The sequence below is a fragment of the Podarcis bocagei genome (assembly GCF_964188305.1).
Source record: "Podarcis bocagei genome assembly, chromosome: 14".
NCBI classification, from domain to species: Eukaryota; Metazoa; Chordata; class Lepidosauria; order Squamata; family Lacertidae; genus Podarcis; species Podarcis bocagei.
The window spans coordinates 4,853,975-5,105,414 of NC_138139.1; the positions used below are offsets into that span (position 1 = coordinate 4,853,975).

General features: G+C 47.0%; 1 protein-coding gene and 1 pseudogene across 6 annotated transcripts; one reads left to right on the forward strand and one right to left on the reverse strand.

Moving 5' to 3' along the window:
- Positions 1–25,898: 25,898 nt before the first annotated feature.
- On the reverse strand, positions 25,899–28,185 carry LOC308573392 (C2 calcium-dependent domain-containing protein 4C pseudogene; annotated as a pseudogene). Its single transcript, XR_014013416.1, has 2 exons — positions 28,102–28,185; positions 25,899–27,365 (listed from the first exon to the last, which is right to left on the reverse strand). The product of XR_014013416.1 is annotated as a C2 calcium-dependent domain-containing protein 4C pseudogene (transcript).
- A 28,472-nt stretch (positions 28,186–56,657) lies between these two features.
- On the forward strand, positions 56,658–241,068 carry TLN2 (talin 2). Of its 5 annotated transcripts, none has more exons than XM_081170483.1 (57): positions 56,658–56,702; positions 122,853–123,024; positions 126,303–126,400; positions 128,856–128,985; positions 130,844–130,996; positions 140,539–140,681; positions 142,688–142,815; positions 148,273–148,336; positions 150,653–150,757; positions 156,001–156,156; positions 157,530–157,631; positions 158,624–158,700; positions 160,410–160,590; positions 161,825–161,938; positions 162,862–162,970; positions 164,328–164,536; positions 166,401–166,499; positions 167,514–167,681; positions 168,586–168,878; positions 170,512–170,683; positions 170,976–171,104; positions 172,226–172,339; positions 175,287–175,400; positions 176,180–176,314; positions 177,184–177,312; positions 178,857–178,959; positions 182,842–183,050; positions 185,289–185,408; positions 186,099–186,296; positions 188,144–188,283; positions 189,377–189,470; positions 190,789–190,878; positions 191,737–191,859; positions 192,370–192,513; positions 193,778–193,939; positions 197,072–197,212; positions 197,836–198,017; positions 199,489–199,621; positions 201,235–201,336; positions 205,237–205,407; positions 208,127–208,273; positions 208,896–208,997; positions 209,185–209,304; positions 210,774–210,920; positions 211,332–211,498; positions 217,366–217,549; positions 218,535–218,660; positions 219,018–219,134; positions 220,412–220,597; positions 221,620–221,727; positions 225,714–225,819; positions 226,558–226,682; positions 232,929–233,054; positions 233,660–233,722; positions 234,776–234,958; positions 236,201–236,326; positions 237,119–241,068. In XM_081170483.1, exons 2-57 carry the CDS (start codon positions 122,889–122,891, stop codon positions 237,245–237,247), a joined length of 7,632 nt encoding a protein of 2,543 aa, XP_081026609.1. In that variant the 5' UTR covers positions 56,658–56,702; positions 122,853–122,888; the 3' UTR covers positions 237,248–241,068. The 5 variants fall into 5 exon arrangements, with proteins under 5 accessions (XP_081026609.1, XP_081026611.1, XP_081026607.1 ...); XM_081170485.1 differs by lacking the exon at positions 56,658–56,702 and adding an exon at positions 56,921–57,144 and having other exon boundaries at positions 232,932–233,054; XM_081170481.1 differs by lacking the exon at positions 56,658–56,702 and adding an exon at positions 56,922–57,144.
- Positions 241,069–251,440: the final 10,372 nt, after the last annotated feature.

Below are 251,440 nucleotides of genomic sequence, written 5' to 3' on the forward strand. Positions count from 1 at the left end.
TACCATTTGCCCGGTAATAAATGTTGGAAATGTAATGAGACTGAAGGTACATTCTTTCACCTTTGGTGGGCGTGCCCAAGGATTAAGACATTCTGGGAGATGATCTACAATGAAATGAAAAAGGTATTTAAATATACTTTCTTGAAGAAACCAGAGGCCTTTCTCCTGGGCATGGTCGGCCAAATGGTGCCAAAGAAGGATAGAACTTTCTTTATGTATGCTACAACAGCAGCAAGAATACTTATTGCAAAGTATTGGAAGACACAAGATCTACCCACTCTGGAAGAATGGCAGATGAAGTTGATGGACTGCATGGAACTGGCGGAAATGACTGGCAGAATCCGAGACCAGGGAGAAGAGTCGGTGGAAGAAGATTGGAAAAAATTTAAAGACTATTTACAGAAACACTGTAAAATTAATGAATGTTAGAAGGATGCTGGAATGAAGTTATATGGCTTTAGCAGAAATGTTATAAAGAATTAAGTAAAAATAGACTGTTAATGGGCCAAAGGGGAAAAAAATAAGGTTAGATTGTGTTAAGATAAACTATAGGACAAAAACTGGGAAAGATGGAAAGGATTTGCTGAAATAGCTAATTGAACTAGAATACAAAAAAGGGAGGTGTGAGGAGGTCATCGAAACAAGTAAATGAAAGACAAGATATGAAAATATTGGGTGTGTTTTTAATTGTTTCTGTCTTTGTTTTTGTTTTGTTTTGTTAAGATAAGCAGTGTTTTTCTTTTTTTGCTTTTTATGTATTGTATTGTATTGTATTGTATTGTTTTGCTTTGTTTAACTCTTTTTCTTCTTTTTGTAATTATTAAATTCTTAATAAATATTATTTTTTAAAAAAGAAACAAGGGAATGAAAGAGAGGATATTGAGATGGTATGATGTGTGTTTTTTGAATTGTTTTTGCTTTCGTTTTGTTTAATGTGTTAATGTTGTGTTGTGTATTATTTATATATTGTACTGTATTGTTTTTTTCTTTTGCTCTTCTTTTTTCTTCTTTCTTCTTTTTTCTTTTCTTTTCTCTTTTTGTAAGGTTTAAAAGTAATAAATATTATTTTTTAAAAAAAATAAGATGGGGTTGCATGTTTGAATGCTTCCCTTTGAGGAAAACAAATGGCCTGGTCCCAGGTAGCTTGCCATACTAGGCCCCACCTATAGCAGAACTTTGTGTGTGCTACTGGTGCTGCCTTCTAATGCTATTGTTGTTTTTCAATTTAATTTAATTGGTCAGGAGAATATTACCATTTTAAGTTTTGATTATTTACATTTTTGAAAATGCAAATTACCTTCCTCCTGGATGTATTTCCTTGTTCGCATATATTTTGTTTTGTGATTTATATAGAAATGGGAATTGGCTGTAAACAATAAGTTCTGGCGGACTTGACAGGTCCCAGCTGCAGATGCTGAGAGTTTAGTTAAAGGTCCTGCATCTCTGCCAATGGTGCCAATGGAGGGAGCAAGCTGACCTTCCTCTCTTGTGACCTTGAAGAGGAGGAAGGTTGTACCAGTAGCTGACCTCCCATTCCCAATCAGCAACTAAACAGTGTGCTTGCATTCCACATCAGTCCACAGTTTCATATCAGACTGTCAGGGAACTGCCATCGGAGCCAGAGGGAGAGGGAGGAGTCCAGAGGGATTCCGGAGAGCGTCCCGGGAGGGAGAGAAGCAGCCCATCTTATGGGGAAGGAAATCAGCGTAGCACCAGTGGAGAAGGGGGGCAGATGGGGGAATCGGTGAGGTGGTTCCATGACTCTTCACCGGAGACCAGCGGGCAGAGCACTGGCCCTCTGCTTCCCACACCCTCCTTGCGCAGAAGGCTTCCGCGCAGGGAGAGTAGGCGGCGACTAGGCGTCAAAGAACTTTCATGCTGGAAGAAGTTCAAGAAACGCCCACTGACGGATTCTGCCAGCGATTGAGACAGCCATGGGTGAATGGCTGTCCGGACAGTGAGAGTTCACCCAGGTAACCCAGCCAGTGGTGGTGCCGATTTACGCACAAGCAACCCCTAGAACCATTACACAGACCTATTTTCCATTCAGGTTTTTATGACCTGGTCCAGCCACATGGTATTGACCTGGACCAAGGAGACAGTCTGAACATTTTTGGAGGCTTCCCAACATTGTGCATAGTGTTGTACTATCGTGGATGTGTAAGACTTCCTAAAAAACATTGCTGTCCAGGGGCAGCGTCATGTGAGAAAAGTGTGTCCATCAAAATCTCCCTTGTGTTTGGAGACTTAGAGCGAATTCCGATTAGGCAAGATAAAGTACTATAGTGCAAATAGCAACTTGCAGACTTTCCATTTTTAGGAAGACTGGAGTCCAAACAGTTGATAGCCAGAGCATTCAAAACACCTTTCAATCAGGAACCAGGGATAACAAAATAAATAAATATTTCAGCCACCTACAACACGTGCTGTCAGGTAGTCTACCTTAAAGTAATATTTGTTTATGCCATGAACATTAAGTGGAAATATGAATAGGAGAGATTAGCTGGAGTTCTGTGTGCTTAATGCTCCATTATTAGATTTGCCCCTTATCGACTTTGGCCATGGCTGTCCCCGAGCATTTTTTCCCTGCAGATTACTAAGGCTGGACTGCAGGGAGGGTTGGATGAGTAGGAGGAGGAGAAGCAGCACTCACCCCTCAGACTGCCAGGCCTGGGTGGCGGCCCCAGCAGCAGCTGTCGAAGAGGAACTAGGAACCAGGAGCCTCAGCACAAAGCCAGCAGTCAGGAGGGCTGAAGAGCAAGTCAGGAATGGATGCTGAACCGCTGGGACGCAGCAAACCAGAACTGAAGAACATCAAGGCTGCAGGAACACAACAGACCTTTTTGCTCAAGGAGGGCTCTGGAAGATCCAGTAGCCTGGGTGGGCAGAGAGAACCAGTGGTGCTGGACTCCAGCTCCCAGCTCTGCCAGCCAGACCATGGACTGAGTTCTGCAAGGGAGGCCCTTCTCAATGTCCTGCCATTGAGTAAAGTTTGCTGTGTGGTGCCTCAGCCTTCCCTTGGGGATTCTTTCCAGTACTAGCTGAAGACATACCTCATTTCTCAGGCCTTTGTCAGGGGCTGAGTTGATGTGGCCAGCTTCCAAAGTGATGGGTGTCCGTCAGCTGTATTGTCCAGACTGTATATTTTTACCTCAGGTTTAAATTGGTACACGTGTAATTTAATGGGTTGTGTTGATGGCACAGATGTTATTTTGTTGTTAATCACCCTGGGATCATGAACTAACGAAGGGTAGGCTAGAAATTGAATTAGTGAGTAAATAAATTCAGAGAGGTGGCACCCTGCCCATCAAATCAGTGCCTTTGGCAAAACTTACTCTCATGTTCCTAGCTTGATAGTGTAGCCCACAGGTTCCCAAACTTATTTGGCCTACCCCTCACTTCAGAAAAAGAATTACTCAGTGCCCCCCTGGAAATTTACCTTCTTTAAGCAAACAAACAGAAATATGTAGTTCTTTTATGTATCTATATTTCTGCCTATGTCCTACAACATAGTCATTACACAACGGATAAAACATAGACGAATGGTTTTTCAAAAGTGGGCAAGGAGGTGGACTTGGCCCTGGGATTAGAAGCTCAAGGGAAGAGGCAGAGGGCAGCTTGCCAGTTCAGTCTGACCCCCCTTGGGGGTAGTGTGGGTGGCACAGCCTGCCTGCCCTTGGCCAAATAGGCAGACAAGCTGCAACCTGCTGCACCCAAGCCGGGAAAACCCTCGCCTCCAGTAGGACTGCTGGATCAAGGGGAGGCATTGTCACCATCCCGCAACAGCACCCGGCTTGGTGGTAAGTGTCATTACACAAAGATGAAATATGCAGAAAGGGTTTTTCAAAAATCTCTTCTCTTCCTTTTTTGTGCTTCCACTGCCCCCTTATTTTTATTCAATGCCCCCCAATTGCACCTGAGGCTACTACCCCCCCCCGGATCATTCCAGTGCCCCCCTGGGGGTGGTATCGCCCACTTTGGGAAACACTGGTGTGGCCAGTTTAGACTGTAGGGAAATTGAATACTCCAGAATATCAGGGCTGGTGCTCTCAGCCCTTCACTGCTCCTTCTGAGCCAATCACTGTAACTCCTCCATGTTGAACTCAGTTATGTCATTGGTAGGTCATGCTGGCTATAGTAATTAAATTAGGGCAGAGGATACGTGAGGGATTAGCATATGCCAAAGCAACCTTCTTGAATGTTTACACGAATGCAAAAAAACCCCTGTCTTATCTCAGTGTACAGGCTGCCGGGCTCTCAACTAACTAGAGCAACATTGCCTGTTATAATTACATTAGGTGGAAACACAAAGAATCAAGTTAGATTAGGCATCTGCTGGGCGGTTTACGTGCATCCGAGCCTCCCCACCCCCACCCCCATGCATCTTATCTGTGGGGTTTTCCATTTATTTAAAATATTTGTTCTGTGACAGTGTACCATTGCTGGGAAATGCAAATGTACACATCTGGAGAGACAGCCTCTCTTCCTCCTCTGCTTCCTGAAATCTAATGAGGACTCCAAGGTTGAAAGGGTGAGTGACAGACGTAAGGATTTCCCCAGGAAACTCTGGAAAGCAGGACAGCCTGCTCCAGTCATCATCAAAGGGGACTTAGGGCAAATCTCTAGTCTCGCCTGGAGAGGGCTGCCCCCAAATCTGCCTGAAGCCAAGGACAAGATCTTGCCCACCCTGCTCCAGTCAATGCACAAAAGCCAAGCAAACTGGCACCTGAATGTTGGATGCAACCAGACTGCATCATCTACAACTGCTGAGAGCAGCAGGCTTGCTTAGTGGGTGCAGTGGGCAGGCCAGGTGATGGGCACACACAGCTCTATCCTCTGGCTGCTGTTCTTGCCTCACTCAGCCTCCTGGTAGAGCCAGCCCAGAAAGAAGGATATGACTGCTGAATACCAGTTCAACATTCCCCTCCCTTCTTCTTCGCTTGTCACGAAGTTTCAGGGCAGCGCCACATGTTACAAACAACAGAAGGTTGCCCCCCAAAATGGCAGCTCTGCGTCATGCATCACTTCCCCTTCCTCCTCCCCTCCACCCACAGAAGTCTGCTCTGCTTCTCCATCTCCCAAGTCCCCCTGCACATTGAGTGATCTTCAGCAGCCGCCACCAACCCTGTGAAATAGTGATATGAGTCGGGGGATCAGTCCTGATGGTGCCTGTGGGTCCCTTCCAAACCTGTGATCCTGTGTACGTGAGGTTTAAATCTAGGAGTGGAAACCAGCCAAGCCAGTTACTTTGTTAAGGTGGTTGGTTTAATTTTTGTCCTGGCACTTCCCTTGAGAAAACCTGTGTTTTATTGCCAAATCAGAGCAGATGGCAGTCCATGGAAAACCCGGTTGCTGTTTGCTCTGATTCAGCAGTGAATCGTGGGGAAAGCACCAGGACAAAATAAATAAATAAATGATTTCAAACATGGAGCTTTAAAGCCCAGACCTGGCTTAGAAACATGGCACAAAAGGAAGTCTAGATGAGCCCAGAGACCTGGCTTGCTCTGTCCTGGCTTCCCTGGAAACCTTGTGGGGAAGCAAAACCTTTTGGGATATTAATGCTTGTGAGTCCCTCTGCCCTATGCTCAGCTTGTCTATATGTGTGAATAAAGTCACATATCCAAAGGATACCACAATGTCCGGTGACCTTCACCTGATATCAGCACTAGTATCATCATCTCTGGGTAGGGCTGGGAGAGACAGCTGCCCCCAAACCCATGAAGCCACTGCCAGCCAGAGCAGACAATACTGACCTAGATGGACCAAGGGTGTCTTGCGCTATAAGGCAGTTTCCTATGTTCCTAATGGGCTGAGACACTCGGCAGCTCCCACTGACCCCTGCTGGACCTGGCCAGGATTTTGAAGATATTGTCTGAGCCAAGAGTAGGGGCCATGGGAGGCCTTGTGGAGGATAAACCTCTCCAGCCACTGACCCCACCTCCTTGAGCAGCAGACTGGGCTTTAAGGGCCTTCTTCACACTGTGAAAGGGAAGGGGAGTTTACTGGCACCTCATCATCCATGTCTGAAGGAGAGTCACAGTTTGGAAGGGCCTTGAGTGACGCTCCCTTACCATCTGTGTCTTCCTCAGGATCATTTTATTTTTAGTTTCTATTTGCTGCATTTATATCCAACCTTTTTCTCCAAGGAGCTCAAAGTGGCGTCCAATGGTTCTTCTCCTCACTTAATCCCCACAACCCTGTAAGGCTGGTTATGCTAAGAGGCAGTGACTGGCCTGAGGTCACACCCAGCAAGTTCCATGGCCAAGTGGAGATTTGAACCCTGGCCTCCCTAGCCTGGCACTCTAACCACAGCTGCTCACGTGAGGAGGAGCCTGGTTTGTGGGTCACAAGAGAGAGGAACCTATTCTTTCTTCCACAACAGGTAGTTCTGATCTCAACCATCACAACACGCCAGCTGGAGTCAGGGTCAGAGGAGCCTGGTGGCCGCACTGTCAAAAAAGCCCAACTTGCTGAGGAACTTCAAGCCAATCATTACCTCTTAGCCAAAGCCACCTCACTGGCTGCTGTGAGAATAAGATGGAACGAGGATCTGTGGATGCTGCCCTAAACTCCCTGGGGAGAAAGTGGGATGCAGGGTCACATACAGAAGCCAGCTAGACAAGCAGCTGAATCTGAGGACAGTGCGTGCCACTACAGATACAAACAACAGCCTATCTTGGGAGGTGACTGTCAGGGAACTGCCATCGGAGGAACAGGTGGGGAGAGGGCTCACGGAGGCTGGGAGGGACTCAGCAGCGGAAGCAGGGACCAGCAGGGGGAGAGATGGGTCTCTGGAGGAAAGTCTCACGAGGGCTGAGAGAGACGCAGCAGCTAAAGCAGGAACTAGCAGGGAAAGGGGAGGATCTCTGAGGGAAAGCGAGCAAGAGGGAGGGCTCAGGGACATGTCCAGCGAGAACAGTGGGGAGGTGTCAGAAGCTCCCATAGGGAGACCCATTCCTCGCCGGAAGCTGTCACGTCGTGAGTCCAGAAGACGTGTTTCCGTTAAGGAGCTTCTATGCTGGAAGCGCTTCCGAAAACAACCACTGTCGGAATCTGCAAGTGACTAGAGCAGACATGTCTGAGGAGCTCTGTCACACACAGAGGTTTGTGGAGTTGCACAAACTCTGAGGGACCACGATTTTATGCACAAGCAGCTAATCATCCCATCACAGTGACATACCCAGCTGTGTTTAATAATAATAATAATAATAATAATAATAATAATAATAATAATAATAATAATTTATACCCCGCCCATCTGGCTGGGCTTCCTCAGCCACTCTGGGCGGCTTCCAACCAAATATTAAAATACAGTAATACATCAAACATTAAAAGCTTCCCTAAACAGCTTTCCTTCAACACCTTTCGGTCACTTCCTGCCTGTCCTCAGCATCTTCTGCCTGAGACCACTGCCTCAATCTGTCAGAATAGCAATGCAATTAATAGGGTGGTAAATTAAAAATGCTAGCAAAGCATGAAATAGCTTTGTCCCTGCATACATTGAGAAGCCTTCCCTTCCAATCTGTCCCTTTATGCTCTGTGAAAGTCAACAAAGGTGTCCTCTCAATGATACATCTGGAGGTTAGGTTTAGACAATGAACACACAGAGCAGAGGTTTCCAAACTGTGTGTCGTGACATGTTAGTGTGTCGGCTGCGGTGTGGTGTGTCGCGTGAATGCTCCCCGCATTAGTTTATCCTCCAGTTTGCTAGTAAAACTGAATTACTGTGTTGCAAAATGATGCACGTCTAAAAAGCGTGTCACCAACATGAAAAGTCTGGAAAACTCTGATGTAGAGGCACTTTTTGTGTCTGCTCCCCAACCACGGAAATCACTTCTACTCCAGGTATGTCACAAAATCCAAACACATGTGTTTCTTTTTTAAAGCCTCCCTGTCAGAGTTGGCCTTTCAGGTTTCACAGTTAAGTCGCTGAAAGGTGAGGACATTTCAGCTCTTGATTTGATTTGTTTAAAAACCATGTTCTCTTTTGTTGACAGTACAGTGGTACCTCAGTTTAAGAACAGTCCAATTTAAGAATGATTTGGTTTACAAACTCCGCTAAACTGGAAATAGTGTCTTGGTTTGATAACTTTACCTTGGTCTAAGAACGGAATCTGAACGGTGGAAGGGCACCGGCAGCGGGAGGCCTCATTAGGGAAAGCGCACCTCGGTTTGAGAACGGTTTTGGTTTAAGAATGGACTTCCAGAACGGATTAAGTTTGTAAACCGAGGTACCACTGTATTTATTTAAATGTATGGTTTTGTTTCCCCCTTTGTTACCATCCTTCAGGATAGGGTGGCTGTCACTGATCCTAAACAAGTACATGAAGAACAGAATGTTATTATTTTTATTAGGTATTTTGTGTTTTTTATATTGTGATTTTATGCTGCGAACTGCCCTGATATCTACAGGTACAGGGCATTATACAAATTTGATCAACAATAAAGAATAAAGAATGGCCACACTTCTAAACATGACTGTGTCTGCAGAGGATGAGAAAAGGAACTCAAATGAATGTTGCATCATTATCCGGTTGGAGTCATTAATATACAATTCCTATTCAGCTGTTCCAACATCCCTACTTAGCTCTCCTTTACCGAAATAGTGCTCTGGCACTTATTGACCAAACAGCCTCTTATTCATGCACTTGAACAGCAGAGACAAGGTGAGGACAAGTTACAGGAAAAATCATTACAGCTCAGTAGCTGAGAAAGAAGCTGGAACATCTTGTACACCACTGGCTGATCCAGCCAAAGTGTTGGATAGCCAGGCAAAGCATATCCTTTTTAAAAATATGCTCTGTTCCTCCTGCTGGCTTGCAAAAGCATCAACAAATCATAAATTTTAATTAATTAAAAAGAAATAAAGCATTACTTTAAAAACTTGAAACATTACTAAATAATAGCATGTATAACTTTTCAAAATTGTGAATGTTGCCAGGCTCCAAGTCCCATCATCCCTGACCAGTAGCCATGCTGGCCGGAGCCAATGAGAGCTGGGAGTCCAGCAGCATCTGGGGGCTGCAGGTGTCCCCCACTCCTGCTAGGAGTCTATAATACATTGGCTCTGGATTTGCTGCCAAGCCCAGTTCAAAGTGCTGGTGCTGCCCTTGAAAGCCCTCCCTGGGCTGGGGGCCCAGATATCAGAAGGAGCGCCTCTTCCCACAACAGAGTCATCGTTGGACAAGATCCAGCTCATGTATGAAGGAAGGCCTTCTCCTCTGGTGGTGCCCCAACTGCAGGATGCCCTCTCGAGGAAGTTGTGTCAGCTGTCAACACTACATTTCTCTTTGGCACCAGGTTAAAACTTTGTTTTATTTGCTCAGGCATTTTGGATTATGGTCTTCTTCTTTTTTAAAATCAGATCCAGCTGCTTTCTTCCTCACTTGATGGCTTGCATTTTAAAGCTTTTGCATCTTCACATTCCTTTGTCAGTCGCCATTTTTGCACAAAGGGTGGCTTGCACGTTTTAAAAAATTATAGAATTATAAAAATTATATTAAAACATTATAGAATTATTGTAGCAGTTACCCTAAGTTCTGACTTAAAACTGCTTCATGCTTCTGCTATTCAGAGGGGGAAAACTGTTTTCAAATGCAAATAGCTGGACATTTAGGGGGGCAGCAACCAACCTGTACTATTTACTTTTTATTTGTACCTCATCAACTTGCATGTTGTTGGCCTTTCGAAAGGGGGAAAAGAGGGAAACAAACAGAAAAGACATTAAACCAAAGGAGCCAGTGAAGCAAGCAAGGAGAGTGGGGGCCTCTTAAAGCCAAATGGTAGCTAGGGTAATAAATGACTCACATACATGCAAGGCTATCTTTCTGCGGCAGGATGTTTGAGAATAGCAAACAGGCCAGCGTCACAAAGAGGACATATTAATGTCGACCTCTTTAATATGCATTTCTATCATCCCTCCCGATAAAGGGCAGGAGCGAGTTTGCCCCCACGGCGGCCTCCACGTGCAGAGCCCGTGAGTCATGCCCCCCCCCCGCCCCCTGCTGCAGAGCTGAAAACAGAGCAAGAAGAAGGCTTGTGTTTCTGGATACAGACCAAAGGCACCTGTTGTTCTTCATGCTTTTTAGGGGCAGATTCACACCGTGCATTGCAAACACATCCGATGCACATTTAAAGCACAGGACTTGCTCCAAAGAATCTTGAAAACTGAACGTGTTGTTGTGGTATGATGGTGTCCCCTGCTTGCCCAGACAGAGGGTGAAGAGAAACGCGTGGCAGCTGAAATATGGCCTGCACAGAAAGAGTCGTGCCTGTTGCCCCATCCACTTTAGTAACGTTGCCATATTTTGAAGTGCAAAAAAGAGGACACATTGGCCAACTTCTACTTTTAGCTATGGATCGCTATGACAACTCTCATTTCACATACCCATGAAAAAGAGGAGGTGTCCTGGTAGAAGAGGACATATGGCAACCCTAACTTTTGCCTCAGGCCACACCTACTTTGCCTCTGGCCTTTCTCTTTACTGGTGTTACTGGGAAATTGGAAATTGGGGGGTGAGAGGCCTCCCCCCCAAGCCTTGTCTCTCCACACCACGAGGCAAAGACAAAAAGCCTCTGCTGCACATTACCAATCCATGCCCTCAGAGACATACCACGCAGAGGTATTTCCCTGCCTTTTCACCTGTCAAACCTAAACCTTCCTATCCATAAAAAGTCAGAACTACGACATCCAACCCACTGAAGGAGGCTGAGGATAACTGAAGACCAAAAACCAGGTAGAAGAGAAATGCTTTTGCCTGATGCCTGAATAGAGGTACAGTGGTACCTCGGGTTACAGACACTTCAGGTTATAGACTCCGCTAACCCAGAAATAGTACCTCGGGTTAAGAACTTTGCTTCAGGATGAGAACAGAAATCACGCAACGGCAGGAGGCCCCATTAGCTAAAGTGGTACCTCAGGTTCAGAACAGTTTCAGGTTAAGAACAGACCTCCGGAACGAATCAAGTTCTTAACCCGAGGTACCACTGTAATGACGGAGACTGAACAAAGAGAAGAACCTCAGTTGAGAAATGCAGGATCTGGATAGGTTCATGTGGGAAGAGGCGCTGGGTTCCTGAACCAACACCTTGAAATGAGCCCAGGAACTAAATCAACATTTAAACTAAAAGTACAGTGGAAAAAATATAAGTCAGCTCTACTTGTCTAGGTAGGCTTACCTAAATAAAAATGTTTTTAGCAGGGGCCCCAAATTACATTGCAATGGTGCCTACATAAAAATAGGCAATCTTGTTTCTGATCATTTCCCAAATGATCCTTTGCATGACATTTGACTTCCCCTTCCGTAGCTGCAGCTGTCTCTCTGTCTGTCTCTCTCTCTCTGTGTGTGTGTGTGCTTGCTTGCTTGCCTGCTTGCTTGCTTGCTGTTCATAAGAAAAATCCCTCCACACTGCGGGAAAGATCTATGAGCCTGATAAGACCTCAGCATGCATCAGAAAACAGCTCTTCAGCTTGGCTCTCTAAGGGTTAAAGGGAGCGAGATGCGCTTTCTGAGAGAAAGTGAGGGCCTTTCTTCTTGTTTCAATCAGCTGGTGGAGAGAGGAGGGAGCTGGGATCAAGGCAGAAGGTGTCAATTCAAGGCCATTATCCTACCTCTCCCACAGGTTGCACAGTGACTGCCTAGGCATATTATAATAGGGCTGACTCCTTGCAACTGCATTTCGCCCAGAAAGGAAACCCGGACATTTTGCCAAATTTTAAAATCCGCCCAGACACAAATTTTAATCCTGAAAAAGAGGATGTGGGGGGGGGGCGGACATATGGCAGCCCAACACACAAACACACGGGCCCAACAGGGCGAAGCCACCCCTGGGTGCCCTGCCCTCCTTGCCACTTCCACCACCTGTGAAGAAGCCAGGCCAGCTCAGGCACTGATTTCCAGCAAGATCTCACAAGAGAGAACTGCTCTGCTGGCAGGGTGGGGGGCACACCAGGGGGCAGGGGCAGGGCAGGGCAGGACTTCCCGTTTCACCTCAAGCAGCAAAATGGGACATGCTACCCACCCACTTGGGACACGGGTGGCGCTGTGGTCTAAACCACTGAGCCTAGGACTTGCCGATCAGAAGGTTGGTGGTTTGGAACCCCGCAATGGGGTGAGCGCCCGTTGTTTCAGTCCCAGCTTGTGCCCACCTGGCAGTTCGAAAGCACTCAAAGTGCAAGTAGATAACTAGGTACCACTCCGGCGGGAAGGTAAACGGCGTTTCCGTGCACTGCTCTGGTTCGTCAGAAGCGGCTTAGTCATGCTGGCCACGTGACCCAGAAAAACTGTCTGCAGAAGGGGACAAATGCCGGCTCCCTCAGCCAATAAAGCGAGATGAGTGCCGCAACCCCAGAGTCGTCCGCGACTGGACCTAATGGCCAGGGGTCCCTTTACCTTTACCCACCCACTTTGTGTTCAACCCAAGGGCCTTGGACTGCGGGTGCCACCATTCTGTCTTGCCTCCCGTTTTTAATACCTGCATAAAACCTGATTTGTAGACAGGAGGGACACAGTCTCTTGTGGTGGCTCCAAATCTATGGAACACTCTCCCAGGAGAAACCTGGCAGGCTCTCTCACTCCCAGCAGTAAAGGCTTTCTTATTTAGAGAAGGTATTTCATAATAGTTTACCTATCTTGCTTTGAAACAGCTTTCAGACTTCTTTTACTGCTGTTTTGTTTAAATTCTCTTTTGTAACTGAATTTTGTTTTTAAAGGGGGGGAGGTTGTTTTTGTACACTGCCCTGGGTACATTTTTTTTCCTGTGTAGGAAAGTGGAATTTTAAAAAGTTCATTTATTCATTATGTCCCCCTAAAAAAAAATACAACCCAGAAAGCCTTCTGTGTATGATTTGAGCCCCTTACCTCATAAAGGCAGTGTGGTGTTGTGGTTAGAGTATCAGAGTAGGAGTGGGGAGACCCTGCTTCAAATCCTCATCCAGGCATTACTCGCAGGGAGGATCTTCAGCGCGTCAGTCTATCCCAGTCAGGCCTGACTCACAGGACTGTTGTGAGAAGAACATGGGTCGGGAACCGCACACAGTGTCTTGAGCTCCTTTTTTTCCCCATGATAATTTTTTATTAGTTTTACATATATATACGTATAAACATATACAAAATCCATTACCTAACTTGCACATATTATATCCACTCCACAAATCATAAGTATTATACAATGTTTTTACAAATCATAAGTATAATACAAAATTGTTTTAGGCTCCACTCCTTTGGTAAGTATCAGATAAATTTTACGGTCACGTATTTTGTCTCTTTTACCTAGTAATCGCTTGCTGTTAGAGTTAATCCAACCCCGCCAGTGCCGTCTGAAATTTAGTTCCAATATACATCAAACATTTATTCCAATTATCATGAAATTTCTGTTCGTCTTGATCTCTTAGTCTTCCTGTTATTCTAGCAAGCTCAGCATAGTTTATCACTTTAACCTGCCAATCATTTATATTAGGTATAACCTCCGTTTTCCAATTTTGTGCTAACATGATTCTTGCAGCTGTTGTGGCATATAGGAATAAAGTCTTATCTTCTTTTTTAATTTCTTTACCCGTCATTCCTAGCAGGAAATCTTCGGGCTTTTGGGGAAATGTATATTTAAGAATTTTTTTAAGTTCGTTATAGATCGATTCCCAAAAGCCTTTCACTTTGCTGCATAACCACCACATGTGGTAGAAGTCGCCTTCTACCTCTCCACATTTCCAACATCTTTTATTCTTCAACCTGTAAATCTTAGCCAGCTTCACTGGTGTGTGATACCACCTATAGATCATATTCCACATATTTTCCCTTAGTGCCGTACACGCCGTGAACTTCATGTTAGTATTGCACAATTCCAACCACTTGTCAAAGTCGATGTTATAGCCGATGTCTATCGCCCATTTAATCATGGCCTCCTTCACCTCCTCGTCTTTTGTGTACCATTCCAGTAAAATATCATATATTCTAGACAGTATTTTATTCTTCCCATCTATAACTTCCACATTAAATTTAGATTTTTTGTCTTCAAACCCTAATTTCTTTTTATCTTCCTTTAACAAATCATTTACCTGGTGGTATTGCAGCCACCCTGTAAATGAGTTTTTTATCTCTTCGTACAGTCTGAGTTTAATGCCTTAATCGATTTTCCGCGTAAGTTCTTCATAGGTGGCATTCTTCCCTTCCATATTAGTTTTTTTAACAGTTAGCACCTCTATTGGTGAAATCCACCAAGGAGTTTTCCTTTCCAATAGGTTTTTATTTCTTTCCCATACTTGAAATATTGGTCCTCTAAAAATATGGTTTAGAAAGCCTCTGTGTACTTTCACCACAGGTACGAGTGCCACCCGTACCTGTTATCGAAGCCTTCCAAATCCAAGATTCCCTATTTTCCAATCTTATCCAATCTTTCAGCCACAATAAACACACCGCCTCATAATATAAACTTAAATCCGGTAGGGAGAAACCCCCTCTTTCTTTTTTATCTACCAGTATTTTCATTTTTATTCGCGGTCTTTTTCCCTGCCAGATATATCTCGCCAAGGCTCTTTGCCACTCTTTACACTGCTTTAACCCTTTAAGTACAGGAATGGTTTGAAATAGAAATAGCATTCTGGGCAGGACGTTCATTTTAATAACCGCTATCCTCCCCAAAAAGGATAATCTCATTCTCTCCCAGATTTCTAAATCTTTCTTAATATTCTTCCAAGTGACCTCATAGTTATCCTTATATAAGTTAATATTTTTAGCTGTAATCCACACTCCAAGGTACTTCACCTTCTTTACTATCATGATTCCCGTCTTTTGTTCTAGATCTACAATATCTTCTTTGGTTAAATTTTGGTTAGCATTTTGGTCTTGTTCTTGTTAATTTTAAGGCCTGACACAGCACCGAACTCTTCAAATTTTTGTAAAGCTTCTTTTACACAGTGTCTTGAGCTCCTTGGAATAAAGAGATGTAAATAGTGAGTGGCAGGCCTAGAAGGGAGGGGGGCGAGCTTATGTCAGGATTTGAATTTGCTGCACTCTGAATAAAAAACCTGAGCAGCAATTCAGTTGGTGTCCCCCACCCCAAAAGACTCCAGCCAAAAGACGAAATTGTGGAAAGAGAAGTTGGCTGGGCCCTTAATGCATCACCAAAATAAGAGGAGTGAAGAGGACACATGTTTGCATATAATTTGCATATGCTAATTTCTACCAGAGATACAGATACAGAAAGACTTACTGCAATGTTAAGTGGGAATCCAAAACAGCCCCCCCCCCATTGTGGAGAAGACCAGGTGAGCTGTGAGTTGCTGTGACTGCTTTCAACCAGACTGGCCCTGGGCAGCCCTTCCAAGAGAGAAGCTCTCTCAAACAGAGGTCTGTCCTCTGTCAAGCAGGGCACATGGCCACCCTTCAGAAAAGCCACCCCAGCCAATGAAAACATTATTGCATAGGTTGGCCAAAAGAGGCCACTGCTCCTCCCAGACCCACTCCAAGCTGGCCCAGTAGGCTGAGAAGCGCTTGCTCAGAGGCCATTTCCCCCTCTGCCTTCCCCACAGGAGCTGGATGGGCAAGTTAAGAGCGGGGGGGGGGGGCTCAGGGATCTGGGCTGAGCCACCAGCTACTGGCCCTGCAGCACATTCAAGATTTTGCTCTGGGCCCACAGAAAATCTCCCTGGCTGGACATCCTCTCATGCAGCGTCCCCACCTCTCCCACTCCCTGCTTCTGATCCAATTTCGTTCTCTCCCACCCCCGCTTCTCATTTGCTGCACCTCCAGCCAGTTCAAGCCCCTCGCCCAGACTCTCCAGGCTGTCATTAGTAGCCTGGCAACCTCCTGCATTGGCTTTTAGGCACAGGAGTATTTGCTTGTCAGGCTGCCCTGTTCCTGGTTCTTCTGGGAAAGGCAGCAAGAACCCCGGTTATTTCAAAATAAGACACAGGGGAGATGCGCCATCCATCGTCGCCCCCCCCCCAGCACGCTTGCCTGTTTCCACCAAGCCAAAGACCCAGAAAGAACATGGTCAATAGCACTTGTCAGGGGGATGATCAGATCAGTCTTTAGAAAAGGTGCCCAGAGAGTAAAAGTGACTTACAATACTTTTAATCTATAAAATTATTTTTATTTTTATTGAAATTTTCTCAAATAATGTTATTATTTCTTTTTGTGTATTAGAAAATGAAAATGAAAACAATTACAGTATTTAAAAAAAACACCATGAATTTGCTGAGTTTGTGGCTAATGAACTATGGCTCATTAATGTGCTGCCACCGTTCTGCTGATGGATGGTTTTCTTGTTTTAAGAATTGTTTCCTTCACTATTTATTTACAGCAATTTATAAATTGCCCGAAAACAAAAAGGCCTCTCTGGATGGTTTGCAATACATGTGTAAGAGAACAATTTGACTACACAGGGAACAAAAAATACCCTGCAAAATCAAAAGCAGCATAAATTCAGCATGGAAACAAAACTCATGGCATTCCAAGAGTTAAAATGAACAAACAGATTAATACAGCGAGAGGCTCAGCCTGCATCAGTTATTTCCAAAAGCTGGAGCAACAGAAAGGGGCCTCCACAACATGGCATCAGAGAAACATGACAGCTTATGGAAGTTCATGGAGTTTCCACTGATTTGTGCATGTTGACAATACCCACAACAACTGAAATTAACCCTTGCACAGTGGCAGTGTTTTTGGAGTACCAAGATAAAAGCATTTATCCATCTCAAACAAATTCCACGAAGAGACACAGGGTTTCTGAGATCAGCAGCAGACAAATAGATGCCATGGAGCACTTCCAGCAAAATCAAACTGGGCTACAATGGCGAAGGCACCCTAAGCAAATTGCTGAAGCCCATGGATGAGTGAAGCCAAGGGCCAAGGGTGGGAAGTGGGGGTGACAGCGTATGTTATTAAAAGCAGCTGCAGTTGGTTTTATAGATCAATAGGCCATTTTACTGCATATTATGTAACTTTAATGTTTTTCAAATTGCTCTGGAGATTTACTTCTGCGAACCCTTGAAAGCCTGTTTATCTTCCCAGAAAGGAAACCTACGTGCAGTTGCCACTGCTAAGCTTTCACCTGTTTACATCCTTTTGTCCAGCGCAACTGGTGCTGACGTACTGAGGACGCTGGCAGTCAAACAGGCAGGAGGGAACCTTTGCCCCTGAACCATCAACCCTCCTACCTGCATCTGAGCGTTGGTGATGGTGGCTCAGCAGAGCCCGGGATCAATGGCGTTTACATGGCCATTTCTAAGGAGGGCAGGGTGGAGATGAGCTGGAGGAAATGTTTTAATTCTATGAAATAATTATATCTCACCTCTAGGGTTACCAGACCTCCAGGTGTGCCTGACCCCCTCTAGGTGGCAGCAGGAGGGCTTTAGGTTCCAGGTGGGTGAGAGTGGCTTTAATTTAATAAATATATATTAAGAAGACTATATAAATATGTGACAATGTAATATTTGGGGTGGGGGGAGAAGACTGTGCCTGCGGCTTGCAAGCTTCAGCCCAGCAGGAGCTAACTGCAGGTTATACCATAGAAGGGGGAGGCTGCCCTCTCTGCTTCCCTCCCCAATTTAGCCTCTAGGGCTCAGGGGTGGGAGGGAATGCAGGGGAAGAAGCAGCCACCCCCAGGACATCACCAGGGGCCACCCCTAGATCTCAGGGTCCGGGATGCTCCTGACCAGGCAACCCCACCCATCATGGCTCAGGGCAGTTTGCAACAACTGAAAATCTCAGTACTGTCCCTGGCGGAGCAAGTCCCATCGTTTCATTCTGTGCTGCATAAAAGGGTCCTTTCTTTTATCTGTCCTGAATTTTCCCACATTCAGCTTCATTGGACCCCCAAGGTCTGGTGTGAGGAGAGAATGGGGTGCTAAAGGGGTCAACCTGGTATTTTGGTGTGCCAAACATGTTTTCATTTTTCTTGTACATCCTTTCTGTGCTGATCATATTTTTATGATTGGCCACCTCACTTTTACCACAGACAAAAAGCACAGCTCCACCACCACCACCCAGTCAGGCAAAAGAGGAGGGTGCAGAGCACAGCAATGCCAAGGGGGAGAGGGCGAATGCCCTGGACGGCGAGAGTCCTGGCTGAGGGTCAGTGGCTTTGTAGGGTTGCGTTTCACCCCAGGAACCCTCAGGTTCCTCAGCTGTATTCTACAAGTTCCCTGATTTTCCAGGGATAGTCCCAGTATTACAAAAGCCATTATGACTTCCGATTTGATCCTGGAATGTCTCTATTTTCTTCACCAGACCAGCTGCTGAGCTTGGGGCTTGGCCTGAGTGGCGGCAGCAGCAGCAGCAGCAGCAGCAGCAGCAGCAGCGAGGAAGCACCCTGTGGACACTAAATGGCTGCAGCCACTGACCTGCTCCCTTGGGCAGCTTGTAACGGCTGCTGGAGTGTGGGAGAGGAGGAGGAGGAGAGACCGCTGCCACGAGGCCCAGCCATAGGCGCCGACTCCATGGGGCTTGAGGGGGCCCGAGCCCCCTCAAAAATTCGTTTGGGGGGGCTCTGCCCCCCCAATAATCTCCGGCGCCCCTCCAGTAGAGCGCCATCGCCGCCCCTCCCCCAGCCCAAAATGCACAGGGTCGGGCTGCATGCCTCCTGCCCTCCCTCCCGAGCAAAAGCTCCACCCAATTTCCGCTCCGGAGCTGATTAATAGGCGCAGCACGCTCTCCCCTATTTGCTCACGAGGAGGCGGCGCCACTTTATTTGCATATTCATGAGCTTATTTATTATTCATGAGCTTTCCCGGGCCCCCCCAATATTTTTTATAAGTCCGCGTCCCTGGGCCCAGCTCCACATGATGCGCCAGCTCTGAGGGGCAGGCAGAGGGCAGGGTCGCCTTGGGCACAAATAATGGGGGAGTGGAGCGCAAGGAGACTCAAGTTTGTTTGTTTAAAAAATGCTTTGTGCGTCCACATCTAATCTTGCCCCTTTCTAAAATTTACCGTATTTTTCTCTCCATAACACTCACTTTTTTCCTCCTAGAAAGTAAGGGGAAATGTCTGTGCATGTTACGGAGGGAATGCCTACGGATGGCGGGGGGGATCTGCTGCAGTCGTGAGCAGAGGATCCATGGTTCCCCTTCCTTCCCTCCTCCGTGGCTCGCTTTGAAACAGCAAAGCAGGAGAAGAGCCGCTGAGTGTGGAGGAGAGAGGGACAGAGAGCCTGCTTCTTTAAAGGAGCAAAGCGGGAGGGGAGAGGAGAGGAGCCGCTTACACGAGTGTAAGTGGCTCCTGTCCGGTTGGCTCCTTTAAAGCAAGCAGGCTCTCTGTCCCTCTCTCCTCCCCACTCAGCTCGCTAAATAGCAGCAAAGTTTTTCAGCTCACTAAGCCGGGGATGAGCGGGGAGGAGGGAGAAAGGCAGAGCCTGCTTGCTTTAAAGGAGCAAAGTGGGAGAGGAGAGGAGCCTTCTCCCCATATACCCCTCTTCTTCATTATTAGCAGCATCCTTCTCCACCCACCCCACGCATGCTCCTTGTTCCTTGAGTGCTTTTCCTCCCCTCCTCACTTAAAACATGGTTACAAAACACGGATCCACATGGATCCTCAGGATTTTTGCACTGGGTCACCCCAAATTCACCATCAGATCACATAGCATGTCCATGGCTACATCTTGCACCAAAAAATCACGCACCCACTGTTGCCTGGGGCCGCAGTGGTGCAAAAACGTGGTTACAAAGCATGGATCCACATGGATCCTCAGGATTTTTGCATTGGGCTACTCCAAACTCACTGTCAGATCACATGTCTGTAGCCACAGCATGAACCACAAAAATCATACATCCACTGTTTCGTTTAGAATATTTTTTTCTTGTTTTCCTCCTCTAAAAACTACATGCGTGTTATGGTCGGGTGCGTGTTATAGAGCAAAAAATACGGTATTTATTGTTGTATACTTTTCTTTTTGTAAATCTACCAAAAAATAAAATAAAAATGGGGACGATGGAGGGCGTGTGTGCTGCATCCATGGGTATAGCCAAGGGGGAGCAAAAAATACATAGCTAACTGAGGTTCTGCCCCCCCCCCCAACTCCCTGGCTACACCCATGGCTGTGTCCAGTTGGTGCAACGGTGGCAGCACTTGCCCTTCTTCTGATCAGAAATCCTCTGCTGGGGGGGGGGCCAAAAATGTGAGGTCAAGGGAATAAGTTGTGGGAGAGTGAGAAATTTTCCTCTTTTCAGCTGAGGAATGTGGAAGGGTATGAGGTTCCTCTATACATACATACATACATACATACATACATACATACATACATACATACAGAACAAATGCTTAGGAAAATAAGATAAGCAAGCGACAGGAGTAAGGCCTGGGAAGAAGAATCGCTTTGCTTGTTTGCCAATGTTTTTCCTTTGAAAAGTTTGGGTTGTTTATATTTCTGCAGAAGAAACACTTCCTGCCAGCAGCTCCCTAAGGGACTGGTTGGATGGGGACAACATTTTTTCAGGAAGAGACTTTCCCTTTGCTCAGAGGGAAATGGGGAAGGTGCAAAGACAGATTTAATGTCTTTATCTTTATTACAGGAAGATGGTGATAGAGGATTTTCTGAATTCACTTTCTGCAGGACACCAGGCCCTGAATTACTCTCAGGAAGAGGAAACCAGCAACCTTGGCTTCTTCACTCTTAAACATTTTCAGTTTGGAATCTATTTGTTTCAGCCCATATTACTGACCATAGTAGAATCAGTTGCTGCATCAAAAATAGCATAAATTAAAATAAAAAATAATCAGCTTCACAACATTATAGATATACCATAAAGAACCATAAAACTGTAGAGTTGGGAGGGATCCCAAGGGTCATCTAGTCCAGCCCCCTGCAATGCAGGGATCACAACTAAAGAGTCCCTGACAGATGGCCACCCAACCTCTACTTAAAAACTTCCAACCTGGGAACCAGTGAAGGCAGGTATGAGTGTCTGGAGGTGTCTGGAGGGTGGATGGCGGTCAATGGATTGAGGTTGAATCCTGACAAGACAGAGGATGGGCAGGTGTGGGGAGTTCCCTGGTCCTAAATGGGATAAGTGTGCCCCTAAAGGACTGGGTGCACAGCCTGGGAGTCATTTTGGACTCTTAGCTGTCCATGGAGACACGGGTCACTTCTGTGTCCAGGGCAGCTGTCTACCAGCTCCATCCGGTATGCAGGCTGAGACCCTACCTGCCCACAAACTGTCTCACCAGAGTGGTGCATGCCTTGGTTATCTCCCGCTTGGACTACTGCAATGCACTCTACATGGGGCTACCTTTGAAGGTGACTCGGAAACTACAACTAATCCAGAACACGGCAGCTAGGCTGGTGACTGGGAATAGCTACCAGGACCATATAGCACTAGTCCTGAAAGATATACCTTGGCTCCCAGTACATTTCCGAGCAGAATTCCAAGTGTTGGTGCTGACCTTTAAAGCCGTAAATGGCCTTGGCCCTGTATACCTGAAGGAGCATCTCCACCCCCATCGTTCATCCCGGACACTGAGGTCCAGCGCCGAGGGCCTTGTGGCAGTTCCCTTACTGCAAGAAGTGAGGTTACAGAGAACCAGGCAGAGGGCCTTCTCAGTAGTCGTGCCCACCCTGTGGAATGCCCTCCTGTCAGATGTCAAAGAGATAAATAACTATACAACTTTTAGAAGACAGTCCTTTTCAAGAAGCTTTTAATGTTTTATATTTTGTTTTATTCCTTTATATTTTGTTGGAAGCTGCCCAGAGTGGCTGGGGAAACCCAGTTGGATGGGGGGGGGGGATAAGTAATGCTACATCATCATCACCACCATCATCATTAGTATAGAAATGCAGTGCATCTCTCCGTAACAGGGAAGCCTGTGACCAGGTGCCTGCTCAGTCTGCTGCCCAGAAGGTGCCAGGGGGGCATCTTCAAGGTACCACTTGCTCTCCCTTCATCTTTAAGCTTTGACCTTTAAGCCCTTCAACTAAGGACACTTTCAGACAGAGGACTCTCCTCCTCTCTCCTCTGTAAAGTACAGCACAGGCGCAAATCCCACTCTTTCTGCCTTGCTTGCCATCTGTGCAAGGGGAATGGCAGAGGACAGACACCCCAAGCCCAGAACACGTTAGAAGAGAACATAAAGTGTTATAAATGATGCAAGACAATTCAATTAAGTGCCATCAGTGCAGTTTGGTACACCTCACAACGAGGCAGCAAATTTTACAGCCAACCTTCTGCTGCTTGCATTTAAGATTAAAACCTGAGTGGTTTTTTAATCCATTGCCATACCATAATTCTAATTTTACTACTAACTGGACCAAGAGACCATATTCAATAATAGGCAAGATCAGATTAAGTCAGGGTGATTGTAGCTTGTCTTTTCCTCATCATCTTCTGAAAATGGATTCTACTCCCATCGCCCTCAGCCTCATCACGTAGACACTTGGAAGCGTTATATAATTCACCAATAGCTGCTGCAATACAGTTGACAATGCTTTCCCCGCCCCCTCACAATTAAGTGATTGAAGCTTTCCACATATTGTATTTTGCAGTGACCTAACGGTACTGGAACTGATTTATTTATTTTTTAAGCAAAAGACATACAGTATAGGGAAGTGCAGCTGCAAAGTGCAAGTGACAATGTCAGCCTGAGGTTGCTGCAAGGATTACAACTAGATCATGCACAAGAAATAGCTGTAACACTTTAAATAGGTAACTAGGAAGCTGCCATATCTCACCATCGTGCAGAGGACTATGTGACTGACCAGGGAGGTGCCTGCCCAGCTAGGCTGCTGCCCAACAGGTGCAGTTGCTGAGCAACTTCCAGGCCCCTCCTACTCTCCCTCTGAAAACTCTCTGGTATTCAGAGGCAAACTGGTCCTGGCAGTGCACAGCCATCAGGGCTGGATTTAGGTTTGATGAGGCCCTAAGCTACTGAGGGTGATCAGGCCCTTTATATGTCCAGCTGCCCTTTGTCAACAACAAATTGTCGCTGTTTTTTGTGTTGAATATATGCTATATGGTAATTGATGGACCTAATAGGTCCGTAAAGGTAAAGGGACCCCTGACCGTTAGGTCCAGTCGCGGATGCCTCTGGGGTTGTGGTGCTCATCTCGCTTTATTGGCCGAGGGAGCCAGGGTACAGCTTCCAGGTCATGTGGCCAGCATGACTAAGCCGCTTCTGGTGAACCAGAGCAGCACACGGAAACACCGTTTACCTTCCTGCCGGAGTGGTACCTATTTATCTACTTGCACTGCATGCATACACAACACAAAACGCTGTTGTTGAATGTAGGTTTTTTAATTTGTTCTTTATCTTATATTTTGGAAATGTACATCCAGGGTTTTTTTTCTTTGGTTTTTTTTTTGGGGGGGGCAAGAGAGTAGGGCCCTAAGCTATAGCTTGTTTAGCTTATACGTAAATCCGGCACTGACAGCCATCGCAACTAGCAGCCCTTGAAAGCCTGGTCCTCCGTAAATTTGTCCAATCCCCTTCTAAGCTATCTTCATTGATGACCATTGCTACAGTAAACTCCAGAGTGTTATAGAGTGTTCATGTGCTATGGGAAGAACTGCTTTTGGGGAAAGGATGTAGCACAGTGGGAGAGCATCTGCTTTGCATGTAGAAGGCCCCAGGTTCGGATCCCTGGCAGCATCTCCAAGTGGGGCTGGGAGAGCCCCCTGCCTGGAATTCTGGAGGGCCACTGCCAGTCTGACTCAGTGTAAGGCAGCAGCCTCTGTGCGCTCCTGTTGTCCATCATGAATTTTCCACCTTTCAGCTTTACTTAGGACCACAGTGGAGTCTCATGTTAAGATGAGAGGGCTCCCTCCCTCCTCCCTATCCAGTTTATCCACCGCACAAGGAGGTGTCCTGCCCTGAGTGGCTGGCAGAAGGAAGACATCAGGCGGGAGACTAGAGAATGTATTTCAGTTGTATGCAGTGCTTTTTTTCTAAAAAAAATATATGTTTAGGGGTACTCTGATTTTCCTACTCATATTGAAATACTGCCCCTTAATGAGGCCAAACTTAGATTCACAAAATGTTTAGGGGTATGCATACCCCCAGAAAAAATGCACTGGTTGTATGTACCCAGACTTGGGAGGGAAATTGCGGTAAAGGAACGGGTACTTCCTAAGGGCAAAGCTGCACAATACTCCTGTGCCCTGTCTCAACCCAGCTCCAGGATTTGGGGCACCCTCAGCCTCAGGCAAGACACTTAAGAATGTAAGGACCTAGGCAGAGCCTGTTGCTGGATCAGACCATAGCACCCTGTTCTCACAGTGGCCAACCCAAAGCCTGTGGGGAACCCTTAAGCTGGACCCAAGGAGGACAGAATCATAGAATTGTAGAGGTGGAAGGAACCACTACGATCAATTACTGCAACTCCCTGCAATTCAGGAATCCTTTTGCCCACCATGGGGCTCATGAGAGTGCTCTCCCTGCCCCCTGAGGCTCCTGCGGACATGTAGTGGCTCCCCTTAAGGTGGGGCTCTGCAGGACTGAGAGTTCTCCCACAGGACCTCTGGCCAGACTTCTAGGGTGCAGGTGCAAAGTTCATTGTTTTGGGGGATCTGACAATTAGCCACACTCACAACTTTCCTGATCTGGCCTGTCGCACCCCAGAACAGGGCTCTTTGGGGTGTGGAGATGGCACTTCCAAGTGGGAAATGGGGTAGTGACACATGGCATGGTTTCACCTCTTCTACAAATGTTGAGGCAGGTGGTCACTCAGTGCCTCCAGTATTTGCAGTCAGGCATGGCCATTATCACGTAAGATTTCAAAGCTGTTTGCTTCCTTAGTGTTCAGCTAAAAGCAAGAAACCTTTACATTCTGTTTGATGGAAGAGTTCTGTTCAGCTGAATGTTCACATATTGCCACAACTGAAGAAATGGGCTCTTGCTTGGATTAATTTGTACACGTTTCTTCTTTGATTCAATTCCTGTTGGGAACTTCTGGCTTAACTCTTCACATCAGCACCTCTTACTGAAACAAAACCTAACAACCCACCCAGTGCTATATTTACTCAAAATTACAGCCCCCAAACATTGTGGCACCCTCAGATCTAATAGATTGACAGTGCAATCCTTTACCCATTACTCAGAAGTAAACCTTCGTGGGTTCACTATAGCTATGTACTAGGTAAATCCCTTTGGGATTGTAGCCTTGTTGTGGCTTAAATTGTCATGGACCATGGCCCACTTCATCAGATGCACTGAGTGCTGGCCTCAGTTGGCAATTATTTATAATGGGTATGAACTATAAGCTATGATGCTAAAGGGTCATGAAGTGCAAGAGGTACAGTCTGCCGTGTTCCTATACAATGTTCACAGGCATTTGTATTTCACACTGCAAAGTAGAGCACTCTGTACTGGAAGGATCCCAGACTGAGGAAGGCTAATGTACCCTGATGGCATGATGAAAATGGAGCTAGTTTTGTGTAACAGTGAACTAAAAAAAAATCCAGTTCAACTATCCTGTCTTGCCATGAACTCACTAGGAGGTCTAAGGTAAACTGCTGCCTTTCACAGCACAACCCTGTGTGTGTTTACTCAGAAGTAACCCTCCCTGCGTTCAAATGGGAGAAAACTTTCATGAATTACATTTTAAAGCCACCCTCCGAGGCAGGAGAGACCGTGAGAGAGTGAGCTCTGTGGCTGAGCAGAGATGACCTGGGACTCTCCAGCTGCAGGTTGAAACTAACCAGCTTCAGCCACCACCGCCCTGTCACCTGCCCTGTGGGGGGTGTTTTAAGGATGATGTAAAGCACTCTGGTTGCTACACAAACACGGAAGCTGCAAGTCTGTACACAGCTCCTTAGGTGCAAGCCTCATGGAGAGCTCAATGGGACATTGCCAAAGCACAGGTGCACAGGATTAACAGAACCATGAATTGAGCATTCCAGTGCGTAACTTGCAGGCCTCGCTCAAGTCAAAGTCATTTACTGACCTAACAGATACCAAAAGAGAAGCATTTGCAAGTTTCAGTAAAAATTATATTTATTTTAAAACAAAAAAAAACCCACGAGTATGAAAAAAATAAATAAAGTATCTCAGGTTGCAAGAGAGTTCTTTCTCTCTTTTTTAACCCGCTAAAAGCTTCATCAAGGGAACCTCGCTCTCCCCCAAGAGAAGGTCCCTTTTCAAGCTGCTCCCCTTATTGACAGCCTTCATCCTGACGGCGAGGCTGCCCAGGTCGTCTTCGGCAATGCCCACGAAGAAGAAGTCCTCGTTGAAGATGGGGTCGCGGCTCCTCTTGATGACCGTGCTGCGCTGCTTCTGGACCTTGCCGGGCACCAGCGAGAAGGTGATGCAGCAGTTGATGCTCTTGGGCTCGGCCGCGGGCTCGTACAGCCCTTCCACGCTGATCAGGCGGACCCGCAGGCGCCGGTTCTCGGGGCAGTACTCGCAGGACAGCCGCAGCAGCCCGCCCCGGTCCAGGCCCACCGTGCTCTCCCGGCCCAGCCTCTCCAGCGGGAAGAGGGGCAGCGGCGAGAGGCTGCAGGCGCGGCAGCTCAGCGGCTCGAAGAGGCAGTCCGAGGAGCGCCGCGCGGCGCTGGGGCTGCTGTCCGTGGAGCTGCTGTCCTCCGTGGACAGGGAGCTGGCTCTCCCCGCGCTGGACAGCTTGCCCCGGGACCGCCAGGCCCTGCCCAGCAGCCCCTCCTGGCTGCGCGCTTTGGAGAGCAAGCCGGGCCCGCGCGGCAGCGGAGGGGAGCGGCCCAGCAGCGGGGAGCCGAAGGGCGAGGACTCGCTGGAGGAAGCCGTGTCGCTGTCGCAGGGCCGGCGGAGCAGCGGGGGCGCGCAGGCCAGCGGGCGGCCGGAGGAGAGCTCTCGGCCCGCGTAGCTGCTGGCTCGGGGCCGCGCCAGGCTGGGCGAGGAGTCGCGGTGGAAGATGGACTCCTTCCGGCGGGTGTGCGGGCTCTCCAGCAGCGTGCAGAAGCCGTAGGAGGTCTGCGCTTTGGGGAAGTGGGGCAGCGACAGGGCAGCCTGCGACTGGGGGTCCGAGTTCGTGCCGCCTTCCTCCTCCTCCTCCAGGTCCGGGATCTCCTCCACGCTCTCCACCTGGATGAGGTGGGGCAGCGGGAACGGGCAGGGGGTGCGCTCGGCCCCCACCCCGGCCGAGGTGGCCGCCTGCTGCAAGCCGGGCTCCGTGAGGCAGCGGTGGGGCTGGAAAGTTGCGCTGGGACTCTTCGCCGGAGGAGGATTGGCCAGCCGGGGAGGGATGCAGAACTCCGGGATCCGGTCCGGGGTCAGGATGTTGGCAAAAGCTGCAGCAGGGCCCCCCGGCTTGGCTGCGTTAGGGACGGGGTGGCTGGGGGGCAAGCCCAGGAAGGACGGGCCCAGGGGGCTCCCTTCTCCAGGGGATGCCCCCACTTTCTCCAAGAACCACATTGAGTCCCGCTGACTTCTCGGGAGTCCCACAGAAGAGCTGAAGGAGATCAGAAGAACCTGCCAAAAAAGGGAGAGGCGAATACAAAGGCGTTAATATCTCTGGGTTGTTCGCAACTATTAAAGCCCTCTTAAATGTAGGCAGCAGGTGATGGGGGGTACTCAGCTTCTTTTTACTCCGGAGTATACCCACTGAAATTAACAGCCATGTTTGTTCCTTCCAGTGGGTCTACTCCAAGTAGGACGTAGCTGAATGCTACTTTTGTATAGCTAAAGCCTTTTTGCACGCCACAGCTGCAAAAATCCAGGCATGCTTACTTGCGAGTAAGCCTCACAGAATCAAGTGCGCCTTACTTCAGAGCCAACAAGCACAGGATCGGGCTCCAGCAAGCCTTCCCAGCCCCCACCAAACTCCTTCCTTTGTGCAAAAGAATTCCTGGTAGTTTTAGATAGAATTCAATACATACATTCCATTTACTAAAACGGGTTTCTTTACTTAACAAGGGAAGAACGAGAGAAAAGGGGGAGGGAGAGCCCCCATGAAGAACTCCAAAGACCAGTCTGTCTTTGGCCAGTCCGTAGACTTTCATCAAGGCTGCGATCCCCAGCACACTTAGGTGCCAAGCCCCATCGGAGTCATAGCTGTCAATTTTTCCCTTTTCTTGGGAGGAATCCTATTCGGAACAAGGGAATTTCCCTTTAAAAAGGGGAAACGTTGACAGCTATGATCGGAGTCCCCAGCCTCGCTTCTGAGGAAGCCCGCAGAGTCCGCGGGCACAAACAACCTCGCGCCTACCTTGCAGGGTCGGTCGCTTCCCAAGAACTGCTTCAGGATGCCGCGCGCACAGAGCTGCTGCGCCCTGCCAAGCCCTCGAGCCGCTACTCCTGCGAGCTTGCAGCCCGGCGCCGCGGGCGCGCTCTTTATGGGCAAGCGGCGGCGCGCCGAAGCCAATCGCCAGCCGCGGAGGCAGAGGCAGCTCCCATTGGCCCGCAGCCCCGCTCCCGCCTCCCTCCTCCGCGGTGCCAGCAGCTGCCAGGCGCGTAAAGGTGGAGGAGCCGCGCTGGCGCCGCCTGCTCAGGGGCGCTCCTGCCCGGGGCACGCAAACAAGCAGGGCACTGCCAGCCAGCCGCCGCCGCCGGCTTTAGCAGCAGCCAGACCAGGTTTCCCCGTCTTGTGTCGTTTTTCTAGCCCGCAGCCCCTCTTGAATCAGGCTCAGCGCAAAGGGAGCCCATCCTCTTGTCCTGGCGGTGCCCACTGTGGGAAGCCCACGAGCAGGACGGGAGCCCAGAGCTGGGGATGCCCAGCCAATGGTGGGTGGAGGCACCTTGCCTGTTCCTGGATGCAGGTTCTGCCCATCATTCCTGGTAGCCTTGCAGTTCGAGCGCTTTGGCTTAGGAGAACAAGCTGATATTCTTTTCCCAATCGAGCGCCCTTTAGAGCATCTGGACCACAGCCGTGGGCCATGCTGGGGAAGAATGGGCTAGAGAAGTAGATCTGAATACCTGGAGTTTGATCCAAATTCAATCTCTCTCCCTCTCTCCATGTGTGTGTTTCCTATTCTGCTGGTGACACTCACAGGAAGGTGCAAGGCTTCCCATCACACACTGAGATTGCATAGCCTTTAGGACTATCACCTTACAGCAGTTGTTTTAAAAACTGAAACCCCCAAGCAAGCGTTGCTACTCTACAGCGATCAATGCAGCTGCTGCTGGAACCTGCAGGGCAATACAGAGAAATGGCCAGTGAGGAACAGAATCCCTGATGTCCTTTCCAGAAAAAAATTCTTGCAGGTATTAATTGGACTTCTAACACTCCCCCTTCCTCTAACCAAGCTAGCTTAGCACATCCCTGATGGTGCCAATTGAGAAGCAGGAAGTAATAGAGATAGATACCTGCAGGAACTGTACCTGTTTAACTTCCATCACTTCATTTCTTTCATTAATTCCTCACCTGAAGAACCTAGACCATCTTCTGTTCACTTTTCCTTTTGGAGAGGTACGTTGTCTGAACTTTACCTCTGTATTCTGATTTTCTACTTGGTTACTTTAACCCATGTGGAACTGGACTCATTTTACATGCCTATTTTATAGTTTTGCTTTTCCCTTTTTGATTTTCATCTGTTGTTATAACTGTTCTTTCTGTTTCATATACATTTATAAAAGGAAAGGAAAATATTTTTTAAAAAGCTGGTTTGGATTTTCTTTATTTAGATATCTTGTCACTGGCTCTCACCGAATCTTAAAGAAGGTTGCTGTTAGCTTTGCTGACATAATGGACCCTATGTTTGGCATTTATACGTATATTATTCCCAAAGTATGTAATGAGGACGCATGGTTCACGTACGTATTTCCCATCCCCATGCGGTCTTTGGAATGTTTTGATTGGTTTATATCAGATTTTAAAGTTTTGTCTGCAACATTTTAAAAAATAAAAACTGTTATACTGTGAAGGATTCAATGAAATTTGTAAAAACGAAAAATTAAAATGCAACCGTTTCCAGAGCTGCCACACACTGGGTCCATGTTTTCACCTCTGTGCAGAGACTTCATTTCCAACTGTACCTGCTGAACTTCCACCACTCCTGTTTCTGACCTAGACACCAAAGTTCCTTCCTTTCCACCCGGCCTCCCAGGAGAAGTCACTGGCCCGCCCAGGCTGGGGAGCTGCTGCTCTAGTAGGTGGCTGAATTTGTAGGTGGTAATATCCAGTAATATGCTCATATCAAGTATCCATCCCTCCTGTTGACAAGCACTGTGACCTCTGAGGCACACATCTGAGGGGAGCTTTAAATGGCCAGGTGGAAGCAAGGATTGCAGTCCCCTTGTGAAAAAAGTCATGGCCGTGTTAATCCACCCTGAGTCATCTGTTTTCTGAACAAGAAGCCATCACAACCTCCTATTAGGGTGATTTCTAACCAGCATAATAAAATAAAACCATCTTTTTAAAAAAGTCAAACCATCACAACAATAAATCTCATTTCCATCACCGCACTGCAAGACAACAAAACATCACTTCCAGCTGACTAACCAGCCTCTTCCAGCCTGGGGCATCAGCAAACCTAATTCTTGGCCTAATTCTGCTTGACGCTGAACCTGGTGCTGCCTCTGTCCTTGCAGCCTAGGACTGACAAGCTGCAGTTGTAGCTGCCTTCCAGGTGAGCCCAGTAAGTGATTGCAGTGCGCCACCTATTGGCCACTCTTTCAGAGGAAACCACACCATTCTCTCCTACAGAATTATCCAGGGCTACATCCCCACTTGTGACTTTCGCTCCACCATCACCCCTTGTCCAAAGGTCTGCTCCCTCAAACAATTCCCCCCTTTCCTCCTCTTGCTCACCTCCACCTGTGCTTCTCAATCTGTCCATAATTCCAGGCTGCAACCCTCTATGCAACCCTCTATGCCCAGTATACCTGAAGGAGCGTCTCCACCCCCATCGTTCTGCCCGGACACTGAGGTCCAGCGCCGAGGGCCTTCTGGCGGTTCCCTCATTGCGAGAAGCGAAGCTACAGGGAACCAGGCAGAGGGCCTTTTCGGTGGTGGCGCCCGCCCTGTGGAATGCCCTCCCATCGGATGTCAAGGTGATGGACAACTACCTGACATTCAGAAAACATCTTAAGGCGGCCCTGTTCAGGGAAGCTTTTAATGTATGATATTTTAGTGTTTTTTGGTTTCTGTGGAAGCCGCCCAGAGTGGCTGGGGAAACCCAGCCAGATGGGCGGGGTACAAATAATAAATTATTATTATTATTATTATTATGGGGCTGACATCTGAGCAGGCATGCTGAGGATTGAGTTGGCAAGAGCGCACACAGCATCATTATTACTTTCAGTATTCTCTGTGCTGTTTTGAGAGCTTTGTGGGTTTAATTTTAAGAAAACCACATAGAAGATTCACAGGGCACAGTCACAAGGTTAGACAGCTACAAATGGAGAGTCAACAAATTCATGGGAAAGAGATATGGTAACCAGAGGTATGGAAACTACGGTATAGAACCTCCAGACTCAGAGGCAGTCTATCACTAAAAACAGAAATAGGTATTTACAGAGTTACTGGGAAATAAGAATGGGAAGAGCACAGGAACCCTCTTGTGCTGCTGGTGGTCTTTCCCATCTGGGTGCTGACTAGAGACAAGCAAAGGGCTACCCTAATGTGCTTATACTGTACATCAGGGGTGGGGAACCTGCGTCCACAACTCCCTTCGTCCTTGATCTTTGGCCTTGCTGGCTGGGGCTGCTGGGAGCTGGGGGTTCAACAGTATCCAGACGGCACCAGGCATCCCAGCCGCATGATGATGATTAACAATAATGATATTCGATTGATATACCATCCCTTATCAAAAGATCCCAGGGTGAAGAGCATGTATTTTACAGAGCATAATAATTAAAACATAATACAAAGCATAATAATAGACAGCATAATAATAAAAGAATCGTAACCGTAGATCATTTAATGACTGAAGGCCTTGGTAAAGAGGAATGTTTTTGCCTGGAACCTGGAAACACATAATGATGGCGCCCAGCGAGCCTCTCTGGGGAGAGCATTCCATAGGTGGGGAGCCACCACAGGAAAGGCCTGTTCTCATGTGGCCACCCTCCAAACCTCGCAGGTAGGAGGGACATAGAGAAGGGCCACGGGTGACAAGAGCTGGATCCGGGTCATTGTATGGGGAGAGGCAGTTCTTAAAGTATTGAGGTCCTGAGCCGTGTAAGACTTTATAGGTCAGCACCAGCACTTTGAATTGGGCCTGGAAGTGAATTGGCAGCCAGTGCTGTCAGGCCAGGACTGGCGTTATATGCCCAAACCATCTTGTTCTGGTAAGGAATCTGGCAATTGCATTTTACACCAGCTGAAGTTTCTGAACCATCTTCAGAGGCAGACTCACGTACAACACACTGTAGTAATCCAACCTACAGGTTGCCAGAGTATAGGCCACAGAAGTTAGGCCATCCCTGTCCAGATAGGGACATAGCAGAGCCACCAGCCGAAGCTGATGGAAGACACTACGTGCCACCAAGGCCACCTGGGCCTCAAGCGACAGTAATGGATCCAGGAGCACCCCCAAGTTATGTAGCTGCTCCTGAAGAGGAAGTGTAACCCCCTCAAGAGCAGGCCACCTCCCAACAGGGCCACTGTCTTATCTGAATGGAGCTTCAGTTTATTTCCTCTCATCCAGTCCACCACTGAGGCAAGACTCAGTCCAGCACTGCCACACCTGGAGATGTAAAGGAGAAATAGAGAATTATACACACCACCATGCTAAAGGCACCTGATGATCCCACTGAGAAATCTACAGCCCTCCCCACTCCACAGACCCACCACTAAGACAGAGGCTGGCTCTTTTGGTGGAGAGGTTGTCGGCTTCCTTATACAGGCAAAGGACTGGACAAGCCGTGACCCCAATGAAGGACACAGCTGAGTGATGAATGGACATCTTGTTGTGCTCACTGCCCATCTCAAGGGAAAGTTCTCTGATTCCAAGCTGCACATTGGAGGCCTGGTTCTTCCTGAATTGTTTCTCCTGCCACTCCCCATGGTCTGGAAAAGGAGCTGGTTGCTGTCCTCTTGAGGAAGACTCATTCTGATGTTTTGGACTACAAGCCCCATCAGCCCCTGCCACCGTGGCCTAGTGTCGGAGATGATGGGAGTTTACGTCCAAAACAACTGGAGGGCACCAGGTTGGGGAAGACTGAGTTTTCCTTCGGCAGCCTTGCTGCAGCTCTGGAGATGTTTCTTCAGTTGGTAAGCCCCTTCTTTCATAGGAAAAGTGACAAGTGGGGGATGATCACTGGTTCTTCCTTCCAAGAAAGGTCTCACCTTTTAGAGTTTCCAGATTTACCACCACCACCAGGGCCCCTGTTCCTTGAGTGGCTGGAGAGCAAGCTCAAATCACCTGGGCTCAGGACTACATTCTTTCATTCTACTTATGTTCCCCTTTCCTCCAGGAAGCTTGTTTCATCCTCACAACGACCCTGTAAGGTAGTTTAGGCAGAGAGATGGTGACTGGTTCTAGGTCACCCAGCGCGCTTCATGCCTAGAGCAGTAGGACGTGTCATTTTAGGGGGTGAAACTTATTTTTTGCAAATTTCTTCAGTGAGTGGTCTCAATAACATGGGTGTGGGGAATTCAAATCTGCTATTAGTTCTGTGATTGGACAACATTTAATTTGGTAAGTCTACATTTGATTAAGAAGCACATAAACTGCTCTTAGAAAACCAAATAATTTAAATTTTACCTTCCGAAAGTCTCAGGTAATATACAGGTATGTATAATCAGGGTTCTTTTCCAGCCAGAATTCACCAAAACTCTGTTCCGGCCCCTCTCAGGTAGGTGCCTGTCAGGGGTTCAGGGACAGAGGCACAGGTGAGGGGGGAGACGGAGAGCGATGGGGAAGAATCCCAGGACTGTGAGGAAGAGGATGACAATGACTTGAGGTCTTCCATGAGTCTCTCAAGTGAATCGGAGGATTCCCAGAAGGGGGCGCCCCTAGTCAGGCCAAGGGGGGTCACAGGGGGGACCTGCCAGGAGCAGGGAAGCAGCAGGGAAACCCCGAGTGGGAGTGGGAGATCGGGGCCGGCTTCCCAGCAGGAACGAAGTGAAGAGAGTGGAGTTCCCAGTGTGACACATGGAGCGGAGCAGGCAGGAGACAGGGGAAGGAGATCGGGGCAGGACGTCCTGCCGGAAGAGGCGGAGAGTAGTACAGGGAGTAGTGTAAGTGTCAAGAGGAAGGTCAGGGGTAGCGAACGCGCGCCAAGTTCAAATGTGGAGGCGCGCGGAAATGGAGAGAGCTCGGAGGAGGAGCCTGGCCCCAAAGTACGAAGGAGGGGGGAACAGGCATCTGAGGGATCCGCTTCGGGAGAGAGCAGGAGGGAAAGAACCCAGGGGGGCAGAAAGACCCTGCGGAAAAGGAAAGACAGGAAGAGGTGGACTAGCACAAGCCTCTTAAGCTGGTGTAGGGGCGGGACCGATTCAGAGGGGACTTAAAACGTCTAGGCTAAGAGACGCGGGGCTGCGCGCCTCGGTTGTGGAAGCAATAATGAACTGCAATAAACATCCTTGTATATAAGAAGAACCTGGCGTTGGTCTTTTGTGAGCTGAGACCTGAGGCAGCCCTGACAGTAAGTCCCCTCCCAAAGATACGCAAATTTTTTTTTTGCAAAGCTCACGAAGTTTGGCAGCCATGAGTATGGAGCAGCAGATAGCTGAGCTACACAACGCAGTCTCCCAGCTTACCACTGAGGTAGCGATCTCCCAGAAGAGGGGGGAAGAGGCGGAAAAGCGGTGCCAGGATCTGCAAGCCAGGTGGGATCATGCATGCCAGGTGGGGTTCCCGGGGGCCAAAGCTGCTGGAGTAGCACTGGGCAGAAGAGGAGGCAACTTGGTAGCCCACTTCGATGGGAACCTGAAGCAGTACCCCAGTTTTAGAGCAGACGTAGAATATGCGTTGCATTTGCTTCGCGACGACTTTAAAGATGAGGAGGAAAAAGTGGGTTTCATTGTGTCCCACTTGCATGGGGAAGCGAGGGCTTGGCTGCGCAATCTGTGGCGCGAGGATTGCCCTGCTCGAAGGGACTCTGATGAATTTATCAAATGCATGGACGCTTGCTTCCAGTCTAGCGTGGATGTGGATGTGGCACGCCAGCAGATCCATGGTTTAAGGCAAGGCAAGGCTTCAGTACGTCAGTACCATGCTCGCTTTTTCACCTTGCTGAATGTGCTGCGATGGGAGAAAGATTCTCTGACAGTCAGAGACTTGTTTTGGGAGGGGCTCTCTGGCCCTGTGAAAGACGAACTGGCAAGGGGGGACAGACCTAAAACCCTGGCAGACGTGGTGCAGCGGGCGCTTGCCATTGGAGTACGCCATGAAGAACGCCCTTGGCGCAATGAGGGGGGTAGCCAGCTTCACGCACCGTCTAGAGTGCCTCCTTTCTTTCCCAGAGATCCAGGAAGTACGCGTGCCTCCCCTCAGCTGCAGGCAGGGGAGGAGCCGATGGAACTGGGGACTGCAAAGGCTCAATCAGCAGCCGGAGCCCCAGCGTCCGGAGCAGTCAAGACAAAGCCTCCTAGAGGGAACAGGAAGTGTTACATCTGTGACAGTGGGACGCACATGGCCAAAGAGTGTCCCCAGAGGCTCCGGCAGCACACTGCAGCCTTAGCAACAGTAACTGCAGCAGCACAACATGAACAGCAGTTTCAGGGAAACGGCAATGCCTGGCTGGAAGCAGAAATGCTGGGGCACAGCCAGGTGAGTCAGTAGGGCAGTCCCCAGCGCTTTTGCAGCCTACAGACCCCCTGCCACCTAAGCCAGTGGTGCAGCTCACTGCAACTCTCCAGCTACCTAATGGACGCACCCTAGAAGTCCCCATTACAACTGACAGTGGGAGCAACGCAGACTTCGTGGGGGTGCACTTCGTCAAGCAGCATCGCATAGAGCTCCTACCAGCCACGCTGCCTTTGAACGTCGTCACGGTGGATGGCAGGAAGTTGCTGGGTGGGCAGGTGGTGCAACAGACGCCACCCATGGTGATGCAGATTGGCAATCACCGAGAGATCATCAGTTTCAACGTCACCCGCCTGTCAGACACGCCTATAGTGTTAGGCATGAGTTGGCTGGATAGGCACAGCCCGACCATGGCGTGGTACCAGCGGCAGCTCACCTTCGGCTCGTCCTATTGCGCACAGCATTGCATCCAGACCGGTCACGAGGAGGAGGGCCAAGAGGAGGGGCAGCAGCTACGTCTCAGCATGGCGCAAGCAGTACCCCTCAAGTACAAGGAGTTTTTGGAGGTTTTCTGCGAAAAGGAGGCAGACCAGTTGCCACCTCACCGGCCCTACGATTGTGCTATTGACCTCTTGCCAGGGACAACGCTGCCGCCTGTGAAGCTGTATTCCATGTCCGAGGAGGAGCTGCGGGAGCTCAGGGAGTTCATAGATCACAACCTGCAGCGGGGATTCATCCGAGAATCAAAGGCTGTAGGGGGCAGTCCTGTGTTTTTTGTGAAGAAGAAGGACACGCCCCAAAAGAGGCTGATCGTAGACTTCAGATTCATAAACTCGAAGACAAAGCCCGCGGCCTTTCCCATGCCCAAGATTGACGACCTGCTCGCCACGGTGCGGAAAGGGAAGATCTTCACCAAGTTGGATCTCCGCGGAGCTTACAATCTCATACGCGTGCGAGAGGGTGATGAGTGGAAGACGGCCATGTTCACACCGTTGGGCACCTACGAATACAGAGTTATGCCGTTTGGTCTCCAAAATGGCTCCCACTTTTTCCAAGCTTTTATGCATCACGTGCTAGCGGGACTCCTCTACAAGAAGTGCGTATGTTTCCTCGACGACATTCTTATCTTCTCGGAATCGCCGGAGGCTCACGAGAGCGACGTTAAGGAAGTCCTGCAGCGGCTACGGGAGCACAGGCTCTACGCCAAACTGGAGAAGTGCCAATTCGACGTGACGGAGGTGGATTTTCTGGGCTATAGGCTGTCCGACAGGGGACTAGCCATGGACAGCGCCAAGGTCTGCGCGGTGTTGGACTGGAAGAGCCCGCGAACGCGGAAGGAGGTCCAGAGGTTCGTCGGTTTCGCCAACTTTTACCGCAAGTTCATCAGGGGTTTCGCCAGGGAGACGGCAGCTATCACGGACACTCTCAGCTCCAAGAAGAAGAAGTTCACCTGGACGGACCAGGCGGAGCAGTCCTTCAGGAGACTTAAGAGTCTCTTTGCGTCCGAGGAACAGCTGTTACACGTGAATCCCGGCAGGCCCATGAGGGTGGAGACTGACGCATCTGACAGAGCAGTGGGGGCCGTCCTCTTGCAGGAAGACCCGCAGGGGTACTGGAGGCCCTGTGCTTTCTACTCCCGGAAGCTCAGCAAGTCGGAACAGAACTACACAATCTGGGACAGGGAGTTGCTGGCCATCCACGCAGCTTTCAAGGCATGGAGGCACTTTCTCATCGGAGCCAAGCACACCGTGCAGGTCTGCACGGACCACAAGAACCTAGAGCACTGGCGCACGGCGAAGCTACAGAGCCAGAGGCACATACGCTGGGCGGAGTTCTTTGCGGATTTCGATTTCAGAATCGAGTACATCCCAGGCGACAACAATGTCATAGCAGATGCGCTCTCCAGGAAACCGCAGTATCTCGAGGAAGCGGCACCGGCGGCAGCCAAGCACATTTTTGCACCACAGGCGTGGGCGTGCGCTTCAGCCGCCGTGGACCTGGAGGCGGTGCGGCGCACGTTGCAGGCGGATCCGTTCGCACAGTCCAAAATGGAAGAGGTGCGGAGAGGCACGGCGAAGGATGACGAGTTCCAGATACGCGACGGCCTGCTGACCCGTAAAGGTGCTCTCTACGTTCCGGGAGACGATCTCCGCGCGAAGGTTCTGCAGCAGTTGCACGACGCACCCAGCGCTGGCCACTTCGGCAAGGAAAAGACGACGGAATTAGTGGCCAGAGACTTTTGGTGGCCCCAGATGCGAGGGGAGGTCGCGGAGTACGTCGCCAGGTGTGACACATGCCAAAGGTCCAAGCCAGTGCACCAGAAGCCAGCGGGCCTGCTGGAACCGTTGGAGACGCCACTGCAACCGTGGGAGAGGGTGGCGCTGGACTTTGTCACTGATCTGCCCAGTTCGCGAGGCAAGACGGCGGTGCTTGTGGTTGTAGACCTGTTCACCAAGATGGCGCATTTCATTCCTTGCGCGAAGGTGGCGACAGCGGAGCAGACCGCCAAACTGTTCATCGACCACGTGTTCAAGGTGCATGGCTTGCCACGGTCCATTCTGTCCGACAGGGGGCGCCAGTTTGTGTCCAGCTTTTGGCAGAAGCTCCTAGGGATTCTGCACGTCAAAATCAACCTGTCGTCAGCGAGACATCCGCAGACCAACGGCCAAGCGGAGAGGGTCAACGCGATCATGCAGCAGTACCTGAGATGTTACGCCAATCAGCGACCCGCGGCTTGGGTGGATTACCTGCCGATGGCTGAGTTTGCCTACAACAACACGAAACACGCGTCGACGGGGGTGACGCCGTTCTTCGCTAACAATGGACGGCATCCCAGAACCTTCCCGGGGCTCGTAACAACGGGGGAGGGGGCGCCACAGGAAGCCGACCATTTCGCAGCAGAATTGCAAGAGGTCCACGACGAGTTACGGAGACATTTGGAGCTAGCCAAACAGGCCTATAAGGTGCAGGCAGACAGACACAGGAGGGAGGGGGAAGACATCCAGGTGGGAGACTGGGTATGGTTAGCGGCCCAAGCAATGCCGGCCAATTCGTTAGCTAAGAAGAATCTAGGACACAGGCAACTAGGGCCGTACCAAGTTGAGGCCACGATCAATCCTGTAGCGTTTCGACTGGCCCTCCCCGAAGGTTCCAGAATGCACCCGGTCTTTCATAGGTCGGTGCTCACCCCTTACAGGGTCCCACACAGATTTCAGGAGTCAGGGACGGCACCAGAACCGAGCAGAGAGTCGCCCAAGAGGGGGAGGTCACCTAGGGACGAACCAATCAACGAGGTCACAGAGATTCTGGACTCGAGATGGGGGGAAGAGGGAGTAGAATATTTTCTTGCCAGGGAGGGCGCCCCGGCCAGCGCCAACAGTTGGGTGCCGGACTACGCTTTGGACGAATCCCTCCTCAAGGACGAGTTCCATGCCCTTTTCCCACACAGGCCCATGCCAGCACAGTTTTTCGACGATTGGCTTTTTTACGCCCACACTTTCCGCCAGCACGTTCCGAGGGTTCTCCTCCGCAGAGGAGACGACGCCAGAGTCGAGCTCTCCAAGGGGATCGTGTTCGGGGGTGGACACCGACACTCCTTACTGGTGGGACGACCAACCAGAAGAGGACTGGCGCACGAGGTGGCGGATGGGTCCTTGGCAAGCAGACCCCACCCAGGCAACAGGGGGAGGGGAGGACGTGAACATGTTGGGAGAGGACCATGGGTTCGAGCACACAAACAATGAACTGGAAGCAGAGGAGATCGACGTCGACGACCTGTGTCCGGCAGCGACCTCCGCAACGATGGAGCCCCCGGAACCTGCGCCCGAGCAGCGGGAGGGGGGAAGGGGGGGCTTCGAGAGGGGGATGGATGTCAGGGGTTCAGGGACAGAGGCACAGGTGAGGGGGGAGACGGAGAGCGATGGGGAAGAATCCCAGGACTGTGAGGAAGAGGATGACAATGACTTGAGGTCTTCCATGAGTCTCTCAAGTGAATCGGAGGATTCCCAGAAGGGGGCGCCCCTAGTCAGGCCAAGGGGGGTCACAGGGGGGACCTGCCAGGAGCAGGGAAGCAGCAGGGAAACCCCGAGTGGGAGTGGGAGATCGGGGCCGGCTTCCCAGCAGGAACGAAGTGAAGAGAGTGGAGTTCCCAGTGTGACACATGGAGCGGAGCAGGCAGGAGACAGGGGAAGGAGATCGGGGCAGGACGTCCTGCCGGAAGAGGCGGAGAGTAGTACAGGGAGTAGTGTAAGTGTCAAGAGGAAGGTCAGGGGTAGCGAACGCGCGCCAAGTTCAAATGTGGAGGCGCGCGGAAATGGAGAGAGCTCGGAGGAGGAGCCTGGCCCCAAAGTACGAAGGAGGGGGGAACAGGCATCTGAGGGATCCGCTTCGGGAGAGAGCAGGAGGGAAGGAACCCAGGGGGGCAGAAAGACCCTGCGGAAAAGTAAAGACAGGAAGAGGTGGACTAGCACAAGCCTCTTAAGCTGGTGTAGGGGCGGGACCGATTCAGAGGGGACTTAAAACGTCTAGGCTAAGAGACGCGGGGCTGCGCGCCTCGGTTGTGGAAGCAATAATGAACTGCAATAAACATCCTTGTATATAAGAAGAACCTGGCGTTGGTCTTTTGTGAGCTGAGACCTGAGGCAGCCCTGACAGCGCCATTGCCGTTACAAGAGAACCAGGGAGGCGTCCATGATGAGTTCCAGCACCTCTTTTTCTAGAAAAATAGCACTGTATATAATACAGTGGACCCTCTGGATATGAATGTAATTCATTCCAGGGGTCCATACATACCCCGAAAAATCTGCAAGTAGAGGCGCTGCTTCTACACACATGCGCAGCGCGATAGAGCGCTTCTGCACATGCGAGCATGGCGAAACCTGGAAGAATACACTTCTGGGTTTGCCACATTCGCAACCCGAAAGTTACGTTACCCAAAGGTAACATAACCCGAGGGTCCGCTGTATATAAATAATATAAATATATAACTACAAGTACGTGACAATTATTTTTAATGATTTCTATACAATTTTACACACGTGTTATTTACCAAGCAAATCTAAATTATACTAATTTAACCTTTTTAATTCCCAAGTCATGTTACAACTTTTTGCACCCCTCATTTTTGGAATTTGAAAGTTGAAAAATTCAGCACGCCCTAACAAAACAGGGATTTGAAACTAGGTCTCTCTCAGGTCCTTGTCTGATGCTCTAACCACTGCACTCTCCTTGACTCTCAGATCTGATTCTTCCACAGGAGCATATGAACTACTCTGTCATGCAAACAAGAAATTTGCTAACACCCTGCTTTGGTAATTTGATCAGGACCTGCTTCCTCTCCCCCCCCCCCCCGCCTGCTCCCTGAACATATGCATGGAGCCTCAGAAATGCAAAAAAGGTGTCACAGACACAAGGAGGCTGGTGAGTCTTCAGCCAGATGCTGAGTTTAGCCTTGGATGGGAGCAAAGTGTTCCGAACTCTTTCCCCTGCAGGCTGGGAAGGAAGGGAGAACAGTGTTATTTTTGAAACATTCTAGACAGGCTTATATAAGTCCTGAGCTGTTTGGCCACCAAAGTAGGCCAAGGACCTTCAGAATCACAATAATAGATTGTGCCGCTCCATGAACTGAACAAACCATCCCAGAGACAGGTTGTGAAAGATCTGCAGGTGTAGAAAAGCACCTGTACATCCATGGTCTTCCCATGCCATGGCCAGAGACAGCCCCTGAGACAGCCCAGGAACTTTGGATTTTACTGGGATGCTCAAATTGTTGCTTTCATGTCCTGATTTCCAGACAGAAAGACAGGAATGGATTAAAATGGTTGGTCCTGTTTCTTCAGTAAATAGGGTGGGCAGGATCAGCTGGGGCTCCTTCACCAGAACCACTACAAAACCATGGGTGGGGCACCATGGAGAACGGCTGCCTACACATCAGTGGCAGAGGGCCTCCCCAGCTAGTCTTAGTCTGGCAGGACTATGTCAGGATATATATGTTTTGATCAATAGCTGCACTAGCTGTCAGTTGGAGAAATAAATTTCTGCTTGGTTCATTCAAGTTCACCTGAAGTCGTGCAACGTACAATCATATTACCTGGCATTTGTAAGGAGCTTTTAGGGGGTTCAGTCCTTACAGCAACCCCATAAGACCCCAATCCTTGAGAAACATTCCCCAATGCTCTCCTTTTAAGAGTGGGTGGGGCCCAGCTATTCACGCAGTAACCATCCTTAGTCTTGGGACTGGGCAAGTAAGCAAACACTCCTCCAAGTTGGCTGAGCATGTTGGGGGGCTGGTCTGTAGGATCACCTGTGCCTCTCCCAGTTCTTGGGCTCCTGTTCCTGTGGCGCATAAGGTATGAGAGCAAAAACGAGTCCCTTGGTCTAGTCAATGGTTGTGGCCAGCTAGTTAAGCACCATGATCAGCATCCCCAAGGAGCGAGTTGAGTTGCAAGAGTTACAATAAGCGATTGTGCCCTCTGGGCAAATGGGTGAGCGTTTCCCCACCTCACCTGGCTGGTTGTCTTGGGAGACAATGAAGGAATCTGCCTTTGCAGGTGAAGTTGAACGCTTTGAAGGTTCCAGCGTCTGCTGTGGCTGTAGAGCCTAATATAGGACAGACATGTTTTACTGCAGCTTGTGCTGCTGCAGATGCACCATGGCGTTTCTTCTCTCTGCACTGGTTGATAGGGAACAGTAGGAGAGGAGTTGTGTATGAGCTGAGCAAAAGCAGTCTGCAGGCTGAGAAGACAAGAGACAGAGACATGTTAGCTCGGTGCTGGGCTCTAGAACTCTCCTGGAAGCAAGGTATGTTAGGGTGTTAATGCTATGAGCACCGCTCCCTTTGGCTCTGGTTGTTGTATTCATGGGTAAATAAATCATATATCCTATAGACACCACAGTCTCTGCTGACCTTCATTCCAAGGAAACTGAACTCGGGGGTAAGTGTCCGCAACCCTTGGAATCACTCACCACTTGGGGATTGGGGTGGTTCTAACAACACATTCACACTGGCACAGTCGTCCCCACATCCTTGGAGATGGAGATGTCAAATTCACCCTAGCACCTCCCCTGAAAAGGAGGGCTCCCCACTGACAGGGGAAGGTGTCTGAGTCACCTAGTCTGCGCTTGGGAGATGTCATGGCACTGAGGCAGGCAGCTCAGCTGACAACCACTTGGTCCTCTCTCTGCATCAGAGTCTCCACCCCCAGGACCGCTGGGATCCTCACCAGGGTCGAACTTGTCCCAAGGTCCTGAATCAGCATACTCCAATCCTTTAGGACAGTGGTTTTCAACTAGTGTGCTGTGACACCCTAGGGTGCCTTGAATGATGGTCATGGGTGCTTCAGGCAACACTGGCCTCTGTCCCTCTTTCTTTCCCTCTTCCCTGGCTATAAGCTCTGCAGGTAAATGGTGCCTCTGGGAAGCACCTCTCTTTGGGGTGGGGGTGGGGAGGCAGCTCAGAGACAGCAGCAGCTGCTGCTCAGAGGACTCCCAAGAAGAGGAGGCTGAGGGAACCCTCCACAAGGGAGGGGTGAGGGGCTGCCAGGTCTGCAGGAAAGGGGCGACATAACTGGGCTCCTGAGCCCCACAGGGATGCTGCAGAAAGAATGTAGTTGGTTAAGGGAGTTGTGGACTAAAAAGGTTGAAAACCTCTGCTCTAGGTGCTTCCCATGGGTCCGACTCCTCCAACTCCCTGATCTCCTCCCATTCCTCCTCATCTGACCCCCCTTTCCACAATTCCTCTGAGGGGTTCAGGATAGTGGCTCAAGGTTTGAACCTTCTGAATGCAAAGTGGGTGCTCACTCACCCAGTGATGGTTCTTCTTGGAAAGGCAAAAGGGGAGATGACCTTGTTCCTCCTTCTGGCCATGCTCTCTCCCTCCATGTTAATCAAGAACAGCCTCCAAGGGGGAGCTATGTGCATATCAAATTGATGTATAATCAGATCCGATTATAGACGTGGAAGAATGTCCAGTTTGGCTCTGCTGTCCAAAAATGTTGGCTCCATTGTCGTTTTACTGGCCACAATGAACAAGTACGCTGCCCTGACTAAGGAAACAGGATCCGTTTCCTACATCAGTCACAGAGTTGAGCAGGGCAGAGGCGCTGGAGAACCTCATTCACCAGACTCTGCAATGACAGGACAGATGGAAGCAACATTTGCTTCATATCTATGCACCATAAAAAGGGTTTGCATGCATTTAAAGTCTCCTTCCCCCCTTCCCCCACTCAGAAACAAAACTCTAAACAGCTTCTCAGAAAATATTACCATAGATAATGCGAAGGCCTCTCCTGCGGCAGCTGCCAACATCTGGAACAGCCTTCCTCTGCTTTCAGCAGCTCCACACCTGTTCTGGGAATTTAGCTGAATATGCAGCTTTCTTGCCCTCTCCAGCAGGCATTGGGTGTTTGGGAGAGTTGTTGCCTTGATACTTCTGTGTCAGTGAGAGTCATTTAGAGCATAATCCACAATAGAGGTCTCCTGCAGAGGTCAAACTGAATCAAGGAAGCAGCAGTGGGCAGGTGGGCGGGGTTTGCACAACTGGAACTCCCCAGTAGATTTGATTCAAACTTATACAAGATTGTGCCCCCGAGATCAGAAAATCCTTACTTATCTCAACAAGACAGGTTATTTATATACATTTCTCTGATCAATCAGTTAGAATAGAACTATGCATTGTCTTTCCGGTTACTGAAGACAGAATATGGAAGCTGTGCAGAAAGAAAGCAAACCTCCGTGTCTTCAAAATAATTCCACTGAAGAGGCTTTTCTTTCCTCAGGCAAGAACACAGCACACATTTATTGATTCATTACATTTATACCTCACTTCTCCTCCAACGAGCTCAAGGCAGAGCACACGCTTCACGATAACCCTGTGAGGGAGGTTTGGCTGAGAGAAAGTGACTGGCTTCAGGTCACCCAATGAGCTTGATGGCTAAGCGGGAATTTGAACCCTGGTCTCCCCGTATTAATCTGGCACTCTAATCGCTATACCACACAGATGAGGGGAAAAATAAGCACACACACACACACACACACACACACACACACAAAATCCTGGAGCATCTTGGGCTCCAGTCCTGTCCAGCATGACCACAGACAACAGAATGCTAGACAGTCTCAGGTGCTCACATCAACTGTTTTGGCAGACACACAATGTCACTCAAAACCATGAACTCCAAGGAAACATTCCAAACACTGTCGAGAAAATTTACGACACCAAGACCTCCTGGGATTTGGGAGGTGGAGAGCAAAGGACCCGATTTGCCAACTGCGCGTTAGACAGTACAAACAAACAAGAATGCTACTTCACGGTAGGCTTAAAGGTAAAGGTAAAAGGACCCCTGATCATTAGGTCCAGTCGTGACCGACTCTGGGGTTGTGGCGCTCATCTTACTTTACTGGCCAAGGGAGCCGGTGTACAGCTTCCGGGTCATGTGGCCAGCATGACTAAGCTGCTTCTGGCGAACCAGAGCAGCACATGGAAACAGCGTTTCCCTTCCCGCCGGAGCGGTACCTATTTATCTACTTGCACTTTGACGTGCTTTCGAACTGCTAGGTTGGCAGGAGCAGGGACCGAGCAACGGGAGGTCACCCCGTTGTGGGGATTCGACGGTAGACTTAGGTGTGTTGTAATTGTAATGTCTGCACTTGGCTCAAGTTCCCATTCCTGGCAGATAATCCAGGCTAAGCTTTAGCCATTTCAAGTCTGGAAGAAGATCCAGGCTGTGTCCCTCAAGCAAAAGGCCCGATCCCATTACTAATCACTGTAACCATCTGGCTCCCCAGAGGCGTGCTAGGCTCTCAGCAAGTCTGGGAGAATTATTCAGACTTCACATATTGGTATTTAAGGAACCAACACAGAAGGGACGTTTGGGATCAAAGGGAATATAGCTAATTTTAAAGATCTGCCAAGCCCTTTCCTCCACTCCATTATGGTCTCTCTCTGTGCTAAGAATGATGGGCTGAAACTAGTATCCTTGCTCCTCATTTTAATCCAAGAATGAGATCCTATGCTCCACTAAGCACAATGTGAGTAGGCTTAGTCTGCTCACAGTCATCCTTCAAAACCAGTCACCCTTCAAAATCCACACTTCCCTGAATTTTGCAAGGCAGTGCTCCAGACAAGAAATGGGTACAAAACCACAAATATTACAGGAAAGTGTGAAAATATCCCATGAAAACTCTTTATTTTCAGGCAAATTGCTTTGCAAAAATGTGCATATCAGAAAAAATTGAATACAACAGCTTAGAAAACTGCACTGAAATGCTGATGAATTTCATGAGGACTTTTTTTTAAATGTGGTAAAGTGGTGAACCAAACTTAAGACTGGAAAAATGAGAAACTGTGAGAAACCAGAATTGATAGATTCAACCATCCTTGGATCACATTTGCCCTGAAGTTGGAAAAATGCAGTCAGGCCTTGTCTAAGACCAGGCAGCTAACACAGGTATTTGGATATTGGTCAGCAGCTAGAATTACAAGATTCGCGTTAAGGAGTAAACTTCACAGAAATCTGGGTCTTTCCTCCTTGCTTTTCTTTTCTGTAATATGTGCCATCCTTTCTCCACTCATGTCCAGCCGAAATATTTATGTGATTCATGAGTTGAAGCAGCAATGAAGATGGGCATCACTCCATAGTAGACGTTGCATTTCCCAGATAAATCTTCCAGCAGTGGACACAGCCAGCCCTGGCAGGAGATGCTGAGGACAGAAGCTGGGGCCTTCTGCAGGACAAAGAAGATGCTCTTCCACTGCAGTTCTTCCACGGACTGGGAGGAACCCTGTGCCTCCTCTGACTCCCTAGTGCTTTATTGAGGAAGGTCTGACTAATGCTGTGGTTCCTGCTGCGCACTAACCTTAGAAAGTGATTTATTGCACAAGAGCAAATGAAACATCACAAAGTGGGTTTGTGTCACCTTTTCCTCTCCTAACTGTACAGAAGTACAAATAAATATTCATCTCAAATGGGATTTATAGGGTTTATGCAAAAGCAATACAGAGTGAGGCCTCCTCCTCCTTGGCCCTGCTGGAACCAGATGTTCACAGTTTATTAAACCTACACATACAGCAGGGCTTCTAATCATGAATCTCACCAATTAGCCCCTGGCAGGCCTCCAGGAATGAAAACCCGCATTTCTGCTTTGCAGTTCTTCCCTTCAAAGCTGCTCAGGAACCAGACGATGTTCAAGTTGTTCATGCCTCCACCACTGTGGTGGGATAAATCCCAAGCAGGGTCTGCAACAAGGAATAATAAAACCACAAGACGAAAGGAAAGCCCAGATGTTGCACCAGCTACTGGAGCAGGCCTATAAATGTGCATCATCAGAACCCCAAGCTCTTGTTGGTAGCAGCTCCTCTGAAGAAAAGGGGCGAACGACGCAGATGCTGCTAAAGGCAAGGACTTTTACCCCAATGGTTTCTGTTTACAAATATATATGGCCAGCACTCCACTTTCATAAGGGCAACAAAAATGTAGTCCTGGTGAACATGGGGAATATAAAGTGGCTGGGAATAAGAGATGTGTGGTTGTAATACATCATCATTTATCATCTAAGCAAACAAACAGAGAGTAAATCAGACATTACATTTTTATGCTGGACTTATAAAGCATGCTGTTGGATGGAAGAAAGCTTACCATACAGTCTGCATCACTGAGGGTGGTTGGACTTACTTCTGAAAATACCTAGAGAGAGTTGTATCATTAATTGATTAGGCAATTAAATGTTTTCCTGAAGAGGTTAGATCTGGCTATAGTGACACATGCTTTAGTCCAAGATTCCCCAACCTGGTGCCTTCCAGCTGCTTTGAACTACAACTCCCACCAGGTTGGGCAAGGCTGCTTTCTGCCACATCTCTAGTGGTTCAATGTAATGCACTCCATATGAGGCTGCCCTTAAAAAGCAGTGGCAACTTCAGCTGGTCCAGAATGAGCTGGCCAGATTGCTCTCTGGTGAGGACGGTGGGTGCATACAAGCCCTTTACTGCAACAACTACTACAGCACTGGCTCGTCTCTCCAAAAGGGTAGGGAAGAATGTGGTGCTAACAAACCAATACCAAGATGAAGCTCTACCAGGCTTGCCTGTTGAACATGCTGCTTTATGGTAGTGCGTCGTGGGCAACTGACACCTGCCAGGAGCGATGTCTCAATGCCTTCCACATGTGCTACGTCAGGAAGATTTTGGGCATCACATGACAGGACAGAATCCCAAAGAAAAAATCTGCTCTCCCAAGCCAACATTCCCAGCATGTTTTCACTTCTGCCTCAGTGGCATCTATGCTGTCTTAGTCTTGTCCACAGCATGGAAGATGACAGTATTCCCAAGGATGTACTCTATGGGCAGCTGGCTTCAGGCACCAAGCCAGCTGGGAGACCAACTCTACATTACAAAGATGTCTGTGAATGTGACATGAAGGCTGGCAGCATCAGCCCCGCCAGGTGGGAATCTCCTGCAGACAACCGCAGTGCCTGGAGACAGACAGGTCGTGCGTCTATAGCAGTGACCAGAAGAGGAATGACCGCCAAGGTCTTAGGAAGCTGCTTTATACATCAGACCATCGGCAGGCAAACTAAGGCCTGGGGGCTGGATCCGGCCCAATCACCTTCTCAATCCAGCCCACAGACAGTCCGGGAATCAGCGTGTTTTTACATGAGTAGAATGTATCCTTTTATTTAAAATGCATCTCTACCTCTCTTTTAAATCAGAACCAGTGAAGGCGGTGAAGGTCCTGTGTGAGTGTCTGGAGGCGGTTGGAGGATGGATGGCGGCTAACAGATTGAGGTTGAATCCTGACAAGACAGAAGTACTGTTTTTGGGGGACAGGAGGCGGGCAGGTGTGGAGGATTCCCTGGTCCTGAATGGGGTAACTGTGCCCCTGAAGGACCAGGTGCGCAGCCTGGGAGTCATTTTGGACTCACAGCTGTCCATGGAGGCACAGGTCAAATCTGTGTCCAGGGCAGCTGTTTACCAGCTCCATCTGGTACATAGGCTGAGACCCTATCTGCCTGCGGACTGCCTCGCCAGAGTGGTGCATGCTCTAGTTATCTCCCGCTTGGACTACTGCAATGCGCTCTACGTGGGGCTACCTTTGAAGGTGACTTGGAAACTACAACTAATCCAGAATGCGGCAGCTAGACTGGTGACTGGGAGCGGCCGCCGAGACCATATAACACCAGTCTTGAAAGACCTACATTGGCTCCCAGTACGTTTCCGAGCACAATTCAAAGTGTTGGTGCTGACCTTTAAAGCCCTAAACGGCCTCGGTCCAGTATACCTGAAGGAGCGTCTCCACCCCCATCATTCTGCCCGGACGCTGAGGGCCTTCTGGCGGTTCCCTCATTGAGAGAAGCAAAGCTACAGGGAACCAGGCAGAGGGCCTTCTCGGTAGTGGCGCCCGCCCTGTGGAACGCCCTTCCAGCAGATGTCAAAGCGATAAACAACTACCTGACATTCAGAAGACATCTTAAGGCAGCCCTGTTCAGGGAAGTTTTTAACGTGTGATTTTACTGTATTTTTGGTTTTATGGAAGCCACCCAGAGTGGTTGGGGAGGCCCAGCCAGATGGGCGGGGTATAAATAATAAGTTACTTTATTATTATTATTATTATTATTATTATTATTATTATTATTATTATTATTATTATTATTTTCAAAATATGTTCCGGCCCCCCACAAAGTCTGAGGGGCAGTGGACTGGCCCCCTGCTGAAAAAGTTTGCTGAGCCCTGTGTCAGACCAGGGGTCCATCCAGTTCAGTATTGACATACAAACATAATCTAGTCCAGCCTCTCGTTCTCACAGTGGCCGGCCAGGCGCTCATTCCGGAAGCCTGAAAGCCGGACCTGAATGCAACAGCAGCACTCCCCTGACTTGTGAGGTTCCAACAACTGGCGCACTGCATCTGAAACTGGAAGAGGACTATAGCCACTGCAACGGGTAGCCATTGACAGCCCTCTCCTCCTCCATGCGTTTGCCCAATCCTCTTTTAAAGCTGTCCAAGTTGGTGACCCTTGCCACCTCCTGTGTCAGAGAGTTCCATAGTTTAACTCTGTGCTGCATGAGGTAGTCTGTTTTCCCCCCTGTCCTGAATCTTCCAACATTCAGATTCACAGGAAGCCCATGAGGTTCTACTATTATAAGTCAGGGAGAAGTTTTTTCTATGTCCACTTTCTCCACACCATGTCTAATTTTACACACCATGTCTAATTTTACACACCTGTTACACACCATGTCTAATTTTACACACCTTATTCAACTTTTCTTTTTTAAAAAAATAAAAATAAAAATGTGCACTCCACCCTCGAGACCACTATCCATCGTAACTATCAAACCTCCCAACATTTCAACACCCCTTGCGATGGTTTGACCCCTTTCTGTTTTAACAGTACAAATTCTACAAATACCTTCCATATCTTCTCAAAATAATTTCTCCTCCATATCTTCCATCTTAGCTTGATAGCACACGTTAATTTATCATTTATAGCTATATCCCACACCTCCTTATACCATTCTTCCATTGGATAGTCACCCTGCCCCTTCCACTTCCTAGCTATAGTATCTCGTGCCGATGTCAATAAATCTGTGAGCAAGTATTCAGCTTCTCTGAGCACAGACTGGCAGCAGCTCTCCTGGGTTTCAGACAGGAATTCTTTCCAAGCGCTGCCTGCAAGACTGAGCCTGGGACCTTCTGCATACAGAGCAGATGCTCAGGCGTTGAACTATGTTCCTTTCCTTATGGCCACAACCAAGATTTGGAACTCTGCACAGAGAAGTCTGCTTTTTAAAAAAAATATCCAGATGACGTTTAATCTGCTTCAGATGTGCATTTCATTATTGCTGCTTTTAAGTATTTAGAGTATTTAATCTGAGCTTGCTGATTTGTCTTTTATTGCTGTTTTTGAACTGGCTTTATATTTTGGCTTTTAAATATTTTTATTGTACTGAAAGTACTGCTCTGTTGCCCAGGAAAAGGCAGAAGACCAGAATCACAGGATGGTAGTATTGTAGAGTTGGGACCCCCAAGGGTCTTCGGGACCCAACCTTCTGGAATGCAGGAATCCCTGGCAGGCGGCCATCCAACCTCTGTTCAAAAGGGGAGTCCACCCAGGGGCATAGCATCAGTTATTGGTGCCTGGGGTGTGCATACGTGTGGCAAGGAGTGTGCATTGTGCACATGCACTGGGTGGTTGGGAGTCAGTCCAGCCCTTGCCTTCACAAGTGACCCCACCCAAGCAAAGCAGGGCACACTGAGCTGCCTGCCTGCCCATGCAAGGGGCCCCCGGCTGAGCCGTGCTGGGGGCGCCTGCTTTGCACCCCCACAAAAACTGTGTGCCTGGGGCCACGGTCTCCCTGCCCCAGAGTCCAGCCCCTTCTGAGGTAGCCCATTCCACTGCTGAATGGCTCTTACCATCAGGTCTTCCTAACGTTTACTATCCGAGAGGCCAACGCTGCTCTCTGCTTTGCCCTTCTGTACTTGAGGAGGGCAGTGACACAATCGTCGCTCACCAGGGTAGGTTTCCCAGCTGTTCTTGGTAGAAGCCCCTGGCAAAGGAGCCAGGAGAGGAGGCTGCGAACAATATTTCACAAGGTTTGAGAAATGCTAATCTAATTTAACTCTATCTTTGAACCTGCAGTGGATACTGTATCTGCATCAGTATCCACTGGTTTTGAAGCCATTATTTTCTGGACTGGTGATAATCTCTTGATTATATTTTCCAAGGCTATTCCAGTAGAAGGGTTGCAGTTTCATAGTTTCTGACCAGATAATTTTTCAGGGGAGTTTTATGAGTCGGAGCACACATGAAATGCCCTTTTAAGGGCCTAAATGCTTTAACGGTTAAACCCTGTTGCTCCCAGGGGCCCTCCATCTCTCCCATTTCTGTTATGCTGTCAGCTTTCTGACTGCTTAAAATCAGGCCCAGAAACAGCATTGAGCTTGTCATTTTTTTGCTCTTTGAAGTTTTGTTTTAAGGAAATAAAATAAAATAAACCAGAGATAGAAAGGAAGTCTTCTGCAACTTCTGGAGTTATCTAGAATGATCAGCTGACTTTATCAAGGCCTCTTTGGTGCTGCAGAGAAGTCATTATCCATTATCCTTCCTTCTAATAACTGCTGCAAGCATCAGGCACTAAGCCATCTACCAGAAATGGGCCAGTCTTCCTCCGATAGGCAGTGGTCCTATAGGAGGTCTGTGGGTTTTGATCCGTAGCAGCCTTGGGCAACTGCTGCCCGCCCTGACTCCTGGCAGGATCTGCTGCCTGCTTTGACCCCTCCATGCCAAGAGGCTGGACCGGGGAGCTTCCATTTAAATTCCCGCACAGCTAGGGCACCCATTCCCTTATGGAAAGTTACTCTGGAACAAGGGAAATAGAAATTGGACAGGAATTATTCTACTGGAGCAGACTAACCCTAACCCAAAAAGATGCCAAGGAAGTGGCGATACACATATGAAGGGTCTTGGCCAGGGATCCTTGTAACAAGCAAAAGTGGGGAAAGGGTGAGGCACGAGAGACGAAAGTTCTGCAGGCATGTTGCCTCTTGGGGGTTCTTGGCACTGAGAGAGAACTGCTTTTAGAGACTGCAGGATGGAGAGCAAAGTCCTGTCCCACAGGATCCAGAATGTCATGGCCAAAATCCGTTTTCTAGGTATTGAAAAATGTCTCCAAATTGTCCTCTGTACATGCATGGGAACATCCATTACGTGGTCCGAGCATTTTTGCGTGCTGAAGCAGCAAAGTTCAGCTGCCTGTATCGCAGTTCCAGCTTGATCTTCACACCTGCTCACCCCACCCTGGCTCTTTGCTCTTAGTCTCTGAAAGCAAAAGAAAAAGGGGGGGGGGTTCAAATATGCACACATGCAATGTATCAGTTCAGCTATTTGGTTGTCAAGCAGTTGCTAAGGCTCCTCCTCCTCCTCCTCCAACTCTGAATTGCTTCTGCAGAGCTTCATTTAATATGCTAAGTTTTCATTCTCTCTGCCCATTATGGGAAGCCTGCCAGCAGGAAGTGAGGGCAACAGCAGTGTTCTCCCCACTTGCAGTCCTAAGCAACTGGTATTCAGAGGCATCAGTGGAAGGAGATAGCCTTATAATAGCCTTTCAGATTCCTTGGTTCAGATTCCTTGAGCCTCCCATCCAATCTGTTAAAGTAGCTGTGGTCCAATGCAGAGAACCCACACAAATCTAGCCTCACATCTTTCTAGGATACAAGCTACCATTACCATCAGGAAGCAGGTATTCATTACATTCTGAATCATAGTTGTAGAGTTGGAAGGAACCATATAAAGGTCATCTAGTCCAACCCCCTGAAATGCAGGAATCTTTTGCCAAATGTGGTGCTTGAACCCACAACCCTGAGATGGAGTCTCACATTCTACCAACTCGCAAATATATTTTATTAATAATAATTTATTATTTATACCGCGCTCATGTGGATGGGTTTCCCCAGCCACTCTGGGCAGCTTCCAACAAAATATTAAAATACAATAGTGCATCAAACATTAAAAGCATCCCTAAAGAGGGCTGCCTTCAGATGTCTTCTAAAAGTCTGGTATTTGTTATTCTCTTTGACATCTGCTGGGAGGGCATTCCACAGGACGGGTGCCACTACAGAAAAGGCCCTCTGCCTGGTTCCCTGTAACTTGGCTTCTCACAGCGAGGGAACCGCCAGAAGGCCCTCGGCTTTGGACCTCAGTGTCCAGGCAGAATGATGGGGGTGGAGACACTCCTTCAGGTATGACCGAGGCCACTTAGGGCTTTAAAGGTCAGCACCAACACTTTGAATTGTGCTTGGAAACGTACTGGGAGCCAATGTAGATCTTTCAAGACTGGTGTTATGTGGTCTTGGTGGCCGCTCCCAGTCACCAGTCTAGCTGCCGCATTCTGGATTAGTTGTAGTTTCCGGGTCACCTTCAAAGGTGGCCCCACGTAGAGTGCATTGCAGTAATCCAAGCGAGAGATAACTGGAGCACGCACCACTCTGGCGAGACAGTCTGCGGGCAGGGAGGGTCTCAGCCTGCGTACCAGATGGAGCTGGTAAACAGCTGCCCTGGACACAGAATTGACCTGCGCCTCCATGGACAGCTGTGAGTCCAGAATGACTCCCAGGCTGCACACCTGGTCCTTCAGGGGCACAGTTACCCCATTCAGGACCAGGGAGTCCTCCATACCTGCCCGCCTCCTGTCCCCCAAAAACAGTACTTTTGTTTTGTTAGGATTCAACCTCAATCTGTTAGCCACCATCCATCCTCCAACCGCCTCCAGACACAAACACAGGACCTTCACTGGTTCTGATTTGAAAGAGAGGTAGAGCTGGGTATCATCATCATTTTGCTGAGATTGTGCTGCAAATTCCATTACTGTTTAGGAGGATAGTGGGTAATCATGCCCTATCTGAATCAATGCACCTATCACTTTAACTATCAGCAGGTGGTGCTGTCATTTCACTTTTAACTCCCTCCCCTTCAAGGAAAACTCTGGTTAAATGAATCTTAAATCCAGGTGCCCAGGGCCAGCCCGCCCTGCCCATGAGGCAGCTGCCTCAGGCAGCAGGATCTAGGCAGGCGGCATATCCAGCCTCCCCCAAGTGTGTTGGCCGCCACCATCTTGGTGACTTCAACCACTACTATGCTATAAGATCCACTATCCTGTAATATCACACATGAGCCTTTTCTACTGATGAAGCCTAGGATGGCGAAACAAGGCTAATATTCCTTAGACTCTGTGAAAGGATTCGGTGGAACTGTAACAACCCTGCATGTGGATTATTGGACTCTAAGAACAGACAGGTGGAATAGATACTTATACATGTATGGACCTTGTGCATGAACTGACTAAAGAATGAACTGATCCACTGGGTCTTCTGCTTTCTTTGTTGAACTTCATGAGACTTCCGTTGAAATCTACAATTTGATACATTGAATAGTATACCTCAGTGTTTCCCAACCTTTTTTGGGCAAAGGCACACTTGTTTGATGAAAAAAATCTCGAGGCACACCACCATTACAGCCCCGTGACGTCAGCGCGCAGCGTCACGCCGGGAGGGACGCACGAAAGTGTAAGTTTCAATTTTTCCCCCTCCCCCTTGCCGGGGAACCTCCAAGCTTTGGGGGTGGGGGGGGAGGAGGCAGCAAAGCGAGGCAGGAAGGAGAGCGCGGCTTGGCTGGGTGAGCTTTGGCAGGGGCAGGGAATGAGAGCCGCGAGGCGGGCACTGCGGACGGAGGCGCTGCCCGCTGAGCTCGCAGGCAGCCAGGCAGGCAGACGGCGAGAGCCCAGCGCTGGGCGGCCTCTCCTCGCCGCCGCCGCCCCGCCTCTCGCCGCCCGACTCGCCCGCCTCCCTCCAGGCAACATCTCGCGGCACACCAGGCAACATCTCGCGGCACACTAGTGTGCCGCGGAACAGTGGTTGGGAAACACTGGTATACCTTATTTATTCAAAAGTACAGCCAGTTACGTCTTGTGTGTTTACTGAGTATGTTTCACGTAACCATAGGTTTGTTGTTGTTGTTTTCAACATGGGCAGGAAGGCACTTTGGCAGCCGGCCTGGAGCATCACCTGTGCCACAAGAAGGAGGATTTTGGGGACAGGGGGCAGGATGGCAGCATAAAGAAGCCCTTGTGACTGAGCCTCTTTCCTCTCATTGATGATCTTCAGGGTCCCTTCCAGCTCTATGATTCTATGAAATATAAACTGTCCTTCCATCTGCCTACCTCATCCTGATTGAAATTATGGAGGAGTGGTTGGCCAGGACTGGCCCCCTTGCTCTGACTAACCAGGTTCATGATGCTCCCTTGTGAGGGGGGAGCAGTGGTGCCCCCAATCCCTGACTGGAGGCAGGGGGCAAGGGAGGGGAGAGGGGAGAACCTTGGCCTCCATGGCTCCCGGACTACCTCAGCAAGCGAAGAACGGAAGAAGCTGCCTTATTATACCAAGTCAGAACACTATAGCTCAGAATTGCCTGCACGGACTGGCAGCAGCTCTCCAGGGTTTCAGGCAGGGAGTCTCTCCCAGCCCTTCCTGGAGAGGCCAGGATTGAACTTGGGGCCTTCTGCACATGAAGCTGCGCTCCATCACTAAGCTATGGTCCTTCCCCTAAAGATGAACCAAGATTCCAGTCCTCATTGCCCTCTGAATAAAGAGCTGATTTAAATAAGATCGTTGGAGGCTCCCCTGTACTAAGTCAAAGTCTTGGTCCTTCTAGCAGAGTCTTGTCTACAATGACTGACAGAAGCTCTCCAAGGTTTCAGACAGGAGTCTTTTCCCTGCCATGTCTGGATATACAGGGGGATTGAACCCGTGACCTTTTGCATGGGAAACAGGAGCTCAACCGCTGAGCTACAACCCTTCCCAAAAGAAGATTGCAGCCTCAACAAAATAATGTTTTTTTCTTCAATACCTGTAGTAAAAAACCTGTACACCTGGGTCCTACTGTGCAGCGACATAATCCTCAGGTGAGGATTTATAATGCCCTCCAAAATGTCATATAATAATGTGTGAGGTTTCAAGTTATCCAGAATTCTTCATTCAGTTAGGCAAGACCATGGGACATGCAGTGTGTCTGGAGAAGCAGCCCTAGCTAGTAGTCAAGTCATCAGTTCCTGCATGCACTGAGTCATCAGGTGGAATCTGGAGGAAGCAGACATTCAGATGAGGCTTTCAGGGGGCTGCTGTTCTGGTTTCAGGGTCTCTGGAGAACTCAAAAGCTGGAACATTATTTGGTGAGATTTTGGTTTGGTCTCATATATGGATAATATATTGTTGCTATTTTTCCAGTGGGCAACCCTGACCAGTTTTGCTTTAAAAATATATATTTTCCAAAGTGCACCAAATCATCAATTACAGCATAGTTCAGGTCAGCACATAGCAAAATTACTCCATTTGGAAACTGATCAAGAAAGCATCCAAGCCAACGCAGTGAGAGGTGAATAAGGTCGCCTGCCTTCCTGTCCACCAGCCTTGCTCCCGTGCTTTTAACAGGAAACTGAGGCGCAGAACAAGCAAGTAGCTGCAGCTTTCTTCCCTGCAAGGATGGAAAGAAGCCTCCCTCGCTTGACGATATTCTACACGTGGGGACCGCTGTTTGAAAGCAGAGGAGGAGCAGAACTAGTTTTGGGGAGGAGAAGGTGGCAGCTTGCCTGGTGGAGAATCACGCACAGTTCTCTGGCGCAAACGCATTTACTCGGGAGTAAGTCCTGCCCAGCTCAAGAGGATTGGAGCCTGCTTCGGCTGCAGCCTGGGAGATACCTTGGCTTTTGCTTTGGGAGAGGGATGAGCTAATTCTGGGGTGCGGCTCGCCTCGCCGCTGGGGAGCTCCGCCAGCAACGTGCAGAACAAGCCTGCTGGCTGGATGGTCGGTCCAGCCAGCTCGGGGTGAGGGGGAGGAGGAGGAGGAGGAGGAGGAGGGGAGGAAGGCCAGCTGGCCGGTCGGTCCCGGGGTGATGACGCGCTTCCTGCTCTCCCTGGGCTGGGGGCTCTCAGCCTGGGAAGCAGAAGCGCCTTGCAAAAGGCTGGCAGAGACGCGGCGCCTCCGAGCAGGCAGGAGGTTGCTGCAGCCGCGGCGAGAGGAGGAGGAGGAGAGCGGCGCTCCGATGCCCCGCGCCATGCCCGGCTAAGGCTCGCCTCTCCCGGTAGGAGCCGCTTCCAGGCGTGCTTTTCAGGCGGATTCCCCTCCTTTCAGTATATATGCAGGTGCATATTTATGCGCATGGTTTATGTGCACCTTTGCATTGAAATGCTTTCGGGAATATATTTGCACCATCGGCGCGCGCGGAGGAAGCAGGCGAGCTTGCGGAGAGGGCAGCGCCTCCTTGGATGGGCTGGATCGGACCGTCACTGCCTCGCCCGCGCACGCCTCCCCCTCGCTTCCTTTCCCGGCCACCTGTCCTTTAGCACGGGAATGCAGCTGACTCTGCAAAAGGATCCCCCCGCCCCGCCCTTGCTCCCTTGCATCTTGCTCTCTTCCCCCCCCCCCCGCTTCCTGACCTGCTTTTCTGGCGATCGGGGGCCCCAGGCAAGGCAGCGAGGCGATCGGAGGTGGGCCCAATCCTCACTGAGCAAGCCTGCCGACCCCTCCCCGCCGCTTGTTGCTTTCCGCCCCCGCCCGGCCCCCTTCGCAGCGTCCACAAGCAGGCTGGGCAACTGGGTGTTAGCGGGTGGGGAGCTCTAGAAAGGCAGCCGGGGGTGAAGCAGAATGGGATCGTGTCCATTTCAGCTCCCCGAGAGCTCGGTCTCTTGCTGGCGCTGCACGGCACCCACCGCCGCACCCGCCCATCTTCCCAGCCCGGCTGCTGATCCGCGTCAGGTCCGACCCGCTTTGCAGATGGCTTGAGCTCAGTGCGGTTTGCCCAGACTTGAACCTCCTCCTCCTCCTCCTCCTCCTCCTCCTCCTCCCGTCCTCCTTCCCCAAGAATCCTGGTGTGGAAAGGAAGGAAGGAAGGGGGCTGCAAATCCAGCAGCCTCCAAATAAGCCACCCTTATCTGCTTGTGCGTTATCGGGGAGCCTTTTTGGAGACACGCTGGATCAGGGGGAAATTCCTTGCGCTGGGGAGCCATATTTGCTGCTTGGCGCGGCTTAGCCGGCTGGGTTCTCGCGGTGGAGGTGATGGTGGTGGTGATTTTAATAAACGGGTTGCATGTTCCCTGCAAAGGGGGCGGGGAGCCGCCTCCCTCCCTCCCTGCTTCAAACACCTCTGAAAGTTCAGTTCTGGGCTGTGGAGCTGGGCGAAGGCCCCGGCAAGGTGATCCTGGCGTGGCGTGGGGATGGTGGCTGGAGGAGGAGATGGGGGTCTTCGGGCGGATGTGACCTTTAAAGCACCACCGGCCTGGGGAGATGCGAAGGGAGCAGCCGGATCTCTGCAGATGTGGGCGTTTGCTTGAGGGAGCGAGGCGCGCCTTGGGAGATGGGCGGACGCGGCTGGGTGGCTGCCCCGCCGCTTGGCTTGGCTTCCCTCCTTGGAGGTGGAAAACAACCCGGCTGTTGGCCTGGGAGGAAGGCAACTGCCAGGAGGCTGGGGGGGGGGGCGAGGAGGTGGCACCTCTAGGTGCAGCCTGGTTTCTGGCATGCAGCCAGAACAAGGTGGTAGAGCCCTGAGCTGGGAGGATGGGCTGTGTCACTTTTGGAGAGCAAGTGGAGGGGACTGTTCCTTTTTTTAAAGTGCCATGACCCTTTGCAGGTTTTAGGGGTTTTTATTTTTACAACATCCCTGAAAGGGCTGGATTCCCCCTCCCCCCATGATATGCTTACTTTATATCTTTAGGGAGGTTTTCGTGAAAATAAAACAATTGAGGCTTATGCTCAAAAGTAGCATCCCCCCTACTTGCATCCTGAAGTGGTACGCTCCATCCTACTCCGCCTCAGGGCTCTAGGACTTTGTTGCACTGGCTTGATGATGCCCCTTTCCCAAGTGTCACAGCGGAGGCAGAGCCAAGATCTTCTGGCACAGGAGGAAGGGAAATTCCACAAGTGCCTCTCCTTGGAAGTAATTATAATACAGTAAATAAGGCATTAGATAATTAATAATTTGATGTTCTTGCACATCACCTAAAACCAGCAACCTGATAAAGTCAACTTGCCTTGCCTGATGTTAGCAGCACCTAAGGCTTTTTCCGGATATGTTTGCATGAGGACAGCATCAGAAGTGCACTTGAAAAAATGGAGAAGGGGTGCGCAAGCTTCATTTTAGAAACAGTAATTTTCTACCATTTATAGACTCTGAGGTATGCGGCAGAATGTACAGACACTATTCTTCTCAATTTTGTGTGTGAGTGAAGCTATCCTGCTCCATCACACTCCTTTCAGTGTTTTACTTTGCACAAACACCCAGATTGCAGGCTATTGCAAGGCATCACTGAGTGACCTTACAGGGTTTTTACAGCCTGCCTGCTACAGACAGGCCTCTGTGTTCATCTGAGAGAGTCTGGTATTTGTGCAGGAGCCATGGCTCTTGGAAGCTGTCAGTTCCATGACACGGTTTCCGTCCCTGCAGGTTGCTTGAGGAGGAGGAACAGGGTTTGATTCCCTGATGCCTGGGAAGGCCCAGGGCTCAGGCCTAGAGCAGCTGCTTTGCATGGAGAAAACTCATTGTTCAGTCTCTGCCCTCTCCTGTTAAAAAGGGTTGGGTGATGTGAAAACTGTTCTCTGCCTGAGACCTTAGAGAGCTGCTGTCAGTTAGTGTGGAGGCTGCCCTGGGCTAGATCTGACTCAGTGCAAATGCATGGAGAATAAGACTGTCCCTGGAGATGGGTTGTGGCTCCATGGCAGAACATCTGCTTTGCATCTAGAAAGGTCCATGTTCAATCTCTGGCATCTCCAGTTAGAGCTGGAGAGAGAGAGAGAGGCCCTGTCTGAAATCCTAGAGTGTCATTGGACACTAGTCTGCAGTTAGATAATGCTGATTGATTGGGTATACCTGGATGCCACTTTTCCATAATGAGTTGCACTCAGTGCAGCTTACAGCAAATGTTCAAGGCATCCAAACACAGAGTGTTGGAAATACAGATATACAAAATACAGAACACATCAGTAAATTCAAAATTAGCAAAAACCAACAATTTAGCAAACACATAGTAAATTCAGCATTACTGAAAGAAAATAGTTATGTAGGTTTAAGTACATAAATAAAAAGCAAAACAAGAGTGAACCAACAATAATGTTTCTGTTACTGGTCTTGCTGCCCTGCAGGGAGCCTGGCTTAAATATAGTTCAGAGGGGAGAGGTGGGTGATACGCAGCTGGCTGCCAGTGAGCCAGGTGGGCCAGTGGTCTGACTCCGGAGAAGGCAGAGTTCTGGGTCCCTATCTTCTAATGGCTGTTAGCCAACATGGCCAAGTATTTCTTCCTCTGTCAGGGGCTGTGTGCTAGGAATTGCAAGAGGAAGAGGGGCTGCTGCACTCATGTACTGCTTCTGGGCTTCCCATGGCGGGGGGCAGGCTGTGGTGGAAAATGGGGTGCTGGCTAGATGGATCTTTGGTCTGGGGGCCCTGGCGTGCTTGCTGGCCAATGTGCGGATGCCTCTGCTTGTGGTGGTAGGTTCATGTTGCAGGTGCCATCTGCTTTGCTCCAGCCAGTGAGTTTGCCTCTGAGCATCATGGAATGCGCTGCTCCCAGCCCGTGCTTGTTTGCTCTGACTGAATTTCTGTCTTCAAGTGTTACTCAAAGTCCTGTATGATACGTTGCATCTTGCAGTGCAGGGGAGGAGAACCACATCCTGCAGGTGTAGGGATGGTGGACAGTAAGTGATTGATCTAAGCCAGAAGGATTTCTGGCCTCCCTGATGTTGCCGGGTTACAACTTCTGCCGCCCCTGACCTTTGCCACACCCAGACCGAGGCTCAGGGGAGTTGCAGTCCACAACAGCAGCAGGAAGGTCACAGCTTCTCCATCCTTCACTGGAGGGTTTGCCCTTGGAACAGGGGCCTAGATTTCATGTGCAGGGAATCTGTAAGAATGGGCCCACAACAGGCTCACAAAGCGCAGATCTCGCGGAGGTTGCTCTGTGACCTGTTGCTTGTCCCTGAGCCTGTTTAGTGGGGAAATGTATTATTTGTGCCTGGGAGTTATCTAATTATTCCAGGCGCAACTGAATTTCTTTTCTCCCCACCCCCATGCGCAAGCAACTCAAGGAAGGTGCTTCTCCCCCACACCCCATGTGTCTTGTCTAAACATTATCACAAGATCATGGTCAATGATCAGCAGTTGAGTGGGATATTGTCGTATTGTATTGTATTTTAATTTTCTGTACTGCCCTTTGTATGTCGCTCTCAGGGTGGTTCACAACATAAAAATACAAGATACACAAAGTACACAAGAAAAACAAACACACACACAAACCAAAAAACACAAAAAACACAAACCAAAAGTGGAGTAGATGGCTCTACTTTTATTCCTGCCTTAATAATGACATCATCATGGTGTTGACATAGCTCTTTTTGGAGTGTTCAAAATGCTTCATGTCTGTCACCTTGTTATCCTAAATAGCTCTGTAAGGAGGAAAAGTTGCACAGTAAACCCATTTTGCAGATGAGGGAATGAGGTTGGGAGAGTGAGCCATGCTCTTGCTTCTTTCCTGACTACTCTGCCGTTCCTGTTCTTTGGCTGTGATCTGAGCAGCCCACCAAAGAGCAAAAGACTCTTATTCCCGCTTTCAGCAAGGCATTTTGCTTTGGAAAAATGGAAACCGAAAGAACCCACTACACTGAAAGCTGGGTATGAATACCCATAAAAATATAGGACGCTGTTTTGTATCAGTTCAGACTATTGGTTCACCTGACCCGGCGTTGCCTCCTCTGTCTGGAAGTGGCTTTCCAGGGCCTTGAGCAGAGAAAGGTCTTCCCCCTTCACCTGCTACCTGAGGTTCTTTTAACTGGAGGTGTTGGGGACAAAAGGTAGCACCTGCGGCAGGCATAATGGCTGCTTTGCCACCTGGGCTTTGGCCCTCCCATGTTAGTTTGAAACCTTAATAATAATAATAAAGGCGCATCTAGCCACTATCCAGCCACCTTGCTGAAAGGCAAAAGAAGAAGAAGAAGGCTTTGTCATGTAGCCCCGATCAAGGAGGAAGCCATTTGAATCTCCATCAGGAGAGAGTCATGCAGTCTGGGTGCCACTGCTGTGCAGATCCTGCCTTACTTAGTCACTCACGGTACCTGATCTGAGGTGTTGGGAGTCTGCAAAGCAGGAGGTGGACTCTTGCTGGGCTGGTTGGCCTCTTTGGCTGGGCCGCCTCTGCCTGTATCTCAAGCATACGGCTGCATTTCCTTGGTGTGCCTGTGATAGAATAACCTGCTAGGAAAATATAAAAAAATTCCTTCCAGTAGCACCTTAAAGATCAACTAAGTTAGTTCTTGGTATGAGCTTTCATGTGCATGCACACTTCTTCAGATACCTATCTGGTATCTGAAGATACCTATCAGGTATCTGAAGAAGTGTGCATGCACACGAAAGCTCATACCAAGAACTAACTTAGTTGGTCTTTTAGGTGCTACTATTATCAGTCCACTCTGGTATCTGAAGAAGTGTGCATGCACACGAAAGCCCATACCAAGAACTAACTTAGTTGGTCTTTAAGGTGCTACTATTATCAGTCTACTCTGGTATCTGAAGAAGTGTGCATGCACACGAAAGCTCATACCAAGAACTAACTTAGTTGGTCTTTAAGGTGCTACTATTATCAGTCCACTCTGGTATCTGAAGAAGTGTGCATGCACACGAAAGCTCATACCAAGAACTAACTTAGTTGGTCTTTAAGGTGCTACTATTATCAGTCCACTCTGGTATCTGAAGAAGTGTGCATGCACACGAAAGCTCATACCAAGAACTAACTTAGTTGGTCTTTAAGGTGCTACTGGAAGGAATTTTTTTTATTTTGACTATGGCAGACCAACACGGCTACCTATCTGTAACTGCTAGGAAAATTATGGTCAGGGGTATATGGACTACAATTCCCATCATCCCTGAACATTGGCCATGTGGGCTACTGGGAGCTGAAACCCATCAGCATCTGGGTGTAGGGAAACAGGCTGAAATGGGCTAAAGATGCTCACATTGTATGCTTTTGAAGGTTGGCAATGGTCCAGGGAACCTTGCACAATTCATTCTCTGACATGTGTCCTGACAGTTCTCATATTACAGATTCGGCCTGATCCAGGTTCTTTCTAGCTATTTCTCTACACATTGTTCAAAATGCAAGTGAGAAAAGACAGTATTAGGAGCATCCCTCAAGTAACATAACCCAGAACTGACAAGGAAACAGTGAGGACAAAGAATTGATTTGCCAAACTACAAATCCTGGGCAAAAGCAAGAATTCTTGTGAGCGGTCTGGAGCCATTTCCATAAAGGCGAGGCCTGGCCATGCTTTGCCGCAGAGCACCCTGCCACACAGACATGGATCTCCCCCCCCCCGCCCCCCAATAAATCATGCAGATCTTGCAGCCTTTGTTAAACTTGCTTGAAATGCAAATCTCCATATTTCTAGACTTCACAAACCAACTTGCAGGCCAAAGACATGGTTTCCACCAAGCAAGACTCATGGCAAAAGAAGCTAATCTGGAGTTCTACATCAGATTCCCCTTTTGCCCATCAGGAGTTCCTCACTGCAAGGCCTTGCGGAAAGGGTTATTCCCAAAGAGTGCTCAATAATGGCTCCTCATCATCCTGGAAAAAGTGACCAATGGAGCGCCACAGTGTTCTGTCTTGGGCCTGTTGTTGTTCAATATCTTCCCTTGGAGGAAGGAATTGAGAGGATGCTTATCAAATCTGCAGATGACACCAAACTGGGAGGGGTAGCTAATGCTGCAGAAGACAGAAACAGAATTCACGAAGACCTTAACAGATTGGAGACCTGGACGCAAGCTGAAAAATGGGTGACACCTGCCTCGCAAGTACAGGCAGCCCCTGTTTACGGGCGTTCAATATGTGTGCGACCATGTATATGTGCATCAAGCCAAACCCGGAAGTGACTTGGAAACATCATAAAGATGTCACTGAAATGTCACTAAAAGGGCGGAATGGGGTGGGGTGAACCAGGGTGTTTCCAGGCTTTTTCAATGGGTTTCAATTATACTCCATTTCACCAATGTACGCCTCAGAGTGTATCCCATGCGTAAACGGGGGACTGCCTCTAGAACATGTGAAAAGGATCTAGGTGTTTCAGGAGACCATAAGCTGAACATGAGTCAACAGTGTGATGCAGCAGCAAAAATAGTGAATGCTGTTTTAGGTTGCATTAACAGAAGTATAGTGTCCCAATCAAGGGAATTAATAGTCCCACTATATTCTGCCTTGGTCAGACCGCATTTGGAATACTGTGTCCAGTTCTGGGCACCACAATTTAAGAAGGATGTTGACAGACTGGAAGGTGTCCCGAGGAGGGCAACCAAGATGATCAAGGTTCTGTAAACCAAGCCTTATAAGGAAGAGTTGAAGGAGTTGGGTATGTTTAGCCTGGATAAAAGAAGACTGAGAAGAGATAGGATATCTATCTTCAGATAAGTAAAGGGTTGTCACATGGGAGATGGAGCAAGCTTGTTTTCTGCTGCTCTGAAGGCTAGGACCTGAACCAATGGCTTCAAGTTATCACTCAATATCGGGAAGAACTTTCTGACTGTAAGAGCTGTTGGTCAATGGTACGGACTCCCACGAGAGGTGGTGGACTCTCCTTCCTTGGAGGTTTTTAAGCAGAGGTTGGATGGCCATCTGTCATGGATGTTTCAGTTGAGATTCCTGCATTTCAGGGGGTTGGACTCGATGATTCTTTGGGTTCTTTCCAACTCTACAATTCTATGGTTCTGTGATGGTGGGGTGGATGAGAACACAGTTGTACTACCTGAGGCTGATGAGAACTGTAGTCCAAAATATCTGGAATGGTTGGGGTGAGCTAATTTAAAATAATTGCATGTATCCAACCTACAACTTTTTTTTGGAAGAAAAATGTCTCCAGCAGCCTGATGAAGGGTAACTGAGCTAATAAATTAAACTATCAGAGTTTGCTTTCATTTATCTATTTGAACTAATAAGACAGCTTCCATTCTAATCAAATAATCTCTGTTAATTAAATGGGGGCTCCGTTGGCTTTCAGCCAGTTCATGAATATGTATGGGGGAAACTTAACTTCATCTGTCATGGTGAATTATATGCCGGCAATCCTTATGGGGAGGGAGCCCGTTAATGGAGTGTGTGTCACTGCTGGTGTATTGATGACTCTTGGATGGAGATATCACATGGTGTGTACAGGCAGTCATATTCAAATTCCCATCTGGACTGTGTGTTTTTCAGTCCATCCAAGGAAGCTGGCTTGTGGAGCTCCCTTTCTACTTGCAGTTAGTGCAGAATGCTGCAGCACAATTGCTGTGCTGACAGGAGGGAGACCTTGTCAGCATATGGCAGTTGTGTTCCGAGATCTGCCCTGGTTGCTGATTTGCTACCAGGCCAAGGTCAAGGTGTTACTATTAGCAGATGACGCCCCTCAACAACTTGGGACTGCATTTGTAAGGAACACAAGGAACTGCTGGGTCAAAATGTCCAATTTTCACCCAGTTACGAGAACTACTTTAAAAAAATTTAATGTGGCAGAAGACTGAGAGGTGACAGATAGCCATTTTCAAATACCTGAAGGGCTGTCACATGGAAGACAGAGCAAGCTTGTTTCCTGTTGCTCCAGTGGAAAGGATTCAAACTAATGGATTCTAATGACAAGAAAGGAGATTCTGACAAAACACTAGGGAGCTCTTTCTGATGGTAAGGGTTGTTTGGCAGTGGGACATACTGCCTTGGAGGGTGCTGGTTTTTAAACAGAAGTTGGATGGCCGTCTCTCATTTCGTGCATTGTAGCGGTTTGGACCAGATGACCCTCGGGGTCCCTTCCAACTCTACAATTCAAACTGATGTGGAAATGTGGTGACCTGAACTTTCTTGGAAACAGGAGTTACTGAGATAAACTGGAATTGACAGATATGCCCGTCCCAAATGCATTTATATCCTGCCTGGCCGCGCCACTTGGCATTACCAGAGCAAAGCAGGGCATGTGCCATGCCTGTCCTCACACCCAGCAAGATCTGCCCAGATGCCCTGCCACCCTCATGGCTTCGTGTGCTGCTTTCATTTGTTTTGCCATGCGTTGACGTGTGAGTCCCATGATCAGAACAACTTCCCATTGCAAATAAGCAAGCAGAACTTTTAATCTTGTGATGGATCTGGTTCTTTTAATAGAAGGGCTTCAGCACACCATATATTGACTGCCATGAAGAGGCCGAGAGGGTGGAAGGGAGTGAGGCCCAGGTATTTTCAGTCTCTGTTCCCACAACTCTCACACACATGCACAGCCATGTCAAGCAGCATCTCAGGGGTTTTTAATTTAAGGAGAGAAATGGCTTGAGCAGGAAGAATGCAAGTGCCCATTGAGGGGCACACTGACAAAAATTGGGGAGGCATATCCTCTGGAAGGGGTGACAAACCCGTGGCTCACAACCTCAGGGCTGTTTGTACTTAGCTCTTCTTTCCATCAGACATTCCTTTGATCTCCAACACTAAATCTATGCCAGTAATCTTCAGTGCTACCTCTCACTCTTTCTTCCACTGTTTTGGAATATTTCTTATCAGTGATGGCCAGTGAAGTGGTTCAGTGGTAGGGACCACGAGCTGCTGATGCAAGGCATTCAAAACAATGTGAATTTGTGCTGTTATCGGTAACCAACTTAATGAAATGATTGTGCTGGGGACAAGGGGTGCCACAGTCAGAACCATGCAAGAGCTCAGTTCCTAAATGTTTTTGGCCTGCCTAGATGGAGGATAGAAAAGCATCAGTGTGTATAGAAACTTGTGTACTGTACAGAGGTAAAAATCGCACCTTCAGCCACTTTTGCCTCTCCCTGCCCCTCACTGGCATGCTGCCCGGATGGGAATGTGACCCCTGGTCTGGAAAAGGTTCCCCACTGTGGGTTAGCTGATGCAGCTGCTGGTGCCAGATGTTGATCAGTGTAGGTGATTAGCCAGTCTGCAACCATGCACTTGCACAGTGCTGTTTGGGGTGCCTCCTCCTGCCAGCAGCATCCCAGGATAGCTGCAAAATCCATTTCTTGCCTCTCTTGATTAACCCAATGTGGCACCTAGCAATAAACTGGTTCCCATTCTTGTTTCTGCTTTCCCTCTTAACTTCTCATATCTTAAAAATGAACGCTGATAGATGTGCTTGTTTCACTCTCCCTCTTCTACTCCTCCATCAGCCTCAGCAAACACGACCAATGGTCAGGGAAGATGGAGGTTGTAGTCCAGCAACATTGGGCGGGGGCACAAATTTCCCTGCCCCAATCAATCATTTCATTTCCAAAGTTAAAACAATGCTCAAGGCTTCTTACAACATACAAGAATTTAAATAACTACAAACACAACAAAACTAGTCACAAACAAAACATGAACAAATATACAACCAAATTGAACAACCTCCACACAAATCACAAGATCCACGACACAAAAAACTGACAGCAGCATCTTCCCCAACAAAACCCCCTAAACAATGCCCTATCCATAGACTAAGACTTCTGGGGAGTGAAGAAAGTGGAGGCTCCCTGCTGTGACTCTGAATGAGCTGCTTTGGTGTGTTTATCAGGACTCATTAAACCAGGGATGGTGAAGCTGAGGTCCTCCAGATGTTGTTGGACTCCCATCAGTCCCAGCCAGTGTGGCTGATGGGGTGATGGGTGTTGTAGCCCTGCAAAATTGGGAGCAGACTTTGTGAATTTGGTGCCCCCAGATGTGCTGACTAGAGCGATGGGAGCTGTGGTGCCAAACATCTGGAGTGCACCAGGTTAGCGAATGTTGCTGACCATCACCTGGTGGCTGGGGCAGATGGGAGGCTGAGCTCACCAGCAGCAGCATCTGGAGGGCCATTCTTCTTCTTTTGCTATCACTCGTAGCCGAGAAAGATTGTCTTCCATAAACATGGTTTTAACAGTGAGACCGTAAGTGACTGTGGAGGCCAATTCTGGATCCCCACGTCCTTCCACAGTGGGGACATTGGTTTCCAGGCGGGAGTTGATCACGGTGTGGATTTGCCAAGCATGCCTTCCTCTTAGCACGTTTCTCCCTTGCGTCCTGAGTTTGAGTGTCTTCAAAGCCCATGACACCTTTGTTAAAGGCTGATTTCCAACCGGAGCGCTCGCAGGCCAGTGTTTTCCAGTTGTCAGTGTTTATACTACATTTTTTTAGATTTGCCTTGAGACCATCTTTAAACCTCTTTTGTTGACCACCAGCATTACGCTTTCCATTTTTAAGTTCGGAATAGAGTAGTTGCTTTGGAAGACAATCATTAGGCATCTGCACAACATGACCAGTCCAATGAAGTTGATGTTGAAGAATCATTGCTTCAACACTGGTGATCTTTGCTTCTTCCAGTACACTGATATTAGTTCGCCTATCTTTCCAAGTGATGTTTAAATCATCAACGGAGACACCGTTGATGGAATCTTTCAAGGAGTTGGAGATGGCATTTATAAGTGGTGCATGTTTCACAAGCATATAGTAAGGTTGGCAGTACAGTAGCTTTGTAAACAAACATTTTGGTTTCCCTGCAAATGTCCCGGTCCTCAAAGAGGACTCTCTCTTGCTTGCCCTACAGGGACAGTCCTGAGGAAACAGGAACTGCTTCTGGGCACTTGGGACAGTCGCAGTGACTTGTAGGAGGCAAACTAAGGCAAGGAAATAATCTGTGGTGCAATCTTGTGGAAGCTGCCCATGGGGTTGGCCTCCTGGGACGGAAATCTTGTAACATGGATTTGAGGAACAAAGCATATGCTTGTTTGCAAATGAATGTCAGCAAAATCCAGTTTGCTGCAACTCTTGTATGTGTGTGACATTTTATGCAGAGGAATTTCCATTCTCAAGAGAAGCGGGGGTGGGGGAGGCCATTGCTTTGTGGAAGAGCATGAGATTTGCATGCCGAGGGGTCCCAGATTCCGTCCTCAACAGCATCTCTAGGCAAGACCCCGGAAAGCTGATGCCAGTCAGTGCAACCAAGACTGAGATAGAGGCCAAAGAGCCTGGCTTGGTATAAGACAGGTCCAAGAGCGGACAAAGCTGTTCATGTACAGCTGCATGAAAACCTTCCACTCAGCTCTGAGGATCTGGAGTCACCTCCTCACCCCAACATTAGTTTGGAACACACACACCCCCGCAAAAAGAAAAGAAAAAGCAATTTATTGGACACATCAGTGTCCAACCCACCTCTCTCTACTTCACACACACACACACACACACACACACACACACACACACATTTTGCAAATTAGTACCTGCAAATGTGATGGGGAACTAGATATAACTCAGTGGCTTTTAAGTTTACAGTCCCTATCAAACCAGCTCCATGTACTTGGCAGGAGTTTTAGGATGGGAGGTTGGAATCAGAAATGGTCTGAGTTCCCTGGATATCTCTTGATATAACTCACAGATATTCCAAGCCCTTTCTAAAGTTTTCTGGCATAGATTTTGTAGTTTGTTCATCACCTGTCTGTTATTACTTCTCTTGATTTCATCATAGACTGATTCCCCGAGATTTGTTTTATTTCAGCTGCCTCTGTTGTTGTCCGTCTTATGTGCCTATCCCCAGCGTGCGCTTCCTGCATTGAGAGGGTGGTCATGGGGTCTTTGTTGCTCTTTGGGTAGCCTGTCTGGGCCACCAGTGAAAGGTGCTCCTGCCTTCCACATAAAATAGTTGATTTTTTTAGTAAATAGCATGTGACACAAAGATGTAATCCACCACACTGCCCCCATTCTTGGATATTACAGAGATTCTGGGATATCTTTTACAGAGCAAATAGCTATACAATGTGTGATTTGCATGGTTTGCTTTCCTTCTGATGTGATTCTCTACACAGTGACTCACATCTGGGCCCAAGCACCTTGCCTTGTGTGCCAAAATTCTTGGCTTGCTGGGGCAGAGAACCATTGCACCCCTGCTGCAGGTGGTCAGAGGGGGGCTAATGCAGCTGCCAAGTCAGAAGGGATCAGGTGATACAAGCAGTGTTAGAAACTCAGATATATAAGCTAATCATAGAGTTCGAAGGGACCCTGAGGATCATTTAGTCCAACCCACTGCAGTGCAGGAACATGCAGATGTCTGATATGGGGATCGAACCTGTGACCTTGCTGTTATCAGCACCATGCTCTAACCAGCTGAGCCATCGCCAAATGGCACCTTAAACCTAGGTTACAGTCACCACCATGGTATGTATAGGTGCCATTTCTACCCCCAATGAGGTATGGTTCATCATCATCTCATTTCTGTACCGCTTTATATTTTAAAGAAAAAAATCTCAAGGTATTTTACAACACATTAAAACATCACATGAAACAATCCAAATAAAACAATTTCAAGCTTCCAGGAAAATATTTCAGATCCTTCTCTAATTGACATTTTGCTTTCCCCATATTTATTTACTTACTTAATTTCTATAGCTGCCCCATGGCAGAACTACTCTAGAAAGCCAGTGTGCTTAGACCTGGCAGATCAGAGTTCAAATCCCCACTGAGTCATGAAGCTCACTGGGTGACCTTGGGCCAGGCACAGCCTCTTAACCTACCTCACAGGGTTGTTGTAGGGCAGGCTTCCTCAACCTTGGCCCTCCAGATGTTTTTGGCCTACAACTCCCATGATCCCTAGCTAGCAGGACCAGTGGTCAGGGATGCTGGGAATTGTAGTCTCAAAACATCTGGAGGGCCGAGGTTGAGGAATCCTGTGGTAGGGATTAACTGAGGAGGGGGTGGACCATATACCCCTTGGAGAAAAGAGTGGGATATAAGTGCAATAAATAAGCTCTTCTACTTACCTGCTTAAGAAAGCTGGAGGGGCCAGCCAGACGGAGATGTCAGTTGGCAACCTGGCATCCATAGATCTCTGTGTTGTTGCAATTGGACCCGCACCAGTCGCAAAATGTGCCTGGCACCTGGCTAATTTCTAACACTGGATGCAACGGACCCGTTGGACTCCATCTGGTTCTAGAAAACTGGTGGCTCCAAGCTACCTTGTCAGTGTGAGCGACCCATCACTCAGGCTGCCTTGGCGTTGTTCTTCCTTTCTGTTCCTGCTGGCCAGTGTGGTGTAGTGGTTAAGAGTGGTAGACTCGTAATCTGGGGAACCGGGTTCAATTCCCTGCTCCTCCACATGCAGCTGCTGGGTGACCTTGGGCCAGTCACACTTCTCTGAAGTCTCTCAGCCTCATTCACCTCACAGAGTGTTTGTTGTGGGGGAGGAAGGGAAAGGAGAACGTTAGCCGCTTTGAGACTCCTTCAGGTAGTGATAAAGTGGGATATCAAATCCAAACTCCTCCTCCTCCTCCTCCTCCTCCTCCTCCTCCTCCTCCTCCTCCTCCTCCTCCTTCTTCTTCTTCTTCTTCTTCTTCTTCTCCAGGCCAGTGGGAGGATCAGGCATGAGTTCTGTACTGCCAGAATTAGAGCAGTGTGGGATTAGCATCCTCATTGGGGGGGGGGGTGAGTTGTAGTCAATCATAACTAATGTACAAAATGTATCCCTGGGTGCCAGTTACTCCAGCTGCCCTTAGCTTCTAGGCTCTGCTTTTTTCCTTGCCTCTTTTTGGAATTCTGCAATACCAAGTCAGTTCCTCAGACCGCAGTGTCCTCAAACCTAAGAGCTTCAGTCTTGCAACTGAACTCCACTGTGGTACCTACTTTTTGGTGATGAACTTTGGAGAGGAGGCTAGTGTAGAAAACTCTGCTGCTGTTTCAGCTCTTGCGTACTTGCACAGATTTGGGGGAGGATTGTACCATGCAGCTTATCTCCCCAGTGCATGCTAACAGGCTTCTTTGAACTGCTCTTTCTGCTCCAAGGAGACTGGCTTTTGCGGAGAGAGGAGCTTGTTAAAACCACAGAGCAAAGCCTCGGCTGTCTCTTGCGCACCCAAAGAGCAGAACTCGCCTGATGGACAGACAAGGAGAGTAAGCAGGCCTGACAGATTTTCGGGGGGGGGGAGGGGCAGGTTCCGTTGCAGGTGCTCAAGTCTTTGCCTTTGGCTGCAGATTTGGCCATTGGAAAAGGGTTTTGTTTTTTTAAAGACAGAGGCAAGATTAAATTTCAGGTGCCTGTGGAAGTGTGCATTGCACCACGCATTCTTCTGCTTCCCGTGTTGGCAGGGCTGGCCTTAGACATTTTGCTGCCTGAGGCAAAGATGGAGGAGACGGTGACTGAGGGCTACTAGCTTTGATGACTGTGCTCTGTCTCCACTGTTGGAGGCACAAATGCTTCTGAATGTCGATTGCTTGAGACCGGTTGCTTATGTTCTTACGCTCCAGCTCCATTCCATGGACGGGCAGTTGGCACTTACGTCCACACTGGCGTGGGGTTGCCTTCTCCAGCCCACCTGATGCAACAGACTAGATGAAGGGCTCCAGAACAGGCCAGGGAGGCCACAGAGCCAGTGCGATGTTGTGGTTAGAGTGGGAGAGGCCAGAGTTTGAATTCCCACTCGTCCGTGAAGCTCACTTGGGTGTCCAAGCCTTACCTTCCTTGCAGGGCTGTTGTGAGGATAAAATGGGGGGGAGGAGAACAGTGTATGAGCTTTTGGGAAGAAAGGTGGGGAAAAGCTGGGCAGCTCAGGAGGAACAACTGGGGTTGGCCCTGCCACCCTGCCACCACTTGCCACCTGAGGCAGTTGCCTCTCTCTGCCTCATGGTAGGACTTGTTCTGCATGTGGGAACAAGATGCCAACTAAAATGCAACTGGGAGGCTTCACACACACATACCTTTTGTGTCTTAAATACTGTTCAGAGCAATAACATCATTATTATTATTATTATTATTATTATTATTATTATTATTATTATTATCATCATCATCCTCAGGATATGTCTGTAAATTACCTTGTTTACTTGTACCCAGGCTTTGCCCACGGGTGACACTGGCAGTAAAATATGAGGACTCCCACATGACGACCAGCTTTCCTTTCTGTTCGGTTTGAGTTTTTTTGTTATCTTTCCTCCAAGGTGTTCAGAACACTGTATTCAGAGTTCTCCCCTTTTTGCGCAGCAGCCTTGTGAGGTTGGCTAGTCATGCAGATGTGCAGGGAGGGGGCTGGTCCAAGGTTAATCAGCTGGCTTTATTGCTGACTGGGGGATTTGAACCCAGATACCCTTACTTGGAAAATCCCTGATGCACATAAAATGTGGATTGAGCATTTGAACTTCTCACCCCTCTCATTCAAGCAAGAGAGGAACTGCTTATAATTTTCATTTTTAAAAAATGTATCTTAGCCCTCCCTTGAGGCACAGTTTGCAATTTGCAATCATGCATCAAAAAAAGTTTAACCCCGGCTTGTAATTTTGACCATGTCATGGAAGTTCTAGTCAGTTTATTAAAGAGAATGGAATTATGTTTAGAGTTTGGTCTTTCCTCATTTTGAGTGGATGCAGTCGGGGGGGGGGGTTGATACTACATAACTGTAATTAAATTTTTTTATACCGTGTCATGTTTCCCAAAGAGCAATCAGTTCTTTAATAACTTGATGAGCTGTAATTAAAGGGCAGCACACCTCAGTGTCCCTGGGTGGGCAAGAGATAGGTAGCCATCTTTCTTCCTTTCTTACTTGCTTGGGAGAAGCGGGGGCGGGGGGAGCTGATTTAACTTGACACAACAGCAAGAACTGACGACTGGAATCCAGAACTAGCCTGCAAGTATGAATGGCACTGTGATAGGAATCTTCCCTGTTTGCCAAGGCATGACTGGTTGCTTTTTGCCCATATGACTTTTTTGCTTCGTTTTTCAAGCTAAAATAATGTTGCACTGCAACATGGGCTAAAAGTTGGTTTGTGTCATATGGTTGCTGTGTAACAGAGTGACTACAGAACATAAGAATGCGGCAGCTTGACTGGTGACTGGGAGCGACCGCTGGGACCATATAACACCAGTCTTGAAAGACCTACATTGGCTCCCAGTACGTTTCCGAGCACAATTCAAAGTGTTGGTGCTGACCTTTAAAGCCCTAAATGACCTCGGCCCAGTATACCTGAAGGAGCGTCTCCACCCCCATCGTTCAGCCTGGACACTGAGGACCAGCTCCGAGGGCCTTCTAGCAGTTCCCTCACTGCAAGAAGTGAGGTTACAGGGAACCAGGCAGAGGGCCTTCTTGGTAGTGGCACCTGCCCTGTAAAATGCCCTCCCGCCAGATATCAAGGAGGTAAAGAACTACACAACTTTTAGAAGACATCTGAAGGCAGCCCTGTATCAGGAAGTTTTTTTAATGTTTGATGTTTTATTATGTTTTTATATATGCTGTAAGCTGCCCAAAGTGGCTGGGGAAACTCAGCCAGATGAGCAGGGGCAGGGAATACTACTGCTACGACTAATACTGTAGTAGTAGTAGCCTACAGGATCAGGCCAAGGGTCCACCAGTTGTCTGCATGGAAGCCACAAGCAGGATTTGAGTATAAGAGCCCTCTCTCCTTTGTGGGCTTCCCGCAACTGGTATTCAGAAGTATTACTGCCTCATGTCCACCATGAATTTGTCCAGGGCTCTTTTAAAGCTGCCCAGGTTGGTGGCTATCGCTGCCTCCCTGGTGTGCGAGTGAGTTTCATAGTTTAACTATGCGCTGCCTGAAGAAGTTCTCTCTTTGATCAGTCCTGAATCTTCCAACATCATTGCGTGTCCGCAGGTTCTAGAATTATAGGAGGAGGAGAAAAACTCTTCAGTATCCGCTTTCTCCACGCCGGGTATAATTTTATAAACTTCCGTCATGTCTCCTCTTCCTTGCCTTTTCTCTAAACTGCAAAGTCCCAAATGCTGCAACTGCTCCTCATAAGAGACTTGGGTAACATTAGCCCTGATCCAGCAAGCAAGGGAGCTGGGGAGCTGCATCTGCGTGAATTCCCTTCTTGGATCAGGACCCTCCCATGCAGGCTGGGTGTGGATAAAAGAAAGTTGTTCTTTACACAATGCATAGTTGAGCTCTGGAACTCGCTCCCACAGTGAGGGCCACCACCTTGGATTGGATGGCTTTAAAAGAGCACCAGACAAGTTCATAGAAGCTGCTAGCCATGATGGCTGGCTATGCTTTGCTTCCACAATCAGAGGCAGCAGTGACTCTGCCTGTTAGTTGCTCAGAATTGCAGAAGGGGAGAATGCTCTCACGCTTTGGTCCTGCTTGCAGGCTTCCCATGGGCATTTAGTTGGTGAGAGCCGGGCGCTGGACTAGGTGGGCCATTGACTTGACCCAGTGGGACTCTGTGTTCCTAGATTCTTATTCAGGGCCAGATCCGTGTTGAGTATTCCCTGGTTTGGCACAGATTGAGGGTGGCAGTGGCTGTGCACAGCCCTACCATAACTTTGTTTCAGTCCTCATTTAATACAAGAGAGCTAGGAGTTTCTTTATTTATCCAGAACAGGAAAATCCAGCGAACAATGGAACAGCCAGGCCTTGTCTTGATTACTTAGGATTTCCTCTAGGTTGACTGACTTGCTGCCTCAATCGGCCCGCCTCCCTTGAAACGTTTTTAACAGCAATCTGTTGGAAGAGGCATTTTCAAGAGAAACAGCGCAGTGGCCCTTCCATCCCATTTGGCTTTAATTAAATCCCTGCTGACTACAATGCAGATGAGACTTGGAACTGATGTAAGTGGACACTCATTGCCCTTGTGAAGCCCTTGAATAATAGAATCAGCCCTCCAGAGCAAATGCAATTAATTGGAGAGCAGGATGGTGGTGGGTCAATGGAAGTTACATTTAATCAATAAGCCTCCGTCTGAAAAGTTATTGCGCAGGCACTCAGGAATCATGTGGGATCCTTGTCTCAACTTAGGGTGGAGCAACATAGCCATACCTGCCACACTGGCACAATGAAGGCTTTGAAACCCTCGGGACTTGGCCCATGGTTGTGGTCCTGTTGAGAGTGGTTCTGGTTCTTGTGCGGAAAGTGGGGTCTCCTAGCTGTCAGGGGTGGGATGACTTGAGGCACTTCCATTGTTACAGACTACAACTCCCATCAGCCTCCAGCCAGAATGGCCAGTGGTCAGGGATGATGGGAGTTGGAGTCAACCACCCTTGGGGTTAGCCACTCCTGTTTGGGCCCCCTGCCTTCAGCCACAAGAAAACCTCTGATGTGACCATTCCCAGGCTGCAGGCTTGATTTCATTGCCAAGGTTCTCCTTTCTTTTATTAATGGGGAGGGAGAGCTTTTCCCTAATTGCTCATGCAGGTTAAGTGAATGTGATTCTGCAAAGGGTAAGCGCTACTTATATATGAAACATGCTACACTGCATTTAATGCAACTTTTATGATGAAAATGTCATGCATTCTGAAAAAAATGCTCGCTAGGAAGAACAATTAAATAGAGCAGTGCTTCTTGAAATTCTGAGTTGTTAAAAGGAGCAGCGATTGAATATGGAGATTGGGAATGAGAATGTGAAGGTCTCTGGCAGAGCATGCGTAGTTCAAGAGTTATGTCTTGAGCATACAGGCTGTGTGTGTCTGTTTTGACAGCTCCTGATGGTGCAAAGCCCATTGATATACAGTGGTACCTCGGGTTAAGAACCTAATTTGTTCTGGAGGTCCGTTCTTAACCTGAAACTGTTCTTAACCTGAAGCACCACTTTAGCTAATGGGGCCTCCTGCTGCTGCACCGCTGCTGCACAATTTCTGTTCTCATCCTGAAGCAAAGTTCTTAACCCGAGGTACTATTTCTGGGTTAGCGGAGTCTGTAACCTGAAGCGTCTGTAACCTGAAGCGTATGTAACCTGAAGCATATGTAACCCGAGGTACCACTGTATAGATGTTGTTGGCATCTGTCTGTCTCGAGAGACAATGGAGTGTACCTCTGGAGGTGAAGCCAAACCTCTGCATTAGCAGCACTGAAGTGACCTCCCCGGGGCGCAATCCTGGCCAGTGTATATGGAGGTCCTAGGCTGCCCTGAAAACAAGACACCCCCCCCCCAAGCCTCACTAATGTGGTTCAAAGAGAAGCAGAGCAAGACGTTCGGCTGCAGGAGTTGCTGGAAGCAGTGCTAGAAACTGGGGTAGAAAAGCTAGGAGCCAAATGGCTTCTAGGACCTGGGTTGTGGGCACCAAAACAGAATGTCAAGTTGCTGGGGGGGGGGGAGGTTGGCAACACTTTTAATTTATTTTTTTGATAAGCATGAATTAATACGTGACACATTGTTAATATCACATTTTTAGCAGAAATTGTTAATACATGTTTAATTTGGTGTTTACAATAAAAATATTGGTACCATACTTTAGTTTTCAAAACACTTTACTCTTTATTTTCTATCCTTAATATATAACAGATTCCATTATTAGTGAAAATAATATGCAGCTACTGATACATCTAAGTATCTGGCCGTGGCTGTAGCAAAGAACTGAGTGGTCAAGTGCCTGGTTTGCAGGCAGGTCTGAGGTTCAGCCCCCAGTGGCATCTCTAGGTTGGGTGGGGAGAGCCTTACAGTGTTGATCCGACTCACTATAAATCAGCTTTGTATGTTTTTAAGGCAGCCCTTTAGTCAAAACCTTGAGGACTGGAGTCTTACTTCTAGCTCAGCTCCATGGTAGAGCTCCTCTGGCTTTGCCTGCGGGTTCAGTCCCTGACAGTGTGGACAGTCCTGAGCTAAATTGGCCAATAGTCTGACTCCTGGCTTCAAGCAGCGCTAACGTTTTAGTGGGAGCAGGAGAAATCCCAAATCTTTGCCAATGGCAACATTTTGACGGGTTCTTCTCAATAAAGGTAAAGGTACCCCTGCCCGTACAGGCCAGTCGTGTCCGACTCTAGGGTTGTGCGCTCATCTCACTTAAGAGGCCGGGAGCCAGCGCTGTCCGGAGACACTTCTGGGTCACGTGGCCAGCGTGACGAAGCTGCTCTGGCGAGCCAGCACCAGCGCAGCACACGGAAACGCCGTTTACCTTCCCGCTATAAAGCGGTACCTATTTATCTACTTGCACTTAGGGGTGCTTTCGAACTGCTAGGTGGGCAGGAGCTGGGACCGAAAGACGAGAGCTCACCCTGCCGCGGGGATTCGAACCGCCGACCATACGATCGGCAAGTCCTAGGCACTGAGGTTTTACCCACAGCGCCACCCGCGTCCCTTACCGTTCTTCTCATTACACTCCTTTAATTTTCCTGGATTAGCTGTTGCGTGCTGCAGGCAAGAATCAGAACCTCCATGGAATAGACATTTAGGTTCAGAGATATTTCCCAGTGGACCTTGAGAAATTCAGTAACAATGTGGGCTCAAGCAGGTGTTGCACATCAAGGTTCTCGCTACAGAAAAAACGAAAACACAGTCCTCCCAAGACCAACTAATCTGATGATTGTATATCCGGAACAGAGACAGTTTGGAATGGATTTCATGCAGCTGATGTTTGGAACAGCTGTGCTTTCTTGTAACAGTTGAAGCAGGAGGGGGGGAGAGAACAGTCCTTGCCAAAGAGCACCTGTGTGAAGCATTTAAACTGTCCAGAGAAGCATAAGCCATTTAGCAAGGCCTTTGCCAATGTGTCCATTTACCCATGAAGACGGTGTACCTTAGGCTGCTCAACAACTTTCGGGTTTTGAATTATGGCAGCCTTAGCAGAGCTGCCCTTACAGCTCACAGGGATGTGCCCAGGCGGGGAATCTCTTTATTTGTGCCTAAGCTCTCTAAAGTCTGAAGACAGATTAAATTTTGCAAACTGGCGAATATGTTTCTTTGAACAACCTGCTTTGATCGCAAGAGTTGCTTTCCTGTGGCAACTAAGGCCTTTGTTGGCACAATACACTGAAAGCAGTATCATGACACTTTAAACAGTCAGGGCTTCCGCCAAGGAATCCTGGGAACTGTAGTTTGTTAAGGGCAGTGTTAGAAATTAGCCAGGTGCGTTTTGCTACTGGCGCGGGTCCAATTGTGACCACATGGAGATCTCTGGATGACAGGTTAGCAACTGACATCTCCATCTGGCTGGCACCTCCAACCTTCTTAAGCAGGTAAGCAGAAGAGCTTATTTACTCCTCCAAGGAGTCCATGGTTCACCCCCTTCTCAGTTCATCTCTACAACAACCCTTCTAAGAGGTTGTCATTGGCTTCATGACTCAGTGGGGATTTGAACCCTGATCTCCCAGGTACTAGTCCAGCATTCTCACCACTACACCCCACTGACTTCCTAGAGTCCTCCTGCTGTGCGGCAGCTCTATAAATAAAGTAGGTAAATAAATAAATATGGGAAAAGCAAAATGTCACTTAAGAGAAGGATCTGAAATATTTTCTGAGATTTTTTCTTTAAAATATCAAGCAGCATAGAAAATAATAGTAATAAATATCATTGCAAAAACAAAAAAGGTGTCTAGATATTCAGTCATGGCAACCGTAACCTAAGGTGTCATTTGGCAGTTTATATATCTGAGTTTCTAAAATTGGTTAAGGGTGCTGAGGCTGGTTTAACAGCCAGGCCCTGTTCCATGGGACCACTGGGGATTGTAGCACTGTAAGGGGAACAGGGGTACATGGGTGGTGCTGTGGGTTAAACCACTGTGCCACTTCGGCTTGCCGATCAGAAGGTCGGTGGTTTGAATCCCCGTGACGGGGTGAGCTCCCGTTGTTCAGTCCCAGCTCCTGCCAACCTAGCAGTTCGAAAGCACACAGTGCAAGTAGATAAATAGGTATCGCTCTGGCGGGAAGGTAAACAGCGTTTCTGTGTGCTGTTCTGGTTTCGCCAGAAGCGGCTTAGTCATGCTGGCCACATGACCCGGAAAAACTGCCTGTGGACAAACGCTGGCTCCCTCGGCCTTTAAAGCAAGATGAGCGCCATAACCCCAGAGTTGTTCATGACTGGATTTAATTGTTAGGGGTCCCTTTACCTTTAAGGGGAACAGGAGTCTCTGAGCAAATGTTGGGGGTACTCCTAGCCACCAAGGACACCTGAACCTCCACTGGCAGAGATGGAGCACCCCCAGCATTTGCTCAGAGACCCCTGTTGGTAAGGCAGCTAGCGTTGTTCCTGGGTCAGGATAGCTTGACCACAGTTGTCCATACAGTGGTAACCTCACAGTTGGATTACTGCAATGCGCTCTGTGTGGGACCACCCTTGGGGTTTGTCCAGAGGCTGCCTCTGATACAGAACACAATGGCTAGGATGCTTCTGGGAAGCAAACTACACTCAGCATATAATCCCTTGCTTGTGGGATTTGCAGTGGCTGCCAGTCTCCTATTGGACCAAGTTCTGACACTAACATACAAGGGTCTCTACTTGAGAGACCCACTTATCAAGAACTCAGTAGATCACTGCAGTCTGTGGGAGAGTTTCTCCTGCAAGTTCTAAAGATCTCAGGCGCCTTCTCGTTAGTAACTCGGAGCAGGGCTTTTAGTGTGGCTGCCCCCGTTCTGTAGAGCAGCTTCCCTGTTGAAATATAACAGGCACCCACTCTCTGTACTTTCCAGAAACAGTTGCAGACATTTTTGTTCCAACAGGCTTTCCCAGATGGATGGATGGGTCTTTGCCATGAGTGTCTGTTCTGAATTGGGGTTTGGTGGTTTTTAACTCCTCCCCTTTTTGCTGTTGTACATTGTGTTGAAACCATTGTGTAGAATGGTGAATTTATTAGTAAAAATACCAGGCTAGGCATGGAAGTCAGCTTCCACCTCAGTCATCTTCTATTTATCACTATCTGTTTTTAGGTGCCAGGGAAAAAAACATTCTTCTGCACCGAGGCCCTTAGGTCTTAACTTCCTGTTTATAGGTGGAGTGGATGGATGGAGATGGGGGTGGATATATGTTTTAAGTAGGACAATTAAATAATTAACGTGAACTGGAGGGGCTCTATCCTTTTGGGGTATTTTTTGCCTCAGGAGTGGACTTAGGAGCAGATTTATTCTGTGGTTTTCCTTGGTTTCTAGTCGTTCATTTCAAAGCTAGTTGAATTGTGAAGTTCAGGGAAAGTGGATGCAGCTCAAAGCGAGGATTCGCAAGGGTCTGTTTTGATTTGTTTTTTCTTAAGATGCTTTACTGGACGTGACGAGCCCCTGCAGGTTGCAAGAAGAGCGTCTTTCCAAAGTGCCATCAGTTCATATTTCCTCACCTCACTCCGATTGTCTTAGCATCTTGGGTCATTGACTAAAGCACATAATTGGCCCAGAGGTGCCTGTTAGTTTTATCCTTAATGGTGAACCAAAGACGACGCATGAGTTGGATTGCCTTTTATGGATGAAATTTTCATCTGCTGAGCTGGGAAAAAATTCAAAGGGAAAAGTAACAGGCGGTGCTAAATCAGCTTTTTTAGAGCTTAAATGTTCAGTTTAACACCTATCAGTAAAGAGAACTTTCTTTATCTTGCTGTATCAGTTCTGTTGTTTTGCAAAATTGCACAGCTGAAATGTGTTTTTGTGTGTTCATATGCTGCCACTCTTCATGTGGAAATGAATAATGTAGGACTACTGTTGACAAGGGGTGAAGGCCGCATTTTTTTGTGGGGGGACCAATTGTGCATCTTTTTTTTTAAACTGTTCTTTACTGAGCCAAGAAGAGGCTTTTTGCTAGCTCAGCTTCCTGTTTCTTAGATTGCAGCAAAATCCCTTTCTTGACGACTGAGAGATCACAGTGAACTATGACATGGGCATTTGAAGGACAAGTCTCCACTTCAAGTTCAGCTGCTCCTTCTAACCAATATCAGGGGTGCCAGGTGAGAAATTTTGTTGCTCACCAACAAATTAGTTGCGCAACAAGGGTTGGCACCTGACATTGGAAGCCCACTACAAGCTGTCAGTTGAGACCTCTAGCGAGGGTGGGCTGTCCCTCCCCCAACTCCCTGTTGGGTGGGGGAGGGAAAAGGGGAGGGGAATAAGCTAATGGCAGAGTGGAAAAGGGGGTTCCCCCTTTTCACTCTGGTCCCATGCACCAAGGGCTTCACCCCTGCCCACTACTGGCATCCAGCCTGTCATGGACTGGCTAGATGCAGGGGAACAGGGTGGGGGCACCAAATGGGGAACCCCCAAGAATACCCTTGGTGTTCCACTGCCCAAGGTGGCTGCCTCATGGGCGGGTCAGCCCTGAAGTTAGAATCCATCAGCTTCAGCCAGCATGGCCAGTGTTTAAAGAGGATGGCAGTAGGACATCGCGGTTTGGCGATAAACCGCGATGTTGAAACACGGTGCATTGGCCCCTGCTGACAAGGCGTGGGGTGAAACTGCCTTGGCTCTCACTGCCGGAGCTGAGGCACTTTCACCCCAGCACCTCGCAGGCGGGGGCCAATGCAGCTGGCCCCCGCCTGCTGCTCAGATGGGGGGCAGAAGGCTCCTGCCTGACCTCAGTGTCCCTGGTGCTCATTCGCGAGCAGCAAGAATGCCGGGGCTCCCTTCACCGGCGCAGGGGGCAGGTGAGCTACCTCTCTCACTCGCCCCCCCATTCACCAAAGACAGACCAGGCGTCACCTTCGTCCATGTGGGTCATTCACCCCGAGAGGAAAGACTCAGCCCACCCTCCCAGGGCAAAATCCGCAAGCAGGGCTGCCTGACGCTGCTGGTGCAGCAGTTACACCGTCTGGCTAAGCGCGACCCCCATGCCAGGCCCTGGAGGCAGGGGCATGGGCCTTCCTCAGCCACAGCTGCCTCGGCAGAAAGGGTGGAGCTTAATGGAGCCCACAGCCCACTGCCGGCTTGTGTGAACCGGAAGCAACGTGGGGGATCCTTTAAACTTCTCCCTTGAGAAGGAACTGCTGCTTTGCTCAAGGGAGAAGTATGAAGGAGCCCACATCTCCCCAGCTGAGCAGCCCCAATCCTGATCCTGCTGGTGTGCAAGCAGGAGCCATATCAGGGCCAGCTCAGCTGTGGAGAAGGAGCACCTTGACGGAGCCCCCACCCTGCCGCTGGCTCATGCAAGCCAGTGGCAGGTCGGGGGCTTTGTGAAACTGCTTGGCTGAGGCCAGGGCAACGGCACGCTCCTCAGCCAAGCAGTTTAAAGAGGCAGAGGGAAGAACAAGCTGTATAGGCACCTCGCCAGTGCAGCTTCTTTCTCCCTCTGCCGGTATGAGGGCAGGCGGTGGCGGTTTCACTCAGTGTTATATCGCTGGTGAAACCACCGCCTTCTGAGTCCCTCTGCTACCAGCGCCAAGGGAGACGCAAGCTGCCTACAGCGGAGCCTTGCCAAGGAGCGCCCGGCTGCAGCTTGTTTCTCCCTTGGCGCTGGCATTGATATACTGCTGAGTGAAACTGTCATCACGGTCTGCCCCTCATACCAGTCCTGGGTGATATATTGTCCAGGCCTAGATGGGAATTGTGGAGGGCACCAGGTTGGGGAAGGCTTGTTTATATAGATTTCCAGGCCACACTTCATACTGGATGGGGGGCTCAGGATTTGTCTTCCTCCTCCTCCTCCTGCTGGCTATAGGCCTGGCCTGGCCTTTTCTTATCTTCCAGGGTCTGACTTAAGAGCGTCATGGTGTTTCCCTGCACTGCCATTCTACTTTGTTGCATTCTCAGGAAAATATGCATGTCGGAAATGCTCTTCTCAAATTTCCTCTTTAAAAATTACTTTTTAAAGACAGACAATGCACAAAGCCATCTTTGACACTTGGCTGTGCATCTGGAATTACGGAAATGGGAAAGAAAGATCACATTGTTGGGATTCCGGAAGGCTGCACTTGGGCTGACGTCAGGATGACAATAAGGGGTCTTCGCCATTGTCCAGCCGTCAACAATAGTCTGTCTGTGTAGAGTGTGGGAGCCTCTGGCATGGCCTCCTACCAGGCTGATATTGATCCTTCTTGGAGAGTGTGGCGATCACACAGGGTCCCCGGACGTTTCACCGTCTTTTGATCCCTGTGTCACCACTTTATTTCTCGCTGCCACCACCCAGGCCCTACCTGGTACAATACTGAGTCCAGTCAGGGTTAAATTGGAACATAAACTTCTGTTTATTTATTGCAGTTTAACAAGTGTGTGGTTTCATAAATGGTATCGGTCAATTACATTCATGGGCTGCCTATCCAGGCCTATAACTTCCGCTACCTCCTCTTACTCACTAAACCACCTCTCAGATATTCTCTTGTCTTCCTAGCTCCTAACTGTTCCTGACTTAGCTTATTTCTCTACACTAACTCAACCTGCCCACAGACTCTCTCCCAATTCACTCCCACTCCAACCAGCCACCCAACGCACTCCTCCCTTCGCGCCTCCCAGAGCTGGTTTTATAGTCCCTCTGACTCCACCCCCTGGGTTCTGATAGGGTAACTTGTTTAACTATTTCACCTCCAGCACTCTCATATGTTAACGTCACAGAGAGATTCTACTCCACTTCTGTTTAGGTGCAGGCACTATGCATTTGAAGCTGGCTTCCTCCAAAAGCACCCTGGGAACTGTAGTTCATTAAGAATGGTAAGACTTCCTGTTCCCTGGGAACTTTGTGGATTGTAGCTCTTTGAGGGGGAAGAGGGGTTTCCTAACAACTCTGAACACCCTTAATGAACTACAATTCCCAGGATGCTTTGGGGTCCTGTCTCTTGCGCTGAGCCTCTTGGCTGCTTGAAGCAGGAAGGAGAAAACAGGCAAGGGGCAAAGAAGGCAGCTGATTTTGTGGGGGGGGTGTCTATGGAAGGGGGTGAAGGAGGAGAATGATAAAGGTCAAATGAAGGATTTGTAGATTGGGGAAGACTCCAAGAAAAGAAAAACTGAGGGGAAAACTGGGCAGAGGTGAATGGGAAATGGAGATTTAAGAAGCCCTCAACTTACCTAAATACAGTGGTGCCCCGCAAGACGAATGCCTCGCAAGACGGAAAACCTGCTAGACAAAAGGGTTTTCCGTTTTTGAGCTGCTTCGCAAGACGATATTCCCTATGGGCTTGCTTTGCAAGACGAAAACTTCTTGCAAGTGTTCCGATTTTTTTCCGCTCCCCCCCTTTTTCTAAGCCGCTAAGCTGCTAATAGCCTTTTAGCCGCTAATCCGCTAAGCCTTTAATAGCCGCTAAGCCTTTAATAGCCGCTAAACCGCTAATAGCGCTAATCCGCTAAGTCGCTAATAGGGTTGCTTCGCAAGACGAAAAAACCGCTAGACGAAGAGACTCGCGGAACGGATTAATTTCGTCTTGCGAGGCACCACTGTATTTCAAATAACAAGCTGTGTCTGCCTAATTAGAGATTCTTTGTTCATTGTGTCATTGAACAATCTGTGAGATTTTTGTTTTGCACGTATCTGTAGGAAGTCATTCCAGCATCACAGGTAATTTGACATAATGATAAATGACTTTACTTAGAAAAGCCAGCAATTATAAACCTTTTTTTAAAGTGTACTACAGAGTTTTCTTTAAGTCAGTGCTAGAAACTAAGATAAATGAATTAATTGCCAAATGGCACTTACACCCAGGTTACGGTTGCCACAATAGAATGGCTAGGCCCCATTATTGTTTAAAATGACATTGATTTCTTTTACTATTAATTTAATTTCTATGCTGCTTGATATGTTGAAGAAAAAAATCTCAAAGTCATTTACAACACGTTAATACATCAAATAAAACAATACAGAATAAAAAAAAAGCTTCCAGGGAAATATTTCAGATTCTTTTCTCTAAGTGACATTTTGCTTTCCTCATATTTATTTCTCTACTTCATTCATACTACTTCATTTTGCCCCATAGCAGAAGTACTCTAGGAAGGCAGACTAGTGTCAGACTAGGACCTGGAAGACCAGGGTTCAAATACCCATTCATGAAGCTCACTGGGTGACCTTGGGGGACAGTCACAGCCTCTTAACCTGCCTCACAGGGTAACTGAGGTGGGGATGAATCATGTGCTCCTTGGAGAAAAAGGTGGGATATAAATGCAATAAATAAGCTCTTCTGCTGACCTGCTTAAGAAAGCTGGAGGGGCCAGCCAGATGGAGATGTCAATTGGACCAGCGCCAGTCACAAATGTGCCTGGTGCCTGGCTAATGCCTAACATTGCTTTAAATTCGTGAATTGTATGAAAATGATGTTAGAAAAGAATGAAAGTGTTGGATCCAGCCCAAAGTTGCTTTTAGGGAGCTTCTTCTTCTTCTATACTTCTTCTATACTTCATGGTTTACAACAATTACAACAGTTAAGCAAGTGTTTTCATTGTTCGTCTTTGGGACTTACCATGGATGGGTCCTGAAGGGGCGGAATGGGGCAGTTGAAGTCTGGGTCTCATAGGAAACTGTGTTTGTCTACAATTACTCTCCATGTGTGTATAAACTTTTTCCTTGCATTTTTCGAACGTTGATTTCCCACTACTCCTGTACAGTCATACCTCGGGGAAAATATGCTTCAGGATAAGTGTTTTCGGGTTGTGCTCCACGGCGACCCGGGAGTAACAGAGTGCGTTACTTCTGGGTTTCGCCGCTCGCGCATGCGCAGATGGTCAAAATGACGTCACGCGCGGAAGCGGCAAAACACGACCCGTGGGTGCGCAGTCGCATCTTACATTCTGTCCAGGATGCGAACGGGGCTCTGGAACGGATCCTGTTCGCATCCCAAGGTACCACTGTATTGCACTTCTGCTTTGCATATATAATGTAGACGAACCTCCTAACAAAAAGCAAACTTAAGAACTGCACCTTCCTACGTGCTCTTAGGTCGCATCTTCACTTTGAGGGAATTTTCTTTGTTTCCTGGGCTGCCAGACGGTCTAATGCAAACAGTATTGCAAACTGACAGATGATCTTAAAGTGATATAATTTTTACTCTCTGGAGTAAGCCAAGCTGACATCACTTTTGGATGCAAAATAAGCTGAAAGAGGCCAGTGGAGGTTTGGTCAGGCAGCTGGGTTGAGTGCAGCTTCGCTGCCCAAATTACTCCTTGATCCAAACAAGCAGAATCTTTGGGTGTAGATGATAACGTAGTTGTAGATAAGAAGTGCCTGCTTCCACTTTTCTGATGGTGGTATAGATTGTCATGCTTCTCTTTATGGGGTCTCTGTGCCTTTCTGAGTGGGGTTTCTCAATCATCCTGTATCCAGATCTCTTGGCTTATCATCGTTTTTCTCCTCCTTGGCTCGAGGCCTTTGCTTTTAGGCCTCTGTTGTCATCCCAATAAAGTTGGCTCAAAGGGAGCAATCCTTCTGATGTCCTCTCCCATCCTTCCTCTTTTCTGGCACAGTCCTTGGGGGGGCCCCTTCCATGCCTCCTTCTCAGAAGGTGAAAGGCAGTTGTGCAGAGAGAAGATGGAGGAAGAAGCCAGCCTGGGAGCCTGGAGGGAGATAGTCCTTGACAAGCATTTTTCATGAGGCCCACCTGCTGGGCATTTCTCCAGCACCGTGAGGATACATGGTCTTTGGTTCTCCTCCTGGCTGTGTCAGGCTGAGAAGACCACATTTTGCAGTACGGTACTTGATTAGACAGGTGGTTTGTGGCTGTTAGCTATGGTGGTCTCAGCACCATATGGCCGTGTTGGCTTCAGCTGATGGGAGTTGTAGTCCAATTGGGTTGGCAAAGGCTAGACAGTGATAAGGAATGTGCAGAGGCAGAAATTTCTCCAGATCAAAGGTTGGTGGCCCAAAGGAGGGGAAGTCCACCTTGACTTGTGCTTGGACATTTTTATATTTATTTAACAAAATTCATATACTGTTTGATTGTAACAAAACCTCTCGGCGCCTTACAAATTTAAAAAAAATAAAATGTTAAAATCACCAAAAAAATGACTGTTAGAAATGGGTGTTGAAAACAAATAGAGGGCTGTACTCAGTAAAGCAGGATATTTAGCCACCCTAGAGTGGCCAGCCATGTCCCACCTGGTCAGCAGGTAGCCCAGCCTGGTGATCAAACCTCTGCAACCCACCCACTATTGTGGCTGCTGCTTCATGCAGGATGAGGCTCACTCCACTGGGCTGATGCCTTTCCTACCAGACAGAATCCTATTTATTCCTGTCTGTCTCCGTGCAAGTTTATTTCCAGCTGCAGTCAAGTTATTCTGGGAGACCCCCTTTTTTGAAACAAGCCTTGGCAGACTCTGCTTCTTGACTGGTCCTATATCCATCCACCTTTCTTTGATTTCAGGACTGAACGTTCTATAACGCAATGCACCAGGGTGGCTTTTTCTGGTTGGGCTTTTCCCTTTTTGTTCCTGTTGTGCCTTCATCCAGCAGCTGCCAATAGGTCACCCTTCAGCATGACACCAGGTCCCCTCACACATTTTAGTTGTGTGAAGGGGGCTCTGTGACATCTTCACGTTCTGCGGGTGTATTGGAAAGAGAGGAGGCCCTCTGCATAGAGGCTTTCTGGCACCCCCGGGGTTCAGGTTGCAGGGAAGACGAATCACGCAGTGTGTACGGAGTTCTCCTCTCCAGGTAATTCATGGGCATTGGAAGACGGGGGGGGGCAGGGGGGCCAGTGCTGTGGGCAGAGTCAGTGGCTTGGCCTGAATCACCATTCTCAGTTTCATCTGCTTAAAGCCTTTTAATGGTGAAATGAAATCAAATAGCACATCATCATCATCATCATCATCATTTATTAAACTTACTAGTCTCCAAGCAACTTTCATTAAAGAAATATATATGCACATAAATAACAGGAAGGAAAGAATGAGGATAATATAATACATTAACATTTGGTGTATCATAGAACTTATGGAGAAACAATACACTAACCCCATAAACAGTCGCAAACATTAACAGTATTCTAACAATAAAGCAGAACTTCCACCCACTAATCAGCAGATAAACAAAATCTCAATCTCCTCCCTAGGCCAAAAACCATTCACTTCGACCAATAAATTCCCCCCACCCCTGTGAGGGGCTCACAGCGCTAACCCTTTGAAAGATCTTGGCTTCACATTAACAGTCCAGCAGATGGTGTTGCCCTGTCCTGGGAAGCCCGAGTCACAGCTCTTGGGTTCAGCACAGAGCAAGACAAGCCTCCGTCTCTCCACCTTCCAGCATGAGCCAAACTCTTTCTCACACAGGCCCCCTTGGCCTATTGCTCTCCCTCCTAGGGTGGTGTGGCATCCGGCCAGGGGAGGGGATGGCCAAAATGCCCTCCCTCTTCCTGGGAGAGAACCATCACATCATTGCCCCTCGGTAGCCTAGCTCACTCCTTGAGAAGCTGATGAGAGCACTTAGCTGGCTGGTTGAGGCCCTTGTCTTCCAAGGAGACTAATCTGAACTGTTCAGCAGGTTTCCTCTCATGGATTCTAATCTCACAAGTTTGGAAATGTCCCACAGGCACCATCCAGACTGACCCCCCACCCCAAAGTACCTATAGCGCTATTTCTCCAAGGAGTTCAAGGTGGCAAACACGGTTCTCCTCATTTAATCCTTGCAGCAACCTTGTGAGTTAGGTTACACTGAGAGGCAGTGACTGGCCCACAAGGTCCCACCCAGGGAGCTTCATGGCTGAGTAGAGATTTGAACCCTGGTATCTGAAGTCCTGGACGCGGGTGGCGCTGTGGGTAAAAGCCTCAGCGCCTAGGACTTGCCGATCGAAAGGTCAGCGGTTCGAATCCCCGCGGCGGGGTTGCTCGGTCCCAGCGCCTGCCAACCTAGCAATTCGAAAGCACCCCCGGGTGCAATTAGATAAATAGGGACCGCTTACCAGCGGGAAGGTAAACGGTGTTCCGTGTGCTGCGCTGGCTCGCCAGATGCAGCTTGTCACGCTGGCCACGTGACCCGGAAGTGTCTTCGGACAGCGCTGGCTCCCGGCCTATAGAGTGAGGTGAGCGCACAACCCTAGAGTCTGGCAAGACTGGCCCGTATGGGCAGGGGTACCTTTACCTTTTATCTGAAGTCCTAGTCCTGCTCTCTAACTGCTACACCACACTGTCTGTCTGTGTCAAGGAAGTGATTGTCTGCAGCAGGTGACTGAACTGAATCCACAATTGCAGGCAGATACTGTTGAAAGGACCCGGCTGGTAGGCGTGCGCTTATTGTTCTTCATGAAACATGGTTGCGTAACCAAAGGCTCCGGTTTAGCTTTGCATGTGAACGTTATGAGTCCACACACAGCGCTAACGTGAGCTCAGTAAAGAAACGGTCTGAGCGATCTATGTGTAGCATATCTAGGTGTGAGCAGGCCTTGGACAAGTAGGCCTGAGTGGAGTTCCGGTCATCTCTTCCCTACAAGATTGCACATTTAGCGTAAGGGCTGAAACGAGCGCCTGCATTACTGAAGAGACATAAATAGCATTGCAACCTGAGAACTGCCCCAGCGTACTGTAGTACAGCAGCTAAATCTACTTTGGCAGCTCCAGGAATCACACTTTGCAGAGGGAAAAGGGCACCCAGTGGAACTTCCTTAACACTGTGGAGAATATATCCACGATTGCTACAATATATAAATGCATGTTATTGTCAGATTGGATGCCTAAAGCTGCTGAAGACCTGTGGGCTTAGAGCATGCAAGCAAAGCATCTTGATCCGGGGGAGGCAGCGCTCCACCAGAAGTAATTGATGGAATAGATGGCTGGGAAATCTTCTGAAGGGGTCTTACAAAAGCCTAGGATGCTGTTCTGTTGTTTTGCTCCTTTTGGATTCCTGATGCTCGCCTGAGCTTCTTATAAGAGGTAGGTGCTAATGGACTGATTACTTGGAAATTCCATAGCTGTAGTAAGATACTGTGTCACCAAAGTCTGATGAGCTGCATGATAATTAGGCAATTAAGTCCTGAGTGAAACTGTGTGTGTGTGTACAATAGCTGAGTGGCCCATTCAATGAGGGGAAAAAAAGGGGGGGGGTCTTAGTCAATTTGCATTTCATACAAACCACAAAGACACCAATCCGCCAGCTTCCTATTCTTTAACTATATTTACAGTATTTATGTCATAAAATATATACACTGCTTGATTGTAAAGAAACAAAAACAAAACACCAACAACCTCAAAGCGGTTTACAAAAAATGTTAGAACAATAAAATTAGCAGTAAGAAGAATTAACAATAATTTCAGACTTTTCGAAAGATAAAATAATAGACTAAAAATATATTAAAACTCGCATCAACTTTCTAAATATCTGGGTAGGCTAATCTAAACAAAAATGCTGTTAGCAGGTGTCAAAAAGAGTACAGTGAAGTTGCCTGCCTGATATCAATGGGCAGGGAGTTCCAAAGTGCATGTGCTGCCACGCTGAAAGATTGAATTACTACAAATATGGAATGGGTATTATGTGGCACCTGGAAAAGTGCCAGTTTTGCTGATCTAAGTGGGCGTATATATTTTATTTATTTATTTATTTGGAGTATTTGTGCCCATCAGGCTGCCAGATTGGCTTATATACAATCAGAATAAGACAGTCCCTACCTGCAGGCTTAGGCTCTATTAAAAAAGAACATGACACACAAGGGGAAAGGGACAGGGAGGGAAGAGGGAAATCAAAACTCAGCCACCGATTTCTAAACAGTTGTTCCAATACTGACCAGCTGGCACAGTTCAGGGACAGCAGGTGCCCTGAAGGAATGGCTGCCTCCAGGTGACAGTGGAGGGGAGAGGAAATGAGAGTTACATTTCAGCTGCCTGAAGATGTTTTGTCAAAGCGGAGGAAACACCGCTGAGCTCAGTGGCACTTTCTCCCAGGTGACTCTATGCATAGGCCTGCAAAGCCATGCTGATCATAATAAACTGGGTGTTATGCCCTCCTCAGCTTTGCTCGTCTTTGGAATGGGTATAAGGGGGGCATCAAGGCAACTGCCTGCATTGGGGGCTCATTTTGGAGGGCTGGACTGTGGAGTCTCCTTGAAGTGTGTGGCTTTGAACTCTTATCATGATGGACACTTCAAAATATACCACTGGGGCTCACAGGACGAAATCCTCCCAGATGTGTGCGCAGCCATGCTTCCTTCACATGGAAAAACTAGATGGAGAGGTGTTCTGAACTGCACCTCTCCACTTCATGTCATAGTCAGAAGGCTATGTGTAGGAACATTTTTCCGAGGGAGAAGCATTTCATTTTGTGCCCACTTGACTGCAGTTTGAAGTGCTGCAGCCCAGACTTAGGTTTATATGTTCTCTGTGAGGAAGGGGGTCTTGGAGAGACGGTTGTCAGCTGTGTGCGTAGGTGGATTTTTGTTGGTACATCACTGGACAGCACAACATGGGTGTGAAGAAGGTGTCCATTGTTCTGGACGCTCATCTTTAAATTCACCTGATGGTGTGTGTGTGTGTGTGTGTGTGTGTGTGTGTGTGTGTGTGTGTGTAATTAGCTTCCAGGAGCCCACGCAGAATATACCTGCTTTATGAAATGGCCCTTGGTGACATCTGGCTCCCCATCCAGTTGCAGAGAATAGAAGGATTCCATTCCGAGGGATGGTGAAGCAAGATATTCCCAGGATACCAACATGGATTTTTTCGGAATTGTGTCTGGACTACTTGCTGTGATTATGTGTCAATGTTGTTTTTTTAAATGACAATTTTAACGCAGCACAAATAGGTTGCAGTTAGTTAATCTTAATTGAGTTAATTTTACTCTTTTAAAAATCCTGTCCCAATTTTCATACTTTTTTGAAAGTTGTGAGATGACTTACGAGGAACAATAAACATTAAAAATCATAATTTTATGAATACTAATTCAAAAACATTTTTTTTAAAAAATCAAACAGCCACGCTAACAGCATTAGCACTAAAACAGTCCCCCCCAAACTTGATGTCCTCCAGATGTTTTGATCGGCCCCAGCAAGCACAGGCACCAGGTTGGAGGAGAGTTGCATTGAAAAATGCTTGACAAAAGAGCCCTGTTGGGTCAGACCTGAGGTCTACCTCCTCCTCTGGATGCCTCTGGAAGAGCCTATAAGCAGGACATGAATGCCAACTCCTCTTGTGGCTCTCTACAGGGGGTACCTGGAGGTAGACTACTAATGAGGGTGGAGGCTCCACAGAGTCATCTTGACAAATAATCACTGATTGGGGGGGGGGGGAGGCAGGTTACAAATAAAGTCATCATCATCATCATCATCACTGACCTCTCTGCCCTGACCCCTTCCACTGATGGGTTCAATTTCCTGCAGCCATCTGAGTTTGTGGTCCCCAGCACAATAAAAAGCCTAGCTAAAGGTTGCTGAATGTCAGATGGAATGCAGAATTATTTCCAGGAGAATTCTGTCCCATTGTTAGTCCCTTTGGCATGTGGTTAAATCAGCAGTGACTGGGAATGCCGCCTCCCAGTCACTAAATTACAGCTCTGCTGCTTAGCAAAAGACGCCTCTTGGGACCAAACCTATGTCCTATTAGCGTGTAAATATGGCCTGCAAGGGAGATGACTCATCGCAGCCACCTACATCCAGCAGCTCAGGGCTTTGTTTGGCAGGAGAGGCCAGTAGCTCTAGGAGACAGCCCCTCTTGTCCAGCTGCCCTCCTAGAGCTCAGCTCACCCCATCCTGCATGGGGAGTCGAATCCTTCCCTGTGAACAAGCAAGGAACTGGTGTAGTGAGAAGCCCTGTTTGCGCACTTTCAACCCAAAATTGGGTGGGGGCAGGGGAGCCCCCAAACTGGGCCAAATTTTAAAAGGCAGGTAAGTGAATACGTTGGCGTAAAAACATCGTCTCTGCTCTTGGTTTGCCCTTGAGCCAGACCTGGTGAGCAGGAGCCCTGTGTGACTTGGAAGTGTGGCCAAATGAATGCGCTTCAGGTAGCAAGTGGCAGATTGGCTATTTGAACATGCTTCCTTTTCCCCCAGGACTGGATTACTGCAACATGCTCTATGTGGGGCTTCCCTTGTGCTTGACCTGGAAGCTGCAGTTAGTGTGGAATGCTGCAACACAATTGCTTGTCAGCCTATAACGCCTTTGCTCAGAGATTTGCACAGGTTCCTGATTTGCTACCAGGCCACGTTCAAGGTGTTACTATTAGCATATAAAGCCCTGAACAACTTGGGATCAGTTTACCTGTGAGATCCCCGTATATACCCTCTCAAAACACTTGGATCTGTGGAACCGACACTGTTACAGCTGCCACATAATAACCGTTCCAAATCTGTTAGAAATTGATCTTTTACTGTGACAGGAACCTACACTTTGCAACTCTCTGCCTATAGACATCAGGCAGGCAACTTTCCTGTATTCTTTCAGCACCTGATAAAAACTTTTTCATTAAGACAAGCCTATCCAGGCATCTAGAAAGCTGATGAGTGTTTTAATCTGCTAATGGTATACTGATGATTTTAATTTTGGAATGCTTTATTTAGATTATTGTTTTTAAAATGTTTTTATTCATAATTTTATTCCCCCCCTTTTTTTATAAACTCATTTGAGGCTTTTTAGAATGAAGCGGTATATACATTTTATGAAAGAAATGGAATAATAAATAAATGCAAAACATGGCATGCCGGGAGGAAGGGAAAGGAGATTGTTAGCCGCTTTGAGACTCCTTAGGGTAGTAATAAAGTGGGATATCAAATCCAAATTCTTCTTCTTCGGGGAAAAGAGTAACGTAGACAAGCTAGTAGTCTTCCCCCATCAGTGGTCTGGCTGCCACATTCTGCGGCAGTTGGAGCTGCCAAGCCAAGCCCAAGGGCAGCCCCACATAGAGCTCATCTCAGAAACCCAGCATCAAGGTTTCCTACACGCAAGCTTGATTAGTCAGGCTGTCCCTATCCAGGAATGTCTGGAGCTGACGAACCAGATAAAGCTGCTAAGAGGCCCACCTAGCCTCAGGGGACATTGGGGTATCAATGACAGAGCATCCAGGAGTACCCCAAGCTTCGAAGTTGCTCCTTCAGAGAATATGTGATGCCATGCAGAAGAGGTAACTCTCTTGTCTCCCAGGAACCACCCACCCAAAGAGCCTCTTTCCCCCTAAGGCGTCATTGCACCCGCTGCATCTCCTCTCTCCTCTGAGAGAACCCTCTTCCCAAATTAGCATCTATTTTGAGCTATGCTCTTGCTCTCACACTGAAACATGGAGAAGATCATTAGTACTAGGTGTCCAGAGCTCATTACTGCGTTGATAGTCAGCTACTGTCGCCTGTTTTAGAAACTCTTGTTTGTCTCCTAGACCTGCTGGGGATGTTATGTTATGTTGGCATATAAGATTTTGATGCCTTTCCAGGCTATATAGTTTTGCTTATGGCGAGCATGCACCCTATTTTTCGCTCTATAAGATGCACCAGGCCACAAGACGCACCTAGTTTTTGGAGGAGGAAAACAAGAAAAAATATATTCTGAATCTCAGAAGCCAGAACACCAAGAGGGATCGCTGTGCAGTGAAAGCAGCAATCCCCTTTGCTGTTCTGACTTCTGGGATAGCCGCGCAGCCTGCATTCGCTCCATAAGACGCACACACATTTCCCCTTACTTTTTAGGAGGGAAAAAGTGAGTCTTATAGAGCAAAAAAAATACAGTAATTATCTCTGCTTGTGCAACCCCTCTCTGCCAGATTTCTTCTCCTAAGATGAAATTTCTCACTTGGAGAAACAAGGCAGAGCTTGCTTTTTAAAAAAACAGGTTGCTGCTGATTTCTCATAGAAAACAGCAGAGTTAAACTAGCCGAACAGCCCATAAATAGGCCATCCACGTTTCAAAAGCAAGTAATTTGCAATTTTTGTGTTTTGGCTTGAACATGCTGTTCTGTGTTTAAGAGATTGATGTGGGGGGGGGGATCTTCTGTGCCCCCTCAGCTGCCCTTAGCCATCATAACCACCTTTGCCCTCGGACAGTCAATCGACTTTAGATCCCAAATCGGAAGTCAAAGATCCCTGAATCCAGAAGTCAGAGGGCAGAGATGGTACAGTCCAGCAATGTTTAGAGAGCCATGGGTTTCCTGTCCGCACATTGTGGGGATTGGCAGCAGTGGGCAGGATCCAGAAATGGTGAATATTCCTGCATCTTTTTTTACCTCCCCTTCCCTGCCCATGTAGGTAATTTCTGTTCAAAAAGCAAAATGGGAGCAGATTTGGTGTCCTCCAAGACTGTGGTTGGGAAGGGGAAATTAAAGCACCCCAGGAATTACTTTGCTGCATTGCAGGGGGTTGGACTAGATGACTCCTTGGGTCCCTTCCAAGTGTACAATTCTATTATTTCCTTCCTGATGTACATACTGTACAAACAACCACAGATATCATTTATCTGTCAAGCAATGAGGCCTAGTATTTATTTGTAAACGAAAGCATTTATTCTCAGGGCTTGATGGTATTTTCCAGACTGAATAGAAAAAACAAACAAACCTTGGGCATTTTGAGTAGCTCAAATTATGGCCTTTTGGAATATGTTTGTTTGTTCCTTGAACCTGCGATAGGAATTTTTGAGGTCTTAGATATATGGTAATGTTAATAAGTGTACCAACCAAGCACATACATAGATCAGTACAGGAAGGCCAACCTGGAACCATTTTGATTCCTAAACTGAGTAAATGTTTTCTCTGCAAGGTCAAAGTGGGAAACCTCCCCATTGTCTCTTTCCTCACAAATCCTGTCTTAAGGGCACATTTAAGATAGGAATAGGGTGTGAGCCTGTGACCTGGCCCAGGAACTAAGTATTTATCACTACAAAAGAATGGCCAGGCTCCCCAAGCAATCTAATCAAGTAACCTGCCAGACAGGAGATAAACAAGGACAGGAGAAAAACAACATTCAAATTTCTGTTTAGACCGCCTTTTCTGTGATGTAGGTATGATGTATCTGGGGGGTGGTCTTAGGTTACACCCCTTCTGTGATTTATGTATGATGTTTCTGGGGGTGGTCTTGAGCTACAGGTTGGCAATTTCAAAAGTCTTTAAAAGGCCTTGCATGTCAGTTTTCTGGGTTACTCCTCCTCTCCTGCGGGTGAGGGGAGCACCCTGTTGCAACAGATAAATAAAGATCAAGCTTACTAGCTGTTTTGTTTCTCAGTATTCTCTGGTTGGCCTCTGTTCTTTTCTCCTACCCATAGGGAACCTATGTAAGGACTCTATATGGGCTCTTGGGTACCCCATAAGGGAAAAGGGCAAATTTTTGTTTACAACAAACCCTGAGTGTGTCGAGAGTTAAAAATTGAGCTGCATTATCAGCCTAATTCTGCTCTTTGTATTGATTCTGTCTTCAGCCCCAGCATTGGACGCAGCTGCTGCCTTGCATTAGCTAAAAGGTGTGCAGCTCTCGTGTTCAGGCTTATGGTGAGGCCTGCAAATGATCATTTTGAAATGAAGTTCTCCTTTTTATAGACAGGAATTTTAATGAGTTTTTCTTGATCAGTTGCTCAGAGCAATTTGCTTGCTTTCTGGGAATGCCAGACTCCTGCCGAATAAGCTTTGGTGCACGTCGCCTGGCTCCCTTTGCTTGTGTGTCTTATCTTGAGCGAACAGCGAACATGCTGTCTTCTTTCCATTCTACAATATGCAGGTCAGGCTGTTTCCCCATCAGGGCAGCCAACATGGAACCCCTCCAGATATTGTTGACCTCCAGTTCCCGTCAGTCACAGCCAATGGTCCATCTTCTCTTCTCACACTGTAGGAAGCCTGCAAGCAAGATGCAATCACTAGAACGCGCTCTCCTTCTGCGGCTTCCAGCAGCTGGAATTTAGAAACATTTGCTGCCTCACACTGTGGAGGTGGAGCATAGTCTTCATGGCTGATATCTCCCTTATCCTCCTCTAAAGCCATCCAAGTTGGTGGCCATCACTGTCTGCTGTGGGAGTGAGTTCCATAGATTAACTATGCACTGTGCAAAGATGTACTTTCTTTTACCTATCCAGAACCTTCCATCATTCACCTTCATTGGTTGTCTTTGAGTTCTAGTCTTATGAAGGAAAGAGAACTTTTCTCTATCCATTTTCTCCATGCCATGCAAATTTCTATACGCTTTTGTCACATCACCTGTTCTCTGAACTGAAACATCCCAAACGCTGCAGCCTTCCCTCCTAGCCTTTAAGGCAAAGTCTCACTGTGTTCAGAAGCCTTGCCTGTTGTGCTGTTCCTAAGTCGCATGGTGGGCTTCATTATGGTCAAGTGAGATGTACGTGTTTGAGGAATTTCAGGCCTTTAGCTGAGATTGGGGGCAGCGGTCAGCCAGCAGGGCCCTTACCTTTCCCCTGCCCCATCTGGATGATTGTGTGACTAGGACTTGCACCCTAACCTCAGTTGCACCAGGAGCGGAGCTACCTTCAGCCCTTCTCCTGGCCAGTTGCCAGCCATCAGATGGAAGTCCTCTTGCAAGAACTAATTCTACCAAGCCCTGATCTTCATTAAGCTGTCATAGACCCAAACATAGACTTTTTCTGGCCCTGGCAGTGCTCTTGTGAATTTTGCTACAGGCAGATTTACAGTAAGAAAAGCATCAGGCCCATGAGAGGTCCTAGGTTTGGCTCTGCGGACAATGCCAGTGTAGGTGCCAGTGCAGCATTCCAAGATTGTTTTTTACAATCCAAAGGAGCATTGCTTTTGGCAGCCAGGCACGGCCCTTTCTCTACATTTTATGAGTGCTGCTGCTCAGCCAAGTGTTCAGAGGGTAACAAAACACTTGAGCCTTGTGCATTGCTTGAAATTAGACACGCGCCAGGCACATTTTGCACCTTATCGACTACTTGCAACCCAGTGAAGATGCCCGGGTGCAAGAGTGGCACCTGACATCTCCACCATCTGGAGGTGCATGCCTGGGGAGAATTGAATCTGGACTATTTTCATACACTAATACCACATCCTATAGAATTCTATCAGTTATATTTTATCTGCACAATTGACCTGAATTTCAGGAACGGAAATGCTTTTTTTGTGCAGCCTGAGCAGGCGCAGTGAACAACATTATACTTAATCGTTGTAGCTTGTCTTCACTTTACCCCACTCCACTGCCCTGCTCACAGTTGTGAAGAATATTATTAAGTTATGAATGGTCTGTGTCACCATTAAGAAAAGTAGGTAGGAATAGGCCAATATATATGTGGACTGTCGCTGGATCAAGTGACTTTTCTTCTTTAAGTTCTCAAAGCTCTTTATCTAGCTCAAGACCGTTATCTGAACTAGCCGGATGTTTAACTGATAATCAATCCCAGCCAGTTCATCCTTTGAAAAATAAAGACTTTAGAGCCGCTTTGCCCAAAGAAGGCAACCAGACATTCCGCTTTGGTGACTGTAACCTTGGTTAAAGGAGCCATTTGGCACCTACTGTAGCTTACATATGAATTTCTAACACTGGCCTTGTGTGTTTGGAAGGTCACTGCTGGTGGCCCCCTAAAACAGCCAACTCATTTTTGTTTTTTAATTGTTTTGTTCACAGTGTTGACTTTCTAGGCAAATCTGTCTGAAATCCTGCCTCTCTCAGCTTTCTGAAACTTAACTTCCTGCTGGGCTTAGCAAAACATTTCTCCAGCTTTCAATTTCGCTTCCTTATTGACTCAACTGCTAATAGTTCCAGTTGACATGGTCTGTAGGATCATTTGAGATGCCACTCTGTATGCAGGCAGCTGTCAGTCTGCCTGGGCCTCCTGTTCCCGACTGCGTTGGGACTCTTCTACCATTGGGCATGTTGGATAATAGCAATGTCTAGGGGCTGGTAGATTACCCCTTCCCAAGAGGTCTGGGCTTTCCATAGTGCTGCCTTTTTATTTGCACCTCCCTGAGTCTGCCCCTTTAGCCTCCCTGGCTCTGGAATTAGGTTTGAATACAAAGAACACTATTGTTGTCTCTGCTGTGACCATGTTGGATCTTTATGTAGTTTTGATATGGCAGCTAGGCTGCCTTAATGACAAGTGTGAGATCACTTGGACGTAGAAGGGCAAGTTTGCAGAAAAGCTTGTAGGAATACCTATCATTGAAGGTCATAGAAATAATGAGTGAGTGAGTAATTCAGTCTTCACCAACTTGGTACGTTCCTGATGTTTGGGGCTACAGCTCTCATCTGAAGGGAGGGTTCCAGTTACTTTAACTCCCCCCCCCCTTTTACTCAATATGCATGTATGAAGTTGCAATGTGAGGTTGTATAAAAATCTAGAAGGAGGGATGATAGCTGGTTCTACTTTGACTTTTCCATAGATCCTGGCTAGGTAGTGGTGTTCACCAGTGTCTGGCAGTGTTGGTGGCCTGAACAAAGACTTAGCAGACTGATCCTCTGCTTAAAAACCTCCAAGGAAGGAGAGTCTCACCACCTCTGCTCCGCTGTTGAACAGCTTTTGTTTTTGTTTTATTATGCATTTTGTGTTCTCATTTTGGATATATATGTTGTAAACTGTTGTAAACTGTCCTGTGATCTTTGGATAAGGGTATTATACAAATTTAATCACCACCAACAACAACTTGCAGTAGCCAATAAAAGATGTTGGGTGATCTTTCCCCAAGTTGCCAAACTTTATGTAGCCCCTGATTTGGTATTCTGGTTGTGGGTTTGACTGGACATGTTGAGTCTCTTTATACAAGTCATATAATAGCCTGTCAATTAGCTAGAGAGTATTTGATGCTTAACTTGGTTTGTCTTGCCTGACTAATTGAAGTACATCAAGTTGCTGCTTAGGTGGCGAGCCTATTTGGGCTCACCCATGGAGGCTGATGGACCCGGATAGATCACATTCACCCAGTGCTATACCAGCTGCACTGGCTCCCGGTGGAGTACAGGATCAGATTTAAGGTGCTGGTTTTAACCTTTAAAACCCTATACAACCTAAGACCCTCGTACCCATGGGATCACCTCTCCTGGTACGCCCCATGGAGGACCTTACGGTCTGCAAATAATAACACCTTGGAGATCCTGGGCCTCAGAGAGATTAGGCTGGCCTCGACAAGGGCCAGGGCCTTTTCGGCGTTGGCCGCAGCCTGGTGGAACGCTCTGCCACAAGAGATCAGGGCTGTGCAAGATTTGACATCTTTCCACAGGGCCTGCAAGATGGAGTTGTTCCGCCAGGCCTTTGGCCAGGGCTCAGCCTGACTCCCCTTTTCTTTTTGTAGAAGATCTAATACGAAAGAGGCCTCCCAGCATTCTCACAGGTCTTTCCCAGCGGTACTTGCGGACTCTAGAGAGTGAACCTGGAGCCTTCTGCATTCACAGCTGATGCTCTGCCCCTGAACTGTGGCACTTCTCTTAAGGCTTGGGAGGTGCCTTTTACTAATTCAGACCATTGTTCCATCTAGCTCAGCATTGTGTACACTGACTGGGAGCGATGGCTCTCCAGGGTTCCAGGCGGGGGTCTCTCCCAGCCCGGCCTGCAGGTGCCATCAGGCGCTGAACCCGGGACCTTGACTGGCTTGCTTGAAGTCAAACAAGACTTGCTTAAAGTCAAAGACTGCTTAAATATTTTAATTTCTTTATTGCCTTGCTTTTCAGCAGAAAAGGGCCACAGACCCACTCAGACCATCAATAAAAAGAAGACACTCTCTGCCTGTGGGCTTGCAGTCTAAAAGACACGACACAGAAGGGAAGAGGGAAATAAGCAAACTCCTGCACCAGTTCTTAAAGCTACAGAGCAGTTCTTACAGTGACCAGCTGGAATGGGAATAGTTCAGGTAGGCCCTCCCTATACAGCTGGGTCCTTCAGCAAAGCCGGGGGGGGGGGTCTGCACTCTGTCCCTCCCCCTGGAATAGAAAGCTAACTTAGCTGCAGTTCATGTATTAGTTAAAGCATGAAATCCTTCCATTTAAGCTAGTTTCATCTGTCTTACTTCATTGGCTTCAGTTGTTGTAGCAGGAATTAAAACGAAGGCTGTAGCTGCGTGCAAGTTTACCTGGCAGGAAGCCAGCTGAATACAATTGGACCAACCTGGGAGTAAATATGCAGAGAGGGGACCGGGCTGTACATCTTCCAAGTTTTGTAGATAAGCACGTTGGGTTTCCATTTGCATGAAATCCTAAACTGAAGACCAGCCAATTCACAGAACAGTTGGTCTTCCTATTGGTTGGGGGGGGGTGCATTTTCAGGCAATGGAGAGAGGTGTTTTGCTTTGTTTTGTTTACTACATGCATATTCTTTTGCAAAAGATCACTTTATGCTTTATGCCTCCTTCCTCACTCTAAAACAGGCACCCACATTTAATTTTTTGCATTTATCAATTAAACTGGTCAGAAACTGCATGACACTTTTTGGCGGAGTACTTTGGTTCACTTTTGCATGCTATATCTTCATCTTCATCATTAGTCTCTACAAATTAGAATAGGGGAGGGATCTAAACTGCAACTATGAGCACAAAGCCCAATCTGTTTCCCATTTAGTGGATGAAATACTCCACTCAAGGAAACACACCCAAAATGTTACTGATTTGTTTGCTTAGAATAATATCCCAGAGATGATGGAACGTTATGCATTCCACACACACACACCCAATTAAAGACAGAAGAAAGCCAACAAAGTTTTGGGTTTGTCCTGGCAGGGTGTAACGTTGTTCTTCTTATTAGCATCTTAAATTCACATCAGTGGGATAAAATAAAGGGATTCTTAGAGCATCTCCTTCCAATGGTTTGAGGAATATGTTAGTTGGACTCTGTGGACTCCAAGGGTCCCTTGCTGGGCAGATGTCACTTGGAACTCATCAGAGGGCACCTTGTGTCAGGACTGGGCATATTCTGCCTGATGTGGAATGGCACAGGGCACTGGATGAATGGAAGAAGCAGAACCTGTGAGGTTTTTTGGAGTGGGGAGAGACAAGAATATCTGGACCCAACTTCTAAAGGAGAAAGGGAAAGGAGGCCTCTGGGGAGGGACCATGACAGAAGTCCCTGGCTGTATCTCTAGAGTGGGTAGGGGGTGATGAGAAAGACCCATTTCTGCCTAAGACCCTGGAACAGTGCTGCTAGTCAGCGCAGGGCAGCTGGGCAAGTGGCCCCATTTGGCCTAAGGTGGCTTCCTGTGTTCTCATGCAGATGTCTTTCCTGTCACTTTCTAGATGAGCCTTTTAAACTGGAGCTCTTTCCAGGAAATGAGCCTGGGTCCTCCTTCAGCATCAAAGTGGATGCTTTGCCACTGAGACCATGGTTGGTTTTGAGTCAGAATCACCCACGGACCACCCCTGCCCACATATTTCTGTATGAGTGGGGATCTGGGCATGCCTCCAGAACTGAAGGAGGCAAACTCAGGCATTGAGATGCACTGGTCACCGTCCTCTGAATCTGCCTGAATATTGGTAGAGAAATTGGATCAAATGGATCATTTTACTCAAATGCTTCCATGTTGGTGCTGAGCTTCTGCATTCACTTTGTTGCAGGTCTACACATTGCTCTTGTGATTTGCAGGTGAAGCACCCATGTGGCATGTAAGTCATGTAGCAACCCCTGCCCACACAGGTCTCCTTGTACACGTTGCAGTCCCAGCACATGCTGGGCTCAAGCATCTGATGAAAACATCTCTGCAGAAGTCTGTGTGAGCCCTTAGCTGTCAGAGCTGGTTAGAGAAACATTCTTCAAATATCCAGTTACTTTGCTTATTTTCTAGGCTACTACTTCATCTCTAAGCCCAATTTAAAAAGTTTAAAACCACTTCTGTTTTGGAAAAAGATCTTGTCCTGTTCTCATTTGTCCTGTGTACCAATGGGTAACCTTTTTTTATTTAAAAAATGCATAATCTGAAATGTTAGTCCATGCATAGTCTTTTAATTGGAGTGTCTGCACTGGAATGCATTTATAAGGAGATTTGCCATCCTCCAGTGACTTGCTCGCTCTTTCTCAGCACATGTAAGGGACATAAAATATTTACTCCCGGTATTGATTTTTATGTTGCTTCCTTCCTGGAGTAATCAAAGTGGCAGGGAATTTAAATCATTGTTTTCAGTGCAGCTGCTTACTTTTATGGCAGAAATAATGTCCCCTTTTTAAAATGCACATTATGTTTTGTCTGCTATAAGCGAAGAGAAATAAAAATAATTGCTTGACAGGCGGATTCTGAGATGTGGGGACAAGCCAGAGGGATGGTCTGTTTCCCTTGTGTCTCGCTTGTGGGCTCCCCAAGGGCCTCTGCCTGACCACGCACAGAAACCAGATCCTGGTCCAGTTGGACGCTTGCTCTGCTCTAGCTGGGCTGCTAAAGACCTAGTTACCACTGACTCCAAATAACTGGCCATAAAGTGCCTGGTGCCTGGCTTGCTGAAGAATGCAAGGAGCTCCTTCCTCGTCTTCCACCTCCCTGAGTGTGAGCTGCTAAGTGTGAGTCCCAAGTACACCCTTACAACAGTAAAGAGTCTTGTGACCAGTGGTGGCTGGTGCCTTTGGGACTGGTAGGGCAGAAGGCAAGGAGCCCAGCAGTAGGTGGCGCCAGAGTCAGTGACAGGATAGCCCGGCTAATTCTAGATTTCTCCCTATCTTCCTGCCTGCTGAATTCTACAAGGGCAACGCTGAGACTCAAGAGGAGAAGCTGGCAGCCTGTGCCATTTCCTGATCTGGGTGTAAGGAAGAAGGCAGACAGGTGGTGGGCAGGCCAAGGGCATCCTGAGATGCTTTGGATAGTTTCAAAACCTCTGGGGTGAAGCGTTGTCTGTCAGCTATCACTGACCTTACACCCAGATGGAACACTGACCTGACACCCATGGAGCATGATAAGGCTAACAGTGACTTCATGGCAGGATGGGTTTGTTCTGCCTCCCAGGCTGGAGGCACAATGCCTTTGAATGCCAGCTGTGGGAGTTGCAGATGAGCAGAGAGGGCTGTTGCCCTCAGGTCCTGCTTGGAGGATTCCCATGACGGGCATCTGGTTGGCCACTGTGAGAACAGGATACTGGACTAGACGGGCCCCCTTTGGCCTAATTCATCGTGGTCATATTTATGTACTAAATAAATGGTGCACAAATACCATAAAGTATGGTAGCAATGACTGCCAATTGCCAGGATTTGCAACAAAACCTCCACAGAGGTCCTCATAAGTAGTTGATCTTCTGCTTGGGCCAGTGTAGTCCATGGACTATTCTGGTGGTTTCATTTGACCTGCGCATGATACTTTGAAGGCTGCACTCCAGACCTGTGGGACTAGACAGGAGCAAACCCAAGCAGAGAAATTCAAATTCAAATTCAAAACTTTATTAGCAAAGCCAACAGGCCACAGCTGTACAAGAGTTAAAAGTAAGAATAGGGATAAAAGGAAGAAAAGAACAGGCAAAAGGAGGTCCGTCGGGTGAACAAGTCTGTCACTCAGATGGTGGCCCTCAATTTCGCAGCTCTCTCGATGTACCTCGCGACCTTCTCTGTTATCTGACTATCCGTATCAGATAATAGAAAATACAGTGTAATGTCTGGTGAACGGCCGGGGTTGGAGAGAATGAGTGGAGTAATAATCTCATTCCTTAGGTCTTTATAAAGGGGGCAAGTAAGAAGGACGTGGGACACTGTTTCCGTGTTACCATCTCCACATGGGCAGAGTCGTTTTTCAAATGGAGTCTTTTGGTAACGACCTTCGAGTACAGCAGAGGGAAGAACATCCCATCTAGCCAATGTAAAGGCACGTCTGTATTTTGGGATGGTTAGTTTAGACAAATATGAAGCTGGAGAATCAAAATGAGAAGGGGGAAAATAGGTATACCATGGGCACAGTTTCTTTAAGATAGTCAGGTTGTTTTGTCGTTCAATGTCTTTCAGGCGCTGGCCTATTAGACTCTTTGCTTTAATGAGGCCCATTGATAGTAGGGACTGTGAGTGCAGACCGCATGTAAGGAGTTTTTGCTGCACAGTTTTAAACCACTTGCTTTTGTGAGGGTCTTGCATTACTAGCGGCAGTAGACCAGGAGGATTCAGATTAAGACGAAGCCAATAATTAAATGTTCTCTGCCAGGTCCGAGTTTCCACAGATGGAAGGCAGGCCTCGAGTCGTAATGCTGCGTTTGGAACACAGGAGGGGACACCGAGTATCTGCCTTAGAAATTTGGACTGGACAGTTTCGAGACTGGAGCAATGGATCCCCGTCCAGATTTGCGCCCCGTACAGTAACTGCGCCAGAGGTTTTGCTTGAAAAACTTCAAGGGCTGCTGGGATGTATCTGCCCCCCTTCGTATAGAAGAAGCGGGACAGCATCTTGATGCTTTGAGCAGCTTTTTCTTTGGCACATTTTTGATGGACATCCCAGGACCCGGTCGACTGGAAAACGATACCCAGATATTTGAAGGCTTTGACTTGTTCAATTGTCTGGTTATCCATCCTCCAGCTGTACTGTCTGTGTTTCCTTGCAAAAACCATGATTTTGGTTTTCTGATAGTTTATTGCAAGTTGCTCTCTTCTACAGTATGCTGAGAATTCACCTATGAGCCTATTTAAACCTATTCTTGTTCGAGATAGGAGTATCGCATCGTCAGCGTACAAAAGCACTGATATTGCTTTGTCAGCCAGTTTGGGGGCGTGGAAGTCCGGAGATGACAAACAGTTAACCATATCATTGATGTAGATGTTGAATAGAACTGGGGCCAGGATGCAACCTTGCTTGACCCCCTTACTGACAGGAACTGGTCCTATAAGATGGCCATTTAACGAAGTTCTTACATGCAGCACCGTGTCTTTGTATAAACAGCTGATCAGAAATAATAGTCTTTTGTCTATGCTAGAGGTGCTCAATTTGTCCCAGAGTCTTACACGTGGAATTGAATCGAAAGCAGCCTTTAGATCGATAAAGGCTGCATATAACACCCCACGGGATTTTTTGGCATATTTGTCAATTAAATAGGCTAGGGTGAAGCAATGGTCTATGGTGGATCTGCCTTGCCTGAAACCCGCTTGCTCTTCCGCTAGAATAGCTTCGGTTTCCAGCCAGCTAGTTAGCTTGGTATAAAGATGTTTGGCATATAGTTTGCTGGGTATAGGCAGAAGGCTGATTGGTCTATAACTCGCCGGATCTGTCATGGGTCCTTTTTTATAGATTGGGATAATTATTGCCTCAGTCCAACCATCTGGGAGTAAACCCGTTGAGTCGATCCAAGAAAATAAAGACGCCAGCAGGGGGGCCCACCAGCCAATGTTGGACTTCAGAAGTTCGGCAGGGATGTAATCATTCCCTGGGGCCTTGTTGTTCTTTAATTGTGCGATTAAATTCTCAACTTCCTTCGCAGTTACTGCTGGCCAATGAGGTAGGTCCTCCAGTTGAATGCATAGTTTGTAATGTTGGGCTTCCTGGTCATAGAACAAAGATTGAAAATGGCGCAACCACTCCATTGGTTCCACTGTACAGATGGAATTAGTACGCTCCTGGTCCAGTAGACCAGATATGGTTCGCCAAAAGCAAGTAGTATCTTTCTCGTGCGATGCCTTAACCAACCTGTGCCATGCGGCTCTTTCAGCTTCCAGTTTCTTTCTCCTTAATAATTGTTTGTACGACCGTCTCAGATAAATATAAGCATTAAGTAGGAGGGCAGTCCCTGATTTCCTGTATCTCCGGTAGGCTGTTCTCATTTGTCTCCTTGTTTGCCTGCACTCCAGGTCAAACCAGCTAGCTCCGTCCTTTGCCCTCTTTGTAGCAGAGCTATGTATCGCTGTTGTTAAATGGGGTTTCAATCTTTCCAAGAGTAATTTAAAGCGTTCCATAATCGCAGCTGCTGAATTTCCTGATACAATAGCGGAGCGAATAAGCTTTAACTCCACTGACTGAAGAAGGAGGGTTAGGTTTTCATTCAATATTGGGGACCATTTGAGTCTTTTGGGGGCAGGTATATCCAAATTTACAGAAGGTATATATTGTGGCTCGGCAATAGAATAGTCAAAAGGCCCACCTGCAAGCTCTAAAATTAGAGGTAGGTGATCACTCAGAGTATTATGGCCCACTTGAAACTTCCTTATAAAGCTGTGAGCAAATCTTGAGATTAAGATATAATCTATAACACTTCCCCCAGCCTTGGAGAAATGGGTATATTCCCCGGGGCGGTCCCCCTCTATATTGCCGTTTAATATCAGCAGTTCCCTCCGTCTAGCAGCCTGCACTAAGCAGAGGCCTGGGAAATTACTTCTACCATCTTTGGACAGACGTGTCGCGCCAATATCCATCTGTTCTTCAGGGTCCATAAATTGGTTGAAATGAGTGTATAGACTGTTGTCATCTGTTCCTATACGAGCGTTGAAGTCTCCACACACAATAGTCAGGGCAGACGGGTAAGTAGATTCGAGAGGCTCTAAGAACGCCTCTAGCTCCGCCCATGTAGCCTTAACAACGGGTTTTTTTTGGCCTGGGGGAATATAGACATTGACCAGCAAGAGAATAGTTCTCTTGAAGCTAAGTAGAGCGGCTGTTGCTAAAGAATTGCAGCTGGGTAGGGCTGTTAGAGAGTGCGCTAGCTCCGTGGAAATGAAGCAAGCTAGGCCACCACTAGATCTGCCGCCCCTTTGAGATGGAGAGGCAGGCAGGTAGTGGCAGTTATACCCATTAAGAAATATAGGGTCATTCTGCCATGTCTCCTGAAAGAAGATGATGTCAAATTGCTTAAGGTAACACAAAAATTGTTGATTATTTTTCTTGGCGTGCCAGCCCGCGATATTCCAAGACAGCACTTTTAGGCCCCGGGCCCTTCGGGGAGCTGGATCTATGTCACCACCATGTCCAGCAGTTCTTTGGTGTCTAAAAAAACACACCCGTTGGTTCTTTTCGAGGCTGGCTGCTTGGAGAGAGTGTAGTGATCCTCTTTTCTTGGTGATTTGGGGCTAGATTTTGGAGTTGGGGGGGAAGCTAATTCATTCGGAGACAATTTAAGATAGCTGTGCCAGGAGCTTTGAGGTTTCACACCTTGCTTTGGTCTTACTTTATTGTACATCACAGGGGGCTCTGATTGTAATTCCACGTCTACACATTTAAAGGTGCCTCCCACTGTCTTCTTATCCACCAGACATTTGGGAGATATGGGCTGCACATAAGGGTCCTTCATTGTCTCACCTTGATCATCCTTTTTTTCTAGTCTGCTTCGAAGTAAATCAAATCTTTTCAGGATCTCTGTTTGAGCTGGAGAGTGCAGTGACCAGAATCGCTTTATCAGCGAGAGTTCTTCCTCCCAAACGGAGTCCTCACTATCCCACGTGGGAGGCCCGACGCCAGTTGGATGTGAGGCTTCCTTTTTTTCATTTGGTGCTGAGAAACTTGACTACATCTGAAGGAGAAAATTATTTAACAAAAGCAAGAGTGTTCTTCTTCTCCACCTTCCACTCCCCTAACAACTATGCTGAGTCTGGGCATCTCCTGTGTCTGGCTGTGGAGCTGCCGCCTCCTTCCCTGTTGGGAAAAAAACCCCTTAAAATAACTCTTAGCTTCCTGGTTGGAAGCAAAGAGCTTTTACTTAGGTCTGAAGTGATTCGAAAGCAGCAGTGTCGCACCACAACTGGGGAAAATATGTTGTTCTTCCCTCCTGTTGACTGCCATCCATCATAACAAGCGCTCCATTTTCTAGATAAATATGTAGCTCTTCTTAGGCCTTAAAAATGCAAGCGATACAGTCTCATGCTGCAAAATGAGGAATTCAGAAACTGCCACTACCTATGAAATTGAGAGAATGGAGATTAATTGATTCGCTTTAAAGAGAGGGAACTACTAGTCCTTATTGTAAGGAGAATATATGGGGGGCATTCCCGCCTTAAATGCTAATAATTCTACCTAGAAAGGGAAGACTGTGTCTGATTGGCACTTTTGAGTATTTAAGAGGTGGAAAAGAGCGTGCTTAATGAAAATCTGACCACATTCCACCTGTCCCAACCCCTTCCATTCTTTACCCATTTCATGGCCATACTCCTTATAGCTTTTCTTTTCTAACAGCTATGGGGGAGGGAGTTTAAAGGGCCCCTTCAATTCCAGGTCTGGCTGCAGCTGCAGTCTTCACGTGTAATATCCTCTTCTTCATAAATAAGTGTGAATGTTAGAAATAAGAGAGTAACTATTTGGCAATGATTACTCTTACAACAGGACTGCATCATCCTGTTCTGTCTTTGTATATGTATAATATGTAAAGTTATATTAGGTTTCTCACCCATTGTACCTCAAGGTTGATAACTTTATTATTATTAAAAACACAAAATGGATATTGCCAACTCTTTTTTTTAATGGTTGGTTGATCATCTGCATCCTAAACACTTGCATTTCAAGACATTTATATGTTGCTGGTGTGGGGAGAAAATATAAATCCCTGTGACCCACATGTGTCGGGTAAATAATAAAAGAAATGGCTGTGTGCCTAGATAATAATCTCAGGGCTAAATTCTCTCTCCAGCAGGAGAGAGTCCCCAGCAGCCGAGTTTAAACTCACCAAGTCAAGCAGCACAATGAAGCATCAGGAATGTAAACTGTTAAACCTTTTGCATGTCCCTTTAGTCCACTTGCAATGCACTCCCCACTTTCTACCCTTCTGGCAATGAACAGACCACACACTGTTAAATAAGTTTAAAGTGCTTTACTTACAAAAAGTTCCAAAGGTCAGGTTCATGCATTTATCCAAGCAGAGGCAAGGAGAACATAGGTAAAATACTCATGAATAGAAAATACAGAGAGATAACTTCAAATATGTACTCTAAGCTTGGAGCTCATTTAGGCATGCTTCCTTAGTCACTTACATGGTGAGGAGAGAGGGAGAGAACAGGAGGAGAAGGATTCACTTCCTTCCTCATCAGAGAAGAGGGCGTGTGACCTAACTGCGTCTAGGAACACAGGTCTGTGATCTTAACCCCTTCATGCACTAACTAGCACTCATTTATAGTTATGTTTGACTGCAATTTCCCACAGCCAGAATCTCATATCTAGGTGCCTTCTAGAAACATTAAAATAAGTACAAGACAATTTAGCATTTAAATAAACAAAAGCTGCTGCACATTTTTAATATACAGTGGTACCTCGGGTTAAGTACTTAATTTGTTCTGGAGGTCCGTTCTTAACCTGAAACTGTTCTTAACCTGAAGCACCACTTTAGCTAATGGGGCCTCCTGCTGCTGCTGCGCCACTGGAGCACAATTTCTGTTCTCAACCTGAAGCAAAGTTCTTAACCGGAGGTACTATTTATGGGTTAGCAGAGTCTGTAACCTGAAGCGTATGTAACCTGAAGCATATGTAACCCGAGGTACCACTGTATACAGAGGTACCTCGGGTTAAGAACTTTGCTTCAGGATGAGAACAGAAATCGTGTGGTAGCAGCAGGAGGAGGCCCCATTAGCTAAAGTGGTACCCCAGGTTAAGAACAGTTTCAGGTTAAGAACGGACCTCCAGAACGAAATAAGTTCTTAACCCGAGGTACCACTGTAAATGGAAAAGCTCTCATTACCAACTTTAAAAATAGCCTTAAGAACTCGTTCCTTTAGTTTATGATCTGACCAGACAATCAGTGAAAACTTTTGTTGGTTCATATACAATTAAAGTTTGTACCCTTATTTAGCGAGTGATCAGAAATGTTCCTTTCTTCATCACCCGTGACATCTAATGCTTGGTTTTATATCACACATTCCTCGCTTGCAAAACTTAGCCCAGGAGCAGAATTCAAGGATATCAAGTCACCAAATTCAGCAGGATTCCAGCCCCCTGCTAGTTACTGTCAAGTCCGTAAGACCTGAGGTAGCTGTCTGTAGCAGTCCTTGCCAGCGGACTGGTCTGAGAGCGGTTTTTGCCACTGTCATGCTGACAGAAGCTCGGGTGCCTGTAGTGGCGCTTTGCACCCGCTGGATTCTTGGCCCCTTCATGGGGCACTCACACGCAGCTGTAGTGCTATCACGGGGTCAGCTTTGTGCTGCAGTTGCCAAGATAACATACCGTTCAGGGCAGCGGCATTCCAAAGGCAAAATCGCTTCTCTCCCTTGAATAGGGGTACTATCTTGCAAGCTTTGCCTTGGAACCCTGTCCAAGAATAATAATGATCTTGGTATATAATAAAAAAGTTAGAATGTCGTCACGCAGCCCTCGTTGGAGGTTTTGTAGTACCTCACCACGATCCTGGATTGTGAGGGGAGTGGCAGGGGGGGGGGTTGGCAAGCAGAGCAAGCAGGGGCACAGCCCCCAGTAGTACCAGTGTAGCTCCATATCACACAGACATAAAGGCCTGCTCTCTTGCTTGCTAAAGAGGAGGAGTCTGAAAACAGTAGCTAGAGGAAGCCTTCACAAAAATTAGGGGACCAGGATCCCTTTCTGTCTTTCCTCCATGATTCAGGTCCTGAGTATGGGTGTATTTGGATAAGCAATGGAAACAAATGTAATTCAGGCTGCCTTCCTCAGCCAGCCTCAAAGATGTGGGGGAGAGATCCAGGCCTGGGGTAAGGGGACAGGTGGTCCTTGAAAAGAGGAGGGGGAAATGGTCGTCCCCCCCAGGTAGTCTTCTGAAACAGGAGCTAAAGGTACTGCTCCCTTTCAACAAAAGCACTTTGCATGAACCAATGTGAGCTGTGATAAGATGGAACTCTTAACAGTGTTTCCTATGCTGTTTCACTGTCCTTTGAAATGGAGACAACAGCTTTCCCCAACACCACTGGGGCAGTCAAAGCTATCTGGAGGGCACTAGGTTGAGGAAGCTGCTGTGGAATTTGGTGTCTGTCTTACCAGTGCATGCCCCACATTTGGTGGGATTTTTATGGAAAGGTGGTGAAAGTTTGCAGTCGCTAGACCAGGGGAAAGCAAACTTTTTCTGTGGGGGGCCGGTTCACTGTCCCTCAGAACTTGTGGCAGTCCTTTTACGTCGACTCGTTCCTCCTAAACAGCTTTTCCCTCTTAGAATCATAGAATAGAATCATAGAATCATAGAGTTGGAAGAGACCACAAGGGCCATCGAGTCCAACCCCCTGCCAAGCAGGAAACACCATCAGAGCACTCCTGACATATGGTTGTCAAGCCTCTGCTTAAAGACCTCCAAAATAGGAGACTCCACCACACTCCTTGGCAGCAAATTCCACTGTCGAACAGCTCTTACTGTCAGGAAGTTCTTCCTAATGTTTAGGTGGAATCTTCTTTCTTGTAGTTTGAATCCATTGCTCCGTGTCCGCTTCTCTGGAGCAGCAGAAAACAACCTTTCTCCCTCCTCTATATGACATCCTTTTATATATTTGAACATGGCTATCATATCACCCCTTAACCTCCTCTTCTCCAGGCTAAACATGCCCAGCTCCCTTAGCCGTTCCTCATAAGGCATCGTTTCCAGGCCTTTGACCATTTTGGTTGCCCTCCTCTGGACACGTTCCAGTTTGTCAGTGTCCTTCTTGAACTGTGGTGCCCAGAACTGGACACAGTACTCCAGGTGAGGTCTGACCAGAGCAGAATACAGTGGCACTATTACTTCCCTTGATCTAGATGCTATACTCCTATTGATGCAGCCCAGAATTGCATTGGCTTTTTTAGCTGCCGCGTCACACTGTTGGCTCATGTCAAGTTTGTGGTCAACCAAGACTCCTAGATCCTTTTCACATGTACTGCTCTCAAGCCAGGTGTCCCCCATCTTGTATTTGTGCCTCTCATTTGTTTTGCCCAAGTGCAATACTTTACATTTCTCCCTGTTAAAATTCATCTTGTTTGTTTTGGCCCAGTTCTCTAATCTGTCAAGGTTGTTTTGAAGTGTGATCCTGTCCTCTGGGGTGTTAGCCACCCCTCCCAGTTTGGTGTCATCTGCAAATTTGATCAGGATGCCCTTGAGTCCATCATCCAAGTCGTTGATAAAGATGTTGAATAAGACCGGGCCCAAGACAGAACCCTGTGGCACCCCACTAGTCACTCTTCTCCGGGTTGAAGAGGAACCATTGATGAGCACCCTTTGGGTTCGGTCAGTCAGCCAGATGGGCGGGGTATAAATAAATTATTATTATTATTATTATTATTATTATTATTATTATTATTATTATTATTATTAGCACCCTTTGGGTTCGGTCAGCCAGCCAGTTACAAATCCACTGAGTGGTAGCATAGTCAAGACCGCATTTTACCAGCTTCTTTACAAGAATATCATGGGGCACCTTGTCAAATGCCTTGCTGAAATCAAGGTAGGCTACATCCACTGTGTTCCCTTCATCTACCAGGCTTGTAATTCTGTCAAAAATTCTTGTCTCCCTGCTTTCTATTCCCATTTTAATATTTATTAATAATAGTTTTTGAAATGAATAAATAATATTTGGTCTTACATTTTAATTTCCTTCCAGAGGAGACCTCCCTTCTTTTCTCCCGGCCACTTTTACTTGGCATGCAAAGAGTTGGTGCTGATGCTGCTCCAAACCAAAAAGGTCCAGGGGGTGGGACTGACAAATGAGGAGGCACCGGGCTGGCTGTGGAACTGAGGCCCATCTGAAAGTGTCCCCAAGCCCACTGGTGGCTCCCAACCCACTGCCTTGAGAAACACACTGCCAGACAGCTCTTGGTGGACTTGAAAAGTCTGTGAATACATTCTTGGCCGAACCCCGGCTAATTTATTGAAAGATGTGCCAAAGCTGTTAAAACATTGCACATATGGAAATGATGTGATTTCCCCAAATTCTTAACCACTCCCTAGCACCGGATTCTAAAGATGTTTGTGCCAAATCTTGCTGGGTGTGTGGATCGCTTTTCTTGGGCCAGCCCTTTGCTTGTTTCCAGCTAAGCAGTCCATGACCCAGAATGTGGGAATTAGCCGTAACTTGTCATGGAACAGATTAATCTCTTCAAGATTTCAAAGCGAGATTTCAGTCAGAAGTTTTTTCCTCTGAGCCAAAAAACAAACTCATTTCTTTCCCAAGGAACAATATTGTTGGTGTCAAGAAGGGTGCTGGAATGCAGAAATCCATTTCACAACTCTGGGTGGTTGAAAGGCAGTTGCCTTAAACTGAGTCAGACTATTGGTCCATCGTAGGGTTGCCATGTGTCTTCTTTTTCCAGGACACATCCTCTTTTTCATGGGTATGTGAAATGAGAGTTGTCATAGTGATCCATAGTGGAAGTCGGCAAATGTGTCCTCTTTTTTGCTCTTCAAAATATGGCAACCCCAAGAGTAGTCCTGCCTATGCAGACTGGCAGCCGCTCTCCAGAGTTTCAGGCACAGGGTTTCCCCAGCCCTACCTGGAGATGAACCTGGGATGTACTGCATGTGAAGCAGATGCTCTACCTGAAGAGTGCTGCTTCCATCCCTGGCCTTGAGTGGGACGCCCTTCCAAGAAGAAGACGTGTCTAGGATCATCCTGTTCTTTTCTGATACTGCGGCACCATATTCTGTGCGCCGGCTTGAGTCAACTGGAGCACATGGCACCTACTCATTTTTATTTGTGACTTGCTGCCTTTACATGCACACACCTTTATTATTATTATTCCATGAGTTAACTATTCACTTTAAAACTCTAGAGTGGCTGGAATTCTCACACGCATGTGCACTCTGAAGCCCACATTCCCAGCATGTTTGCACTTCTGTCTCAGTGACGTCTACGCTGGCTTGGTCTTGTCCACAGAATGGAAGATGGCAGGATAATAATAATAATAATAATAATAATAATAATAATAATAATAATAATAATTTATTATTTGTACCCCACCCATCTGGCTGGGTTTCCCCAGCCACTGTGGCCGGCTTCCAACAAAGATTAAAAATACATTAAAATGTCACACATTAAAAACTTCCCTGAACAGGGCTGCCTTCAGATGTCTTCTAAATGTCAGGTAGTTGTTTTTCTCTTTGACATCTGATGGGAGGGCGTTCCACAGGGCGGGTGCTACTACTGAGAAGGCCCTCTGCCTGGTTCCCTGTAGCTTTGTTTCTCGCAATGAGGGAACCGCCAGAAGGCCCTCAGCGCTGGACCTCAGCATCCGGGCAGAACGATGGGGGTGGAGACACTCCTTCAGGTATACTGGGATGAGGCTGTTTAGGGCTTTAAAGGTCAGCACCAATACTTTGAATTGTGCTCAGAAACGTACTGGGAACCAATGTAGGTCTTTCAAGTCTGGTGTTATGTGGTCTCGGTGGCCGCTCCCAGTCACCAGTCTAGCTGCCGCATTCTGGATTAGTTGTAGTTTCTGGGTCACCTTCAAAGGTAGCCCCACGTAGGGCGCATTGCAGTAGTCCAAGCAGGAGATAACTAGAGCATGCACCACTCTGGCGAGACAGTCTGCGGGCAGGTAGGGGCTCAGCCTGCATACCGGATGGAGCTGGTAGACAGCTGCCCTGGATACAGGATCCCCAAGGACATGCTCTACAGAGAGCTGGCTTCAAGCACCAGGCCCATTGGCAGACCAAAATGTGACATGAAGGCTGGCAACGTCAACCACACTGCGTGGGAATCCCTTGCATACAACCGCAGCACCTGGAGACAGACAGGCAGGTTGTGCATCCACAACAGTGTCCAGAGAATGACTGACCACTGGGTGGGGCACAGAGAGAAGAAACGCCATGGGGCATCTTCAGCAGCATAACCAGATACCTCCATTTGCCCCAGCTGCAACAAAATGTGTCTCTCCCATATCGGTCAGGCACTGTAACCTTCCAACAGTTTGACTTCACAGCTCCATTGTTTCCCAAGACAGACGGGTGCCAACTGAATGCTATGGGGAAGAGGTGCCAAAGCTGAATGTCTGATAACTAGAGATTGTCCTTGTTGCATGCTTTACAACTTCCAGAAAGAGTAATAAACAAGAGGAAATCATGAGCCATAGCAGGAGGCTTAAAACAGAGTCAGTGATGCTGGAGTGATTCCCTCCAGATGTTGTGGACTGAAACTCCTATCATCCTGACTATTAGCCATGCTGACTGAGGCTGGTGGGAGTTGTGGTCCACAGCACCTGAAGGGAATCACATGGGCTATCTCTGCTTTCGCTGGAGATGCATGTGGGATCCTGATAGCATTCAGTGGCTCAGTTCGGCTAATGAATGTGGAGGGCAGGTCACACTGAAAATTATTTCCTCCTGTGGAAACAGGTAGAGGTATATGTGTCATACTCTTTGATTATAAGTTAGGGTATAGAGGGGTGGAGAACCCAACACAGCTGGAGCAATATTATTTTTTAATATATGCTCTTTAATGCGCAGTCAGAATGCCTTTGCTATAGTGAGTCTCACACTGATTGCTAAGAGGGTGGCTGTGCAACACCACCTGGGACAACCCCAAGGCTACTGCAATTTGTTGAGCTGCCTAACCGTGAAATGATAGCCTGCAAAAGTAGCATGGGATAATGGGGAGAGAGATAGAGGCTACAACTGATTGAATTGCCAGCAAACGGAAGTGAGGGTTTTTTTTGGAGGGTTGTTATTGTTTTATTTCTATGCTACCTTTCACAGTTAAAACCATGTTGAAGGCAGCTTAATGCTCAAGGTTAATGTTGTGTGTTCTGGACGTTCACCACTTGGTGTTGGATTGATCACCATTGCCATTTGGATGGTCCCAATATGATTACTCTCTCTCCCTCTCCCTCTCTCCCTCTCTCCCTCTCTCCCTCTCTCTCTCTCTCTCTCTCTCTCTCTCTCTCTCTCTCTCTCTCTCTGTGTGTGTGTGCGTGTGTGTGTATTTGAAACAACCTGTATCAGTATAAAATGCAAACGTGTGTTTTTGTTCTGAATTCAAGTGGAAGCATCATTGACTACTAAGCCCAGTTGAAATCAATAGGAGATGTGGAGCGTAGAGGTGTTGGGGGTTGAATCTTGTACCTTCTGCATGCAGAGCAGGTGCTCTACCGCTGAGCTATGGGCTTTCCTTTTTTAAATCTCTGCCCCTCTCAAACCCCCAGCCCACTCCCTGCCTGCCGTGGCATGGCCTGGCACAGAGTGGGCACTGCCTTCCTCAGCATCCTGTTCGGGAGCCTCCTGCCCCTTGCTTCCCTGCCGCTGACCCAAGGGGGAGTGTGTGGTGTCCCAGTTTCTGTGTGCTGCATGCACCTTATTCTGTAAACTTCAAGGGTGATCGCCCAAAAAAGATCAACAACTTTCCACTGCTGCCGCTAATCATCAATCATCTGAATTTTCACTACTATTTTAGTGTTTCGTTTTCTTAATTTGGGGTTCAAAAAAACAAGGGGCATCATATACATGGAAAAATACAGTATCTTGGTTCCTGAATCCCTTTTACAAACTTACACCTATTGTTACACAGAAGATGCTCTATTGACATTCTGTTTAACGGATACTTGCCAGACTGGTTTTGCAGGGAGGGATAAGCCCGTATATTACAAGCTGTTTATCTATTAGCAGGTTTTACAAATGAAAATAACTATTTTGGGGGAGGTATTTTCCTCCCCATCTCCTTCTTTCTACTGCAGAGGAATATTTTAGGGTAATTTAAGAGAGTCAAAATGGCTTAATGATTGCTCACCGATACCATTTCAGAATATGGTTTATGTACCTATGTATGTGTATTTTGAACAATTATCCTATTGATTTGACTCGTTAGAATCAGGGTGGGGGGGTACACACAATGGCCATTTCTCTGGCAACACTTCCCAACTGACACTCAGCATTCTCTGGCTTTTCAAAGCTACTCCACATGCTCATTCCTCACTCAACTCTTCTTTAGAAGGGGTGGGGGTGCCCCAATTAAGGTCTTTAAAATACTTTCTACTTTTGTATACCTTGGGGGTTCACCCAGACCTACTGGTAACTTCCCAGTCTTTCTTCTTGATAGCCCCTTTTTGATTCCAAAAATCTGTCAGCACTCAACCACCTGAGTTTGCTGTTAGAGGGAATGATTCCTTTAATTCCTTGGCTCCAGTAGAGCTGGGGCTCTGCAGTGAGGAAGCAAGTTTCTGTGAATCTGAAAATGCACATCAAACTTTGCTCCCCTCACAGGGTCAGAGCTGCGTGCCTTTTTGGCAGTGCAAATTCCTGATTCATAGGAAGAAGGAACCTCCTAGTTTCCTGCTGGGCTTCCTTTCCAAACACACTGGGCTGGGGGGAGACAGAAATTTAAGATGAGCAATGGCTGGCCTGGGAATTGAGAAGTGGCTTGTTTTTATTACGAAGGTGGTTCCTGCCAGCATTCCACACGTCCAGTCGTCACTTTGGGATGAACTTGCTATGAAGCAGAACTTAGGCTTTTCTGGTTGTAATTGAGTTCATTTGTATTGCCTTTGGTGTTTTGAAAAACAGGTATTTCTCCCCTGCCCCCACCGCCATCCTTCCACTTCAAATGGATTGCTTTTCATAATTCTTGTTAAAATGTTCTCCTCTTCAGTCTTGGGTAAAATGGAGAGAGGGTTTTGTTTTTGTTGTATTTGTATCCCTCCCCTGTTGGTGACTTCTTGTCTGGTTGGGTACCAGGATGGTATCAGGCAGACAGCTCATTTAAGGCTCTGAGAACCAGTCCAGGCCATTACTTTACTAGAAGTCTATTCAGCATATTCTACCCCTCCTCTCTCTTGCAGTTTGGGATTGGGATATGTTTTCAGTGCCTGAGGATATGAAGTAAAAATAGATTAAAGGTCTTGGAGCATGTACAGAGGGCACTGCTCTCACTTGCTGGCAGCAATTACGTATAATGATAAGCCAAGATTCTCTGCCTTTTATTTACTCTGAGCAAGTGGCATCATGATGCACACAGCTTAATCAATCCCATCTTGCTACTTCCCTGGCATGTGAACAGGATAACCCAAGCAGGAAGCCCCTTCAGCTAGGGAAATCCCTGCACAGCCAGAGCCAGGAATTTGAGGCCAGTCACTATTGATGCGGGTGGTGCTGTGGGTTAAACCACAGAGCCTAGGACTTGCCGATCGGAAGGTCAGCAGTTCGAATCCCCTTGATGGAGTGAGCTCCCATTGCTCGGTCCCTGCTCCTGCCCACCTAGCAATTCGAAAGCACATCAAAGTGCAAGTAGATAAATAGGTACCGCTTTGGCGGGAAAGTAAACGGCGTTTCCGTGTGCTGCTCTGGTTCGCCAGAAGCGGCTTAGTCATGCTGGCCACATGATCCGGAAGTTGTACGCCGGCTCCCTCAGCTAGTAAAGCGAGATGAGTGCCGCAACCCCAGTGTCGTCCACGACTGGACCTAATGGTCTGGGGTCCCTTTACCTTTACCTTTATTTATAAAGTATTTGCAGGAGCTAGGTACTTTTGCAAGTTGATGCAGTCCTGCTGCCAGATTCATATCCTCAATAAACCATCTCTCTCGGCCCAAGCAACCTTGCAGGATTCTTTTTTTAAGTGGGGAGAGGGGAATATTGTCCTCTCCCACCCATTTGTGGACCAGCTTCAGCCCTTTGGCAGAATTGCGTTACATGTATTACAGATGCAGTCAATATTTATGTTGCCTTTCAAGTCTGAACTCATTTGATGTCTCTTCATTGGCTGTGGGGAAACTCCTCTCCTCTGGCTTCCAAGAGGGAGTCAAGCCTGAATACTCCCTCTGTTTCTAGAGAAGCAAAGGCTGTTGCTCATCTGTTCCTTTCCTTGCAGGGCATGGTCCCCAGATCTGATGTTTGTTCTCGCAAGTGGTGGCGGCCATTCTGCCAGCTGTTGGAAATTATAAAGTGAATTGCTCTGTGGGGGGTGGGAGGGGGGACCCTGAAAACAATAAAAGCCTTCAGGGTTTTTTACATTCTTTCTGAGTAACAAACTGCCCTGGCATCTCATTCAGTCATGTTTTTAAAAGTGGGATGGTATTTGGTTTCTGGCTTACATTTCCTAGGTAAGTGAGTGTTCAGAGATCAACATAAAAAATATGTTCCTAGCTTGTTCCAGACAGGCCAGGGGTGGGTAGCTTGTGGTCCAGCAGATGCTACTGACTCCAGGTCCCATCAGCCCTAGCCAGTGATCAGAGATGATGGTAGTTGTGGTCCAGCAATAACCCCCAAATCATGAAGCAGGGCTTTGCTGAACTATCAGCTTTTCTGAACTTCCCCTGAACTGTGCCAGCCATTATGAGAACTGTTTAAGAATTGGTGTCTGGAGTTAAATATTCCACCCCCTTCTTCGTGTGCCACTTTTTTTAGATTGTAAGCCTGCAGGCGGGGACTGTCTTGTTTTAATTGATTGTATGTAAGCCACTCTGGGAGGCTTTCTGACTGAAGAGCAGGGTACAAATGCTCTAAAGAAATAAATTTTCCAAGCTTTTCTCTGTTTTTAAAAGAGTTAAGTTTCTAGCATTTGTGGGACCTGAAGTATATTAGGCAGAATGTACCTGCACTGTTCTTCTCTTTGTGTGTGTGTGTGAGAAGCTAGCCTTCTATCCCTTTCAGGTGTTTTTCTCTTCACCCCACAAACAAGTGCATATGACACCCCTCCCCCAAAACGAGTGCATATGAGTTGGCAATGCTTCTTCCAGCAAAGGTCTGGCCCTCCACTGCCTTCCCTCCTCCAGTGGAATCATGTGAGTTGAGAGGGGGCCGGAAGGAAGTCTCAGTCCTCCAGGAAGGGGCATGGATAACTCCAAGGGCTCTTGGGACTTACCATTCTTCTGACAACATTGTTGTGCCTTTGTGCAGACTCCAAAATGACACAAAAGCAAAAACTCCATCCATCCTCATCAGAATCCAGAGGTCAGATCTGCAGCTGTTATGAATGGGTGCAGATTTTGACAGAGCCCAGAATGTGCTACAAGGACTACAAGTGATTTTTGGAGGTGTCCCAGGTTTCACTCCCAGGCATCTCGGGTTAAAAGGCTATCAGGGAAGTCACATATGAGTATGAGTAGGCAAACTAAGGCCCAGGGGCCGGATCCGGCCCAATCGTCTTCTCAATCCAGCCCGCGGACGTTCCGGGAATCAGCGTGTTTTTACATGAGTAGAATGTGTGCTTTTATTTAAAATTATTTATTTGTGGGGCATAGGAATTCGTTCATTTTCCCCCCAAAATATAGTCCGGCCCCCCATAAGGTCTGAGGGACAGTGGACCGGCCTCTTGCTGAAAAGGTTTGCTGACCCCTGCATATGAGCATCGTTTGTGTCCCTGTGGAGCCAATGAAGCAGTCAAAACTCCGGCTCACATCTTTTTTTAATGTAATCTTCGTAGAGAGGCTACTTTGGCCCCTGATGCAGAGGCCCCTGGAAGGAAACGGGGATGGTACCTAGAATATTTCGTGGCTAATACAAACAAATTAATAACAGTGTTGGTGGCCAAGTCCCTCTTCATTGTTCAAAGGTCTTGTAAGATGATACTCTCACTCTACTTGTAATTTGGAGCTCATGTTTTTATCTTTTGTATCATATAATAATATGACTATAAAATTGGCTGTCTCATTGTGAGGTGTACCAAACTGCACTGACAGCACTTAATTGAATTGTCTTGCATCATTTATAACACTTTATGTTCTCTTCTAACGTGTTCTGGGCTTGGGGTGTCTGTCCTCTGCCATTCCCCTTGCATACATGGCAAGCAAGGCAGAAAGAGTGGGATTTGCGCCTGTGCTGTACTTTACAGCGGAGAGAGGAGGAGAGTCCTCTGTCTGAAAGTGTCCTCAGTTAGAAGGCTTAAAGATCAAGACTTAAAGATGAAGGAAAGCAAGCAGTACCTTGAAGTTGCCCCCCAACAGCTGGCACCATCTGGGCAGCAGACTGAGCAGGCACCTGGTCACAGGCTTTCCTGTTATGGAGATGATGGTGGTGATGATGATGATGATAATGATGTACCATTACTTATTCCCCACCCATCCAGCTGGGTTTCCCCAGCCACTCTGGGCAGCTTCCAGCAAAATATATAGGAAGAAAATGAAACATTAAACATTAAAAGCTTCCTGAAAAGGAAGCCTTCAGATGCCTTTTAAGGTCGTTTAGTTACTTATCATCTTGACATCTGTCGGGAGGGCATTCCATTGGGTGGGTGCCACTACTGAGAAGGCCCTCTGCCTGGTTCTCTTAGCATCACTTCTTGCAGCAAGGGAGCTGCCAGAAGGCCCTCGAAGCTGGACCTCAGTGTCCAGGCTGAAAAATGGGCGTGGTGACGCTCATTCTAGTATACAGGTGTGTATGTTTTATCCTTTGTATCATATTGTTTTTGAAACAAGCATATGTTTTAATGCTCGTGTTTTTATTCTTTGCACACACTGTTTTAACGTATCTATGACCACATAAGAAATGATTGAGGATTTTAGGGAACTGGTGATGGGAATGCCCACTGTCTTCGTTTGGAGAACCTCAAAGGCAGCTCCCTGTGTCCCCGTGATTTCAGAAGATGATATTAGCAGACACAGAAAGCTACTGTGGAAGATGTAGTCTGGTTGCCCTGTGATTTCAAAAGGATGGGTGTTTGTTGATGTTTTTTTTAAAAAATAGCAATCTAATGTGTCTTGTTTTGTTTCTGCCCAAGGTAACATAAAGAGAAACCTGCAAGAAATCTGGCAAGATGGTTGCTCTGTCCTTGAAGATCTGCATTCGCCAGTGCAATGTGGTCAAGACGATGCAGTTTGAGCCCTCCACGGCCGTGTACGACGCCTGCCGCGTTATTCGTGAGCGAGTGCCAGAGGCTCAAACTGGACAAGGTTAGTTTTGGCAAACCCCACATTTGAGTTATAGTCTGATGCATGATGCCAGGTACAGTCATACCTCAGGTTGAAGTAGCTTCTGGTTGAGCATTTTTGGGTTGCGCTCCGTGGCATCCCAGAAGTAATGAAGCGTGTTACTTCCAGGTTGTGCTGCTTGCGCATGCGCAGACGCTCAAAATGATGTCATGCGCGGAAGCGGCAAATCGCGACCTGCGTGGACACGGGTTGCGTTCGGTTCAGGATGCGAACAGGGCTCTGGAACAGATCCTGTTTGCATCCAGAGGTACCACTGTATGGGGCAGATAAAGACTTGGCTCAGCTGAAGTGGGGTTTGCATGCACAGCCAACCTGCAAAGCACTCTGCAGCGCTTGACAAGACCCGCCAGTCAGCTGAATGGCCTCACTTTGTGGGCCGACACTGCTTGATTTCAAACTCTGTGGGCAAGGAAGGGTCACATGACATCACTGTGGGCACCCCCCACATGTTTCAAACTTGGCCCACGGCAAGTGGGAGAGATAATGATCTGGGCTGCCCCACCAGGTCCAGTTTTCCACCCCATCTCTAGATGCTGGACTGTGGCTCCCACCATCCCTAACTACTGGTCTTTCTGACTGGGGCTACATTTTGGGGGGCACATGGTTCCCCACCCCAGATAAGGCAGTGGGTGTCCTGATGAGCAATCAAGGTTCACACAATGAGCATGAAAAGGTCCTGGTGTCTCAGAGGGCCGCCTCAGCTGCTGTTCGCAGACTTTGGAACTCCCTCCCTAGAGAGGCCAGACTCTTTGCTACCTGTATTTTAATAGATTTGTTTTTATATTGTTTTAATTCTGTTACAGTTCAAATACTTCTTAACTGTTATCTGCTGTGTGTTTTTACCTTTCTGTGTTTTAATCTTTGTGAGCTGCCTTGAGTCCTGGCTCTGGGAGAAACATGAAATGTAAATAAATAATAGTGCCAGGTATTTTATTGGACTTGTGGAGTGATGTCCCTGAAGTGAGGGCAAATGCACTGTCTTCACTCCGTATGTGTGTGTAGCAGGTGGGGAGGGAGAAAATGTGTCGCTGAGGCAGGCAGGCCTTGCTACCCTGCTGTTTGATTGCTCTCGCAGCTTCTCTTTTTACATTGCCACGCACTCGGGCCCCCACCCAACCAGGGGGTTAACACTTCTGCCCTGTTTTTGCAGCACCACCCCCAGTGCAAAATTACCCAAAGGACTGCTACTTTCTCTAAGAGGGAAAAAGTGATTGTGAAAAGGTCCTCTTTTGCTCATTTCCACTCGGAACAAACATGTTTATGTATTTATCATCTTCAACAAATAATGTCAGTTTCCAGGGCAATGGGAAACCTTGATTTATTTTAGGGCAACCAATCGCTCGCAAATTGCGGCAATGCTGTCTTGGGCGGCCACAGGCAAGTTCATATTAACTTGGGATTCAAGATTAGCAATGCCGTAATGCATTGGGCCTTGATTGCGCCTTGATTGGCAATGCAGTCTTGGAGCTAATTGTTGCTTCCCGGGAGCTTTGAATCCAAGCTGGGAATTTCTGCCCCTCACTGTAAACCGTTTCCGTTGCAAACAGGCTCCGCAAGGGCATCCGCTGAACAGCCAGATTAATAGACACTGATGGAGTGGAAGCATTAGCTCTAAACTACTTTGTATTATTTGGTTCATTACGTTTGAATGCAGCCTTCATTAATTAGCAGTGAGTGATTAAAGTGCCGTCGTTGGAGCGTTGCCTTTTGGCGTTGCCGTTTTGGCCTTCGTCTCCTGCGGTTCCAGCAGCGACATGTCCATGACCTTTGGGCACCTCACCCTCGGGATGCTCCTCCGCAGACGTCCCTTGGGTCACAGCGTTTGCTGCAGCATTGCCAGTTTCTGCCAGCAGGAAACCGTGGTGCGACCAAGCACATGTGGAATGCTGTACGGTGGTACCTCGGGTTACAGACGCTTCAGGTTACAGACTCCACTAACCCAGAAATAGTGCTTCAGGTTAAGAACTTTGCTTCAGGATGAGAACAGAAATTGCGTGGCAGCAGCGCGGTGGCAGTGGGAGGCCCCATTAGCTAAAGTACCTCAGGTTAAAAACAGTTTCAGGTTAAGAACGGATCTCTAGAATGAATTAAGTTCTTAACCCGAGGTACCACTGTATACAGTTTTGGCTGCCTCACCTCAAAAAGGAGGTTGTGGAGTTGGAAATAGGTTCATTATGCATGGCATGGAGAAAGTGTATAGAGAATTTTTTTTCTTTCCTCTGTCATAGCAGTAGCCCTCATGGACATCCGAAGAAGCTGCGTTTTGTAAGCTTCAGGATAGATAAAAGAAAGTCCTTCTTCATGCAGCGCATAAACTATGGAACCCGCTCCCCCAGGAGGCAGGGATGCCCCCCAACATGGATGGCTTTAAAAGCGGTTTAGAGACATTCATGGAGGAGAAGAGGGCTCTCAGTGGCTACCCAGGATGGCGATGCTCTGATTCCACAGTCCGTGTCAGCAATGCAGCTGAATGCCAGTTGCTGGAAACCACAGGAGGGGAGAATGTTCTTGTGTCTAGATTCTGTTTCTGGCTTCCCCATTGGTGCGTCAGGTTTGCCACTGTGAGAACAGGATGCTGGACTTAGATGAGCCACTGGCCTGAGCTAAGAGGCTCCTACCAGAACTTTAGTCACAGGACTAAATACAGTGGTACCTCTGGATACAAACGGGATCCGTTCCGGAGCCCTGTTCGCATCCTGAGCAGAACGCAATGTGCATCTGCACGTCTGCATGTGCACGGGTTGCAATTCACTGCTTCTGTGCATGTGCGTGATGTCATTTTGAGCATCTGTGCATGCGCGAGCGGTGAAACCCAGAAGTAACCTATTCCGTTACTTCTGGGTCACCGCAGAATGCAACCTGAAAATGCTCAACCTGAAGCATATTTAACCCAAGGTATGACTGTACTTCAACCTTTGAGAATTCTTTACCTTTTCTTTTTAAAAATGAACACTGTAATGGCCCCCTTTTAAAGATACAGTGTTCACTTTCCCTTCCTCTCCAAAGCAAACAGTCAGCTGTCCCAAGCACCATGTGCTTTGAACTGTGTTGAGGTAGGTGAGCCAATTATGGGAAAGAGAAAGGAAGAGGAGGAGGGGCTGGGTGAGGGGGAGAGAGCTGCAAGGAGAGGGCAGAAGCTGGAGGGGCACTTCATGGCTCTCTAATCAAGTGGAAAACCTTCATTTGGAATACACTCTATTTGCTCTGCAATCTGTCCATTTCTGCCTTTCATTTCCCAGCCTCTGACTATGGGTTATTCCTGTCGGATGAAGATCCACGAAAAGGCATTTGGCTGGAAGCCGGGAGGACCCTCGATTACTACATGCTGCGGAATGGGGTACGGCTGAGATCTGTGTGCTCCTGTGAGACATCTAGTTTATGGAGAAGGGGGGTGGTCAGTTGGTGACTGTTCAGGTGGCAGGGCTAGGTAGAGACTCCATGTCCAGGAGGAGGCGTATGGCGTCGGATGCGAGACACAGGAGACTCCTCTTACAACATTTGTGAGTCATGGTAGAAGCGGAACCCCCATGTACATGGAAAGTTGACCTCTGAACACAATGTGTTGCGAATATACTGCAGGATTGGGTTATTGCCTGCATGCTTTGCTTGGCTTTCCAGAACCATCTGGGTAGCTTCTGTAAGGGGGAAAAAGGAGGCTGGACTAAGTGGGTCTTAGCATGTCCACTCTTACATTATAAATTCTCCACATAACTTCATTAGGGCCCATAGTTTTGGAAGATTTCACCAACATTATCAGAGTGTGAACGATGGAATGGAAAAGGTTTCAGAAAATACAGTGCTGATCATTTAAAAGAAGCCTTGTGTAATCTACTTGGGGTTGTATCCACTGCTGCACCGGCAGAATTCTGCAAGGGCAACAGGACTTTCCTTCCTCTCTTCTTGCCGTGCAGCCCCAATTGTATGAAAATCTGCCCCAGAAGGTCCCCCAACCCTCTGGAGCAGATTTTGAGGGACCACAGTGATACGGGCCCAGTTTGGGTTGCCAAGTACACTAGTTGGCCCTAGTGCTTCTGCTTATTAGGGCTGCCGACTTCCTAAAACCACATTTAAAAGTACATAACACATTTTAATTGTGGCAACAGGGAGGCTGCAGGGCAGAGGAGAAGAGAAGAGGAGGAAGTTCTGCTGTGCAAGCACAGTATCAGTGTTGGGTACTACACTTAGAGCTGTAGCCAGTTCTAGTCCTACTCAGAGTAGATCCATTGAAGTTAGAATCATAGAATCCTAGAGTTGGAAGAGACCACAAGGGCCATCGAGTCCAACCCCCTGCCAAGCAGGAAACACCATCAGAGCACTCCTGACATATGGTTGTCAAGCCTCTGCTTAAAGACCTCCAAAGAAGGAGACTCCACCACACTCCTTGGACATGACTAACCTAAGTTCATTCATTTCAATGGCTCCACTCTGAGTAGGACTAGAATGGTACCCTTAGGGATTCCCCCACTCTAGAGTCACCCTTCAGAGCCTGGTGCAAAAGATACAGACTTCAAAATTCTGAGGCCAGGATTTTGTTTGAATTCTGGGACAGGATGCAGTTCACAGCTCTTCCATACAAACATCCTCCAGGCTTTTTTCACCTTGGTGGTGCAATTTAAAGTGGTGGTGGTGGCGACGGCGGGAAGTACCGTATTTTTCGCTCTATAACACGCACCAGACCATAACACGCACATAGTTTTTAGAGGAAGAAAACAAGAGAAAAAAAATATTCTAAATGAAATAGTGGATATATGATTTTTGTGGTTCATGCTGTGGCCACAGACATGTGATCTGACAGTGAGTTTGGAGTAGCCCAATGCAAAAATCCTGAGGATCCATGTGGATCCATGCTTTGTAACCACGGAGGAGGGAAGGAAGGGGAACCATGGATCTTCTGCTCACGACTGCAGCAGATCCCCCCCCCGCCACCCGCAGGCATTCGCTCCATAACACGCACAGACATTTCCCCTTACTTTCTAGGAGGAAAAAAGTGAGTGTTATGGTGCAAAAAATACGGTAATTTCATTGCTGCCACTGTTAAAACAGTTGTTACATAGAAACCCTTGCCGATCTACTGCAGAGCACCCAGAAGTCTGCCAGTTGCTCCAGATCTACCTTCTGCCCACTCCAGGTTAGAATGCTGGGGGTAATCTAGAATGGGCCAGAACAATCACCCCCCTCCCCAAATGTTGGTTGTGCTACAAAGCAGAGGCAACCCTGTTATGTGGCTGCTAACCTCCTCAAGAAGGCTGGTGAATCTGTGCGCATTTCCTTAAGGCATCCCTGGAAAGCCCTTGTGGCATTGGGAAACTTCCTGGGAGTCAACCCGCTACAGCCTCCTTTATTGACTTCATTTATTAAGATTTCTTAGTCACCCTTCACCATAAAGCCCCAGGCTGGGTTACAAGGAAATAATTATAATACTATGTTAAAATCAGTTTAAAACAGTTTACATCGGAAGACTAGGGTGGGATCTAAAATGTATGCCTCAGCTGTCAAAGGATAAAGATGTGCATCTGCAGCGTATGACACAGTGCAGGTGCTGGAGAAACCTCAGGGAGAGGTCTGGGGCAGGAGGGGATTCCTCATATCAGAAATTGTGGTCAGCTGGAATGACTTTAAGCCGCCTTATTGTAGTCTGGTGATGCGTGACATAAAGGGGTCTGCATACTGGGCAGTGCAATGGAAGAAGGGTCAAACCCAGCCCCTTTCGGAACTTCACTGGCCTCCTAGGAGGGTCGGCTGGGTCTGCCTCTGACATATTCTTAAAAGTGTCCCTGTGACTCACTTCCTAGGATATTTTGGAATACAAGAAGAAGCAAAGGCCGCAGAAGATCCGGATGCTGGACGGGTCGGTAAAGACGGTGATGGTGGACGACTCTAAAACCGTGGGAGAATTGCTGGTGACCATTTGCAGCCGGATAGGTGAGGCTGAAGGTGCCATTAACGCCATTTCCTAGGATAGATTTTCCTGTGAGGAGAAATAGCCATTGGGGTCCCCAGGCCTAAACCTCACCTTTTACTGCCTGTCCTGGTAGGAATAATAACTCCAGAAGAAAAAGAAAGGGTGCTAAGTGAGTGTAAATGGAACTTGCTGGAGAATTTGGGGGGGGGGGACAACAGTTGGGGTCTTGAACCTTGATGCATGATCTCCATTCTAAAAAAATGTCCTGGAAACTTGAGCTTCTGATCCGGGTTTTGCATCCGAATATATGAGAAATGCCATTCTCAACCATGGAACACATTCTGGGGGTCTGAGACAAAAGTGGAGGGGGGGCCATGAATGTGACTCTTTATACAATAAGCCCACAACTTATTCAGGATTTACGTTCCAGGGGGGTCACACCTACAGCCAAAATCACATATAATCAAAACCCATTGGGTTCAATGGAGTGTGGGATTGCCATAGTCATTTCCTCCAAAACCCTTACCTTTTCCACCTCAATTTTATTTTTGCCACATGCCCAAGTTAAAAGCACACAAGTCATACAAAACTTTCTATATCCCCATGCACCTCTGCAGTCCATTCATGCAAGGAAGAGGCATTGCCCTGGTCCAAGGTTGCATTCCAGCCAGGCAAAAGGCCTTGAAGATACGCAGAGCAGGTTGGAGGAGGGTGTGTGGCCTGCAGGCAGTTCTGGGGCCCAGACTGGCAAGCCTGGAGGGCCACATCTGGCCCTTGGAACTTAGGTTCCCCACTTGTACCACGAATTGCTTCAATTTTCTATTCTTCCAAGATGTGTTCCCCAGTGGAAGATTTGCAGCCAGCATGTTGGCCAACCCGTGACTCAGAGCTAAAACTAAAGGGCTCCTTCCCTCGGCCACTCTGGATGTTGCTGGGGTGTGTTCTTAGTTGTTTCTTTAGAGCCCCTGTACCCCACTCTCCAGCCCAAAAGCCTCTTGCGGAAGCTTATGCACAGTCAATTAAAACAACGTTGTCCCTGCCTGTAAGCTTACAGTCCAAAAGACACAGCACAAAAGGAAAAAAGGATGTGCAGGGGAGAGGGAGGCAGGAGCCAACTCAGGAGCCAATTCTTAAAGTTAAATAGTAGTTCTTATAGTGAGCAGCTGGAATGGAAACTTTCAGGGATAGGATGCGTCTGATGGAGCTGGTCTTTCAGCAGAGCTGATGGCAAGGGCCCTGCTTCCCACATCTCCCATTGTCCCAGCCTGAAAGAATGACTGCAGGCTGAGAGAGAGCTTTCGTGCCACAGGGGCTGCCTTTCCCAGCTCTGTGACTGATAAGATCCCTCCCCTAGTGATGCCATGGACTGAAGTATGGCTTATCATTATAATGAGCTAAGCCACACCCCAAGCACTGTGGTTAGTAAAAACTAAGTGAGCTTCATAAACCATGGCTTGTTTCTAAGTGGTTAACTCCTCCTTGTGGCTGTACTGGAGAAAGGAGGAGAAGGGATGAGCATGCAGGCCTTGTGGAGCACCTGGGCCCAGTCTCATGTTCTAAATGGGCCTACAAGGCCTTTTCTTTTTAAAACAGACATTAGGACAGTGTTTCTCAAACTTGCGTTCCCATCTGTTGGTGGACTACAACTCCCATTATCCCTGACCGCTGGTCTTGCTAGCTAGGGATGGTGGGAGTTGTAGGGCCAAATTTGAGAACTAGCATTACATCCAAACTAGGCCATGGAGATCCCCGTGGCAGAGCAGCAGCCTTCTAAAAGAACCGCATTTGGGGTTTTCTTGCTTGCTTTAGACGAGGATGTAGTTTCGGACCAAATAGCCATGTTGAATAAGCAGGCTTAATTTGTTCTTGCAATTCCAGGAATAACCAACTACGAAGAATACTCCTTAATCCAGGAGAGCAACGAAGAAAAGAAAGAGGAGAGCACAGGGACCCTGAAGAAAGATCGGACGCTGCTGCGAGATGAAAAAAAAATGGAGAAATTAAAGGCAAAGCTGCACACGGATGATGACCGTAAGTTGTGTTCCCCAGTGCAGCTCTGTGGCCTTCCATAGTTTGCTGGACTCCAACTCCCATCAGCCCTAGGTAGTGTGTCCAACAGCCAGGAATGATGGAGTGGTCCTACAGAGGATGCTCAACATGTTCCCAACCTATGACTTGTCAGAATAAATAGAAACTGAAGTTGGTGACAGTCTCTGAAACCAGAAGTGAATTAACAGTAGCTCTGACTTGCAGAAAGTCAGACTGTGTGTGTGTTTAATAATTTGTGTTAAAAGTTTTCTTAGTTTATAAAAGTATGTGCCTTGTCTTTTTATCAGGTTGTGTTTTCTACAGATCAGCTACATTTGTTGTGAGACATTAGTGTTGTATGCAGTATAAGGTTGAGAAGAGAAGGGGGTGGGGATTGTGCCAGCGTCGCCTGGATATGTTCTCTAACTATTCACTTATTACGTTTCCTTGGTAATGAGAAGGAGTGGGGGGGCAGGGTGTGGTTGGTTGTCTGTGGTTGACTTCAGTGGGGTTTGTTTGCAATTGTGAGGGGAGGAGGACTTGTTGGGTCAAGTAAGCCAAACTGATTCATATGCTGTTGATGGGTTCTTGTTGTCTTGTTGGGCTGTGTATGTGATAAAGGGGAGCCATACTGGGGTGAAGATATCCTCTTCTATTTCTCCCCGGATCAGTTTCAGTTTGTTGGTTAGCTTTTCTAGTAAGCCTGTTTCCCATACGACTTGGTACCAGTTGTCCTTGTTCACTCCTGACAGGTCTCTCCAGTCTGTGAGGCTGAGAGTAGGGTAGGTGGGTCATAAGCTCTTTGTAATGTGAGTGGTCAATAGGATCTTGGAAAATCTTCAGTAGGGCCAGTTCTGGGGTGAGTTCTAATAGTTGTTTAGTTACTTTGCATATCTCTTGTAGGACATTTGTCCAGAAGGATTGGATTTGGGAGCATTTCCACTACATGTGGAGGTATGTGCCTGTAGAGGTGCAGTCTCTCCAACATTTTTGTGAGGTTCCTGGGTGTATCAACACCAGTTTCCGTGGTGTTAAGTACCATCTGTATGTGAGTTTCAGTGTGAGTTCCCTTCTTTTGGCTGAGATAGATTTAAAGGGAGGTTTAGACCACATTCTAGTCCATTGGGTGGGGTTACTTTAATGGCCTATGTTGTGCTCCCATTGTTTTTTGATTGTTTCAAGGGAGCTTGTAGGATTTTGGACCAGTATTTTGTATATTGTGGATACCATCCCTTTGCCTTGTCCCTTTGTTGTTAGGAGAAAATTTTCAAAGGTGGTCAAGGGCCTAGTTGCTGCTGATTTTACTACTGGGTTTTTTAAAGAAGGCATGCAATTGGTGGTGTGTTAGCCAGGGTGTCCCCTAGTTTGTCTTGTATTTCTTGTGAGCCAAATTCTCCACTGTGAACAATCAATTTTAGACTTTAAAAACGTATATTGGCTGCCAAGGAACAACTACCAGAAAAGATTAGTTATCAAGTTTCACCAGAATAGAACTCCAACTAAGGTTTTGCACATGCGAGATCATTTGGCAAAGTACCAAATATTATTGACAAGAGTTTTTAAAGACAGTATGTGCCCTCCATTGTGCAAACTAAGACGCAAGGAACAAGCATAATGAACAGTAATTACTTTGGTGCAATAAAGAGCTCAGCTAAGAACAGCAAATGCCAGAAGAGTGGAACCTCCCTCTCCATAGCAACAAGACCCGATTTAAATACCCCACAGAAAAAGGGAACTATGACTCAGTTAAGAGAGTCAGTAGACTTACAAGATTCTCCCCAGACTCCAAAAAAGATCCAGAATAAATGGTCCCTAGAACAGAAAAAGGACCAACGAAAAAAAGAGGCTGCAGATAATGTAGAAGCTACAGGACGTAGGGAAATCACCCCACTGATAGACACAAAGGCCCATAATGTATCATGCTGCTCATGTGCCTCTATGCTGACCCTGGAATCCCCATACTGTCCATCAGTGGATGAACCATTAGGAAGATTCAAATTACTAATTCAACCCAACCCAGATAAAGAGGAGGGGACTCAATTTACAAATGGAACACACTCAACAGGAAGCGGAACATGTCCTGCTTCCAAGGCAAAGTTCACAAACCAAAATACCTACTTCCAGGTTTGCAGCGTTCTTAAGGTTCATTAGACCTAACAAGAAAACGTGGCTCCATTTCATTTTTTGTTTGCAATAAACAAACCATAGTTAGGAAGGATTCAGATAAGCAAGCAAGCTATGGTTTATTAAACCAGTTTGCTAAACCACAGATTAGCACTGTGTGTGAACCAGGCTAGTGTCTCCCTAAGTGCATAAATGTTAAAGAATGTCCAGTGTTGAAGAACATGGATGTTTGAATGTGTTGGGAAACTGGAAAATACTTTAACTTTATTTATAAATCTTGGTCCTGCTGTACAGTAAGCGCTGCTTCTGACTGCTGCTTCCATGAAGCCTTTTGCACAACCCCCCTAATCGCCACCCAAAGCCCTTGGTAGCTAAGCCCCCAAAGTCCATCCAACAGAAACAACTGCACATTGCTTCCATTGTTTTACCCCTGCCTTCATTGCTTTCTCTGATATTTTACCATGCATGCTCCTTGGGGTTGGGACCTATCCTTTGCTGTCCAGGGAGCAGATTCTATGGCTGTGATGCCTCGTTAACATAGCAGCTGATGCGGCAGGGCCCCATTTGAGCTAGGTGAGGTCAGGACCCTGGACAGAGCCCTGCCTAGAAGGGAACTGTTGCTTCAGCAAGTTGCAGAAGCCTTCCTGAGGTCTTATGGAAGATGGCTGGCCTAGGCTTTGTGTGACCCCCATTATCCTCCAAGGAGCTAGCTGTTCTGCAGCTGTAGGTGGGTGATAAGGACTGTCCCTAGGACTGATTCTTTTGAGATTCAGATTCTAGCAATGGTATGGCTTCTGACCCGGAAGGACCTGTTGCAGGAATGGTGACACCTTGCCCAGGTTATCCTCCGAGCTTTGCAGTGGGTGGGTGGGCAAAATGGTTGAGGGTGATATCCTCTTCCATTTTTTACAATGCACTAGGCACACCCTGATGGCACCGTATAAATGTAATTGCATACCCAAGATCACACCATCCTTTCGCCTTTTACAGGTGCTCGTAAATCTGAGCATAAAAATACAGAGATGTTTCCCCACTTATTTGGTGTGTGCACTAAACCTGGTTAGCGAATGAGAGTCCAGAATCAGCCGTTTGTTTTGATCAAAGGCATGGCATGCAAGGGTAGGATCCTTTATATATTGCAATGGAACAACAGAGGTTCCCAGGCAACTACTACACATATTCTTTATCCTCCTCCTTTCCTCCTTCCTTCCCTCCCCCGCTGCCTTTCCCCCTTCTAGAATTGGCTTTTGACCAGCCTTGCTGCCCACTTCTCTTACTAGAGTAAGAAGTGCTATTTAGGTGTGGTGTGTGTGTGTGTGTGTGTGTGTGTGTGTGTGTGTGTGTGTGTGTGTGTTGCCTTAGTCACCTTAGATGCTGAAGGTCAATGCAGTGAGCTGCTTTCATATGCTGGAATCTGCAGTCCAAAATATCAATAGTGTTTGCAAAGGAAGCTAAAACAATCCTCACTTTGTTCTGTAACTCTGACAGCAACCCAAGATGATAGTTTACCATGCACAACTTGGCAGGGGCAAGGACTTCTTTATTTTATTGATTTTATTTTAATTCCGCAAGTGTATCCTAGCTTCACCTCCCATGCAGGTTTTAGAGTTGCTTGTCAGTTAAAAATCCAAACTGAGCAAAGGAGAAACAAAGCAATTTTACAATAGGTCAAATGAGACCAAAACAAGGCTTTTGCAGTGATCCTGTTCATTTTTTAATTCAGCATGAGATGTATAACACTGATGCCCACTCAACCGGCCCTGGTACAGGTCCCACATAATACTCGTTGCACATTTGTAAGAAATTGATCTTCCAGTGTGGCAGCACCTACACTTTGGAACTCCCTGCCTATTGATACCAGGCAGGCACTTTTGCTGTACGCTTTTTTTGCACTTGCTAAAAACATTTTTGTTCAGGCAAGCCTATACAGATAAGCAGAAATTTGACATGTTTTTTTTAATCTGGTTTTTAGTGTACTGTTGATTTTTTTTGAATGTTTTAAACAGCTGTTTTTAACTGTCTTTTTACTGATAATTCCATTGTTACATTCATTTTGTAAACTGCTTTGAGGCTGTTTTTTGTTTTTACAATCAAGCAGTATATAAATTTTATGAACTAAATAAATAAGCGTTCTCTAAAGGTTGGAACTAGTTGTGTTGTTCGTGGCAACCATTCAGCTGCTTTCAAGGAAGCTTGGAAGCTGCCGTATGTCCATTCAGACTGGCCGGCCGGCCCAGAATTGGTTGCTGCTCTCCAGGGCCAGGGACTCAGAAAGGTCCTTCCCATCGTTGACAGGCAACTGTCGTGCTGAATCAGCCTGGGCTGAGTGTTTTCCACACATAACTGGAATCCTTCAAGCCAGGGAGGGTGAGGCGTCATGTAGTTCTGTGGGAATGCGGAGGAAGTGCTGTGAGACTTTGAGTGCTCAGGCCAGCTCTCAAAGGAGCTTGATGACTGCAGACTGAGACTGCGGCATTTAATGACCCCTTGGGTTAATTTTTAAAAAGGGCTTCTGAAGGCCAAATCCATTTCCCTATCATTCTTAGCACGTGCAGAATACCTAGATGCAATGACAGTAAACTATGCAATCTTGATAGTTCCTGGACAGGATACTGGCCCAATTCCATTTTCCAGACAAATGCTGTAATCATGAGGATTGCATAAATCAATATGTAGTTATGAGTCTGGGGTGTGGCAACTTTCCTCACAACAGAAAAAAACACCCCTGCCGTTGGATGATAGAAATTATGGGTTGTATCCAACTAAGTTCTACTCAGGGAAGACCCACTGAAATCAATGTACTTAAGCTAGTCATGCCCATACATTTCAGTGGGTCTGCTCCAAGCAGGACTAACATTGGCTACAAACCCAATGACACAGGTGTTTTAATCTGGTATTTGTTTGTTGGTTTTAATTGCTAATCTTTAAAACCGTTGTTTTTAACAATGGTTTCATTGGTTTATTCCTTTTGTAAACTGCTTTAAGGTTTTTCACAATCAAGCAGTGCATAAACTTTATGAAATAAATAAACACCCACCTGCCAAAATATGAACTCTGTATGCTCTTAAAAATGCTCCTGTAAAGTATCTGTAGGCTAATAACATGCTCTCTGCTTTCAGAGCTTTCTGGTGGTGGTGATAAAACTTGTTACCAAGGTGCTCAACCTTGCTGGCATTCTGTTTAACTCCCTTTAAATGCCTTGACATTTTTGATTCAGTTGATTCAGTTTTGTCTGTGAAAGGCTGACAAAGCAGAAGGATACAAAAGTATTTGCTGTATTATATTGGTTAATGATGGGGTACGCTAATGATGTAGGCATACAAGCTTAATAACCCTGGGCATGCAAATTATCTTTCTTATTATCTAACTCCTAACTTAATCAAATAATCCAGCCCTCTTGGAGCCCAGGGACAACAAAACACCACCTGTAAAGTATTGGCTCTGACCATCAATCTGTTGGTAACTATTTGCATTTCTTAAGGACAGGAACCTTCCACCGGAGATATACACAAGAAATTGGCCACTCTCTGCTCCTTGCACACCTGTGGCAACTCTTAGGGGCCCATCAAAGCCCTGCTCTCTTTTGCTATGCAGGGGTGGGGTGGGGAATCACTATTTAACTACAATTGACCTATAATACAGTTCCCCAGCTAGATATGGGGCACGCTCCCCCCAGGTCTATTTTGCAGGTCCAGGAGGAGGATTACATGGTGGGACACGGGCTGCCCCAACCCTCTTTACTTTAGTCCTCCTGCCCACCCTTCCTTCCAGGCTCCCTGGCATTTCTTTCTCTTCTCCATTTTTCTCATGGCAAGCTCAGTTCAGTTAGACACCTTTGCAACGGCACTGTTGCCTGCGTCCCCTCCCTTCAAAGAAACTTCACAACCTTACAGGCTTTCAGGGACCTGCAGAGTCCACATAGCCCACCTCTCCCATCGCAACCAGGCCTGGGAACTCTTGTCAGCCTAGTGCCAAGAAGGGTCTCTGGATTGGGCCCCTGCTTTTTTCTATCAGGCCTGGGAGAGGAAATATTGTTGCTTTTCCTTCCCCTTTAGCCTTCTCGTTTCTAAGTTTAGCCATGCTGATCCTTGAGGGGGCCACTTTTATAATTATTCCCCCTCTGTCTACCAATTAGGCTCTGCTTGTTTGTCTGCTGCCTCCTTTGCATGCTGTGTTTTCTCTGTATTTGGTAGGTGATGCTTTCCAGGGGCGGTTTTAGGGTAGTGTAACCGGTTCAGCTGCACTGAGCACCGTGCTGCAGGGGTCGCCACAGCAGTGGTGTAGAACGGAGCTCAAGAGCCAAAGGGGCGCTGAATTTTAGCATCTCGCAGGGCGCCACCAAAATTTGAGAGCTCACAGTCTGCCACTGCTCTTTCAACCTCAGACTGCCCCAGCTGTAATTCTGCTGCTGGTTCATTTTGAAAACTGTCTTATTTTAATGAATTCTTTTTCATTCTGCAACAATCTGCATAATAAACAATATTTCTACATCATAATAACAATGCACGTTCTTTGATATTACTCTCTGGTCTGGCATCTGAGGACCAATTCCTCCATGCAGGGTGGGCAGAGTGATACAGTGGTGCCCCGCAAGACGAATGCCTCGCAAGACGGAAAACTCGCTAGACGAAAGAGTTTTCCGTTTTGGAGGTGCTTCGCAAGACGAATTTCCTATGGGCTTGCTTCGCAAGACGACAGTGCCTTGCGAGTTCCTGCTGATTTTTTCCCCTTTCCCCCCCTTTTTCTAAGCCGCTAAGCCGCTTATCAGCTGATCCGATCAGCAGATAAGATGCTAATAGCGCTAATCCGCTAATCCGCCAATGGGCTTTCTTCGCAAGACGAAAAAACCGCTAGACGAAGAGAATCACAGAACGGATTCTTTTCGTCTTGCGAGGTACCACTGTACATCCCCCCCTCCCCACTCCAACATATGTTGCTGGACTCCAACACCCATCAGCCCCATCCAGTGATCAGGGATGATGAGAGATGTAGTCAACCCCATCTGGAGGGCTACCCCTGTATAAAGTGCCCAGTGTAATATCCTCATAGAACAGTGTGACTTCAAGCTAAAGATTTCATTGCACGTGTCTTCCAATACACAGGCATACATGTGTGCTTATATTTAATGTGCAGTCAAAGACACGTGGCAACAAGCTGCCGCTAACTTGCTATAGAAAGAGAATTTGTTTTGATTAAAACAGATTCAGTTTTGCTGGGGGCTGGGAGTTAGTTTTTGTATTGCCCTTGCCCTGTCTTACAAGGTTGTTGTGAGGATTATATACAATGCTAACTAAGTGCCTGGCATTGTTATTGTTTTCAATATTTATAGATGGTTTTTCACCATAAAATGGTTTACAAATCAATAATAAAATGGCACATGTCAAATACTATGGGGTTTAAAACAATAAAAAGCCACAGGTAAGAATGTGAAATTGGCTTGGTACAACTTACTTAAAGTGCCTCCTGGAATACAGGTATTGTATATATAAATGATAAATACAGTGGTACCTTGGTTCTCAAACTTAATCTGTTCTGGAAGTCCGTTCCCCAACCAAAGTGTTCCAAAACCAAGGTGCGCTTTCTCATAGAAAGTAATGCGAAATGGATTAATCTGTTCCAGACTTTTAAAAACAACCCCTAAAACAGCAATTTAGCATGATTTTTACTGTCTAACGAGACCACTGATCCATAAAATGAAAGCAATAAACAATATACTGCAGTCACGCATGCACGCAATCAATCAATAGCTGAACTGGGTTCTACACAGTCACAAAAACTAAACAAAAAAGCCACAAAAATGCAAAATACAGACAGACCTCAGCCTAACACTCAAATCGGAAGCGTAACATTCAAAATGGAGCACATTCAGCTTCCGAAAAAGGTTCACAAACTGAAACACTCACTTCCGGGTTTGCAGTGTTTGGGTTCCAAGTTGTTTGAGTACCAAGGCGTTTGAGAACCAAGGTACCACTATACGATATATGTAGCGACAGTGGCCGCACCCCAGGAGTGGCTTCAACTGGCCGGTCTCAAACCTTCAGTGAGTTAATGACTTCCCCTGCATGCGAAGACAGGCTGTGGCAGATTGAGTGGAGAAGACCAATAGTGGGTCCAACAGTTAAGCAGGCAGTTTCTGCATGGGTTGTAGATGGAAGTAAAGGCAGCTGAGGCTCATCAACCTGGGAAGGGAGCCCATCTAGGAGAAGGAAAACTATTATCCTAAACCTCTGCTGCCTTGCGGGATATCTTCAGGAGGAGAAAAGACCAAGGAGTAAACAAATCTGGAGTGGAGTTCCTAAGACGGTTGGATGGCGCCTTGTACACTTCCTTCCAGCAACTCCTGCAGCCAAGCTGGTGCCAAACATATTGCTCTGCTTTCCTTTGGACCTCATCAGCAAGGCCGAGAGGCAGTCCCGGACCTCAGTGGGCATTACTAGACTTGTCCCCAGAGAGGTGCTGCTTATGCAGCGGTTTGGCTTTACCTCCAGAGGCGCTGTCTTGAGACAGATGGATGCAGACAATGAAGTTGGCTTCCTTTTGAAGAGTTATCCAGAATGTGTATCTACCATTTGGACTCTTTTAGAAGTTTGCATAATTGTATATCCATCGTTATAAGGGACGTGGGTGGCGCTGTGGTCTAAACCTAGGGCTTGCTGATCGGAAGGTCGGCTGTTCGAATCCCCGCAACGGGGTGAGCTCCTGTTGCTCAGTCCCTGCTCCTGTCAACCTAGCAGTTCGAAAGCACGTCAAAGTGTAAGTAGATAAATAGGTACCACTGCGGTGGGAAGGGAAACGGCATTTCCATGCGCTGCTCTGGTTCGCCAGAAGTGGCTTAGTCATGCTGGCCACATGATCCGGAAAAACTGTCTGCGGACAAATGCCAGCTCCCTCGGCCAGTAAAGCAAGATGAGCGCCGCAACCCCAGAGTCGTCTGCAACTGGACTCAACTGTCAGGGGTCTTTTACCTGTCTTATATATCCATTGTTAGTATATACTTTGAATTATAAACAAGACATTTGCCATTTCATTTCATGTTCTTGAAAGCGGGTACCCTCTAGATGTTGCTGGACTAGAGCTCCAGACACGCTCTCCAATTGCTGGCCATGCTGGTTGGGACTGATGGGAGTTGGAGGCAAGCTACACCTGGGGCACCTGGTGGGGGAAGGCTATGTTACTGAAATACTGACTTCTCAGTGTGTGTGTGTGTGTGTGTGTGTGTGTGTGTTGGTTGGAATGCCTAGCTCTTGCATTTGCAAGAAGAGGGAGAAAGAAAGGTGCCCACCAGATGTTTTGGACTACAACTCCCATCAGCCCCAGCTAGCACAGCTGATGGGAATTGTAGTCCAAAGGGGATCAGGTTGGCAGAGACTGGGTGATAGTAATGTGCATATTGTGAGTCTTTTTTTTCTTTCTCCGCTTAGTAAACTGGTTAGATCACAGTCGAACGTTTCGGGAGCAAGGAGTGGACGAGAACGAGACGCTGCTGCTGAGACGCAAATTCTTCTACTCGGACCAGAATGTGGACTCGAGAGACCCTGTTCAACTAAATCTGCTTTATGTTCAGGTATGCTAGAGCTGGAATCAAGAAATCCCTCTCCAAGCCCTACTCTCCTTGCCAGCCATCCCAGCTTCAGAACAGAAAGAAGCCTTTGAGCTACAGTTCAGACATACATGTTTATCACTTGTTCACAGCAACATCCAGGGGTGACTTACAAGTGTGAATACCAAGGGGCTGGATTTTCTAATAGGCCAGGAAAGGAATGTTCTTTGTTTCTGTAGAACAGGCCAAATGGAAGGTGTGCTGCACTATATCTTTCTGTCCTTTATGAAGGGTTAAGTTCATTCTTCCATTTCAGACCTTCCTAGGAGGCAAATCAGACAATTTTAAGATAAGTTGACTGTTGGCTGGTATAGATAAGTTCTTCAGCTAATAAGGTACTTTTATTTCCGCTAGCCGCAAAATAAGATAAGGAGGCCTTTTTGAATCATTTTAATGCTAAATGTTAGGGGGAAGTGTTAAACTAAAGGAATTTTCTAAATCCTGTCTATTTGTATTCTGAGGGTTTATCCCTGCCGTATTGGACCAACCTTTTTGCCCTCTGTGTTTTGCACATAGGTGCTTTATGTTTATATTATAATGTCTGTTGGCTATAGACAATAAGACTTGACGACTGCATGGATGTGTGAACATGCTGTCCCAAATCAAGTACAGATAGCATTTCCTCATGCGCACGCACACACATACTCCACATATCCTCTCGCATTCCCTGAACCACAAAGCTATTGTCTTTGTTGTTGTTTCATCTTTATATTTTACAATGGTACCTTGGGTTACATACGCTTCAGATTACAGACGCTTCAGATTACAGACTCCGCCAACCCAGAAATATTACCTCGGGTTAAGAACTTTGCTTCAGGATGAGAACAGAAATTGTGTAGCAGCGGTGCAGTGGCAGCAGGAGGCCCCATTAGCTAAAGTGGTGCCTCAGGTTAAGAACAGTTTCAGGTTAAGAACGGACCTCCAGAACGAATTAAGTTCTTAACCCGAGGTGCCACTGTATTAAGATGTTACAATGGGGTACACAAAGAGAAGAGTGAAAACTCACTGGGGAAAGCAAGTGTGTCAAGCTAGAGTCCATATTTAATAGTACTGCATAGTACTATTTCCCCATGCTTTGGAGCCCCTGGGAAGCTCAGCAAAACTGCTGCCCCTGGAACTGGGAGTGGAGAATGCAGCTGAATAGGACACAACTGTGGGCAGCCTGAGGAAGTGCCAGCCACCTTGGGCCTGTCCATAAACAGCAAGTCTAGCGTGGGAGACTAGGGTGATGTCCGTTGTTTCCAGGAACTCTTCTCATTGTGAGATTTTTGTGAGATGAGAGTTTCTTTGGACCCTGGCTGAGAACCCAGAGGCTGAGAGGGAGTGTATGCCTGAAGATGATAGAGATGATAGATGATAGATAGATAGATAGATAGATAGATAGATAGATATAAAATTTAGTATTAATGCAACACTTTTACATTTTTTGAAATATTTTATTTAAATTGTCTCTTGTAGCTTCAGTTTTTTGTACTCCACTTAGATATATTTTCAATATATTAAATGGTATAGAAATTAAATAATTAATCAAATAATAAAAAATATTCCAGATAACACCTAATGCTCTTCACCTCCATGTCAGTATTTACAAAGCTGTGTACAGCTCTGCTGTTTCCCCAGAAACTACTAAAAAGTTGTTTTTTAAACTTGCTACGTGTCTTTCAGTGGTGCATTCAGATGTGAGCCATCAAGTGACATCATCGGATGATGCAATACCAAGCCATAGTGCTTTTGCACAGCCCCTGTTTATTTCAGTGGGATTTATGTAGCAGAGCTTACCAGTAATCAAGAACCATTAGAAGGTGCCTTATTCCAGGACAGACTGTCCACTGAGGCCAATATCTAGCTCCATCACATTTGCTATGACTGTCGGATCTTTGGCATCCAGGTGTCAGAGGCCAGGAGTCTGCATTCTCTTCAGGTGATGAAGCAGACACATGACACGGACTCTTTCTTCACTTGCTTTCCAGGCTCGTGATGATATTCTGAATGGTTCCCATCCGGTGTCGTTTGAGAAAGCGTGTGAATTTGGAGGTTTCCAAGCGCAGATCCAGTTTGGGCCTCATGTTGAGCACAAGCACAAACCTGGATTTTTAGAGTAAGTTGGTCCAACGATCTTTACACATTGGGTTAAACTGTTGTGTGCTGCTTCGATAGCTCTTCCAGCCCAGTGGTTTTCAGGCTGTGTTCTGAAAAGCCGGGGTAAGATCCCACAAAAACAGATCTGAGGTTTCTTGTTGAGAAAGCAGGTAATGGTGTTATAAAGCTCTCGATGAGAATTTCAGCAAAGGCCAGCAGTTGCCACTGCTCCTTCACAGTGTGCCCTCTCAGTCTACACCTATGCACCCAGTAAAGTGAGGTGGTAGAGACCTGTGGTAGTGGAGAGGACCATATCAGTTTAGACTGGAGGCAGGGGATCATCCTTTGGAAGACCTTCTTATGTACATCCAGGAACCCAAGATGGAGGAGCACTGATTTAGGTACCTGGTTCCATCCAGCTGCTTTGGATTACAGCTCCCATCAGCCCCAGCCAGCATAAACCTAAGATGCTGTGCTTGATAGGAATATAGCCACGCTTATTAAGGATTATGGGAGTTGTAGTCCAACAACATCCGGAGGGCAGAAGATTGGTGAAGGCTGCTCTAAACAGAACACTAGCCTGGCAAGGAGAGAGGGATAGACTAGAACCTTGATCCTTCATGTGCTAATTTTTCTTCTTGCTGGGAATTCCTTGCTTTAGTTTTACTGTTATTTCACCCGTCAAGCTTCTGTGCAGTTGTGTGCTGTTTCTGTAGAAAATATTTCAGTGGAATGGCTGAAAATCTTCTTTCCCACCAAGGGGAACACTGTGGCTCTCAATCCAGCATCTGCAGCAAGAATAATATTCACAGCAATCTCTGCCAGTGGTGGTATTGTCTGTTGTTTCCTTTAAGAAATGACAGGCAGCACAGAAGGAAAAACTGAAGGGTCTGTTCTGATGAAGCAGGGAGTCTTCATGAGCTATGAGTGGAGATTTGTCCAGAACAACTTGCCTCTGCCTTTCCCCCCAATGCAACTATTCAAAGGCTAAAGCAGTGTTTTTGCATGATCTGTGGGTTGGGGGTTTTTTTCTCCTGAAAAAGAAAAACCAAGGTACTGTACCAGCAAGTACCCTTTCTTTCTGTAGCTGGCGAATGCTCCTTTGCACACCCAGAGTCTTCCCTAACATGCAAATATGAGTACTTCAGCAAACAATACGTAGGGTAGTGATATAATAACAAAATGCATGTGTGTGATCTTGCAGATTTGAGGCCTGCCTTAACTCATAGTGGAACTCCAGGTACCTAGCAGTGGTCGTGGGCTGCTGCTGCCCTGTGTCACCTTTTCGATTTGGATTGTTGCGCATGAACAGCAGAATAATTCATATGGCTGCTACAGATGTTAAAACACTCTCTCAACACGGGAAGGAACAAAAGATGATGACATAGATTGCCTTTGTATTTAAATACATTTAAATAATGTAATTGCATAATAATTGAATTTTTGTATCTCTCTGAAGAGAAGTGGTTCCCTTCAGTGGCATAAGGATTCTGCTCAGAGTTCAAATTAAAAAGAGCTGATGGATGATTTCTTGAGGGCGGGGCTGTTCTCTCTGCCCTTTCCCCACTCTGTACAAATGATTTCCTTTTAATTGGATGGAGTCTCTTCTGAAGGCTGATGTTATACTTAACCATCATTTCCAAAGGAACAGAAGGCAGTTCATTGTGCTTTTCTGCTGAGCCATTTTACCTTAATGAAGGGGTCTCCCTGGGTTTTTCATGCATCCCTTTCGGGTCTGAACAGTAAGTAATGAAGCCTTGAGTTAAGGCAAAGCAACAAGGGACAGTGTCAAGAAGGGTCCCCTTCACAGCTTTCTTACCAGTCATTTATGGGCAGTGAACGTCTACAGCAAAGGCTGCTTCACACACACCCTTGGTTTGCCAATCAAGTGTACACACAACATAGACCAATTGCAGCTCCCTGATTATTGTATCTGTGAGATACATACATTGGCTTTCCAACATCCATTTGTTGCCCCCATAGAGCCTGAGAAGAGCCTGACAGGGGAATCTGAGTAAAGGCCCAACTAGTCCGCCATCCTGTTCTCATGGTGGTCAGCCAAAGGGCAAGCAGACCACAAGCTCATTTGTGATTTCCAGAGACTGGTATTCAGAGGTAGAACATAGCCGTCATGGCCATTAAAAGCTTTGTCCTTCTTCATGAATTTGTCTAACCCCATTTTGAAGACATCCAAGATGGTGGCCATCACTGAATCTTTTGGGACTGAATTCCATAGTCTGGCTTTTGACTGTTTAGAATTTCCCAGCATTCATCTTCGTTAGATGGCTGCATGAAGTATAATGTTATGAGAGAGGAGGAAGAACCCCTCTCCATCCACCATCTCCAATGCCATGAGTTATTTTGTACACCTCTGTCTTGTCCCCTCTTTGGTAAACAAAGTCCCAAAGATTGATACCTTTCAACATATTCACACTTTGTATATTGCCATGCTTTTGTGCAGCTGCCATTCACATGAATGGGGCTCGCAGATTAAACCACATTGGTGAATTTTACCCTGTGTTAATTGATAGAAAAGGGGCACTTTTTAGGTTTTCCTCATACAGGTACATGAATTATGAAACCAGTGGTGACGGTATCTACCTATTGGATGCATGCGCAATGACACACCCAGAGTTGTTGCTTGCTGGGAACTGCTGACCACTTCCCCCTGTGGTGAGCAGCGTAATTGCAGCCTCTTGGGGGAAAACCTTCTAGATCTGGCCGGACTCCACACACTCAGACTGGGCTAGTAGGCAGGAAGGAAGATAAAGCTCCTCCTTTTTTTCTCTGAGCTTGTTTGTGCAACAAGGTCTATCTGAGTTCTAGCTAGTCTGGCATTTCTGCTCTTCAGACCTGACTTTTGGCTTCTTCTCTGACTTTGCCTCCTGGTTGTCCTCAGATCCTGATTGCCATTTAGTCCTGGCTGCCTCTCTGACTCTCTCCAAACCACTTGCCAGCACCCAGCCCTGACATTGCTGAGTCATTTTAAAGTACTATGGTTATTAAAATAACTTGGTCGTAGGCATTACTGTAATAGACATCTTCTCCCATACAAACATACCTCTGTTTTTAAATTGGCATCACGGGTCCTCCTCTTCACCCCCTTGTTGCATGAAATGAGATGGGCCGGGCACAAAAGACAGGTCCTTTTAGTGGTGGCCCCAAAACTGCAAAGTGCCCTCCCTGTAGCAGTCTGCCTGGTTCCCTCTGTGAAATAGCCATCATAGAAATTCACTGTCTTTGAATGGTGGATTATAAATATTTGAAATAATAAATGAATAGTTAATTAAAGACAAAAACTCTTAAGAAAGCTGCAGCATGGAGCCCATCATCTTCCACCCTTTCAGTAATTATTATTAAGCCTGCAAAGAGAATCTAGTTTTGCCTTGAACATTGAAGTGTCTTGAACCAGCCTGCTATTGACTTGCTGCCAAATTTCATCAGTACCAGAGTTCTGGCTGAATTTTGTTCTTCATCAATACTGCTATTCCAAGCCTGCAGTTGAAATCTATCATGTGATACATGAGGAGGTCCTCAGTGTTTCTAGTGCTTAAAACCTGTGATAGAAAACACGGTCTGACTTGGAATTCTAATAATAGAGGGGTGGAGAATGAATTATCCACATGCTCAGAGACCCATTCATTATCACAGAGGTCCTGTGGCTAAGCTGTAGTTCAGATGGTGGAACTGAGGCCAAGGGCACATTCCACCAGGAAACTGTGTGTTCTCACTCATGCACGTCAGGTACACACACATGGGCAAGGCAGGTTTCTGAATGCAGCACAACGGATAGCTCCAACTGAGCAACAAAGCCTGGAGGTTAACTGAAGCCTGTGGAGTCTCCTTCCTCCAGCCCATTTTCCCAAGCTCCACCCACTTGGTCTGAAGAGCTTACAGGACTGACCCCAAGCCTTCAGATGAGCTCCTTTATATTACCTCTGCACTGATGGGCAGGTATGGGAGGCATGTGACTGCAGTGAGTTGTGTTCAGAAGACAGCATGTCTCAGACTCTGCAGGCTCTGGGTTGCCTGCCAGCCTCAGCCTCCATGAAGTCCAAACCACTGGCCTCAGGCACTGTTGGGTATGAACCACCAGCATCAGAAGCCCTACCCAGTTCCATAACTGGTGATGGAGCAGCCCCAGACTTGGCCAACTCTGCCACATCTGATTCTTGAGTTCAAGGCAGAGCCATGACACCATCCTGTCGCACAGCTCTGCTTCATTTTCATGGGACTTGTGTAGGCTTATAAGTGGAAGGAAGATGTACTTTGCATGTTTGACCTCTAGCACTCTCATGCTTTAGTGAAGACCTGCCATTGAAATTCAGCAGTTTAAGAATTCTGGTCAAATGTTGATGGAAATCCTAGCAATCATGCCGAAATACGTACATTCATCCAGTGAATTTGCTGTCCTTCTTTGGTCTTAATTGTGAAGTTTCTAATGCAACAGCCCATAAACAGGAAAAGTACCTGAGAGAGCACCTTCCCCGTTGCCAGCTGACCTCCTTGTTATGATCAACAGGAGATGCCTTGCTTGGGAATCCATCCATAGCTGAAGCTAGGCACATAATAGCACAAGACAGGGCCTTCTTGGTAGTGACACCCCACTTATGGATGTCTTCCCAGCGGATATTCTATATGCCTCCACAGTGGATACATTTACATGCCAATTGAAAACATTTTGTTTATCCAGGCATTTGATTCATAATTCCTTTGGGGTGTGGTCCCTTTAGGTATCTACGCTGCTGCTCTACTGTATTTTAATGTAGTGTAACAGTTTTTCTTCAGACAGTTGTTTTAGTGATTTATTATGTGAAGGTGCCCTGTGCTCCATACTGGAGGAGGAGACTTTTAATGACTAAACAAGTGAATAAAATTGTTTTTAAAATGGTATGAAAACAATACTAAAAAATAAAAGTTGCATTGGGAAAAATGAAGTACGTTATATGGATCTCAAAATAACAATACTCGTTCAGGTTCTTTGACGTTTTCTAATTGCTGTACTTCAGCTTCCCCCAGGAACCTCAAGGGGGAGGGGGCCACCTACGCAATTAAATAATAATGATGATATTGAGGCCATGAGAGAACAGAATCTGCTGAAACTCCAATGGGCAGGTGGATTTTCAGTGCCTCATGGCACTGGAACAGAATGGATCTGAATCCTTCCTGTGGGCTCCTCGCACATGGCTGACTTGGTGGTGGCGACTTGGAGAGGTGTCAGGTGCCCACCGAGGAGCTGGGTGGGTGAGCTCCCTATTGGCTGCTTGCTCTCCTCCCCAACTCAGTTAGGTTTCTGAGGTGGCTTCCCCTGAATGGCTGCCTTTGAAGGGGAGGGGAGGAGGAGCCAATCAGGAAAGAGGGAGGCTGCCAAGGAGTCTAGGAGCCATATTAACAAATGGTTGACGTCCACTTCGCTTGGAAAATGAGGCAGAGGCGGTTGTCTCTTCATTAAATTGTGGCTCTTTGTTTTTTCCAGCCTAAAAGAATTCCTTCCGAAAGAATACATCAAGCAAAGAGGAGCTGAAAAGAGGATATTTCAGGTGATTAAGAATGCTTTATATAGATATGTGGTATTTCTCTTTTGCTTTCATAACCCTGTGTGTTCTCTTTGGCAATAAACTAGCACCAACTCAAGTGTAAAAGAAGCAGACGGCTTTTCCCCCTTTGGCAAACTTGCTCTCCTAATTCAGATTTTGTGTGTGGTTGGAAGATTTCCTTGCTTTTTATAGTGTGTTCTTCAAGAAATGAGCATGTTTTAGCAGTTCTCAGTTGTAATGTGGAATGCAAAAAGCAGAGCGTTTGAAGGGGGGAAGATGGTTATGTAAGGGCTTTTGTGGTCCTTTTGTCCACATAGCCCCCTCGGTCATTGCCCACTCGCTGAACCCTACATGCTGCTTCTTGTCTTCTCTCCTAATGAGGTCTGTGGGCTCATTGAGGACGTTCAGGTGGTGGGGCTCAAAAGGCGCTCGTTCAAATAGTAAACTTCTGTAATAGGTGGTGGTGGGGCAGATCTGGCTAGCAAAGCCCTAATTTGCCAGTGTCAAAGGACATTTTAGTTCCAAAGGGGGCTTAGATCTTAGAACTTCTTTCTGTGAAGCTTCACTGGGAATGACCCTGGATGGAGAAACGGGAGTTAGAACTGTCCAAAAAGGAATGGCAGCAACCCAAGTGGCTTGACTACTATAGACCCTTTGGGAAAGCCCAGAGCCCATGGAGCTCTGGAGCTTAACTGCTGTAACATTACCCTAATAAAAGAGGTTTTCTGCAAATCTAGGCATACATTCCTGAGAGACCCAGAGCAGAAAGGGGGATAAGGTGCCAGAACTGTATAAATCAACATTGACATATATATTGGGATGAGCCGTAGCTCTGCAGTAGAACACCAGCTTTGCATGCAGAGGGTCCCAGGATCAGTCTTCATTGACATATCCAGATACAGCTGCCGGGGGGGATGACGGGGACCCAGGAGAGATGCTACCAGTCAGTGTAGCCGATACTTGAGCTAGATGGACACAACAGTCCGACTCAGCGTAAGCCAGCTTCCTAATGTTCCTGTATCCTTTTTCTGCTTTTCATTCGGCACAGACATCATCCACCTTTGGTTAGTGGCATCCAGGAAGATGCCCAGTGTCAGTTTAATTTATTGCAGCCCGTTTTGGAAAGAGCCGACAGCAGAAAATGAGCGCGATCCTGCTAGCGTGAGAAAATGTCATTGCACATGCTAATATCTCAGCATTGGAATGTCACGGGAATCCCAGAGAGTAATGCAGGCTGACACACACACACACACACACACACACACACACACACACACACTTTCACAGATTACGGCTGTGCTTTTGGAAAGAAAAGGGTAATTCAGTGGAAGCAGTTGGGCTCCCCCCCTCCAATTGTTTCATTTCTGTTAGAATAAAAACAGCAAATATTTTTGCTGGGTCTTTCTCTCTGACATTGGTAGAAGAAGGGAAGGCGTTTAAGGGTGGTATAGGAATTGTGGGCTGGCAGGCAGAAGATCTTCCAGAAATGTGGGTGGAGCAAAACCGACACTTGAAACAGAGAGACGCAAGTGTGGAGTTCGGTCAGGTGAGTTTAGATTGTGCAGAAGTGGGGAGGCTTAGAAGTAAAGGTGGAATGGGGATTGTGAGTTTGACTGAGGGCACACTGGGGATTGGGATAGGAAGAGATTCCCCCTCGAGGGGCAGGGAAGGTTTGGTCCAGCCTTCAGTGGAGCTAAATTGTAGGAATGGCTGGTTTGCCATCATGGTGGAAGCAGTAAGACTACATCTAATAAATTGGAAGCTGTTTCATAGTTTTTCTTGTCCCTCTTCTGGGCCAGCCCTGCCATAAGGCAGAATGAGGCAAGTGCCTCAGGCAGCTGGCTTCGAGTGTTGTGAAATTAAATTGACATTTGACTTACGGTGTTCGCATTTTTACTCCCAGGAGGAGGTGTTTTGTGGGGTTTTCTGCTTCAGGTGCCAAAATAGCAGCCAGCCTTCAGTATGATGGTAGGGAAATGTGCTGCCCTGCCTCTGGCTACAAAATGACTTGGGCTGGGCCATTCGGTTTGCTATTGGAATCCGGGCAGGTGGAATTATTTTTTCCATTTTGTATAAAACCCCAGCCAGCCCTGATCTCTTGAGGGACAGAGGAGGCTACAGATTGCGAATGAATAAATAAAAATGTTGAGAGGTTGGGCATTCTCATGGATGATCGTTGTTTTGACTCCTTTCTGTTTCAAAACCTTTGGGCGGAGGCTAAGAGGCCATCATGGCTTAACAACAACAAAAAGTGCATGTGACTTATTTTTCCTCATAGTTTTTTTATGATAACAAAAATCAATTGGCGGCTCTTTGCAGGAACACAAAAACTGCGGGGAGATGACAGAAATCGAAGCTAAAGTGAAATACGTGAAGTTGGCTCGGTCTCTGAGGACGTACGGAGTGTCTTTTTTCCTTGTTAAGGTAGGAGGGGCTTGTTTTCAATTCAGTTTTCATTGCTTATAATGAATGGCTGACCCATAGAAGAAGCTGGTGCATGATTTTTCCCAAGTCAGAAGACTTATGGTTCCCTGTAAGATGTAAGAATTAATGAAGATTAATGAATTGGTAGGATTGTATCTGAAGCGGGGGAGAATGTGTGTGTGTGTGTGTGTGTGTGTGTGTGTTTAAAAAATGAATGGCCAGGTTCAGCTCAAAGCTCATGGGCTGCTTCTGAGCCACTCATATAATAATAATAATTTATTATTTGTACCCCGCCCATCTGGCTGGGTTTCCCCAGCCACTCTGGGCAGCTTCCATAGAAACCAAAAACACACTAAAATATCACAGATTAAAAACTTCCCTGAACAGGGCTGCCTTAAGATGTCTTCTGAATGTCCGGTAGTTATTTATCGCTTTGACATCTGATGGGAGGGCATTCCACAGGGCGGGCGCCACTACCGAGAAGGCCCTCTGCCTTGTTCCCTGTAGCTTTGCTTCTCACAATGAGGGAACCGCCAGCAGGCCCTCAGCATCCGGGCAGAACGATGGGGTGGAGACGCTCCTTCAGATATACTGGACCGAGGCCGTTTAGGGCTTTAAAGGTCAACACCAGCACTTTGAATTGTGCTCAGAAACGTACTGTGAGCCAATGTAGGTCTTTCAAGACCGGTGTTATGTGGTCTTGGCGGCCGCTCCCAGTCACCAGTCTAGCTGCCGCATTCTGGATTAGTTATAGTTTCCGAGTCACCTTCAAAGGTAGCCCCACGTAGAGCGCATTGCAGTAGTCCAAGCGGGAGATAACTAGAGCATGCACCACTCTGGCGAGACAATCCGCGGGCAGGTAGGGTCTCAGCCTGCATACCAGGTGGAGTTGGTAGACAGCTGCCCTGGATACAGAATTGACCTGCGCCTCCATGGACAGCTGTGAGTCCAAAATGACTCCCAGGCTGCGCACCTTGTCCTTCAGGGGCACAGTTACCCTATTCAGGACCAGGGAGTCCTCCACACCTGCCCGCCCCCTGTCCCCCAAAAACAGTACTTCTGTCTTGTCAGGATTCAACTTCAATCCATTAGCCGCCATCCATCCTCCAACCGCCTCCAGGCACTCACACAGGACCTTCACCGCCTTCACTGGTTCTGATTTGAAAGAGAGGTAGAGCTGGGTATCATCTGCATATTGATGGACACCCAGTCCAAACCCCCTGATGATCTCTCCCAGCAGCTTCATGTAGATGTTTAAAAGCATGGGGGAGAGGACAGAACCCTGTGGCACCCCACAAGTGAGGGCCCAGGGGTCTGAACACTCATCCCCCACCACCACTTTCTGAACATGGCCCAGGAGGAAGGAGCGAAACCACTGTATAACAGTGCCCCCAGCTCCCAGCCCCTCTAGACGGTCCAGAAGGATGTTATGGTCGATTGTATCAAAGGCCGCTGAGAGGTCCAGCAGAACTAGGAAACAACTCTCACCTTTGTCCTTGGCTCGCCGGAGATCATCAACCAGTGCAACCAAGGCAGTTTCAGTCCCATGATGAGGCCTGAACCTCGATTGGAAGGGATCCAAATGGTCCGCATCCTCCAGGCGTGCCTGGAGTTGTTCAGCAACCACTCGCTCAATCACCTTGCCCAAGAATGGAAGATTTGAGACTGGGCGATAGTTGGCCATACTGGCTGGGTCTAAAGATGGTTTTTTAAGAAGCGGTTTAATGACCGCCTCTTTCAGCGGATCTGGGAATGTTCCCTCACAGAGGGAAGCATTCACCACCCCGCAGAGCCCATCGCCCAGCCCTTCCCGGCTTGCTTTTATTAGCCAGGATGGGCAAGGATCCAGGAGACAGGTGGTTGGTTTCACGCATCCAAGCAGCCTGTCCACATCCTCGGGGGTAACGGATTGAAATTGATTCCATGCAACTTGACCAGACAGAGCTCTAGCACTCTCCCGCCCCAGCCCTGCTCCCACGGTGGTGTCTAGCTCCTTCCGAATATGAGTGATTTTATCTGCAAAAAACTTTGCAAAATCGTTGCAGGAGATCTTGGGGTCTTTACAAAGCCCCAATGGTAAAGGTGGTTCCGTTCTTAACCAGATCTACCTTTAAGGCGTGATTTGAGGATGAAACTTGAGGGTGGGAGTGAGGATCCTGCATGCTGTCCTGAGCTCATTAGAGAAAGAATATGATTATTTTAAAAGTACTCAACATATAAATTAACTGACAGCCAGGGGTTCCTTTGGAGCTTCAACAGCAGCTGCTGACATTGCTTTTTAATTTTTATTTATTTAAACAAGAACATATACTTCAATAACATACAAGAATAAAGAAATGAAGAAAAGCAATACAGCTGAATGAAAATTAAACAAACACACACACGCGTATGAATTTGGACCGTTTCATTCACATTCCCTGAAAAAACCTACCCTATTATTGCTGGGGGTGAGTGGTAACATTTTTTAAAAAGATGCGTTTTATTTTCAAATATTAGGATATATTCTCCCTTAAAGCCGAAAAGTCACTAGGAATTTCAAATAGCAGCATATTTCACAGCAGCCATTTGAACATTGTTCACCATGTTCTTTCAGACCAGCCTGCCAAGGGAAGATTTATACACAAAGAGGAAAACGTCCCTTGCAGGATGCTCAGTATTGTGACTTAATTAAGTGATGCTTCTTTCAAATACTGAGAATTCTTAGAGGTTCTAAAGATAGGTGGCTTCAGGCCAGCAGCAGCCCAGGCAGTAGGAACACAACCATTTGGATAATTACTTGTCTGCAGTGACATGCTGGGCTGTGTTAAATTAAAAATGCCTATTAAATTCCTTAGACTTGTTTTAGTACTGACGAAAGCAATTTGTCATTCAGTTGTTTCAGTAGCCATGCTGCGTGTTGTATAGCTGTGATAAATGTGTGAAGGAAGGCCATGGCAGTATCTGGGGCTTGAGTTACTGAAGCACAATCCAGCCCCTTGGGAGCGCAGGGATCTGCTGCTTCTGCACCCCTGATAGGTGGCCAACGACCTTTGTTTAAAAGACTCTAGCCAAGGAGAGCCTGCCTCCTTCCAAGACTGACTGTTCCACCGTCCAATACCACGGAAGGAGGGCTTCCAGCTGCCCCGCCCCCTTAGAACACAAGAAGAGCCTGCTGGATTGGGCCAAAGGCCCAAAGAATCCAGCCTCCGGGTCTCACAGGGGCCAGACAGATGATGATGATGATGATGATGATGATGATGATGATGATGATTTATTTATACCCTGCCCATCTGGCTGAGTTTCCCCAGCCACTCTGGGCGGCTTCCAATCAAGTGTTAAAAACAATACAGCATTAAATAATAAAAATTTCCCTAAAGAGGACTGCCTTCAGATGTCTTTTAAAGACAAGATAGCTGCTTATTTCCTTCACATCTGAAGGGAGGGCGTTCCACAGGGTGGGCGCCACTACCGAGAAGGCCCTGTGTCTGGTTCCCTGTAACCTCACTTCTCGCAATGAGGGAACTGCCAGAAGGCCCTCAGTGCTGGATCTCAGTGTCCGGGCTGAATGATGGGGGTGGAGACACTCCTTCAGGTATACAGGACTGAGGCCGTTTAGGGCTTTCAAGGGCAGCACCAACACTTTGCATTGTGCTCGGAAAGATACCGGGGGCCAATGCAGATCTCTCAGGACCAGTGTAATGGGTCCCGGCAGTCCAGCTGCCGCATTCTGGATTAATCAGTGAGACCTACAAGCAGGACCTCCAGCAGCTCCAGCAGCTTCCAGCAACTGGCATTCAGAAGAACGCTGTCTCTGACCATGGAGGACAGCAGAGCCATCATGGCTAGTAGCCACTAGTAGCCCTCCCTGCTTCTAGGAACCTTGTAAGGAATTGGCGCAAGAGAGGGGCTGCGTGTAACACGATGGGAGGAGTTTCTGTCTAACTGGCGCTGCCAACAGGGCTGTGACTCTTAGGGAAACTGAGGCAGACATTTGATCCAATTAACTTGATCCTTTGCTCCAGTGCTGGATTTATGTATAAGCTAAACAAGCTATAGCTTCGGGCCCCACTCTCTTGGGGGCCCCCCAAAAAAATTAAAGGGGAAAAAAATACTGGATGTACATTTCCAACATATAAGATAAAAAACAAATAAAATAAAACCTACATACAGCAACAGTGTTTTGTGTTGTGTAGGCTCCTATGATGTAAGTCATGGGCCCTGCCTGCTAGCCTGCTCCCGAAAATATCACTGGTTTGCTCCTTTCTATATATAGGGTGCCTACATTCTGCATGGACTGGTTGCATGGCCACATGGGCAAATGGCTTTAGATACCTATTAGGTCCATCAGTTACCATATAGCCTATATTCAACACAAAAAACAGTGACAATTTGTTGTTGACAAAGGACAGCTGGACATATAAAGGGCCCTATTACCTTCAGGAGCTGAGGGCCTCATCAAACCTTAATCCTGCTAAGCTCATTTGTGGCTTGAACATCTAGGACCAAGTTGAAACTGACTAGACTTCCTTGTTGTTTTTGCTACTGCCAGGAGATGTAGTGATGCAACATTTGGAATATTGAATGTTGTTCTTTGTTTGCCGCTACATTTCCTGTATGTAGCATGTTTATTGCCATTTTAATATTTTAATGTTTCAATATTTTAATGTTGTATTTTAATTTTGTTTTTAAGTTGTAATCATTCAACTTGTTTTTATTATTGCTTGTAAGCCACTCTGAGCCCGGCCTTGGCTGGGGAGGGCGGGGTATAAATAAAAATTATTATTATTATTAAGAAATTATTCCTGCAGTTGTTGATTTTTATGATTTCTCAAACATCGTAAGCCACTGTGAGCATGATTCTTTGCAGAGAGACAGCATGTGGTGACGATGTTGAACAGCTTAAGCTGTTGGTTAGTTCTTTCGAGTGTTTGTTGGTTTGTTTATTTTTAACTTATTTCACAGAAATTATATGCTGTTGATTCAAATGAAAGACCCCTAAGTGGTTTGCAAAAGACAATGTAGAACATTAAAAAAAAACCACAAATGAAAGCAGACATTAAAACAAAGTTATATTTATGAAAGAGAGAATGGAATTTGTAATTTTTAAACAGGGATGTTTAAAACTAACAGGGCATGCGAAACTGCAGGCTTAGATTGGTATGTTTATTTTGCCTACCCAAAGCTCAGGCCACAGGTCCCCCCCCCCCATTCTGAATGGAGACTTGCGTCAGCTGCCCAGTTCTTCATCCATTCTTCCTTCACAGGAGAAAATGAAGGGGAAGAACAAGCTGGTCCCTCGTCTGCTGGGCATCACGAAGGAGTCAGTGATGCGTGTGGATGAAAAGACCAAGGAGGTCCTCCAGGAGTGGCCGCTGACCACTGTCAAGCGCTGGGCGGCCTCGCCAAAAAGCTTCACTCTGGTAATCTCTTTGTGAGGGGGAAGTGAGATGGGTGGGAGGAGTAGCCTCGTCGTGATGACTCAGTTTCCACCCTGATGGTCAGTCTCCTCTCAACAGAGGCCTTGAGGCCTCCAGGAAGGATGTGGAACCTGTGGTCATCCAGGTGTTGTTGGACTCCAACTCCAACGAATTTAGATTACAGTGGTACCTTGGGTTAAGAACTTAATTCCTTCCGGAGGTCCGTTCTTAACCTGCAACTGTTCTTAATCTGAAGCACCACTTTAGCTAATGGGGCTTCCCGCTGCCGCTGCACAATTTCTGTTCTCATCCTGAAGCAAAGTTCTTAATCCGAGGTACTATTTCTGGGTTAGCAGAGTCTGTAACCTGAAGCGTCTGTAACCTGAAGCGTCTGTAACCCGAGGTACCACTGTACTTTAACATGTTATATGTGGGGCTGCCTCCGAAGATGCTTCAGAAACTTCAACTGGTGCAGAATTCAGTGGCCACTGCTATCACTGAAGCAACAAGGCCAATACTGTCTCAGTTTTTCAAACCCATTTGGCTAGTGATAGCCTGCTTAGACCAATGTCAAGAACACCCACAGACAACTCCTTCTAAAAAGTCCTGTTACATCATTCAGATGCCAATTCCTGCCTTCATCTCTCCCTCCCTTGCAGTGTCACCTGAAGCAGGTCACTCCCAGGGGTCTACTCCTGGGAGTCTTCGGCACAAGGGTCTTCCCTGTCATCAGCTACCTGGTCCTTTTAACTGGAGACACTTCCAGGGATTGGACCTGGGACCTTCTGCATGCAGAGCAGGTGTTCTTCTGCCCAAGAAGCTGTGGCCCCTTCCCACACCCTACTAGATGGGAATCTGATGTGCTTGGTGTTGAGCCCCCAATAGAAAAATAAAATTACAACCTGGCCTGATTGCACCAAGTTCATGAAAACAGGGTTGGCAATTACTCTGGAAGACCTTGTTCTGCCTCCGCTGCCCATCTTCAGGCCTTTACACTCTGCTTCTGTTTATCATCAGTAGAATGGTACTAATAGTGAAGTGGAGCGTGGGTGGCTCTGGGGTCTAAACCACTGAGCCTCTTGGGCTTGCTAATCAGAAGGTCAGCAGTTCAAATCTGTACAATGGTGGTGAGCTCCCATTGCTCTGTCCTAGCTTCTGCCAACCCAGCAGTTCAAAAGCATGCCAATGCAAGTAGATAAATGACCCAGAAAGCTGTCTGTGGACAAATGCCAGCTCCCTCAGTCTGAAGTGAGATGAGCACCGCACCCCATAGTCGCCTTTGACTGGACTTGACTGTCCAGGGGTCATTTACCTTTACCATTTTACCTTACTAATGGCAAATTACTTTAGAAATAATAAATGTCTCATTTCCTTAGGATTTTGGGGAGTATCAAGAAAGTTACTACTCAGTGCAAACCACTGAAGGGGAGCAGATCTCGCAACTAATTGCAGGTTACATTGACATCATCCTCAAGAAGGTAAATGCTCTGATGATCTTCGGGAAAGAAACTATGTCATGCGGTTTTGTTGAAAGATTTCTGGGTGTGAAGCTGGGTCCGTGGTATTAGTGGGTTTTATGTGTTTATTTACACTAATTCATGGAAAGGCAAACTCTTAGTACTTTGCTGAGTGGGAGAGAAGCTGCCAGCTTTGCCTGGGGATGGAAAGTTAGGGCCTGATACAGCTAAAAGATCATTTCCCCCCCTCCTAATACTCCAATGGGTTCCAGTAAGTGATGGAGCTTTCAGGGCCCGACCAGTGGACAGAGATCTGGGGCTCCACACAGCTCAGGGGTTACCCAAACACCCAGAAACAGCATGGCTGAGGCCCTGTTATTTTTCTTGAAATGCTGGCTGTGCTGGCATGCAGAGAGCTTTGCACTTCAATAATAATAATAATAATAATAATAATAATAATAATAATAATAATAATAATAATTCTAGCCTTGCATTTACTCTCCATAGTAAAGAGCTCTGTGTGTTCTGTGTGTCAATCCAGCGCCACTTCCTAAGATGTCCTGGAAGTTGGTATGCACTGCTGGAGGGGGCTTTTATTCCACAGCATTTAAAGAAAAATTAAAACCTCCTCAGCCCCCACATACAACAAAATAAGGTAAACAGCACAAACCCTCCTGAGCTCACCCCTCCGCTGCCTTTTTCCAGGGAGGGAGCAGGATAGAGTTGGCCAGAGGGGCAGGTGAGATGGACATACCTGGTCTGAAGACGCCATCAAACTTGGCAGTGCTCAAAGCGTCTATGTTCTAGTCAGGCGCTCCACCTCTTCCTGGCTCTCTGGCATAGCCTAAGAGAGTCTGTGGGCAAAGTGACTCTCAGAGTCACATAGTGTGGAGTCTGCAGCCAGGGGTGGATCCCAGTGTTTCAGAAAAAGCAACTCTTAGCTTGGAAAATGGGCTGCATTTACAAAGAGGAGGTGATGGCTGAAGTTCTCTCTGGTGTCTCCTGTTCTGCAGAAGCAAAGTAAGGACCGTTTTGGACTGGAAGGGGATGAGGAATCCACAATGCTGGAAGAATCCGTATCGCCTAAAAAGTATGTTGTTATGCATAACATTATTGCAAATGAAAATCTTTAATCTTGCTGTGTTGAATTATATAACCTCTGTCCTGTAACTGCCCCAGGCTGTGTAAAGTCGTGGAGCTTTTCCCTCTATTGCATTGCCCCAGTTAACGCAAAACCAAGCAAAAACCCTTTACTGAGATGGTTCCATGGAAATTTGGAATTCCTTGGAAACTTAGCAAGATTTCCTCACTTAGAAGGTCATTAGTGGCAGGCAGGCAAAGCACCCTCAAAAGAGGCAGGCGGATGAAATATTTGGGGTGCCACTTTTTATTTGCTTAGTTTAAAAATGAAAACAAAAAGTGGGATGCTGTCACTCTTCCCTTCAGTGTGTAGCTGAGCTCGAAAAGTACAACACAAGGAAAGTACTTTTATTTATAAAAGTATTTGCATACCTTCATTTAAAAATCAGCATGGTTAATAATAATAATAATAATAATAATAATAATAATAATAATAATAATAATTTTTTATTATTATTTCTACCCCACCCATCTGACTGGGTTTCCGCAGCCGCTCTGGGTAGCTTTTCAACAGAACATTAAAAACAGAATAAAACTTCAAACATTAAAAACTTCCCTAAACAGGGCTGCCTTCAGATGTCTTCTAAAAGTCGGATAGTTGTTTATTTCCTTGGCATCTGACAGGAGAGCATTCCACAGGAAGGGCACCACTATTGTGAAGGCCCTCTTCCTGGTTCCTGGTAACCTCACTTCTCGCAGTGAGGGAACTACCAAAAGTCCCTCGGAGCTGGACCTCAGTGTCCAGGCTGAACGATGTTTACAACAATTTTGCATAAACCATATGATGAAAACCATATGAACAAGTTAAAATCAGAAATCAGCTAAGTGTTGTAGAAAGACATATTCCAAATTGTCTGCACAGGCCTGGCAGAACAGAAGAATTTTCAGCAGGCATTTAAAAGTTGGCACAGAAGGCACCTGCTGAATCTCTCTTGGCAGGGCATTCCACAAGGCTTGGTCCATGACACTGAAGGCTCGGTTTCTTGTTGTTGTCAGATGAGCCTTGCCGGTGACATTCCTGCAGATGATATTAGTGATCTGGCTGGGATATAAAGGTTTGGGTGGTCCCTGAGGTACCCTGGACCTAAGTTGTTCTGGGCTTTGTAAATGAAAGCAGGGACCTTGGTAGTAGAAGGGCAGCCAGTGCAAGTGCTTAAAGAATGGGGTCACAGGCTCTCCACCAGCTGCCCCCATCAACAGTTTGGCCGCTGCTTCTGCACCAGCTGGAGCTTCCAAAGATGCCCAAATCTTCATCATTGACTGGTGTGGGGAACTTCAGGCTCCAGGGGTCAATGTGGCCCTCCAGGCATCTTGGTTGAGACCTTCAGGTTTCTCCCTAGGCCATGCCCCTCCCTGGCCCTGCTATCCATCCTTCTCAAGTGCTTTTTCTGAGCTGGAATGGAGATGCCTCTTGCTTGCTTGGAAGGAGGTGCGTATGTGTAGTACTTTTGGCTTTTGATTGCTGGAATGCAGTGTACCCCACCCAATCTGGCTGGAAACTCTGGGTTCAGCACCCCATTAAACCACTTCCAGGATTGTTGCAAGGAAAAAAGGGTAAGAGAAAAATTTTTCTGCATTGAGCTTCTTGGAGCAAGGTAAAAACAAACCGGGGGGAAATCCACAAGTTTTTGCAGTCGCATCCCATGCTTTGCTTTGCAGATCGACAATCTTGCAGCAGCAGTTCAACCGAACGGGGAAAGTAGAGCATGGCTCTGTCGCTCTGCCAGCTGTCATGCGTTCAGGCTCCACGGGGCCAGAGACCTTCAACGTTGGCAGCATGCCTTCTCCGCAGCAGCAGGTGACCGTTGGCCAAATGCACAGAGGGCACATGCCTCCCTTGGTAAGCAACCCTTTGGTCTTTTCTTATCCTCCCCACCAACACGTAACCTCTTCCTGGTTTTTACCTGGGGTTTTCACCCTTCTGAAAATGTTCTTTCAGAGCTTCAAGACACAAATTGGGGGGTGGGGGGCAGTGATGCCACAGGCAGAAGGGTGCTAGGAGCACAGGAAGCAGACTCATAACAGGCCAGGCCATCCATTGGTCCATCTGGCTGGCTCCATGGCTTGAGCTGTGCCTCAGTTGGGGATACTGGCTGTAGAATGTCCTGTAAAGGTCAACTGTGCTTTGGGTTAGTGGAGCAGAGGAGTTAAAACTCTGAATAGCCTGATTTTCCCACCCTATTACTTGCTTCTTACAATGACACATCCCTGTCATGTCATGCTTCCGGCAGCTAAGAAGCTGAAGACAGAACTGTAAAGGAACAGACTTATAAGTTCACAGCTTCTTATTGCCACTGCCAGCCAAGGATCATTATTCCCGGCTGAGTGGTACATTGAAGCATCAGGATGTTTCATCTCTTTAGTTTTCCCTCAGTAAAACCTTTTAATGCACATGTCAATCAGCAATTGAAAGCATTTGCTGATGAACCTGGTGTGGTGTCAGGACTCTGGGAGGATTCCGGTCACTTACCCCAGAAGAGATTCAAAGCCGAGTTTGTGTCCTTCGTCTGTGGACAATCATCAGGCTCATCCATCACAACAGCCTTTGTACTGGAAGGTGGCGACCCACCTCAGCTTTCCTCAGATTTATTTAGAAAGAGGAAAAGGTCAAGCCAGCAGTGGGGAGCCTTGGACTCCTGTGCCAAACATGCCCCCGGGTCACAACCCTCACCAGCCCTGCTTCTGCCTGAGTAGGATGTGACTGTTTCTAACTGAGGCAGCTTTAGATGTGACCCAATGAATAGTGCTGGTGGCGACAGGCCGCTCCCACCCACCTGCCCACCCTGATGCAGATATTATCTCTTGCTCTAACAGTTGTTGACAGATTTAGTTGTGGTAGAATCCCTGGCGAAAATAACCTCACTTGACTCTTCCTCCTCGAACTGCCCAGCACGGATCCCTCAGAGCACGCTCGGCTGATCTTTGTTGCTCTTGATTATTTGACCTCATTATGTTTGCTGCGCACTCCTCGTCTTGGGGGATGAGGTGTCTTTTTCTGAAAATCTCTCCCAAGAGCTCAGAGCTGCCTGTGAACTGCCCCTGGCACCTTTCTCCCCCACCTTCTTCCTCCCTAGACCTCTGCCCAGCAGGCCCTGATGGGAACCATCAACACCAGCATGCATGCGGTTCAGCAGGCCCAGGCCGACCTGACCGAAGTGGACAGCCTCCCGCCGTTAGGAAACGACATGGTAAGTCCGGGGCCAGTTAAGCAGAGCTGTTATGTACTGATGTTCTCACCCTGGGCTGCAGGTGTGCAGGAGGGGAGGGGGGGCAACACGCACCTGCCATTCCCCTCTGTTGCAGATTGAAGTCTTTTCACATGGTAGGTGATGCGCCCCAAAAACTAACCTGCAGTGGAGGATGCCATCTCATCCCATTGCCAGTACTGAACGAGGAATCAGCTGCCAGGCCAACCTCATTCTGAACATGAAATTGAGGGGTGTCAGGGGAGGGTCTCATCTTACCCTTTGCCTCAGACAGCAAAATGTCTTGGGCTGGCCAAGCAGAAACCTAATGGAGGTGGGCTGTGTGATAGTTTGCTGATTTCCCCATGTATCCAGATGCCTGCGCTGCATTTTGGCAGGCCTTTCAAGAAAATGTTCTTCCGCCGTTATGCAAAGCGGTGTTAAATCTGGCAATTCGCAGCATGCAGTTGGGTGCCCCTCCCTGTAGGAAACAACCAGATTCACCAATCTGTGAACAAGCCCTTTGTCAGCTCTTGTTACAGTCTCACTGGCGCTCAAGTCATAGGTCTGCTCCGCCCCGTTCTGTGTAGATTTTCTGACAGAATCCACACAAATGGTCCACACAGGGCTTCCCCTAAGATACACATCTTTCAATACTTTTCGTGGCACTGTCCTGTGAAATAAACATTTTTCCTGTAAAATACATACTGTTACTGTTTTGCATACCTTGAATCTGGAGAAACGCATCATCTGTTGTGTTTGATCCGTGAGCTAATTTGGACTACCAAATCCGGTCTGTACACTACAAAAGCAGACTGAACAGATTCCTACCCAATCCCTGCCTCTGACTTGAGCCTACTCACTTCAGTGTCTCTTCTTTCAGGTGGCTATGCATGTTGAAGCTGACCTTTTCTGTTGCTTTCTAGGCTTCCAGAGTTTGGGTTCAGAACAAAGTGGATGAATCCAAACATGAAATACACTCCCAGGTTGATGCCATCACTGCAGGAACAGCTTCTGTTGTGAACCTTACAGCGGGTGAGTTGGCAGTCGCTGGTGTGCAGGTTCCTCTGCAGTGTCATGCTGGCTTATGGGTCATTCAAGAGCCTTCCCTTCTGCAGATGGCTGCAGACCTTCATGCGGGAGAAATGGAGGACTATGGGTGGATTCAGATGGCAATGCTAAAACATCATTTGGAACTGTACAAACAAGCCTAAGGAACGTAGGAATCTGCCTTAGAGCAGGTCAGACAATTAGTTCAGATTGCTCAGTTGTTATTTACTTTGACTGGCGGCAGCTCTCCAGGGTCGCAGGTAGAAAAGAATCTTTCTCATCGCAGATTTGGAGAAAGTGGAGAAGGAAATGTTTTTCTCCCTGTCTCATAACACTAGACTGTGTGGTCATCTAATGAAGCTGAACATTGGATTTTTCATGCAGCACTTAGTTTTTTTTAAAAAAAATATTTTCTTGATTTACAAAAATATGTATGTGCAGTGCCTCTCTTTCAGGTTGTAGAGTCTTTTCTACAGATCAGTTCCATTTGATGTGAGACATTAGTGTTGTGTACAGTATAAGGTGGGGGAGGGGGTGGTAAAGCTTATATTCTTTTACTTAGTGTGTGCACGAGGTTTTTGTGTCAGTGTCACGTGGGTAAGTTCTCTTTCTATTCATTTATTATTTTCCCTTGGCAGTGAGAAGGGGGGAGCAGGCCATGATTGGTTGTCTTTAGTTGACCGCAGTGAGAGTTGTTAGCGTGTGGGGGGACTGTTGGGTCAGGTTAGCCATGTTGATTCATACGCTTTCAGCGGGTTCTTGTTGTTGGGCTGTTTGTGTAATAAAGGGGAGCTGGTTTGTTTTGTTTTCTTCTTGTTTTTATTATGTACTTTGTGGTTTTATTCTGTGATTCTATGCTGTGCCCCACCCTGAGATCTTTGGATGAAGAGTGGTATACAAATATAATAATAATAAAGTGTCAGTGCAGTAGCACTAAAACCTTAGTGCAGAGATGGAGACCCGAAGGCCATTCAGAAGTTGTTGGGACTACAGCTTTCATCAGCCTCGGCCAGCATGATCAGTGGGGAGGGACAATGGGAGTTGTAGTACAACAGGGCACCAGGTTGAGTAAGGCTTCTATATAAAATATAGGCTAGGGACACGGAACCTGTGGACCTCCAAGTGTTTGTTGGAGTCCAACACCCATCAGCCCCAGCCAGTGTGTTCAGCTATCAGGAATGATGGGAGTTGTAGTCCAACAACATTTGGAAGGCAGCAAGTTCCCAAGCCGTGACTTAGTAAACAAAAGAAAAGAAAACATTGTTAACTGCTGGTCTCTGTGTTGACTTTAGGGGCTATTCATTTACTGACCCATCCGTGGCTGATCCTTCCTGTTTGGCAGGTGACCCAGTTGACACGGACTACACTGCTGTGGGGTGTGCGATCACCACCATCTCTTCAAACCTCACTGAGATGTCCAAAGGAGTCAAGCTTCTTGCTGCGCTAATGGATGATGACGTTGGAAGTGGGGAGGACCTATTGAAAGCCGCCCGCACCCTTGCAGGAGCTGTGTCGGACTTGCTGAAGGCTGTGGAGCCAACGTCAGGAGAGGTGAAGTCACAGAACTGACTCATAAGCACAGAGTTCTGACACTAGATACTGGGGGAAGGATATGTTGAAATCTGTGAAAAATTGCACAGTTGCATTTTTTTAAGGGTACTTCCCAATGGCAAGATTATGTAAAAAGGTAAAGGGACCCCTGACCATTAGGTCATGTAGCTCCTTATTAAATGGCTGGGTATAGCAGAGTTGGTCAATGTGGTGTGCTTCTTGTCAAGTATCCCCAGCCTGGTGCCCCCTAATCGTCATTGGACCTCAGCTTGCATCACCTTCCCTCACCATTGCCCATGCTGGCTGGAGCTGATGGCAGTTGTGGTCCAACTGGAAACCAAAGGAGGACAGAGAGCTCTGTGCTCGGGTCTTGCTTGCTGGTTTCCCACAGGCATCTGGTTGGCCACTGTGAAAGCAGGATGTTGGAATGGCTGGACCACTGGCCTGATCCTGCAGGCTCTTCTTGGGATCTTATTTTCCACATTGACTACCCCTGGGGTAGATAGGGTTTTGGCCCTGACCGGTGGTTTGAATCTTCCTGCCTTCTCCTTTGCCGACCCCCTTGGAATGGCTTTCCTTGGATTTTCATCTTCCTAGGTCTTGTCTTGAAACCAATAATCTGTGCTGCTGTGTTGTGTGTGTGCCTTTCTCTTTCTCTTTCTCTTTCTCTCAATCCCCCAAATGACTTACCAGCTGTTAACACACATTCTGCCTCTCCCATGGAGCTCTCCAGAATTTCACCAACTGGGGCATGCTCAGAATTTGCTCATGCTCTCACTTCAGCACAGGGGTCGACTCATGCAGCCCAGCAAGGCTTCTGTTAAGCTACAGATGGCCTGAGCTGTGTTTTCCCTGCTGGAATTCAAATCCTGAGTCCTGTATGTGTATCACGATTTCATACAGGTGATGCTCACATTAATAATTCCTTTCCCAAAATTTTGCTTCACGTTCACTGTTCTGAAGGATGTAAGGCTGATAGTCAAAACGGGAAGTGCCATATTAAGGTAGTACTATTATTGGCCAACCAGATGCCTGTGGGACAATCACAAGCTGGGTCTGAGCACCGGAGTCATTCTCCCCTCCTGTGGGTTCCAGCAGCTGGCATTCAGAAGCATCGTTGTCTCCAACAGTGGAGGCAGAGGCACCAATAGCCTTCTCCACCATGAATTTGCCTTTTAGGCCAACCAAGACTTCACAAATAGCGTGCAAGCTTTGGAGTTCTCTGCAAGTGTTCTGGGAAGAGTTACTGAGAACCTGAAAGCTTACACATTATTTTGTGACATTTTGGTTCACCTAATAAAGGCATTGCTGGGATAAGGAGTTTGGAATGAGTACTAAGTACCTACCTCTACACCGTGATAGTTTTCTCTTGCTTTCCTGAAAATTGATAATGTCTCGAACTTATGGCAGTGAAGTCTCTGGTGCTGACTGGCTAAAGTCATGTTCAGTTGCGCAAAGAACCAAACAGTTTTGCAGTCTGGTTTCTATGAGGGAAGGGGAAGCCGTCCGTTCAGCTGGGATTAAAACCTTGCACATTTATAGGTTGAAGACCTAAGAAGTGATGTAGGGGCATTAATGGGACAAGGAGGCTCAGAGGAAAAGAGACTGAAGAAAAGGTGTAAAGTTAATAATAGACTGAGGATGGGTAGATGAAGACTGAGACTTGAAGAAAGAATTTCCTGGCTGATGATGATGCCTTGTGTATTTAGGCTATAGTTGGATCAGCTCATTTTGGATAAGAGGCCTGCTCTGTGTAGCAACATGCTCTGTCGATGTTCTGGAAAACAAGTGATCTGAGAACCTCACCTCCTTGTATTAGCCTAGTAGCTTAACTTCATAATCTCTTTCTCTTCCCCCTAACTAGCCTCGCCAGACGGTCTTGACAGCAGCCGGGAGCATCGGGCAAGCCAGCGGCGAGCTTCTCAGACAGATCGGAGAAAATGAAACCGATGAACGATTCCAGGTGAGGGCATCTCCTGTGCTGTTCCTTTTCCACCTTGGATCTGAGTAGAACATTGCTGTGAGCGTGTATAATCCAGAGCCACAACTCCCCTGAATAAGTTTTCAATTGGTTACTCCTATGAATTTTAGCTGATTGTTCCATTACTCTGTTGATTTAAATTTACACGTGGGCAAAATTTGTGTATGGGTAAAGCAATATTTCTGAAGCAAGAAGCATTTTCATTTGTTTTTGTCTCTAGATGTTATACAAACACTAGGCAGTTAGGAGATTGGTCTAGGAGGTTTTGCTCCTGTTTATGACTGAGAATACCTCCTTTAAGATGGTGCATTTCAGGTTCGGACTTTTCAAGCAGTTCTGCTTTATATTTATCAGCTGCCCTGTTAATCAGGAATGCCCATTTTTGGTCAATTAAAACTGGTTAATGTAACCAATTAATCAATTAAATATTGTGGCCCCAATATAAATGTTTTCAGTACCATAAGTACATTTTCTGTTCTTACCTTTATCATCATCATCATCACCACCATTATTCCTAACTTCTGTCGTTATTATTTTAAAAAGAGTGCTTTGGGTTTTAGCTTTCAGCACAGGAGAAGGGCTGTAGCTCAGTGGTTGTGCATCTGCTTTGAATGCAGAAGGTTTCAGGTTCAATCCCCGGCATCTCCAGATAGGCCTGTGAAAAGTCTCCTGCCTGAACTCCTAAAGAGCCACTGCCAGTCAGTGTAGACAGTTTGGAGCTCGACTGACCAATGGAACTCAGGGTGACTATATGTCCTCTTTTTTCAAGACACCCCCCCCCCTTTTTTTCATGGCTAGAGTCGTCATAGTGATCCATAGTTAAAAGCAGAAGTCGGCAAATGTGTCCTATTTTATGCTCTTCAAAATCTGGCAACCCTTTCTTTGGTTCCTGTGTTATCATTGGCATACGCTTTGTGATGATAAAATGATGTGTTTATGTCGGAGATAAAACTGAACTAAGCATGAATCTCTTCCTTGACCCTCTGCCTTTTCCAGGATGTGTTGATGAGTCTTGCCAAAGCAGTCGCCAATGCCGCCGCCATGTTGGTGCTGAAGGCCAAGAATGTGGCCCAAGTGGCTGAAGACGCGGTTCTGCAGAACAGGGTGATCGCTGCTGCCACGCAGTGTGCCCTCTCCACTTCTCAACTGGTGGCCTGTGCGAAGGTGCGACTCTGGTGTCGGTGGGAGGTTGGAACCCTTGCAGAATAGTCCGTCAGTAGCTTCTCATAGACAGGAGTTTGGCACAAGGCAGAAAGAGACCCAGAGAAGTCGATAAAAAAGGCCCCAGGAGCTGTGATAACTGCATTGCAGAGGGTTGGACTAGATGACCCTCAGGATCCCTTCCACCTCTGTTGTTCTATGATCCATGAACACATCTGGGGCTGTGCTCTTTTATTTAAAATATGAGCATCACCGGAGAGTGCAAACTGTTTTCTCAATGGATGCTGGCAATATCTAGCACAGCCTTCAACATTCTGATACCGTCCTAATGTGGATTGTAGCCATTGGACCTGCTGAATGAGATGCAGTCCAGCAACATCTGGAGGCCCCCATTGGCTCCCTCTGGGTTGGGCTGCAAGACAGCAGTGGGCCCAAGACCTCCCACCGCCACCTGTGTATCCTGTGTAGCAGGGTTTTATCCTGTTGATCCCACCCCTCAAATGGAGTGGCTTACAAAAAACCAGACACATCCCATTTGTAGAATGCTCTCTCCAGGGACGTTCATCTGGCGCCTTCATTATATATTTTGAGGCGCCAGACAAAAATGTTCCTCTTTGACCAGGCCTTGGGCTGATCAATATTCTACTCTACAGCCTTTTAAATGTCTTTGTGGGAGTTGTTTCTACTTATTTGTGCTTTTATCTTGTATTCTTATCTTGTGAACAACCCTGAGATCTGTTGATGAAGGGCGGGATATAAATCTGATAAATAAAATTCATTGGGTGTCCTTGGGGCATTCAGTCCCTCTCTCAGCCTAAATTCCCACACAGAGTTGTCGTCAAGACTAAGTGAGGGCGGGGCGGCCAGCTCTCCTGTGTCCAACGTGGCGGCTGTGCTTCCGTTACAGGTCGTGAGCCCTACCATCAGCTCCCCTGTGTGTCAGGAGCAGCTGATAGAGGCCGGGAAGCTGGTGGACCGTTCTGTGGAGAACTGTGTCCGAGCCTGCCAGGCGGCCACAGACGACTCCGAGCTGCTCAAGCAGGTCAGCGCAGCCGCCAGCGTGGTGAGCCAGGCCTTGAACGATCTCCTGCAGCACGTCCGCCAGTTCGCCAGCCGGGGGGAGCCCATTGGGCGCTACGACCAGGCCACCGACACCATCATGTGTGTCACCGAGAGCATCTTCAGTTCCATGGGGGACGCTGGTAAGCTGCTTGAATGCGGCAGGTCAGCGTTGATTGGGGCCAAAGGGGTGGGGGGTTAGTTTTCGTATTGCCCTTGACCCCCCTCGCAAGGTTGTTGTACGGATTATATTCAGTGCTGTCTAAGTACCTGGCGTTGTTATTGTTTCCAATATTTGTAGATTGCCATTCACCATTATAGATCAGTAATAAAATGATGCCTCGGTCAAATAGTGTGATGTTTAAAACAATAAAAGGCCACAGGTAAGAACGTGAAGTTGACCTAGTACAACTTCCTTAAAATGCCTGCTAGAATACAGTGGTACCTCGGGTTACATACGCTTCAGGTTACAGACTCTGCTAACCCAGAAATAGTGCTTCAGGTTAAGAGCTTTGCTCCAGGATGAGAACAGAAATTGTGTGGCGGCAGCGGGAGGTCCCATTAGCTAAAGTAGTGCTTCAGGTTAAGAACAATTTCAGGTTAAGAAAGGACCTCCAGAACGAATTAAGTACTTAACCCAAGGTACCACTGTACAAGTATTGTATGCACACAATGCTAAATACTGTATATACAACACTAAATGAGTGTAAAGTCAGGAGCAATGTTTGTTACAGTACATTCAGGAACATTATTTATTTGGAAATGCTACATCCCTGTCCTTCAGGAAATAGATACATGCTCAAAGAATTTACGAAGATCCGACTGTGCTTTCCACAGTGGCCCACCAGGTGCCATTATGAGGAGCCCCCAGTGGGACCCGAACAAAAGAACAGGGCCTCTCCCCACTTGTGATTCCTCCCAGCAAGTGATATTTGGAGGCGATACCTGGAAGTAGTACAAAACCACTTGCCACCAATAGCTTCAAGAATTTGTCTGGTCCTCTTTTAAAGCTATTTCTGCACAGCCCATGTGAAGGAGCACCTCCTTTCATCCTCCTTAAATCTTCCAGCATTTGGCTTCCTTGGGTGGTCCCAGCTGGGTTCAAGAGAGGGAGAAAATATAGCATGTCTAGAATGGTGAAAGATTGAGTAACGGTCAGATATTTGTTAATATGAAACTCAAAACTTTGCACAATCTAAACAGAAATGAAATGATCCTGTCATGGCAAGTTGATTTGATGGGAGGTTTATGAGCTCTTGGGAGGTTCTTGTGAAGAGCCACACCATCAGATGGGGATGCCTCCAGGTGGTGCTGCCACAGCCTGTGGAGGTAGGGCCTTTTCTGTGGTGGCCCACCTTTTCCCTGGGATTGTTTCCCCTCAGAGCACAGTCTGGCCCTGCCCTGGGTGACATCTTGGCACACTCTTGCATTCCCATGCCTTTGATGGGGTTTCATTTATGTAGGTGCTTCTAATTCACTTCTCTCTGCCTAAGTTATTAGATGCGTTTTCATCTTATCATGGCAACACTTTGTGTTTGCACCTATAGATGTATCTTTGTACCTTGTAATGTAAAGACAGTTGTGAGGCGGGGCTACAAAAATGTTTCCCTAAACAAATAGATGTGACTAAAACAGCCTGTGGTGTTTTTGAAATGTGTTCCAAACATCCCATCACGATGGTCACAAGAGTTGGTCAGGAAGGACAGGGATGTGTCTGAACTGAACACTGAGGGATAAAGGAGAGATAAAAAGCAGATTTTTAACTCAATACTGTTGTAGGTGAAATGGTACGGCAGGCCAGGGTCCTCGCTCAAGCAACTTCGGATCTCGTGAACGCCATGAGGTCGGATGCTGAGGCAGAGATAGACATGGAAAACTCCAAGAAACTTCTGGCAGCTGCGAAACTTCTGGCTGACTCAACAGCCCGGATGGTTGAAGCTGCAAAGGTACTCAGCACAATTTGCCAGGTTGAAGGGGAATTATGGATTGATGAATTAGAGGGATGGCTGGATTAGATAGGTAGATACATTTAGATGACATTTGCATACAGCATCTAAGTAGAAATCCCTGCAAAACATTGACGTTTGAAGTAGAGCATCAGGAGTGTTCCTTTTCAATACTGTAAGCGGCAGCGCTTCAATCTCTCTCTCTCTCTCTCTCTCTCTCTCTCTCTCTCTCTCTCTCTCTCTCTCTTTCTCCTATTTCCTCTGTGTATGTGCATGTGATCAATTCTGCCAGGGAGCTGCAGCAAACCCAGACAATGAGGACCAGCAGCAGAGGCTTCGCGAAGCAGCTGAAGGTCTGCGAGTGGCCACCAATGCAGCCGCTCAGAATGCCATCAAGAAGAAAATCGTCAACAGATTAGAGGTCAGAATACAGCCTGGGAACCTCTTCTTGTTTACCTTTTCCAATCAGGCATATCACAAATTTCACCAGCCTGGTGGCCTCCAGATGTGTTTGATTACAACTGCAGACTGTGGGGCTGATGAGGCCCCCACCCTTTCCCGCTTGACCTGTGGGGCTGTTTTGACCGTAGCACTCCTCCCCATCCACCCCTTGATGTCAGGCACATGACAGGTAAAGCCACAGCTGCAAACAGCCCTGAATTCAAGCGGCAGCTGCAAAGGAGCCCACCTTTGTATCCATGGCATTGCCTTGAATTTGGCACCTTAGCATGCAGTGCTACTTTCAGCCACACTAGATGCCCTCTGTCACTCCTGCATGTGTCCAGCCCCTGCTCAAAGTTGTGTGGTGTGGAAAGGTACCAAATTCAAACAGCACCAAAGGTAAAGTTGCAACTACAAAGGAGCAATCGCAACCACCGTCTGAAGTGTTCCTTTGCAGCCATGCATTTACATTTACTGTACCTGTCATGTGGCATCAGGTGATTGACAGGTGGGGGCCTGGCCACTTTCAGATCTGGCTCTGACCAAACGTGGTTGCCCACCTGTGAACTACAAATCACATCAGCTTCAGCCGTGATGGGCTGAAGGGGCACCATGTTGGCGAAGGTGTGCTCCAACGTAGCCTGGAGGGCAGAGAAAAAAGCATTTTGTTTTCCTGCCCAGCTGACAAAATCACCTTCTGTTATCCACTGCAAGACTTTTATGCAGGTATAGACAGACTTCAGGCTAATGGGATCTACTTTGTTCCTTAGTATAACCCCTGAATCCACCATAGGCAGCCAGGTGCAAAACAGTTGCAAAGGGGAGCTGATATATACTTATAATTAAGGGAGGGTGACTTCAAGCAAATGGTCAGCCCAACATTTATTTATTTTCAATAACAGACTCTCTGTCCTTTTGCACACAAATAAATGCCTCCAGGGGTTTCTTCATTTTGACAAATAAATATAAGTATGCATATATGTTGCAAGACAGAAACTTACAGGTGTGTTTATAGAAACTGATCTGCAGCAAATCACGCAGATTTTCCTATTGCTCTCAGTCTCTCTTACCCTCTGCTTAATTGCATTTCCTTTTTTCCAGGTTGCTGCTAAGCAAGCAGCAGCAGCTGCAACTCAGACCATTGCAGCCTCACAGAACGCAGCCATTTCAAATAAGAACACAGCGGCCCACCAGCATCTTGTCCAGAGCTGTAAGGTAGGCTAGCTTGAGATGGCAAAATACTCTTAAGCACCACTTTCCTCCTCCCCAACCAGAATGACCAGCACTCATCGATGATGGGAGCTGGAGTTCAGCCACTTTTTTTTAAGGGCCACAGTTTCCCCATCCCTGGTCTAAGGGAATCAGGGCAAGAGGGTGCTGCCTAGGCCAGTCTTCCCCCAACCTGGTGTCCTCTCAGTGTTTTGGACTGCAGCTCCTATCAGCCCTGGCCAGTGCAGGTTGGAAAAAGCTGGCTTAAGCTGAACTAGGAGAGACATCTGCACAACTTTGGTTCTTGATTCACAACTGAGCATGGACACTGTTTTTCCCCTTGCTACTCAGTAACCACAACCTCACACCATTGTTTGTACCATGTGTAAATTTATGCACACCTAATAGGTGAATCCAGTTAATCCGCCAAGGTTTCTTTAACTGGGTGAGTAGCCCTTTTTCTAAGTTTTCTCATCCATTGTCCAACCTTGAAGCATGACAGACAATTCCATGGATTTCTGCATGCAACAGAAGTGGCAACAAGTCTCATCTTCAGGGCCACAAGAATACCCTCTGCTCACACTGGAGAGAAGTTGGCTTCTAGCCTAGACAATCAGAGGCAGCCTGAGGCTAGCTGTTGGCTGCAGTTGATTCTGCACTGGCAGCCACCACCTTTATCTCCGCTGCTTGGAGGTGAATTGCAAGATGTCTGGTAGCTTTATAAGGAGGCAGGAAGCAGGTCTGCTGGCTATTATTAGCTGTAGCTCTGTGGAATCCCCATGCTATATCTCTGGGGGTAATGAAAGGCCATTTGCTTCTGGGTGTCCGCTGTTGGAGACAGAAAGGTGGACTAAGCAAACTGTTATTATTATTATTGTTATCATTATCATCATCATTATTATTATTTCAAATGTTTCTTATCTGCTCTTCATCAAAAGTTTCCAGGGCAGCACACCAAAGTGTAGATAAAATTATTCACACCCAATTTACTGGGTGACTACTGTAGTCCATGTGTTGGTAGCCTTGAGGTTAGATTACTCTATGTGGGGTGGTCCTTGGTCCTGGTTTGGAAGTTCCAGCTGGTACTGAATGTGGCAGCCAGATGGGAGCTTCTCGGCCTTTTGGCCAAGATCAAGTGGGTGATGGGAGCTTCTGGCTGAGAACATGTGACATCATTGTTAAAACAGCTGCACTAACAGACCATCTACCGCTGAGCCATGTTCAAGTTTCTTGTATTAATTTACAAAGCTCTAAACAACTTGGGTCCAGGGTACTTTGAGGGCCACCTGAACCCTTCTATCCCAGTTTGATGACTGAGATCATTTGTAGGAGCATCACTGGTCATTTCCGAAGTTGGTGAGGCTAATCTGACAAGGAATTGAGCCATTAGTGTCATCTGCCCAGTCCTGTGGAATGCTCTGCCACTAGAGATTTGGCAGGTGCCTTTTGTGCCAACTTTTAAACACCTAATGAAAATGTTTCTATGCTGCCAGGCCTATGCAGGCAATGAAGAATACATCCTTCCACAATGGTTAATCAACTTATGTCTTAACTTTCTAATGGTTTTCATTGTATGGTTTCATGTTTTAATGCTGTATGTCATAAAATATGTCATAAAAATACATCAGTGTAAAACCAACAAGCAAACATAAAGATATGAGCTAAGCTCAAAATCAGAAAATGAAAGAGCAGTGGAAGGCATAAACACATCTCATAAAATGTCACAGTACCCAAGGGAGTCTTTACCTAGTGCTGAAAGGACTAGGTGTGTCTCTTTAAGGAGGGGTCTCCCCTCCCCCCAAAAAACCAGGGTTCCGCTGCTGAAAAGGCGTGTGCCATCAAGGCTGGTCTTGTGATATGGGAAATCCCATCAGCTCTCTCTCTCTCTCTCTCTCTCTCTCTCTCTCTCTCTCTCTCTCTCTCTCTCTCCCTCCCGCCCCCCAATGATCATTGCATGTGGTTTTCTTAGACTTCTTTTTTCAAGGAGTTACAGTATGGAAATTATGAGATGCTGTTGATCATTGTGCATAAGAGATTTGGTTTTTGTACTGCCAGAGGTCTGTCTTCGTTCCAAACAAATAGCTCATGGCGGAATTGAGGCAAAGTGGGAGAACGCGAAACATGCTGGATGCATATTTATAATCCCAGGGCTTAATGCTCTGACAGCACAGGACAGCTCTGCATTTATCTCAGATCCCTGGGTGGTACGATAGCACTGCTGTATCCAAACAAATCTGTGAAATGAGCTCATAGTGCACTCCAAGGGTAGCATTTTTTCCTTTTCTGGCGATGGTTGCCTGGGCAATTAAAGAAAATCCTGAGGCCAGAACTGATCATTGCAGAGGTGCAGAAAGAAGGCCACATGTTGTGCTGGCGATGTGCCACATCTTTGCCCAATCCATCTTACACAAACACAGCAGTCAGGACTGTACACACAAAGCCCCAGTCTCAAAACTGCTGATAGCTCGTCCTTAGCAAATCGGTCCCAGTGCAGCTTTTTTGAGGGGGCTGTTGAGCATCCAGTCGGAGTAAATAAACTGGGGAAGGCATAATGTGTAACAGATGTACCTGTGCACATCGTTCTCTATTCAGTGGTGCATGCATATGCCCTCACTGGACTGGACCATTATAGGCAGAGTTTTGACTTATTTGCAGAAGAGTTGCACTGGAGCTTTTGGAGCAAAATTAAGAGGACACTGACTGGTAGTAAAAAGAAAAAAACCCAATTTGTTCTAAAGCTGCTGCTTCTGAGTATGCAATTCTATTTTAATTTTGTTTATTTGTTTCAATTTTGTTGATTATGTTTTAAAGCAACAATTTATTTATTTTTCTACTGGTGAATTTTATGGTAGAATCTTAAATAACTATTTGGAACTTCCTTGCAGCAAATGTGTGTGTAGCTGGGGATCCTGCTGAATCCTGAACATTTCTTCCCTCTTTCTGTTCCCTGCAGAATGTTGCAGATCACATTCCACAGCTTGTCCAGGGAGTGCGCGGAAGCCAGGCCCAGGCAGAGGACTTGAGTGCTCAACTTGCACTGATAAACTCCAGCCAAATCTTCCTCCAGGTACAGTCAACAAGAGCACAGAACACTAACCCCAGCCTGAGCATACTAGCTACCAATTCGTTTCTGGGCCCAATTCGAAGTACTGGTTTGACTTGTGAATCCTTACGCAGCTCAGGTACCCAGTACACCTCCCTCCACGTGAATCTACCCAGACCCAACATTCTTCATCTGAAGCCCTCCTCTGTGTACCCTTTCTGAGGATGGCGCAGAAGATGTCAACACAAGAGCGGGCCTTCTTACTGGTGGCTCCCAGCTTATGGAGTGCTCTCCCTAGGGAGGCTTGCCTGGCACCATCACTCCCTGTTTTTAGGTGTCAGGAAAAACATTTATATTTTCTCACACCTTTGGCTCTTAATCTTCTGCTTACCTTCTAGTGGGGTGGGTGTAGCTGGATCTGACACATCTATGTTCATTTTTGTATGGTGCTTTGAGGAATTTTTGTGGGGGGAGGGAGGTGGACTAAAAATTTATTAGTAGTAGTAAGTAGTATAGAAACCAAGAAAATATACTTTCATTCAGAAACAGTTTTTCATTTTGAAACAGTAATTTAATTCACAGAGGTTGCAATCCTATACCTGCTTACCTGGAAATAAACCCACTGTGTTCAGTTGGATAGAGGGTGGGCAAATAGGATTGCACTTTTAGGCTTTTTTAATCAGGTGCCAGATCTAATCTGGATTCTTTGAAATATTTGTCTCCCTGGTGATGTTGCATGCATAAGCTCCGTGGACAAATGGCCAATAGGTACTCTGCCTTCTCTTCTGTCATTCTCTAAATAGCCGGGGAGCAAAATGGTGGCCTCTGCTAAAGCAGCCGTGCCTACAGTGGCAGACCAGGCTGCGGCGATGCAATTGAGCCAGTGCGCCAAGAATCTTGCCACCAGCCTTGCCGAGCTAAGGACTGCCTCCCAAAAGGTATGTAGCCATCCCAACTCTTGAGTAAAGCATTTACAGACGGGATGGGGCACCTGTAGCCCTCCAGATGATGCCTTGATCCCACCTTCCATCATTCCCAGCCATCATTCAGTAATCAAGATGGCGGGAGTTTCGTAACAACTGGAAGGCCACAGGTTCCCCATCCATGTGACTCTTAATTCTCAAAGTAACTCTTACTTTTGTATCATAGGGTACATCTCAGCCACACAAATGTTTTATCTACAGAGATAAACACACTCTCCATCCAGGCAAGCATTATCCCAATTCATGGGACACATTCCAGCCAGGCTTTAGATTATTAGTCTTGCGCTGAAACGTCTTGAATGTGCCTCTTTACCATTGCTCACTCTTCATGTATTCAACAACTCATGGATTGTAGCTGAACACCAGAACTGGCTCCATTGAAGCAGATAAAACTGAAGAAGTGTCTAGCTCATGGGTAGTCAAACTAAGGCCTGGGGGCCAGATCTGGCCCAATCGCCTTCTAAATCCAGCCTGCGGATGGTCCGGGAATCAGCGTGTTTTTACATGAGTAGAATGTGTGCTTTTATTGAAAATGCATCTTTGGGTTATTTGTGGGGCATAGGAATTAGTTCATTCCCCCCCCAAAAAAATATAGTCTGCCCCCCACAAAGTCTGAGGGACAGTGGACTGGCCCCCTGCTGAAAAAGTTTGCCCCTGGTCTAGCTGAAGCATTTGATCTGTGATGCCTTCTTTCCAACATGTGTCTTAATGTGGCAACTCTTGAATGCCACCTGTGGACAGGGTGAGTATGACTGTTAGTCAGAATGGTTGGAGAGCAGCTTTGATAATAAGCCTGTTTTCCGCTTCATCTTTCTCCTGCCTAGGCGCATGAAGCCTGTGGACCCATGGAAATCGACTCTGCTTTAAACACTGTTCAAACACTCAAAAATGAGCTTCAGGATGCAAAGATGGCAGCCATTGACGGGCAGTTGAAACCACTTCCAGGAGAAACGGTAAACAGGACAGCATTTATCGTTTGTTTGTTGAATTTGTAAACCACCCTCATCTGAAGATCTCAGGGCACTTCACGGCATAAAAATACAAAATAAAAACACAAAAAATAATAAAAGCAAGAACAAGAGCAAAAAGTAAAGAAAATAACCCCTTCCAAGCACACAAACATATATTTTATTTAAAGGGGGTGCTAGATGGTTGAGCAATTTCAAGTGCGCTTGAAACAGAATAAACAAAACAAACGAGTAGCCGTAGGACAAAACGGTCTTCATTTTCCTCATTTTTTATGGGCAGCCTTTCCTGAGTCAGATTGCTAATATGTTGTGACTTGTGACTTCTGCCAGATTCTAAGGCGCCTCCTGTGACCCAAGTGGCTTCAGTGACAAGGAGTGGTTATTTATTAAATTTCATTACCATTCTTCAACCAAGGATAACAGGGCAGTTTACAGTTTATCACAGGGCAGTTTACAATATCAAAACCACAAAAATATATACATAAAATATTTCCATCTACAGCCATTCCTAGACCGGACCAGGCCACTGTTATGCTAGGTATTCTCACGACTGGATTTTTGCAGTGTGCTTTGCATGGGGCTGCCCTTGAAGGTGTAGCTAGTGCAGAATCCTCACAATTGGATTACAGTTTGGGCCTTGCCCCTGGGGACCATCCAGAACCTACATCTGATGCAGACTTCTGCAGCCTGTCTCCTGTATGATGCTCCTCGGTGGAGTCACAGTACACTTTCAGGAAATACACTATCTGCCTAAATGCCACGGGGCCTGGTTTAAGGTTTTGACTTTAGTGCATAAAGACCTGAGCTGCTTAGGGTCCAAATACTGGAGTGTGCCTTCCCCAGTGTGTCCCAACTGGAGCCCTGGTGGTGGTACCACTGACAGGCATTGTCCATTTGGCAGTGATACAGAGCAGGGCCTTCCTTTAGTGACTCCTAAATAATAGAACTCCCCTCCATTGAAGATATGATTACCACCTCCCCCTAGAGAAGCAGGAGGATGAGTAATTAATTAATTAATTAATTAATAACCACCCACCTAGAATAGCCCACTCTGCCAGGTAGTACATCTCCAAAGTCTCAGACAGAGATCTTTGCATGCAGAGTTGCCATTCACACCACTGGTCCATCTATGCTTCCTTCAAGCAACAGCCCTTTGCTGAGCCCATCCATTTACTGAGGTTGTAATCTAGATGGCTCCCACCTTTGCAGGTTCCACGGGTGCCTACGAGTGATGGGGCTTTCTCGGCATGGAGCTTAGGCGGTGGAATAGTTTCCCTAGATCCATTTCTGTATTCCTTTTGGCTCCAGGTGAAAACTATTTTATTTGAAAGAGCTAATAGCCAGGATAACTTGAAAACTGAATTGTATCCCATAGTGTGGGCACTACTCCTAGAAAGCACTGCTGTGTGCAAGACTTCTGTGGTCAGTGACTGCAATGTTCCATGGGCTGAGGGACAGGAATGTGTGTGTGTTGTGGTGGATCGTGATGTTACCTTTGCTTAATGTTCGCATCGCTTTTTTGTATTCAGCTTGAAAAATGTGCTCAGGACCTGGGAAGCACCTCCAAAGCAGTCGGTTCTTCAATGGCCCAACTGCTGACTTGTGCAGCACAAGGCAATGAACACTATACAGGTAGGCCTCCACTTGCAAAGCTTGGCAGAAGAAAACACACATTATTTATATCAGCAGCTCATTGACTATGGCAAATGTACTGGTGTTACTGTACAAGACAGTTTCTAATTTTTTTTCTTGCTTTGGGGGGCCCTTGTGGGGATGAAGAGTGTCATAGCAGTGTTTGTATAAATAAATAGCAGTATTATAAGAACATAAGAAGCGCCTACTGGATCAGACCAATGGCCCATCTAGTCCAGCATCCTGTTCTCACAGTGGTCAACCAGACATCTGTGGGAAACCCACAAGCAGGATTTGACCACAAGAGCCCTCTCCTCTCTTGTGGTGTCTATCAACTGGCATTCAGAAGCATTGCTGCCTCCAGCCATGGAAGCAGAGCAGAGCCACAATGGCCAGTAGCGATCAAGATCCTTCTCCATGAATTTGTCCAGTCTTCTTTTAAAGCCATCCCTAATAATCCCTAAAGTTCCCTAATAATATTTTATAGCACTACCCAGCAAAGCACACCCTGCACATTATCTCCAGGAGGAGAACTGGCTGCCCAACTGTTCTCATCTGTTTGCTCTTCTGGTGGTTCTTCTGAGGATCTGGGGGTGTAGGCAGCTCATGTGCTCCCTCAGTTACTTTTCTGCTCTGAATGTGGCCTCATCTCTGATTTACTGTGTTGATCTACATCAGAGATAGCCGGGATAGTGTCCTCTAGATGTCGCTGGGCTACAACTCCCATCAGCACCAGCAAGGATGGTGGGGTTTGTAATCCAAAAACATCTGGAGGAAACCACATTTGGCTACCTCAGCAACAAGTCCAGCTCCTGACTTCTGTTAGCTAACTATCCTCTTTTTGAAACCCTTCATTTGAATTACTGGGAACAAGTTTCTGGCGGGGGGGGAATATGCATTCTCAGGAAGACTCGTGTGTGGTTCCAATGTGACATGAATATCCATGTACTTTGCTCCCTTAAAGGATGCTAGTTGTGTCTCTGTATCAAGAAATGAAAATGCATTTGATACCAAAGCGTCTCCTTCAGTATATGAAAGGCTTGGGGAATTGCAGGCTGAATGGCAAAAAGGCTCTTGTAGCCATTAAAATGCTCTTGTGTCAATTACATTCTGTCTTCAGTGCTTAGTCCAGTTGGGGATTTCTGAATCCAGCTGATACAACTCATTAGAGCAACTTTCCTTTTGGTAATGGGACTGAACAGATTTCGGTTGCACTTCGGCTTTGAAGTGGATATAATTGGATTAAGATGGCTCTGTGTTTCATTTCAGATGCAGAGTCTTGGCACATGGGAGCTGACATTTGTGCATCAGTAACAATTCCTAAAATATGTAATTAATTCTGGAAGGGGAGGGACCTATATAACTTTCTTTTTTCTTGTTCTGAATTACCTGTGAAAGATCAAGAAACATTTTTTTTAAAAAAATATGGCATTAAGAAACCACTCCATTTTGGGAAATGCTACCAGGCCACTTGGCTGGCTGAGAGGATATATTGATTAACATGCTTCTTGTCCGCTACATTAGCTTTGCATTGGCATCCAGCTATGTTTGGGAACATTGACTTGGCCAGACACCTATGCTTTGCTGACACCCTTAATCAAGGGTGGCTAATCCCCAGCTTGGGGGCTTGATTCCCCTCCCCCCAGCAATTTTTTTTGCTACCCCAGTGACCTCACCAATTATGACATCAGCAGGAAAATTTACCTTATTTTAAAGTGGGCATGCAGTTTAGGCGGGCAAACCCCAGTGCCCTGATGTAGCTGGAAATTGCCCCCTCTCCATTCAACATAATTTACTAGCAGAGAGGATGATTTGCACAGCTCTGGTGAGAAGGACAGGCTGTGGATCCTCTGTGTGTGGGCGGTATAAAGTCATCAGAGGGTTGGCCCTCTGGCTAAAAGCTGTTCGCTATCACTGCTATTAATTTTTTCATTTGTTGTGATCCAGGTCAGGGATCACGTTTGTTTTTGTAAGCAGAAATGCTCAGCTTGGAGAAAAGCCAGCTGGTCGTAAGTCTCACAGTGTTGGTGTAGGATTGCAGCAGTAAGGCTCCCACATGGTTTGAATGCTCTTCACTTGGGAGAGGACAGCTCCTATATTTGTTAGGCTGGAAGCTTAAAGGGTTTATAACTGTAGATATTTATCATCTGGAAAGCAAAAATGTACCCAAACAGGCCTTGTTATTTTGTCACCTTCCTCCTCTCTGCAAAGGAAGCATTTCCCCTTCTTTCTTCCCTCCTCCTCCTCTTCGCTTTCTCTTCCCTGTGAAAGCTCACCTCCAAATTGGGGCAAGCTGGGCAATTGGAGGCGAATCTTCCCAGTGACCCTGGGGGTTGCTCAGTGCTATAACAGCCAGGGTCTCAAGAAACAATGCCATGACCCCAAAGAGCCTTCCATTAGATTTTTCCCAAATAGCTGTCCCTCTGTGCCGTGTTGCAAACTGCTTTTGAAACAGGCCAGAAGATTCAAAAAGCTGTTTACAATGTCAAGGGCCCTGGCTGGTTAACACAGGGTTATGGGGGTGTGGCGAGTGGAGCATAGAAGCTTACGCAAAATCTTGGGCACTCAGTGGACCAGAGCGTTTATTCTTGATGAGAAATCAGTTCCATGCAAAGCCCCAACAAAGCAGGCTACTGGTATCTTTAGCTCATCACTTTTCAGTCTGTGATGTTGTGGTAGTTAGGCAAGCTTTTCAGTGAAACAGAAACTACTGTCAAGTTGGGTGGTTGAAGAATCTTGTTTAACCCAGAAGCTTGCTATTGTGGAAGCAAAATTCCAAGGACTAGCAAGCACCAGGATCAGGCTGTAGGCAGGTAGAAAACAGGTAGTCCTAATCCTGGTGTCCCTGCTGCATCTGCACTGGGTTGGATCCAACGGACCTTGGAGATTTGTAGCAGGTGGGGGCATGGGATTGGCTCTGTGGCATCACCTGGTGACCAGAAGGCATCTCGGCTGTGGAGACAGTGGCCTGGCTTGAAGGACTTGCTGTTCCTTTCTCTGGTCTGCAACTGCAGTGGAACAGGGAGCAAGCTTGGAGTCCCTACTGAGTCTTACACTGGCCATGTTCCATGAGCCTGGTCAACCACTAAGAGTCTGCGGAGGTCTGCTCTCTGTGTCACTCTCAACATTTGAAGTATGGCAGATTGGCCTGGGAGGTGGGATTTTTCCTGTGTTAGTGAGTGAATCAGTGGACACAGGTTTTGCCAGCTGAGGCTTATGGAAGTTGCAGCCCAAAACATCTGGAGAGCTCCAGGCTGTGGAAGAATTGAACCTAGCTGAATCACTGGATTTTATCACATTTCAGACTCCTCAAATCCCATTTGGTGCCTTGAATATTTCATGAAATGGGGAAAAAAATAATGAAAACTGAATACTTTTACGTCAAAAGGTGAAAGGGCATGTATAAAAAATCAGTCCACATCCCCAATGGGTTTCTATCCTCGTAGATGCTGGTGAGGAATTCTCATTGAAAATGAGGTTATCCCACTTGCTAATGGGGAAATTTGCTCTCTGTGATCTGAAAAGAGGGCTGGACCAATCTATCAATATAAGTTTCTGTCTAAGTTCCTCATTTTTCAAATTTGAAGTCCCGTTTCCCCTATTTTCTGCATCCACATGAAAATAGTTTTCATGTAATTTCTCATAACTTGCATTTTTGCAAGCAGTTTTTCCTTATGGAGTTCTCTGCATTATTTTTCACTACTTTATGCATTTTTGTAGACCCTTTTCGGCTGGAGAATACGCCACAAAATCCAGAACAGTGCACATTTCAAAGACTAGCTGTGTTTTGGTTTTCGTTGTTTCATGAAATGTGAATTAAAATGAGAAACTAGCTGGTCCGAGCTGAGTATTACTAATATGCTCAATGTGATCTTAATTTAGGGGTTGCTGCCAGGGAGACGGCACATGCCTTGAAGACTTTGGCTCAGGCGGCCCGAGGTGTTTCCGCATCCACCAGTGACCCAGCAGCAGCCCACGCAATGTTGGACTCGGCGCGGGATGTCATGGAAGGCTCAGCAATGCTCATCCAGGAAGCAAAGCAGGCTTTGGTGGCTCCTGGTGATGCAGAAAGCCAACAGAGGCTGGCCCAGGTGAGGCTGGGTGAAATGGAGAGGGATTTGGGGGGCCCCACTGTGCTCTTGTTCAGCCCCCATTCACTGCAGCAAAGTTTGTGCAGGAGACTGTCTCGGTGGCTTGTGCCCTGTGACGCCCATCCATCCATTTCTCCTTCTGCTGCCCTTAATGGTGCCTGGAATCTGCCACCCAAGGCAGATGCCTCCTTCTTTCTCCAACCTGTCTCATTCCCATGAAGCATTTGTCTTGGCTCCTTCAAAGTTGATCTCCATCTGTACCTCTGCCAGGGTAGGGATGGAGGAGTTTCTTGTGGTCCATGCCACTTCCATCTTGCCAAAACAGTTGCCAACGCCCACACCCTCTTGGTGTTGAAGGCAAAGAATGTGGTTTAAGTGGCTAAAGACTCAGTTCTGCAGGACAAGGTGATTGCTGCCCCCATTCCGTGTGCCCTCCGCTCCTCTCAGCTGGAGGCCTCCCTCTGGTGTTGGGGAGAAGAGCTCTTAAGGATGGTCTGTCAGTAGCTGCTCACAGACAGGTGCTTGGCACAAGGCGAGGCCTGGAGAAGTCAATGAAAGAAGGCCCAGGAACTGTGATTCTTGCATTGCAGGGGGTTGTACTAGATGACCCTTTGGATCCCTTCCAGCTTTGTAGTTCTATGATTCTTTGATTTCTACATTATTTGGTGAAATATTAATATTTAAATATGCACGTTGTTGCAGAGCTATGCTTTTAACACATGTTTTATCTCAGAGTACATCTTGCTTAAAGTACTTTCCCATATATTATGGTAGCAATGTTAACCCAAATTAATATCTTTTTGAGCTAAGAAATGCATTGCAAAATTCAGAGAAGTGTGAAAATCAAAGGAGAATTGTGTTGTGATTCATATATTAGTCCAATTGCTGCAAATTAGGTCAGTTGGCTTGAAAATCTGGTCCAATGCAATGCTCCTTCCTCTGTCCATCTGGGTGGCGTGTGGCTTCTGCATGGTTCTCTCCTGCCCTCCCTTTGCCTCTCCTCCGCTGTCAAAATTCAGATTGTAAGCAACATGACAGCAGGGATTTCTGACTGCTGATGCCTATCTAAGATGCGAGTACCACGACCTACTTTGATTATTATTCATTTAAAAGATTTTTTATACCCGATGGATGAAGACAGCCTGACAGCCCCTGCCTACAGGTTCACTAGCTGAGAAGGAACTCAGTTTCTGGTTCAGCCTTCCAAGGAGATATATATATATAGACGGGGGGCTACTATAGAGGCTACTATGGGGTGCAGCTCTCATCTCACTTTTCAGGCCAGGGGAGCTGGTCATGTGGCCAGCATAACTAAACCGCTTCTAGCACAACAGGACACCATGGCGGAAGCCAGAGCGTATGGAAACACTGTTTACCTTCCCGCCACAGCGATACCCATTTATCTACTTGCACTGGTGTACTTTTGAACTGCTAGGTTGGCAGAAGCTGGGACAGAACAATGGGAGCTCACCCCATCATGCACATTCGAACTGCTGATCTTCTGATTGCCAAGCCCAAGTGGCTCAGTGGTTTAGACCATAGCGCCACCCACGTCCCTTTTAAAAACATACATATACACACAATATATATATATATATTCCACTATATCATAGAAAAATCAGAGTGGTTTACAATAATGTCTGTATGTATAATAAACATTTAAAACATAGACCATCAACTAACTATTATGAAAAGATGTATTTTTATTGCCTTCATAAGCCTAGCAGGATAGAAAAAAAGTTGTCACAGAAGGCATCTGCTGAATCTCTCTTGGCAGAGTATTCCACAGGACTGGGCTGATGACGCCAAAAGGCTTGGTTTCTTCTTGCTGTTAAATGAGCTTCACCAACTTTGGGAACAACCAACAATGCTCCTGCAGATGATCTCAATAATGGAGCTGGGATATAAGAGTTCAGGTGGTTCCTCGAGGTACCCTGACCTAAGTTGTTCAGGGCTCTGTAATTTAATGCAATGACCTTGAACTTAGCTTGGTAATAGATGGGCAGCCAGTGCAGATGTTTTAACAATGGGGTCATGTGTTCTTGGCCATGTGTCTCCACCATCATTCTGGAAGAATTTAAGTCTCTGAAAGATTTGTCCCTTTCCCACATCCTCCTGGAATGTTGAGGCTACTGGCTTGTGGGGGTCTGGTACTGGGGGGGATGCACTGCACACATGCTCAGAGATTGTAGGCAGCATTCATTTAATTAATTAACTTTGCCATGTTTTCCCCTGAAGGTGGCCAAAGCTGTCTCCCATTCTTTGAACAACTGTGTGAACTGCCTTCCTGGCCAAAAGGATGTGGATGTAGCGTTGAAGAGCATTGGTGAATCCAGCAAAAAATTGCTTGTGGAATCGGTGAGATACTTTTTAATATTTGTATGTTGTTGTTGTTGTTGTTTGTTTGTTGTTGGTGGTGGTGGTGGTAGGTTTTTATTTTTGTTTTTAATGCAAAGCTGGCCTTAAAAATGGTTACTGCAACCTCCAATAATCAGAACATTACTCTCAAAAGAGTTGCTTGCTTGTAGACTTGTGGTAAGATGGTGGTACAGTTCTGGCACCATCCATTCCATCACCTCACTCCACCTCATGTATAACCAAGCTTTCACAAGGCTCACTGCAAGAGAGTTTGAGCAGCCTGGCCTAACTTTGGGACAGTTGGCATAACCCTTGGGTAGTCCTTGGATAACCAGCCTGTTGCCCTTTCAATGTTGCTGGACTACTACAACTCCCGTCATCCCTGGCCATTGGCCAATGCTAGCTGGGGCTGATGGCAATTGGAGGCCAACAACATCTGGAAGGCACCGGGTTGGGGTGCCGGAACTGCTGTAATTCCTGTCCCCTACTGTAACTAAACCCAGGTGCACATAACCGAAACAATTGCATTGTTCCCTTCTGTTCCATCCCTTCTGTGTGCTACAGTTTTTAGACTGTAAGTTCCATGGAGCAGGGACTTTGCAAAGTGCCCTGCACTGAGGTTACTGTGTATAAAGCCATTGGTAACTTACCCCCAACCCCTCTTTCTCTTCCCCCGCCCCTGCCTGGTAGCTGCCTCCCAGTTCAAAATCATTCCAAGAAGCACAGAGTGAACTCAACCAGGCTGCAGCTGACCTGAACCAGTCAGCGGGGGAGGTTGTCCATGCCACGCGGGGCCAGAGTGGGGAGCTGGCAGCTGCTTCCGGAAAATTCAGTGAAGACTTTGACGAGTTCCTGGATGCTGGGATTGAAATGGCTGGGCAAGCTCAGGTGAGGCGTCTTCCTCCACCAGTTTGCTCTCTGGCTGGGCAGGATGCGGTGAGGGGGGAAGCGATTGGTCGTGGTTGTTGGGGTGGGGTGTTTGTCAGCTCCTTTGTCAGCTTTCCTCAGAAAGGAACAGTGGGGTGTAAATGTTGAAATGAAAGGAATGTCCAAAGAAACAGGAGAGGAGAAGGCAGTAGGTCTTTCCATGCACCTGAAGGTTGCCACAAAGGAGAAGGCAGAGTCTTTGTTCTCTGATGCTGTTCCAGAACTAGATCTCATGGGATCATGTTGGAGGAAGCTAGACTTGGGTTGAACATTAAGAGAAACCTCTTGACAGAGCAGTGAGGCAAAGAGACCCATTTATTAGAGAGGTGGTGGGTGGGCTCTCCCCAAGCTAAAGGGGTTGGGGGTGGAGGATTCTCTAGTTCTAAATTTCCCGCACTGGACTATATGACCTCCAAAGCCTCCTACAGTGTTTATGATTCTATACATGGTGTATCCCCTATCACATCTCATTCTGTCCAACTCCCATCCCCCTGGCTTGTTCACTATCACTTAGCAGGGAATCAGCATGTCCATTATAACAACCTAAGAAGAGCTTGCTGGATCCGACCAGTGGCCCATCAAGTCCAGCCTCCTGTTCTGACAGTGGCCAGCCAGATGGGAAACCTGCAAGCCGAACCTGAGTGCCAGAGCCCTCTCCCCTCCTGCAGTTTCCAGCAACTTGTATTCAGAAGCATTGCTGCCTCCAACTGTGGAGGCCGGGGAGGGCCACAGGGCGAGTGGCCATTGATAGCCTTCTCCTCCATGAAGTTCTCTGATCCTCCTTTAAAGCCATCTAAGTTGGTGGCCACCACCGCCTCCTGTGGGAGCGAGTTTTTAACTACTAGCTAATAGATTAACTACGGGCTGCATGAAGGAGTCGTTCTTTGCGCCTGTCCCGAATCTTCCAGCATTCAACCTCTGTGGATGTCCACGAGTCCTAATGTTATGAGAGAGGGAGAAAAACCTTTCTCTTTTCACTTTCTCTGTGCCATGCATAACTTTCTAAACGTGACACATCCTTTCTCTAAACTAAAAGGTCCCATATGCTGCAACATTTCCCCATAGGGAGTTGCTCCACCCCCTTGATCATTTTGTCCTTTTCTGACCCTTTTCTCTAAGGAACAGCAGCAGCAAGGAAAAGTTCTTCTCAGCAAAGGGCAGCATGAGAGTAACCAGCCTGCCCTCTGCCTTTGCTTAAGAACTCCAGTCCACATTAGGCTGCGCTGCAGATCTCAAAGGTGTTGCTTCATCAGCACAGCTCTCATTCGCTCTGCTATTGTCTGGGCCGGCAGCTGAGTGACAAAGTATGTCTTGGTTTATCCAGGGCCACCTGCTCCAAGCTCTGAGTCGGCCAGAACCTCCCTGTGTATTGAGCAAAGACCGCTCTGCCTTTCCCTGTCTTGCAGGCCTGCCAACATTAACAGCTGCACACCCACCCATGGTTGCTTGACATCTTGTCGTGCTCATGGAAATGAGATGCTAATTAAGCCCTTGCAGTCAAGTCATGCAAATTAGCTGCAGGCCTTTTAGCACTTGCTATAATTTCCATTGTAGCCTGTGGTGCAGAGTGAGCGGCCCTCTCTGCTGCTCGCCAAACAAGTTGCCTCTTCAACAAGTTGATTTTAAAGCACTCCCCTCCCCCCCACCCAACCACCACTTTTTCCGCAAAGGCCCCCTCTTGTCACAGCATCAGGGGCTTGGATGCGACATCCTTTTGTCTTTGCATGGAGAGTAACTCAGAGCTTAGCCTCCTTGCTGCCTTCCCTTGCCCTAAATCCATGCCATGATTTGCCTCTTTGGCCTTACAGACAAAGGAGGACCAAATTCAAGTCATTGGGAACCTCAAGAACATCTCCATGGCTTCCAGCAAGTTGCTTCTGGCTGCCAAGTCTCTCTCAGTGGATCCCGGTGCTCCCAATGCCAAGAACCTCTTGGCAGCGGCTGCAAGGTAAGGGCCAAGGCAGAAGTGCAGTTCACCTGAGTAGCTTCTGTTTTCCAAATGAACATAAAACCCAGGAGTGGTCAGCAGGGAGGGCCACTGCTGCTTACCTAACCTCCCAGCAGGATCAGCTCCACTGGTGCATTTACTCCCTGGTGCCTTGCTCCTCTCCCACTCTCTCCTGGTTAGTCATTGTTACCCCCCATGTTAGAACGCCAGGTGAGAACCACCTGCCCTCCCTTCCAAGGGCTCCTAATCAAACAAATGGGAGGAAGGAAATCAGGGAATATATAGATCTGTTTTAGATGGGACCCACATGCCTTAGAAGTGGCCTTTCTGTATGCCAGCTTTCCACAAGCTGGTACTTTCAAATGTTTTGAACTACAACTCCCATCAGTCCCAGCTTTGTACTGGCTAGGCCTGATGGGATTTGTAGTTCAAAACATCTGAATGGCCCCAGCTTTGGGAACCCCCTGCCACCTTTGTTCATCAAGGGGGGCTTTGCTTCCGCTGCCATCTGTACAGTGCAAAACAAAATCTGCCAGTGGAGGCAGTGCCATTACAGAAGTAGCCCTGAGGATAATTTTATTTTTATTATTTATTAAATTTCTATACCGCCCTTCATCCATTTTTCATCTGGCATTTGGGTTTTCCCACTAGAGGGATGCAGCTTTGGGTTGTGGGGGTTGTTTCCTGGATTAGAGAGATATTTTCTAGTTTGTTTTATCTTTAAAAATTGATATTGGTATTAATTGGCTGATTGGTTTTACTAGTGGAGGAGAATTTTAGGAGACTTTTACTAGCTTATTTTGAGAAGTCTCTTTAGAGCCTGCCCTACCATTAGACAGAATTAGGCAGATGCCTCAGGCAGTTGATTTTGGGTGTCGTTTATAATTATTGATTTCTTACTGCCAATTCAAAAATAATTTGGCTGCTCTTGGGTACTATGCATCTTAATTTCTTAAACTTTTCTGGCAGGGTGGTGGTGGGTTGCCACTTGCTTCTCTAATCAAGCCGGCTACCTCATAGCAGGTCCACCTGTGATCTACTCTGATTACCCACATTGTTGGTCTCTGAGATGTGCATGTCTCTTGTCTTCTAGGGCTGTGACTGAGAGTATAAATCAGCTCATCACTTTGTGTACTCAGCAAGCGCCGGGCCAAAAAGAGTGTGACAACGCTCTCCGGGAACTGGAGGTAGGTCTCCACTTGATTGCAGGCTCACTGTTCTTGGGGGATGTGACTGGCAAAGCTTTCGTGATTAAGGGTGTTTGTGGCTGTCCTCAAATCTTGCCCCATCTGGACTTGGAGAGTTGCTTGCTAGTCAGCTGACTGAACGCTCAGCAGGCTGGCACTTGAGTCTGCCATGCTAACTGTCTAAACAAGAGTGCTGGTGGATCAAGTGATAAAACATCAAAGCTTGGCTGCCTTGGTTTTTTGACGGCTCGATTGCCACAGCTTGACTGCTACAACCCAGGGAACCTTACATCTCTTACTTCCGTAGACAGTAAATACTAAACTGTATTAGTTGCGTAGCTTTGTTCTCAACTAGTATCATTCAAAGATTGCTGTTTTGTTTCCATTTATTTGTGATAGTGGCCACACTATTGTTGACATCAACCTTCCCCATCATTGAGCTCCTCATGTTGCTGGACTCCAAGTCCCATCATCCCTGACCCCTGGTCACCATGTTTGCTGGGACTGCTGGGAGTTTTTGTCCCATCTGCCTCTGGGAACTCAAGGCTGGGTTTCCCTGATGCCCCTTCCCCTGGATGAAACAGATAAAATATTCTATTTGTTAAGTTCTTGGATATTTATATATTCATTGCAGTGCCTGTTCTCAGTTTTTGAGATTATTGTCATTCACATGTGCAGATTCACATGTTAATGCCAATAGTTGTTGGCATTATTGTTAATTTCTGAAATTAGCTTTACTTTTCTCCACTTTGGGGCAGATTCACTTTGCCAGATTCATTTGGGAATGTTGACATTCAGCAAACTTCAGGTATTCCTTGTAACTTAACACACTGGAGGCTGAAGTGAGCCAGTGAGTTGTTTTTCCAGGATAACTGCCTGGAAGATATGAGTCTCCTTGCATGTATTCTTCCAGAAGGGGCCTGATCAAAGTGTCAAAAATGTCAATATTGTTGACCACATATGTGATAATTTTATTTCTTCCTGCAACCAACCCAGACATATACAGACAAAAGAAGGGAAGTTATATAAATACACATATGCTGCTTTTATTGGGAGGGGGTATCATACAAAGCAGGGAACAAAACTAAAATCAATCCATAAAACTGCAATTCAACATTCTAATAAATATAACAAGCCAGACACAAAAAGCTGATTTTCATTTCAAAGCAATATGTATTTAAAATGGATTCATTCCCATTCCAAGAAGGGCTTTGCTTAATCAGCTCACCCAAGGACCCTAAGAAGGTGCAGCAAGGGCTTCATGGTCTAGGATTTTTACTGCATTGCCAACCATCACTTGTGCCCCTCTTATTTTCAGACGGTTAAAGAAATGCTGGAAAACCCCAACGAACCTGTTAGCGACCTCTCTTATTTTGACTGCATTGAAGGTGTTATGGAAAACTCCAAGGTAGCCATCGTATTTTCTTTCCATCTGCATGTTCGGTTTCATGACCAGTTGTACTAAGTCATCTTTAGCGCTCCCTGAAGTGGGGTACTGGAGCCTCCTGGCAGGTGAGGGGGGGAGAGCAAAATCTTGGAGCTACAGCTTTCTCCAACATCCAAAAACAAGGAGATTTTTTTAGCAGTTATGTCAAAAGTACAGTCCACCCTCCCTCCCCAAAGAGAGTCCAGGCTGCTAATAGTAGTTAAAACACTATATAGAAAAACAGTGTAAAACAGCATTTTAGCATTGCTAAAGGACCTGCAGCGAAACTAATCTTCATAAAACTAACCTCCAAAAATCTAGAGCAGGGAAGGGGAGCCTTTTCCAGCCAGCAGGCCAGATCCTGGTGTCTTCCTGCCCCTGCCCCGCCCGCCCCCCATCTTCAGTGGCCCACCTGGGCAGGTGGGGGATGCTCACCTGTCAGTCAGCTGATGATGTTGCTCCTGATTCGCAGTGTGGAGATAAAACCAGTAGGAAGGTGATTGTATTACGGAGATAATGTGTGTGAATTGAGTCTGATGTGCCTTCTAGGTAGGGGGTGTTGTTTTTGTTTGTTACTATGTTATGTATTTTTGTGTTTTTATACTGTAAACCACTCTGTATTCCTCTGATGAAGAGCTGTAGAAAATAAATAAATGAATGAATAAATAATATTTTCATTTTATAGCATTGCATATTATCAAATATTGATACTAATAAATAAGGCTTATTAGAAGTATGAGGTATTAGTGAATATTAGCGTATGGTTATTAAGTGGTGTTGTGATTTCTAAAGCAAGGATTGAATTGAAAGTCTTGAATTGCTCCCCCCCTCCCCCCGCAGGTTCTGGGAGAGGCGATGGCTGGAATTTCCCAGAATGCCAAGACAGGGGACCTTCCAGTCTTTGGCGAGTGTGTTGGGGTGGCTTCCAAGGCCCTTTGTGGCCTCACTGAAGCAGCAGCTCAGGTGAGTTTCAGGTGACTAATGTACTAAGCAAGGTTTTCTGCAGTGGTGGGTGACAGTGTTCGTTAAGCTTCTGCAAGTGCATTAAGGTGTTTCAACTGCTTGCAAAGTGTGAGGATGGAGGGACCTTTGGTGGTCTTTTTGAGTGTTTGTCTTGATGGAGTTTCTGCTAGAGTGCTTATTATGTATTTATGAATAACCTTCTAGTTATCTAGCTTGCTGCTGGCCCAGTGAATGACCACAGCAGAGGCTGATTTGCCTGTGAATGACTTTAGTTGTGGGCATTAGCATTAGGCCAGTTTTGCAAATAATGCTTAAATGGCTTCTCTGCATTTTTCCGTGCCTGTAATTGGAATGCAAGACCTGCCTTGTCTGGGAAGAACATTGGATGAAAAAATGACTCTCTTCTTCCACTCTCGGTTTTGCATGATCTCAAGTGAACTAATAGGCGTTTATTGTGTGCTTCTTGAAAACCACCTCTGAGTAGTCACAATGCCTTTGGTTTTTGCCTAGGCCGCTTACCTGGTTGGCATCTCGGATCCCAACAGCCAGGCGGGTCAGCAGGGGCTTGTTGATCCTATCCAGTTTGCCAGGGCCAATCAAGCTATCCAAATGGCATGTCAGAACTTGGTGGACCCCGGAAGCAGCCCATCCCAGGTAACTTCCATCAAGGTTGCCAGAGGCATTTTGCTGGCTCGTGCTTCACAGCCTGTAAGGGGCCCACCTTTGTAGAAATAGCAGTCTTGGGTTGCATGTGGCCTGAAAATAGGGGAGCACTTCATATTTTAATTGGGTGGGAACTTGGGAACTTCTGTATGCAAGGCATGAGCTCTGCCCTCTCAGCTATGGTCTGTTTCTTACTAAGCTCGCAGCACAAAAATTTCTATTGCTACTGCTAAAGTATGGAAGCAAGCAATTGCTCCTGACTCTGTTACACAACAGAGAAAAATTAACAACTATTTCCCAAGGAGAAAATCACTAGTTTATTTATCAGAGGAAATTTTTCCCTCTCCCAAGTATCTATTTCACTGATTTTTTTTTTGGGGGGGGGAGGCAAGAATAAGGATTTGTGAATACCAGTAAAGAGGTTTAAAATGTGTTTGGACTGAATTGCGTTTGGGAATGCTGTGTTTGTACTTTACAGGTGAATGAATGCATTTTCCTCTTTTTTGTAAATATAAAGATGCATTTCCTTCAGTCATTAACAGAAATATATAAAGCGTGTGAACAACCAACATTTTTAAAACTCTTGTCAACATGTCAGTGGCCATTCGTGTCTTCTCTTTATCTTACTTTGATCTGTAATCAAAGCAGCAATTCTCTACCAACTTACCTGGGAGTGAGCCCCATTAAACTGAATGGGACTTCCATCTGAGTAGACATGGATAGGACTGAACTACAAGGAGGAAAAAAGCTTGCTGGTATCTCCCTAGATCTCTCAGCACCCTTTTAATCAGCAATGAGACCTGGACCAGCTGCTAGGGATTTTGCCAAACATTTAAATAACCAAATGGCTCTTTAAAATGTGTCAACTTTCTATGCTGCATCGTAGGTCCAAAAGAACTCAAGTTCCTTTCTTCCTAATCCACTGGTGCTTCAGAACACAGATGGAGAATTAGCAGAGCAGCCATTCCATCACTGAGCCAGCCCAAGACATTTGGCTGCCTGAGGCAAAGGGAAAAGATGGAGCCTGCAAAAACTCACCAAACTGTTTTATCCTATTTTGACACTGGCAGTGGAACAGCATCCTCCTCTGTACACCTGAGGGGCAGGCCTCATGGCATACGCAGCTCTATCCACTCCCCACCCCTCCACAACTTCCGCCTGAATTGGCTGCCTCACTCTGCCTCGTGGTAGGGCTGGCCCTGTCTGTGGTTCTATTTCCGCCCCCTCAGCCATGTGTGTGTGTTTCATTTTCCAGGTCTTATCAGCAGCTACCATTGTGGCAAAGCACACTTCTGCGCTGTGTAATGCCTGCCGCATTGCTTCGTCCAAGACAGCCAATCCTGTTGCAAAGAGGCACTTTGTCCAGTCTGCAAAGGAAGTGGCAAACAGCACTGCCAACCTGGTTAAAACTATCAAGGTATGAGAGTCTCTTGCCGCTGTACTGTTAAGACAGCCTCAGTCAAACAAAGGCTTAAATACTGTTCATCTCTGGGTCCTTAAAAAAAAAAGTCATTTACAGGAAGTCGTTTCTTCATCTGTGGGAAAACAGAGTTTGCAACCTGCACAGGAACTTCCATTTTGAATCTCTTAGGGAGCCATTATCCGCCTCGTTCCTGGAATGCTTGAGAACAGCTGTACTGCTAGAATGCAATTAACCTAATGTATTAGTGATTAGGGAGTTACATTTTAATTCTGTTGTTTCGTCTGGAGGTTCCTCCTGTCTTCATTACAGGAGAAAGAAGACCTTGCTCTTGGGAAAGTGCAGGTTTCAAAAATGAGGAAGGAGAAAACTGTTCAAGAGTTTGGAATTCCCAACATTTATTTGAGAGAGCATATTATTATTATTATTATTATTATTATTATTATTATTATTATCCCACCCGTAACCCAAGGTACCAGGACAGGATTCAGCAATTTAAAAACATCGTTAATAACACAATATTTAAAACTTAAAATTACAAAAACATAAACTTAAAATTATAAAAATAAGGTGAGTCCTGAAAATATACATCTCAAGTGTAATGTTATTAGAATATATCTTTCTCAATCCCTTCTGCAATTTGTAGCAAAGTAGCTAATTATTGTCTGATTGAAAATATGAAAATGAGTTATTTGTGTGGCTTTTAAAAAGTGAAGATAAGTAAAGAGCCAGCCATACTTCTAGAGCAGGGGTGTCAAACTCAAATTTATCGGGGGGCCGCATCAGCAGTTTGGTCACCCTCAAAGGGCCGGTTGTATCTGTAGGTCCTACCCCTCCCCCCCCACATACCCCTCCCCCCCACATACATCATATGTACTTACAGTACAGGAGAGAAGGGTTCAGGCAGCCGTTGGATCTGTCACATCACAGGCTGGCATGCGCTCAATATAAAAACAAGTGGAGGTTTCCTGAATGCATGTAAAGTGGAGGTTTCCCGCGTAAAACGGCCGGCGCCGCTAGAGGGCAGACGTTCTCTGGCTTGTAGGCTGCCGCGCATGCGCTGAAGAGGCAGCTTTCTTGTGTCAAAAAAACCCCACGAGAATAAAAGGTGAAGGCTGGCGGCCGGCGGCAGCTACACGGGCCACATGACGAGGTCTGGCAGGCCAGATTCGGCCCGCGGGCCTTGTGTTTGACACCCGTGTTCTAGAGAGTCTCTTGGATCTCAACAGATCCCTGCTCACACTCATAGCATCATAGAATCATAGAGTTGGAAGAGACCACAAGGGCCATCGAGTCCAACCCCCTGCCAAGCAGGAAACACCATCAGAGCACTCCTGACATATGGTTGTCAAGCCTCTGCTTAAAGACCTCCAAAGAAGGAGACTCCACCACACTCCTTGGCAGCAAATTCCACTGTCGAACAGCTCTTACTGTCAGGAAGTTCTTCCTAATGTTTAGGTGGAATCTTCTTTCTTGTAGTTTGGATCCATTGCTCCGTGTCCACTTCTCTGTATGTTATTTGTATTTGTATTATTAAATTTATTACCCACCTCCCTTCACCAGCAGGTTTTAGGGCTGGTGACAACAATTTAAAATCCAGAATTAAAAACTGTTAAAACATATTGCATTCACAAGAATAGCGTGGGTTCTTAAAACACACATCTCAGCTGTCAAGGGCCAGGGTAAAGAGATGTATCTTCGGCATTTACCAAAAGCTGTTTCATGAAGGTGCAAGACTCGCCACTATGGGGAGCTGACATGATCTCTGCTTTGCATGGGTGTCAGGGAATTCAGGAGCCAGCCAAAAACCTGCAGGATATGTTCCTGGGGAAACATAGACAGAGAACTCATTAATTGACTCGGCCCCAGACACACTGACCAGATGTCTGGAAGCTGTGGCTGGATGGTTACGTGGGAGCCGGTTGAAGTTAAATCCTTCGAAGACAGAGGTCCTCTGGCTGGGGCAGGACGATATGGGATTGAGGGGGGCAACTCCCATCTCTTGCGGGGGTGCAATTAGTGCCAGCACCGTCCGTTAAGAGTTTGGGTGTAATCTTCGATACCTCCCTCTCCATGGAGGCGCAGATTACAGCTATAACAAAGGCGGCATTTTTTCATCTCCGCCAAGCTAAGCAGTTGGCCCCTTATCTCTCTCGTCCTGACCTAGCCACTGTGATCCATGCGATGGTCACCTCCAGACTGGATTATTGTAACTCGCTCTACGTGGGGCTGCCCTTGAGACTGACCCAGAAACTCCATCGGGTGCAGAATGCCGCGGCGAGACTCCTTATGGGGTCTTCGCAGCGAGATCACATTCATCCGGTACTATACCAGCTGCACTGGCTCCCGGTGGAGTACAGGATCAGGTTTAAGGTGCTGGTTTTAACCTTTAAAGCCCTATACGGCCTAGGACCCTCGTACCTACGGGACCGCCTCTCCTGGTATGCCCCACAGAGAAACCTACGGTCTGCAAATAATAACATCCTCAAGGTCCCAGGCCTCAGAGAGGTTAGGCTGGCCTCAACTAGAGCCAGGGCCTTCTCGGCTGCGGCTCCAATCTGGTGGAACGCTCTGTCACAAGAGACTAGGGCCCTGCGGGACCTGACATCTTTCTGCAGGGCCTGCAAGACAGAGTTGTTCCGCCAGGCCTTTGGTCAGGGCGCAGCCTGACTCCCTCCTCTGGCAACCTGCACAGAATTTTGCTTAATTGGTTGCCATCAATTTGATTTTAATTAATTTTTATAATGAAATATTTTTAGATTATGTGACTATTTGATTGTTTGATTATTTTGATTGTTGTTAGCCGCCCTGAGCCCGGCTTCGGCTGGGGAGGGCGGGATATAAATAAAATTTATTATTATTATTATTATTAATGGTTCTGGTGATGAGCTGGGAACCTGACAGGCCCTTGTAAGCATCATACAGAAATCTGGAGTCAAGCTGACTGAATGGGAAGATCTGGGTTATCCTAATTTAACGTATTGTGAGATGGAGTTAGGCTGGGATCTGTCATCCAGTGAACTTCACAGATAGGTGGAAGATTCAAGCCCAGGCTTCCCACATCTAAATCTGATGCTCTCTCTCAAGTTCACCACAGCACTTGAACCCATTTTTATTTTTCTTCACTAGGCCTTGGATGGTGACTTCTCAGAAGATAACCGGAATAAGTGCCGAATTGCAACTGCTCCCTTGATTGAAGCTGTGGAAAACCTAACAGCCTTTGCATCAAACCCTGAGTTTGTCAGCATCCCGGCCCAGATCAGTACTGAGGTAAGAGAAGTGCTGTATTAAATTAACTTTATAATGAGGCGGAGCCTGTCTTTCACTTCCTGCAAACTGATCTCCAGTTTTCTGGTCTTTTGAGGACATTACAATTAAGCTCACCTTTTCTATGCTTTAGAGAAGCAAGCTGCCTACATGATCTACGTCCCAATTGCCATGTCGGCTACATGGTAACCTCACATTGTTTTTATTTAACTCCCTCCCTCCCCTTTCCTGTGAAACGCTTGTAAGTAAAACTATAGCCCACTCCAGGGGTTCTTCCACGTGCAATTTGGATCAGGTGAGGATCAGCTTCAGCTAGCACAATTGTAGGATGCTGAGGCTGATGGGAATCCAAAACCCCTGGACCCCTACATTGTCAAAGCCTGGACAAAACAGGTCAACGAGCTATGATCTGATCCTAGGTTTGCAGGGATTACTCAAACCATAGTCTCTTGGTTTGGAATCTTAAGACTTGAATTGAGGCGTGCTAGAAAAGGTAGGAAGAGAAGGAGCAGCAAATGAGTTCACATGCCATTTCTAATCCATGGTGGTTTAGTCTGGGGTTATTACACCTGAACCCAACCTGGGAGTTGCTGTGGAACTAAAACCAGCTGCTTCCCTCTTTGCAGGGTTCTCGGGCACAGGAACCAATCCTGACTTCTGCCCGGACTATGCTAGAGAGCTCGTCCTCTTTAATCAAAACTGCTCGCTCACTGGCAATCAACCCCAAAGACCCTCCCACGTGGTCCATTCTCGCTGGGCACTCACACACCGTGTCTGAGTCCATTAAGAGCCTCATCACGTCCATCAGGTGAGTCCTTTCGTTTTTATAGGCACTTGCAGTGTGGGTACCTCTGCCCCTTTCTCCATATCATGTTCCCCCATTCTGCAGGAACACACACCCTGCTCATGCTTATTATTTCAGCAAGCTGGAATATGTAAAAACAAGTAGAGGGAGCCTTTCTCACCCCAAGGCCTGCTTTCCCTCTTGGACTACGTTCCAGAGGCAGCGTATCAGTGGTGGGCAGCAAAAGCAGGTGGAGGCAAAAGCAGGTGGAGCAGTGGAGGTGACATTTGTCTTTTATGCAGTAGGCTACATTCAAATGGGATGCAGGTGGCGCTGTGGGTTAAACCACAGAGCCTAGGACTTGCCGATCAGAAGGCCGGCAGTTCGAATCCCTGTGATGGGGTGAGCTCCCGTTGCTCGGTCCCTGCTCCTGCCAACCTAGCAGTTCGAAAGCACCTCAAAGTGCAAGTAGATAAATAGGTGGCGGGAAGGTAAACGGCGTTTCCGTGCGCTGCTCTGGTTTGCCAGAAGCTGCTTAGTCATGCTGGCCACATGACCCGGAAGCTGTACGCCGGCTCCCTTGGCCAATAAAGCGTGATGAGCACCGCAACCCCAGAGTCTGTCACGACTGGATCTAATGGTCAGGGGTCCCTTTACCTTTTTACATTCAAACACTGCAAAAGTCAGGGATTTCTGCACATGCACAGCCCTCTGTTCAGGCAAGCAAGAGGCAGTAACACAGTTCCAAGTCTGCAGCCCAGCCAGGCAAAAGCACTTGAGAGGTGCATAGATCAGGGGTGGTGGGAGGTGTGTCTGGGGTCAGAGAGAGAGTCCTGGAGCATCGCGCTCAGCTCCCGAGCTCCCAGTTTTGCAATAACCACACACTGCCTTCAGGGGTCAAGACCTTCCCCCACCTCTAGAATACTCTCTCAGTCAGACCCCTCTTTGAGGTATGTTTCTCTCCCCACTCCCCTTTCAGGTCTTTTCCTGTGTGATAATGTACTATGTTAATGTAAGATATATGTTTTATGCTGTTTTTTTTAATTGCTTCTTTGTATCATATGTTATGATTATTGTTCTCATGTACACTATTCAGTGCTCTGGGTACTCATTAGTAGAAGAGGGGGGTAAAAGTGAATGATTATCAGTCCCTTTATTTTCAGTGTTTGGGGTGTGAGTGCCGTTCCCTGTTTAGGCAAAATAGTACCATCCATGTTCAGGAAAGAGGTATCAGCTGGCTAGGGAATATCCTAAAGATTGAAGAAGCGCAAAAGAATCTGTGAGGGGGAGTTATTGGATGCGTATGGAGCATGCTCAGTAGCCACAGAATGCAGACTGATGGGTGGGGCAAGGATGGGGGGGAGAGATGGAAAACCGGGGGAGGGGCTGGAATCCTCTGTTCTTTAATATTTTGTTGCAGTTCCCACTTGTTAATTATGGTTATACCCCCCCCCCCGTTCACCCTTGACATAACAATCTGCCATACATTCTCCAGAGACAAAGCCCCGGGCCAGCGGGAGTGTGACTACTCCATAGATGGGATCAATAGATGCATCAGGGACATTGAGCAGGCCTCACTTGCAGCTGTCAGTCAGAACTTGGCCACGAGGGATGACATTTCTGTTGAGGTAAGCAGAGCTGTGCATTGCCAGTGAAGGAAAAGCTGTGCCTCCTTCTCGGCCGGGAGTGTGTCTGTGTGTGCAAGGGGGGAGAGAGAGAGAGAGAGAGAGAGAGAGAGAGAGAGAGAGAGAGAGAGAGAGAGCTCTGAATCAAATTAATGTAGTTGGCAGTGCAGGATGCATTCCTCTTGCTAACTCTCTTCCAGGTGAGTGAACCTGGTCCAGCAACACAGGTGGTAAACTGACATAGGTTGTTTGCAAAATGACAGGTTGAAATTCTTCAGGGTGAGGCTCTTAAGTTTACTTTTTCTTTTAATGCCCAGGGGAGAAAAGAAGGTCCTTCAAACAACCATAAGCAGCTCAGCTTCATTCCCTCTTCCATTTTTAAGCAGGAAACTAGAATCCTACTTGGAGGGGGTAAATAACAAGTTTTCACAAACTTACTTCTCTTGTTTTTACAGGGAGAAGTTAAGCTTTGTGTCAAAAAATCTGGCCATCTGCATTTTGCTGTAATTCAGAAGGTCCAGGTTCAAACTTGGGATCTTCAGTTGAAAAAAAGATCAGATTGCAGCAGGTCATGGGGGGAGGGGAAGTCATCTCTGCCTGACCCCTTGGAGTCTGCTAACCATCAGAGTGGATCGGAGGGTGGCCTTTGGCCCTCCAAATGTTGCAACTACTGCCAACCCCAGAAAGTGTGGCCAAGGCAGCATATAGTTAAACTATGAACCTCCCTCCCTCAGGAGGCAATAATGGCCAGCAACTGGGGTGGCTTTAAAGAGGACTGGAGAGATTCATGGAAGGGGAGGCTATCAGTGGCTCCTAGCTGTGATGCCTGTGCTCTGCCGCCACAGATGGAGGCATGAATGCTTCTGAATACCAGTTGCTGGAAACCCCAGGAGGGGAGACTGACGCTTGCTGCTTTCCCCTGGGCATCTGGTCGGCCCCTGTGAAAACAGGATGCTGAACTCAATGGGCCACTTTGGGCCTAATCCAATAGACTTTCCTTTGGTTCAGCAACTTCTAGAGGGCCAAAGGTTCCTCACCCCCAAGGAAGATAACGCTGGACTGGGTGGGCTTAAAACCGGGTTTCCCTGCGAGTAGGGGAGGCGCTAAAGGTGCCGGCCGAATCCCACGTCCACAGGCTTCTCCCGCCTGTGGTTTTTAGTGGGTCTCCGCCTCGCCGTGGAGGTCCAGACCTTAGTTTCACGAAGCGGATTCCTCCCGGTCAGAGGAAATCCGCCATTGCCGGAGGCGCTAACCCGGAAGTCTTTTTCCTGTTTTTATTCAACTTCACAAAATCATGCTAATACATCAGATAATTGAAGTTTAGTAGGAAGCTCCAAGGGTCATCTAGTCCAACCCCTTGCAATGTAAGAATCACAGCTAAAGAATCCCTGACAGATGGCCATCCAACCTTTGTTTAAAAAGTACCAGGGAAGGATAGCCCACCACATCAATAAATATTTATGTATAAAACAATACAGTTCCCCCTCACCCCACAGAGAGAGCAAATGTGCTTTTCAAAATAGTGCCTCTGTGTGTCTTCCATGTCACCAAGCACCTCTGCATTGTCATTGCATTTCTGTCTGTAGTCCGACATGTCCTTTTTGCTTGTTTCTCAGGCCTTGCAGGAGCAGCTGACGTCGGTCGTCCAGGAAATTGGGCATCTGATTGACCCCATTGCTACAGCCGCTCGAGGCGAAGCCGCTCAGCTGGGCCACAAGGTAGGAAGCCACAAAATGGCCACTCTGGGGAAAAGGGATGTTGTTGGTCTGACGCAGATTCGTGAAAAGAATTATGACTTGGGGAGGCAGCTTTGGGATCCACTGAGGGCAGCAGAGCGCCTGTGAGGCACAATTAACCAGGCAGCCATTTTGAAGTTCTGACAGCAGAAAACTACTTTGTTTAGCCCAGGTGTTTTAGAGCAATTAATTCTATTCATTATTTGGTCATCACTTCTGTATTTTTATTATTTTATGATCCTGTGCCAAAGCCAAAGGTGGAAAAAAATGTAATTATATGAAAATGATACACAGGTGGTATCTAACTCCGAGTAGACTAGTGTTTCCCAGTTATCAGTGCTTATACTACATTTTTTTAGATTTGCCTTGAGAGCGTCTTTAAATCTCTTTTGTTGTCCATCGGTATTTCGCTTTCCATCCTTAAGTTGGGAATAGAGTAGTTGCTTTGGAAGGCGATAGTTAGGCATCTGAACAACATGACCAGTCCAATGAAGCTGATGTTAAAGAAGCATTGCTTCGACACTGGTGATCTTTGCTTCTTCCAGTACACTAACATTAGTTCGCCTGTCTTCTCAAGTGATGTGTAAAAATTTCCAGAGACACCGTTGATGGAATATTTAAAGGAGTTGGAGATGGCGTTTATAAGTGATCGATGTTTCATAAGTGTACAGTACAGTTGGTAGTACAATAGCTTTGTAAACAAGCATTTTGGTTTCCCTGCGAATGCCCCGGTCCTCAAACACTCTGCACTTCACTTGGGAGAAAGCTGCACACAGAGCTCAGGGGATGCTGGATTTTGGCATCAATCTCGGCCCTAGTGGAAAGATAACTGCCCAGGTAGGAAAAGTGATCGACACTTTCCAGTGTTACACCATTAAGTTGGATTTGTGGCACTGCGGAGGGGTTGTTTTGTGCTTATTAGTGCAGCTTGTTGGTGCTCTTGAAGTACCGTATTTTTCGCACCATTGGACGCACCGGAGCAAAGGACGCACCTAGTTTTTAGAGGAGGAAAACAAGTAAAAAATATTCTGAATCAAATGTTGTACAAACTGCTGTATTTAATAAACAACCAGTATATCAGAATCATATTACAGCCATGTAAAGTGAACAGCAGTCAACAGTGGCATTAAGAACCATCATCACTGTCATTAACAAATGAAGAGAGACTTTAAGGTTTGAGTACTCTTCTAGTCTTCTGTGAACCCCAAGAACTCATCACTGCTAGAGTCAGAATTTGTGGAGCTCAGTTGCTCACAATCACTGACATCACTTTCTTCGCTATCTTCATGTAAAATACCATCTTCGTTACCATCCAAAGCATTGCTAATGCCACATTTTTTGAATGACCGGACAACGATTTCCTCCTTCACCGAGTGCCATGATGTTTTCACCCATTCACAAACTTGAGCGATAGTGGGCCTCTTCATTCGTCCAGTGGGTGTTAGATCATGGTTACCAGCAGCCATCCATTTGTTCCACTCTTCTCGCATAAAGATCTTAAATGGCTTGTTGATGGAAACATCGAGAGGTTGCAACTGGCTGGTAAGACCTCCAGGAATTACAGCTAGATGAGTCTTCGCTTCCTTAAAGCACTTTTTTGTAGTTTCACTAATATGTGCTCTAAACTGGTCAAGTACTAATAAGGCAGGTTTTTTCAAAAGCCCTCCAGGACGTTTGGACCACACTTTTTCAACCCATACTCTCATTCCATTTTCGTCCATCCATCCTTTCTCATGAACATGTACAACAACTCCTCGTGGAATCACTTCTTTTGGAAATGTTTTCCTTTTGAAAATTAACATGGGTGGCAATTTGGTGCCATCTGCACAGCAAGACAACACAACAGTGTAATGGGTTTTCTCATGTCCAGAGGTTTTCACAGCGATAGTTTTAGCACCTTTCCGATCAACAGTCCTATTTGATGGCACATCAAAGGTTAGAGGGACTTCATCCATATTCCCAATCTGGCCAATTTCAAATCCATTTCTCTTCCTAGCATCAATTACAAAGTTATGAAAAGACATAATCTTAGATTCATATTCCTCCGGCATTTTTTGTGCAGTTCTAGTTTTGGTGCGCATAGCAAGGCCACATCGCTTCATAAATCTGTAGCACCATGATGGTGAGCCAGTAAAGTCATGAATGCCTTTCTCTAAAGCAATGTGTTTGGCTTCATATATTATCATTTTTGTAGAGACTGCGAAGCCTTTATTCCGCTGTTTTGTGATCCATTCTTTCATGGCAATGTCTATCTGTGGCCACTTTGCAGCATGTCCACGAAAAGTGTGCTTGCTTTTATCTGCTTTTTGCAGCTGATCCTCCTGTTTCCTCCACTGTCTTATCATTTTTTCAGTTGGAGGTGGTCCAAAATGTCTCTCTGCTGCTCTGTTTCCATGCTCCTTAGCATATTTTACTACCTCTAGTTTAAAAGGAATCTTATATGCTAGTCTTTTATGCTTTATCATCCTTATCAGAATGGGGGAGGTTTTCTGCAAGAAAATACAGTGGTAAGGAACTGTCAGTAATGTACAGTACAGTACAGTATCTCCAATGTTTACTATTGGGCGCTTAACTGCCCCCCCCCCAATATTTTTAAGTTGGAAGAGGGAGGGAGGGAGGGAGGGAGGGAGGGAAGGAAGGAAGGGGGAGAGCTCAGCCTGTGGGTCCCCAGATGTTGTTGGACTACAACTCCTATCATCCCTCAACTCCCATCTTCCCTGGGCTCTGGCCTTGCTACCTAGAGGCGTTCACATCTGGGGACCCACAGGTTGAGAAGGGCTGAAATGTGGTATGTGAGGTGGGGCTTTACTGCCCCCCCCAATATTTTATTTAAGGTGGAAGAAGGAGGGAGGGAGGGAAAGTAGGAAGAGAGAGGGAGATCTCACATTTCTGGATGTCTGTGGAGGGCAGCTGCCTTGCCTCGTGGAACCTGAGCAAAAGGAGGAAATGCTGGGAATTACCAGCACAATAACCAGGGGGGAGGGGCAGAAGGGGATGTCCAAATCTTCCATTGTAAAGGGCTTCCCCAGCCAGCCTCCTAGAGAGGCTCACAGGACGGAGGGCAAGTTACAGCCAGCCTTTCCGCTGCGCGCTGACCGCCCTGACCGCCCTGAGCTCCTCCCACTCAAGGGAATCCCAGGGCTTTCCCCATCCAGCCTCCTAGAGAGGCTCACAGGACGGAGGGCAAGTTACAGCCAGCCTCTCCGCTGCGCGCTGACCGCCCTGAGCTCCTCCCACTCAAGGGAATCCCAGGGCTTTCCCCAGCCAGCCTCCTAGAGAGGCTCACAGGACGGAGGGCAAGTTACAGCCAGCCTCTCCGCTGCGCCCTGACCGCCCTGAGCTCCTCCCACTCAAGGGAATCCCAGGGCTTTCCCCAGCCGCCCACGCAGCCTCTCAGCTGTTTGTCGGGCTGAATGGGGAAGCCCGGGGTTTCCCCAGCCGCCCACGCAGCCTCTCCGCTGCAACCTGAGCTTGGAGGGGCTGGAGGGGGAAGTCCCAGGACCACACATTCGCTCCATAGGACGCACAGACATTTCACCTTAGTTTTTAAAGGAAAAAATGTGCGTCCAATGGTGCGAAAAATACGGTACATAATGTCTGAGGCCTTCTGGGAAAACAAAATGGCAGCTGCCCAAATCATAAACAGCAGCACTCTAACCACCCTGAGGACACGGCTCATTGGGCGGCACAGAAATGCTTAAATAAGCAAATGAAATATATGAATGTGGAAAAACAAGATGAATTACATTTAAATGGATGACAAATGGTAAACAGATGCATGGTGGGTTGTTTTTTTTTTAATGAATGCATGATGAAAAAAATGAGGTATTTGCGCAGCCACATTGAATGAATTCCGTTGCCTTCTTTCCTTTCCTCCCTTAGGTGACGCAGGTAGCCAGCTACTTTGAACCGCTGGTTCTTGCTGCTGTCGGTGTGGTATCCAAGTTGATGAACCACCAGCAACAAATGACCTTATTGGACCAGACCAAGACTCTGGCGGAATCTGCCCTCCAGATGCTCTACGCAGCCAAAGAAGGGGGAGGAAACCCCAAGGTAGGCCACCCTCAGGATGACTACTTGAAGGTTGATATTTAGAGGTGATGTCCTAAGAGAGGGTCCTGCTTGTTCCCTATTGCACTGTTCATCAAGCCACAGAAGTATTCCCTTTTTCTCTCAGGGATAGCAAATGTGTTACCTTCCAATTGTTGTAGGACTCCAACTCCCATCAGCCCCAGCCAGGATGGCCAGTGATCAGGCATATGATAGAAAGGGAAGGTCCATAGCTCAGTGATGGAGCACATATTTACACGTAGATGGTCCCAGGTGGAATCCCTGCTACCTCCAATAGGTCTGTGAAAGACTTCGAGAGCCACTGCCAGACATTATAGCCATTGCTGAGCTAGATGGACTCTGTATAAGGCAGCTCCGTGTCTTATTATGTTGGAAGGGAAGCACATTGACTACTCCTGTAGACTAATTTGGCACCGGTAAATTATGTGGTGGTGGTGATCTGATTTGATGGATCACGGCAACTGATGGTCATACAAGTTTCCCAAATCCAATTGAGTAAGTAAACAGTCAGCTTTGCAGCAGAATTTTAACCTGGGTCTTTCCAGTCTAAAGAGTCATCATTTTATCAGATTTGGATGGTGGATTTTAAGGGTTTTAAGCTTGCATACCTTTGTTTAAAAAAAGAGAAACTTGTGAGTATAAGCAGAGAAGAGTTCTGCCTGAACTAGGCAATATGGATAAGACCCTTGCACCACATTTCAAGCCATTAGACTGTTCCTGTTTGGCTGAGGCCATGTCATGGGATCAGTGGCAAAGCCGCCACATTCCAGCATTCAGAAGGAACCACCAGACAGCTCAGGATTGCCCTCCTTTCATTTCCGCAAGGCACTCAATAATTATTGCCTAGGAGGGCTTCCAGTTTCCTGGGCTGTTAAGCTGTGGCATGTTCAGCGTAACAGTTAATCCTGCCCTCTGAATTCCTACACAAATGTCTATGAGAGTAAAAATAGACTGGTTTCAGCTTTTCCAGTCAATTAATTTTGAACTCCTTGCCCCATAAGCATCTTCCTGTTCAGCTCCCCTCAAAAGCTCTGCCATCTCTCCCTGCTGATGCTGGAAAAGGAGAGCCAAGGTTGGAACCACAGTGTGTTTAAAATTCTCCCAATGGCAACATAGGAAGCCACCTTTATGAAGCATTTGTCCATCTACCTCAGTATTGTCCCCTCTGATAGTCAACAGCTTCCCAAAGTGTCTGGCAGAGAAGAGTCTATTCCTTCACATCTTAGTTGGAGACTTTGCCAGGAAATGAATCTGGGACCTTCTGCCGTCGCGAGAACCAGAAGCTTCAACATTGCAAAGGCCTGCTACTGAGCTATGGCCCTTCCGGTTGATTTTAATTGGTGGGAAGATTCTAATTACACAAAAATGTTGTCCTGTTAATCACACTGATTAAGCCACTGAAGCTTGCAGGCCCATTGGCATTGTGGTTTAGTGTGCTGTTGTTTTTCTTAAAGGATAAGTTCTGTAGTTTGCATCTAAGCATGGTCTCTTGAGGAGGTAGAATGGACTGTGCCGTTCCAGACCATGATAATGGCAGGGAGGAGGGGATCCCATTTTTGAAAGCTAGCCTATATAACAAACTCCCAGAAATGGAAAGCTAGCATGTCAGGGAGACAGGTTTCAGGCTAGCCCTTGTTCTTACAGGAGAGCAGTCAGGGATTTCAGCACTTTTACCACCTCATTCTCCTGCCTGTGTAGACCAGCCATTCATGTTTCTCTCAAATATTTTTACTTTGTCAGAAGATGCTTTGAGAGAAGGAGAGGTGATTTGCATGTCTGGGGGTCTAAAAAATACAGTCCTTGTGAGCAGTCAAGCATGAATGGTGATGGATGATGAGAGACTCGGGGGATATTCTTTAATGGCCCTTAGACAAACGTGTGTAATTAAAAAATCCTGCCTTCAGTAATCACCCCTGTCTGACAATCGTCTCCCGCAATGAGATCATGAAGCAAATACTGTAATTGCCTTAATGTGTCAGTAGGAAGTCTAGTCTTAAAGTCTCAAATCAGGGGAGTGGAGACTGGAAGGGGAATGGAACCTTTTTTAAAAGAATTGCTTTTTACTTTTAAAACTAGGCTCCTTTCTCCTTAACACACCAAGGCTCACATCCCTTCAGTCATTCAGCACCAGCCCTACTGTTGAGCAGGCCTCCTCAGGAGCAAATGTTGAGGGGCACAGAGGCCACATTCACACCATACATTTAAAGCATGATGATACCACTTTAAACAGCCATGGCTTACGCCCAAAGAAATCAGAAAGCTGTAGTTTGTTGAGGCTGCTGAGAGTTGTTTGATGACCCCCTATTCCCCCTCACAGAACTATAGTTCCCAGAGTGGTTTAAGTGTCAGTCCCTCTTCACAGGAAACTCTGGGGGTTGTATCTCTGTGAGGGGAATAGCAGCCTCCTCCTAACAACTCTTGGCACCCTTAACAGACAGCAGCTCCCATAATTCTTTGAGGGAAGCCATGACTGTTTAAAGTGGTATTGTAATGTAGGCCATGAACGTGGACAGAGCGGACAAAGCTGTGGGTGTCAACTCCTATTTTCTGTGTTCCCACATGGAAAGCCTTTTAAGTCTCCATGCCGGCCATCACACGAAAGTTGTGTTTTTCAACAGAAGGGACACTGGGATGTGTTTCAGTTGTGTCAAAGAAAGAGGGAGATGCAATGTTTCCTGTTTTCTCCATCAACTTATTTCAGGCTTCACACACTCACGATGCCATCACGGAAGCTGCCCAGCTGATGAAGGAAGCAGTGGATGATATCATGGTTACCTTGAATGAAGCTGCCAGCGAAGTAGGGATGGTGGGCAACATGGTGGACTCCATAGCTGAAGCCATGAGCAAGGTCTGTATGAGTCACCTGGGATCCCTTCTCATTGCTGTTTCCCAAGGCCCCTGGAATATGTGATTATCCCAAAGCACCCAGGAAGACTCCAATTGAGGTTGCAGCTATCAAAAACTTGTTGTTGATTATATCAATACAGTGGTACCTCAGGTTAAGTACTTAATTCGTTCCGGAGGTCCGTACTTAACCTGAAATTGTTCTTAACCTGAAGCACCACTTTAGCTAATGGGGCCTCCCGCTGCTGCCACACCGCTGGAGCACAATTTCTGTTCTCATCCTGAAGCAAAGTTCTTAACCTGAAGCACTATTTCTGGGTTAGCAGAGTCTGTAACCTGAAGCGTATGTAACCTGAAGCGTATGTAACCTGAGGTACCACTGTAATTGCCTTCCTTGGTAGCCGTATAATTGTCTGTGATTCAAGGACTTGGGGGGAGAGAGGAGATAGATGCAGACTCCCACCCCTCAGTCCCAGGCACTAATGATACCATTCATATTTTGTGTAATTTAGGCCAGTCAGTGTGGGTTTTCTGGTTACAGTAGACCTTTTCCACTTATGGGAACAGGGTCTAGATTTCCTGCCATTTTGATCACCTTTCTTCTTCATCTTCAACCCCCATTGCAGCTGGACGAGGGCACACCACCAGAACCCAATGGAACTTACGTTGACTATCAGACCACCGTAGTCAAATACTCCAAAGCCATTGCAGTGACAGCCCAAGAAATGGTAAGATCTGTTGATGGCAGCAAAATGCATTGAGGTGCACCTTAAGTGATGACCAACGGAAGCCTTTGGGAACCCAAGAAGATCCAGCTGCTGGATCAGACCAAAGGATAATCTAGTGCATATCCTGTTTCTCACAATGTAGCCCAAGTGAGGCATGTTCACCTCTTCTTTCTTCACATTCCTTCAGATGACGAAGGCGGTTACTAATCCAGAGGAGCTGGGAGGACTCGCTTCACAAATGACCACAGACTACGGTCACTTGGCGTTCCAGGGACGGATGGCAGCTGCTACAGCAGAACCGGAGGAGGTCTTGAGCCCTTGGTCTTGTTTGGGGTTAATAAGCATGCAGTGATGGAACCAACTTTGGCGGGGAGGGCTCAGGCAACATCAGAGTTCTCCTTCCACCACCACCCTTTCTGTTCTTAAATTGCTGCCCCAAATAAACTAGTATTGGAACCTTGTTGCTTGTGCAGAAAAATCCTCTGCCTCTTGATTATCTCTGTTGTCATCACAGGGGTACTGATTTGGTGTCACTGATTTGCACAAAGTTGGGGTTTTGCCTGCTGTCTTGAGCAAGCCAATAACAAGGCAGAATATAAATTTAAGCAATGCTTGAATTTATTTATTATCTGTTCATTTATTGTTGTTTTTTGTCACATGTACATGCCTCCTTTTTCTCCAAGGAGCTCAAGGTGGCATGCATGGTTCTCTTCATTTAATCCCCACAACAACCTTGTGAGGTGGGTTAGGCTGAGAGGCGGGGGCTTGCCCAAGGCCACCCAGTGACATTTATGGCCAAAGGCTTCCTCAACCTCAGCCCTCCAGTTGTTTTGAAGCTACAATTCCTATCATCCCTGACCACTGGTCCCGCTAGCTAGGGATCATGGGAATTGCAGGCCAAAAACATCTGGAGGGCCGAGGTTGAGGAAGCCTGCTCTAACCACTGCACCGCACTGGCTTTACGGGTAGGAAAAGGAGAATGGCCTGTAAGCAAACCAAACTGTGCTAATTTTAATCAAAGTGCAGTACCGCATGTCCTGCTAACAAGCAGTAGCTAGAGGGAGTCAGTGGAAAGGGTGGGGGGGCCTCTGAAACTGCCCTCCATCCTGTAATTCAAGTACTTGGTATAAGTAGCAGTAATAGCAATTCTGCAAGCAGGAACCTTCAGAGTCTCTCAGACCTGTGGAAAGACACACTTTTTGGTGCACCTGCAGTTAACCAATTGAAAGTAAGAGACCCATGAAGACCAGCAGCTTTGATTTTGACTGCTATCCATTCATCATGGCATCCCTATTCCTTCTTTTAGCCATTCCTCACCTGGCAGGATATTATTATTATTATTATTATTATTATTATTATTATTATTATTATTAACCTTAGTGTAGAACTGTACAACTGCTAAAGAGATGGGGCCACTCCTGCTAGGTACTGAACGCCTGGAAAAATAATTGAGTGTTCAGCTGTCTCCTAAAGCAATTAAAAGTGGGAGACAATGGATCTGCACTGGGAGGGAGTTCTATAAAAAGGGTGCTGCCACTGAGAAGGCCCTGTTACACTGAGAAGACCCTGTCCCTCAAATCATACTCATCAGGTTTGTCATAAGGGCATCTTATAAACCTGTCCAGGAACTGTTCCATAATAGGGAAATGCATCAAAGTGGTGTGCCAAGGTTTGCCTAACACTGCTGCCTTTACCTCCTTTACAAATAACTTGCAACACTTTCTTTTCCTTTTCCTCCACTCTGTTGCTCTCCACACCAACCACTTGGCTATCCAGATAGGCTTCCAGATCAGAACGCGGGTTCAGGAACTTGGCCACAGCTGCATCTTCCTGGTCCAGAAGGCTGGTGCTCTACAGATATGTCCCACAGATAGCTACACCAAGAGGGAGCTGATAGAGTGTGCTCGGGCGGTCAGCGAGAAGGTGGGTGCCCTCAACGTCAGTGGTGTGAGCTTAGACACCTCCTGGTCCCCAGTGCGTCACTGAGAATAATGTCCTCTTCTAAGACGGGGTTGTAGCAATCCTTAATCAGAAACAGGGTTCAGGGTATCAAGACCCCCTTTTTATAGTGGGTGCTTGGAAGCATCCTCAAATACTTGGAAGGCATCCATAGAGACTTCTAAAAGGGAACCTCCTCAACATTAAGGGCAGGTTGAAATCTCTTGCTATCATGACATCCTGCTGGGTTACACCATAGTGTTGTTTATTTATTGTTTTTATGGGTTGTGTCCAGCTATGTCCTAGTGAAAGTGAAGTGAACGGACCTAGGTTAATTGTGTTCATTAATTTCACTGGGTCTGCTCTGAGTATAATTTTGCTTGTTCCTCTTGACAGGTGTCCTTAGTTCTGTCAGCCCTGCAGGCAGGCAACAAAGGCACCCAGGCGTGCATCACGGCTGCTAGCGCCGTCTCAGGCATCATCGCTGACCTGGACACCACCATCATGTTTGCCACGGCCGGAACGCTGAATGCTGAGAACAACGAATCATTTGCAGACCACAGGTCAGTGTGGCCGCAGGATTTCAGATCAGGGGCATGTCCAAAGGGGCCCGGGCTGTCAGAGGCAAAACTGAACCATAGGCTGCAGGAACCCTGGAAGAGTTTTCAGGGAGGATGTAAGGTGCTCTGACATGAAATTAAAAATTGAGTTCAAAAGGGATCCCATCTAGACCAAAACGATGCAGTCAGTGAATGGTAGACGAACTCAAAGCTTCCTGGTCAGAGTGTGGCCTGTCCACTCTTAACCTCAGCTCAGTCACCCTCTCCATGCATTAGCTCTCAGTTCAGCTGCCCCACTCCCACCCCCCACAGCAAATCTGTACTCTGCCCCGGGACACCGCAACCTGCCACAAATGCATAAATGGAAGTGCAAACGAACCTTGTTCTGAGTAGACCAATATGTTACCATGGATTTTTGTACATATCAGGGTGGGCAGCCTTTGATTCTTGAGATGTTGGATTCCCAAGTCCCATCTGCACCAGCCAGCATGCTCAAGGATGGCTCTGTGCGCATTGTTTAGGCCTATCCCATTTATCAAATAAGTTGTACAGGTTTTTATTCAAAAGCCTTCCAAACCTGTCTAACCTAAAACTAAAGTGGAACAGATGAAACATCTGCATTTGCCAGGAGAAATGAAGTCTCTCCCAGAGCTCTTATAAACCATTGTCTGCTTCAAGCTCCAAACAGCAGTTCCTTGATGAAAAAGTGCCTCTGGTTTTCAAATTGCTTTCCATTACTTTTACTCCAAAAATAATAATAAATCCATAGTGATTCTGAAAGACACAAAACCATACTGTGTCTGGGATGAAAAAGTCTCTTTGGGAAGGAGCCCAATAAGCAAATGGCTTGAAAAACCTATTAGGAAAGGCAGTTCTAAAATATTCTCTCTATTTATTTCCCTTCAATGCATAATTCCACTTTAATGAAAGCTTTCGACAGAAAGCCCTGAAGGACATTTGGGGTATTCTGAAACTTCCTCAGCTTTTTGGATCATTCTTAAATTGTACTTTTCAATGCAAAAAGACTCAATAAAGCTTTGTTGCTGTTTTTGAAAAACATGTTCCAAGCCATTGGTTTCAGAATAATAAACTGATTCTGTTCCAGGCACAAAACAAGATCTGGCTAGCCGCAGCATTGTTTTTTGGACAGGATAAATATGGGCTAGAGAAAACTGATGCTAGAGGTATATTTAACCAGTAAAGCGAGGAAGATGTTTTAATCTCCTTTTGCCTGTTAGGGTCCGTCCCCCCCCCATACACATATTTTATCAGTTTTTATACTACTTGAACACCTGGTGCCTTGGCTGTAAAGAGAACTTGAATTACCACCTGATCCATGAAGTGAGCCTAGTATTTTGTTGCTCTCATGTGGGGGTGTATGGTCCACAGTGCAAAATACAGTCATACCTCGGGTTGCGTTAGGTTCATGTTGCGTCTTCTCGGCTTGCGAACACAGCAAACCCGGAAGTGTATACCTCTGGCTTTCACCACGTGCGCAGCACTCTAGTTACGGACTTTTCGGGGTGCGAATGGCACCCCAGAACGGATCGAGTCCGTAACTAGAGGTATCACTGTGTACAGTAATATCATTTTCAAAATGTCAGGAACCTTGGTTTTGACTTTTGAAACATGCCTCTAGCCCTTGTTGTCATGCTGAAATCCCTTAAAATAGTTTGGTTAGTTTCTTCTCATTTTCATCCTACAGAGCATTATAATTCCAGAGAACTGCTTTTAGAATTATTCTCTTGGCAGTTCTGTATCTATTTGGGGGAGAACAGTATGTATATGTCCCTGGCGTCACTACATTTTGCTTCTTGGCTACCTATATGCAAAATTGCTCACAGAATTTGCACAACTCAATAAACCAGTAAAGCAGTGGTGTTCAGAGCTCATATCATAACAGGGACAGTGTCTTCTTCTTCACTGAACTTAGATGTGTCCTGCTAGTTGGAGTATCTGGTCCATTGGCTAGGACCCTGTTTTGCCCTTCACAGCAGTGTCCTGCCTCCCTGCCTGTCTTCCATGAATGTTTGGTGGTGGGTTTTCTACTTTGGCCATGCTCAGGCACCCATGGAACCTCAGCAAATGGCCAGCCCCTTCTCTTGGAATCGATGAGGGGTGGTCATGCTCTCACTGCTGTCAAAATGCTTCCTGCCCACATCTGCAACTTCAAAGTTCAGGTGAAATCTCTCCCACTCTTCACATTCACCAGACGGTGGCAGCACACTCACAGCAATGAGTTGAGAAATGGCGGGACCTGGTGGTTTTTAATGTTGTGTTACTAGTTCCACCCATTTCCATATCAGAAAGCAGGCCAGAACTCCCCACCCCACCCCACCCCACCCCACCCGCCTGCCAGCTAATCTACATTGATCCTGGAAACTGTTGTTTGAAAGTTACAGCATTTCACTCAAGAACCAGTTTATTATTTTGTGAACCGTGAGTTTGTCAGAGACATAAGACTTAGCTTCCTAAGAATCTCAGCACCTTGCTTATTTTAAGAGCATGCTATTAGTGCTTGCAGTTGCAAATACCGTATTTTTCGCCCTATAGGACACACTTTTTTAAAAAAATAATTTTTTATTGGTTTTTCACATTTTTTTATACATACAAACAAATAAACACACAAACAAACATGTATAATTTCATATCCCTTGTTCTTAAACCTTACTTCGCCGACTTCCCCATACCTCCCCTTTCTACATCCCAATCTCCAAAATTATTTCAGCAAATCCTAAAACTTAGTTTTATCAAATTTTCCCATTATCCTTTTCTTTTACTTAATCTTTTTCAGCTGTAAACCCCTTTTCTCCACTAAAATCTCGACATTTTAGCACTCATTAATTTTGCAATATTTCTTAAGATAAACTTTAAATTTCTTCCAATCTTCTTCCGCCGTCTCTTTCCCCTGGTCACGGATTCTGCCAGTCATTTCAGCCAATCCCATATAGTCTATCACCTTCATCTGCCATTCTTCCAGAGTGGGTAGATCTTGAGTCTTCCAATGCTTTGCGATGAGTACTCTTGCTGCTGTGGTAGCGTACATAAAAAAAATTCTATCTTTCTTTGACACCAATTGGCCGACAATGCCCAAGAGAAAGGCCTCTGGTTTCTTGGGGAAAGTACATTTAAGTACCTTTTTCATTTCATTATATATCATTTCCCAGAAAGCCTTGATCTTCGGGCACGTCCACCAAAGGTGATAAAAAGTACCTTCAATTTCTTTGCATTTCCAACACTTATTGTCAGGCAAATGATAATTTTTTGCTAGCTTGACTGAGGTCATGTACCACCTATAGATCATTTTCATAATATTTTCCTTTAAGGCATTGCATGCCGTAAATTTCAAACCGGTGGCCCACAACTGTTCCCAGTCAGCAAACATAATGTTATAACCAATGTCCTGTGCCCACTTAATCATAGCTAATTTAACTGTTTCATCCTGTGTATTCCATTTCAGCAACAAGTTATACATTCTAGACAGATTCTTAGCATTGGGTTCTAGCAATTCTGTTTCTAATTTTGATTTCTCCACCTAGAAGCCAATTTTCCTGTCTTGTTTATAAACCTCCATTATTTGATAATAATGGAGCCAATCTCGTACTTTGGTCTTCAATTTCTCATGACTCTGTAATTTCAATTTATCACCCTCTTGTTCCAAGATTTCCCAATACTTTGGCCATTTAGCCTCCATATTGAGTTTTTTCACAGCTTTAGCCTCTAATGGCAACAGCCATCTAGGAGTTTTGTTTTCCATCAAATCTTTATATCTGGTCCAAACATTATATAATGCTTTCCTAACAATATGATTTTTAAAAGCTTTGTGCGCTTTAACCTTGTCATACCATAAATATGCATGCCATCCAAATACATTATTGAACCCTTCCAAATCCAAGATATCTTGGATGGGAAATCTGGGTGCGTCCTATGGGGCGAATGCAGGCTTTTGCTGAAGCTTGGAGAGCGAGAGGGGTTGGTGCGCACCGACCCCTCTCGCTCTCCAGGCTTCAGGAAGACATCCGCAGCCTAGGCAGCCCTGTGGGAGGTCCCGCAGGGATGTCTAGGCTGCGGATAGCAGAGCGCCCCCCGCGCCCGGCAGACATCCGCAGCATGGGCAGCCTTGCAGGAGTTCCCCGCAAGGCTCCCCACGCCGCGGATAGCAGCCTGCTGCCCAGCGCGAGGGGCGCCCTGAAGCAGAGCGCCCCCCACGCCCGGCAGACATCCGCAGCGTGGGGAGCCTTGCAGGAGTTCCCGGCAAAGCTCCCCACGCTGCGGATAGCAGCCTGCTGCCCGGCGGGCGGGGCGCCCTGATGCAGAGCGCCCCTCGCGCCGGGCAGACATGGGCCAGCCCCACAAGCTTGGGGGACAGCAGGGAGGTGCAGCGCCACCATCCCGCTGTTCCTCGACCTGGTTCGGTTTCCCTGACCTGCTTTTGGGGGGGGGGAATAAAGGAAAAATATTTTTCCTTTATTTTCCCCCAAAAAAACTAGGTGCGTCCTATGGGACGGAGCATCCTATGGGACGAAAAATACGGTATGTGTTTTGAAGTTTGTCAGCAAAGTCTTGGGGGCTGCTATGCATCCTTCCACTGGGTGTAATGGACACAGTGGCATATGAAAAAGTTTTTGTTATTGGCAGCCTAGAAATGAAGTTAATATGCTAAGGACACAGTAGAGTCTAGTGAATATTGCAGCAGGCGGGACTTTATCATTTTACATGTAAAACAACACAATCTATTGGCTGATGATCAATTGGCTAAGGAGTAAAAAAATAGTCAAACACCAGTAACCCATCTGGCAAACTTAAGGTGCTGCTAGGGCAGCATTCTATTTTCTTTAAAATATTTTAGTGCTGCCTTTCAGAGCAAATGGCCTCCTTCCCAAGGGATTTTTTGCACAAAATATAACATAAGGTATAGACATTTCAATCACATCCTAAGACTTGGCTGGCCAGGAGCATCCTCTGAGGTAACAGAACATTCCTACTAGTCAGTGCGGAAGGCCACACATTTCACTGATCACCCCTTCACCCTCCAGCCCTTTTGCTCCTCGAAAACCTGCTCCAGAGGGTTGGAGAGCCCTCCAGAGAAGCATGAGATGGGCCACAGGGGGAAACGGCAGAAACTTCCCCTGGATCCCAGTTCCTTTATAACATCTGGCTCCATTGTTTTGTTTCCTTCCAAAACATATGGTATGTATCAAATGACCATCCACACAGTCCACTTAAAGCCTTCTTATGCCATTTTAACAGCTGCGGCTTCCCAGAAAGAATCCTGGGAACTGTAATTTGGTAAGATTGCTGAGATTCGTTAGGAGACCAAGACCCCTAAGAGACAATGGTTCCCAGGAACTTGAGGGGGAGCCATGACTGTTAAAGTAGTATAAGAGGGCTTTAAATGGATGGTGCAAATGTGAAGCAATACAGATATTTCCTTGGTCCATGTCAGAGTGTCTCATACCAGATTATTTAGTCAACAAAGAAGAATGGTGGGGCACACCTCCAGATGTTGTTGGGACTCTGCTCCTGTCAACACCTGCATGCCCAAAAGGTCGGGGAGGATGATGGGAGCTGTAGTTCAGCATCAGCTGATGAGCCAAAGGTTCTCCACACTTTTTACGTACAGCACATTCCAGGTTTGGCACAGCCAAAGCGTTTCCCACATTCCATGCACTTAAATGGTCTCCTCCCAAAGGAGAAGTCATTGCAACTTCTGTACAAAGCTCAGAAAGCAAATCCATCTGCTCAAACTTAACTTTGCAACTTTTTGCTTGGAAGGGTTATCTTAAAAGCTCTTGCAGGTCCTCTGCAACAGTGCAGATGAGTACCAATTGAGTCTTCTCCTACCCCACCTCCCTCTTGTCTTTTTCCAGGGAAAATATTCTGAAGACAGCAAAAGCTCTGGTTGAAGACACAAAGCTGTTGGTATCTGGGGCTGCCTCAAGCCAGGAGAAGCTTGCTCAAGCAGCACAGTCATCCGCAAGCACCATCACTCAACTGGCCGAGGTTGTGAAACTGGGAGCCGCCAGCCTGGGATCAGGCGACCCAGAAACACAGGTGAGAGGGTCCAGCGCTGGCAGTTTTCAGCTTCCTGAGATGCTCTGTTTTTGATTCAAGGTGTGTGTGTGTGTGTGTGTGTGTGTGTGTGTGTGTGTGTGTGTGTGTTACCTTTGACCTGGACAGTGGAGGAGAGAGCTGTTGATGGCTCCTAGCCATGATGGCCATGCTTTGCCTCCATAGTTGGAGACACTAATGCTTCTCAATACCAGTTTCTGGCTCTTGTGTGTTTCCCACAGGCATCTTCTTGGCCACTGGGAGAAGAGGGTGCTGGACTGGATGGGCCACTGGCCTGATCCAGCAGGCTGTTCTTTTGTTCTTATGACAAGGGAACCTTTTTTCTTTAGTATGAGGGCCAAGTATCCTCTTGCGGGGCCACATGCCAGTAGCAGGCAGGGCCAAAGGTGTAAATGGATGAAGCAACAGATGTAGACATCAGTCCAGCCACATAAATGTCAGATGTGACACACACACATACACACTTCCATCATCAGTCCAGGCAAGCAAGAGGCTTTATGGTACTTCAAAGACAAATTTCATCCCATCAGAAGTGAGGAAAGTGTGAATTAGGGCCAGTGGGAGACATGGCCTGGGAAGAGACCTGAGGCTTAGTGTGAGTAGAACCCCTTTCTATGAATTCAAAGCCACTGTCATATACTGGGACACACCCACTCCAATTCCTGCATATACAGATGATCACCTGGTACCTCCAGCCATAATGGATCTGGCATTAAAACACTTGCTGAGCAGGAAAGCAACATCTTAAGGAGCCTGAAACCATTTTATAACTAGTGTGGATATGAAGTCACCAGCAATTCAGACAGAAGCCAAGGCTTGAGAAGCTTGTGTGAATACAACAACAGAAGTACCACTTCCAGGTTCATTTGTGTGCATCTTGAGATGTACACCCCGCTTACATTTCACCTCTTCGGAAGCTTGCAAAGTGCCACAGTATCTCAACTTTCTTTTCTTCCCATCCTTCCAGGTTGTGCTGATCAATGCTATTAAGGATGTGGCAAAGGCCTTGTCTGACCTCATAGGCGCAACCAAAGGAGCCGCCAGCAAGCCTGCCGATGACCCATCCATGTACCAGCTGAAGGGAGCAGCAAAGGTAAGAAATGTGTTGGCTTTCCATTTGCAAATTCCACACCTGGCCACCTGAGCTCGGTAGGGACCTCACCTGTTCTCCAAGAACTCTCAAAGGTAGTAGACAAAGGCTCTGAAATTACATCCACACACTCAGTAGGGAGTCACCTATCACCACCACCACGTCTCTTCCTCCTCTGGGGAGTGGCAGGAATCATTCTATGGCCTGTGCCTTCCAAAGGCTGCTTGGAGTGTTCTGGGGTCTGCGCCTGCTTCTCCTGAGTTTTCCCCACTTGTCTTTTGAAGCTTGGTTTGATACTGTTGGGATAATTGGCAAAGGCAGGATGGCCGCTTGAGCAGTTTCCTTCTCCTGACTTTCCAGGTAATGGTAACAAACGTCACATCACTACTGAAGACTGTGAAAGCCGTAGAAGATGAAGCTACGCGAGGGACAAGAGCGCTTGAGGCTACTATTGAGTACATCAAGCAAGAACTCACGGTAAAGGCTTTGTATAATGATGCTTGCAAAATCTCTAGAAGTAGCAAGCAAACTCTAGGTCCCCGACCCAATGCATTAAAAATAAATAAACCGAGGATTACTGCAGCTATTTTTCAGGGCAGCTCCTATTCTGTCCTCATACAGCACAGTTCAGCTTTTGTAAAATTTGCAGTGCAATGCTGTGCATGTCTACATTATAAAATATGTGCACCCCACCACCAGATTTAGTTCCAGGCAATTTACAAAATTAACATATCAATAACCATTTTTTAAGTAATAAAAACAACCAGCAAATTAAAGCAGTGTTCAGCACAATGTTAAAATGTTTAAACTACAATCCTAGAGCAGTTAATTGGAAGTAAGTCTCATTTAATTCATTGATACTTAACTTCTGAGCAGACATGCATAGGATTATGCTGTAAAATTGTTATGTCTGCATGTTTTTTGCTGTACTTAATTGCTGTTTTATTGTAACTAAATTTGTTTGTATGGCCATTCTCAATTCTAATTGAAAAGGCACCTACTCAGCAAAGGCTGCTTCAGAGGCTGTGATTTTATTTTTATTTTTAAATGAAGTCTGTGAGCAAGTCAACTCTAGCCAGCATTGTCAGTGATCAGGGATTATGAGAGCTGTAGTCCCTCAGCATCTGGGGTGCCACAGATTTCTCATCCCTGATATAATTCATTATGCAAAGTTGTTGGGGTGGAGGGAGGCATTAGCATTTCATTAAAGAAATACTGTAAATCTGGTTGCTACAGTGTGCAGACTGGCTTCCTTCTGTCCATAGAACTGGAGCCATCATCCTGTGGGTGGCAAGTAGACATAGTAGGCTGTCATTGGTCCATGTCTAATATTACTCTGATTTAGGAGTGGCTTTCTTCAGCCGCTGTACTTGAGATTCCCATCTTGGTACCTTATATGCTATCATGTCGGGGTGTACTGCTGAATGGATGTAGTGTTGGCCCTCTAACATTGGAGGAAGAGAAGACCCGCTTCTGGGAACCAGATTTAAGTGGGAGCAAAGAGCAGGGTGAAATAGACTGGTAATGAAGGAAGTGGCTGGTTCCTGTGTCCAAATGGAGGCATGTGTGGTTCTGTCCAAAGAATATCAGGAACACAAACCTCTTCGCTGGGAGATGATTTTGTTTGAGGTTGGGGGGGGGAGCAGCTGTTTTCCACTTAAATGCCTTGCTTTTTGACATTTTGGAGGCTGTTTCCACGCCAGAGTTTAACCCTTCCAAACCAAACGTGTTTGGGGCTGGGGGCTTGCTTGTAGGTGTTTCAGTCAAAAGATATTCCTGAAAAGAACTCATCACCTGAAGAATCGATCCGGATGACGAAAGGCATCACCATGGCGACAGCCAAAGCCGTAGCAGCTGGGAACTCATGCCGACAGGAGGACGTGATTGCCACAGCCAACCTGAGCCGCAAAGCTGTAGCTGACATGCTGACAGCTTGCAAGGTACAGACGCATCGCTGAGCTGGGTGGGAGCTTTGCTCTTCTCTTTGAACACCTCTCCCCCCCAAAATCCTGGTATTGGTATGTTGGTCTGGGTTGCCTGGGTTGATCTTTCTGGAAAATACCTGAATGAAAGGATGTTGTTCTTGCAAAACAGATTTGTATTTAAATAACCTTTAAATAAGTGAAAATAAGTTTTTGTTGCTTGTTGACCCATTTTGGTTGTTTTTTTACTGCTTTTAAGACTGAAAGTTGAAATGAGGTCATTGGTGAGATAGATCGATAGATAGATAGATAGATAGATAGATAGATAGATAGATAGATAGAGATATAACATTATTTTAATTTAGATTTTAATTTTTAATCTTAAATTTAATATTGCAACCAGGGAATTATAATGCTAACACTTTGTTACAGGATTATATTTAAGGATTGCAACAAAGCTTTCCACAGTGTTGTGAGACGTTAGTGTGTCGACTGCAGTGTGTAGCTGTGTCACACGAATGCTCCCCGCGCTCCTCCCGGGGCTGGAAAGGGGTTAGTTTAACCCCGGGTTTGCTAGTAAAACTGAATTACTGCGTTGCGAAATGATGCATGTCTGAAAAGTGTGTCACCAACATGAAAAGTTTGGAAATCTCTGGATTACAGCAAGATAACGTGTGAAAGGTGCTTTGAATACTCCAAAGTGCTACATAAATACTTAGTAGCAGTATTTTTAAATTATTTTAGTGGATGCTCTCTGCATGTGCCTACCTTGGGAACACTGACAACGTTCCTGTACATTGCTTCAAAAAACGGGGTTCTCTTTTTAATCTACCTGTCTATTGACTGTGCAATCTTATGCATGTCTACCCCAAGACAAGGTGACTATAGCCAGAGCTTTCCCTTTTCAAGTGCTGCTAGAGTGGTTATGTTTTCATATACCAGGTTTTCTTTTTAATTGTGTTGTCTTGTTAAATGAAGAATTTTAACATAGCATCCTCACTGCCTCTCTCTTGCCTAAGCATGTTCTTTTGCATCCTTAGCAAGCTTCGTACCACCACGACGTAAGCGAAGAAGTCCGGACAAGAGCTCTCCGCTACGGAACAGAGTGCACCCTGGGATACCTGGAACTGCTGGAACATGTTCTCATGGTAAGGGACAAGGGAAAAAACCCTCTATACCTCTGCCAAAGGACAGCAAAGGTATGTTGAGGCTAGTTTGTGATGACTGCTGTGGTTAGCATTGTGATTTCCTGAGTTGTTGTGAGAGGCAAAGGACCGGCATCTCTTGGTCAGAGGGTACCACCCTGGAAGGATTGTGTTCTTCCTCATCTTTGTACATTGTGCAGGGGAGCAAGTGGTAGAACATCTGCTTTGCATGCAGAAGGTTCTAGGTCCTCTTCATCTCCAGTTAAAATGGATCAGGTAACAGGTGACAGAAAAAGTCTCATATGCTGGGGAGCCACTGCCTGTCAGAGTGGGGGGAATGTTCTAAATTTGTTGTTTATTTATAAATTTGATTTATTAATTACCGTATTTTTCGCCCCATAAGACGCACTTTTTCCCCTCCAAAAATGAAGGGGAAATGTGCCTGCGTCTTATGGGGCGAATGCAGGCTTTCGCTGAAGCCTGGAGAGCGAGGGGGGTCGGTGCGTACCGACCCCTCTCGCTCTCCAGGCTTCAGGAAGCTCTGCGCAACCCTCGGGAGACCGGCTCCGAGGGTTGCGCAGAGCTGCCTGCAATCCCGGGACCAGCGCAGCTCTGCCCGGCCACCGGGAGCCTGGGGAGAAGCTCCGCCCCGCTCCCGGTGGCCCTGCAGAGCTGCCTGCGCTCCTGGGACCAGCGCAGCTCTGCCCGGCCGCCGGGGGAGAAGCTCCGCCCCGCTCCCGGTGGCCGTGCACAGCTGCCTGCGCTCCTGGGACCAGCGCAGCTCTGCCCGGCCACCGGGAGCCGGGGGAGAAGCTCCGCCCCGCTCCCGGTGGCCCTGCAGAGCTGCCTGCGCTCCTGGGACCAGCGCAGCTCTGCCCGGCCACCGGGAGCCGGGGGAGAAGCTCCGCCCCGCTCCCGGTGGCCCTGCAGAGCTGCCTGCGCTCCTGGGACCAGCGCAGCTCTGCCCGGCCACCGGGAGCCGGGGGAGAAGCTCCGCCCCGCTCCCGGTGGCCCTGCAGAGCTGCCTGCGCTCCTGGGACCAGCGCAGCTCTGCGCCGCCATCCCGAGCAGTGCGCTAAGTCCCGCCCTGCTCGGGATGGCGGCACAGATCTGCCTGCCGTCGCGGGACCGCAGGCAGGTCTACGCCGCCATCCCGAGCGGTGCGCTAAGTCCCGCCCCGCTCGGGATGGCGGCAGAGATCTGCCTGCCGTCGCGGGACCGCAGGCAGGTCTACGCCGCCATCCCGAGCGGTGCGCTAAGTCCCGCCCCGCTCGGGATGGCGGCAGAGATCTGCCTGCCGTCGCGGGACTGCAGGCAGGTCTACGCCGCCATCCCGAGCGGTGCGCTAAGTCCCGCCCCGCTCGGGATGGCGGCACAGAGCTGCCTGCCATCGCGGGACTGGTGCACTTCTCCCCATCGCCAGCCCCACAAGCTCGGGGGACAGCGGGGAGGCAGAGCGTGCCTTCCCACTGTTCCCCGACCTGGTTCTTCCAGCCCCGCACCTGGGGGGGAAATAAAATTTTTTTTCTTTATTTCCCCCCCCAAAAAACTAGGTGCGTCTTATGGGCCGGAGCGTCTTATGGGGCGCAAAATACGGTAACTTTGAAATATTTGTTTGCTGTCTTCCTGAATAAAATTCACTCAAGGTGAATTTTGAAAAACAAATTGAAACAGTAATAAAACAGATAAGTTACAAAAGCTTCCAGAAGAAATGGCCACAATATGAAAACCAGCAGCGCCAAATTATGGCAAATTTTAACAAGGCCATCAACCAGATAATGGTGTCACACAGGCCACTACCTTTTCTCTACCAGGACTTGAATGGCTGCATTTTGCACCTGGTAAAATGTCTAGACTGTCTCTAAGTAGTAGAGTGCACCACAGTAGTCAAGATTGGATGTGATGAGAATGGGCAACACCAACCCAAGCTGGTAAAATGCAATTCTAGCCATCAGTGATCTGACTCAGAGTAAGGGCAATTTCTATGCTCAAAGATATTTTTGGTACATGGGGAAGAAACTTCAAACAGTAGCACCATGTAGCAGCTAGTATGGGTGCAAGAAACCTTGTTAAAACAAACCCAGGCATTGTTCAGCAGCAGAGGGTTTAAGTTCCAGGACTGGCCCACACATTAGGCTCAGTGAGGCAGCCACCTGAGGCAGATTGGGGGCAGCTGGGAGGGGTTGCAGATCCGGGAGTGGACCATTCACCGCCTCCTGCATTTGTTGCCCATGCACTGCCTGGGAAGAGCAGGACCCTTCTGCCACCACCGTCTGCTGCTCTTCAGCCTCCTTTTTTATCCCCCGCTGCCTTCACTCCACGGCTTCCCCAAGCAACCTCCAGTAGCCTCAGGCAGTGGCAGAGGAGGAGCAGGCAGGGGCAGCAGAGGAGGCACAATTTTCCGGTTTGCCCCAAGTGGCAAAATGTATTGGGCCGGCCCTGATAGACTTGGTGAGTTGTCTGTGCCTGACTCCCACACTGCCATTCCCAGTGGCGCCCAGAATCTCCCAACTGAAGTGATCACATTGGCTTATCTCTTAGTAAGGTCACCTCTGCCATTCCCCCTCCCTGAACATTGTGGTCTTCCATTGACACTCTAACTCTGAGCAATACAGGGTGTGGGTTCCAAAAAGCTGCATCTAAGTAATTTGTGAGTCCAATCACGCCAGTGAATTGCCAGAAGCTCCCTCTTGGCCATTAAGCTGTCTGAATAGAAACGTCTACATTGTCCACACAATGATGAGCACAGGCGGACCATGTATTTTGTATTTTGCTTTACATGTATTGTAAAGCTTCTTGTTAAATTGAATTAATGGGCATGTGTTGGAATAGAGATATAGCAGAAACAAAAGGCACAGTTGTGTTATCACCTGTCGCTAACAAGGCAAACAGTGTGAGAAGAATGAAACCTTTTAAATATCATTACAGGAACCTACTCAGCAGAATCATTTATATTCAGGAGCTTGATTGCTCAAAAGGGATTTGCTAGATATTTTTAAAGCCAGCCTTCAATAATTTCCCTTTCTGCCTCAGCACTGGGACATAACCAAAAACTGATTTGGACCTTAAGGATACGAATGCATTTTATGAGATTGCTGTTGCTCAGTTCGCATATAACTTGGTTGGTTTCACCAAAGCGTGGTTTTCTTCGAATATCCCAATTCAGTACAATAGACTAACCATGGTTCGTTTTCTGGCATCAAATTGCAATGACCTACAAACCATATCTCACTTTAACAATGGCTTGACATTATGTCCAGACCCAGCTTAGCCATGGCTTGTTTCACCACACCACCCCAGACTCTCACGAAGCTACAGAGGCACAAGGCAAGAACCGTTTGGAAATGAACTAAGCTTTGGAGAAACGAAGCCCAGGTTGTTTGCTTATCTCTGACATAATTTATGGTTTGTTGACAAAACTCTGGTTAGAATGAATCGTGGCTTAGAGTTATGCCATTGAATTATACCTAAGGCCCGGTTAATTATAGGGTGAGAGAAGCATCGTACATTCCAAACTAGCAATGAGTTCCCTTGCCAGTTTAGGAGGTGAGGGCTGGGCAAGCCTTTGCCCAGAATACCAGGATCCCCAGGTTGTGGGTCTACTCATTCACTCTCAACAACCTTACTTGCTGTTGTATCAAGAGGAGGTTGGACCCCCTTCCTTATGAGGAGAGGTTAAAACATATGGAGCTTTTTATTTTAGAGGAAAATACAACTAAGTGGATCTTCTTTGATAGAATCTCCATTTGAAATAATTAGGAACTGCTCGAGGAAGGGTTGCCCTCACTCTGTATTGACACTGAAGTAGCAATGCTTCTATGGACCCTGATTGGCTGGGCTCAAGTACCCAGGAAGGAGGACTTGTTTTGCAAAAGAAAGAGCGATGGTGCCTAAGCAGCTGCTGTTTGGCTAGCAAACAAAGATTGAACATCTACAGACTTCTGGCACAGAACTAAAATGTTAGTCTCCACTCTAATTTGCACCTCCAGATTCTCCAGAAGCCCACCCCAGAACTGAAGCATCAGTTGGCTGCCTTGTCAAAGAGGGTTGCTAGTGCTGTCACAGAGCTCATACAGTCAGCCGAAGCAATGAAAGGTGAGTTTGGCTGCTCTGCTGTCATAACATGCAAATGATCTCACCTTCTGGGCTCAGAGATGGGAATCTACTGTCAGCCACATTCATTTCACTGGGCCTTATAAGCACAGGGGTTAATAAGAAGTATGGCTGCAAGGCTTAGTCTCTTAGATTAATGACTTTTGATAGGCTGCTCTGATAGGCTGAGGGTGGGGTTTTTTTCAATTAACAGAAGAATAAAATGTGGCAACTATGAGCAGCATTTTAGAAGAACTCTTTCTCTCGCTGTCTGTCTATCTCTATCACACACACACACACACACACACACAGGAGGAGGGGTGTAGATGGCACTTGCCAGGACAACCAAATGCATCATCTAAAAGCAACAAATGTGTGTGTCTGCTTCAAAATTATTCTTTTTAATTAATCAAGTTTATGTGATTCTTCTATATTTAGTACTGAAAATGCATAAAGGTGATAAAAAGTTTGCATACAATTCAACTCAGCCTCATACAATTAATCAACTAATATTTCTTTAACCAGGAGACACACAGCATAGATACTTACAGCGTGATCCAAACCCCTAATAAGCCGGAGGGGGGTTGGAGGGGGTGGAGATGTCCCTCCTGACTCCACCTTTTCCTTTTTACTTCTGACATCATGTTTGGGGCATGGTGGCAGGAGCCATGGTCTGTTCCAGCTGCAGCTGCTACAGCAACTGGTGTGATGGTTCTTCTCTTTTAAAAAAACTCCATGCAGGCACCGAATGGGTGGATCCAGAGGACCCCACAGTCATTGCCGAGACAGAGTTGCTGGGAGCTGCTGCATCGATTGAAGCTGCTGCAAAGAAGTTGGAGCAGCTAAAGCCAAGAGCCAAGCCTAAGGTGAGCAAGAGACAGGGCAAGCTCACTTCACACTAATTATTATTATTATTATTATTATTATTATTATTATTATTATTATTATTATTTATTATTATTATTTGTACCCAGCCCATCTGGCTGGGTCTCCCCAGCCACTCTGGGCGGTTTCCAACAAAGATTAAAAATACATTAAAATGTCACATATTAAAAACTTCCCTAAACAAGGCTGCCTTCAGATGTCTTCTAAATGTCAGGTAGTTGTTTATCTCTTTGACATCTGATGGGAGGGTGTTCCACAGGGCGGGTGCCACCACCGAGAAGGCCCTCTGCCTGGTTCCCTGTAACTTGGCTTCTCACAGTGAGGGAACCGCCAGAAGGCCCTCAGCGCTAGACCTCAGTGTCCAGACAGAATGATGGAGGTGGAGACGCTCCTTCAGGTATACTGGACGGAGGCCGTTTAGGGCTTTAAAGGTCAGCACCAACACTTTGAATTGTGCTCGGAAATGTACTGGGAGCCAATGTAGGTCTTTCAGGACCGGTGTTATATGGTCTCAGCGGCTGCTCCCAGTCACCACTCTCCCTGCCGCATTCTGGATTAGTGGTAGTTTCTGGGTCACCTTCAAAGGTAGCCCCACATTGCAGTGCATTGCAATAGTGCATTGCAGTAGTCCAAGCGGGAGATAACTAGAGCATGCACCACTCTGGCAAGATAGTCAGGTGGGGTCTCAACCTGCGTACCAGATGGAGCTGGTAGACAGCTGCCCTGGATACAGAAGGTGGGGTCTGGAGTAGGGTCGCATCAGAAGATCTTAAGCACGAGGGTGACTCCCTTTTTTTGCATCTCCTCAAAACTCCCCTAGCAAGGTTGGTCCTTCTTGTGGTCCAGGGCTCTAGAGAATTATTCTGTCCTGGAAATATATCAAGAAAATGAGGCCCCTCCAGAAGGAAAAATTATCCTCACAATATTATCAGCAAAGGCTTAAAATAACGAAGAGATTTGAGGGACAAAGTTTCCAATTTTGCATAGAACATTTTAAGGGGGGACATTTGGCAAAACCCAAGAGGAGTGGCCAGGAAGGATTTCCTGGTGATCAGAGGCAGGTGCCCCAGGCCTCGCTAAATACATTGTGTAAAAATATCAGGTGAAAGGCATGCTGGTTTGAAAGGGATGATTTCCACATCACAGACTCCTCACTGCAGAAGTATAGGATATTCTATACTCTATATTGAGTGTTGAGTGTATTGAGTCAACACTCAATATAGAGTATAGAATATCCTATACTTCTGCAGTGAGGAGTCTGTGGTGTGGAAATCATCCCTTTCAAACCAACATGCCTTTCACCTGATATGCCAGCAAATTTGGAAAACTCAGCGCAGAGGATTGGAGAAGATCAGTCTACATCCCAATCCCAAAGAAGGGAAGTGCCAAAGAATGCTCCAACTACCGCACAATTGCACTCATTTCACACGCTAGCAAGGTTATGCTTAAAATTCTACAAGGCAGGCTTAAGCAGTATGTGGACTGAGAACTCCCAGAAGTGCAAGCTGGATTTAGAAGAGGCAGAGGAACCAGAGACCAAATTGCAAACATGCGCTGGATTATGGAGAAAGCTAGAGAGTTCCAGAAAGACATCTACTTCTGCTTCATTGACTACGCAAAAGCCTTTGACTGTGTCGACCACAGCAAACTATGGCAAGTTCTTAAAGAAATGGGAGTGCCTGATCACCTCATCTGTCTCCTGAGAAATCTCTATGTGAGACAAGAAGCTACAGTTAGAACTGGATATGGAACAACTGATTGGTTCAAAATTGGGAAAGGAGTACGGCAAGGCTGTATATTGTCTCCCTGCTTATTTAACTTATATGCAGAATTCATCATGCGAAAGGCTGGGCTGGATGAATCCCAAACCGGAATTAAGATCGCCGGAAGAAATATCAACAACCTCAGATATGCAGATGACACAACCTTAATGGCAGAAAGTGAGGAGGAATTAAAGAATATTTTAATGAGGGTGAAAGAGGAGAGTGCAAAATATGGTCTGAAGCTCAACATCAAAAAAACGAAGATCATGGCCACTGGTCCCATCACCTCCTGGCAAATAGAAGGGGAAGAAATGGAGGCAGTGAGAGATTTTACTTTCTTGGGCTCCATGATCACTGCAGATGGTGACAGCAGTCACGAAATTAAAAGATGCCTGCTCCTTGGGAGAAAGGCGATGGCAAACCTAGACAGCATCTTAAAAAGCAGAGACATTACCTTACCAACAAAGGTACGTATAGTTAAAGCCATGGTTTTCCCAGTAGTGATGTATGGAAGTGAGAGCTGGACCATAAAGAAGGCTGATCGCCAAAGAATTGATGCTTTTGAATTATGGTGCTGGAGGAGACTCTTGAGAGTCCCATGGACTGCAAGATGATCAAGCGTATCCATTCTTAAGGAAATCAGCCCTGAGTGCTCATTGGAAGAACAGGTCGTGAAGCTGAGGCTCCAAGACTTTGGCCACCTCATGAGAAGAGAAGACTCCCTGGAAAAGACCCTGATGTTGGGAAAGATGGAGGGCACAAGGAGAAGGGGACGACAGAGGACGAGATGGTTGGACAGTGTTCTTGGAGCTACAAACATGAGTCTGACCAAACTGCGGGAGGCAGTGGAAGACAGGAGTGCCTGGCGTGCTCTGGTCCATGGGGTCACGAAGAGTCGGACACGACTAAATGACTAAACAACAACAACATACTCTATATTGCACTTCGTGTTGTGCACAAAGTCTGCATCACAGCAGATCGCCACCTCCATTGAATGTCAAAGCATTTTGCGCAGCAAGGTTGAGAGGTGGGGAGGCGGTGTAGGGCTGCTGCATTGCCTGTTGGTGCTACGATACGATTCTTCATTTATCAAGATGCTTCCTGACATGAAAGTCTTATAAGAAGTTATTCATGTTGAGTAAATGAAATCAGTTTGTCTCTGCTTTCTGTTCTGCAATAGGGATATAAATGGCTTTCCACAATTTCTGCTAGGATGCAGGTAGAGGGCAGTGATGCTCTGCTCAGGCGATGGGCTGCCCCCCCCCCTTCAGACCGCCTTCCCGCAAGCACGCAGCCTGCTGCCCCTGAGGTTCCCATCTAGCCTGCTGGCTTCAGTATTTGAAGGAGGAGGACCATGTTTGAGGAAGGGCAGGGAAGGTTTTATCGAGATCTAGCCCCCCTGTGGCTTCCTGCTGTTGAGTCTAATCCGTATTTCAAGCTGAGTCCAAACCTGGATGCCTTTTTTCTGCAGGACTCTGTGTGATATGTTTGATATATTAGGTTGTTATTTAGTCCAACTATATATCAAACATTCCTACAGTGTCCCGCTCTGTCTCCGGGGACTTTTTAGATGAGAGATATATAAATATATAGAAAACCTAGCAGGAGGCAAAACGGAGTTTGCAAAGAGGCTTGTTAAAGGTTTAGAAGAACTGCCTGCCGCTTCTGCTGCTTCTTTCGATCTGGTTCAGAGGACACATGCAGTGGAGAAAACCAAGCTCCCTCTTTCAAGCATCGTGGGAAGATGGCGGACTTGGAACTCCCTGCCACTTGACATGGTGGTAGCGGTGGCCTCTGTAGTATAGTTGGTTTTGTAAAATAAACCAAAAGAATAAGAAAAACTGTGGTGGAGGGGTAGGCCCTTTTACGGCTTAACAGCTGTGACTCCCTGCTGGAACCCCCACATACAGAGGCAGTAGACCCCTGAGTGTCGCCTCCTGGGAGAACTAAGAAGGGAAATCCATCACTTACTTGCCTTGCTTGGAAGCATCTGGGGGTGCATGGCAGATCATGGCCAGGCAGCTGATACTGGTACCTTTGGTCTGGCCCAGCCAAACAGATCTTAATATGACTTCGCTCTTGAGCTACATGTAATGGGCAGCAAACTTACAGATAACAGGGGTGACTTAACAGAGCTGAACTCAGCCTTCTCTGTGTGCTAATCTCTGTTGAACCTATATTCAAATATGAGCTCCCATGCATTGCAAAAAAATAATGATGGCGGTTTGTCTATTGCAGGGCAGGGGGGACCATTTTAGAATCCTGAGACTCTCTGCCACCTTCCTTATGAAAGTTAATCCTCAACCTCGAGTGACTGTTTCACAGAGGAAGTTTTTTGGGGGGAAAGATAGTATAAGTGTTTAAAAGATCCCTTCCCTGCAATTCAAACAAAAAAACAAAACGGAGACAGAAAGATGGTCTGACATAATATCTTTTCATTTCCCATTATTTCAGAGTCTGTATAGTAAAAGCCAAATTAATTCCCCCACGTTTGTGATTGTTTCAGCTTGGGGGGGGGGATTTTTCAAACCATGTCCTTGTATCAGTAGCTCTTGGCCAGAGGCAACTCTTACCACTGATGATTCTTTCCCTCTCTCCCCCCTCTTTTAATTACGCCCGCTATCCCTCAAGTCCCGCACCGTCCCATCCAAGGGGTCTTCCTTCCTGCCCTCTTTGGCCTTCTGCCCTTTCAGGTCCTGCTTCCTTCTTTCCGGGGCCTTTTGCCTTCCCAGCCTCTCTGCACCACATATGGAAGGAACCTGGTCTCCCTCCAAACATTGTTGGACTCCCATCATTCCTGACCATGAGCCATGACAGATGGGGCTGGTACATCAACAAACCATAGGCAGGGCCAACCATACCATTACGTAGAGTGACATAGCTGCCTCAAGCAGCAGTTGCTGAGGTGCATGGAGCAGACAGAACTCTGCACCCCCTGCCATGTGCCTTGCACCCCATGAACAAGCCTGCTGTCCTTGGTTGCTGGTTGCTGTCCTTGGGTGCAGTGGAGGAAGCTGTGCCAAGTGCTGAAGTGAGATTCAGCAGCCAGTCTGGTTGGCTTGGTGTGTAGTGGTGTAGTGGTTAAGAGCGGTAGTCTCATAATCTGGGGAACCGGGTTCGCGTCTCCACTCCTCCACATGCAGCTGCTGGGTGACCTTGGGCTAGTCACACTTCATTGAAGTCTCTCAGCCTCACTCGCCTCACAGAGTGTTTGCTGTGGGGGAGGAAGGGAAAGGAGAATGTTAGCCGCTTTGAGACTCCTTCGAGTAGTGATAAAGTGGGATATCAAATCCAAACTCTTCTTCTTCTTCTTCTTCTGGAATAAATTTGCCCTCTGCAGCAGAACGACTTGGGCCAGTCCACTCTGAACGACCCACAGGTTCCTCATGCCCTGCTCCAGAGCTGCACCACCCAAAGCCTGGCAGGAGCTTCACCACCCAACACCATCAAATCACTTGCTGCAATAGTCATCAGTAGATGTCAGACCGCCCTTTAACCCAAGCATTTGGAGATGTGTTTCTGGACCTTTTTTAAAAAACAACAACACACCCATATTCTGGTATGTGGTAGTATTGCTGTTGGACTTGGATCAGGCTGTGGCCCCATAGAGCATCCCAACCCCCCACCTGAACACCAGCACCTTACAGGCTACATGCTGGTAGCTTATCCTACTAGGTAAAGGGGTAAGGGACCCCTGACCGTTAGGTCCAGTCATGACCGACTCTGGGGTTGCGGCGCTCATCTCGCTTTATTGGCTGAGGGAGCTGGCATACAGCTTCCGGGTCATGTGGCCAGCATGACTAAGCCGCTTCTGGCAAACCAGAGCAGCACACGGAAACGCCATTTACCTTCCCGCCAGAGTTGTACCTATTTATCTATTTGCACTTCGACATGCTTTCAAACTGCTAGGTTGGCAGGAGCAGGGACCGAGCAACGGGAGCTCAGCCCGTCACGGGGATTTGAACTGCCAGCCTTCTGATCGACAAGTCCTAGGCTCTGTGCTTTAACCCACAGCGCCACCCGCGCCCCTTGCTTATCCTACTAGTGGTGTCCATTCACACCTAAGTAACATGGTGAGAACATGACCTCTGGCATGGGATGCCTTTTGAGCATGATCCCTGCCCTAGACCTGGGGCACATGTCACCACTGGACTAACCAAGCAGCAAATCAGCAGAAATATGCCTGCCACATTTCTTTCAAATGAAGCCAGTATTTTGCTTAATCCTCCTCTCTTATTGCATTCTTCTTCTGGCACAGGAAGACCGAGAGAGCCTTGTGTGGAATGTGCCTTTTCCTGCTCCTTTATTATTATTTTAATGGTATCATAGAATAGAGCTATAGAGTTGGAAGGGTCTCGAAGCGTCATCTGGTCCAACCCCCCTAGTTGAGCATTCATCAGGCAAGGGCAAAACTGCTGAAATTTCAAGAGAACTGTAGGTGACAGTCTCCTCTTCTGGTTACAGCAGGCGGACGAGACCCTGGATTTTGAAGAGCAGATCCTTGAAGCAGCTAAATCCATTGCAGCCGCCACCAGCGCGCTTGTCAAGTCCGCATCTGCAGCTCAGAGGGAGCTGGTTGCCCAGGGCAAGGTTAGTGAGCAAGACTCTCCCATGAAAATGTAAGTCACCACTTTAACTATGAGACGACACATCGGCTGGTGGAGTTCAGGGAACAGATGCCAGGACAGCTGTGCTGGAGTAACGTCCCATCATCTGCCTGCCTCCCGATACAGTTCAGATGCAGCATAGCTTGCCGTCTCTCATTTCTTGCAGCTTTACACACTAATGCAGCAGCCCTTATGGTCCCTGCAGCCATGAGACAATTGCGTTGTGCCCCAAGGTGCCTTGTAGTGTCTCGTGGTATAACTTTTAACTGCCATCAGGTGGATCTGGGGGAGCCTTTCTTGTGGCGAAAAGCACCAAGAGCTCCTGAGCAGATTTCCAGGTGCATTTTGGTTTAGCCTCCCAGTCCCACCTGAGGGCAAGTTCAGCTGCAGCCCGTAATGCTGCCCAGCCGTTTGTCAATGGCAGCTGCTGCTCCTGTACCCTGTCCCATTTCCCCCAGATGTTGATGCAAGGCCCAAAGCCATCTAAATGTTTTATGAAACATTGCTTTCATGCGATCAAGCCCACCACATAAGTCATTAATAACTAATTATTCCTGCTAACTTATTTTGTCTGAACTGTGTTTCTAGGTTGGCGCCATCCCTGCCAATGCAGCTGATGATGGACAGTGGTCTCAGGGACTTATTTCCGCCGTGAGTTAGTCCAGATTTTTCTCCTTCCACCTTTTCAAAGGTAGCCACCACCTGCTCTCTGCTGGCCTGATCAGATCCGCCCAACCCCCTCTTGCTCTGCAGTTGGGACAGAAGCATTGCAGGCCCTCATATTTTGCAGGCTCAGGCCCTCATGTTTCCTGCTGAAGCAGAGGGTAGGGGACTGGATGCAGCCTACCAAGCCTCCCTGGGACTCCCTCATGGGCCATGGCCCTTGCTACCCCTGCTTTGGGGGCCCTTGAGCCCTTTTGCCTGGCTGGATTGTGCCCTTTTTTATTTTCATAGAGTCATCTTGTCCAACTCCCTGCAATGCAAGAATCTCAGCACATGGTTCCCCATCCAATTCGAAACCATGCCGGGCCCTGCTTAGCTTTTCTGGTGTGCTACCTGTTATTTATTGTATAAATATCTGACCTTTTCCAGAAAGGAGCTCAAGGTGATGTACATGGTTCTCCACACCCTGTTCCATCCTCACAGCAGCCCACTGAGAGCAGCCCACTAGGCTAGGGCCTGGGCTGAGGGGCAGTTGTGGCAAAGTGGGGATTTGAAATGGTCCACCCCCTTACCGACTACACCCCACTGGCTCTCTTGAACTGTGATAATGCTTCTTGCTTCTGTGGATGGAGATAAGGGTGGGTGGCTGTGAAACCTTTGTAAACTGCCTGGACTTGTTTTTACAATCAAGCGGGATATAAATTTTAGGGGGGGGGGGTTGAAATATGAAATAGAAACCTCTGGATTTTGTTTGACTGGGGTGCAGCATACTGTATAAAGGCAGAGAGAGAGACACACTTTTTGCCTCTCTCCCCTGCCCACCCTTCTCTATAGACCTTGAGGTCCTGGAATCAGACAGGGTCTCACTGGGAGGTCAAGGGAAGCAGAAGACCAGAAGATGGATTTTGCTGCTGGACATGATTCCAGCACAGATCCTGGCATTTTAGATTTTCTTTCATCTGACCCCGCCTGAGCCTAGTGGACCATTGGCCTGACCCAGCAATAAAGCCAGGCCTGATATTCTGTTCTTGCCCTTTCCAGGCCCGAATGGTGGCAGCTGCTACCAGCAACCTCTGTGAAGCGGCCAATGCTTCAGTCCAAGGCCACGCCAGCGAGGAGAAACTGATCTCCTCTGCCAAGCAAGTGGCAGCGTCCACAGCACAGTTGCTGGTGGCTTGTAAAGTGAAAGCAGATCAGGACTCAGAGGCCATGAGGAGGCTGCAGGTAAGGAAGGTTGCGTGGCTCAAATCTCTCACCTTTTGCGAAAGCCGCTTAGCTTGATGCAGGAGGTCAGGTTTGGTATCCTCACCAGGCCTTGCATTGATTCAGCACAACAGCCTTGCAATGTAGGTCAGTATTGTTACCTCCATCTTGCAGGGTTGGGGAGCCTAGGGCCTGGTTTAGCCTACCACACCTACCTGCCCCTTTTTGACATCACACATGGGGGAGGTAGAGATACAACTTAGATAGGTCAGCCTGCAGAAGGCAGGATTGAACTCCCTGTCCATCAGCTGATCCATGGGGAGTTCGGTCCTGCTTGGTCACTACCTTCCCCCAAATTTAGATGGGTTGGGGAGACCGCTGCCCCTAACAAATCAGCTCACATCATTTTGACATCAGATGATTGATAGGTAGGTGGTCCTGTCCACTTGTGGAAGTAGATAGGACCACCCACCTGTCAATCATCTGATTTCATAATGATGGCACTCAAAAGTTGAGGTGAGATAAAGATCTAACCCACAGGGCCAAAAAGGTTCCCACCGATTGCCTAAGGCCAACCAGCAAGTTCATGGCTGGAGTGATGCCTGAATAAGGGAGCTACCACCTCACTCTTTGAGTTGTACTACATTATGTCCTCTAATGGTAGTTCCGAATGCTCCTCTAAAGCTTGCTATAAGTGGCAATGGCCTCGCTGCAAAAGTTCATTAAATGAACTGGATGCTTTGTGGCATTAATGGTCAGCAGGCTCAAGGGCAATGTCCTGGTGGGATCAAGATAGAGACTATTTTTCATGTGGAACTCCAGTGGGTTTATTTGCTATTCCTTTCTGAGCTCAGTTTTCGGTCCTCATTCTTATCCGTAAAGGCAGAAATGGCTTAGGATCTGGTTACCAACTTTCATATAGTGCCCCTGCCTGGTTTTAGAGTTGAAAGGGTGCAGAGATAAGGCTCCAAAGATGACCTGAAGAGACGGTGCAGGAGTATGAGACCCTTCAGGACCAGCCCCCGCCCCAAAAGCTTAGAGCTGCCTTCCCCAAGCTGGTGCCTTTCAGGTGTTGCTGCACTTTCATCTGCCCCAGCCAGCAGGGATGGTGGGAGTCCAAAAACATCTGAAGCATGTCAGGTGGGAGAAGGTTGACTTACACCAGGTGTGCGGGACCTTTGGCCCTCCAGATGTTGCTGAAATGCAACTGTCATCATCCCTGGCCATTGATACTGCTAACCTCTTTATCTTCTCCTTCTGTAGGCTGCAGGGAATGCTGTCAAACGTGCATCAGATAATCTGGTCAGGGCAGCCCAGAAGGCGGCGTTTGGTAAGGCTGACGATGACGATGTTGTGGTGAAAACCAAGTTTGTGGGAGGCATTGCACAGGTCAGTAATAATCTTTCACCTGTCCGTCATTTTCATCTTTTCTCTCCTGTTGAGACCGTGTTGAGAAGAGTCCATATAATACAGTAGGTTATGTGACGGCAAAAGTAGATAACCTAAGGATCAGGGGCTGAATGTGTCCCACTGGGCCTGGTCACTGCCTGGGTGGAGGACCTCATGCCTGCCTGCCACCTTGGGTTCTATGAAAAACGAGACTCTGAATGGCATTGAAAGTAAATGAGACTCTGCATGACATTCTGAAATCTGTTGAGTTTCAGTTCCCTGCATGTGCAGAGCGATTGCAATCAGCTTAAACGTATAGTATGATCACATCTAACACAAATATAACTTGTGCAAGTCCAACTTTGCACGATTGAAGGCCATCCAATTGAAATTGCAGGAATTAAATGCCTGCAAGGTTTTCCTGGTGTGAAAGGAGCTTTAAGTTCTCTGCCTTGCTTACCATGCAAGTCCCTCTCAGCACACCAGCTCTGGAAGCCTGGGGGTGGTTGTGTGAGCTCTTGGGGGATCTCAGATGGCCCCATGAGATCTCATGAGAGCATCCCAGACCTGGTGCGCTGTGTGGGGCCTTGCCCAGTAAGCAAAGCAAAGAGCGCAAGAGGTCTTTTTGCACCACATTTTCCAGCTTTGGAGTCCATTGCTTTGATGTACACACGTTTTCAGATATATGTGGAACCCATGGAACTGAACCCCTGGGTAAGATCTGATCGTACTGTATTTTATTTATGTCATCATTTATTTCTGTGGCACCATCACTGTCCTTTATTCTTCTAGATCATCGCAGCGCAGGAGGAGATGCTGAAGAAGGAGCGGGAGCTGGAAGAGGCGAGGAAAAAGCTAGCCCAGATTCGTCAGCAGCAATACAAATTTCTCCCTACTGAACTGCGGGAAGATGAAGGCTAACTTTTCCCTGGTGGTTTTGCTTGAAAGAAACCTGAACTGAAGGGGTAGAAGATGAAGAAACTACCAGGCACTTCCTGAAATAGGTTTTGGGGCAGGAGAGAAGCAGAGGGGGGGCTGTTGTTTCTCGACTCTTCAGCTACGGTGCGCTGGTCAACCTACTGATGGTACAGTGTTATGCTCTCCCCCCCCACCCTGCCCTTATTTGCTGTATCTCAGGAGAGAGAGCCTCACTTTTTTACACAAGGGGTTATAAAGTCAGTATTATATCATAATCAGAAGTTTTGATCTATTTATTATTCTCTTTGACTAGCGTTAAGGACTTTGGTATTATAATATGTAGGAAGACGGTGTTTAGAAGTCCATGATTCAAATAAGCTATCCAAATGAAACTGCTGGTGGGTTTTCTTCTTTTTCTTCTTCCTCTTTCTTTCTTTCTTTCTTTTTCTTGTGCCCTCTTTCCTTCCAAGACTGAGGCAGCAGCCATGTCCCAGAGAAACCAGACATTTGAATGTGTTGGCTTCATGGAGGGAAAGTATTTGTCCTCTCCAGTGTCATATAGGGCTGGTTCGCTCTAAATGTCGGGGGAACTTTCTCGGTAACTGTTTGCACTAGAAGTATCAATACTGGCACATTGCCACGCATCACCCCATTCTTTGTACAGTGGTTTTTTTCCTTTGGGGGGGTGGATTCAGGTTTCTAGCCCACAAGGAATTAGAATAGTTATCCTTTTGGGGGGAATAAAGTAACCCAAGAAAGACAAACCGGCGTGCATTTTTTAAAAAGTGCAGAGTAGCAGGTTCATGAAGGAAAATGCCTTTTTGTTTAAGTATACCTCTTGCTTGAATCAGCCTTTGCTAACCTGTGGCCCTCTGGATGTTTGAGACTACAATTCCCATCAGCCCTGGCCAGTACCAGCCTGTTAATACAAAACACATCTCAACCTTAAACTCAACAGCTTTTCTCTCTCATTTTAGTGAAGAACTGGCTTATATTATGAATTTGTGCTGGAGCATCGCTAGATGTGACCCATGAGGTGTGATATCAGAGAGGATGCTACCTAGCAGACCACTGCCCCACCTTGCCCCCAAGCAGCCATATGGGTTTTCTGGGGTTTGTGCTACCACCTGAGTCCATGAGGACCAGTGGCATGTACTTCCATTTATCCTTTTTCTGTGGAATCTCTCCTAGCCACTGCCCCCTCCCCCATACTTTTACAAATGTTACATTTTGCAGGGGAAATCAAAAGCTGCTTTTATCAACTGTGAAGAAAAATATCTGGAAATTTAACGGCTGGCCAGTAAAACAGTATTTTTCTGGGAGATGATCGTTGTGTTGCTATCCAAGGAACAGCATTCTAGAAAAAATAAACTTAAGAAAATGCTGTTTCAAAGGTATTGCAATGCTCTTCACCCGATGCAGCATAAATCCTCAGACAAGATACCATTACAATGTTACGTTTCTCATACAAACATACTTTGCCACATAACTGAAAATGGGGAAACTAAACTGGAGGTTGTGAATCATCATAATTATCTATCATGCTCAGACTGTGGCAGAAGTTTTCAGAACAAGCCTCCCAGTCTACTGGCTGGAAAAGAATTTCCTTCCCAAGCCCTCTTGAATGCCATGAAATTAGCTCACCTGCTCCAAATTGCACCAACCAGGCTTCCTGGCTTAGTTACACTTTTTGCGGAAATAATGCTCTCCGAACGCAGTTGAAATCTAGTGCAAGCGTTGGGCGCCAGGTGTGATATGCAAAGCTCCAGCGGAAGCCTTGCCTGCCTGTGGTGGGATGCAGGCTGGGGCTGAAGACATGGGGCTTGTGTTGCCTGGTTCACAGAAAGCTCTGGAAGAAATGGTAGAGCTGCCTGTGGACAGGATTATTTCAGACAGCAGGTGGGAAGTTGTGGGTAGGTGTCAGCCCCATGAAGACTGTCGCTGACTAAGCAGGAAGAAAGCTAAATGGGGGCTCTTCTTCCCTACCCTAAAAAATGGCTTTCCAAATTCAGAGAAGTGAGTGGTGGTTTTCTTTTTCTTTTTTCCTTAATATAGACTATTCCTCCAAATGCAGCCTGATGAGCCCATCAGAGCATCTTTATCATCTTATCACTCTCTTGGAAATGGGTGCGTCATGTTTCATTTATTGTTCCCCAAGGGCTGGCCAAATGACTGTGGAACAGGCAGGAAATTGATTTGTTGGTGGTGGAATGCAAAAGAGGGCCTGATGTCACCTTCCAAATCCGCAGTCTACTTCAGGCCTTGACAGGATTCTAGTTGCCAACAACTTGCTGTAAGGCTAGGCTATAATTTATGGTACAATTTTAGCCTCTCCTTAGGAAATGTCATTGTGCCAGCAGTTGTTTTTTTAAAGACTTTGTCTCGTCTCTGATGCTGAAGCATTTTAAGGTCTGTCAGACTGCAGAATCCTTGGCAAATATAGAAAACTTTAGCAAAGTTTGGGGTACTGGCAGATTTGGACCCCTCTTTGAGGGAGGTCTCACTGTCAGTCTCTGAAGGCTTTGTACAGGGCAATGTATTTTAAAACGTTATTGAAAGTCTTCAACAGATTGAGTGCATTTCATAATTCGTTCTGTGAGATTAATTCCTTTCCATAATTTATTCCATTTCTCCAAATCATGGAGGAGGGTCCAAGAACTCTGTGGAACATCATTGTTACACTCCCAGCCACTGAGAAGTTTATTCAGCTGCCCTCACCTCCTCTGCAGCTTCTGATGTTTCAGCAAACATGTTCCATACACTCCCAAGAATATTTTCTCAGGGCTGAAAACTTGCTTTTCTTAACAATTGAAAGCTGAGGCTCTCAGAATGCTGTTCATTTGCCCCTGCGTGTTTAAAATTTGAGATGCAACCACTCAAAATGCAATGTTTGGAGTGGGGGGAGTTGTTTTGACTTCAGCTTGCAAAAAGCATGTTTATGAAAGTGAGCAGAACCAGCACAAGGCATTTGTGGCCTGTGGGAAGAAAACGCCCATTTCCCTCCATGCAGGGAGGGCAAAGAATCAGGCAGGTCGCCTGCACAAGCCCCACTGAAATGAAGGGGAGGCTTCAGAAAGGCTTGCACAGGAGGAGAGCATCTGTGTTGCTGTGCACAGAGGACCCTTTTGGGTCTCTGCCTCCAGCCCCCAAATGCCTTGGACCAAGCATAAAGCAAAGAGGTGACCTTGACACCAAGAGTTTTAACATCCTTGGATTTTATCACCTGCAGCGGTAACAAGAAAGCGAAGCAGACTTGGAAAATGTTCCACTAAAGAAGGGTGGTGTCCATTTTCACCCCATCACCTGATCTCCTAGCATGGCTCTTATTGGGCAGTTAAATCCCCCCCCCCAAAGTGCTCTAAGAATCTCTAAAGAGTTGCTAAACTGGCAAACGCCTGTTTAGCAACTGAGCATCTTTCCATGAGGAACCGCCATTGCCTTTAACGTCTCCCCAAGTCCTCCCCTGCCTCCAGTAAATGACCCAAATCCAAGCCTCCCCCCTGCTCCCTTTGGAAGAGTGTTAAATTTCTCATTTGCAAACAATTGTGATTCAGGACTTGCTTGTCAGCCTAGTTTCTGTTCTTCAACAAAACCACTATTGACATTGCCAAACTCTGAATGTTGGTGTGAGCACCGAAGAACTTCTGAATGATTCAGACACTTGTGTGGTGACAGAGACGATGTGCTCCTGTTTGCAAGGTCGCCTGCGCAAGGAAAAGCACGAGAGGAGCACACACTCCGTCTTGATGTTACACTGTATGTACACTATTTATCTGGCCCACAAAACTGTTTTGTATTTACCATAAATAAAACTTTTGATGGCACAGGCTCTCTTTTTTTTTTAGACATACATCTGTACTCTCACCAGCTGCTGCCTAGCAAGTCTGTCCCAAACCTGGGAAAGAAAGATATCTTAGTCAACTAGCACTGGGCTCTTCCAGGCAACCTCTTCATTGAGACTTCATGCTGATCTGTGTGCATGGAGGTGGTTTATTCTTTTTTAAAAATGTATACAGGTGTCTGGCATTTTAGGCACATCCAGTTGACGTGCAACCACAACACGGGTCCTTTTGGATGCAGAAGAGGGGGGGGGCTATGCCTGCTCCACAGACACACACTTTGACGTGGAGCGCAACCCCTGCAGAAACGGGGTTGCCTGTATACCACAATGCTATCTTTAAAATTATAAAGCTACAATAAACACCATGTAAAAACATTTAAAACAAGACATCAATTAACCATTTGGAATGTATTCTTAAATGCCTGAATAGGCAGGTTTTCAGCCCGTGATTAAATGAAGTATCAAGTGGTAATTGTCCCATGGTTTCCAGTGCATTTCCCTGCCTCATTCCTTACTCATTCCACAAGTCCTGCCATCAGAATTGAGGCAAGAGAGTGCTTGGAGAGAGCTGTGCCCATCTGTGCTGCTCTCAGCCATGTGTCTCAGGGCTGCTTTCATAGCTGAGCAACTCTGCTTTGAATTCTTGCCCTATGCTGTGTAATTTGAATGATCTTGTAAGCCTTAAACAGTGTTGCACACACCTCAGTCTCTGAGAAGCAAGAGACTCCAGGGAGGTTTGTACATACCCAGGGTTCAGTTTCCTTGGAATGAAGGCCAATGCAGACTGTGGTGTCCTTAGAATACATGGTTTTATTTACACATGTATACATCCTGAGCATAGCATGGAAGGGTTACAGCAGTAACCCCAACAGATCTTGCCTCACCACAGCTTGCGGTGTGGGGGGGTGTTCCCACACAAGCAAGATGAGCCTCTGTGTCTCCAAGGTGATAGGGCATCCAGCCAGGTGAGATGAGGAAATTCCTTTTGTCCCTTGGGCAACCGGACTAGTTCTTTGGATATATAAATGGAAGTACTTAACTGGCCAGCTCAGGCCATTATTTTACAAAGAAACTAACCTGACCAGTTCAACAGGTTTTCTCTTGTAGTTTCTAAGCTCATATACACAGAATCATGGGTTTAGAATGCACCTACAAGTATCATCCAGACTGATTCCCGCCCCCCGCAATTTATGTTTTGAATACACAAGAGTACTGTGCTAAGTATGGTTAGATGCTTGAGCAGGGAAGCTTGGACATCCCATCACAGAAATGTCCAGCGGCACTATTCAGTTTTTTTGGTGCAGTTACTGAAGACAGATTCCATCCCTTCTTTTATTTTTTAATAACAGTATTACAAAATTAAGTGGCAGGAAATGGTCTACAATAATATGGTTTTGGATTCTCATCTGTAAAGGAAAGCCAAAGCAAACTATGGTTGGGACTACAAGCTACTCATTAGCTTGCTTGGAGTCTATAATGAAACATGCGGGTTTTGTTTCTCCAAAATTTGGCAGCAAAATGTTAACATCTGCAGAAAATAGGGCAGAGGCACATAGGGCTCAAAAAATCAGCTGAGGCCAAACACACTGGGAATCTGGTAAGTGCTGTTTATTTCAAGACCATATGGGCTTTAGAGGCAAATCCAGAAATCTTAGATGTGAGACAGAGTTCAACTCTAGAACCTTTCTGCAAACTTAGACCTGGAAAGGGGGGGGGGATCTCCCTTTCCTCCTATATCCCAATCTTTATCTTCTCACATACAGTACATGCTCAAACCATCCTACTTACCAGGGGTGGGCCAAACACAGGGAAGCTTCCTTATACTGAATCAGACCATTGGTCTGTCCAGGTCAATACTGTCCAAACTTGCTTGCAGCAGCTCTCCAGGATTTGCAACCTGGGTCTCTCCCAGCCCTACCTGGAGATGCTCCTGGAATCTTCTGCATGCCAAGCCACTGTTCTCCAGCAACTGGTGCTCAGAGGTGCACTACCACTGATAATGGAGGTTAACAGGTAATATAGCCGTTGTCACCACTAGTGGCCTCCATGAATTTCTCTCACCCCTTCTTATAGCTGCCCAGGTTGGTGACCATCATCATACCATGTGGTACCAAATTCCACAGTTTGTTTATGTGTTGTGAGAAGAGGTGCATCCTTTGCTCATTCTACAAAGGGGGACTGTTTGATAATTCTCTTGCACAGCCTGTCTCTGATCTTATGCACCATGCAAAGTGGATAGGTGATCTATTTGTTTTTTAAAGCCACCTTGCCTGACAAAACAGGATTAAATGGAATCTGAGGGAATCTGAGAGGAGGCAGATTCCACACATAGATTGCTCAGAACCTGAACAGCTGAGCAGTTCAATAAAAACAATTCATTACCAGCTGGTCCCTCAAAGGATGCAGGAATTCAGAACATGTTTGGTATTCCTTTTGGCTCACTGAGGGGTGACATTCCTTAAATGCATGTTAGCATCTGCTGCCCTCCAGGTTTTCGTTCTTCGAAAGAAGCTTTTTGTCTCTGACACATGCTCCCACTTTGTTGGTCTACTTGCCCATATTCCCCCTCTTTAAAGAAAGTGTGAGAGTACAGCGAGGGCTGCGACTGTGTTTGTGTCCTGCTGGTGGCATCTGGGTGGCCACTGTGGAGAATATACTTCGATGGGGATTTGGACTGATCCAATAGCCAGGCTCTGCTGACATTCAAGGCTGCATACCATGGGGTGTTAAGGATTGGAACAGGAACAAAAGGACTTGATTGTTTGTTTATTTAGAGTAGGCTTCTGTGGCAGCAGGGCACTGCCTCTTCTGTTTCTGCCACCTGAGGCAGCTTCTTCAGGCTGCCTAATGGGCTAGGAAATGAGCCAGCAAAATGGCTGCCCAGCTGAAGCTGAGGGAAGGGGTCAATGCCAGAGCACTGCTAGCTCCTTCACTGGTATTTGGCAGCTTGCCATCCACTCTGCTAGCTTGCTAAATTTCAGGGGTTAGGAGCCTCAGGGCCATGTGTTAGATGTGGCCCTGCAGGCCTCTCTCTCTCCAGTCACCAGGACTCCCTTCCCTGGCCTTGCTCTTTGTTTTCCTTAAGTGCTTCTGCCTGCAGATGACACCAAACTGGGAGGGGTGGCTAACACCCCAGAGGACAGGACCACACTTCAAAACGACCTTGACAGATTAGAAAACTGGGCCAAAACAAACAAGATGAATTTTAACAGGGAGAAATGTAAAGTATTGCACTTGGGCAAAAAAAATGAGAGGCACAAATACAAGATGGGTGACACCTGCCTTGAGAGCAGTACATGTGAAAAGGATCTAGGAGTCTTGGTTGACCACAAACTTGACATGAGCCAACAGTGTGACGCGGCAGCTAAAAAAGCCAATGCAATTCTGGGCCTCATCAATAGGAGTATAGCATCTAGATCAAGGGAAGTAATAGTGTCACTGTATTCTGCTCTGGTCAGACCTCACCTGGAGTACTGTGTACAGTTCTGGGCACCACAATTCAAGAAGGACACTGACAAACTGGAACGTGTCCAGAGGAGGGCAACCAAAATGGTCAAAGGCCTGGAAATGATGCCTTATGAGGAACGGCTAAGGGAGCTGGGCATGTTTAGCCTGGAGAAGAGGAAGTTAAGGGGTGATATGATAGCCATGTTCAAATATATAAAAGGATGTCACATAGAGGAGGGAGAAAGGTTGTTTTCTGCTGCTCCAGAGAAGCGGACACGGAGCAATGGATCCAAACTACAAGAAAGAAGATTCCACCTAAACATTAGGAAGAACTTCCTGACAGTAAGAGCTGTTCGACAGTGGAATTTGCTGCCAAGGAGTGTGGTGGAGTCTCCTACTTTGGAGGTCTTTAAGCAGAGGCTTGACAACCATATGTCAGGAGTGCTCTGATGGTGTTTCCTGCTTGGCAGGGGGTTGGACTCGATGGCCCTTGTGGTCTCTTCCAACTCTATGATTCTATGATTCTATGACCCAAGAACTGTGCTGGTGCCTTTTGCTTGCTGGGATAAAGCGATGAATGTGGGCGCATAGAAACCTCTGGCTTTAGCAAGACTGGAAGACAGTGTCTCATACAAAGTTAAGGACACCACCTCCTTTGCTCCCTCCCCTTTTAGCTCACAGCCCCCATAAGTTGTCCCCTACAGAATCCAAGGAACTATGGCCCTATGCAGTGCTTTTGGGGGGGGGGTGCTCAAGAGTACTCGGTACTGACACCTTTATCCCAAAATGTTAAAAGTGTGGTGCTTACTGTAACAACTTCATGGTGAATACCAGCACCGTTTTTCTTTTCTTTGGCCCAATGAGAGGAATAGGGGTGTCCTAAAAACTTTCAGGACCCAGGATACTTTGAGGGGAAGCTATGACTGTTAAGTGGTATCATAGTGGTTTAATTGTATAACCAATGGCATTTGAAGGACCGGTGTCTAAATGGCAATTTCATTGCAGAATCTATGGATCAGGGTTAGCAGTTCATGCTAATCAAGTCACTTCACTGACATGAGGAATATAACTCCAGATGTTTATCTGGCATGGGCTTCTTTCTTTTTTGGTAATCACAGCGGGCTACAATTGCTGCCCTAGAAGAACTGTTGGTGGCTTTGAACTGGATGTTCTAAATGGCAGGAGCCAATACTGGACAAAGCTACCCAGAACTGGGCTGGCGTCCATCTAGCATCCACTTCCAGCATCAAAGAGGTTGGGTGGGTGCTATGCTTTATATACTTGGGAAAGAGACACCAGAGTACAAAATACAATGTGTGGCACTTTCACTTTTAGAACACATGGAAAGAGGAGCCAGAAAAGGGCTGGGCTCTCGGATCTGGGTTCTTGGGTCTTCTAAACTGAGTCCATCTTGGCCAGCATCCACCTTCTCCTCCTGGCCAGACAGGTGCCTCTAGGAAGGCAACAAGCAGGGCTTGGATGGAACAACATTCACTTGCCCTTTGTTTCTTGTACCAGTTATCCAGAGGTATACTGAACTCGCAAATAGAGACTCCATTTTAGTCATCATCGTGACTAGTAGCCATTGCTACATCTTCTGATTTTTTCTTTATCCCCTTTTAAAGCTCGGATGGTGACAGCAAATGCCATGCATTGTGTGGAAAGCTCACACCCACCCACCACCCTCTTGCCTGCCCTGAATCTACTGCTAGTCAGTTTCATTGGATGATCCTAAGACCTGCTACTCCCAGAGAGGGAGGGAAGCATCTCTGCTCCTCTGGTGGGGGTGGGGATCCTGATGCCATCCAGCTGCTGTTGGATTGTAATTCCCATCAGCTCCAGCCAGCATGGACAATGCTCAGATGTTCCCCCATCCTGATCTAACCTAACTTGCATGAACCGTCTGCAGCTATCTCTGTACTTGGGGATCAGCACCAAAGGAGCCCAGGAGTGCTGCAAATTCTGTCACATGAGACTGTACCCTCCCTTTGCCTCCTAATAATGCCACTTCTGGGTGCTGGAAATGACTGGACACACCTTCACCCGAAGCAGAGATGCCCAAAGAGCCACAAGCTTTCATTAAAAAGCAGCTGCTCCAGGCTTAGACATTGAGCAGACCCTCTGCCACTGGACAGAGCCAGCCCAAGACATTTTGCTGCCTGAAGCAAAATACAAGATTGTGTCCCCTGCCCATTCCACAGGGTGGGTCGGCTGATGAATCTTACTGCAACACTGACAATGGGGTGGCCTCCTCGGCTGGACCTGAAGGCAGCAGCAGGTTAGCTTAGGGGGAGCACATGTGGGAAACATAGCTCTGATCTCCAACAGAGGAGAATGTCCAGGGGATCAGGAAGAAAAGTTTGATGGGGGCCACTGCTGCTCCCCCAGTATCTGCTGTCCAAGGCCATTGCCTCACTCTTCCTAATGGGAGGGCCATCTACTGGAGTGCACATTAGTCTCCCCAGCTTCTTTCTTCCTTTGAAAAGAGAAAGGGATTGTTCCTTCTGTCATCTGTCTAGTGGTTCCAGGGACGGGAAAAGCATCTCCCTGTGAGACCAGGCTCCTTGCAGGCCTGTGGGAATCCTGGAGCAGCTCCATATTTGGTGATTGCAGAAGAAGGTTTGCCTCACAAATGCATTCCAATACTGCAGCTGAGACAGACATTTAGGGTGTTCTGCTTTCAGACTGCCACAGGATGCCAACTGGCTTTTAAAGCAGCAGCTTCCCTTTTTTTCTGAAAAAGGAATATGAATTTGTGAGCTTTCAAAAGAACCACTTAGGTGTTGCTGTTGTTTTCATCCAACCTAGAAATTATAAATGTCTTTCTCTTCTGGCATTTTCCAATTGTCATTGCTTTTCAAAACATGATCATTAAGAGCACCAATAAATTATGCAAAACCGCAGTCATATATCTATTTCCACTAAAAAGCACAAAACCCCCTCTTTCTTTTTCTTTTTCCCTCTGACTTCCTCTGGGGCCTGGATTGTAAAATTTTCAGACCTCTCAAGTAGCTACATTCCTTACAGCCACCTCACCATATTTTATTGCTGCTTCTGGCGAAGAATTCCTTCCTAGCAAACTCTGGTGTACAGAAGTGAGAGATAGGGAACTGGCTTCTTGATTTGTGATCATGATTGTTTCATTATGAGAGCATTTCATTTGTAGGCCACCTTTCCACGGTTCAAACCATGCTCAAGGTGGCTCACAACATGAAAAATATACTAAGTATAACATAAGAAAAATAACACTAAATAAAACATCAAAAATATACAACCAAATGGAACAATTTCCACATACATTGTACTTAGATCTAAACTAAAGATATGAATATAAAAAACAGCAACAACCCCCACCAACAAAAACCCCAAAACAATTCCCCAGCTCTATGGATAGCTCCATGCATTGGTTTGTGTTCCCAGGGAAATGGGAGCGGGTGGCACTGTGGTCTAAACCACTGAGCCTCTTGGGCTTGCTGATTGGAAGCTCAGCGGTTCGAATCCCCACAATGGAGTGAGCTCCTGTTGCTCTGTCCCAGCTTCTGCCAACCTAGTAGCTGAAAAGCACACCAGTGCAAGTCAATAAATAGGTACCGCTGTGGCGGGAAGGTAAATGGCGTCTCCATGCGCTCTGGCACTTGTCACGGTGTCTCATTGCACCAGAAGCGATTTAGTCCTGCTGGCCACATGACCCGGAAAGCTGTCTGTGGACAAATGCTGGCTCCCTTGGCCTGAAAAGGGAGATGAGCGCCACAACCCCATAGTTGCCTTTGACTGGACTTAACCTTCCGGGGGTCCTTTGCTTAACCTAGTGAAATTATATTAACTCACTAGATCTGGCCAGCCAGAAGTCACTTTTCGGAGGTTCAGAAGAATAAAAGCTCCTAGGATACTCCTTGGTACAAAACTCATCTCCAACATCTCAGTGGCCATAACAAAGCCCTTGTCCCTATGAGTAGTAGGCAGAAAGCTCACAAAAGACAAGCTCTTCTGATGGCACATAATTCTTCTGTGTCTGTCTGCATAGTGAATGGATGATCCAACCACGTCAGTGGCAAAGATGCAGCAGAATAAAACTGCATGCACATGGAAACAAACGCACACTTTACAGGCAGCCCTCTGTTTACACTGGTGTTACCTTCTGAGGCACCACAAACGTCAGTGAAATTGTGTATAATTGAAACCCACTGAAGTTGCCTGCAAACACCCCACTCCGCCCCAGTTCCACCCTTTTAGTGGCGTTTCAGTGATGTCTTTATGACATTTCCAGGTCACTTCTGGATTCGGCACGATGCGCATATACACAGTCACACACATATTGAACATGCTTAAACAGGGGGCTTCCTGTACTTGCGAGGAGATTGCAGTCAAAGCAGCAAATTTTGCAGAGGGACTGCAAAGGGAATAAGCTGAAAATTCTGGCAACATTTCCAACATTTAACCAGTGGGAGATCCTTTGCAAGAAACACATAGAGTCCAACAGCATTGGAAGGGCCACAGGTATAGGAACTATACTGAGTTAAATCGTTGGCAGAGCTAGCACAGTGTTGTCTGCATTGACTGGGTTTCAGACAACTCTCCTGGAGATTCCCAGCCCTACTAGGAGATGTCATGGGGGAGACTGAGCTCAGGGCAAATGCTCCACAGCTGAACTACAATGGCCCCCCCTCATGCTTTAAATAGCCCCTTCCTACTAATGACCACAACCCAGTGGAGAAGTTCTGCTATGAAAGCTGTATGAGAGTGCATAGTAACCATGTAAGATTTGGTGTGGTTTTTTTGAAGTGTTTTTTTAAGGGACAGGGAAGAGAATTGAGGAGGAGGAGGCAGCAAAGAATTAGAAACAACAGCCACAGTTCAGCCTCCCAAGAGAGGAAGAATAACCCCAGCTATGTGTGTACACAGGATGTAATTCTAAAATTAGAAGCCTGGAAGAAACTGTAAATTCAGTGCAAAGGGCACTTGGCATTCAAAGGGAGCACAATATAAGGCTGTGACTTGTGCCTTGCTCAACTGCAGATGGAGGGTTAAGACATTTAAATCTAGTTGCCATTTGTCAGGATTGGCTAACCTGTGACTCTCAAGAGGTAGCTGGACTCCAACTCCCATCAGCTCAGCTAGCATGGTCAGGGGTCAGGGATGATGGGAGTTGTAGTCCAACAAAATCTAGCAGGCCACCCTTAGAATACAAGAAACTGTCCTTCACTGGATGAGATTGAGGACCGAATTCCACATGACACCAAGTATATATTTTCATCTTAAGTCACAGTGTTTGCAAAGCACAGTAATCAGATTCAATTACAGGTTGTGGCCAAACCAAAATGCAAATAACATCAGCTGGGAGAGGGAGAATGAAGCTGATAATCAGCAAGAACAGAGCTGGGGAATTTTCAAACTTTCATCCTCTCCTGCAATCCTGAAGGAAATCCTCAGTTTGATTCCCTTTCTGCAGCAACAGCCCCCGTGATGGAGGAAACTCTCTCTTCGCCCCGCAGCCTCCTCCCCACCCCACTGAAACCACCGCCCCTTCCATAAACCTCAGCTGAGGTTGCAACTCCACATGCATCTGAATACTTTGTTTGCAATGAAGCTTGGCAGGTCCGGCTCTGTTTCCTTGGCACGGGGCAGCCTAAATCTATAAAAGGCAAACTCCAGCCTTTGTTTATGTGCTAATAGATCTTTGGAGCATGCCAGGGTATATTAAAAACGAGCTCCTCATTTTTTTATTTTTCCTTGATCATTCACAGGTCACTGGAAAGAACAGCCAGAGAGTCAGAGATTGAGAGAGAGGCTGTACCTAACCAGACTGCAGCACCGCCTCCGTAGAGCGGTGGAGAAACGTTCAGCGGTGAAGTCAGGCCTGCCCACATTCCTGAGCTTGCAAGATCACCCCAAAAGCTCAATAACGGTGGCAGAATTTAACATCCTGTGGCATTTCCATTGTGTTTGTTTAAAGGGGGTTCCTGCAGTGTGAGGCAGGGAGTTGACATTCACGAGATGGGTTCTGTAGCTGTACTTCTATTCACACAGGTGGGAAACCTGTAGCCCTCCAGGGGCGACTGGGTTACCTGTCTCCTCTTTGGTGCTGGTCATACTGGTTGTGAGGGCTGATGGAGTTGAAGGTCCAACAACATCTGGAGTATCACATATGTTTTCCACCCCATCCTCCACTTAGATCCTCTCACACACTTTGGACTCCCTCATGTAGGGTTGCCATATTCTGGAAAGAAAAGTTGTTCAGCCTTTTGAGGGGGGCAGAGTTGTGGGTAAAAAGAAAACAGTGTTTTTGAGCTATTTTTATGGAAAATTGGAAAAAACCGACACTGCCAACATGGCTTGCCATATGTCTGGAATTTCCCAGGCATTATCCTGATTTCCACCTGTTCACTGCTGCTGACTGCAGTATTCCAGATATGGCCTGGAAATTCCTGCTGTATGGCAACCCTGCCCTCATGAGCCTTGCCCCCTCAGGTATATCACCTTGTCCATTCTACCAGCAGCCTACAAGGTAGGCAAGGGGGTTTCCAGTATACATTTTTCTTCCCTCACACGTACGAAGTGAGCGTCTGAAGTGGGCTTTTGTGGGGATCAAGTTAGACACCACAGAGCAGCCAGATTTCTCCATGTGACCAGATCTCTCCATGTGACCACTTCTTTCTAATGTTAGAAGGGGCTGTAGCTTCACACTTCTGAGGCTTTCTTACTAGGCCACAGACAATTCTCTCTTCAGATAGTAGAAAGAAGCCAGGCCAAGGCTAGGAGGCTAAAAAGCCTCAAGTGACAAGGCTGGACGGAGGTTGCAGTGAGGGACGTTTTAGCTCTGCACCCTTGACCGAAGTAGAAGCAGGAGGTGCCCACTTCACAGGCCTGAGGAGCAGAAGACACTGGGCTGGTCCACCATGGCTCTCAGA

What these genes read in the sequence shown, in the direction of transcription:
- TLN2 (XM_081170483.1), top strand. Translation starts at nt 122,889, where the DNA reads ATGGTTGCTCTGTCCTTGAAGATCTGCATTCGCCAGTGCAATGTGGTC. An exon ending in CTGAAAAGAGGATATTTCAG is followed by an intron (nt 148,337 to 150,652) that starts GTGATTAAGAAT and finishes GGCTCTTTGCAG; the next exon opens with GAACACAAAAACTGCGGGGA. An exon ending in TAGCTGAAGCCATGAGCAAG is followed by an intron (nt 208,274 to 208,895) that starts GTCTGTATGAGT and finishes CCCCCATTGCAG; the next exon opens with CTGGACGAGGGCACACCACC.